Genomic DNA, 288,358 nt, shown 5'->3' on the forward strand with positions numbered 1-288,358 from the left:
TGACATGCACTAAGGTTACCACCTGAGTTAGGAAGTTGAACCAAAAGAAACCAAGGTATTACTTCTTGTGCACTCCACACAGCTCTTCATGCATTAATTAAGCCACCCACCAATTCTGAGTACCCCCAATATCATTCCTGTAAATTCACCTCTGCTTAAATAAGCTCCGGGTAGTTTTCTATCTCCTCCCTACAAGAACCCTAAGTGTACTAGCTTGTGTGGATAACAAGAGCTAGAGGACCACGTACCCAAGGGCTTCTAGCTAATTCCATCTGTTCCACGACTACCACCACCAGCACTGGTTGCAAAATCAAGCATCTAGAACAGGGTCAACAGACTTTTCCTGTAAAAGACCCAATAATAAATATTTCAGGCTTTGCTGGCCATGTGGCCTCTGCTGCAACTTCTCAACTCTGCTACCACACGGGAACGCAGCCACAAACAATGTGTAAACAAACGAGCATGGCTGTGTGCCAATAAAACTTTATTTACCAAAGCAGGTGGAGGGCCAGATTTGGCTGCCATCCAAACCTCCTGGTACTTGATGTCCTGCTGTAACATTTCTTAAGACTTCACGTAATTTTATTTAAAAAAAAAAAAAAAAAAAGATGAACTCTCTCTGTGACTCTGAGCATGTGTATATGCAGACCCAAATATATTAGATTAAACCAGTGGTTCTCACGTTTGGCAATGTCTGGAGACCAGGATCAGTTTTGTGGGCTTGTAAGTTGCATAGTTGAATGGGGTACCACACTTAGAATGGCCCCAGTCCCACACTTGACTTAATCCTCTGCTGTCACAGTCTTAAAATTCTTAATAATTTTTACATAAGGGGCTCCGCAATTTTATTTTGCACTGGACCTCACAGATGATGTTGCCACTCCTTCTGGAGACGTAAAAAACATCTAAGATTGTCACGACTGGGGAGGTGCTGCTGGCATCTGGTGAGTAGAGGCCACAGATTCTGCTAAACATCCCACAAGGCATAAGACACTCCCCACCACACAACAAACAGTTATCAAAATGTCGATAATGCCAAGGTTGAAAAGCCCTGGGTTAAACCATGTAAAATTGCCAATATTCTACCATGTCTGACCTAAAAATAAAGTCACTTTGCATAGGGCAACCTCATTTAACTATGTTTAACATCTTTAAAGGACGTAACAAAAACATTTACAAACCAGGAAAAAAGCCCTCTCTCAGTCTATGCCTTTCTGATTTCTTTTTGTTCATCACAAATAAACCTCTTTTAATCTGCCCCCAATTAGCATACTCATGTATTTGTTTCTTGATTTTTCTGGAGAAGTAATGCTTGCAAATGACACAGATTTTAAGGTTCTGAAACATACTCAGTAAAAACATGAATCTCCCACTTACCCCCTCCCCCATCCTGTTGCCCTTGTAGAGCAATCCCATTTAGCGTGTTCTCTTTTGTCCTCCACAGCCATTTTGTAACTGGGGACCTTCTATATGCTCTATTTCCCTCCTGGTTTCTTGAGGACATCCTTTATCTGCCAGCCTAAAATGTTCCCCAGAGATCTATTGCACCAGGTCCAGCCCTGCTTTGTTTCCCACTTTTCCAGGACCGCCTACTCCTGTGACAATGAATCCAAACCTTCCAGAGCCCCGCTTCCCCTTTTTTGAAGTCCTGGCTGAATGAAAAGCAGTGTTCCATTTTGCGTTTTCCAATTTCTCTCCCCCGGTGCTCTTTGTCACAGAATGTATATTGTTCTATTTAAAGTCTGTCAGGACCCAGTGCCTGTCAAAGTTGTTTGAACAGAATAAAAAGCTCTTGAGCTTGATGCAGGCCAATTCGCTATACATAGACTTGGTCCTCATTTCTGGTCCAAAAAGAGCAGGAAAGAGACAGCCTGAGGTTGGAGGCTATAACTTCCCCGTATTGATTTTGACTCGCAGAGTGACGGAGGGGCCTGGGTATATGTGACCACAGACATGCTTATAAATTCTTAATACCACTTTTGAATTAAAAAGAGAAAAAGAACAGCAAAAGCAACCAGAAAAGCATAAGCAGGCCGAGAACAGCAATTCAAGAGGTTGATTAATTATTTTGAGCTATTTAACCACAATCTTGATTCAAGGGCAACATTTGAGCTGGGAGAAGTGAGAAGCTTGTAGGAAAATGTGGCTCTGACCCCAGGCAGCAGCAGATGGCTGCTGGGGGAGCAGCAGGTCCCTGGGAATCTGCCCTTCTCTTCCTTCTGGACTTTTCAACTCCCACAGCCACGGGACTTTCTCTCCCAGCAGGAAGGCTGCAGGCTCCTGTTTCCCCTAACCCTCCAAGGAGGTGAGAATGAGATGGCCCTGGTAAGCCATTCTGGCTGTTTGATGTCAGAAATGACAGCTCAGTGATGGGGGAGGAGACTGAGCCAACAGTGGTCTCCGAAACCTAGGTGGGTCTGGCGTTCCCCTCCCCCAAGCACTACTGTCCTCACACTCCAAAGTGACCCTGATGGTGGAGAGGATGGGACGGCAGGAGGGGAGACTGATTATGGCTAGGTAGGACATCCCTCCAGCAGCTCTTCTAGCTGATCCTTTCTGTCTCCCAGTGTTGCTACCGTATTTCCTTCAGGACTCACAGGGGCCCTCCCAGTTCTAGCCACATCCCTGTCTAAACAGATGCCTTGAGATGGTGATGCCGGGAAGAAGGGTGCAGGATAAACCGGGGGTAAAAGAACAGAAAATAAGCATTTGGAATGGCGAAGTATTCTTAATTTTATGTTCCCAGACTCACTGCGATAGAAAAGCCTGTGCTGCTTGTGTGTGTGTGTGTTAAAATACACATGACATTAAATTTACCATTTTAAAGTATACAGTTCAGTGGCATTAAGTGCATTCATACTTTTGTGCAACCATCACCACCATCCATCTCCAGAACTTTTTAATCATCCTAAACTGAAGCTCTGTACCCATTTAACAGTTATTCCCCACCCACCGCCAGCCCCGCCCCGGCTACCACCATTCCACTTTCTGTCTGTGTGAATCTGACTATTCTAGGTACCGCATTTAACTAGAATTATACAATATTTGTCTTTTTGTAACTGGCTTATTTCACTTAGCGTAACGCCCTCAAGGTCCATCTATGTTATAGCATGTGTCAGAATGTCCTTCCTTGTTAAAGCTGAACAATATTCCATTGTATGTATAGACCACATTTTGTTTATCCTTATATCCGTCCATGAATGCTTCCGTGGGTTGTTTCCACCTTTTGGCTACTGTGAATAATGCTGCCATAAATATGGGTGTACAAATATCTATTCAAACTGTGTAGCTTTTTAAAAAACACATATCCCCAACTCTTAACTCGTGAGATTTTATTTCACTAGCTCTGGAGTGAGTCCTGGGAAACTGTGTTTCTAACAAGACCCACCCCTCCAGCTGATTCTGATGCCAGACCAGGTTTGGGGAACAAGGAACTGAATCCCTGAACAACTTGTGCTAATCCCAGCTCAGAGTCCTCTTTGCAGTCGGGTGGGTTCCCTTGCAATCCCACCCCAATGAAAGTAAAGACAGTTCCATTTTGTAAATGTCAGATCCAAGAGTCTGAACAGGGGACATCTGATCTTCCTGATTACAATACGGAGACTGCAGCTCGAGGACCAGGATTCAAGCTCATCTCTCTCATCCAAAAACCATGCTATTAGGCTCATGGACTACACCCCTCTGACTCCTCTACGCCGGTGGCAGCTCTCCTGGGTCACGCGGGGTATCATCCAACACCACGAGATAAGAGTAACAGGAGAGAAAAGGGCTGCACCCCACAGGCACTGCTGTAGGAGTGGCCTCTCAAAGTGTGAGAGCAGCATCTGTCAGAGAACTGCTTCTTCATTTCTGGAAAGGTGTCATCCACAGCTTGGAAACAGTGAGTATGGCATATGTTTGGGTTTTAAAACTGTAGGTCAGCTTCTCACTGTCTTTAACAAAAAGAAGACGAAAGGACAGGAAAAGGCCCGCTGCCTTTTGCCACACTCCAGGAACGTGATTCAAGACCCTGTTGGCCGCAGCGCATACACTCAGGAGGCGAGCCACTGGAGGCGGACCAGCGGTGAGGCACAGGCTGGGAAAAAAAAAAAAAAAATCCTGTTCTTGGCATCAAACACGCGTGATCTTAAAGAGTCCTCACACCAGCCTTTCAAGGAAAGATTCTCTCCACTTTGTAAATATGAACATGTGTGATAGGGAAGCTGTGTGATTTGCCCACGGTCACGCAGCTGATGCCAGAGCCAAGACTGGCAACCAGATCCCTCTGTCCTGGTTGTGAGGTCCTGTCCCTCTCACTCCGCCTTCCCACCTCCCAGCTCCAAAGCAGTCCCAAGGCCTTTTGGCCTCCTCAAAGCATTTCACAGATTAAAAGGGTTAAAAATCACAGGATTTGAAGATTGATGCCATCAAGGATCCCAGAGAAAAAGAAGGTTCTCGTTTCGGCAAACATTCTGCTAAACTTCTTATCTTTCAGCCATTGGGGTTTAGACTCTGGAGGTCCCAGAAAAGGGGCCTTTGTCCAACCAAACCTTCGGTGTGTCTCTGAGCCCCTATAACAATTACTACCCTGTTGCTTAATACGATTCTACTGGGTATTTTCAGGAAGCTACAGTGTGAGTCCATCAGACTTCCTGTGATATTTTACAGATCATGTCCAATGCCCTTTACAGTGCCATGTACACGTTCATCTCAATAAATTCTTACTGACTAGAGGAAGGAAGGAAGGAATGTATGCATGCTTCTCATATGTCTTGAGTTAACCTATTTGAGTGCTGTATTAGTCAAGGTTCTCCAGAGAAACAGAATGTTTATTTAAGGTATATTTATAAATATATGATAGAGATCTTAAAATCAATCTCTCTCTCTCTCTCTCTCTCTCTCTCTCTATCCCTCTCTCTATTGGCTCACATGATTTTGGGGCTGGCAAAAAATTTGTGGGGCACTCCAGCAGGCTGGAAACTCAGGGAGGGTTTCTATTTTCCAGGGTTGAGGCAGAATTCCTTCCTCTTCATATACCTCAGTCTTTGCTCTTAACGACTTCAACTGGTTTGGTGAGGCCCACCCACATTATGGAAAATAAAATGCTTTACTTAGAGTCAACTGATTGTAAATGTTAATCATATCTGAAAAGTACCTTCACAGCAACATCTAGACGAGTGTTTGACCAAACAGGCACCATAACCTAGCCAAGCTGACACATAGAATTCACCACCACAAGCACATACCTCCTAAATCTAGAGATTTATAAAAATGGAAGTTACTATGGATACTACTAAAGAGAAGGAAAATAAGGACGTTCAAGATTGACAACTGTTAATAATAATATGACTATGAACTTGTAATCACAAAGTCTAGAGTTGGGATATTGTTATTATTTATATTCTGTTTGCTTACAGAAAATATTTGAAGAATCAGAGTCAAGAGCAAAAATCTAGAAATTGTCAAGAGAACTAAGATTATTGAGCTTCCCTTAATGTTCACTCTAGTGAGTAATAAAATCACATATTATTGTATCTCCATTAAGTCACAGAATTTTAGAACTATGAAGGACTTCAGTGTGAGACCACTGTTTTATGGGGGGAAAAAATCCAGGACCAAAAAATCAATGTACCCTGATCAATGAAGGTTGTACCCTGATTAGTGAAGGTTGTACCCTGTTAAGCCACGTGTCTCAGCCCCTCTCTGCAACCAGGCCACACCTCTGAGTACCTACCACATGCCAGGATTTCTGCCAGACACCTTGCTAGGTCCTGAGAACACATGTCAGGACTTTTTAAAGCACTTCATATGTATGAAGTCATTTAATCCTCACAATGATACTTTAAGGTGTATACTATTATCATCCCTGGTTTATAGAAGAAAACATGGAGGCAGAGAGAGCATAAGAAATTTGCCTGAGGTCACAAGGCTACCAGGCCAGACTGATGGAATTCAAACCCAGGCAGCCTTGCTCCCAAGTATGTGTTCGTGTCCATTACATGGTACTGTTTATGGTCAAGAAGATGAAAAGAATAAACAAAGGTTTTTTGGGTTTGTTTTTTTAATGTGTTGGGAGGGGTGATATTAGACAGGGGTCTTAGAATGAGCCTGGGAATCATGCAACTAAGAGGTAAGGGGAGAAGTGGGGTAGGGATAGATCCGTATTTTGTGGGGCTAATGTAATTTGGGGGCTCTCCTTTAACTCTAAAGTTATAAATACAATATTAGGTGCAAAATGAATACTTACTTAGAATAAAAAGAAACTCTACAAATTGCAAATTTGTAAAATTGATCAACTATCACAAATATTACACTATCCAAAAACCCAGTATTTTTATCAACTGCCTAACCCACCTCAACAATACTTTTATCCCTACGCATTTGTCCTGCATGTTCTTTGATTGCCTCTTCCTCTGACAATGAAATATTTTCTACAGAGAAAATAGATCCTTCAGTTCTCCTTCTGACATGGTTAATAGAAATTTTATTTTTATTCTCAACAGTTTAGAAAGAATTCTTTCCAGTTCCCAACTAATTTCTGGTTTGGTCATGTAAATTGTAAGATTGTTGTCAAAACTGAGAAAACCTCTCCGTTTATGTATGAGCTGTGAAATGTCAGGGTATTTCAAGACAACTCTCGTAGTCTTCAAATTCTTTGAATTGATGAAAGTCATTAACCAGTTTGGTGTTGATTTCCTTATTATAGTGGGTATTATAAGTTTAAACTATGTTATCGATGTCAGTATTCCGGAGCAAATCAGCAAGAAACTTAAACCTTTTCCCAATGTGTTCATATGATTCACTCCTCTTAATTAACTGGATTATAAAAAAATCCAAGGAGTTAGCCATCCCTTCTGTTAGAAATAGAATATCTTTCTCTTAATGAATTTCTGCCTTTGAAATATCTAAAAAATTTTTCTTACAAATTTTTTTTGTTTGTTTTGTTTTGTTTTGCGGTACGCGGGCCTCTCACTGTTGTGGCCTCTCCCGTTGCGGAGCACAGGCTCCGGACGCGCAGGCTCAGCGACCATGGCTCACGGGCCCAGCCGCTCCGCGGCATGTGGGATCTTCCTGGACCGGGGCACGAACCCGTGTCGCCTGCATCGGCAGGCGGACTCTCAACCACTGCGCCACCAGGGAAGGCCTCTTACGATTTTTTAATGTCTGAATGATTTCTATTGATTTCATTGTTTATTTTGATTATGTTTTTTCATAGTCCATTAAGTTTATCTGTTGGCTCTCAAATAAACAAATAAACTAATTTAAAGATGACAAAATAGATTCAGTTTCATCTACATCCAAATTAGGAGTCTGTAATTTCTCACTTCTTCTATTGAAATGTTCCAAAACATCTTTCCAAATTCCAAGAAAAATGCATATTCAAGGTTTATCGACTTTTTGAATAAGCTTTTTCCTCTCGTTTATGTGTAGGCCCCTCTCCCAAGTCTTCAGAAATATATTTTAGAGTCCTAGACACATCCCCCATTGCAAAACACATCTCGCATTGTTTCATAATGGGCATATCTTCTCATGACACTTAAACGCTTGAAAGAAAAATCCAAGCTTGGCCAACCTGGAAAGAAAACATGGAACAGATGCAACATCTCAAAATAGTCAACAACTTTAAGCATAGTAGAGGCAGCAGGAGGACCAGGAAAGAAATGCCCAAGGTCATACCTCATTGCAGATAAAATATCTTATTTTTGCAAATTTACAAAAACTTATGGGGGAGGGGGAGGGGGCGGGATAAATTAGGAGTTGGGGATTAACAGATACACACTACTGGGTATAAAATAGATAAACAACAAGGACCTACTGCATAGCACAGGGAACTATATCCAATATCTTGTAATAACCTGTAATGGAAAAGAATCTGAAAAAGAATACATATAAATATACATATATCTGTATACACACCTGAAACATTGTAAATCAACTATACTTCAAATAAAAAAAAAAAACTTATGGCCATGTAAACATATTGCTAGTACCCCTCCCAGGACTTCGGAAGGACCCTGAAACTGAATCTACAAGGCAGAGAGAAGTTGAGTGTCCCAACAAGGAGATAAGATAACATCAACAAAATCCCCAGGGGGCTTGATAAGGCAAGACAGGGGTCACAGGAGCGCCAGTACACGGGCAACAGCAGAGCAAGGGCAGCTCAAGGACACTGAGAGAGCTTTCCCTGGGGTTGATGAGATGCTCAGGAAGGTTGTTTGGGGTTCTTTATTTCCAGATTTTAAAAAAATGGTGGGAGGAAGGGAGAATGGGAAGTTACTGTGTAATGGGTACAGAGTTTGAGTTGATGAAGATGAAAAGTTCTGGAGATGGGCAATGGTGATGGTTGCACAACCATGTGAATGTAATGTCACAGAACTGTACACTTATAAATGGTAAGATGGTAAATTTCATGTTATGTATATTTTACCACAAAAAAATTTAATAGAAATCAATTTAAAATTTTAACAAAAAATTTTAATTGAGATAATTGTAGGTTCACAGGCAGTTGTAAGAAATAATACAGAAAAATCACATACACTTTACCTAATTTCTCCCATGGTAATATTTTGCAAAACTCTAGTACAACCAGGATACTAGCACTAATACAATCTACCCCCATCTTATTCAGATTTCTCAGTTTTACTCGTACTTGTGTTTGTGTGTGTGTGTGTGTGCGTGTATTAAGTATAAACAATTTTGTCCCCTCTATAGTTTTCAGTGTCCACCACCGCAGTCAAATTATTCAACAGTTTCAACACCAAAAGGATCCCTCATGCTGCCCTTTTTATAATCACACCCACCTCCCTCCTACCCTCCCCCCCATCCCAAATCGCTGACCTCCATGGACAATGACACAAAATGAAACAAAATATTATCACTTGAAGAACGTTATATAAATGGAATTGTACATTCATATCACTCAAATATACCTTCTTGGTTTGATTTTTTACCCTCAGCATCATTTCTCGGAGATTCATCTAATTTGTTCCATTTATCAATAGTTTCCCCTCGTTGTTGTTGGATAGTATTTCATGGTATAAGTGTATCACATGTCTGGAGTATCAAAGGACAGTTTTGGGGTATTACGATAAAGCTGCTATGAACACTTGTGTATAGGTTTTTGTGTGAACATAAGTTTTTATTCCTCCAGGGTAAATGCTCAGGAGCGCACTTGCTGGTTCCATGGTAGTTGCATGTTAGATTTTTTTAAGAAACTGTCAAACTTTTTTCCAGAGTTGGACCATTTTACATTCCCACCAGCAACGGATGAATGATTCAGCTTGCCCACATCCTCGCCAGCGTTTGGTGTTGTCACTATTTTTTATTTTAGCCATTTTAATTGGTGTGTAGTGGTATCTCGTGGTGATTTGTATTTCCCTGATGACTACTGATGTGGAGCATCTTTTCATGTAGTGGAGTGTTAAGCCCCAGATTGGTGTGGCAAATGGGCACATCTGACAGGTCACTATGTGGAAGTGGTTTCTATTGAAACCTGATAAGGACCAGTGGGGGCCTGAGCCAGGCCATGAGAGTGAAGGGATAGAGAGGGGTGGACTGGGGGATTCCACTAATGCTTTAGGAAGTAAAGTTGGCCAAATATGGCGACCAGTGAGACAGGGAGAGGCACCACTGAAAGAGAGGGAGGAACCCGGTATAACTTCCAGGTTTCTAACTCAGATAGAGAAAAAAATTGGTCTGGAAATGTTGAGTTTGGGCTGCAAGACATCCATATAGCCCAAAGCATTTGGATACGAGCATTCAAAATCAGGGTCAAATCTGGGCTGGAGATATGGAATTGGAAACTCGGCAATTCCCATCACTAAAATTAGTGAGGGGAGGGGGCCTGATTTTTTAGGCTCGTCTATTGGTTCCCTTGTAGGCCACGCCCCCCAGTGTCTGGGCACTGCTGCAGGGGCCCACCAGTCCCCTGCAGACTAGCATTTTCCGTAGCACAGGGCACGCCTAACACACCTAAGTGCTTTTTTTAACTTGTATGTAGGTTCGGTTTTGATTTCACAAATTCATTAAGGAATTTTTAATTATAGTTTTTTTTCCATTATGTGTATTTTTCAACCAGATAATAAAAGTGTTAAACGGTGTGAAAGCGTGCAAAATGTTTAATCATTGAGAAGTGGCTGTGACTTCTGGCCAGTTGGTCTTCCCAGGGACAAGGGTTCTCGGCTCCGAACTGCCTGCCGGCTTTCGTGTCCCCTAGGTATTCTTTTGCTGAAGGCGATCTCCCACCTGCTCTCTTTCCGGGGGACTCCCTGGCCTTCCTGCCCGCCCCCAGGCCTCCCGCCCCCAGGCCTCCTCTGCGGGTAACAGGTGGCTGCAAGCCTTCTCTTTGAACTGGAGAATCCCTCTCCCTAGCCCACCCCCTCGCGGAAACCCTCAGGCCCTAGGGCCGATCAGAAAGTGAGTTGTGCCTGGATCACCTCTGGGGAGTTCACAGCTGGGCCCTGGCCCTCCGGGGAGACCGCACCAGCGGCCCTAGAGCTGCCAGGCACCTCTCGTCCCCCGCGCTTCCAGCCCAGCTGCGGGTTCTCCTTTGCAACCTTTAAGATTTTTAAATTACATTTCCCAAGCCCTTCTGATCTCCAAGTGTACAACACCCACACACACCCCAGCCCCACCCCCAGGTACGCAGTATGATCGAAAGCTAAGCACCGCCCCCCCTCCCTGGGATGGATAGAAATGCAAACCAAGGGGTCTCGGTGAGGACTCAGCTCTAGAAACTTCGCCTATTCATCTGTAAGACAGCTCTGGAGGGCGGGGAGCGGGGGCAGTCAGGGCCCTGAAACACATTGACTGTAGATTCCAGCTTGCCTCTGGTATTTCATAAGGTTGCTGTTTAAACATAATTCCAAAGAAATTGAGGTTATCCTTGGGAGGGAGGGAAGGATGGAGGGAGAGAAAGGCGAACTTGTCCTGTCCTATTAGCGAACTGCAATCACTGATCCTTTGTGACACAGAAGTCATAGGTCAAATTCAAGATTTTACTGCAAATCGCGCGGCAGGGTGGGGGGACGGGGGAGCAGGGGAGAGGGGGATTGTTCTCCCAGGAATATGAGACTGTCTTCTTATTTTCTAATAACACCTCCAAAGTCTCCTGCCCTGAGAATTAGCAAGGATGATGACACAGAAAGCGATAAGGGGATTGGCCTCCTGCCATTGCTCTGCATCCATTTAATTGATTATGCAGCTCTGGACTCCAAAAGCTCCACCATGCATTTCTTTTCCCTAACAATAGGGAAAATAGTGAAGCTTTCTTTTTACTTATGTTTATCTTTTTGATTTATTTTTGGAGTTTTCTAAAATGAAAAATTCAATGTCCAGACCCTGGTTATTTAAAAACAAGCTACAATAGTTAACTTCCGCTGCATAAACTGGCCTCCTAAATAATTTCTCTGGAGGCCCCGAGATTCCTAAAATGAATCCATGTGAGGAAGACACAAGGTAGGGAAGAAGAGGAGAGAACTAGTAACTGAGGAGATGTTGCCCTCACTTTGCCTCAATTTTCCTTCCAGAATCTTCTCAGGCCTGTGATCAGAGGACCCTCCTCTGTGCCAAGGCAGCTTCTCCATGGGCAGAGCCGTGCCCACCCCACCACAGCTGCACCAGCCCTGCAGCCTAGGTGAACCCCACCTGAACTTGGCAGCACTGCCGCCTCCTTAGGGTGAAGCCAGAGGAGCCCCTGTTCCCACTATTAGTAAAGAAAAGGCCTTCCCAGCATTTGAAGTAAGTTGGTGTCATTCTTTTGGGGTTCACTGCATAAAGTGCAGCAAGCTTCCCCTTAAGACAGAATACACAGCCACAGGTACATGGAGAGCCTGTCACCAAAAACAGTGGATCCAATGATTTGGGGAGTTCACAGATAATGAAAAAAATGGAGAAACAAATATGCATTTGCTAACTTTTTATTTTACCAAGAAAGGATTTTTTTAAATTGAAGTACAGTTGATTTACAATATTGCGTTAGTTTCAGGTATACAGCAAAGTGATTCAGTTATATATTTTTTCAGATTATTTTCCATTATAGATTATTACAAGATATTCAATTTTGTTCCCTATGCTATATAGTAAATCCTTGTTATCTATTCTATATATAATAGTGTGTGTATCTGTTAATCCCCTCCTCCTAATTTATTCCTCCCCTGCCTCTCTTTCCCCTTTGATAACCATAAATTTGTTTTCTGTGTCTGTGAGTCTGTTTCTGTTTTGTAAATAGATTCATTTGTATTATTTTTTAGGTTCTATATATAAGTGATATCATATAATATTTGTCTTTCTCTCTCTTACTTCATTCTGTATGGTAATCACTAGGTCCATCAATGTTGATGCATATGGCATGATTTCATTCTTTTTTATGGCTGAGTAATATTCCATCACATATATACATATATATATATATATGTGATGGAATATTACTATAATATTACCATGTATAATACCACAACTTCTTTATCCATTCATCTGTTGATGGACACTTAGCTTGCTTCCATGTCTTGGCTATTGTAAACAGTGATGCTGTGAACATTGGGGTGCATCTATCTTTTCCAATTAGAGTTTTCATCTTTTCCAAATGCATGCCCAGGAGTGGGATTGCTGGATCATATAGTAGCTTCATTTTTAGTTTTTTAAGGGAACTCCATACTGCTTTCCATAGTGGTTGCACCAATTTACGTTCTCATCCACAGTGTAGGAGGTTTCCCTTAAGAATGGATGTCGTTAAAACAATTACTTCCTATTATCACCATTATTTCTTTTAATAAAGAGTGCTTTAACGCATGCACATAAATGCATGCACACACACTCGGAAAGATAAACCTTCAGAGTAAAGAACTGCCCTTCAGTTGATAATGTCGAACTTTCTGGAAAGCCAACCACTGAGAAAGCCTGGTGTGGGGTATCTGTCTCATCCTTTGGCTGTGCATGGGGACCTAGGCTTCATCTACATCACCTCTCAGCAAAGATTAGTGAATTTGAGAGCCCCAATTTTCTGCAGTGAACTTCTCCAGTACATGAGAATAAATCAACTTCTCTGAAAGCCATCCCCTCCCTGGACAAGGAGCAGAAAGATAAAAGACTAACGACAAAAATCTTGTGCCTATTATTCATCCATTGTTCACCACCACTCCAATGTGCGTTTCCAAAGTCAATTTAAGTCTGAAACTTCTGATTCCATCTCAGTGGTGACAGAGGCCTGGCCCAAAGCTTGGTTGGAGCTGTGGTGTGGCCTGCTCCCACGTCAGCCGCAGAAGGAAGTGCTATCTGCTGATATCCCACTATTAGACCTAAATCACTCCAAATAACTTGCAAAGACCCAGGAAGCCATCTCTAGACCCAAATTAGACTGGGATGCTTTGGTGCTTGATGGACACCTATCTAACTGCAGTTTGATTGGCTCTGAGCAGGCCTGCAGAATGGAGAAATGGACTCCTTCGTTCTGATAAAGATACTGATGCCCCAGCTTTGTGCCAGGCGAGAGATCCGCATTGTCATTCCAACGCAATTTGTAAGGGATTAGAATTATTTGAAGGGGGGATGCACCCGTGACCAGGGTTGTATAATTCTGGACTCTTAGTCACAGTTGACTGGCCTTCACCAATGCACATTCCCAAGCATAGCACTGTCCAATTTGTATTCTAACGGCGAGGAAGGGGTGGGCCTCTTGGGAGCTTGGCGTGCACAGCAAGAATCAATTTCATTCATTCTTGCAAACGTTCTCCCACCTGAATGTGGGCTTCTGAGGATGAAAGAGGAAGCTGATCACCAAGAAATAACACCAGGAGATGAGGCGCTCATTTTGAAAAGGGGCCAAAGGGATGAACAGGCCATTAGAAAAGGATCAAAAATGTAAATACAAATGGCCAACAAATAGAATTTAAATGTCCAGTGCCTCTGGTAACTTGTGAATCCATACAATGAGATACCATTTTTAGGGCATCTGATTGGCAAGATCAAGTTTTGATAGTCTTGTTTCCCAGGCTCCAGGAAAACTGACCCCCCATAGGAGAGAGTAGAAAAAAATTGCAATTTTTCCAGAAGTCAGTTTTGCTTTACATATCAATTGTCAAAAACATGTGTATCCTTTGATTCCATTATTTCACAAATGTGTTCCAGGAAATAGTGGAGAATGTGCAAAGATGTCCCTCTATGAGAATGTTCACTAAATATCTAACAGTAGGAAGTTGTTTAAGTCAGTTATGGTATCTCTAAGTAGTGGAAGAGTGAGCAGCTTAAATGATATGGTAGTTGTGTTGAAATAGACAGGGATTCAAAATTTACTGTTGTTCTAAAAGGGCTACAGACAGTAAACATACTTTTATTTGTTTACTGATTGTTTCATTCAACAAATATTACTAAAAAAAAAGAGGAATACATGAAAGATCAAGGTAGTTCCTTGCTCTTAAAAAATTGCATTTACTGGAGTGATGGAGTCTGGGGATTGGATAACAATGAATAAATTAGTGAGAAAACTATAAAGTTAGTGACTTAATTAATAGATCTTTCTGACATTTTATACTGAGATCTGAATAACAAAGAAGAGAAAGTAATGAGAGCATCCCAGGCATAGAAAACAGCTAGTGCAAAGGCCCTGAGGCAGGAGCGCACTTTAGATGACATGATTAGATACAGCTGGGTCATGCAGCTAAAGCAAAGTGTAAGAGGGGCAGAGTGGTAGATGAGGTCAGAGACTGGGCAGGAGTTGGGTCATATGGGTTTGGTAAACCAGGGTAAGGAGCTGGGATTTTATTCTATGTGCTGTGGGAAGACATTGCAGATCTCAAACAGGAGACAATCTCATTAATGTTACTAAACTTCACTCTGACTGCTGTGTGAAAGAATGGATTTGAGAGCATAACAATAGAGGCAGAGAGGCCAGTCACCGGGACTGCTGCGCTGGTCTAGCCAAGGCTTGGGGGTGGCTTGGATTAGGATAGGAGGTGGAGAGGGAAAGAAGTAGGTGCAGTCAGAATTGACTTTGGAGTTAGAACCAACAGTACTTGCTAATGGATGGATGACTCCTAAGATTTCCCGTCTTTCCTCCTATTCCCACCAACTGCCTCCAGCTCTAATTCTGGTCCTTCCCCACCAAGGTTCATCTATACTTCCTGCCTTAGGTTCTGTGGGATGACTTGGACCTAAACTAAACCTCCCTTTCCTCAAAGCTAACTCAAGCTGGTTTTCATTTCTTGCAACCTTGACAGAGGCCATGCAGCAATAGCCCTCTAAGAAGGGCACAGCAGTTAAAGCAAGCAAAGCTCAGAGAGGTAAGGCAGCTTGTTTAGTTCAGAGCAGCAGAGCAAGGATTCAAACCCAAATCTTCAGGGTCCAGAGCTAGCGCTTCCTCCTCTATGCCATGTGCTAGATTGACACAAAACACCCAGCTGCTAGTTGTCTGCCGAATACTGCTAGTCGTCCACAAAAATCAAAGCCCAGCCCCCTTGTTTCATGGAAACAGAACAATGGCTGCTGAACTACATTAATTTCCCAGCCTCCCTTGCAGCTAGGAGTGGACCTATGTCTCCCTCCAGTGGAATATTAAGAGAAATGATGATGCAAGCAGAAGCCATTTATTTATGGCTTCAATTATGCAGATCACAATAAGGCTCTGGGGGATAATGGAACAATGACTTGGAAAGAACCTGAATCACAGAATGACCACATGGATCACCAGCCTGGAGGGCCTACCCTGGACTGTTATGTGAGAGAAAAAGAATATAAACTTTATTCTTTAGTTCATATTTTTGTTTGGTGTCCTGATTACCCTATTGTTCAGTCCAGTCTTACCCTAAATGATCTATCTATTTCTAAATACAAGTCACTTTTTTTGTTAAAAAATAATTGAACCCCATAAACAATACCTGCAGACAATGGGTAGATCCTTGAGTCTCCCTACTCCAATCCTTGGCTGAATTTGTCTAATTTGTGGACTAGATTCAATGCCTGGTGCTCTCCCAGGAGTACATTTAAAACTCAGTTTGGGGGACTTCCCTGGTCATCCAGTGGTTAAGAATCCACCTTCCAATGCAGGGGACGCAGGTTCGATCCCGGGGAACTAAGATCCCACATGCCCTGAGGCAACTAAGTCTGCACGCTCTAGAGCTCCCGAGCCACAACTAGAGAGAAGCCCGCGTGCTGCAATGAAGAGCCCATGCACCACAACAAAGATCCCGCGTGCCACAACTAAGACCTAACGCAGCCAAATAAATAAATAAATATTTTTAAAAAACAAAACAAACAAAAAACCCAGTTTGGGTTGGAAAACAAAATCAACAAGACCTCCATGCCTGAGGTATGAGAATTTTTGAACATACTATTACTTATTTATAAAAAATATTTGAGTTAATTATGTATTCCTTGTTCTTAATAAATGCTAAACAATTGATAAAGCAAAGTTTTAAATTATGCAATCTAATATTAATTCCACTGGAAAAGAAATAGATTTTTTAATTAAGCTTATTCCAGAAGGGCCAGACTCTGGGGGTCATGAGATTTGGCTTTCATATGTTAAAGAATCATTTTACTAAAGACGTTGGTACCTTAGTCAAGGAGCAAGGTGAAAACCCTAGTTGATCAATGAGAATTTATTTATATCAGCCACTGACCTCCCTCCCAAAGGGTCCAAATTTGAATACCATCCTAAGAGCCCCAGAGATGGGTGTGACTCAGTCTTTTTGGGGGAAGCGCATCTGAATATTGAAAGGAACCCAATGTCTCCTTACCTTCCCTGTGGTTCACAGACTGACAAAGCTTTCCAAAGTCCACCAGAAAAACATCCCACCAGGAGAACTTGCTCTGTGGACATCAGGTGCATTTGGCTGGAGGTGATAGAACTACTTATATACTCCACCAGCCTTGCCAGCGCTGCAGAAAATAAGGCACGAGCTTGCTCCCCAGAGCTGTGGGTGTAGATGTTTCTGGCTTAAACCTAAGCAGGAGAGGTGGAGAAGGACAGTAAGGAAAATGGGCTACATGCTTAGCAGGAAATGCACTGTTTGGGGACTCAGGTGGATATGGATTTGAATCCTGACTCTGCCACGTGTTCATCAACTCATTAACTTCTCTGAATCTCAGTGCTTTATAAAATGAGAATTGCACCCACCCCAGATAGTGTTATGAGGAGTAAGGAAGCATCTATAACATAGATAGAATGTGCTGGCACCGTCAGCGTTCAGTAAACAATAGCAAAACAAAACCCAAACTGATCCTGCCTTGAGATAAAGAAGTCAGCAAGCCTTGCCCTCCTGGCCACGTCACCATGAGGGAACGCAGCATGCCAGCTGGCCCCAAGGTTTCTGAATTGTCAAGGACAGGCTTCTGTGGATGCTGTTGAGGGGTGGGTGGATGTGCTCACCAACCACATCCCAGCTGTTCTCCTGCAGCTGTGGCTGCCCAAACCTTTCAGCTCTCCTCCTGGCTAAGTCAGCCAGCAAAGCCTCACAGAACAGCCTGCTTTCCCACCACCTTATTCTATTGTCCAAATGCATGAAACAGCAATGAAGAAATGTGTTGTTTGCTTTCTATTCCTGAGGCTGACAGTTTGCTTATCTAACAAAAAAAAAAAAAAAAAACCTTTATTTTGCCTTATTTTGGTCCTTACCACTACACAGCAAATGACCGGCCTATGGGAAAGAAAGCTGCAAAGAAACAATGAATGAATTAGGTCTTCTTTTCTTATCATGAGCACAGGCACTGGGTTTTAGCTTAAACACATGTACATACTATCAAATATGGAATATTGGGTGATTTTCTCAGTATGGTTTTAGGGCTCCCTCTCACGTGGGGACAACGCTGATTGGTCCAATAGCCATCCACCCCTTCCAAGATTGTCCTCATACCTTACCAGTCTCTATAATGAGCACTTACACCTTCTGACACTTTGATACTCCTGTCTCCCACTTCTGCAAAGCTTGTGGGTCTTTTACCAGCCTCATACCTCTCAGTACACTCTTAGGACCCTGGATCATGCTCCTGACAAAAACGTGCCAAGATTAATAGAAACTTCTGGCTGGTCTTCCACCTCTTGTTTCTCCAAACCATCTTCCATTGACCTACCTAAAGTGCAGCTTCACTTACATTATTCCTCTGCTCAGTAACCTTCAATGGCTCCCTATTAGTCATTCTGCAACCAAGCTTTCCCACGTTATCACCCTAACCTGCTGTCTCCATGACATCTCTGTTCCAGCACATGAATTCCAACTAGATTTAACCACTCTTGAATGAACTTGCCCACCTTTTGCTATCTCCAGGCCTTTTTCATGGCATGCCCCTGCTTGAAATTCTCTGCCTCCTTCCCTATCATCTGTACACTAAAATCAAGTCCATCCATCAGAGACCATCTCAAGCAACACTTCTCTAAAGACTTTCCCAATCCTTCCAACTAGTAATGAACCTGCCTTCTAAATCCCGTGACATTGCACACTTTCCTTCTGTCTCTTCTGCCCCTCTACCTTGCAGTGTCAACTCCAAAGAGTCTGTAGGGGCTTCTGAGCAGCAGTCTCATTGGAAGGGAAGGCCAGAGACTGGCCTTAAAGCTGCATTTGCTCCAACGAACAAAAATCCAGGACCAGATGGCTTCACAGGTGAATTCTATCAAACATTTAGAGAAGAGCTAACACCAATCCTTCTCAAACTCTTCCAAAAAATTGCAGAGAAAGGAACACTCCCAAACTCATTCTACAAGGCCACCATCACCCTGATACCAAAACCAGACAAAGATACTACAAAAAAAGAAAATTACAGACCAATATCACTGATGAATATAGATGCAAAGATCCTCAACAAAATACTAGCAAACAGAATATAACAGCACATTAAAAGGATCATACATGATGATCAAGTGGGTTTATCCCAGGGATGCAAGGATTCTTCAATATATGCAAATCAATCAATGTGATAAACCATATTAACAGTTGAAGGAGAAAACCCATTTGATCATCTCAATAGATGCAGAAAAAGCTTTCGACAAAATTCAACACCCATTTATGATAAAAAGCCTCCAGAAAGTAGGCATAGAGGGAACTTACCTCAACATAATAAAGGCCATATATGACAAACGCACAGCAAACATCATTCTCAATGGTGAAAAACTGAAAGCATTTCCTCTAAGATCAGGAACAAGACAAGGATGTCCACTCTCACCACTATTATTCAACATAGTTTTGGAAGTCCTAGCCACGGCAATAAGAGAAGAAAAAGAAATAAAAGGAATACAAATTGGAAAAGAAGAAGTAAAGCAATCACTGTTTGCAGATGACACGATACTATACATAGAGAATCCTAAAGATACAACCAGAAAACTACTAGAGCTAATCAATGAATTTGGTAAAGTTGCAGGATACAAAATTAATGCACAGAAATCTCTTGCATTCCTTTACACTAATGATGAAAAATCTAAAAGAGAAATTAAGGAAACACTCCCATTTACCATTGCAACATAAAGAATAAAATACCTAGGAACAAACCTGCCTAGGGAGACAAAAGACCTGTATGCAGAAAGCTATAAGACACTGATGAAAGAAATTAAGGATGATACCGACAGATGGAGAGATATACCATGTTCTTGGATTGGAAGAATCAATATTGTGAAAATGACTATACTACCCAAAGCAATCTACAGATTCAATTCAATCCCTATCAAACTACCAATGGCATTTTTTACAGAACTAGAACAAAAAATCTTAAAATCTGTATGGAGACACAAAAGACCTTGAATAGCCAAAGCAGTCTTGAGGGAAAAAAACATTGCTGGAGGAATCAGACTCCCGGACTTCAGACTATACTACAAAGCTACAGTAATCAAGACAGTATGGTACTGGCACAAAATCAGAAACATAGATCAATGGAACAAGATAGAAAGCCCAGAGATAAACCCATGCACCTATGGTCAACTAATCTATGACAAGGCAGGCAAGGATATATAATGGAGAAAAGACAGTCTCTTCAATAAATGGTCCTGGGAAAACTGGACAGCTACATGTAAAAGAATGAAATTAGAACACTCCCTAACACCATATACAAAAATAAACTCAAAATGGATTACAGACCTAAATGTAAGACCAGACACTGTAAAACTCTTAGAGGAAAACATAGGAAGAGCACTCTTTGACATAAATCACAGCAAGATCTTTTTTGATCCACCTCCTAGAGAAATGGAAATAAAAACAAAAATAAACAAATGGGACCTAATGAAACTTAAAAGCTTTTGCACAGCGAAGGAAACCATAAACAAGACAAAAAGACAACCCTCAGAATGGGAGAAAATATTTGCAAACGAATCAACAGACAAAGGATTAATCTCCAAAATATACAAACAGCTCATGCAGCTCAATATTAAAAAAACAAACAACCCAATCCAAAAATGGGCAGAAGACCTAAATAGACATTTCTCCAAAGAAGACACACAGATGGCCAAGAAGCACATGAAAAGCTGCTCCACATCACTGATTATCAGAGAAATGCAAATCAAAACTGCAGCGAGGTATCACCTCATACCAGTTAGAATGGGCATCATCAGAAAACCTACAAACAACAACCGCTGGAGAGGGTGTGGAGAAAAGGGAACCCTCTTGCACTGTTGGTGGGAATGTAAATTGATACAGCCACTATGGAGAACAGTATGGAAGTTCCTTAAAAAACTAATAATAGAATTACCATATGACCCAGCAATCCCACTACTGGGCATATACCCAGAGAAAACCATAATTCAAAAAGACACATGCACCCCAATGTTCATTGCAGCACTATTTACAATAGCCAGGACATGGAAACAACCTAAATGCCCATCGACAGACAAATGGATAAAGAAGATGTGGTACATATACACAATGGAATATTACTCAGCCATAAAAAGGAACGAAATTGGGTCATTTGTTGAGACGTGGATGGATCTAGAGACTGTCATACAGAGTGAAGTAAGTCAGAAAGAGAAAAACAAATATCGTATATTAGCGCATGTATGTGAAACCTAGAGAAATGGTACACATGAACCGGTTTGCAGGGCAGAAATTGAGACACAGATGTAGAGAACAAATGTACGGACACCAAGGGGGAAGAGCCGCGGGGGTGGGGGGATGGTGATGTGATGAATTGGGTGATTGGGATTGACATGTATACACTGATGTATATAAAATTGATGACTAATAAGAACCTGCTGTATAAAAAAATAAATAAAATTAAAATTTTTTTAGAAGTCAGGACAAAAAAAAAAGCTGCATTTGCACAAGCACCATGTTTCACTATAATTACAATATATGAGGAGAGGGGCTGATGAGATGAAAAATGGAGCTGCTCAGGCACCCTCCAAACCCCAACTACTGAGACCTCTTTGCTCTTCTTTTCTGTCTTCCACTGGACTGCAAGTGTCTTACAGACAGAGGCTGTGTTCCTCAAGCAAATGCCTACTGCAGGGTCAAGCACAGTGCCAGCCGTAGAATAGCTGCTTGACACAAAACACACTGGGTTTATTAGAGCAGGTGATGCCTCTGGGATGCGTCCAGTTAGCACAATGTCTTCTCATCTATGCAAAACAAGTAAGCCCTCAGCACCTATTGCCTCACTGTGTCTGACTGAAGCCAAGGATGTGACAGTCGGCCCCTCTCTCTTTAAAAGGCTCCTACGACAGCTCCTGACCTGCTTCTCCTTTAAGCTGCACTTTTACTTTTGAACCTGAATTTACCCAGAAAAACATAATGGGGTGACACCCAATCCAAAGGGACAGCTCCTGGTGCCAGCCCTCAGTGGAGAGTCAGGCCAATCACTTCACTTTGTTTTGCCAGCTGGGAAGAAATCCTTAATTTCACCAGGAATCCACTCTCTGAGGGTGCCCTCTCAGCAGCAGGTGCCATCTCTCACTGGAAACAGACAGCACATTGCTCCACCCGCCAGTAGCACAGGCACTCCCTGCACTGGGGTGGCACCTCCTCCCACCAGCTGGAGCCTCATCAGCCTCACTGACACAGCACCCTTCCTGGAAGACTAAAGCTCTCCGCGGAAACCAAAGGTTTCTGCAAGGGGGTTGGAGGGGCATCCGGGACTATACCTACCCCTTCCAAACAAGAGAAAAGAGTGGCTGAGAAACGGACACCCTAGCACTCCTGTTTTCCTCTTTAAATGTGAAGCCAGATTTTAACCTCTCCCTTGGCAACTCTGCATGGGACAAGAGAGAGACTAAGAGATATTAGTCTTATGCTGCATTAGACATTCATTCCACCCCGCACCCCTTATTTCATAATGGCCTTAATCTTTTTTTTAACTCTTGAACCCAGGTTAGCCCACTTCCTGTGCAACTTTTTAAGGAATTCAAACCCTTTGTAGTAAAGAAAGGCAAGCATTCCCTGGAGCTTGATATTAGGAATGTTTCTAGATTGCTGGTTCAGAGCATGTACATTTGTTAATTTGCAACCTAAACACACCCCACGGCCTCATTTAACTCTGAGTGGTCCTGTGTGCATTGCAACTGCCTATGCCTGGTTCCAACTTAATCAAGCACTTAATGAGTAACATTAATATTCGTTGTCTTCTCCATGGGAGCTGATGCTCATCAAGGTAAATAGCTGCTGGCTGTCTCCACAGCCTGTGGTTAAGCTAAGAATCGTCTGTCCTCATCTAGACAGTGGACTGTTTGTCCCCCCAAGATGGAAAAACCCTGCTGGGTACTTTCCAAAGGTTTCATTTTAAAATGTTTCCACTTACAGATCTTTTCAAAATGCCAAGGGATTTGGAAGAGCAGTAAGAAATCTACTATCTGGGTGATAGTCATTCAGAGATTCTTGTAGGGTGCCTATTACATGCCAGGCACTAAAATAAGTGCTAGGGATGTAATGATGGCCCCAGGCAGTCCTGGTTACTGCCCTCAAGGCACATAGAGTCTGATGAGAGAGGCCCAACTAGGTAAGGGTCATGCTAACCAGTGCATAACTGCAAAGTGAGATCAGTGTTAGGAAGGAAAGCATGCAGTGCTGGGAGAGCCATCCCTAAGGAGGCGAGGTTAGAGCTGAGTTGAAAGATGGATAAAGGAAGAAATCTGTTGTTCACCAACTATTAGGGCTGGATTTCTCTCTCTCTCTCTCTCTCTCCACCCCCAACATCCAGTACAACTCCTCTATTTATAGCTGAGGAAACTGAGGCCCAACAGAGCTAAAACTGTTGCCCAAGGTCAGAGCTAATTATAGAAACCAACGATCCCAATACCCAATCTCTTTCTGCTAAATCACCTGGATTTTATTTATATCCCAGCTATAGATTACCTCAATGCCAATAAAACACAAACTATTGAGTTAAAACCACACCTCTCAAGACCACAAGCATGAATAATGATCGTGTTTTAATGTAGATGATACCTTTTTATTTTGCAAATCCAAAGAGTTCTCATCGTATCAAAATCCAAGACAGCTTGTTTTCTGTAAGAACGCAAAGGCCATAACCCTGTTTGAAACGCACTAGCAAATTTCTCTAACCGTGCAATGCTAATTTAGGCGTGAGCTGTGTGTTCAGGCTGACTTCATGCCCCGGCTAGAGTTTCAGATTTGCACAGGGCGATTGGGTGGCTCTTTGCTGTTTCACTGCAAGGATCTTTCGCTGGACTCCGGAAGCCTCTGGGGAATTTACCGCGGCCGAAGTGGCCGTGTTCTCGCCAGTGTGTGCATGCGTTGCATGGTGAAACATTCTTTTGAAAAGCCCGTGAAAATCCACTCGCAATCCGTGCGTGTGCATGTAAAATCTTAGAGCAAGGACCGGAAAGACCCGCAGCGGAGCACACCCTGACCCGAGGTTACTTCTGGGGAGTCGCAGTCATGGGGAGAGGATGTGATATAGTCTTCTTTTTACTCTAGATATGCCTGAGCTTTGTAAAATTGTACACAAGAACGTATTCGCGTATTACACATTTAATACATTTGTGTTAATTTTTTTTTTTTTTTTTTTTTTTTTTGCGGTACGCGGGCCTCTCACTGTTGTGGCCTCTCCCGTTGCGGAGCACAGGCTCCGGACGCGCAAGCTCAGCGGCCATGGCTCACGGTCCTAGCCGCTCCGTGGCAACGTGGGATTTTCCCGGACCGGGGCACGAACCCGTGTCCCCTGCATCGGCAGACGGACTCTCAACCACTGCGCCACCAGGGAAGCCCCATTTGTGTTAATTTTTTAAAAGAAGATTCTTAAACCAACAAACATCTCAGTACAACAAAGGTGCATCGCTGCAGAGAGCAGCAGCGTTGCTCGTGGATGTGACTGTCTATTCCAGAAACCTCAGAGTAACACCCCGCGCCCGCCCACCCTTGGACCATCATGGAACTGATGATGGAAACGTACTATCCAGGACATCCCAGCGGGAGATTAGGAAAGTTGGAGGCGCCTCGCGGGTCGCCGCACTTGCCGCCCGCGCCCCCCTAGCCCTGCGTTTAGGGAAGTCTTGACTTCGCAGCGTCCGTACCCCACCGCCGCACTGGTGCTGATGCGTGAAGGTGCGGCCGCGGCGGGCGGGGCAATCCGAGCCCGCACCCCCACCTCCTATCCCGCCCCCTCCCCGCCGGCCCCGCCCGCCTCGCCCCCAGCCTGCGCCCCAGGCGGCCGGCCCGCCCCTTCCCCTCCGCGCGCAAAGGAACCTCTCGACGCCGCGCTCCGCGGCTGCCGGCTGGGGCCGGGCGAGGGAGGGGGCTAGCCCGAACAGCCCGACTCTGCAGTAGTCTCCCGAGCGCGGGCTGCGCCGCCCGAGCCGCTAGGCTGGGGAAGCACTAGCCGTTCGCTCACGGGCCGGCTCCTCCAGGCGCTTGCAGGCATGCAGCCCGGGAGCAGGCGGCGCGCCCCGGGCCGCTGCTGAGCCGGCCCGGGCGGCGGGGACCATCGCCTGCCGAACCCCTCCCACCTTGCCCCGGGGCCGACGAGTGGCGCCCCGGCACCCCGTCTTCGCCCGCAGCCCCGCCAGCGCCACCCCCCGCGGGCTGCAGGGGCTCATGCAGCCGCCAAGGTAAGCGCGGGCCGGGAGCGAGACGGACCCGGCTCTTGACATCCCGGAGGCGCCGCCGCCACTTGCTCGGGGCACGACACCGCTGTGGTCCTCCCCAACCCTGCGTCTCATCTTGCTCCCATCTTGCCCAGATTTGGAGCTTTGCTGCGCCTCGATCCCTTTAGCTCTTGGCAGCAGTAAAGTTTTTGTGGTTTGGTATTTGCTCTTTTTTCCTAAAGTGCTCTCCCCGGGCAGCCGGCAGCGCGCGTGGTTGGGCAGACCCGGCGAACGTCTGTACCACTGTGCGCGTGCTGGGAGCTCCCTTTCTCCCGCGCGGCCGTTGCAATCGGCCCACGGAGCCTGGGACTGAGCGGGCCACCCGGCTGTCCAGCCGTGAACCTCATTGGCACGACTCGCCCGGTCCCCTCCTCCTGCTCTGCGCCCGGCTGCCTAGCCAGCTGCAGAGCTGCGGCTGGAGCGCCTGCCCCGGGGGGCGTCGACGCGGCGCACTGTCTGAGCTCGGGTCCGAGCGGTCCTTCGCCTGGGAGCGCAGGTGCGCAGGAAGGTGTGGGACTTGGGATGAGTGTTTAAGGGATAGGATCCCCGAGTGGCCCTGACGTTCCTAAGTGGACAGGTGGGCCCGGCGGGCCGGGCACAGCGACGGCTGCGCGCGTGGCCCGAGCCGTGGCTCATCCCAGGGAACGAGTGGGACAGCGGAACAGGTGTAATTTAGGGGGAGGGCCGATGTGGGGGACGCTCGGATGCAATTCTTGATTGCATCCTCTTAATGTAATTGCATAAGATTTGCTCGGAGGTAGAATCCTTTCCCCCAAATTGAGTTTTTTAATGGGAGCCTGCGAGCTGCTATTATGTGGTGTGGTTTCGGAAGGCGTTGGATTGTATTTATTTCATAAATCGGATGTCTTGCGATCGGATTAGGGGAAATCGCGCCATCTAGCGGAAATGGTACGCTGCGCGTTTCTTTTAGGCCGAGAAGTTGGGTGTTTTCAAAGTAGGAGATTCCGGCGCGAGGCATGGAGGCAGGAACCAGCAGGCGGGTCCTGGGATGAGTATTTCTAGATGTATTTACAGTCCGGCTGAGCGGGAGCTCAGCGACGCCCCCAGCTCCGCACGCCGAGCTCAACGGCCAGAATTGCAGCTCGTACTGAGTGGCAGGTTGTCACCACGAGGAGATCGTCACCTTCTCCTTCTGGCTTGAGGGTCCTCTAGCAAGAGCATAACGTAAAATGTTGCCTACCGGTGAGTCTGTGCCTGTTCTCTGGGCATCTATCCCAGAAATCGGAAAAACCTATGCACGGACCGTGGTCTTCTCCCGTGTATCACAGATGAGTGATTTTTCAGGAGAATCTTGAGCCATAACCCCTAGAAAAGAGATTGGCTGTGCTCTAAAGGGCAGCTGAAGGAGAGCATTGAGAAAGAGTCTGGTGCAGATCTGTACAAGAAAGGTATAATATACCAAAATGGCATTTTTTTTTTTTACACAAAGAAGAGGCTTCGTGCTGTTCCACTACCACAGCGAGTGACAAGCAGGCCTCCTTTATGAGAGAGATATGATCTCCAGTTAGCAACTGGGGCAGACTTTGCTGGACAGCAAGCGGAGCGGACAAAGACTGTGGGTGGGGCTCCCTGTCCTTGGTGCCTGGTTTTTGCTGCCACCTTCCAGGCCAGATGATATTAGCTCTGAGCTTGACTCTCCCTGTTCTGAAGTGTAGTCTGCTTCCTTGTAGAGCAGTGTGGTGTTCTCCTTGTGGGGAGGACCCTTGCCCCCTTAAGATCCTCTGAGCTGTGGTGGTGGTGAGGGAGGTCCCAGCCTCCTTTTTTCAATAGCCCTGCTCCCATCATTTCCCTCCCAGGTGACAGGTGCTTATGCTCTGAATAGACATATGGAGTGGTGCGTGGCTTATCTGCTTACTCCCCACACTATCTCAAACTGCCTGGCCGTTTGCAGGTGTTTATTTAATAACTAGATTTATGACAAAGAGGGTCTTGCAGTAACCTGGCATCTTATTCAAAGAGGGCTTCTCTGACCTTTGCTAAGAAACCTCTGTCTGCTTTCTTTCCTCACAAGCCTCTCCAAGGCGTGACTCGCTCCCTCCCCGCAGTGGGTGTAATAATACAGAATGGAGGATGAAAAGCTCCTGGTTAATATGACCCTTGACTTGGCTCTTCAACCGCCCTGTGGGAGCCCAATACAGGAATTCTTAGTTGAGGAGACGCAAAATAAAATGAATAGGTACTGAGCATTCCTAACATTGGGACAAGGAGTTTTTCAAGTCACTCTCACAGTGATGCTCTAGGAAGCAGGCAGGAAGAGGTGCTGGCACTTCCACTTCTCAGAAGAGGAAACTGATGCCCAGAGAGGTGAAGAGGAATAGCCAAGGTTCTGTGAGTTTAAAGTGCTTTTTTCCCTACAGCCTTGCTACCAAATGAATTAAACTCAAACACTTGGTTTTACCAAGTATGGTCTCCAAATAGGGCATGCCATAGGAGATAGGTTCACCCATCTTTCCAGAAGCCTGCCATCCAGAAAAAGAGACAGGATATACCCAAATGAAACTGATCATAAACAAAGTTCAGGCTTATTGGAATCTGTTATTTCTGTGAAACAAGGAGGCGCTCCTACTTAAAGATCACTGTTCTAGAACTTGACTTATAACATCCCAAGTGTAAGTTCAAACCACGTTTACGTGTCTGCAGTGTTCCTGTGGCTCTCTGGAGAATGGCTTTGCTTTTCAAACAACATTCATTGTTTATTCATTCAGCAAACATAACATAGACTTAACTTGAAGGAGACCCAGGCTTTCTCACCTGTGGTATCCAGCCCCATTCAGATGACAGGCTTCTCTTTTTCTTATTTTGACTGAATGACACCACAATTTCAGCTTCCCTTCCCTTAGCAACAGAGTTCTGAAGACCAATGAACAGGGCAATGGAAAAAATGAAGAACTGTCTTGCCCAAGTGTGCAGACAAGGTCAGGCAGAAGTCAGTTTCCTTGGTGACAAATGAACATCTTTTAAAACGATGCCAGTTTCTTAGCCAGGTCTGACCTATGAGCAGAAAATGCTGTATCACACTAGAGCCTCTGGGTCAGGAGTCAAGAATACCCACTGAGGTGTGAAACTTCATAATCTGTGGGCAACAGGAAGAAGAAATTTTGAGATTTGGGCAGAAATCGGAAAAAATGCTAAATGCAAGTATCTTTTATAGCCCCGTTTGAAAGATTTAAAGTCACTGCTACTTGACAAACATAAATGCGCATTGTGTACCTTATAAAATTATTATGTCCAGATTACTACTGTAAAAAATCGAAGTGTAGCAGGCACTGTTTTTGTGGAAAATAATGACAAAATTGCCGGTTGAGTTTACTTCTCATTTTTCAACTGTTTGTTTAAAGCAACATTCCAAGATGGAGGACTTTCAGGAATCAGGACCCTGGATTTGCCAGAGTCTGAAAATCTGGCAGAAACTTGAAAACAAAAGATTCTGTCAACAATCTGGTAAAACAAGACCAATTCTTACAGATTCTGTGTCCTCCACAGGACATAACAGAGATGAGTGGATATGAGTACCAGTGCCTTAAAGCTTGTTGCTTGATATCTCACTAGGGTATCATTTAGTAGTTACCATCCGATGTGGTTTCCACTTCTGTTTTATTTCTTTGTCTTTGGAGATGCTCAGAGCTCAAGGTCTCTGCAGCAGCTTGCCCTGGCTGACAACAACAATCTGTCCTGGTTCCTGATGATACCCACGCTACATCTGCCCTCGTGAACAGAGATATTCTCCCTCAGTCCTTAGCAAGAGGCTCGGTACCATTACTTATTCTTTTTTTTATTGAAGTGTAGTTGATATACCCCATTATATAAGTTACAGGTGTACAATATAGTGATTCACAATTTTTAATGGTTTTACTCCATGTATAGTTACTATAAACTATTGGCTATATTCCCCATGTTGTACAATATATTCTTGTAGCTTATTTTATACATAATAGTTGACATGTCTTAATCCCCTACGCCTGTATTGCCCCTCCCCACTTCCCTCTCCCCTCTGGTAACCACTAGTTTGTTCTCTATATCTGGGAGTCTACTTCTTTTTTGTTATATTCACTAGTTTGTTGTGTTTTTTAGATTCCACATATAGGTGATTACATACAGTATTTGTTATTTGCTGTCTGACTTATTTCACTTAGCACAATGCCCTCCAAGTCCATCCATGTTGCTGCAAATGGCAAAATTCCATTCTTTTTTTATGACTGAGTAGTATTCCAGCATGTATATATATCACATCTATGGTTGCTTCCATATCTTGGCAGTTGTAAATTGTAAATAATGCTGCTATGAACATGGGGATGCATGTATCTTTTAGAATCAGTGTTTTTGTTTTTTTTCAAGTATATGCCCAGGAGTGGAATTGCTGGGTCATATGGTAGTTGTATTTTTAGTTTTTTGAGAAATCTCCCATTACTTCTTCTTAGCACATTATTCTTCTTGAAGGTGGATGCAAACAATTTTTCATCCTCTTTAGGAGTTTTCTCCTTGATGACTTCTTTAAACGAGACCAGGTAGAAACATAGGAACACACAAAGACTGACCCATGATGGCTTCCTAAACATCCGTCATGGTATAAACCTTGTCGGTTACAACGTGGACATTCCACCTGAGAATTCAGTCTCCTGACAGACTTTTTAATACATTTCCCAATTGATCTGGACCACAGTGTGTATTTTCCTCCAGGTTCGCTATTTAAAATCCATGATATCAAGTTGTTCAAGGTGCTTTCACAGTTTTAACCTCTTCATCAAAGTCCAATCCACTTGTGAGACTACCACACCTTCCTGGTTACCCCTTGCAGGGATGCATTTACCTGGCTGTCAAAGAGGCTAGCTCAGGAAACATCTGCTGGGCCATCGCAGTGACTTGGAAATTTGCTGCCAGTGTGCATTTTCGGCCCCAGAATAGAATAGAATAAAATAGAATAGATGACTCTTACAAGAACAAGTCCCTTGGACTGCTGAGGGTGCAGCTAAGCTACCCCATGGTATTGCTGCCTCTGCATCCATTTTGTTTGGCCAAGTGGCCTGTGAGGACCTTAAATTGACACCAGCCCCCTCATGCAAGTGCATGCGCTAGGTAGCAGCCAGCCCTCGTGATCCACAGTCTCCCCTCCTCCCCAGGGCCTGCCCCTTGTGCACCCCTCAGCTAAGACCCCCATCAGGCTCACCGAAAGCTCACTCTTTTGGTTTGAATTGACTTATCTGGCCTTAGCTCAGGAACCCCAAAGCAGTCTGCCCACAGACCCTAATCAAGACATGTGCCCCAGGGCTTCCCTGGTGGCGCAGTGGTTGGGAGTCCGCCTGCCGATGCAGGGGATACGGGTTCATGCCCCGGTCCGGGAGGATCCCACATGCCGCGGAGCGGCTGGGCCCGTGAGCCATGGCCGCTGAGCCTGAGCATCCGGAGCCTGTGCTCCGCAACGGGAGAGGCCACAACAGTGAGAGGCCCGCGTACCGCAAAAAAAAAAAAAAAAAAAAAAGGACATGTGCCCCAGGTCTTGTTTTCTGTTTGCACTGGGCCTTGACTTCCCCATGTGGCCCCTAGAAGTGCACCAGGTACTTCCTCCAGGACCTGTGAGTAATGAGCTTCCCTATTTCAGTTTCTCTCGTTGTCTGTAGTTGAACCCTGGCTCACCATCCAGCACCTTGTGCTCCACTTGACAAGTGTGAATGTGACAGATTCATAACAGAAGAGCACGTGGAAATGCATATTTCATTCACAGAATCATAAAAACTACCAGCTTTCTTCAAAACAATTGGTACCTTGAAAAGGATAAGAATTAATTGGAAAGAATAAGAATTAATGTTTGTTTGGAAGTTTTGGTATATAACTTTCATTTACATTTACATTTAATATCCTTTATGGAAAGAGGTAGAATATAAATAATAAATAGATTTTTAATACAATTGCGCTTTCTCAGATGGGCTTCCATTTATGCAAGCAAAAAGAAATGTAGAGCTTATGGGTGTTCCCTGGTGGTCTTGTGGTTAGGATTCGGGGCTTTCACTGCCATGGTCTGGGTTCAGTCCCTGGTCGGGGAACTGAGATCCCACAAGCTGTGTGGTATGGCCAAAATAAAAAATAGAGAGAGAGCTTTGAGTGCAGGCTCACCTGTAGACGTGACGAGGTTCATGAGGGCTTCCCCTCACAGGTCCAGACCCGCTAATAACCCCTCACTCCTAAGGTTGGTAGGTCATTCAGCCCCAGAACAAGGGATTCGTGGGAGTTTAATTTGTGTTGTTTTACATCAGTCAGTACAGCTAAAATAGTTTGAAATTCAAATTTCAGAATATTGATTTCAAAGTGCTTCCCTTACTATTCTGAGGCATACTTGGTTTTGTATCCTTGGGTATCTCAAGATCATATGGTAAGGAAAAGCCAGATGCCACCCTCTTCAGTGCTCTGAGGGTTTTACATTACTTTTATTTTTCTCTGCTAAGAGCATTTTGAGAAAGGAGACCCCTAAACTCCAAGCATCTGATTTCTTCATGAGCAAATGGATGCTATTGGCAGAGTCTACTGACTTCAGGGGTTCATTGCTAGGGAGCATACTGCTCCCTACATACACACACCTGGGCCAAGAGTCAATGAGGGCAAAGCAAACCCAAGCCAAAACGGCACCCAAACCAAGATGGCACCCAAGTCCTCCCTTTCTGGGTCAATGACCAATCTCTAGGGGTGGAAGCCATCTGACTTTGAATTTAATTAAGACATGCTCTGAATAGCTTGAGGTCTGAACGGACTGTGATGAATTGATACTGTAGATAGATTTACCTAAACATCTTGTTGTGTAATATTTACCTGTCACTCAGAGGCTATTAAGTCAGGTAAACACTCTATGAAACCTTGACCTAAAGATACCATTTAACATCCAAAAGAAAGAAGAAGAATTCTATAAGTATTTCAACTTCATAAGTTTTTAGGGGGTTAGGGGCGATGGTTCAGGAAAATTTTTCTTTCCTTAAAGCATTTTAATATTTTTGTTTGTTTATGGAAAACAGTGTATCTCTAAACATGCTCACATCTCTAATGAATGACCCATCATTATACATATGGAGCATAACAGGAAAAAGTAAACCCCAGTGAAGATGAGAAGTAGCTGTGATTTGGTGGGAAATACATTGGATTTGGCATCACAAGGCCTGGTTTTGAGCCTCTCCCTGCCATTTATATTCTTGGTGACCCTGGACAAGTCACATAATCTCCCTGAGTCTCAGTCTCCTCATTTTGAAATGGAGACAGCTGTGCCCATCCCATAGTTGAGACCACCCTACAGTTACGTGGGAGACTTTGTCTTACAGTGGTCGATCAACAAAACTTGAGTATTACTGATCATGCACTTAGAACCCACCCAGAATTCAAGGTTATCTAAAAGTTCTTGGGCACTAATTTGAAAGATACGTGCACCCCAGTATTCATAGCAGCGCTACTTAAAATTGGCAAGATGTGGAAGCAACCTAAGTGTCCATCAACAGATGAATGCATAGAGAAGACATGTCATATAGCTAGATAGATAGAGATAGAGATATGTAGATATATATACACACACACACTCACATATACATACACACAATGGAATATTAGTCAGCCATAAACAAAGAATGGAATTTTGTCATTTACAGCAACATGGATGGACTTGGAGGGCATTGTGCTAAGTGAAATACGTCAGACAGAGAAAGACAAATACTGTATGATATCACTTATATGTGGAATTTTAAAAAATACAACGAACTAGTGAATATAACAAAATAAAAAGAAGCAGACTCACAGGTATAGAGAACAAACCTGTGGTTACCAGTGGGGAGGGGCTGGCAATACAGAGCTGGTGGAGTGGGAGATAAAAACTATCGGCTGTAAGATAGGCTACAAGGATGTGTTGTACAACATGGGGAATATAGCCAATATTTTGTAGTAATTGTAAATGCAGTGTAACCTTTAAAAATTGTATGAATAATTTTTAAATTTTTTTAATTTAAAAAATAAAATACAAGTCCTTGGGGGAACTCTACAGATTTCCCCCCAGTCCCCACACATACAAAGGCTCTAGCAGAATCAGGTACATAGTAGATACTTTGTTACAATCAAAACAATGGTTCTTATCCATGATATAAAACTAACATTGGCAACTTCTTATCAACACTTACTCTATGCCAGGCATCTGCTCTAAATTTTCTATTATTGAGTTAACTCATTTAATCCTCACAATAATCCTCTGAGGGAGCCAGAGTATATCCCCATTTTTCAGATGAGATAACTGAGGTTTAGACAGTCTGTTCAGACTGCATGTTCTTGGCCAGCATGCCATATTGCCTCTGTAATGTAAAAGTGAAGACACTCCCTCAGCCTCCAACAAATTGAAAAAAAGAATACCATGGTGGTAGAGGATAATGTCACATAAGCAGCACATTTGTTCTTTCTCGATTGGCACCCTTCCCCACCGCCCATCAGCTGGGGATCTTCTTTATTTCAGCTTTGCATTAGCCTTTCTAAACAATTTCGAATTTGATGAATAACTTGGTCCTCTTTTCCTATTGCTAAATGTCTGTGGTATTTGTGCTCGGCACCGACTTGTTCATTAATCCAAATACTGTGGCCTTCTGCTGGTTGGGAGAGAGACGCAGACTCGCTGATCAATTCAAATAGTTGCCATTTGGTGGATAAATGGGTCCAAGCTGGTTCTTCTCCCAAGAACTTACTGGAATGGGGAGAAGTAGACACTGGGTGGTCTGTCCTCCCTTACAGGAACCTGGTGCATCTCAGTATGGGTACCCGGATGTTGCTTTAAAACAAGAGGTTAGGGGCTTCCCTGGTGGCACAGTGGTTGAGAGTCCTCCTGCCGATGCAAGGGACATGGGTTCGTGCCCCGGTCCGGGAGGATCCCACATGCCGTGGAGCGGCTGGGCCCGTGAGCCATGGCTGCTGAGCCTGCGCGTCCGGAGCCTGTGCTCTGCAACGGGAGAGGCCACAACAGTGAGAGGCCCGCGTACCGCAAAAAAAAAAAAAAAAAAAAAAAAGAGGTTACTAAATGTTTATAAGGTGTGGTTTCAGGTATACAGTAGTATTGCTGGGTATGACTGCTGAAGAATTTCATGCTGACCCTAAAACATAGAAGTGTCACTTTTCAAATAACATTTCCTACTTGCTCAGCAACATTTCGCTTGGGAGAACCCAGAAATGTTCCAGATGAGGCCCCAGGATGGGTCCTCAGAGTCAGGTATGGGCAAGGCCAGTTAGCTACAAAGCCAACACTAGTTCACTGAATTCCTAGAGATACCAGACCGTGAAGCTGGGAGACCGCCCCCGCCCTTGTGGGGGCGGTGGGATGTGGTGGGCAGCCAGGCCACGATTCTGCAGATTGAGAAGCTGCGGGTCCAGAGGTAGGAAAGGACAGGGACCACACAGCTAGAGGTAGAACTGCTCCAAATCCCAGGTCTCTCTCTTTCCCCACATCCACTGCAGTGTCTAAAAACTCTCAATCTCAACACGGACAATGAAGCAATTCACAAATACTATCACTTTCGTACTGGGCTTTGTAGGCAGAAGAATTTGCAACTGTAGACCAGCTAGTAGGTGTGCACTGGAGTCTCAGACAAGAGCTCAAGAGGAAAGTGAGGAAGACTTTCATACATGAAACTCCAGCTATGTACTAGCCTATAATCCCAGTTAGCAAAAAAGGGGAGAGGTATCAAAAGAATAAATGAGGCTGCCCCAGGAGCTTACTGAGAATCTCAGAGGTCAAGAAGGAGAGGTGCGAAAGACGGAAGGAGGGGCTTAAATTATGGAAATGTGGCCTCAGAAACTGTTAGCATGTCCTCAGGAGGGCTCCAACCCAGCTTGGGCTGAGGCTGGGGGACCTCAAAGGGAGTCCTTCCTTCTGTTCTGAGTAAGAGGATGAGTACAGAGATGCACGAGGGTCAGTGGAGGCAGAGAGAAGACCAAACGTCTCCATGCCTGGGAAGGAGTTAGTGAGCTCATCAGAGGTGGTATGACAGCTGGGAGTCACCCAGACCTGCCCAAACCCTACTCTGCCACCAAGCCAGCTGGGTGACCTCAGGCAGGTTACTTGCCTTCTGCAGTGTAAGTTGGGGTAAATGAGGGTTGTCTGACTTCTGGATGACAGAAGAGAGATGTGTTTTTGAATGGGAATTGAAGTCCAGGAAGAGAAGAAGATGTAGTTTTTAAAGGCATTTGGCATTCCTCATATGGACTATTTTATTTTATTTATTTATTTTTATTTATTATTTTTTAAGTGAAGTATAGTGGATGTATGATATTATATGTTACAGGTGTACAATATAGGGATTCATAATTTTTACAAGTTATACTCCATTTATTGTTATTACAAAATATTGACTATATCCCCCATGTTGTACAGTATATCCTTGTAGCTTATTTTGTACTTAATAGTTTGCACTTCTTAATCCCCTTCCCCTATATTTCCTCTCCCCCCTTCCCTCTCCTCACTGGTGACCTCTAGTTCTCTGTACCTTTGAGTCTGCTTCTTTTTTCACATGGACTGTTTTATATTTAAGTCTATCTCTACATACGTACATCCCCTTTGGCTGGGGAACTCAGTTCTTCTGGGAGTCCTCAGCTCCTGACATAATGGAGGGACTCATAGGGCTATTTCACTGAGAGTCAGAATAAAAAAGGAAATACCCACTGGGGAGGGAGCAGTTGAGGGCTTGCTAATACTTTTTGGTAAAATGATACCTAGCTACATAGATAAATAGGTTGATTGATTGATTTTTTTTTTTTTTTTTTTTTTTTTTTTGCGGTACGCGGGCCTCTCACTGTTGTGGCCTCTCCCGTTGCAGAGCACAGGCTCCGGACACGCAGGCTCAGCGGCCATGGCTCACGGGCCCAGCCGCTCCGCGGCATGTGGGATCTTCCCGGACCGGGGCACGAACCCGTGTCCCCTGCCTCGGCAGGCGGACTCTCAACCACTGCGCCACCAGGGAAGCCCGATTGATTGATTTTTATGTGTGCTTATGTGCATATGGAAATATGTAGAAAGATGCACATGAAACTGTTGATAGTTAGGGCCTCCAGGGATAGTGACCTGATTTCATTTAACAGGAAATTGATTTTTGAACATGTGTGTATATTACTGTTTCAATTTCTTGAAATAAATGTGATGTTAGATTGAAGGAAACGGAAAGTCCAGAAAATTTGTTTTCCTAGCATTTTCTTTTAAAAAAAATCCCTTTTATATCTTTCCAGCACCATGAATATGCCCATGCCTACCAAGCAGGGGTGTGCTTCTGGAAGCTTCTGAGGTGGACACTCCACGCTGATGTCCCATGCCAACCTGGTCCTCCAAAGTGGACTCCTAAGCAGGGATATTGCTACCCCACGGAGCAGTCTGATGTGGTTTGTCCACAAGGTGGAATTTTGACAGATGTGTACCAGACAGTATGAGGCCAATGGTGACGCAGTTGTCACCAGATCTGGTACTAATGAAGTCTTGCTTTGCAGTCAGTGGTCCAGTTCGTTAAAGAAGCTACTGACAAAGACCCCCCATTCTAAAAGATTCTTCAGCCTGGTAAAGTCCCGAGTTAATTTGCGGCAACAGGGATGGGGAATAAACGTGGGGCTCCTGAGACAACACACAATCACCCCTCTGAGAGTCCTCAGAACTAGAATTATTTGTCTCCACATCTGCCTGCGCCCCTGGGCTTCCTGGGGTTGGGGGGTGAACTGTCTGCTGCTCATCCGAAAACCCCCAAAACCCACTCAGATCCTAATACTCAGTGAATGCTTGTTGAATGAATGAAACATAAAAACAAATAAATTAAAAGAATCTGCCTTGCATGTGCGAGTGGGGCGGGGGGCGGGGTGGGGGGAGATCGGTGGGGGTGTGGATCTTAGTAACCTGATCACAGACATTAAAAGACATGTCCAAGAGCAAATAAAATCTGCTAATGTTTTAAATCCATTGAGAGAGTTCAAAGAGAAAGTGACATATTTCTTCAGTTTCTGAAGAGAGCTGTTGGAATGTCAGGAAAATGTGTGTTTCAAAAAACCATTAAAATATTGGAATAAAATCTGTATGTTTTAATTACTAAGAATAAGCGTCCCTCAGGGTGAGGGACAGAGCTCATAAGCCAAGGAAGTAGTGTGCACACACAGAGAAAGTAAACCTACAGCAAACAAACAAACAAACAAACAAAACCAAGATAAGCCAAAGTGGGAACACATTGGAAGGCTTTCCGAAATCAACAGTAAAGAGGTTCCTTGATGCCAGAGTAAGGACAGTGAGACCCAAAAATGCTTTGGAAGAAGAGAAGCAGGGAGATTCCTAAATTGTCATGGAAACAAATAGGTCAAGGACAGCCTGTGGCCCTCTACCCCAGGAACGTCTGGAGAGAAGGGAGCAATGGCAATTAAAAATGACAGTCATATCCTGGTGGCCAAAATATGCAACTTTCCTTCCACACCTGGCCTGCACCCAAGGGCATACATGCTGGGCCCCCTGCCCACAAAGGAAGCCCACCTATCCAGGAAGGGTCACTTTTAATAACCACTTTGTGGAATAGATACTAAAAAAGTAGTATCAGCAAGCATTTTGTAAAGTCCTAATTAACTGGCCAAAGCACAACACGCTTTCTGAAAAGAGAACATGAAACTGGACCAAGCTATTAGCATTCCTTGAGGAGGTAGAAACAGGTCGGAGAAACCCAGGGATGAATTATGTTTAAACGTTCAAAATTCCTTCTGACAAAGTTCCACCCCAGAGGTCATTTCCAATAGTAAATTCCTCCAGAACATAAGGGGAAATCTCCATGGATCGGAATTGTCCTTAGAGACAGGAAACAAAAAGAGGATAAACAGGTACTTTTCTAGATGAAGAATTATAAACAGTGGGGATCCCCAAGGATCACTGGTGCTCCCAGACTTTGTTTAAATGTCCATAGATCATCTGGAGGAATGACTGGTTCCAGGCCTGCAGATGAAATGGTTCCAGGCTCTCCAGAGAGATGGCAAACAAATGGTGATTAACTGCAGGACCAGTTTATGAGTTTGCAAGAAGATGCATATTAAGCTTTTGCAGGGGCAAGCCTCAGTTAATACATTTAGGGAAACAATCCAAATTACAAAAATAACGGACTGTGTCCAGTCTGTTTATAGCCCCCAGGGGATCTTGGGGGTCTTTGCAAAATGTTTGTTTGTCCAAGACTGTGCAGGACCAAGCGTTCAGAAATGGTATTGGAAACTAAGCCAGAAATAGTCTTCTCCCTGGGCTCTACCCAAACCTGGCAGTTTTATGACCTTCTCCTAGAGAAAAATATCTCAAAACCGTAAAAAGGTGAGTAATCACCTAGGCAGAAGGCTTTCCTGAGAAGCTGGGCTGCTTTGTTCTTTAAGGACGTCAGTGTGGAAAGATGAAGCCAGAAAGGTGATATGATCAAAGTCTATAAAACCGTAAAGGTTATGCAGAGATTGAGCAGCTCTGGTTCATCAAATCTGAGATGGACAGGCCCAGTGTAGCCCTTGAAGTTTGAAAGAGGATTTTGAGGGACAAATTACAAAGAAGGATTGGGTCCCACTCTGAGTTGTAAAGTGAAGCAACGGAGTTCCTCAAAATGTGGTATAGGGCAAAATTTTTTCAAAGGTGGGGAGTGGAGGGGATGGGAGTAGGCTCAAGAAATTTTGCCAGTAAATGGATGATGGATTAAGAGCCATCAAAAACACATCCCTACACTTCTGAGGATGGCTAAAATACTTCTTGGGACCAGTGTTGGACCTTAGCTTCCTCCTGATTGGTCAAGAATTTGTGCATAGACGTGAGTGGAACCAAAATCAAACCAGTTTCAGCAAAACAAGGACTTTGTTGGCTCCCATAGCTGGAGCAGGTCCTCGTGTAGCTCCGAGGAGCTTAGAAGGAGCTTCAGGGAGAATCATGTGCTGAAGAGTGGCATGGGCGTGGTTAGCCCTGAAATCGCCATCAGTCCCTGAAAAGCTCACCAGACACAATGCAATTTTAGTATAAACAGTATGCCAACTCTGCAAACACAGCTTCAACCCACAACACTCATCAATACTCACCTTCCCGTCAGATTACTATCCCCAGATAGTAATTCCTATGGAGGAATCAGAGATCAGAACTGGGAGCTCCCTCATGGCAACAGTCTCAGGACAGATTCTGATTGGTCAGCTTGGGTCATGTGCCAGTCACTGCTTTAATGAAATCAATTATTAGGTTCTCTGTCTTGCCTGGACTTTAAGTCCAAGAGGATAAACTGATTGACTCATCCTGGGTCTTATGTGCACCCACAGTTGATGGAAGGTGATGGAACTTAGAACCTACAAGTCCCTACACATTAGTCACCCAGGAGAGCTGACTAAAAATGGTGATACCCAAGGCTCTACCTCCCGAGATTCAGATTCAGCTGCTCCGAGTGGGGCCTGGGCATTTGTATTATTGTTCAATCCCCCATGATGATCTCCCAAAAGAATAAACTCCTCTCCTTTGTGAGGCTTTGGGTGGGGCTCCCAAGTGCTAAAAATGCACACCCTAGCAGAGCATGTGCTGGCCGTTCCAGGCTTTCCCAGGCTCCTGCTTTCTCTTTCTGAAGCCTCACCTCTTTCTCCTATAGCAATCCTCAAGCTTTTCCAGCTCCTCAGGCAAGCCACACCTTGGTACATGGTTTCTTCAGTGTTCCTTCTACCTGGAAGCCCTGCCCTCCTCCTCCTCCCTTGCCCACCACCTTCCCCTGGCACATTCCCAACTGGGAAAACTTCCCTTCCCATGCTGCACCCCAGGCTGGGCTGGAGGCCCCTGGCACCCGTGTTCTGTGCCTCCCCGTCAGCGTCTGTGTTATGCCTTATTGAAAGTGATTGTTAAGTTATCTGTCTTGACTTTAAGCCCAGTGTGGACTTGCACCATTGGAATGAAAGGCACATACAGCACGTCAGGGGTGGGATCGGTGTGCTTGGCTCTGCCGTTTATTAGCTGGTAATTTAACTCACTCAGCCTCAGTTTCTTCATCTGCAAAATGGGGATAGTAATAGAACCCACCTTAGCTTAAAGTGTCTAGAAATGTAAAGCACTTAGCCAGCACCTGACATAATGTAAGAGCACACTGAAACATGAGCCATTATTACTATCATTCTTAGTGAAAATGAATCCTTGAAGATACCTCGCAAGATACACCACCCTTTCGGTAAAGCCCTCCACAGGTAGTTAGTTGTTCACTCCTCACCTCTGTTTTACCCCTCACCTTCCTCTAATATCTGTTTCTACTAGCAGTTCAAAGATAGGAGTTGTCTTATTGATTTCTTTATACCCCAGGGACTAGCATGCACTAGTCCTAAATATGTATTTATTGACTGATGACTCAGGCCCTGGATTTGAGAACACCCTGTTCATACCCAGAGGCAGGGGAAGCCAGACTCCTTCCCCACCCCTGCCCCTGGGAGGGCTTCAACCTTATGTAGACCTCGCCTTTCAGAAGCTCCCTGCCCTTTCATCACACAACCCCACGCCCCGAAAATGGAGAGGGAGAGATGGGGGGCGAGGGTTCAGTGGTGGGGCCTCCACAGCCAGGACTGGCGGAAAGGGAACAGGAGCATGAAAAGGTCTCTGCCCCTCCGCCCAGGCTGCACCCAGGGGAAAACGCATACGTGGTGAGACTCTATAATGAGAGCTGTCAGCCTGAAGTGAACTACACCTTTTTTTTTTTTTTTTTTTTTTTTTGCGGTACGCGCGGGCCTCTCACTGTTGGGGCCTCTCCCGTTGCGGAGCACAGGCTCCGGACGTGCAGGCTCAGCAGCCATGGCTCACGGGCCCAGCCGCTCCGCGGCATGTGGGATCATTCCCAGACCCGGGCACGAACCCATGTCCCCTGCATCTGCAGGCAGACTCGCAACCACTGCGCCACCAGGGAAGCCCTGAAGTCAACTACACTTTGAGTTAAGTGAGTTTCTATGGCAAATAGAGTGCTGAGTTCCAAAACCCAACATCTCAAGAATTTCTTATTTTTGCAAAGATTTGGGGAGTTGTCAATAAGCTGGTTGGTTTGGCCGATATAGACAGATTCCTCAAGGTCAACACAACCTCATATTGCTCTATTTGTGGCTGGATTTCTCTTCATAGTCTAAACTGTGTAAAAGCCAAATCTCTACTTCTGTGATGTCCAAATTCAGCCTCACACATTTCTCCTCTGAGAAGGAAGCCCTTTTCGTCCCTTTCCCAAATGCTTTGCTTATGCTGTAGGAATTGGATCTCCTCCCAAAATGACAGCCAGTCCCCTGGCCGGAAGGCTGGGGAGCTCCCATGGCCCAGTGCCCCTCCCAGATTGTGCAGGCACACCTCGTTTTATTGTGCTTCGTAGATATTGCTCTTTTTTTTTTTTTTTTTTTAATTGAAGGCCTGTGGCAACCCTGTATCCAGTAAGTTTATCCCTGCCATTTTCCCAACAGCATTTGCTCACTTTGTGTCTCTGTGTCACATTTGGGTAATTCCCTCAATATTTCAAACTTTTTCTTTATTGTTCTGTCTGTTATGTGATCAGTGATCTTTGATGTTACTCTTGCAAAATGATTCCGACTCGCTGAAAGCTCAGATGATGGTTAGCATTTTTTAGCAATAAAGTTTTTTAAATTAAGGTATGTATACTGTTTTTTAGACGTAATGTTATTGCACACTTAACAGACTACAGTATAGTGTAAACATAACTTTGATATGCACTGGGAAACAAAAAAAAATTTGTAGGACTTGCTTATTGCATTAGTTGCTTTATTGCTGTAGCCTGGAACGGAACCCTCAATATCTCCAAGGGTTGCTTGTATTCAGTTGCAGTCTTGGGGTGACAGTATTATCAGCCTGCCCCTTACAGATGAAGAAACTGAGGTGTAGAGGCTGCAGCCAAAGGTCCACACTCTTGGGCAAGGACAGCGCCAGGAGGGCCTGCTTCCAGGCCTTCTGAAGCCTGCACAGCCTCTCTGCTGGATCCTAAGCCACGTTCGACGACCCAGAGATGCTGCAGCTGTGGTGGTGGTGAATTTACAGTCGGGGCTGCTGGGAATGCTCATGGATCCTTTCTCTCTCATTAGTGAGAAGCTTTAGAACTAACTTGTGTAAGGCAGGATCTAGCAAAGGGTGTTAATTGGTGGACCTCAAAGGTGCCTGTGTGCAGTCTGGCTCTGTGCCTGCCTCAGTGTGCCAGGGCTGTCCTGTGATTCTAGAGAATAAATTGTGGTTCTGGCTCCCGGATGGGCCAAGCCTGAGAGGAATGCGAATCGCAACCTGGATTTTGAGGTGGTGGCCTTTCACTGGACAAACCTGTAGCATTTTGCCAACGGGGGCTTAAAATGAATCCCGGTTTGGGGGAATGATAATTAGACAGGGCCTGTTGGACTGAGACCCACATTTTTGAGGGAAATACGGTGGCACCCCAAACTGTAAAGCCAGCAGTAGCCATCACGGCATTTTGCCCTAAGGAAAAAACAGCTTGTTTTTGCCCTATGGTATGGTGCTTGAGGCATTAGTCCCCTTTCGTACTTGTTTTGTAGAAGCCAGATTCAGAAGTGTTACTGCTTTGGGTTCCATCTACAGACCTAGGATCCTCTTCCCCTAGCCCAAAGCTTTCTCCTTCAGAGCTGCACTCCCCTCCCAGCAGGCAGAGTCCTAACTGCAGATGCAGCCCTGCAGCTTCTGTGGCCTTCAGCAAGTGAGGACTGCCATGGTGCTTAAGAGAAACATCTAAATTGGATAAAAACGCAGAATTTTTTCCAAAGAACCAGATGAGTTGGCTTGGAAGTGAGGTGAGGGGGGCCAAAGGAGCAATTGGTTTGACTAAAAACACTTGCCCTGGCGTATTTGTGTTCCATCCAAAAGATGCTTCTCAGAAGTGACCAGTCTTAAATATCCCAACAGCGGCAGGAGAGCTGCGGAGCCTAGGGAATCTTGGGGAGGAGTCATTTTGCTCCTGGAAAAATAAGTGACCAAGTTAAAGGAAGTCACCACCCTGATGCTCTCCCAAGAGCGGCCTTGGTGGCCTTGCCCTGGCAGCGCCGAGCGTCCAGGCCCTGCGCACCGCGGGGCCCCGCTGCATCCACACCTCCTGGGGTGGCAGCTGTCCTGCCGCCTCTGTCAGGCTCGCAGGCCCCCCGACTCCGGAGCGCGGCCAGTACGAGTCCTGGGGCAGCAGCGAGGTGCCTGGAGGGGATGCTGGAGGTGGGCGAGCCCAGGCGGGGTGGATGGCCCGGGGCCAAGGGAGGGGGGGATGGTAGGGAGGGAGCCTCGAGGTGCTTTAGTGGCCGACATCCATTGGGCCATCCCGCCCAACCCCGGACAACTCGGAAGCGGATTTTTCAGCCTCCTGCACTGGGGACACATCTGAGTGAGAGCAATGAGTCGGGGTGTCGGTGGCGTCTTCGGGACAGCAGTCTAGTTGTAAAGGTGTCCTGGGGCTTTTCTCCAAGCTCAGTTTCTACTTGGGTTGGATACGTATAGGGAAGATGGGGGAGGGGCGCGGCCGTCCTTGCACTCTGCCGGCCTTGGCTGTCCCGGGGGATTTGGGCCTTTTCTGCGTGGAAAGCCGCGGGGTTCGGGGAGCCGGGGCGCGCCCACCGTCCTCCAGCCCTGGGTTCCCCAGGTCCCCGCGGCCAGCGCCGCAGCCCCGCTGCCTCGGTCCCCGCCCAGCTCTTCTCCCCCAGCCCCCAGCGGGCCGCGCTGAAACCCGAGCGCGAGGGGGCGGAACGCGAGACGGCTGGGGCAGCGGGGCCGCGCCGACATTGGAGGCGAACTGGGTGATGGATGGCGAGGGAGGGGCGCGCGGGGAGGCGGGGCGCGCCGGGCGCCCGCGGCCGAGGTGGACCGAGCCTCCCGGCTCGCTGCTCCCGCCGGCGGAGCGAGGCTGCCCTTTCTCCGCAGCGTGATTTATTTTGTTCTTTTCTTCTGAACTCTTCTTCCAGGGAGAGGCTAGTGGTAACAGGCCGAGCTGGATGGATGGGTATGGGGAGAGGGGCAGGACCTTCAGCCCTGGGATTCTGGCCGACCTTCGCCTTCCTTCTCTGCAGCTTCCCCGCAGGTAAGGCACTGCCCCCGACCCGGGGACAGCCGGCCGGGCGCGCGGGGCCCGCTCCCCGGGTCTCCTCGCAGCGCCGGGCCACAGGTCGGCGAGTCGGAGCTCAAGTTCGCCGGCCCCCCACCTCCCATCTCCACGCGTCTTTGTTTCTCCCGCGTCCCGCCGAAGGCGCAGTGGATGCGGCCGTGGGGACCTGGGGGGACCCCTCCCAGGCTATAATGAAAAAGAGCCAGGCGGGGAGGTCGCAGGCGCCGGGGACGTCTCCCAGCTTCCGAGAAAAAGGGGGTACCGGGATGCGCCCCTTAGGGGCCCCCGAGAAGGGGGAGAGGAGGAGGCACGGACTCGGAGCAGGGGGCACTTTCTCCAGCTCCTCGCCCAGCAGTTTGCAAACCTGCCGGGTGCCCAGGGGTGGAGCTGGGGGCGCCCCTGTGGTCCCAGGCCTGACCCGGACCGCCCCCTCCCACGGGGCCCCGTCCCTCCGCCCCGCGCTCGCCCACGCGGGGAAGCCCACGGACTGGGCTACGAAGGGCCCTTATTCCTGTTTGATAACATTCCGCGTCGCCCCCTGTTTGTTTTTATTGTGTCAGAAAGGGAGAGAATTTCAGAATTAAAGCTGAAAAAGCCCATCTGTTTCCAATGAATCCCCCATAGTTTTTCACAATGTTTTTGGCAGATCGCTGCTTTCAAATTCCTCCGAGCCCGGACCTCTTGTTTTTGTTGGGGGAAGGGAGACCAACTCCACAGAGAAGCATTTGTTCCTTCCCAAACGCTCCAGTTTCTTTACTTTTTTTTTCCCCCCCTTTCGGAGGGGGAGGGGGAGGGGGAAGGCACGAAACTTAAATCCCGGGTCTGTTTTCTTTATAATGTTTCAAAAAGTTTATTCCATTTTTGCCATATGCTACTCACAGCCTGGAAATGCCAGTTAAACCCTTTGTACCCATTTTCCCCTTGCTAAAAATACAAATAAACCCAGCGTCACGGGTCAAATGGTCCCCGATGCAAGGCGGGATTTCCCGGCTGTTTCCATTGTGCTGCGGGATGCCGAGGTGTCTTTTTTGCAAAAATGAGAGCCTGTTTCGCTCCGCAGGCGGAACGGATCCGCAGCCGCAGCGCTCTACCGAGCTCTGCAAGAAAGGACTTGAGTTAGACCGGGATTGGGTTGTTTTGTTTTGCTCCTCAGCCAACTGGGTTTCAGGAACTGGCAGAACTGGGCAGTCCGGACTCAGCCTGGCTGTAAGTTGGGGCTCCCGGTGGGAGGACATGCAGGCAGCGGTAAGGGAGGAGGAATCCGTTTACCTTCCCGCCCCAGCCCTGCTCCGGGGCCCCCCAAAACCCACCCGCCCCCGCGCGCCCCAAGGGCGTCCCCGGAGAGTCGCAACCTGCTCGCAGCCCTGGATTCCATTGGGGAGGCCCCGGCCAAAGACAAAATGGGGGGTGTCAATGCCTTAAAGAGCCTTTAGACCCCGTGCACCCTCGCCCCAGAATATTACAACCTCCATAGAGGGTCAAGCAGCAGGGAGTCCTACTTTCCCTCCCCCCCCCTTTTTTTTTTTAAAAAAAAGGCAGTTTCCCCACTTATAGAAGGTTTTGGCTGAAAGGCTGATTTGGGTGCCTCCCAAGAACTAAGAAAAGAACTAAGAAAATAAAATTTGAAATGATCCTCTTCTTAAAAAAAGAAATCCCCCTTTTAGAGATGCAGAAGTTTGCAATGTGTGTGCATCTCGGTTTGGTCCAGATAAAGATCCAGCCCATTGGAAGTTTTATCAGATGGGTTGATAAATGGCTTTTGTCCCTTAGCTGCCATGGGGGATGTGATCTCAGCTTGGAGCTGAAATTGAGAAGGGGGGCTTAGAAGCCCTTAAAACAACACCTTCCCACTCTTAAAGCGGCAGCACTTGTTAACTTCTTGGGCTGGAGGGAGAGGAAGGGAAGGGCTGGCAGGAGGTACTCAGAGGTCGGAGGGAGCTGTCAGGGCTGGGTGGTGGAGTTTTGCTGTTTTCATCTCTCCATCTTAAAAACTTTATTTTAAAAGTCTCCCCCATAGTCTGAGGAAAGCTGGTTATATAATTCACAACCCGAATTCCATCACTTGTTTCCAAGAAGCCCATTTCTTTTTGGCTTCAAGGCTGGTAACTAAAACCTGGCAGATAGAGCAGATAGCTGTTGCACTGTCATGCCAACTGGCTAATGTTTCTTCTAATTTGAGGCCTTGACAGCCGCATTTAGTCAAAATTGCCCACCTTGCTGAAAACTGAGCTTCCAGTATGCCCGCATGAAATAATACACTGGGGGCTCTGAAAACATGTGTGCTCCAGAAACCTGGGTCAAGAAGACAGTTTCTTAAGAGATGAAATGGGTCATTTCCACCACAAAGAGGTGGACTGTTGGCAGAGGGGCTGCTTGGGGATAAAGTCAGAGAACCTGCAGGTCTGGTGGGGAGCTGGGTGGGCGTTAGAGAAGAAAAAAAAAGAAAGCACTGGAGAGAGTCAGGGGCCCTGTGTGCCAGCCCCTCCCTCTAAAGACAGGTGGAATCTGGCTGGAGCAGCCTCGTGAAAGCATAGGCTTGTTCAGTGCTAGTCGACTTGAATGGCTTCCAGGAGTAAACCCATAGGAGTGCAAATTAAATTGGACATAGTTATGTGGAGAAAGATGCCTTAACCTCTGCTAGACTGAGAGGGTTTGTGTCTTTTGAGAGTGTTTACATGTACTCAGCGTGCGTGGCACACCTCCTGTGGTCCTGACACAGGGACAGCATTCGGGGCCCTCATCTGAGCAAGGCTGGCGTCCGCCTTCAGTACTGGTGGAAGGACAGGGGCCCTTCGGTGTCCCTTGGGCTATCAGGGTGTCTGCATGGACCATGCTGTGCCTTCAGCAGATGGACAGAGTGGCCACTGCTGTGGTCTAGCTGGGAGGGGAGTGGGTGGCAGGAGGCCAAGAAGGACTTCTTAGGAGAGTCTTTCACTAATAGCATCTGCTTCAAAACACAATTAATAGATACTTTTTTAAACTTTGAAACCACCCTGGCTTAATAAAACAGATTTCCAAGAGGAACCCGTCAAAGTCATATGTTGTAGACACGCTGGCATGCTTCCCATTGGCTACATATGAGTGCTATACTCCAGCTTGGTGGTTCTCAAAATGTGGTCCTTGGACCAGCAGCATCAACCCCCTCCCTCCCCCTGCCCCCGGAACTTGTTAGAAACCTACTGAAGCTGATGTTCTGGGGGTGGGATGCACAGTCTGTACTGTAACAGGCCTTCCAGAGGGTTCTGATGCCCCTCAAGTGTGAGGACCACTGTTCTAAAAATTATGGCCCTGGGCCTTTCCTTTTTCCTCTTTCCCCTTCCTTTTAAACCACAGCTGTTTTAGAAAGATTAGTCCTCAGCGGGGAAACTAAGGCTTGCAGAGACCCAAGTCCTCTGCTGTACCAAAGTACATCTATGTCATTGCAGAGATGAGAATATTTATCTCGGAGCTGCTATTCAAAATTGTACAAGCAAGTCAACCTACTTACCATGTTATCGTCCTCCCAGTAGGACTTTGTGTCCCAGAGGGAAAGACTGAAATGAGTCCCATTGCAAGAGCCAGATGGCAGCAGCGTCAGCCAGTAGGCTGGTGTGTGCCACACCAAGGGGCCTGCAGGACAGAGCCCTGGCTCCCAGGGAGGGCCTGCAGATGGTTGGCCCCTTTGGCCCTGAGGATGAGTTGGAGAGTAAGGATAGGATCTGTGGTCTTCTGGTTTAAGAAGGGAAACCTCTGCAAGGTTGGAGAAATTGCTAGCAGTCACCCCAGTGCCCAAAGGAGAACTGGGGAGAGGTGATCCATGGACTCAGATAAGGTTGCTCCATGAGATGGGGAACTGGGGTCCCGGGTCTCTGTGGAGGTGAGAGGATCGCGTGGGGACCACTTTACATGTCGGAGGTCATATGGTTCCTGCTAAAATTTCCCTCTCGGGTGCAATGTGCAAGACCCTCAGCAGAAGTGGGCAGAAAACCCCAGTTTATGTTTGGTTGAGTGATTGGGGGTGCCATGCCGCTGTAATGCTTGGCTACACTCAACCTGCCTAAAATTGAAGGCACTGTTTCTTCTAGGGTAACCAACTCATCTCAGTGGACCCAGGACTTTCCACTGTTCTAAAATTGAGAGTCCCGTGGTTTTAGAAGCCCTCTGAGTCCTGGGCACACCAGGATGGTGGGTCTCCCTAGACTCTCCTCCTGTCACCTGCACTAGTGCCTGGCCTGTGTCTGTTAGACCCCACTGCCCAGAACCGTTAAGTCCTGGCTGTGAAGTGGCCTCTCCCTCCTGTCCGTTCACCTGGCGCTGGGCCTCCTTCCTCCACCCTTTCCTGCCTGTGCCCGTTGTCACCTGCAAGCAGCTGAGCTTGGACCTGCCTCCCAGGTGCCCCACCGTCACGCTCCAAGTTGCCAAATGAATCGCTCTAAAACTCCTGCTCAGGCACTCACAGCTCCCTGTGGCCCTCTTTGGAGCATCCAGAAGGGAGGACCCTCTGGCATCTGGTCCCAACCTCATCCCTGGCCTCATTCCCTGGCATGTCCCCAGGCTCCGGGTCCTTCCTGGTCTCCCCATACTCTGTCACCACCCACCACATCTTACCGGTGGGCAGCCCCCAGGCCTTGCTGATGCCCCTGCCCAATTTGGAATGGGAGTGCCCACTAGATTAAAGCCCAAGGCCAGTGCCATCTATTGGGGTCCAGTGCCGTCCCTCCAGTGACCTGGGTACCTGTCACCTTGGCTGCTGACGCCTGTGCTTCCTCTTGGCCTTTTTGCTTCCTGGGTCTTGGGTTTTTAATCCTCTTCTAAATCACTGGAGCTGTTCATAAGGGCAGGAACCCCATTTCCTGTTTCTTTATACCCTTCTCCTTGCTCTGCAGCCCAAACACACCCGGCACAATCTTGGAAACTACAGGACCCTTAGGGTTTTTGTGTGTCTGTTTGTTTTTTGCTCAACAGGCAGAGACCACAGGGTTTGGGGTGGGGGTTGGGGGGGGTGTCCAGATTCCCCAATCTTTTTTTCAAAAAATTTGTTTCTGCTTATAAAGACAATAGTCTTTTTTTTTTTTTTTTTTTTTTTTTTTTTGCGTACGCGGGCCTCTCACTGTTGTGGCCTCTCCCGTTGCGGAGCACAGGCTCCGGACGCGCAGGATCGGCGGCCACGGCTCACGGGCCAAGCCGCTCCGCGGCATGTGGGATCCTCCCAGACTGGGGCACGAACCTGTGTCCCCTGCATCAGCAGGCGGACTCTCAACCACTGCGCCACCAGGGAAGCCCGACAATAGTCATTTTTAAATCTAAAGACCGAAAAGGATAAATAAGAAAATGAAAATAACCCAAATTCCAATCTCCCACAGACTACCATCACTAATTGACATTCATGAATAACCTTCAAGACATAATACCTTCATATTGTTTTCTCCAAAATATGATCATTTGAAGAAGAACAACAATTTTTAAAGCTCTTCCGTTTATTGAGTAGCCACATATACCAGGCACTCTGCTAAATACTTGAAATGTGTCACCTCATGAGATGGTCACCCCTCCCCTGTGAGCATCATTCCCACTGTATCGATGAGGAACCAGAGGGTCAGAGAGGTTGCCTGGCATCACACAACTTAGTGGCAGAGCCAGGAGTAGACCCAGACCCCTGTGCTTTTCCATGTACCAGATTTGGGGTAAACACACTCATTAAACGTGCTCAGTAGCATTTTACACTTTGAGCTATGTAGCATATAAGGCTTTAAGGTGGGGGAAAAAGAATAAGAAACTTTGGAGATATGATTAGACAGCAGAATGAAGAGTGACCACACTCCTCCATGGATCTCACATTGTTGCCTCTTCCCAAAGGCCCTCTCTGCTCCCTGTCTATCCCTGTCTTAGCATTCCAAAGCACATGCCACCCAGCCGTAGGTTGGGAAAACAACTTTGGCAGCGCTATCATGGGGCAAATTTTCCCAAGTCAGATTTGTGTCTTTTGGGTTTTGCTTATTTATTCATTTCACTTAGCACTTCACCTGGGCAGTCATTAAAGTGATCCCTCTGCGCCCAAGTCCCTGCAGAAAGGAGCCCATTATTGCTCCCCACGCTAAGGAATGTCCCATGAACACAGGCTCACACTCGGGTGTGCACCAGCCAGGCGTGTGCCCTCCCAGTGCATGAGGAAGGTGGAGGAAGGCCTGCCTGCAGATGGAAGTGGGGGAGAAAAGCCACTTCAGATGAATTTTGACCCGGAGCAGCCAAGCAGATGAGCCCAGGGTTACTAGAGGCAGAACCAGAATGGAAAATTATCACCTCTAGAGCCAGTCCTAGACTCAGGAAAAGGGGTTATGCCTCAAAGTAGGAAGCCCAACTGCTCGCCTACAAGCTTCATTTATACCTGAAAAGTGATGTCTTTGCCCATACCATCCTTCTCGTGGAACCCAGAGTCGCTTAGTTCTCTGCCCTAAGGCAGGGTGGTCTTGGCATGGAATCCTGTGCCCGGCCCCTTCCCGCCATGGGCCCCTCTAACCCAGAGGAGCCCTCAGCTGCCTGACTGACAGGGCTGCTTGTGGCCTTGGGCCCGAGGGTGAGCACACGTGCTTTTTAACGTTCTCTCGGCTGTTGATCTGGCTCCGTGTGGCCCCAGTGGGTGTGCCCTTTTCCTTGGCACTCGGCCTGGTTTCTTGCAGCGACTTGGCATGTGTGGAGGCTGGGACAGAGCAGCCTGGCTGGGTGTGACGAGGGGGCAGCGCCTCCTGCCTCAGCCTGGTGAGTGGCACTCGGCCACCTGTGCCCACACTTAGTGAGTTAACCACTGCTCCCCCATCTCCCCTCCTCCACTCCCTAAGCCATTGCAGATTCTCTGAGAAGCTTCCTCCTGCCCCGGGGCTTTCTTCTCGGGTAGGCAGGTCCCTGGAGGAAGCCCCTGAGAAAACTCCCAGTGCTCTCAAGGGGCGAGAGACACTTTGGAGTCACGGGCTAGGTCAGTTCCTTGGAACATTCTTAGGCTGAACTGGGAGGAATGCCTTTGAGGAAAGCTGATCGATTCTGGCTGCTTGTGGGTTAAGTAATGTAGGGTCTGCTGCACCTGGTGAAAAATCCAGTCCCTCACCTGGGTGTGTTCCTCTCGGTATCTGACGCCAGACACCTGGATGGAGCGACACAAACCCGGCAGCCACAGGCATCGCTCAAGCAAAGAGACTCCAGAACACTGCCCGGGCAAGAGCTTGCCAAATTCTGGCGCTAGATCCATCCACTGTCCCCTCCCAGCTTCGGTGCTAAGGGACAGGAGAGGGTGGAGAGTGGTCCGCTGCTTCTGCTGCTGGTGCCCAGCCTGGGTCTCCCACTGGGCGCAAGCACGTTTCCCACCTCTTTTGGGACCCACATCCCAACTCGTTGCTAAGAGGCAAGCCCCAGCGTCGGCGCTGCCTGGGACAGGTGGGCAGTGAGGACGGGGTGGGGGGCGGGTCTCAGGCCTCTATGCTGCTCCTTCCAGAGGCTGTGCAGTGAATTCTCTTTGAAGCTGCTCTCCCTCTGCTCTGCCTGCTTCTATCCTAATTAAAGCCATCGCCTCTTAAGGTTATGCCACTTCCTAAAATAGTGTTCTCATCATGCCAGGTACTTACTGAAGATGATCCAGCGGGCTCCCCACGGTCAGCGGGATTCTGGTCTGAAATCCTTAGGCTGGCGTATAGGGTCCAGTCAGGAAAACAGAAACCACATGGGGTGTTGCCACAGAGGGAACCTAATATAGGGGACAGTGTGTAGATGGGCGTGGGAGGACGGAAGAGGCCACAAGGGACCACGGAGGCACACACAGAGTTGCAGGAAGCAACTTCCACTCCTGGGTCTGGAGGGACAAAGGGAAGAGGACCTTGGGGGCCCAGGCCCTGAGGAGGGCTGCTGCCTGGCTGGTCTGGCTACTTCGGAGCAGAACCTGGCTGGGCCTCGTCTAGTGCTCCCTGGTGGTGGAATCTAACAGGGAGCTGGGTGAACGCGGAAATGGGGTTTGCTGCATCCCAGCCCCACACAGAGCAGAGAAAAGCAGTTTGAAGCTGAACGACATTTGCTTCATCGTGCCTGGCCCCAAACTTGCGGCCACACTCTCAACCATCCGGCATTTCACCTCCAGCCAGTCCCAGCAGTTCTGGAGCCACTTGGGCTTCTGGACCTCTGCCCTGCATCACCTGTCAAGTCCCACTGCCCTTCAGGACCTGGTGGAAAGGCTGCTTCCCTGATACCCTCTATGCCTCCATCCTTAAGTCTGTGTTCAAATGAACCGTGTCTTCTTCCCTGCATCCCGGTGGTCTGTGTAGCTGACTCCACCTGAGCACAGAAACCAACTGGGGCTTGTTCCAGGAATGGCAGGAAGCACCGTGCCTGGCACCTAGTGGGGTCCAGAACCTTCAGCAAGTCCATGAATCCAGGCAGTTACCCTGCGAACCACAGAGTCGCGCAAAACCAACGTGACTGTGGGGCTTGCATTCAAACGAGCCTTATACTCCTTTAAGAAGAGGCAGGTTTTTCTCTTTCCCGGCTCACTCCACCCCTCCTGCAGGGCAACTGAAACCTGATCTAATCCCTTTGCGCGAGGGTAATTTATTGGTCTATTGGGCTTTTCTTGGTGGCAAATTGCATTGTCTTTATTCCTGGGTTCAGGCTGAGGAACGGCTCCTGCATTCCTAAGACTCCTTTCTCAGGGCCGAGCCTTCACACCCCGTGGCGCTCAGCAAAATAAGTTTTATTGGGCTTCTTTGTTATGCAAACAAGGCGGTAATAATCAGGCTATTATTCTGAAAGATTGGGCTTGATTAACAGTTCAAAGGAGGTCTCTGAAATCGGCTAATGCCGCGCTGGTGCATAAATATTTTCATCCTGCCTGGGTTGGTACAGCTGCAGCTTCCAGCTCCTGGCTGCCGCCGCCCACCCCCTCCCCCGTCTTTCTGCTCCAAGAGTAGCTGGGTTGCTATTTAAAGGAAGAGAATTAAGTCAGGCAAGCCCTGCGTGGCTGTGATTTCTCTCTGCTGCATCTCAGACCATGAGGAAGGCAGTCTGGAGCCTACCTCCTGCAGAAGTGAAAGGTTACAAATGTGGGGTGCCGGAGTACAGATGCTTTGAGTGTAGAGTGTGGGAGTCAGGATTCTCAGGGAATTTGCAGGCAGGAGGTGGCACCCTAGCTGGGGCATCGATGGTTGACAGTTCAGTGAGGCCCAGAGAGAGGAGTGGCCAGAGGGTGAGACCAAAGAAGGTGACACAGGGAAGCCAAGGGGCCATCTCCAGTATTTGCAGTGTTACATTTGAGCCTTTTCTGTGTGGCTCTGGAGAAGGGCCAAAGCCCCACGGATCTCCCTGGGGGGCAGATGTGGGTCCACAGCTGGAGCTGTCCAGAGCAGGAGGGGCCAGCCCTGCCCAGCAGAGTCCCATTGGCAGCGGAAGCCGGACGCCCACGGGGCAGGGATGCTGCAGGCAGATTTCCTGCCATGGGGGCTGGCTGGAGGTACAAACTGGTGACCTGTGGCATCCCTCAGGCCCCAGGTTCTAAAATTCCATGGTGCGCCTTGGGGAGCCCACATGGAGTTTGGTCACCAAGTGATCATTAGATAAAGTGATCTTAACAAAGTCAATTGCACAGAGAAGTGGGAGCCCTGGCCTTAACTGCACAAATTGGGAGCGAGTGGGTCCGGTGGTTGCCCAGGGTCCCAGCCTGTACCTCACCTTTTGAGCCAAGCGTCCGGCATCATGGGGCGCCAGAGGGAATCGGGTTTCCTGGTGGTGAGTCTGTCTGGCCACTGTCTTTGCAGCCTCTGGATTCTCTTCTGTTTGTTCCCTAGTAGCTAATCCCAAAAGTTCTACGTCTCAAGAGGCTTGAGTCAAATCAAAACATGCCTAATAGGCTTCCGAGGAGCATAAAGTCTGTGCAGGGGTCTTTGCATTTTCCTGGGTGTCTGAGGTGGAGCTCCAGGTACCAAGGGTCAGAAGGGGCCCCTTGAGAGCTGCCCCCTGCCCGAGGACACAGCGTCTGAGATGGAAATAGGAGCTCAGGAGAACTTTAATCACCTGGCTGTGCACACATGGGCTGCCGTGGCACCATGGCGAGGTGGCTGTCTGCAGGAGCCAGGCAGGAACAGGGCAACCGGTCGCCTTCTGTCGCACTGAAAGCACCAAGGAAGCCGCGCTCAGAAAAGCTCGCTTCCTCTTCCCACTCACACGAGTTGCAGTAAAAGATGTTTCAAACTCTCGGACTTTCCTCTCCTTCCTTCTTCCTTGAACACTCACATCAGAAAAGCCCAAGGTTTACTGCCTGGAATTCAGGTCTTTCTTTTCTTTTCTTTTTTAAGATACGGCACATAAAAATCAGCCCCTCTGGGGTCTCTTTGGCAGGTGACGCCACGGTCCAGAGCTTTTCCTTTTGATGCTGGGCCAGGTTACATTCAGGTCCCTGACCTGGGTTGGGGAGCCTTCAGCCTATGATTTACTGGAGTGGAACACAGGGCGGCAGGATGACTCCATGGGGGTCAGGGCCCCTCGGCTCGCCACCCGTGGGGACCGTCCAGCCCTGGCATCCCCAGCACCCTTCCCTGAGGCCCCCAGGAAATGATGGCAGATGGGCCTGGGAGAGCTGCGTTACCACCTGGAGAGAGGGCAGAGGGGATCTCCCCCCAGTTCTGGTCCCAGCTCTCGTTACTCTCAGTGGCCTCTTATTACACCATTCCCCCACCCTGATCTGTAGCTTCTCCCTTATGATGGGAGCGCCTGGGGTTCCTCTTAGACCCTTAGGAAGATGTGCAAGGCCCGAGGGTTCGGGACAGCTGGGGAAACCCAGGACATCGGGGAAATGTGGCCCCAGGCATCATGGTCCTGGACTGATCTAGGTGGGCTGCGGGGCTGGGCCTTTGGGTGTGAGTAGGCAGTGGACAGGAAGAGCTGCCCTGACCCAGCTGATCTGAGTCAAGGCAGAAGGGCAGATGGGAGCACCAGCCAGGGCCCTAACCTGAGGAGGAGGGTGGAGGGCTGAGAACAGTCCCTGGGATTCACTAGGGAAGAGGCAGTGGGAGGGGCCGGCTCCCATCCAATGTCCTTCCATCCCCTGCCTGGTGACTTTTAACCTCTGACCTCACAGGGGGGTTGTATCTGTCCCCCTCTGAGATCTTTGTCGGGGACCTTATTTGTTGAGTGCCCACTGGGTCCCAGGCACGCCAAGTACATCTCCTCAATCCTCAGCAGCTTCTGAGGTGGGTGTTACCTCCACTTCACAGATAAGGAAACTGAGGTCAAGTCCAATTCCCACAACTACTCGTAGGGGACAGAGTGGGACTCTGGACCAGACACCCTCCCTCCGGCGCACACTCTGCCCGCCATCCCACGCGACCAGCGTCGCCTTCAGACTTCCCCACTTGGGGCCCAGCCGTGGGCGATCGCATCGAAAATGTTCTCCAGAGGGTTGAGAAATGGGATTGGCAGGACTCCAAGCTCAGCCCCTCTACCGCCACCGCCCCGCCGGGATGGAGGCCGGAGGGAGGCCCTGGGTGCAAGGGCAGCGGGAGAGCACCCCCTGTCGCCGCCTGCAGGTGGTGGGCGGGGCTGCCATGCGCCTTCTGGGGGTGGCCGGTTGCTACCTGTGGCTCAGGAGGGGGAGGGGAGCAAGGGGCGGGGCCACGGTGAACGGAGAGATGAAAGGCCTTGTCTCCGAGCGCTGACAGCCTGAGTGCCCCGGGCCGCTCAGTGTTGGCAGCTGGGTCGCAGCTGGGCTTGCTCCTCGGGAGGCCGGTCTCCTCACTGCCCCCTCTGCCTGCAGCCCCCCGCCCCCCACCCCCGAGAAGATGCCCCGTTCACACATTCCAGACCTGCGGGGGGGTGCTGGGGGGGGCGGGCAACTTGGCCCCTCTGGGACTGGCTGTTGAAGAGAAAATGACCCCCAGAGCACCTGACAGCGATGCAGACCTCAGGCCCACTGGGCCCGGCGGAGGCACAGCCCGGTGGCTGGTGGGCACATTCGAGGAGCGCGGCTCTGAACAGATCCACTCGATGACCCCAGAGCACTTCAGGGACTCCTTCTGGGGGCACCGGAGTGGGATTTCGGTCATGCATTCCAGACACACCAGAGAGCTCTTTAGCTGAGACACTGCTCTGAGCCCAGGTGTCAAGGCTGTGCAGACAGCAGACCCCCCGTCGCCCGTTTGGGGGGAATAGAGCCACGCATGACGGGGGTCGGGAATGGGACGCCCCCAACGCGTCCCACGCTGTCTGTGTGCAGGTTGGCCCTGCCCACCCCCTGGCTGCACCCTGAGAAACAGGCCCTGGAAACTAGTCTGTGGAGGCAACGCCGCGGAGCGTGTGGACCATGGGCCTCCTGGCGGGTGGCGGTCTCTCAGCATTGCAGGAGGGGTCCTCAGGGAGAGGCTGAAGCCCACCTGTGGCGGCGTGTGCCCTTGAACCACCCAGGGGCCGGTGGAGGGAATCATGAATGCGCCAAGGTTGTCCGAGGTCTTGGCACTGCCAAGGGCCTGGACTCTCAGGTCTGAGGGGCTGGATTCACATCTAGCTTCCTCCTCACAGCGGAACCTCAGGCAAGAAAGTCAGCCTCGCTGAGCCTGGCTCTGCTCTCTGGGAGGCAGGGATGCTGTAGTGCCCACCCGTGAGGCTGCCTGGGGCCCCGAATGAGGTGAGGCCTGCAGGGCCCAGGCCACTGAGCCTGGAACAGAGTCAGTTAGCTGGGACTTCAGTCTCTGCCACCCCAGCTTGGCTCTGGTGGAGAGCTGAGGCCAGCACAGCCCTGCGTGTGGTGCAGTGGTCTGGCTGTAAAGGGACGGGCACTGTCTTTTCTGTCCTTTGGGCGTGGCGAGGACCAGAGGGGGACCCAGGGCTGGTGGGCCAGTGGGCAGTGGGCAGAGCCAAGGTAGCTGCCACTCAGCACGAGGCCTGAGTCCCTTTGGGGTGGTTTCCTCTGAGATGCCTACCTCCAGAATTCTGAGAAAGCAGAATGGCAGGTCAGCTCACCTGTAATCACCGAGGCTACTGGAGTGGGCATTACAGGGAGGCCACAGACTAGAGGTGGAGGGTTGGCAGCTGCAGCGGCCAGTTCCCCTGACCTGTGTTCCTCCATGCTGCTTGTTCTCCACGGCATCCTTTCCACACACACCCCCACCTCGAGGCCCCCTTTACCGTCTCCCACTCAGGCCACAGTAGCATTTGCAGCCCACAGGGATGTTGGGCCCTTGGGCATCTTCTACAGGTTGGGAAATCATGAAGATGGCAGGGCCAGAGAATCTTCTAGCCGCCTTTCAAAGGAGACCTGGGCCAGGAACATGGCTCTGTCGGAGGGCGACCACACAGGGGGTCTCCCTGGACGGGCACCTCTTCACAGAGTTCACCACCTATCATTTACCGGATCTGCTTCTTTAGGTCAGCATGCTTCTTCAGCTTAAAATGGGAAATCTGTAGCTCTTCTATCAAATCTGTTTTACTTTTCCTAATACATATTTAAATATGTGGCTTCTCAAGTGAAAAGAAGAATGCTCACCCAGATACCTCCTGAAATGACCTTGTTTACCAGAGGTGTGACAAATACAGGTCAAGTTAGTGGAAAAGCCTGAATTTTAGGATAAGCACAGTGTTTACCAGATGTGTGACTTGGGGCAAGTCACATCAGCTCCAGGAGAACGGTGCCCGCACCTGCAGAGGTGGGAGAGCTCCATGAGCTAGGTGGCCCAGGCATCCAGGTACAGGGCCTGGCAGCACAGACCAGGGCCACACGAGGCAGCTGCCCGGATGGTTCTTTTGCTAGCCTGCTCTCATATACTTCTGTCCCTGCTTTTAGGCACAACTTGATTTTATAGGTAAAAAGCCAGTGACAGAGAAGTAAACTGACTTTTCCAAGGTTAAGAGCCAGATTAGTGGTCGAGCCAGGAGTGGCTGGAACAAGCGCCTCCTTCCCCTCTGTTGATTGGGCTGAGACACCAAAGGCTGCACCTCGCAGCTGGTCTGCTGGCCCCTTTGCACCTGGAAGCCTGTGTAGAAACGTCCCTCCTGCTGCCACTTCTGGTCACTACGGGCCGTGCAGAGGAATCCAGGAGGCTGGGAAAGGGCAGGTTCCATGTGTCTAGGTACAAGATGCAGGTGTGTTGAAGTCACAGTTCTCAGGCATGATAATTATCTGTAGCTAATTATCACTAAGGTCTCAACGCTTGTAAGTGACCTTAAAAAAAAAAAAAAAAAAAGCATGAATTACAGCAGATCCAAGGTTGCCACTCAGTTGCCTCCCAGCTTGCTGTCCTGAGCAGGATCATGGGGGATGGAGCTACGGAGACCAAAAGGGAAGCTGCCCTCCATCTGCAGACGAAGTGACAGAACCGGGCCCTCTGTGACCAGGGCTAATATAATGATCACACTAGCCAACATCCATTGAGCTTCTGCTCTGTGCCCGGTGCCGGGATAAGTCCTTTAACACTTTCAGCAACCTCATAGGGTGGATACTATATTACCCCATTTTCTAGATAAGTAAAATGAGGCACAGAGAAGTTAAATGATTTGTACAAGGTCACACAGTGGCAGAGATCAGAACACATACTGAATAGCGGGGCTTAATTCCCTGCCAGATTTCTTTTGTTGTGCCAAAATTCTTGGCAGTAGTTGTGAAAGTGTCAACAGACGCCAAAGGCCCAAGGGTGGGCAGAGAGCTTGCGGTGGGGGGCTGGGGGCGGGTGCCAGTAGTCCAACGCCAGGCCTTTCAGCCTGCAGGTCCACAGGCCTAGCCACTCAGGGTTATTACCGTTGCGCAGAAGAATCGGGAAAGTGGGAAAGGCAGGTTCGGCCCCTGCAGGAACTCTTCCAACGTCTGAGATGAGGCGTCCTTTGTCCCTTGCACGTGCCCTGCAGCCCTGGCCCAGGGGGGTGGAGGAGGCCTGGGCTCACCACTCCCAACGTGACAGCGCCTCCCTTCCTGTATCCGCAGCCACCTCCTCGTGCAAGATCCTCAAGTGCAACTCTGAGTTCTGGAGCGCCACAGCGGGCAGCCACGCGCCGGCCCCGGACGACGCCCCCGAGTTCTGCGCAGCGCTGCGCACCTACGCCCTGTGCACGCGGCGCACGGCCCGCACCTGCCGGGGGGACCTGGCCTACCACTCTGCCGTCCATGGCATCGAGGACCTCATGAGCCAGCACAACTGCTCCAAGGATGGCCCCACGTCGCAGCCGCACCTGCGCACGCTGCCGCCGCCACTGGGGGACAGCCAGGAGCGCTCGGACAGCCCCGAGATCTGCCACTACGAGAAGAGCTTCCACAATCGCGCGGCCGCCCCCAACTACACGCACTGCGGCCTCTTTGGGGACCCGCACCTCCGGACTTTCACAGACCGTTTCCAGACCTGCAAGGTGCAGGGCGCCTGGCCGCTCATCGACAATAATTACCTAAACGTGCAGGTCACCAACACACCGGTGCTGCCTGGCTCAGCCGCCACCGCCACCAGCAAGGTACGGGGGAGGGGGGCTGGGGGTGGTGAGGCGGGTCAGGGCAACAGGCCCTGCCGTCAGGAGGGCCCGGACTTTCATCCCCCAGACCCAGACGCCCCCTGACCTGCCATGTTCCTCTCGTCGGTAACTGAGCAAATTATTTAGGAAGGAATGTTCTGGACGTTCTTTGTCATCAGGTGAACTACCCTGGAGCCACCTCTGCCCTTTGCCCAGAGTGCAGTGTTTCTCAAACTGCTGCTGTACACCGTCCACTAGGGGTCTTTGAAATCAGCATTCTGGCGTCAGAAGCTAACACACAGGCATAGTTTGGGGGTGGGTCTGGGTTGGGGGGCGCAGGGTGGAACAGGATAGCCAAACCTAGCCTATATTAAGGCAGCTTGTGGTGAATGCTTTCCAAGTGCAAGAGTAAACATTTAGGAAACTTAGTTTCTGTTGTGTGCGTTTGTTCATGTGCGTGCACATTGGGTCTAGCTGTAAATAAGATGGATTTCTTACTAGGGTTAATAGTCCAGAAAGTTTAAAAACACTCCCAGAGCATTCAGTTTCAAACTTCTGGGATAGTCTTCTCTTGCCCCAAACTATATTTTCGTAGAACTCCGGTGTCAAATCCCAATAAAGAGGAGCCGATATGCAGGTATGTTTCTGTCGTTATCATCACGGAGCTTACCGTCCAGTGGGATCAAACCCTGCCCCAGACAAGCGGACCCAACAGCCTCCTGGAGGTGACGGTCCTGCCCAGGGGTTTTCATTGTGGCTGCACATTTACGAACCGAGCGGATTTTAGAAGATGGTGGTTCTGGGCCCCCCAGGCCGCTCTAACACCACACCTCTGGGTAGAGGTCAGATGTGTTCTTTTTTTAAAGCCCCCAGTGATTCTGGGGCGTGGAGGGCGTTGAGGACGCTGGTTGGAGGCCACGGCTGCTGGGTGCTGCTGGGGCCAGTCGGGGCTGCAGGGTACCATCCTGCCCTTTGTCTCTGTCCCACACCAACACAGTAAGGCTGCAGCCTCAGAGCAGAGAGGGCCATGGTGTCTGGGCACAGGGAAGATGGAACAAGTGAGGACAGGGCATCAGCCCACTGAGCACCCCCAGGGCCACCCATGCAGCCCGTCTGTCCAGGGCAGCTCCATTTAATGCATCCAAAACCTGAGGCTCTAAGAGGGAAAGTGGCCTCCCCACCCAAAGTGCATTCGGCTGGGAACCAAGCTGGGATTTCACCGGAGCCAGGGGACTTCAGAGCCCAGCATGTTCTCACTGCCAGGAGAGGAGGTTCCCATCTGGAGCCCCAGAGGCCACCGAGAGCCAATCATCTTCTGACCCAAGGAGGCTTCAGTGTCTGGGTGGCAGGACTCAAGTCCTGCTCACAGAGCCACAGCCAGAGGCAGCCATGATGTGGCCCGTGGCCCAGGCAATGGGACATTCCTGTCCACTCCAGATTCTCCCTCCCATTTTTCCAGGAGGGTCTCCCGTGACCTCACATTCAGACTCAGCCGGAGAACGTGGTCTCAGGTCCAGGATGCTGGTGGATAATCAGAGTCCAGGCCATGGGGACAACTCTACTTCCCCGGGGTCTGGGCCACCAGAACCCCTGGGGTTTCCGGTTTGGCAGCGGGTCTGTTTTCCCAGGAAGAGCACGTTGCAAGGCAGTGTGTGGGGCAGTGCCAGGCTGGCCCACAAGGGCGTTTCTGTTCCTTCTCGTCCCTCCATGCCCCAGAGGAGGACACTGAGGTGACCTGGCAGCCAGGAAAATTCCTGCCACCTCCCTCTGCTCCGGTGGCCCTTGCATGCCCACAGGGGTCTCTTCCTGGGACCAGCTGCTGGGTAGGAGACAAGCAGGCCTTAGCCCCATGGATGCTCTTACAGGCCTTTGGCACCAGGCCATGAAGCCTAGTGGGCAGCAAATTGCGGCCAGGGCTCCCTCCTCCCCCTCGCCCCTCTCAGCACTCCACAGACTAAGGGGGGCCTGAATCAAGGTGCCGGCTGCCTTCTCTGCAGTGGCCGCCTTCACCTACCCGCCTCCCTCCCTAGAGCCAAGATAAATGAATGCCTGGAGCCTGAGGCTGTGGCTTCTAAATTCAGCAGCAAACACACTGTGGAAGGGGACCCCGCCTCCCTGTCCCAAGCTGGCAGGGGGCGTACAGGAGGTCTGAGGGTGTGAGGGGGCTGTGGACCTCAGGAGGCCTACCCCTCCTGACAGGGGTGGTGTAAGCATCAGATGTGATAACAGACCTGGGAGGAATTGTGGTTAGTGACCAGCAAGGGGGGCTTGCTGGCCCCTTTGACTGGAGGTGAAAGCTAGAGAAGGAGCCTTTGGGTCACATACTAGTGGGTTCTGCAGGCCGGAGTGAGGTGCCTGGGCTTAGAACCCCTGGATACCACCCTCGGCTCTCTATTGGCACACAGTGGGACCCTGAGCTCAGCAAGGCCGTCCACAAACCAAATGGCTTATTCATTCATTCATTCATTCATTCATTCATTTGTTCTTGTATTCCATTCATTCACTTAGCCCACATTTTTCAAATGCTCACTCTGTTTCAGGCTCACTGCTGGGCACTGTGGCCAGCAGAACTGCCCAAGTAGGCATGGGAGTGCCTCCCTTCCTGTCCCAGCATGAAGCTTCCAGAAGGGTCTGGGGCTCTGCAGCAGAGCCCCTTGATCAAGCCAGCCCATTTCCGCGGTGACCTAGGGCCACCTTGATCTTCCCAGCAGGTGAAGAGTTTTAGCAGCCTTCTCTTATCTCCCCATCAGCCAGGAGGCAGCACAAGGCTCTGCTGGAGGCCGGGCAGTGACAGGCTCCATGTCCCTGGCCAAGCCAGTCTCAGGCCTCAGGGCCAACTGGGGTCTCATGGTACCTGGGTGAGAGGCATGGGTGGCTGGTTCCCCAGTGCCCTCGGCCTGCCTCTGCCTGTTCTCTTGGGCCTCCATTACTCAGGTGTGTGTGTTCCTTCGCTGATTCAGAAAACATTGACCAAACAGCTCTTCTGTGCCAGCCTCTGTGCTCGGCGACGCCTCCGTCTCAGCAGCTCCCAGGCTAATAGTGGAGCACAAAGATCAGCCACGGGATGCTGGTGATGGGTGCTGGGGCAGCCGGATGCTGAGGGTCTTGGGGCGGGGGGCTGGCCCACGCACACAGAGCACTGGGGAAGGCCTCCTGCCTGCCCTTGCCCTGAGCTTGCCCCCGAAGGACAGGACGGGAGAGGGCAGCAGCAGAGCCAGGCAGAGTGTGGGCTTTTATCCCCGAGGTGGTGGAACCTGGGCTTTTGTGATTTCCCACTCCCCTCAGCCGTGGTGCCTTGCCCAAGAGCACGGTATTCTCATTGTCCAACCCTGCCTAGCCCTCTGTTCTTGTGGAGGGTCGAGATCTAGCGTTTTCCAGCCCAAGCTGACATTTCAACTTCCTGTTCCCATGGGACTGCCTCCCATGCCCACCCCCTGCTCTGTCTTCCTCTTTCTGGCTGCGCGGGTGGCACCCCCGCGCAGGGGGTGAGGGGAACTCACCCTTTTGAGCCTCAGGGAGGAGGGGAACTCGGATCTCGGTGCCTCCCCCCACGGCGGCCCCCTTGCATGTTCCCCCTTGCACTTCCATTCCATCACACGGCATCCTTCATGCGCTTAGTCTGTGACATCACCTTCCACCCCCCCAGTGTGAGCACCGTGAGGACAGGGGTCTTGGGTTGTTTCCTCCCCTCACGTGGACACAGCTCCCAGCCCCAGGCCTGGCACACAGTTGGCGCTCCATGAATAGTTCTGATGACACTCGGGCTCTGCCCTGTGCCCAGTGGTGGAGAGGGTGCGAGCCCCTTGGGGAAAGGCGGCAGCCACGCCTGCGGCTGTGTGGGCAGTGAGCCGCCTGGCTTTCCACAGGCCCCCTTCATGCTGTTCCTTGCGGTTGAGTCCCTGGCACCGGTGCCAGGAAGAGTCAAGCAGCCTGTCAGCCTTCCAGGAGACTGTCTCCGCAAGAGATGGCAGTTAGAGTGAAACCAGCCTTTCCTGTTCCAGGGAGGCTGATGGCACTGGGAAAGCCACCCCCCTACTCCCCCGCCCCCAGTGTCTGTGTGGCCCTGCACACCAGGCAGGGACACCAGAGCCCCTCATTGCACGCCCCTCCACCCATGGCAGGACCACCCACTGCCCAGACCACCCTGGCTGGCCCACCTCCCGGTCCCCCACAGGCAGGCAGGCAGGCAGGCGGCCTTCTCATCAGGGCAGGAGCCTAGGATGGAGAGAGGAAGCAGCAGGAGGTGGATCCCTGTGAAGTCGCCGCGTTCATAGGTCTGGGCAGTGAAGGAGCGGCAGTTTCATGGGGTTCGATGATGCGTGGGGCTGGGGGCAGGATGGAGGGGCTGCAGCCACCTTGGACATCCCAGAGCGAAGCAGAAGAGCCACGTCCCGGGACCAGCCTGTGACCTCCAGGGAGGAGACGGGGAAGCAAAGCCCCGGGCTCAGGGAGCTGTGCACGCGGGCCTGCTGTGGCCTCTGGCAGGGCCTCTGGCAGGGCCTCTGGCTCTCGACCTCAGAGCACCAGCCCCTCCTCGTGTCCCATGAAGACCGCACAGAGTGCCCCCTGCACACCCGTCAGGCCCCACAGGCGCAGTGCCTTGGCCCCAAGACTTCTAGGGCCACAAGAAGGCTTTCCTTCCTTTTAAAGTCAGAAGGAAAAAACCAACATGATCCAACCTAGACTATATTAGTCTTTACACCAATGCAGTCCCAAAATGTAGCATCTTTTTTTTTAAAGAATTTTTGCTGGCATATAGTTGATTTACAATGTTGTGTTAGGTTCAGGTGTATAGCAAAGTGAGTCAGTTATACATATATCCACTCTTTTTTAGATTCTTTTTCCATATAGGTCATTACAGAGTATTGAGTTCCCTGTGCTACACAGTAGGTCCTTATCAGTCATCTGTTTTATATATAGTAGCGTGTATATGTCAATCCCAATCTCAGCCACAAATGTAGTTTTTAATGTTTCTGACAGAGGAAGGGACCCAGCAAGGCCCAGGTGCCCTGGAGTTCCCAAAAGTCATACTGTGGCCTGCCCCTCTCGGACTTCCTCTCATCCTTACATCTCTCAGGAACGGGGTGAGAAGGGCTGGGGTCTTCTCTGCGTTCCCTCTGAGGGCCCCTCGTACACTCCCTGCCTGGTCACCCCTGAGCTTTACACTGGCTTGAGGGGACGCACAGAGCAGCCGTGAAACAGAGCCGGCGACACCTCCAGCCCAGCTCTTGCTACTTTGTGGGTTTGCTCAGCCTAGAGCTTTCTGCAGCCCCTAGGCTGCCCCTCTCCAGTCCTCAGGAGTCTCAGCACCTGCTCCTGGGGCCCCCAGCCAAGGCCACTCCCTGCCGGCTTCCCCCTCCTGGCTGTGTCCCCAGCCACCCCGGAACTGCAGCCAGATACACTCCCTGGCCTGTGCCCCAGCGGCCCCTCCCCTCCCTCCGCCTGTCTTGGCCGGCCTCTCCCTGACCCTCCTGCCTGAGCTGAGGTCCTGTGGCAGCTCTCCCCTCCTTCCCTTCCCCATCAGAGCTGCTTTGGGTTTCCTCTTTGGTTTCTAGCAAGTCTGGGGCCTCGCCTTTGTCATACACCCACTGTTTGGCCAGAAATTCCCCTAGTGCTTTGCCACATTGCCCTCAACCCCGAGAGCTGTCCAGGCCATCTTCATGCCCCTCAATTGCCATGTCCCCCCGGGGTGCCCAGGCAGAGGATTTAGCCACGGCCGACCATACATGTCGTCAGCAGCCCCCCGCTCTTTGATAGAGCCCCTTCGGCCTCCAGACGTTATGAGGAAGTGTGGTACCCCAGCTGGTGAGGCCCCTCTTCTCCAGGCTTGGTGGCGGGGATAAGGGGACAGGGCCTGGGAATGGTGGCTGGGGGCCGTGAAGAGGTTGGGGCCGGGACGGGACGGAGGGGGGTGCTTTTAGCGGGAGGTCCCAAGAGGCCTGGGCACCATCTTGCCCCCATGGCCCCGCCTCCCTCCCTGGCTTCAGGCTGAGAGTCCAGCAGGAACGGGGCGGGGGCGAGTTTCCCAGTTTCCCTCATGTCTCCACCCCATCTTCCTGGTTAGGGTTACGGAGGAAAGAACAGCCAGACGTCTCACCCAGGGTGACGGGAAACACATCACCCCCCGGACTGTTGGTCTCTTGGCCCTCTCCCAGGCCTCCCACCCTATGACCTTTTGGCCAAAAATGCCCGGGGACTGGAGACCAAGAGCCTAATCCCAGCTCTGCCTCTTGCTGGCTGTGTGACCTTGGGCAAGTCACTGTACTTTCTGTACCCGAATTTCCTCGTCTATAAATCCGAGGTAATGTCACCTTCCCTGCAGCGCCGCACAGGCCCAGAAGTAATAAATGCAGCGAGTGTGCCTGTGTCTGTGGTTCTCAGGAGGACGGTTAGTGATGGAGCTGCTTAGCCCTCTGCTTCTCCAGTAGCTCAGCGCAGCCCCTCACCCCGGCTGCAGGCTCCAGCAGAAATGCACCTCGCTGCTCCCCTGGCCAGGGCTGCCCGTTAACCTGGAGCCCCCATCTCCCTTTTGCTGACCGGCACCTCCCTCCCCTCCCTCTTACTCCTGCTACTGCCAAGGCCTGGCTGGGAGACCCCTCAGCGCAGCCCTGCTGCGGTGGCCTCTGCTGACCTCTGCCTGCCTGCCTGCATGGATTTTGCCTGCTCGTTCTTTCTTTGAACATCAGTCTCTTCTACCTGCTGTTATGTTCAACCTGTGGCTTATGGTCCTTTGGTTGTGGTCCATATTCGTTTCCTATTGCTGCTGTAACAAGTACCACAAACTAAGTGATTCAAACAAACAGAAATTTATTCTCATACCCCTGAAGGCGAAAAGTCTGAAATGAGTCTTAAGGGGCTCGCATCAAGGTGTCAGCAGGACCAATCCTGGAGGCTTCAGGGGAGAGTCTGTTCATTGCTTCTTCCAGGCCTCTGCTGGTGGCCAGCATCCTTCAACTTGTGGCCACATCCCTCTGGTCTCTGCCTCTGTGGAAACCCCGCCTTCTCTTCTGCCGTCAGGTCTCCCTCTGCCTCCGTCTTATGGGGACACATGTGATTAGATTTAGAGCCCACCAGGATAATTTCTCCACCTCAGTATCCTTAACTTAATCCCAACTGCAAGAGCCCATTTGTCATATAAGGTAACATTTACAGGTTCCAGGGATTAGCACCTGATATCTCGGAGGCCATTCTTCAGCCTACTACAGTGGATAACGACCTTTCATTTTTAATTAGCCATGCTTTTCTTTTTATGGTTCCTCTCTGTATATAGTAAATGAGCTGGTTTTCTATTTAGGAGAGGAGTATAAAGTTCCCTTTCTAAGTGAAAAAAAATTTTAAGCAAAAATGCAAATTGTTTTAAAGAAAAGTATTAAATGCGTAATAGGGCAGGTGGCACTGCACAGTGACCACAGTGGGGAAGGGGCGGTCTGGGACATCCTGGAGGCTCTTGCCATCCCTCCGCTCAGTCCAGAGCATTGTAAGTATGGGGCTGGACCTTGTCCCCTCCACAGTTCCCGGCACTGCCTCACCCCCTCTCTTTGCCCCGTTGCCCTGCAGCTCACCATCATCTTCAAGAACTTCCAGGAGTGTGTGGACCAGAAGGTGTACCAGGCCGAGATGGACGAGCTCCCTGCCGCCTTCGCCGACGGCTCCAAGAATGGCGGTGACAAGCACGGGGCCAACAGCCTGAAGATTACCGAGAAGGTGTCGGGCCAGCACGTGGAGATCCAGGCCAAGTACATCGGCACCACCATCGTGGTCCGCCAGGTGGGTGGCTACCTGACTTTCGCGGTGCGCATGCCCGAGGAGGTAGTCAACGCCGTGGAAGACCGGGACAGCCAGGGCCTCTACCTCTGCCTGAGGGGCTGCCCCCTCAACCAGCAGATCGACTTCCAGGCCTTCCGAGCCGGCGCCGAGGGCCCTGGTGCCCACAGGCTACCAGCCGCCAGCCCCGCCCCCTCAGCCCCCGACACCTTCCCGTATGAGACGGCTGTGGCCAAGTGCAAGGAGAAGCTGCCCGTGGAGGACCTCTACTACCAGGCCTGCGTCTTCGACCTGCTCACCACAGGAGACGTGAACTTCACGCTGGCCGCCTACTACGCCCTGGAGGACGTCAAGATGCTCCACTCCAACAAGGACAAGCTGCACCTGTACGAGAGGACTCGGGAGCCGCCGGGCCAGGCGGCTGCCGCAGGGCTGCCCCCGGCCCCCTGGCCCCTCCTCGGCAGCCTTCTACTCCTGCCCCTGCTTCTTGTGCTGCTGGAGGCCGCCTAGGACCGAGAGCGAGGCGTCCCCGAACTGGTTGGCGACTGCACGAGGGCCAGTGGTGGCCTCCCGGTGGCCCCGCAGTCCCTGCAGGGGTCAGGAGCCCCAGCGGCCACGTACCTCCGCGCTGCCTTGGGCTGCCTGCTGGCAAGGGCTGGGGGCGTGGGACGTTCCCTCCCCTCCCCCGGGGCCCGGGACAAGGTTGTGGTGACCGGTGCTGTGACGTTTGTGACATAGAGCTGTGCAGAGGGAGAGCTGCCCCTCTCCGCCCGCCCCGCCGTGTGAATGTGCAAATCAGAGCCCCTCAGGCCTAAGCCCTCACCCCAACAGAGACACTGGGTGTGGGCAGGGTCGACCTGTCCTCACCCCTGCAATGCACTGAAACAGGCCCGGCTGACTGCTGCACGCGCATCCCGGGCCACCTGCGCCCACCCCACGCACACACACTCGTACACACTCGCACACACAAGGCCGGGGGGGCGGAGGCAGCCTCGAGGATGAACCCCTGGGCAGGGCATCCTTTCCTCTTGGGCTTTAGGACACCCCCGGGGTGCTGCTTGGCATCTTTAGAAAACTAATGTAACCCTTTGGCCAAAAAGTTGTGCCCTCCTGGTGCCTTCCCACCTGTGGCCTCCCTGCGAGCCAAGGAGAGACCACCCTGGCTGGGCACGGGTTCAGGCCCCAGTTACCAGGCCCCACAGGTGGGGGACGACACGTGTCGTCGGCACGTGCTCTGAGCAATGCCTGCTCTGGCGCCTTCCCCCACTGCCCATCCTCCTGTCCCCTGGTCCCCACTGTTCTTTGGAAGTTGAGTCTTTGCTTCTAAATGTCTAAACAGAGAACTACCCCCTTGATTTCTGTTCCTTCCTCCCCAGCAGGTGGCAAGAGGAGGTGAGCAGGGGAACTGAGGGCGCAGGGTGCGGGCTGGAGACTCAGCGGATGGGGCCAGCTGGCCTGCCCTGATCCTCTGCTTTCTCCTCACCTGCCCCCCAGAGCCCTGCTCCCTGCCCTGTCCACCCAGGTCTGCATTCTGGGGAAAGGAGCAGGGCCTGGAAGGTGTCTCAGCCCTTAGCATCCCTGGCAGGATCTCCTCCTTCTAGGCCTTTCTCTTAAGCCCCGTGGCCACACAGCCAGGAGACTTTCCCACCTCACGTCAGCCAAGCTGCCCATCTGAGGAGCCCCGAACCAGTCCCACCTCTGCTGCTGTTTCAGAGAACCCCGGGGACCAGCACCGAGCTGGGCTCCACTCCTAAAGGTGCGGCCGTGCCCTGGAGGGCGATCCTCCCAGAAGCCCCGCAGGCCCCACTGTCCCCGACCGCCCCTCTGCTGTTGCCCAGGGACCTCATACACTGGCCCGGGAGGCTGCGGACTGGTCCCTGCCTCCCCCCCCCCGAGAGGTTCCCTCGCTCTGCCAAGCCGTGGGCTAGGCGGGCAGGTGGGTGGGAGGCGCAGCCCCGGCCCCTCCCTGCTGGTTTTTAGATGGTCCCTATGTTGGAAGTAAAAAGTGAAGCACTTTATTTTGGTTGTGTTTGATCACGTTCTGCTTGGAAGTGGGGGCCCCTCACTGTGTCCCGTGTCTGCGACCTGTGTGGAGTGTCACCGCGTGTACATACTGTAAATTATTTATTAATGGCTAAATGCAAGTAAAGTTTGGGATTTTTGTTTTGTTTTGTTACTTTCTTTTGGACTACGTGTTGGAGTTTGTTTTCTGAACGGACTTTGGTTCCTTTCGGGGTGGAGGGTTGACTTTGGTGGTGGCTGCCCCCTTACAGTGTATGTACCAGGGAAAGGGGAGAGGGCAGCGTGCGCGCACGCTTGTGTGTGTGTGTGTGCATTGAGGGTTGTGAGTGCCTGCAGAAGGAGAAGCAATTAAACAACCAAAGCCCCCTGCTTCTCTAAAATTACTTTTTCTCCTTGCGACGAGCTGCCTTTGCGGCTTGAGGGGTCCAGGTTCCCTCGCGAAGCTGGAACCGTCTTGGAGACAGATGATCACATGGAGGAGGGACATGAGGGCCTTCTGGGATGAGGTTGGGTGGGCTGGCCTGAGATCCAGGAGGAGTCCATCAGTCTAGGACCCAGAGCTGGGACTGTGGCTGCCTCCCTCCCCAAAGGTCCCCCTCGTTGCCCGCAGCCCAGGGAAAGGGTGGTGGCACTGCAGAGGGTCCATCAGCGTGCACAGGACTGAAGCTTGCTTGAGGCCAGGTCTTCACATTTCATCTTATTAAAGTTATCCAGTGAGTCAGGAACAAATGCATGCCCATTTTACGGATGGAAAAAGACTCGGGGAGATGGACTGACTGGCCTAGGGTTCCTTAGCAAGGGCAGGGCCAACATGTACACCTAGGCCTGTTTCGCCCCCAAAGTCCCTGCTGTTAATACTAAATGCCAGGCAGCAGAATAGCAGCCCAGTTAAGCCAGGCCACGTCGCAGCTTCTCCACTTTCCTAGCTCTGTGACCTTGGGCAAGTCAACCTCTCTGAGCCTGCATCCCCTCCCTTGTAAAGTGGGGAGTGTCCATCCCATAGGGTTGTTTGAAGATTCAGTGAGTTAATTCCTGTGAAGTACTAAGGACAGTGAGTGTCCAGTGTCCAGTGTTGGTGTCACTATTATCCCAAAGCAAGAAGGGTTGAGTGAGACGGTGGGTGAAAGGAGAGGGGAGAGGGCCACGTGGACCCTGGAAGCTCGGGAGGGAGGTGAACCGAGAAAACCAGAGAGTGAGCATGTACACCAATCCCAAGCCGAGGAGGAAGCTAAAAATAGGAAGGGAAAACTTTCTAGAGCCCTGTTCTTAAGCAGGCTCCCAGAGAGAACACAGGAGTCCGGGCTTTGGAAGGAAGAACCATCCTGGAAGGGACAAAACAAGGCTGGGACATTGCCACGCATCTTACCCAGTCACCCAAATTGATAGGCCTCTCAGCCTCACTAGAAAGTAGGATGAAATGCATACTCATGCAAGGGGTGGGAACCAACGAGGGCTGTCGGCACTTGGCCAGCACAGAAGAACAGATTATTGAGAAGCCAGGGCCAGGGCACACGGGAGAGAAAAAAAAATCTCATTCACCATCAGATGAAAAAGCTGTGGCACTGGCCAGAAAAGAGTCTTGGTTTGGAATTTGTTCAGGACCCTAAAATTAACCAGCTGGAATTCTTTTCCAAGTACCATGCTACTAGTTGCCCTCAGTGAACATGGAAATTTGCATTTCATCATGAATATGGAACACAGAGCGTGAGCTAAATGATTCCCAAGAAGCAGCTTCATCTTACTCCGCAGGCTGGGTTTGGAGCAGAGACACTTCTGTGCCAGCTCAGCCGAGGCCAGTCAGCCTGGAGGTAAACGCATTAGCAGATGGAGCTGCGGACCCCTCTCCGTGCTCCACCACCCCTGCTTACCGAGAACCCATCTGAGCCAGGCCAGAGTGGGGCTCATCAGAGCAATGCCAGCGCGGAGGGTGGAGCCGGAGTTTGCACGGACTGGGGGGAGGGGGGGCACTTGGTCTCAGACAGCAGGCTGACTTGGCATTCAAACTGGCTCTGCCTGTCGCTGTGTGGTCTCCCTTGGATTTTTTGAACCTTGGATTCCTTCTTTGTAAAATGGAATTATGAGTACCTACCTCCCAAGGCCATTACAGAAATCCAATGAGCTAACGCTCATAAATTGCCTTGCACACGGAGCCCTGGCGCCCTGGCAGCATGGAGAGGCCACCAGAAATGGCCATCTCCTCCCTTTGCAACTGCCCGTGTTCCTTGATTCATTGGATAGCTCTTTCGTGATCGCGGGTGCTGGGGTGATGCGACAGAGATCTGTACACACTCCCTTGCATTCTTGTTGGCGAGATGGGTCCCTAACCAAGCAGTTACATCAGCGAAATGTCCCATGTGACAGCAACATGAAGAAAGGGTTCACGGGTCAAAGGACCCGAGAGAGATGCACTCTGGATTGGGGGATGGTGGGGAGAGGCTTTCCTCTCCGGTGGGGTCAGCGGGGACCTTGGACTAGTTCACCTGCGTGAATCCGGAGAACGGGCCGTGCAAGGATGTGGGGAGAGCGTTCTCCACAGGGAACGGTGAGTGCAGAGGCCCTGGCACAGCAGCAGCCCAGAGAGTGTGGGCCGCAGGAAGCCAGGTGCATGGATCAGGGTGCAGGGTGAGGCCACAGGCAGCTGGAGCAGGACAGGCCTTGTTATTCTAGTTACCATAGGAAGCTGCTAGCAGGCTCTGAGCATGGGGAGACGGGCTGGACTCTGGTTTTAAAGGAATCATTCCAGCAAAGAGCGGGATCACTGCGGGGAAGAAAGGCCGTCAGGGGCTGCGGCACAAAGCCAGTCAGAAGTGGGAGGGCAGTGGCAGAGCCAGAGGTGGCACGAATGCCGGGCTTTGGGGTTCAGTGTGAAGGTGGAGCTTTCGGGCGCGAGAGAACTTGAGAGCGGACCAAGGTGTTGCCTCCAGGTGTGTGGGCTCAGCACCCGGGGAAGCTGTGGTGTCATTTACCGAGCCCGGGAGGACCACAGGAGGAGCAGGTCCGGGACCCCGACCTCCAAATCTTACTTTAGAACACGTTAGAAAGCACATGCAGCTGGATTGTTCTTAATTTTTAAATTTAAATGACAAAACTTCCAAGAAAAACTTCTTAAGAAGTGCAGCGCTCACAGAATAAACCTCCCAAAGGGAAATGTGTTACATTTGAACGAGCCAATTGCAAAGCCGTGGTTGGTAAGAGGACTGGCAGGGGTCTCCCAGCTGTCACTCAAGGGATAAAGACATCTGAAGGCCACGACCCAACAGAATCTTGGGAGCCTGGTGGGTTGGGTGGCCCAGGACAGCTGGCTTCACTAAGATTGGGCTTTACGGCAAATACCCAATTACGCATGGACCAAAGTTCTGATCCTGATGAGGACAACGATGCTAAAATTTGAAAAAAGGAAGTTAAAGGAATAGGAGGGAAGCCTGAGAGGGGCATACTTACTCCCCACAGCTACCAGATGATGTGCTGGAGCCCCTGTGGGCTGGAACAAGTCCCCTTCAAGTGGTGGCCCTGCCACTTGCTGGCTGCAGGACCTGTGGCCTGTTTCCTCATCTGCCAAATGAAGCTGGTGGTCCTGCTGCAGATGTTCTTGGGAAGACAGGCAAAAATGAGAGAGAACACGGAAGGAAGCACCAAGGAAACCACAGACCCCAACTAGTGTCAGCCCCACCCCATCTCATCCCCCCAGCTCACACCACCTTCACGGACTCCCTCCTCCAGCAAGCCTGCTTGGGGCAGCTCCCACACCAGGATGGCCCCTGCACCCGCCCACTCCCCAGCTGACCGATGAGATCCGGAGAGAGGGTGCCTTGATGGAAAGGCCCACCCTTAGCCTCACATACCTGTCTCCCACCAGACACTCAGGGTGGGGACGCTGCTTGGTTCACGGTCCTTTACCATGTGCTCATCTCTTGAATATGGCCCAAGAATCACATCTCTTTGGTCTGATTGGCCTTACTTAGACTCTTAAAACAATTCAAGGGCGCTTCCCTGGTGGCACAGTGGTTGAGAGTCCACCTGCCGATGCAGGGGACACGGGTTCGTGTCCCGGTCCGGGAAGATCCCGCATGCCGCGGAGCAGCTGGGCCCATGAGCCATGGCCACTGAGTCTGCGCGTCCAGAGCCTGTGCTCCACAATGGGAGAGGCCACAGCAGTGAGAGGCCCGCGTACCACACACACACACAGAAAAACAATTCAAGAGTTCTTTATCCAGCTCCCACATGGGCTGAAGAAGCTTGGTGTTCTGGCCAGTGGTCAGTGGGAACCCCTGGCACCAACCAGGAGTCTAAGGACCCCTAATCGCAGGGAGGTGCCCCTTGTCCCTGGGACACCTCCTGAATCAGTGGGACCAAAGACTCTACCACCTGATTCAACAGCTCCCTCTTAGCTACCTTCCCCACCTTTCCAGGCTTTTCAGTACCTTTGACCATTTAATCCTTTCCTGCCTCTGCCGTGGGTTTGGTGCAAGAGCCCTGAAGGAGAGGAACAGAAATGAACACACTCAGAAGGTCCCAGAAGGATGGACTTAATTAAGAAACTGCAACGGGCAGCAGGTGTGCAAGGCATGATGTGCTGGGGGCAAGGGTGTCTCTGGAACCGGGGGACGCAATCCCAGGCAGCCTGGATCCCCGAGGCCGAGGCAGGCATGTCGCCGGGCATCACTCCATCCTTGCCCAGAGCAGTGCTGGGAAGGCTCACAGATTCTTCCGCATTTGAACTCCTCCTGCCCGCTTCGACTCTCCCTCCCGCAGGAAGCAGAGCCCTCCCCAGGCCGGCCCCTTTAGCCAGAGCAAACTGTCTGCCCAAGCAGATCTGCCGGGGGAGAACAAAGACATGCTCGGAAAGGTCTGCTGCAAATGGTCTGGGGCCTGGGTCTCAAGTTCACTCCAAGCTCCTTTTGTGCACAAGTCCAGCAACAGTATCCGCTGTCTCCGGGGCTGGGCACTTTATTAACATGGGTGAACTGGCTGGGGCTGAGGGGGACACCCCTGAAAGCAGGCCTCTAAAGGGTTTAAGAGGGCTGGAAATGGGTGGAGAGGCCATCCCCAAAGCACGCCCTCAAGGAAGCAGTGCAAGTGCTTGGTCCACTGGAACAGCCCCACCCTGCCCAAGGCCAAGCCCTCACCTGGGGGCAGGGTGTGTGTGCCTTGGGTTGGGTGGGCCTGGATGACCAGGGATGGGCAGTGGTGTGGGCAGGGGGACACCTGGGCAGAGGGAAGAGCCCAGGCTCCAGGACCAGACCTGGCCCAGGATCCCAGCCCTGTCACCCACCTACTGACTGTGTGACGTAAGGAAATGAGGGAGTGAGGATTTTAAATTCTTCAAACATTCTTCCAAGGAATTTTGAGAACTTTAAATGAAACAGTCAGATAATTTAAATGGAGTAGTCCTGTGTTGGGGGAATCACGTACCTGCCTCATCTTCATGGTTGGGGGTGACGTGTGATCATTCTCAGCCTCAGCTCTCTCAGCCACGAGGGATGATGACCGCGTGTCCTCACGTGGTCTTCCTGCAGACAAAATGCCTACGCCCGCACCTGCCCTGAACTTGCAGTTCCTTTGACCATTTTCACAACAGCCCTACCAGGCGGATGCCATCGACCTGGTTTCCACATGAACCCCATGCCACCCACCTGCTCCTCCCTTGAGGAGCCCCAAAACAGGGGTGGCATCAAGCCAAGGCTCTGGTCCTGGGGGAAGCAGGGGGCCAGACCCCCACCTGGAGGCTGGGCAGGTAGGGGGACCTCAACAGACCCTGAAGAGAAAGAGGATGGGAAAGAAGGTACGCCAGACCTGAAGCCTGAGAGGCTTGGGGTCGAAGGAGGAGACGGCCCTGGCTGCCTGTGGGGTCTCGGCTGGGTCACCCCAGTCCAGGGGTGGCCATCAGCTTTCCCAGGTTGGGGTCGGCCTTGTTGGCAATCCCAGACATGATCCAGCTGCTGGTGTGGACCCCACTCCCAAATGCATGGGGACTGGAGTCTCCAGCCAGTGCCATAACAGCTACGTGTTCTGGACACCTTCCGTGTGCCAGGTGCCCTGCCAAGTGTTTGATCCAAGGACTGATTTGTCACAGCAGAGCCCCCTTCCCGCCGCCTCCTCCCCGAAGCTCAGGGGACTGGAATCCTGGGCTCCATCAGAGGGGCTTGGTCAGCAGGGCTCCCAGGTGGCCCTCAAGTCAAAGCCGGGGGCCTGGACCACCAGGGACCAATGCCAAGATGAGCCGGGCAGGGCAACTCCAGCATCTGCCTTGGTGAGTTGACACATCCTGCCCTTTGCTAATGGTCAGGGTGGAAGGGGGTGGAGAATCCCTCCAGGAAGTGCCCAGGCCCCTCCCTCTGGGTGCTGACTGGGTCTAACCTTCCCTTCTCTCTCTCTTCGGTCCTTGCACAGACACCGACTGGTGCTTCCCCTGTGTATCCGGTCATGGTGTGGGTTTGGGGACACATTCATTTAGTCCACACACATTCAGTGAGGCCCTATGCCGTGTCTGGGGCTGTGCGTGGTGTTGGGGACACAGCAGTGCTCCCAGGAGATGAGTGTGGCCGCCCTCCCTGGATGACTTACACAGGATGTAACAGAGTGGGGAGGGGATGAGGACGGCGGCGGCGGGAAATGGCCCTGTGCTGGTCCTCACATTGCTTACCTTGTTCTCTGGCCTTGAGGCAGTCACACGCTGCCCCTGAGCCTCTCTCTCTAGTCCTGGGGAAGGACTAGGACTGGGTCACTGGGCCCTCGGGAGAATAAGATAACACCAGTCAACGGCACTTGGGTGACAGTCGGAGAAGCCATTGAACAAGGTAGGGGACAAGCTCGGCCTTTAGAGGCGGGAGGAGCCGCGTTGGAATCCGCTCCACCATTTAGCTGTGTGATCTTGGGCAAGTTACTTCAAGTCTCTGGGCTTCAGGGTCTCCACTTGGAAAATGGGGATAAATCCGACCTCATGGCAATTTTGTGAGGACTCAATGAGAAAACACAATAAACAACAGGCCCAGAGCCTGGCACCCAGTAACCAACCCTCTGTAGATGGTGGCTTCTGCTCACGGGCCTATCACTCAAGCTGCTTTATTCACTCACACCCAAGTCAAGGCCGTGACCAGGGGCTTCCTTGGTGGCGCAGTGGTTGAGAGTCCGCCTGCCGATGCAGCGGACACAGGTTCGTGCCCCGGTCCGGGAAGATCCCATATGCCGTGGAGCAGCTGGGCCCGTGAGCCATGGCCGCTGAGCCTGCGCGTCCAGAGCCTGTGCTCCACAACAGGAGAGGCCACAGCAGTGAGAGGCCCGCTTACCGCCAAAAAGAAAAAGGCCGTGACCAGCTCGGGGTTCCCAAAGATACATAACATACAGATGCTTTCTAGGGGTCAATATTTCCCCAGGCCCTCCAGGGCTGGAGTTCATTGTATAATTTATGAGGGTAGGGAGAGAATCTTTGTAATTATAGCTCCTTTCAACTATAAAATCAAGACATTTATTAATTAAGCCCATACAAAACTACAAAACCAATAAAACGCAAAGGGACAGCATTAATTTAAGAAATGTGTGATGTTTTGCAGACGCTAAGTGGGCCCTCTCCGTGCGATGGAGGGGGGCGGAGGTGGGAGTGTCCAGGCCAGGCTCTCCCCAGCTCAGCTGCCTGTCATCTGTCCCCCTGCCTTTCAGTCTTCTGACCCTGGGAAGCCCGCCTCGGGTGTGAGTTCCCTCGTCCCCCCGGGGAAGTAGCACTGATTCCTCGGCTCCAATACCCACTCCAGTCCCGGCTTCCTTTCTCCCTCCTGCCCTTCCCAATGACCCAGGATTCGCTTCAGTTGATTGAAAAAGATGTCCATCAATATGAAAACATATAAAAATTTCAATTCTTCTGGAGATCTCAAAGGACTACCCTTCCCACCATACATCTGTTGGCCCCAAGTTCAGGAAACACTGAACTAGGACCTAGTCGGGCGACAGTTAGCTAATCTGATTCCCATCTACACCCACTGTCAGAGCAGAACTCAGGAGGTGAAGGGGACCGTGAGGCTTTGTGCAGGGGACAGTGATGTGATATGGGGTTCAGAGGAGGAGGCAGAGAGGCCCTGGTGGGGGGTTGGGGACCACAGGAGCCCAGAGCAATGTGGGAAGGAGGCAGGGAGGCCCGCAGAGCCTTTATCTCCAGCCTCTCCAGGGCAGGGAGGGCAGGGAGTGGGCTGGGCCTCAGGACAGATCACCAGGCCCAGGCCAGGCTGGTCCATGCTGAGGACCAGCAGCCCCGAGGAGTTGGCCACAGCAGTTAAGGTTTCCCTTGCATGGTGCTTAGCATGGCTGGGCACTGCTCCACCATCAAGTGGGTGACGCTTCCCCCCCCACCCCCCAAGAGGTTAACACCTGACCCAGGTCACAGCAGTCGGGGTGCAGCCTGATCTGAAGTGAGACGTTCTCTCTGGTACCCATGCTGTCAGCCAGGCTGCTATGAGGGCCCTGGATCTCCTCCCCGGGCCTTGGGGCCCTCCTGTGTGAGTCCACTAGGCTCTCCACCCTGCCGCTGCCACCCCAGACCTTGCTGCCTCTTCACCCTCCTGCCTGGTACAGCGAGCCCCAGGCCGGGCCTGGGTACCTCCCTCCCCGGGTGACGCAGCCGGGGACCAGGAACCCGCATGCCTGCCGCAGCATAGCCACCCTTCCAGGAGCTACGATGCTGAAATAATACCATCATGGCTAGTAAATTGCCTCTACTTAATATTTGCCCCAGGCTTCTAAAGCCTCATCATCCTTCCAGTCCGTTCCCTGGAGATTCTAAAAATCCAGCAAATGAAGGGTTAATGCCCGGCAGGCCAGGAAGCCTTGGGGAAGTTTTTCTACTGCCCAGAACTGGCTTCTAACTGCTTTAAATGTCCCCCTGGTCCAGGAGTCCTGCCGACTGGGACCTGAACTCTGGCCTGAGCCCCCAGCCCGCTCATCCTCCAGGGAAGTGAGCACCCCGGTCCTCCTCTCCCCGGATCCCTTCTCTGGGCACCTCACAAGAGAAGGCTTCAAGCCCAGCACCCACGGGGCCCATGCGGAGTCAGGACTCAGAGCTGGAGGTGAAGGAAACCTGGTCCCCGCTGGGAGCCCCACTTTTCCAGGGGGGCATGGTGGCTATGACAACATGGGGGCAACAGAGTATGCCAGGGGCTCTGATGGCATCTGTGGGCACCGGGAAGGGACAGACAGGAACGGGACAGGGACAGCAGGGTCAGAGAAGGCTGCTCAGAAGAAACCAAGCTTGAATTGCATCTTGAGGTTGAACAGGTTTCAAAGGCACGCGGAGGTGAAGGAGGTGGGGAAAGGGGGACGGTGGCCTAGAAGCAGACCCTCAGATATCTGAAGCTGCAGGAGCAGTTTGGGCTGGCTGCAGCCAGGGGCTCAGGGAGACAAAGATGAGTGTGGCCAGCAGGGCAGGTTGTTGCCCACGGCCTCGGACCCAAACCAGCGAGCTTAGAGCTAAGGGTAAAGTCACAGGGGAGCAGCAGAGTGATGCCTGGGCCTTGTGGCTCAGGGCGGACGCTCTTCCTGCCACATGGAGGTGGGAGGGAGGAGAGGCTGGAGCTGGGAGGAGCCTGTGTATCCCTGAAGGATGGCTAGAAGTGACCGTGAAGCAGGGCTGCCCCGTCCACCCTGCGGGGCAGAGAGCCCACCTGGCTGCCTGAGGCCCCTCTTGAGGCTGGGTGGTGGTGGTCAGCACGGCCCCTGGGCCTCCTGCTGGTGGAAGCAGGTGAGGCCAGCCTCTCCCTGCAGCCTCTAGCCCTCTCCTGTGTCCCCGCCCCGTCACACTTCCGGCAGGGACAAGGTGCCTCCAGGTCTCTGGCTCCAGTGTGGGCTCCCAACCAAGGAGAACGGCCCCAGGGGGCAGGGGAGTGACGGCTGAGCCCTCCCAGGGTTGGGTTCAGGTGGTGGCCGAGACAGGCCGTTTGTAGTGGAAATCTGCTGCCCCCTGCAGGACGGTTCTAGAACCATACTCGCTCAGGGCCCTCCATCGGAGAACGGGAGCTGATCCCAAAACACACAATGCAGACCCCAGATGGGTGGCAACAGTGGTCTCCCAGGTGCAGTTCCCCAGCGCCTCAGGATGTCTCAACATCCCCCTTTGATAATATCGACGGATGCCGAGCCCATCAGGGACCCCTCAGGGACCTCACTCAGGCCACCAGAGCCTGACCAAGGGCTCTCATGCGGACTTTGAGTCTGAGGCTTGGAGAGGCAGCAAGGTCGCCCAAGAATGCCAGCTGGTTCAAAGCCAAGTCTGTGCAGCTCACAGACCCACGCCTCCCACTGGTCCTCACACCTTCCCTGGACCCCCGCCCTCTACTCATCTCCTGGCTCTTTTCTCCCTGGTATTTGTCAGACCTTGCGTCTGTCCTCTTATTGTTTGCTTGCCTAGGGTCTGCCTCCCCAGTGCCCCCAGCTAGGAAATCAACTCAAAGAGGGCAGGGCCCCGTCCTTTCTGTGCGTGTCCACACCACCTAGAACAGGGCCCAGCCCACAGGGAGAAACTCTCTCTCATGACTGTCTAGTCCCAGCTGTGTCTCCCCCACCAGACTGGGAGCCTTGTCTCTGTGTTTAGATGGTTCCAGTCCCTGCTGGGCCTTCCTCCTTGGGTTTAATCGCCCAGAGCAGGTTTTGCAGAAGCCCCTTTCCCGGGCTCCCAGGACAGGCAGCTCCAATTATTTGGCCGCCTCCAGGGCGAGGGCTGCTACATCCTAGGTACCCCTGACCTCCCCTCCTCTACCTGCACCCTCCCCCGCTGAGAACTGATGGACGCTGTCTCCTTCCGGGTGGTCCCCGGGGCTCGCAAACCTCTTCCTTTCCCACAGCTGGAGCTCTCACTTACAAACCACATTAACCCTAGGAGCTGCCTGCTTCGTGTGAAACTGAAGGTGAAAAATCCACCTGCCCTACTGCACACAGGGAAGGACCAAAGGAGACAAGGCACCGACTTCCCTGCCCACCTCCTAGACCATCCCTGCCCCCCAAGGCCAACCCAGTGCACGGGGTCAGTGGGGACCATGCTTTAGTGACGACAATTCCCTCTTGGATCACGAAAGACATTAAGAAAAAGACAGCACGTATGAACCCTCTGCAGGGCAGCTCTGGCCCCAAGGAAATGGCTGTCGTTCTGCCCATCTTCGAGGTCGGAAGTCCGTAGGTCAGAGATTTGCCTGTGTTCCACATAAAGCCCGGTCACACGGCACAGAACTGACCAGGAATCCCCAAGACTCAGCCCAGGTTAGGACCCCACCACCAGCAGCAGGGGCAGACCCACCAGGGCCCCCGTTTCTACAGGATAAGGAGCACTTATTCCGATGAGCCATGTCTCTTCCCCACTTCACAAAGCAGAACAAATGCAGGTTGGGAGGTGACATAAGCCCAGTAGTTTTCCAGACTCAAAACGTGATGGAAAGGCTGCCTCCAAGACAAACCTGGTCCTACTCCTTTAAGAGCCACAGGTTGGAACCCAGAGCCACAGATCTGGCAAAGTGCGGGGCCTTGTGTTTCAATAAGTGACCTTTCTGTTGGAGCTAATTGAGAAGGACTTGCCTTGATGCCAGATGTGTGAGGCCCTGCCAGGGAGCGCAGAGGGGCCTGGGCCTGCTCCTTCCAGTAAAAGGCAGGCGTTTTTTGGCAGCGGTCAGTTTAGAAGCCTGGTTGCTATTGTAAATCATAAGCTGATTATTGCACTTGTTCTTAAAATTTCCCAAAGTTGTTCCAGCCGAGCTGTGAGTTGCAACACGATTGTGAGATACGTTTATAGGCAGGAAGACCCCTCAGCTCTTGAGTCTCTGACTCCCACTGCATGCACTAAAACCCCGGCACCACCAGGCGGGCAAGGCTCCCTGCAGCCACGTGTCCTGGGCTGACAGTTACAGGAGTTAAGCCCTCAGCCCTCAGCACACACAAGGGTTTATTTGGTTATCAGCAATTAAGACCTTCACAAAGACTGAAGTTTGGTTTCAGAGTCACCTAAGTATTAGCAAAACCCCTTGGGTCTGGCAAACTTCTCCGCCTCCTCTTCAGACGGCTCTCCAGCCGCGGCTGTGCCACCCTTCCTCTGTCTGGGGCTCGCAGGAGCTGGGCCAGTCCCGGTGCCAAATGCTCAGGTTAACATTTGTGTCAGTGTTTCCATTATAAAGTGCTCTTTTTCCCCCTTCAAGAATATACAACCCAACCGTAAAATCACTCTCAAGGCTGCAGGCTGGCAGACCCGGTGTTCTGATTTCCTCTTGACAGGGGGCTGCGGGACCCCTGCTGATGGGCACCTGATGGGTACGGGTCTCCCCGGGATCCTCCCCGCCCGGCACGACCAACATGGAAATTGAGGGCGGCTCTGCTCAGCCACTGGCGGCAACTCATCAAGTGCAGGGACTCGGGCTAAGACGACTGCTGCTGGGCCGGGGGACCGTCAGCCTCAGCTACTCAGAGAAAATCTAGAACGTGTGGTGAAAGGACCCGGACCCGACAACACAACTGGGCCTGGGTAGGGGGAAGAGACGCAACTTTAAAAGGCTCCCTTTCACAAGCTGTCAATCTTGATGACCCAGCAACCAAAGGGAGGGAGACGAGGCAGGCACAGTCGCGGGTCACGCCAATGCAATGCAACGTGTTCGCCCAATTCTAAAAATCCTTAGTAACACTTTTTAATATACAAGAATCAAAAGTACAGCAGTTTTACAATGTAGGAAAATTTAATACATACTATATAAACAACATTATTTACATCAGAAATCACTAGGACAGTGGCATTTTTCACAAATATAAATTAATGTTTAGTCAACAGGTTTTAAAAGTCCACAATTTTACAATAAAGAAAAACCATCTGTCCCCAACCGAGTGGGACACAGATGGACTAAAGCAGCCTGGACCCTTGGCCTGGCTCTCCTCGCCCGACACAGCAGCCCTCGGATGAGCCAGAGGAGCGAGCGCTGGCGCTGGGCCCCGGGCCCCCGCTCCTGCTGACGCACTGGTTTTGGTCTGTAGGACTTCAGTGTCACTGTGTGAATTCATAACTGAATCGTGTTTGCACCATGCACCCTGATGCGGCTCTCAGACTTCAGGCTAGAGTGTCTGCAGCAGGACGTGAGAAGTGTTCTGGGTTCCCATCAAAGAGCGTTACGGAATGCCTAAAAGGAAGGGGAGACCGGGGCCAGCGATGGATGGCGGGGACGAGTCTGGAGTTACCGTGTCCTCTGCCAGGACTAGGACATACATGTAAATCCGGGTTTCTGTTCAGGTTCCGGGTTCTGTTCAACTTCCCTCTTCCTCAGCCCCTGCTCTTTCTACCTAGTAACTAAATCTTTCAAAGCTAGGCTCCATGGAACACCATCCTCACAGATTCCAGGGGCAGCTTCTCCCATCCACAAGTGAGAGAATTCCTACCTGTGCAAATTTCTGGTTTTGATATAAGCATACAGTATTCATACTGATTCAGGACAAGGAGGAAATGCCTCCTTTCTCCCAACCCACCCTTCAAACATACTCCGACACCTAAAATAGATGCTTTTATGGGGATACTGTACTTTTCATAATGAATTTAACACTGACCTGGCTGACATTGCCTTTTGCTACATCATATGGCACGAAAAATCCTGAATGTGAACAAAAGGAAGTTCCTTCTTCCTCATGATGAGACGTCTTTGGGAATAACTCACATCTCCTACCAACAACTTCATGGGGAAAAAAAAAAAAACCTTGGTGAGCATTGAAATGCAGGCCCTCCAATTCCTCCTCCTGGCCTCCTCTAACTGAAAGGACACGACCCAACTTCCCACAGGGGAAGCCGTGCTGGGGCCCACCCTGCCCACCTCCAGGGCCTGTGGACGGCTCAAGGATCTGCAAGCCAGGCTGCCCGTCCCCTTGGGCCTGAGCAAGTCAAACACAAGTAGTGTCAGCACTGTTGGCAAGAAGCCCAACCTGTGGCCAAAGCAGAGGCACGATTTCCTATCTAACCCCACGGAGCAGTCTCACACGTCCTCACTGGGGTGACGGTGGCCGGGGACTCCTCTGTGGTCCCTTGGGGCTGTGCTCCGGGCACGTGTCGTACAAGCCCAGGGTGAACAACGCCAAGTACCAGGAGGAGAAACAGATCAGGAGGTGGTGGGCCCACTGAGCTCCCCACACGAGCTGTGCGGACCCAGACTCTCACGTGGACCTCAGCACAGGCGAGCCCAAGGATGCTCTGGGAAGCAGAGTGTGACGGCCCCCCAAAGCCACCTCTGCTTCCCTGGTGAGGCAACAGTAAAGGCATCAATGGTGCTGCCCAGGACACCAGCACGTAAGTGACCATGACTTTATGACGTCCCCTCAGGTCAGTGCGGGGAGCTTAACCCTGTATATGCCCAGTGGAAGGGTTTCCAGCAGCTCTGAGCCTGGACACATATAGGCACACTGTATGTTCAAGTCAGCTATTCTGTCTCCATCTAGAAAGGCCTTTGGATACTCTAACAATTACTGGCAAGTTATATTTAAAGTGAACAGAACGGAAGGCCCCAGAACCAGTAAAATGAAAGGAGCCTCCTTAACGTATGTAACCAACTTGCCTCCCTTCCTGATTCAATTCAACTCTAGTCTGACTCTATCTACAGCTCAGTTACCCTGTCCTTGGATGTTTCCTGTTTTGGAAAAAAAAAATGAACTGAGGTTTACACTTAACTTGACTTCATTCTAAAAGATACTGAGTTCAATTCTAATGATCTCCAACTAGCAGTGGAAACGTGTTCACCACAGGCAACTTGTGTCTGTCCACCCACCACGTGAGCGGCAGGAGATGTGTGACTCTGCGGAATCTTACCTCTTCAAGCTGGGCGAAGGGAACTCCGACACAGCTGCGGATGGTGACCAGCTGCCACACTGGCCCTCCCCCACTTGCCACACTACCAACCCCCAGGCTGGGAAACCCGTCCGCCCCTCCCCAGCGGCCCGCCCTGGTGCTGCCAGCAACCAGCTCGTCAGAAGGCCTGCTCCCTCGGCCCCCTCCTCGCCAGGCCCAGGACCGTTACTGCTCATCCCAGGAATCGGAATCCACCAGGGATTCCAGTGCCCTGGCCACACACACCCAGCCCTCGCCCCGCCTGCTCTGCGTGCAGCCCACTCCCAACCAAACAGGACCCACGCCCACGTCAATGCTGCCCAACTCACAGTCCTCAGAAGTCAGCTGCACAGGCCCTACTTTCCCTGGCACAGGGGACAAACAAGGCCCACCCGGGAGACCAAACCTTTGAAATGTACAGTGTGGGAAAACTTAGTGTTGGTGGGGAAGCGGCTGCTGTGGAAATGTTTCCCCCTCTGTCCCCCAGGCCCCCAGCACCACAGGTGTCACATGATGAGGCCGAGTGTCACTTCTCCCAAGAACACATTTGAGGGGGGTACCTGATCCCCTTCAAGTCCTATGATGCGAGACCCCACCCGCTCGTCCCCACGCCCCGCTCCCCATCAGCAGCATCCGTCACGTCATGGTGAACCAAACCCCGTGCTGTCCAGCAGGTCCCGGCAGCCTTCATGTGCACGCGCCTTCCCCGACCACGCGCCAAGGTCCAGGGCGCGCCAGCCCTGGTGATAAAACATTCATGACTCTAAGATCCTTTCTTCCTTCACTGGGGAACAGGCCGTGAAGCTGGTAGACAAAACGTCATCTCTTCCTCCTAGCACCCATCAAAGTGGGAGGCCAGGACAAGGCTGGAATGGGATGGGGTGCCCAAGTGCGGGAGTGGTGACCCAAATCAAAGCTGGACCGAGCGAAAGGCCCCCCACTCCCTGAAGTGCTCCCTCAGTGGCGAGCTGACAGCAGCAGCGTGTCCAGAAACGCCATCACTGGTCTAGATAACTGGCTCCTGTGGATCAGACCAAAAACATCCAGGTGCTTAAAGACTCTTGCACGCCCCTTCTTTCCAAACTATCTTTATGTTTTTCTAACATTCCAGTTATAATCTGGGTTGTTTTTCTGTTCTAGTGATCTCTCTAAAGGAGACCGATGATCCAGGGGTGACTTGGAATCGTGAGGAGATTTCTGAGAAGGGGGCGAGCGAGGATCTGAGACTGCGGGGTGCAGCGGGGGGAGGGGCTGCTTATACTCCCCCAATTTGTCTGTGTGGAAAGAGCGGTGATGGTCCGAGGGTCCCTGGCCGTGGTAGCCCATAGGAGGGCGGTGATCAGACATTCGTCGGAAATCCTGCTGGTGGTAATTTTGAGGCCTGAATTCATCGGATCGCCTCCGTTTGGAGTCGTGATGGTGCCTGAAACAGAGATACAAGGATCAGCTGGAGACCAAAGCCAGATTCCCACCCCTCCTCCGTCACCCACTGGCTCTTCTTCATCCACTCATATTTAAGGCCGCTTCCAGAAACTTAGAGGCAAATACTTACATTACTAGAAATCGAAAAAAACAAAACTAAAGTAGTAACAAAGGGCTATTTTATACTTATTGGCAAAACACAGCCTATGAAATGACATAAGCCTCATCAAGTCTGCAGTGAAACAAGTACACACTTGAATCACTGATGGCTTTGTAAACTCACATTCCCTTCAGGAAAACTGGCAAGATCTACAAACATCCTCATGTTCCTCAACCCAGCCCAGGAGAAAAAGAGCCACAGAAATTATTTTGTAAGTTATTAGTAACAGCAAAAATTATAACCTAAATATGCAACAGCGAGTGCAGGGTTAATTAAATTATTTTAAAATGTACTCAATGTGAAGAATATTAAAATTTTTGGTCAGGACCATGGCAAACTGCTTGTTATACTATTAACAGAGAATCTGTATAAGTCAACAACAAAAAGACAAACAATACAATTCAAAAATGGGCAAAGGAGCTGAAAAGACATCTCTCCAAAGGAGATACACAAATGGCTACTAAGCACATGAAGAGATGTTCGACATCTTTAATGGGCATTAATCACCAGGGAAATGCAAATCAAAACTACCATGAGATACCATGTCATACCCATTAGGATGGCTACATTCAAAACACTAAAAATAAATGTTGGCGAAAATGTGGGAAAATTGCAGTTCTAACACATAGCTGGTTGGAATGTAAAATAGGTCAGCTGCAGTAGAAAACATTCTGGTGGTTCCTTAAAAGTTAAACATAGGACTGCCACTGACTAACAATTCCAATCCTAGGTATATACCCCAAAAGCACTGAAAACAGATATTCAAACAAACACTTATATACCATGTTCACAGTAGCACTATTCACAAGAGCCAAAAGGTGGAAAAACTCTAGTGCCTATCAATGGATGAATGGATAGACAAAATGGTGCATGTACATACACTGGAACATTATTCACCCACGAAAAGAAATGAAGTACTGATACATGCTACGATGTGGATGCACCTCTAAAACATTATGGTAAATGTCAAAAATGCCAGTCACAAAAGGCCACATACTGTATGATTCCATTTATGCAAACTATCAAGACTAAGTAAGTCCACAGAAACAGAATGCAGAAGATTGGTGGTTGCCAGGAGCTAGGGAGAGAGAAGAATGGAGAGTGACTACTTAGTGGTTACAGAGTTTTCTCTGGGGTGATGAAAGTGTTTTGGAACTTGACAGAGGCGGTGCTTGCATAACATAGTGAATGTACTAAATGCCTTTGAATTGTTCACTTTAAAATAATTAATTTATGCTATGTGAATTTCACCTGAATAAAAGAGAGGGAGGGAGAGGGGAAGGGAGGAAGGGAGAGAGGTAAAGAGAGAGACTGCCCATGTTCCAGCCAAGATGGAGTGACAGGGGCTACACTCACTCTCCTGCTGAAACAATCAGAAAGGGACAAAATGTATGGAACAATGGTTTTCAAGACACCAGGTGTCACGTAACAAAGAACCGCGATCCCTATGCGATGAGAAACTAATGAGATAAGCCTTACAAGCACCGGCTCAGGAGAAGCCCAGACTTCCTGAGTTGGGGTGGAGGTGTTCAAAGTGTAGAATGCAAGAGAAGCAAGTACTACAAAGAGAAAGAAGTTCAAAGACCAGCAAAGGTTCCCCCTCGAGTGTTCAGCTGGATACTGCTCAGGGTGTATATGTGAGGAAACTACCCAAAGGCCAGGAGAAAAAAACACTGAGAAGGATGAGATGCCAGTGCTCTGTGCTCACACAGAGTTGGAACAGTGCCTGTTCTCTTCTCACCAGCCAGATGGGAAAACCTCAAGATCCAAGGGGCACTGGTAGAGTACCATGAGAGTCCTTGCCTCGGTGGTGGGAAATCATGAGCCTTTGCCTGAGCACTGCTCCAGTTCTGCCTAACAAATCCTAACAACAAGATCTGAAAGAATCAAACTGTTTCCAAGTAACCTAACTGTGTTTCATAACAAAGCTCCAGAACGTTTATAGGAATACAAAAATGTCCAGCACTTAACTAGGTATCTAATCAAAAACTACCCAGCATAGAGAAATAATAGCAAAAATAAACAAATGGGACCTAATCAAACTTACAAGCTTTTGCATAGAAAAGGAAACCATAAACAAAATGAAAAGACAACCTATGGAATGGGAGAAAATATTAGCAAACAATGCAACTGACAAGGAGTTGATTTCCAAAATATACAAACAGCTCATACAACTCAGTAACAAAAAAAAAAACAAACAACCCAATCAAAAAATGGGCAGAAGAACCAAACAGACATTTCTCCAAAGAAGACATACAGATGGCCAGTAGGCACACGAAAAGATGCTCAACATCACTAATTATCAGAGAAATGCAAATCAAAACTATAATAAGGTATCACCTTACACTGGTCAGAATGGCCATCAATAAAAAGTCTACAAGTAACAAATGCTGGAAAGGGGTGGAGAAAAAGGAATCCTCCTGCAACTGTTGGTGGGAATTTAAGTTGGTGCAGCCACTATGGAAAACAGTACGGAGGAGGTTCCTTAAAAAACTAAATATAAGAGTTGCCATGTGATCCAGCAATCTCACTCCTGCCCATATATCTGGACAAAACTATAATTCAGAAAGAAACATGCACCTCTATGTTCATAGCAGGACTATTTACAATAGCCAGGACATGGAAACAACCTAAATGTCCACTGACAGATGAATGGACAAAGAAGATGTGGTACATACACACAATGAAATACTACTCAGCCATAAAAAAGAATGAAATAATGTCATTTTGCTGCAACATGGATGGACCTAGAGATTATACTAGGTGAAGGTAAGTCAGAAAGAGAAAAACAAATACCATATATCATTCGTATGTATAATCTAAAAAAAATGATTCAAAGGAACTCATTTACAAAGCAGACAGAGACTCACAGACACAGAAAACAAACTTATGGTTACCAAAGGGGAAAATATGTGGGGGAGGAATAAATTAGGAGTTTGGGATTAGCAGATACAAACTACCATATATAAAATAGATACACAAGAAGGTCCTACTGTATAGCACAAGGAACTATATTCAACATCCTGTAATAAACCGTAATGGAAAAGAACATGAAAAAGAAGAGAACCAGGAAAATAAGACCCATAATGAGGCAATAATCAATCAATTAAAACTGACCCAAATCATAGAATTAGCAGACAAGGATAGAAATACCATGTTGAAACTGTATACCAGATTTCAAAAGGTCAAAGAGAGACATGGAAGATTAAAAAAAAAAAAAAAGGACCCAAATGCAACTTCTAGAGATAAAACTACAATGTAAGAAATACAAAATATACTATCAATAAATGGGCCTCGAGGCAGATAAGACATTGAAAAAGACAATATTAGTGAACCTGAAGACAAAGCAATAGAAACTTTCCAAATGAAACAGAGAAAACATAATTAAAAAAAATAAACCTAGCATCAGTGAGCTGTGAGACAAATTCAGGCAGCTTACCACAGGTGTAACTGAAATCTTCAAAGCAGAGTGGGGGAACAGAAAAAAGTATTTGAAGAAATAATGGTAAAACATTCTCCAAATCTGATAAAATGATAAAGGTGCAGATCCAAGAATTCCCAAGCACAAGAAACATAAGGAAAAATATACCATGGCACAGTATCATCAAATTGCTAAAAAACAGTGATGGAGAAAAAGACATATCATGTAAAGAGGAGTAAAGAGAAAGATGACAGATGTTTCATCAGAAACAATACAAGTAGAGAAGAGAGGAACATCTTTAAAGTACTGAAAGGAAGTGTCAATCTATAAATTTATACCCAAAAGAAAATACCTTTCATAAGTGAAGACAAAATAAAGATTTCCTCAGACATACAAATGCTAAAAGAATTTATCGCCAGCAGACTCACACTAAAACAAAAGTCCTCCGGGCAGAAGAGAAATGATACAAAATGGAAATACAGATCTACACAAAAGAATGTAGGTAGGGCAAATGCCCACTGGAGTCAGATAAGATGGTACAGAAGGGTGGGGGGTGAGGGGTACAGACCCCTCCTAACAGAGGCTGCTGCTACTCGGCCACAGCTGCTGTGCTAAAGCAGCCTGGTGTTACCAGATCCTCCAAAAGAAGGCAGGACATGGAGGTGTTTATATGAAATTTTCCTGTATTAATTTCAAGGTGCAGTCAAAGCATATCTTTAGCCTAGGGGAAACCAAAGTTGCTAGGAAGCTAAAATACAGCTAAGTCCTGAAATTAAGAAGAATAGATAAAACCTCTTCAGCCCTTCCTGTACTTGCTAACTCTCACAACTACTCCCACAAAGCCTTGGCCCATCATATCATGATATTATATAGCTGTAGAGAAGGGACAACTTCAAAAGACTTTGACCGCTGAACTGTGGGCGCCTAGCATGAAAGGACCACAGGCTGGTACCCACCTAGTGTGGCTGACAGCATAGCACAGAGCTGAATCATTTTGGTTGCAGACTCTAATATTTTATGGCTACCACTTCTCTAGATTTCCTCAGATGATGGCAGAAAACTCCCCCTGCACAAGTGTGATGATGAAACCATAAATGGCTCCTTGGCCCAGAGAATAAAACTTCAAACCTGTAACTTGGCATTCAAGCCCCACCCCCACATCCAACCTGTTCATCTTCTGGGCATCCCTTCCTGGGGGGCCTATCCTTGGCCTGGGCCTGTGATGCCTAGTCCATCTCTCTCTGCTTAGCTGATTCTCCAGGGCCCAAACCAACAATCACCAGCCTCCCCTCTTCCTCAGCCCTCAGGAAAAACTCAAAAATCCATTCTTTCAACTGTCCACTCAGCACACAATGTCAGCTGCCTACATCACGATTTCTCCCCAACACTCTGAAAATGCCTTGATGGCAGAAACACAGCACCAGACTTGGGATCATGCCTGGCACATGGTAAGAATGAGCATCTGATGGATAAATACATTACGTTTCTGTTGCTTGTCTCTCCACCTATAAATAGTAAGCCCCTGGCAGAGGTCAGTGCCTGGTGTCTGAGGGCCCTCTGCATACCGGTCATAATAATCCCTGTGTCCCCGGTGGTCTCGGTCACTGCTGTACTGGTCATAAGGTCTCTTTCTGGAGAGGTTGTTGGGTCGGTAGCTCCCTGAACGGTGGGCGTCCATGTGTCGCCGGTCCCCATAATGGTGGTCCTTGTACCAGTGCTGCTCATACTGATGGTGCCTGTCACCACCCCAGGGTGGATTGTTATTGCCACCACCATAGTTGAACTTTCTTTCCCTCTGCCAGTCGCCTCGATCTGCAGAAAAAGAAATAATGATCTCATGATTCCCAGAACTGGCTGCATTTCACTTCCACTGAAGTTTAAACTGAAAAGGCCTGACATACGTTACAAACACTACATTTCTTCCTTCTTGGCCTTTTTGCTGCTGGTTATCTATCATACAAGTAATGAGTCCAAAATTCTTTCCCCAAAATTTTAAGGCAAAAAAAAATTCACCTTTCTCCTTCTGAAATTTAAGAACCACTGTTTTTCATTGTCTTTCTTTCTTTCTTTCTTTCTTTTTTTACTGCTTTTCATTTTCTACACCTGCTTACCTTCCAACCTGGGGCTTACCCTTAAAATGAGATTTCACTAAAACAAACAAACAACAACAACAAACAAAAAACCCACACCAAACATTAATTTGGAAAAAGGCACTGCTGAGTTTCACAGCCACAAGGTAATACCCTCCATTTACACATCTAAGGTTTATTTACCTGCTGGTACCATCAGCTGTGCCTGGTCCCTGAAAATCTTTCCAGACTATACCTACTGATTCTACTCTTCTTCCTTAGCCCACACCAAAAGAATGGCACTCCTCCTGTAAAAAGTGATTGCTCTAACTCTGGATTCTGTAACTCTCAAGGACAGAGCCAAACTGAAATTTGTATTAGCTTCAGTAAGCCTCCCTTTTCCCCTGAGGAGAAGAATCACACTTATCTGAATCCAAAAAGGCAGTGAAGACACAGAAGTAGAGGAAAGGAGGCTATACTGGGTTGAAATGTGGTCTCCAAAATGTATGTCCACTTAGAACCTCTGACTTGACTTTACTTGAAAATAGGGTCTTTGAAGTTGTAATGATGGATCTCGAGTTGAGATCATCTTGGATTTACAGTGGGCCCTAAATCCAATGACAGATATTCTGTTAAGAGAAAGGCGTATGGAGATTTGGGACAAAGAGACACAGAGAGGAAGACCATGGAGAGATGAAGACAGAGAATGGAGAGACAGTCACAGAAAGATAGATAATATGAAAAGGCAGAGGGTTATGTACCAGATGAAGAAACAGGATAAAACCCCAGAAAAACAACTAAATGAAGTGGAGATTGGCAACCTTCCAGAAAAAGAATTCAGAATAATGATAGTGAAGATGATCCAGGACCTCGGAAACAGAATGGAGGCAAAGATCGAGAAGATGCGAGAAATGTTTAAAAAAGACCTAGAAGAATTAAAGAACAAACAAACAGAGACGAACAATACAATAACTGAAATGAAAATACACTAGAAGGAATCAATAGCAGAATAACTGAGGCAGAAGAACGGATAAGTGACCTGGAAGACAGAATGGTGGAATTCACTGTTGCAGAACAGAATAAAGAAAAAAGAATGAAAAGAAATGAAGACAGCCTAAGAGACCACTGAGACAACATTAAATGCAACAACATTCGCATTATAGGGGTCCCAGAAGGAAAAGAGAGAGAGAAAGGACCCGAGAAAATATTTGAAGAGATTATAGTCGAAAAATTCCCTAACATGGGAAAGGAAATAGCCACCCAAGTCCAGGAAGCGCAGAGAGTCCCATACAGGATAAACCCGAGGAGGAACATGCCGAGACACACAGTAATCAAATTGGCAAAAACTAAAGACAAAGAAAAATTATTGAAAGCAGCAAGGGAAAAATGACAACATATAAGGGAACTCCCATAAGGTTAACAGCTGATTTCTCAGCAGAAACTCTACTAGCCAGAAGGGAGTGGCATGACAGATTTAAAGTGATGAAAGGGAAGAACCTACAACCAAGATTACCCAGCAAGGATCTCATTCAGATTCAATGGAGAAATCAGCAGCTTTACCTACAAGCAAAAGCTAAGGGAATTCAGCACCACGAGACCAGCTGTACAACAAATGATAAAGGAACTTCTCTAAGTGGGAAACACAAGAGAAGAAAAGGACCTACAAAAACAGACCCAAAACAATTAAGAAAATGATAATAGGAACATACATATCGATAATTACCTTAAACGGGAGTGGATTAAATGCTCCAACCAAAAGACACAGGCTCGCTGAATGAATACAAAAACAAGACCTATATATATGCTGTCTATAAAAGACCCACTTCAGACCTAGGGACACATACAGACTGAAAGTGAGGGGATGGAAAAAGATATTCCATGCAAATGGAAATCAAAAGAAAGCTGGAGTAGCAATACTCATATCAGATAAAATAGACTTTAAAATAAAGAATGTTACAAGAGACAAGGAAGGACACTACATAATGATCAAGGGATCAATCCAAGAAGAAGATATAACAATTATAAATATATATGCACCCAACATAGGAGCACCTCAATACATAAGGCAACTGCTAACAGCTATAAAAGAGGAAATGGACAGTAACACAAGAATAGTGGGGGACTTTAACACCTCACTTACACCAATGGTCAAATCATCCAAACAGAAAATTAATAAGGAAACACAAGCTTTAAATGACACAACAGACCAGATAGATTTAATTGATACTTATAGGACATTCCATCCAAAAACAGCAGACTGCACTTTCTTCTCAAGTGCGCACAGAGCAGTCTCCAGGATAGATCACATCTTGGGTCACAAATCAAGCCTCAGTAAATTTAAGAAAACTGAAATCATATCAAGCATCTTTTCTGACCACAACGCTATGAGATTAGTAATCAATTACAGGGAAAAAAACGTAAAAAACACAAACACATGGAGGCTAAACAATACGTTACTAAATAACCAAGAGATCACTGAAGAAATCAAAAAATACCTAGGGACAAATGACAACAAAAACACGACGATCCAAAACCTATGGGATGCAGCAAAAGCATTTCTAAGAGGGAAGTTTATAGCAATACAAGCCTACCTCAAGAAACAAGAAAAATCTCAAATAAACAATCTAACCTTACACCTAAAGGAACTAGAGAAAGAAGAACAAACAAAACCCAAAGTTAGTACAAGGAAAGAAATCATAAAGATCAGAGCAGAAATAAGTGAAATAAAAACAAAGAAAATAGCAAAGATCAATAAAACTAAAAGCTGGTTCTTTGAGAAGATAAAATTGATAAACCATTAGCCAAACTCATCAAGAAAAAGAGGGAGAGGACTCATCAATAAAATTAGAAATGAAAAAGGAGAAGTTATAACAGACACCACAGAAATACAAAGCATCCTGAGAGACAAGCAACTCTATGCCAATAAAATGGACATCCTGGAAGAAATGGACAAATTCTTAGAAAGGTATAAACTTCCGAGACTGAACCAGGAAAAACAGAAAATATAAACAGTCCAATCGCAAGTACTGAAATTGAAACAGTGATTAAAAATCTTCCAACCAACAAAAGTCCAGGACCAGATGGCTACAGAGGTGAATTCTATCAAACATTTAGAGAAGAACTAACACCCATCCTTCTCAAACTCTTCCAAAAAATTGCAGAGGAAGGAACATTCCCAAACTCATTCTATGAGGCCACCATCACCCTGATACCAAAACCAGACAAAGATACTGCAAAAAAAGAAAACTACAGACCAATATCACTGATGAATATAGATGTAAAAATCCTCAACAAAATACTAGCAAACAGAATCCAACAACACATTAAAAGGATCATACACCATGATCAAGTGGGATTTATCCCAGGGATGCAAGGATTCTTCAATATACGCAAATCAATGTGATACACCATATTAACAAATTGAAGAATAAAAACCATATAATCATCTCAACAGATGCAGAAAAAGCTTTTGACAAAATTCAACACCCATTTATGATAAAAACTCTCCAGAAACTGGGCATAGAGGGAACCTACCTCAACATAATAAAGGCCATATATGACAAACCCACAGCAAACATCATTCTCAATGGTGAAAAACTGGAGGCATCTCCTCTAAGATCAGGAACAAGACAAGGATGTCCACTCTCAACACTATTAGTCAACATAGTTTTGGAAGTCCTGGCCACGGCAATCAGAGAAGAAAAAGAAATAAAAGGAATACAAATCGGAAAAGAAGAAGTAAAACTGTCACTGTTTGCAGATGACATGATACTATATATAGAGAATCCTAAAAATGCCACCAGAAAACTACTAGAGCTGATCAATGAATTTGGTAAAGCTGCAGGATACAAAATTAATGCACAGAAATCTCTGGCATTCCTATACACTAACAATGAAAGATCAGAAAGAAAAATTAAGGAAACAATCCCATTCACCACTGCAACAAAAAGAATAAAATACCTAGGAATAAACCTACATAAGGAGGTAAAAGACCTGTATGCCAAAAACTATAATACACTGATGAAAGAAATTAAAGATAACATAAACAGATGGAGAGATATACTATGTTCTTGGATTGGAAGAATCAATATTGTGGAAATGACTATACTACCCAAAGCAATCTACAGATTCAATGCAACCCCTGTCAAATTACCAGTGGCATTTTTTACAGAACTAGAACCAAAAATCTTAAAATCTGTATGGAGACACAAAAGACCCCAAATAGCCAAAGCAGTCTTGAGGGAAAAAAATGGAGCTGGAGGAATGAGACTCCCTGACTTCAGACTATACTACAAAGTTATAGTAATCAAGACAATATGGTACTGGCACAGAAACAGAAATATAGATCAATGGAACAGGATAGAAAGCCCAGAGTTAAACCCACACACCTATGGTCAACTAATCTATGACAAAGGAGGCAAGGATATACAATGGAGAAAAGACAGTCTCTTCAATAAGTGGTCCTGGGAAAACTGGACAGCTACATGTAAAAGAATGAAATTAGAACACTCCCTAACACCATACACAAAAACAAACTCAAAATGGATTACAGACCTATGTAAGACCAGACACTATAAAACTCTTAGAGAAAACGACAGGAAGAATACTCTTTGACATAAATCACAGCAAGATATTTTTTGATCCACCTCCTAGAGTAATGGAAATAAAAACAAAATAAACAAATGGGACCTAATGAAACTTAAAAGCTTTTGCAAAGCAAAGGAAACTACAAACAAGATGAAAAGACAACCCTCAGAATGGGAGGAAATATTTGCAAACGAATCAACGGACAAAGGATTAATCTCCAAAATATATAAACAGCTCATGCAGCTCAATACTAAAAGAACAAACAACCCAATCTAAACATGGGCAGAAGACCTAAATAGACATTTCTCCAAAGAAGACACACAGATGGCCAAGAAGCACACGAAAAGCTGCTCAACATCACTGATTATTAGAGAAATGCAAATCAAAACTACAATGAGATATCACCTCACACCAGTTAGAATGGGCATCATCAGAAAATCTACAAACAACAAATGCTGGAGAGGGTGTGGAGAAAAGGGAACCCTCTTGCACTGTTGGTGGGAATGTAAATTGATACAGCCACTATGGAGAACAGTATGGAGGTTCCTTAAAAAACTAGTAATAGAATTACCATATGACCCAGCAATCTGGGCATATACCCTGAGAAAACCATAATTCAAAAAGACACATGCACCCCAATGTTCACTGCAGCACTATTTACAATAACCCAGACATGGAAGCAACCTAAATGCCCATCGACAGACGAATGGATAAAGAAGATGTGGTACATATATACAATGGAGTATTACTCATACTTAAAAAGGAACGAAAATGGGTCATTTGTAGAGACATGGATGGATCTAGAGACTGTCATACAGAGTGAAGTAAGTCAGAAAGAGAAAAATATCGTATATTAGCGCATATATGTGGAACCTAGAGAAATGGTACAAATGAACCGGTTTACAGGGCAGAAATTGAGACACAGATGAAGAGAACAAAATGTATGGACACCAAGGGAGGAAAGCTGCGGGGTTGGGGGGGATGCATTGAGAGATTGGGATTGACATATATACACTAATATGTATATAATGGATAACTAATAAGAACCTGCTGTATAAAAAAATAAATAAAATAAAATTCAAAAAAAAAAAAAAGATTGGAGCAGTGCAGCCACAACACCAAGGCTTGCTGGTAAGCAGTATAAGCCAGGATAGAGGCGTGCAACAGATTCACCCTCAGATCCTGCAAAAGGGAACCAACTCTGGTGACACCTTGATTTCTGAGTTCTGCCTCCAAAACTATGACAGGATACATTTCTGTTCTTTTAAGCCACCCAGTTTGTAGTACACTTTGTTACAATAGTCTTAGAAAACTAATACAGAGGCTTAACTAGTAGGAACTATGTGGCCTCATGGGAAATCCATCTTCCAGCTACAATTTGTTAAGATCAAAGACATGCCACCAAATATATCTCTACTCATTTTGTTGGCCTTCTAGCATTTTTTACAGAGCCAAAGAATAATACCATAAAGGAACCTGTGTAGCTTAGGAATTTATACCATCAAAACAATATATAGTCAACCAGTGGCTTAAATTCATTGCTGACCCAGGGTGGAGCAGGCCAGGGAACCAAGAAGTAAAACACTTTTGACTATTCAACGTAAAAATTAACAAACAACAAAAAGAGACACCTTCACAACATGAAAGGACCATCTGAAGATGGCTTCAAACTAAATAGAAAGGTAGGTTTCAAACAGGGTGTCAAGGTCTGTGGTACTATGGAGATGGCCAAGTCATTTATTTCCAGAGAAAGTAAACGATGCTTTTCTTTCTTCTTGAACCCTCATGGGGTAGATAACTGGTTAGGAAGTACTGACTATTAAGGAGAGGAATGAGAAATCCAAAGTTTAAATAAAAGACTACAGTTAGCTTAATAAGAAGAGTCCTTTCAAAGGATCAGAATATAAAATCAGTGACATCATATGAATGACATAAAACCAGTCTAATCCCAGGAGAAAAATCAATACAACTGATACAACTACATCTAAGAACATGGAAACATTTCCCAACCATCTTTCTGTACAGTCATTACCTCCCCACACTAATAAAATGGTGTTCAATTAATTGAACTAAAATTTTTAAGATTAAAAGATATGGAACCTCTGCTTCCAGGTAATTCAGAGTAGCTGCCACAGAATTACACTCTGCCAAGAACAATAAGAAAACACCAGATAAACAGAAAATAATCTGCTTAAAGACATCAAAGAGCAGCCAAAGCAATGAAGACTAGAAGCACTAAGATTCTGAAGAGCAAAAAAAACACTCAGAGGTAATAATAGTTGACTTGACTTCTGCAGCCACTGGGGAGATCTGTGACTCTGAGCCTGGGCAAGAAGCTGAATATCTGGGCTTTTCCCAGCCGAGAACCACTGCTGGAGAAAGAGAGACACCGGCAGAGCTTTTGGTGGTCCTTCTAAGCTAGAGGGACACTGGACACTTGAGGGACTGCAAACACACAGCCAGTTTTCCCTTAGAACATTTGCTGAATCTGCAGGGAGCAGGAGGCTAAATGCTAAGCTAAGCTACCTTCTGAAAAGCAGAACCATTCAGGGTGCTCTGAATGGTGCTCAGCACCATAGTCTCACGGTGCCGAGGAAACCAAGGTCCTAGTTTAAGACCTGCCAGTGGGGTGGGGCAGAGAGTGCAGCAGGCCCTCCGTCCAGTGCCCTGGAGAGCCAAACCCCAGGAACAGGGGGACCAGACGAGAACTAGATTAAGATGATCGTCTCCCACTCTATGTGCCTGGGGAGGAAAGAGTAAATCCTCTCTGGGGCAGAGTGACATCATCTGGGGCTTTTACAATTTTTGTTGTTGTTTTGTTTTTTGCGGTATGAGGGCCTCTCACTGTTGTGGCCTCTCCCGTTGCGGAGCACAGGCTCCGGACGCGCAGGCTCAGCAGCCATGGCTCACGGACTAGCCTCTCTGCGTCATGTGGGATCTTCCTGGACCGGGGCACGAACCCGTGTCCCCTGCATTGGCAGGCGGACTCTCAACCACTGCGCCACCAGGGAAGCCCGGCTTTTACAATTTTTAAAACACAGTGCCTACAATAAAAAATAACCAGCCATGCTAAAAGATAGGGCTGTATGGCTGAAAACCAAGAAAAAAAAAAAAAAAACATACAATACAAATGGTTCACAATAATTCAGATATTAGAAATAACAGTCAAGAATTTTTTAAATACCTATAATTAATGTGTTCCAAAAAAGAGGAAAAGATGGAGAAAATCAATTTTCCTAGAAGCTTGAGAATTTTACTGGAAGATTAGAATGTACTTAAAAAAAAAAAAAAAAGGAAATCCTAACACTGAAGTTTAGCAAAAATGTATACTTCATTTTGATTATGGAACACTTGAGACTCTCTGTAAAATTTTATACTATGCTTCTATATATACTATATTCTTTTAAGGTTTTGTACTATATGTTTTCTTTTTATTACTTTTATCTTTAAAAGTAATTCATGCTCATTGTAACCAGTGAAGTAACAGACAGTGGAGAAATTATTAATTTCCTACAATCCGTCCATATTTTTACCAGCCTAAGGTAACTGGTATGTGTATGTTTTCACATCCTTCTCTGTGCTTATACAAATATATTATTCAAATATATACAACAGAAAACAGCTTGGTGGTTCCTCAAGAAGTTAAACATAGAATTATCACATGACCAAGCAATTCCACACTCCTAGGTATAAATCTACAAGAATTGAAAATAGGTACTCAAATAGTTGCATACAAATGTACACAACAGTACGATTCACAATAGCCAAAAAGCAGAAACAACCCAAATATCCGTCAACTAATGAAAAGACAAATTCTAGTCTAACCATACAATGGGATATTATTCAGCCACAAAAAGGAATGAAATACTGATACATGCTACAACATGGATGGACGTTGAAAACCGGATGCCAAGTGAAAGAAGTCAGACACATATTGTACGATTCCATGTGATTCCTTTAATACAGAGAATCCAGAATAAGTAAGTCTATAGAGACACAAGACAGACTGGTGGCAGCCAGAAGCTGGGGAGGGGGGAGAATGAAAACTGTTTTTTCTTTGGGGTGAGCACAGTGTTTTGGCAGTTGATTTAGGTGGTGGTTGCACAACATTGTGAATGTACTAAATGCCACTGAACTGTTCACTTAAAATGGTCACGTTTATTCATGTTATGTGATTTTCACTCCAATAAAGTTAAACACACAAACAGAGATTCTGTTGTTGCTGTTGCTTTTTTTTCCCTCCAATTTTTTTTTTACCTATAAAGCCAACTCATTTTTTTAACAACGGCTAATAATATAGAGTACAAATGTCCTATTATTCATCTAACCATTTTTCTATTAATGGGCAATTTATTTCCAGCTTTTTGCCATTATAAGGCTGTTAACAGCATCCTCATACATGTATGTGTTTGCATTACTACAGGACAGACTCCCAGAAAAAGGGCCTACGTATTTAGATATTTCAGATTATTTTCTGGAAAGACTGTAGCAATTCACACTCTTAGCAACTTGTGTGCATTTCACCCTTTAATTTTTGCAGATCTGAATGGGTAAGAAATTGGTTAACTTATTGTTACTTTAATGTACATTTCCCTAGCAGCAATTGTTCATCTTGCCCTACTGGCCATTTGAATCTCCTCTTCCAAATGAATTCCCTATTCCTAACCGTTGTCCATTTTTCTATTTGGTTATCCTTCTGTTATCAATTCATAAGGAGTTTTTCAATATTAGAAGTTTTAATCATTTAACTGTCATATATAATGTAAATTGTTTCCCTGAGTCGTTCATTTGTCTTTTGCTTATTTATGTTGGTTATGTTCTTCTTAGAGTTGAATTAACAGCCTTTTGGATCTCATGCTTCATCTCACTGAGAAAAAAGAGGACAATAAAGTGATGGAAGAGAATAAAGCACAAAGGTCCAGCTATGGTCTTTGGAAAAAAAAAAGATTCTTCTTTCGGCACCGCTTTTTTTTTTTTTTTTTAAACAACTGAGTTCTGTTTTGTTTTGTTTTTTGGTGTATCTATTTGTTTGTTTATTTATTTTTACTTATTTATTTTTGGCTGCATCGGGTCTTAGTTGCGGTGTGTGGGCCCATCGCTGAGTCGCACACTCTCTATAGTTGTGGCGTGCAGGTTTCTCTCTAGCTGTGGCGTGCAGGTTTTCTCTCTCTAGTTGTGGCGCACGGGCTCCAGAGTGCGTGGGCTCTGCAGTTTGCGGCACGTAGGCTCTCTAGTTGAGGCACCTGGACTTAGCTGCCCCGCAGCATGTGGGATCTTAGTTCCCCGACCAGGGATCAAACCCACATCCCCTGCACTGGAAGGCAGATTCTTTACCACTGGACCGCCAGGGAAGTCCCCTGGGCACCTGTTTTTAAAACTTCACTTAATGACTCACCTGCATTACTGAAGTGTCTCTTGTTGGGGTGACTATAGTTATCTCTTGGGTGTCCATGCATCTGTGGGCCATGAGACGCAGGCAAATGAGGCTTCTGAGGGTGAGGGTTGTGCGGGGTGTGGGACGGAGACATCAGGGAATCCCGGCTTGAACCCGAGGCTTCTGGTCGAAATGGTTTCTTACCACCAATCACATCATCTTTCTTCTTCTGCTCCTGTAGTAAAAGGAAACCAAAGACCCTCAGGATCCCAGGTGGAATTCCCAAGAACAGTATAAAGATCATCACCTTTAAATACTTCCCTCTTGACTTTTGACAAATCCCTCTCGGCTTCCCTGCTGTTTACTACCTTCTTAGGAAAAAAATGCTCATAAATTCCACTGAGCTCCCAGGGCATGGAAAGCCTCACAGAGCTCCATCTGCTGCTCAACCTGCCAGGCCACTACAAAGAAGCCAATCTCCAGTGACCTGCAGCTGTCAGAACAAGGGCCCAGGCCACTGGATGTCACTGCACGGGGCGAGGAACAGGGGTCAGGCTGTCAGCACTCTTGGAAATTGCTCTCAGGCCATGTAAAACTGGGACCACCAACTTCTTCAGGCTAACTCAAACAAACAACCCCTGACTGGCCCAGTGGGAACTAGTTCCCATGCCAAAGTCATCAAGCTAAACATCTAAATGTTTAAGTAACACCATACCTTTACCACAAAAGTGAGATATTTGACATAAAAACATCAGAAAATACAATAAGGAAAAAATAAGAACTGTGAAGTGACCTAAAATCTTACCACCAAGGGAATTACTGTTAATAATTTGGTCTACGTCTTTCTGAGCCATTTTGCGTGTTTATACATAATGCAGTAGACCCCCCTAATCCACGGGAGATACACTTCAAGACCTCCAGTGGACGCCTGAAACTGCAGAGAGTACTGAACCCTATACATACTATATTTTTTCTAATACATACATGCCTATGAGAGTTTAATTTATGAATCAGGCACAGTAAGAGAATATCCGAATTGCCAGCATCACTACTCTTGTGCTTTGGGGCTACTATTTAGTAAAATAAGGATTACCTGAGTTCAAGCACTGCAATACCACAACAGTCGATCTGATAGCCAAGAGAGCTACCAAGTTACTAATGGGCAAGTAGCGTATAGTGTGGATACGCTGGACAAAGGGATGATTCACGTCCCACGTGGGAGAGAGCAGGACGGCACGAGATTTCATCACGCTACTCAGACCAGTGCGCAATTTAAAACTTATGAATTGTTTATTTCTGGAATTTTCCATTTAATATTTTCAGACCACGACTGACTGCAGGTAACTGAAACTGTGGAAGGCAAACCACAGTGGGGGGAACTGCTGTCTGTGTGTGTGCGCATGCGTGCGTGTGTATGTGCGCATGCGTGCGTATTTTTTTAAACAAAAATATTATTTGATATTCTTTTTTTACTTAATGTATTGTAAAAATCTTATGTGAATACTTACTTCCACAATATTATATTTATAGTTGAATATTCCCTGATATGGATATATCGAGTCATTTCCATATAATCATGTTTAAACCCTTAATTATCTCCTTCGACTAAATTCTTAGAAGGAGAATTGCATGTTTTAGTCTTTTGGTAAATCTTACTGAACTGTCCTCCAGAAAGGTTGTGAATGTATACTATAACCCCAACTAGTGGGACCACTACTTTGATTATTCATCTTATCCTAACTTCTGATACCTAGACTAATGAAGCCCTTTACCCTTTACATCATTTGTCCAACTTCACTCATCCTAACCTTCACTCTTTCCTAGAGGGCCTTTCCCCACGCATTTCATTCCCTCCTGGGGCTTTTCCTGACTATTCTTTCAGAGACTTTTTACAATGTATAAAATTCACAGTAACATTCAGCAGTATTACTATATTATTCCTGTATATTACTGTTCTACCATATTCTTCCATGTAAAATTAAATTATAAACCACTTGAGGGTGCTACTCCACAGCTCAGCACAGTGCTGGGCACAGGATATGCTCATGCAACAAATACTTCTGAGCACCTGCCCTGCGCCTGGCACCATTCCAGGTGCTGAGGATACGGGAGGGGATGAGAGACATAAGACCTCAGCCTTGACATGGTAGTGAAGGAGGTATTAAATGTTCCTAGACTGGCACTAATTGGGGTAGGGCCCACGTGGCAAGTCACCAGATCTGCAAAGGGACATGCCTGAACAAGGAACGCTGCCCCTGCAGCATCGGCCAAATCACTTCATGCCCATGCCTCTCCACCAAAGAACGGGAGGCAGCTTCTGGGCACCTTCTCATGTTTGCTCCTTTACAGGAGCGGTTGGGACCCTACGTACAAAAGCTGGAAGGACACCAAGTACATGTGGCCCAGAAAAGAACAGAAAAATTATGTGCTGCCCATAACTGTTATCTTTCAGGAGCCACATTTATAAGCTACCATAAGACATGTGCATATGGAAGAAAAGCCCTGGTGAATAAATGATTCCAGGATGTAAGAACACAGAGATGTAAGAACACAACTCCTTGTCAGAATTTCCACACTGTCTGGTTCCAATACATTGGCTATTTTACCCATCAGGTCTTAAGTGTTAGTTTGACTACTCGTGGAACATGTGGAGAAACTGCACAGCTAACACAGTGAAAGAGCCCACCATCCAAGACAGGCTGGGCTGTGGTGGGCTCCTGCACCCCCTCTTGGACCTAGACCTCCATCTGCAAAGTAAGGGCAGAGGACCCATGCCCTTTCTAGCACCAACAACCTATGAGTCTATGATCATCTCCTCAGGAAAAAAACAGTAATTAAGGAATTTTTCTGTGGAAATGGTTTTTATCTGTTTGTATGAAATAGGATTAAATTTGTATTTTACCTCTTCTTCTTGAGACCTTTTCTTGTGAGCCATCTTGTATAACTTATGCAATTTTCGAGCATCAAATTCTGTAAACTTGGAAACAAAAATCCATAGGTTCCTTAAAAAAAAAATTTTGTTCTGGTAAATTACAGGATTTTAAAAATAACTATTCTCTTTATAGATGGCAAGTTATTGAATTTTGCTGTGGAATACTCTCCAAGTATAGAAAATAAGTTACAGAAATAATCTTTCAGGTCTTGGCATCAATAATAAATACACCTTTAAATGCTACTGTCAATAGAATTTGACCTAGGGGTCTGGAGACGAGGGTCTGTCTCACAGCTAAAACCCCTCTAATTTATTTCACTGGCACCTAGGACTCTGGACCTAACGTCTTCCTCCACCTTCTGCACTCCCTAGACTCTGCCGGGCAATCTGTCATTACCACCATATCCCAGGTGGGGATCTATGTACGGTTAGGCATCTCTGCTCTGCTGCCCCTTCTTTCCTCCCAGTCGTCACCACCAAGGCCTGTCATTTCTACCTTAAAACTCCAAGGGATTCTTCTCCTCCAATTCCACTGCGCTCACTCTAGCATGGCATTACTGTCAACAGGGGAGTGACTGGTAAAATGGGTGCGTAGGACAAGGAGGCACAGGTAACCTCCGTGAGCTGGAACGGAAGGCTCACATCCTCCCACACTTCCCGGAGAGCAGTCACACCACACCATGCCATGCCACTCAGAAGACGCTGCCCTGGCTCCGGACAAGTAAACCTGCTGCAGAGTGTGGAAAACCATTGCCTGCCTTTCTAAAGCCTTCTGTAATAGGGCTTCAGTCATCTTACCGAACTGCCTTTAAACCCTAAGACCCTCCCAGTCCCTTCACTGTCCCACTTTCAAGGTTTTGCTGAAGCCTGAGACCTCTCCTCATCTAAGTAGGTCCACTCTGCTCTTCCAGGCCGGCTCGAGTGCACCTGCCCAGCCCTCAGAAGACTTCCCTCCCTCACTACGCCTCTGCATGTGCTTATTCCTTCTTGGAATTCCTACTATACTTGATCTTCTAATCACCACTTCATCATGGACAGTTCCTCACAAGTGGGCAAGGAACTGCTTATGAACCACAGCAGTCCAGGACCATAGTACCTGGCACATCTAAACACAGACTGGCCCCAGTGCACAGTATCCAGCCCAGCTTCTATACGTGGATCTATACGTTAGGATGATGCATTTTCGTTATCTTCCAATAGGGATTAAGCTCAGTACACAGAAAACCAGATGGCTAGATACAGGGATCTGGTTTGGTAAGAGTGTAAAAGGAAAGTCAAGTCACATTTCAAAACTTAGATCTTCTTTTTTTAATGAGTGTGAAGCATGCTATGGATAGCATCATGACAGAAGGTTTTCTTAAATCTCTTTTTCACTCAAAAGCCAATCCACTGATATTAGGTATATTATACAAAGATAATTACATTAACCATGAAGTATCAATATATGAGTTCAATGTAACTGTGGAGTATGGAAAGAGACTTAATGTTACAATTGTCTTTGAGAAATTCCAGTCATGTTTTCTTAAAACATCAAAAGTGAATATATAAATGAATATATGTAAGTCATAATGCCTTACAAACTGAAGTTCTGGATTAACTGCATTAATCCAAATTACTACTAGAGCTCTTCAATTATTAAAGAGAAGAGAACTCATAGCTCTGGTGGTTTTAGCCTTTGCTTCCTCTCATGAGGTTAGCAGAGAACTAACCAATTAGTTATTATATTATCTCTGAATATTAACCTGAGATGGGTAAAGTAGTGAAATTATAGATGGTTTCTATCCCTTCCAGGTCTAAAGACTGAGTCTTTATTCTGAGGACAGGCCAGCAAATCCAGTATCACGGTATTTCTCTCATAAAACAATGACATCATCCTACCCATTCAAAAGATTGGTCTCAGAGGAATGGCCTATTTCAGGAAAAGAAAACTGAAGCCTGCAGGTATGTTGCTAATAGACTGCTTTTGCTGGGAAAAAAATTTTTCATTAGGTGGCTGTGTCATGTTGCATAAAACAAAACAGAACCCCTAACACACACTTTGTCATCAAATCAAACCAAGCAATTTGAGGCTGTGGCTGCTTACCTCCTCCACAGTTTGATGTGCTCCTGGTCTGAGTAAGCTTTAAGGCACTCGGCTATCCGGTCCCCGATTTTCAGCAGGCAGTTCCGGGTGTGCTCCAGCTGTTCCTGTACACTGAGCCCCTTGTCAGGTTTATCCAACTGTTTCAGTGCCTTTTTCACAGGCCTCATCCTCTCCTTACACTGGAACAGACCAAGAGTAGAGACATAAAACACCTGCAGCAAAGACAGCTTCAGCTGTGCTTACTGTGCCCTAAATTCCCAGAGAACACACAGCGCCCCCCAGGCCACATAATCACTAGAGGAGAAGCAGGTAATGGCAGGGGAACAAGTATAAATGTTAGAGTCGGAAAAACCTGAGGTTCAAGTCCCAGCTCCATCGCTTAGAGCGATGACTTTTACAGCTTACTTGGCCTCTCAAAACGCTGCTCTGTTTCCTCATCTGCAAGAGGGGCATAATAATCTCCCAAGGCCATTATGAAGACAAATGAGAAGCAAAATTATAGACCTAACCTGAAAACCTCCCACCACAAACTATCTAAAACTACAGGATAAAATATTTACAAGTCCTTTAGACTTGTAAGAAACTGAGAGAACGGTTTCCAGATAAAGATAGTAGACTGAACACAAGAATCTTTTTCTCCCCCTCCCCATCCACTAAAACAACAGTAAAGGAATCACCATAAGAAGAGATAAGCCCACAAAGACATGGAAAATGAGAGGAAGCAACAGCAACAAAATACTGGCAGCAAGTGAAATGCCTCAATAGACCTGAGACAATGAAATCCTAACCCAGCAGTGGAGAGAGCTGAGAACCAACCTGATTTATACTGCAATTCTTGTAGACGATAGCTAAGTATCTCTGGAAGTAGGGATGAGGGCTAAAAATAAGGATTTTGTTTTGTTTTGTTTTGTTTTTTTAAGACTGCCTAAGAGGAACGGATTTATAATAGACGCCCAGACTTCCAACTCTGCCCGACAAAAGATACGGAGGTTTATTCTCTGGAGAGGATAAAAGAAAAGTCTCTGAACTGGGCTACACAGGCATAGTTGAGAGGCAAGGCTACTACACTAAGAATAGCATTGTAGGAATATACGCATATTAGATAAGCCGCCGCCCAGTCTTTTTATTTATTTGTTTATTTTTTGCCCCTCAGATTCTAGAACGAAGAAAGCCAGGCCTTAACCCTCCAGTCAGGAGACTGGAGGACTCTGGTTCCCAAAATCCGACCACCAAGAGGAAGAATCAAATGATGCTGCCCCCCCACTTTCGCAAGTTTTCCAAGGAAGCAGCCCAGCCAGATCACCCCACAGAGAACACTCTCAAAGTCGATCAAGCCCCACCCACATGTTCAGGGCTTCCAATCCGATGTTTAGTCCCTACTCTTAAATACGAGCAGACAACCAAGGATTACCAAGCCATTTGAAAAATATCTAACGTGAGTGACGGAAAACAAATCGAAGAGAAATATAAAAACATTCAGAGAACCATATGGGGAAAAAAGATCTTGGAAATAACACATGACAAGAGAAATGAAAACCTCAAAAGAAATAATGGCAGATAAAGCTAAGGAGATCTCCAAGAAAGTAGAGTTAGAAAAGAAGAAATGGAAGAAAGTTTAAGATAATATTAGGGACCACTCCCAAAGTCCAATATCCAAAAAGTAGGATAAAATTAAGAATTGAGGAGGAAATTATCACAAAATAATTTAAGAAAATTTCTCTGACCTGTAGGGCATGGTTGTCAGCCACTAAGTATCTAATATAAGGAACTATTAAGGCACATGTCCATGTAACTTCAGAAGAGTGAAAATCTGACAAACTTCCATCACTTTGTGATAATTTCATAGCTATATACTTACAATTTATTTTTCAGTATTGTACTTAAATTTTTTAAAAGCACACAAAATAAACTGGAAGATACATGACTGTAACAGATAAAAGATTAGTATTGCGAATGGATACAGGATTCCTATAGAAAAGGTAAGAAGAGAAAAATTACCTGGAACAGGCAACGGATATGGAAAGGCAATTCACCAGAAACATGAATGCCCAATAAATATGAAAGTAAATGGTCAACAGCACCACTGGTCAATAGTTCATACCACTTAGATTGGCAAAAATTAAGAAGTTAGAAATTACCAAGTATTTCCAAGACTGGAACTGGAAGCAGCTGGAACTCACATTCGTTGCCGGAAAGAGTACAAATCTCTACAATCACTTTGAAGACTAATTCCACAACATCTAAAAGCAGTAGATGTGCAGACCCAAAGAAACACCCAGCAGAAAAGCTCAAGCTACACACGAGCGAAGCTCTTACACATGTGTATAAGAAAATATTTACAATTTCACTGCAGCCAATTTGTAGTAGCAAACATTTGGAAAACCCCAATGTCCATCAATAGGAGAAAGAATGAATTGTGCAAGTCATAAAACAGAATAATATGAAACACTGAAATCAGAGACATAATTATCAACATGGATAAATCTCAAAAGTGTACATGCTGAGGGAGGAAACATAAGTTACAGGATACACACAGTGTGGCATTTATTGATAGGTTCAAATCTTTGCTCTACATCTTGGACAAGTTACTTAACTCTCCTCACCTTATTTTTTAAGGGGTAAAATAGAGATAATTACCTACCTCATAGGTTGTTGTGGAGAAAATACACAAAAAGCACACTAATAATGCCTGGCTGTTTATATGAGCTATTACTTACTGTCTTTAGAGACATTAAGTAGTAAAACTCTAGAACCACGCATGAGAATTACGATTTGATCTACACTGAAATTAGAATTGTGGTCACTTCTAGGGAGGTAACAAACCATGACCAGAAGCTTCAACTCTACAGCCTGAGCCTTAAAAAATTCAGACCTGACAAAACTTGATGGTACCTCCATCAATGCCTATTACATTCCTGAAATTTTTCTGTATTTTTAGAAGATATCATTATATAAAAACGAGAGTAAATGAGCCAGTACGTAAATGCAATTTTTTTTCTTTTTTTTAAATTCAAGTATAGTTGATTTACAATGTCGTATAACAGCAATTTTTTAAATAGTATGGTACCACAGAAGCGTTAGTTATGATTTTCTCTTATAAACACGGGGCTAAGGAAGAAGCAGGAAACAGACCAGAGAGCTGGTTGTGTAATGAATTTATTCATTTACTCATTTATTGAGCTACTTCTAGCATCTACACATACTTTATATAAGACACAGTACTTGCCCTCAGAGAGCTCACAGGAAGAAGAGTAAAGGGATTTAAGAAAAATGAGATAAGTGCGAAGAGAAAAAAAAATACACGTATGCATACAGGTTTCTGGGAACACGGGAAAAAATGGGTAAAAAGAGAGAAGACTGCCTTACAGGATGAGGTCAAAATTCTATGCTTTGCTTCCCCAGAGCAGGAATATTTTGAGATTTGGAAGATCACTTTCTCTCTGAAACTAAATTAACTATTCAAGTGAACAGTGATGTGTGAAAGTTTGGGTAAAGGAAAAGACCTCAAGAGAGGAGGGGAAGGGAAGCTAGTGGAACACGATGAAATATACACGTGCAGCTCCGGTAAGGGCCTAAGTCCCTGAGGACGCACTGGCCTGTTTCCATCCCATACAAGGCTTGGTCCATGACTCCTCCCCTCACCTGCCCTGTCTCCTATGAGGAGATGGACCACATCCTAGGCCACATCTTGGCTCCTAGCCCCGCAACACGGGAACACATAAGATAGGCCGTGCTCGCCACCGCTCCAGCTCACGCAGCCAGGACCCCAGCCTCGTCTCAGGTCATGCTGCTTAGACCGACTGAGGCTGTGTGGCGGGAACTATGAAAGGCAAAGCCGCAGCAAGCACTGTGGCTGCAGACACCAGAATTCCTCAACTTCAGGACTTACTATGCTGAATGTCTCCTGGTCCAGATCATCATCCTCATCCTCTCCAATGGGGACAGGTTCGCTTCCTGCTGTAATATGGACAGGACCCTGAGATCGCTTTGATTTACTTGAAGATTTGGCATCACCACCTTTAGGCTTTTAAAAAAGAGTTACAAGGAATCATTGTCATTTGTGTACTCCTGTCTTGCAATTTGGACTTCTCAGCTATGTCACATCACTACAAGTGGGTACAGAGGATGGCCTCAGTTTTGAGACATCATGAAGCCAAACCTATTTGATTAACAGTTTAGTCATATGTCATTCCCACTTCTGTCTCTAAACACAGCCAATTATAATTTTAGCTTCATCAATGCTATTCTGGCTTCTATTCCCTTATCCATAAAATGCATAAAAATGTCATCAAGAGGTTAAGATTGTGAATTGGCAGAGCCCTCACAGAGTAGCTTGTAGCAACTTAAAAATGAAAGTACACTTTGATCTTGGAAACTGTATTAACTAAAATATTTCAAGTGACTGAAATTTACATAAATCCACATGGGTAAAGTTCATTTATCCATGAAAGGGTGCAGAAGGATGGAGACAGAGATACATATAAAAAATAACTATGTATGAACATTTAAAAACATAAAACAATACTATGCTTTGATTACGATTATGTAATATGTAGTAAAAGTATAAAAACATGGGCAGGAAGGTTTCACACGAACTTCAGGGCAGTGTTACAGAGGAGAGAAGAGGGAGGAGAGCAATGAAATTGGGAGAAGAAACAGAGGGGAGTCCCAGTAATGAGTGCATGGATACCAAATACAGTAGCCCAAAAAAAACCCAGTTGAAGTAAACATGAAAAATGTTAACAACAGCTGCAATATCTGGGTAGTGGACACATGGATGCTGGCTAAATCATTCTTTGTGCTTTTATTTTTTAAATATTTCACCTTAAAAGAAGAATACCTTTCTGCAGAAGCACAGATGCAAAGAAAGGTATCTGTTACAGTACAGTTTATAACATTAGAAATTTGAAAGCAATTTCAATATGGGAAACTTAAATTGTTTCCAAAATGTTATAATCAAACAAATCTTCCTTATCTATTAAAAATGATTTTAACTTTTATTTATTCACTTGGAAAGCTGTTTGTGATATATTGCTAAGTGGGGAGAAAAGGTTACCCAAACAGTCTGGTCTGATTTTTATTTTATATTTGTTCTTATATGCATAATAAAGAAGTTCCAAAGGTGCTCATCAAGAAATCTGTTAGAGCTATAACTGGATGGTGGAATTAAGGCAGTTATTTGTTTGTATGTTTTAACAATGATTAAAGATTAACTGCAAAATAATTTCATCAGAAGTCAGCAAGATGCAACACTGTACCAGAATTCTGTGGTTTGGAATGAACTTCATAAAACCCCAACATGAAGATTATATAATAATAGTAGGGCTTTCACCCATTTCTACTCCAAAAGCTTAACTCTTGATAGTATTTGATAGTATTTCATGTATTCAGATTCATCTGTGGACTGTGCTTTTCTACCATGAGTCTGAGACCATTGTATCAAGTAGTTACCTGTCCTGTATCATTCCAACAGCCCCTCTGAAATGTGTAATAGAAGAGCAAATAAAGGATTCTATATTAAAGAACACCACAACTCACACACTCCCCTCTCTGCAGGAAGAGGTGCAGGCATCCCCCTGACAGCCCCATCCTTCCTTCTGGGATATACTCATAAAATGACAATTATTTCAGGGCCCTCAAACCCATTCTACTTCTAAATCCTAGAAGGGAATTTCAAAGGCTGCGGGCATCTCAGTAAGTAGAATGACATCGATACCTTCTCTTTCTTATCTTTTGATTTCTTCCTTTCCTTGTCCCCTTCCTTGTCTTTCCTAGAACTCATTTGTTTCTCCTTGTTCTCCTTGTTCTCTTTCTTCTTCTGTTTCTTTTTCATTGGACTTTTTTCTAAGCCATCATCCTAGAAAACAAACAAGGTTATGAGCTTTTGCCACAAACTTTACATTTCCTCATTTACTTTCTAGAAAAAAAAGCACTGCCCCCAATGGTTCATCACTGTGTCCACAGAAGCATGTTCTCAAGCATAAAGCCTTAAAGCTATCTGCTTAAAGTGAAGCCTGTAGAGGCAGATGCTCTTCACTTACATCTTCTCTTTATTTCTCATATTAACCCTTCAACACAGGCATTATCATTCCCATTTCACAGGTGGAAAAAACTGAGGAACAAAGAGATTATATACCTGCCAGGTAGTAACTAGTAAGGTTGCTAGTATTTGAATTCATGCATGCTTGACTCAAATCCATGCTAGTTCACATACCCACTGCTGATCCTGGAAATAACCTCAAAGGGCAGTTACACTTGAAGAGTAACAAAATAAAATCCCATAAAGTTTTCAGTCACTGAAACAACAGACTGAATGCTAGCAAGTTACCTTTCATATTGCTTAGACCAGAGGTTACAAGTTGACAGGCCTTGGGCCAAACCTGATCCACAGATGAGTTTTGTTTGGCCCAACAATGATAACAGCTGCCCCTATACATTAGGCATGAGCTCCCTGGTTAACCAGAGTCTCCACCACTCCCTATCGCTCCCAGCAATGAGGGTGAGTGTCAATTGCCATTTATCACTGAAATTTGCATGGTTCCCTTCATTTCCTTCCATTACAAATTTACTTCTATTATGAATTTTCAATTGCTGATTTTAAATGAACAACTATATTCCTCTCTCACAGGTTAAGCAAAGATATAACATAGTTTCTATTTTTATTTCATCTACTCTGGCATGTAAACCAAACACATTTCAAATGATTTTATACGAGTTGGCACAATAAATGTAACTTAAAAATAATCTCAACTGAAATGCAGCCTCATACCTTTACTTCTCCCTCTTCTGATGGATTATCTGAGTGTCTAGGAGATGAAAACTCAATTCCATGCTCATCTTTCAGCCTCGGTGCTTTGTTTTCCTTCTTTACTCGAGGCTTCCGCTTCTTTAATTTGGCCTGGAAAGGGTAAGAAAATGATGATAAATCAAGTCCCTCAAGAGCATGACCAAATAACATCATGATTCTTTGGAACAGCAGCAGCCATATAATTCAAACAAGGAAACTCAGAGAAAATTAAAAGGAGTGCAACCAATTTTACCTGAAGTAGAAAAAAAGAAACTATAGGCCTTATAAATCTCCTATGCCACACAAAAACATCCATACCCTTGAACTTACTGATTCCATTTTTTGGAATTCAATCTAAAGATAAAATTCAAAAGAAGAAAAAAAAACCTTATGTACAAAGATATAAATAAAGATAATATGTAAAATAAGAGTAACATTAAAAAAACTAGAAGCATGTTATATCTAAAAATAATGAAAAGGTGTTCATCTACTCAAACAGATACAGTAATTTAAGCAAGTAAAAACATGATGCATGGGCTTCCCTGGTGGCGCAGTGGTTGGGAGTCCGCCTGCCGATGCAGGGGACGCGGGTTCGTGCCCCGGTCCGGGGGGATCCCACGTGCCACGGAGCGGCTGGGCCTGTGGGCCATGGCCGCTGGGCCTGCGCGTCCGGAGCCTGTGCTCCGCAGCGGGAGAGGCCACAACGGTGAGAGGCCTGCGTACCGCAAAAAAAAAAAAAAAAAAATGATGCAGGGGCTTCCCTGGTGGCACAGTGGTTGGGAGTCCGCCTGCTGATGCAGGGGGCACGGGTTCGTGCCCCGGTCCGGGAAGATCCCACATGCCGCGGAGCGGCTGGGCCCGTGAGCCATGGCCGCTGGGCCTGCACATCCGGAGCCTGTGCTCCGCAACGGGAGAGGCCACAGCAGTGAGAGGCCCGCGTACCGCAAAAAAAAAAAAAACAAACAAACATGATGCCATCTACCTCCCCAGAACCTAACTTATAGAATATCCTCAACATATTATGTGAAGAATGACATTAATTATGACACTACTCCACAAAAAAGGACAAGGTATGGGATTGGTTTTTTTTCTAAAATTTGCTTTCTTTATAATATAGGGAAATTAATACAAATGGCATAGCTCTAAGAGCACTTAAGGAACACGCACACACAAAGGCTACTACTACTGGCTGTAACTTATAGTATCTCCTAACTGTGATTCTCATCTTTTTAGGCCTGAATTGAAATGAAAAGTTGGGGAAATAAAAGCTAAAGCTCAGATGAGTCCATTAGTAACTCGGTTGAAATTTTTCACTCAGCAAGTAAGGCAACTGTAACTGAAGTCCGGTTTCTGAATTAACTGTGTGTCCTAATTCCCCATTTTATCCCTGGGACCCATGATTACAAGTAGCCGAGTGTTAGCTGTAACAACAGGCAAACCCAGTGATATTCACACAGTACTGAGAACTATATTCCAAAATTGAGGAAGGAGCATAAAGTCACAGCAGCAGTATGTCTAGACCAGTGGCACTGGGAGAAATGAGGACTATTTTGAGGCAATATTTGAGGAGAATGCCAAGATGTTTAGGTCAATTACTAAATGAACATTCCTATCATTACCCAACCAAACCATCATTACTGGAACCTCAATACCAACACCTGACAAGGAGAGGGTTAGCGTTCTGTGGAGACACCTGGAGAGGGCATCTCTTCCCCTACCTAACCCTGCAGGGCTGGAGCCTCAGACCCGTGGACGGTGCCCGGCTGGCAGCTGCACTCACCTCTTCCCCGCCCGTCACGGCCCCCTCCTTCTCCAGACTCTTCCTGAGCAGCTTCAGCAAGTAGTCTGCTCGGGTCTGCAGCTGCTTTCCCTGGGGCTTTTTATCTGTCTCCACTGGCAGGATCTTCAACAGGAAAGGAAGAGAAGTACCCGCCACGGCCCATGGCCCGGTTAGTGGATCAGGATGAACAGAGATGACAAACAACTGAGCAGTCCTTTCCCTCCCCACCACCCAAAATACAGATAAAGCCTCAGATCCTATCTCATGTCCATGGCTCCCAGTCACTGAAAATCCCTTATGAGCCGTTCTCGTTTTACAAAATGGGATGGAGAAATCCAGCTCTCCCACTGGCTCCTACCTGTGCTGTTAACAGGGTAGAACAACTCAGGTAGGAGGGGCTTGTTGGCTTCATCTGCTAGAGCATCCCAGCCGTCGTGGATTTCCTCCTTCCAGGAGCAGGGAATCCCTGGAGCTAGGTTAAAGCTTCGTTTTAGATTGAAAATGCTTCTTAGAGCATTGCTGGAAAGCACTGAGCTATGCCAGGACACAGCTGGACCTCTCAGGCCAGACTGGATTTGGTCTCAGTGCTTATGGCAGGGTGCTGTCACCCTCTGAGAACATTGCACCTGGGATGAGCATTGTTTGACGTGCCAGGAAAAGCCCTGCCAGGAGCACAACATGGAGCGCATCCTACTAAAATTTGAGCCAGCTTTCCCTGCTTACAGCTCTGAGCACGGCCTTACTATACTTGGTAGCCTGATGTGCAATGGATAGGGTGGGAGGCTCGATTTTGTGGGAGAAGTACAGCCAGAGTTTAATTCCATTACAAAAAATACCAAGGTATGGCTCATTCTTTCTTCATGTGTAGAACTGAAATATGGCTGTTTCAAATATTGTTAAAGAAAGTGCCAACAACTAAGGCCGAGGAATGCTCTTATTATTAATAATCTTACCCTGGTATTTGTTGCAATGAGATTTGACCTACAATAAAAATCAGAATTTGAAGACTTCTCCTATAATTTCCCCAAAATTTCACCTGGCTATTATCGTCATCTCTGAAATAGTGCCACAGTCCACTAAAGATGGTAATGTTTCCAAGGATAAAGAAATCCCAGGAATTTACTATTCTTCTAATTTCCAATTTGATCCCCACCCCCCAGAAAATAGTTAAAAGTAAGTAATCAATATAAAAATATTATACAACAAATCTTCTAGACATCTCCAGCATCACAGAAACACTTACTTTGTCAGTTAACTTAAGCTCTGGATCCGTTTTAATGAGCTCCCAGTTTCCATAGCCATGTTCATAAATTCCCAGCAACAGGCGAGAATCATCCTCTACTCCCCACTCGACATCAAAATGTGCAGCTTTGACCCGACAGGTTAAGCAGTATCTGAAAAGATTTCCAAAGCAGGAGGACATTAGAGGAGGGGTCTTTCTGATTTGGGAATAAACACCAATGAGCAAAGCATTCTGGTATGTTAGACAAAAGACAATGAAAATACTACATAACTACACATAACTGTAACTTCAAATCTGTTTTCTAATGGCACAACCACCCATGCATGGGCATGTATTATACTCACTTTTTTTTTTCTTCAGGGTCTACAGGGATAGATTTATGCAGCATCTCAAACTCTTCTTCATGTTGGATAATAGATTTCACATTAACCTGAACCCCAGATATCTTGATAGTTGGGCCTCTCTTTTTCCCTGGTCCTTTCCCTAAAGAACACCAATTTCATATTCGTTAAGTGAGAATTCGTTGAAGTTTCACAGAAAACATAGGTCAACAAATCCTGAACTCTTATTCCCTCAGCGTATATCTCTGGTTTATCATTAATTCAAAGATATAATCAAGTAAGGCAAAAAATTTTCTCAATTAATGTTTGTAAAATAATCTTTAAACAATTCAGTTTTTTAAGATTTAGAATTTTTAAATCCAGTAGTGTTTATAATTATATTTTAATCATCCTATTTGTTTTATACTTTGGCTCTAAAATTTATGAAAGAAGATTTTAAAGGAGTAATATTAATGCTGAAGTTTTTTTTTGTTTTTCTAACCCATCAACAGATTTTTAAGTGCTTTAAGATGATCTTTTCTACTAAAAAAGTATGAGATCAAGTTAATACCTAACACATTTGAAATGATGAACAAAAGAAGTCATGGAAAGGTTACCCTAGCCCAAGTTTCCAAATAAAGTAATCCTAGAAGTAAAAACAAAGCAGTCAATTCTAACCAAAGAGTCCAAATCAAAATGCATGATAATGACACTTGTCTGTGAGGGAAAAGATGGCTCAGAGCCTGAGAAAAGATTTCTTTTTTTAACATTCAAGTCGATGAAATGGCACTACAATTATAAACAATTATTTAGGGATTCTCACATAATCCACTAGAATTTCACTTGCAAATGCTATTCCCAACAATACTGATGAGTTCTGGAACAGAATGTGGCAAAATGGGAAAGGCACCTCCTCCGAAGATCAGAAATCTGGGATTTATTCCCAGATCTGTACAAACTACCCCCCGTCCCCTTTCCCCTCTCACTTCTAGCTATTAACCTCTCTGGGTCTGTGTTTCCTCATCTGTAAAATAAAAAGACTGCAACAGAAAAATGGGCAAAGGATAAAGAGACAATTCACAGAAAAGGAAATACAAATGGTTCCATGTGAAAAATACTCAACCTCATTCATGGTAAGAGAAATGCAAATTAAATATATAGACATAGCCTTTTTAACCTCAGGTTGGGAAAATTCAAAGATTTGAAAATATGTCGGTGAGACTAAGAGGAAACAGACACTGCCATTCTAGTCAATGCTGGTGGGAGGATATGGCGCAAATGGCATACACACAAGATTATTTACCACAACACTGTAAAGCAAAAGATTGGAAAGCTAAACGCCCATTAACAGGATACTAATATTGTAAATCCATAACAGATTATGTAGCTCTTCAAAAAAAAAACAAAAAAAATCAGGCAGTGGAGAAAAGATCAACCATCTTTAATGAATGGTGTTGAGACATATAGTAGCCATATAGAAAAAATCCAAAATCCAAAAAACCTGAATGCAATACCAGGAAAAACTCCAAGTGAATCAGAGATATAAAAGTAAATGAAATCACATAGGTATTGGTGGTGGTGGTGGTGGGGGGGTGATCTTAATGACTTCCTTTATATCCTCAGAGTAGAAAAAAAAAATTTTTTTTAGTTTGTTACAATATATTGAATATAATAGTTCCTTGTGCAATATTAATCCCTGTTGTTTACCTCTTTTATATATAGTAGTGTGCATCTGCTAATCTCATACTCCCAATTTATCCCTTTCCCCTTTGGTAACCATAAATTTGCTTTCTATGTCTGTGAGTCTGTTTCTGTTTTGTAGAGAAAATGTTTTTAACTAATCAAAATCCAAAACAACAATAGGGTAAAAGATTGATAAATTTGACTATATAAAAATTTTTTAAGTTTTCTGTACAAAATACCATAGCAAAGTGAGAGGACAAATCACAAACTGGAGGAGAACACTGGCAACTTTTATCAGAAAAAGAGATCCTGGGACTTCCCTGGTGGTGCAGCGGTTAGGAATCCACCTGCCAATGCAGGGGACATGGGTTCAATCCCTGGTCCAGGAAGATCCCACATGCCGCAGAGCAACTAAGCCTGTGAGCCACAACTACTGAGCCTGCGCTCTAGAGCCCGTGAGTCACAACTACTGAGCCCGTGTGCCACAACTACTGAAGCCCTCATGCCTAGAGCCCCTGCTCCGCAACAAGAGAAGCCACCACAGTGAGAAGCCCACGCACTGCCAAGGAGAGTAGCTCCCGCTCGCCGCAACTAGGGAAAGCCCGCGCGCAGCAACAAAGACCCAACACAGCCAAAAATAAAATAAATTAAAATTTTTTAAAATTCCCTGTATTAAATCTTCTTAAAAAAAGACAAGAAAAAGAGATCCTAAAAATTAAGACCAACAGCTCAATAGAAAATGGGCATAATATATGTACAGACAGTTCACAAATGGCCCTCAGAAAAGATGCACAACCTTGCCCATTAAAAGAAAAGTGAGATGCCATTTCCCAACTGTAAGTTTGGCAAAAATCCAAACATTTGACAATACATTCTGTTGTGTATGAATATACATTGTAGGTGGCAATGTAAATGTTATCAGATTTATGAAGAATTTGGCAGTATCTAACCAAATTACATATGCATTTTCCCCAGGACTCAACAATCCCACTTCCCGAAATTTATCCCAAAGATACGCTGGCAGAGATATGAAACAGCATATTCATTAGACTATTTATTCATTGTGGCTTTATTTATAGTGGCAGAAGACTGAAAACAACCCAAGTATTTATTACTAGGGGACAATAAAGTTTGAATTAACATCTATCTACACAGTGGAATACTGTGCAACTGTAAAAGGAAGAAGGTATGAACTCTACACAGTAAGATGGAGTGAACGCCATATGTAAAAATAAGTAGATGCAGAACAGAATATAATGTATGATATCTCCTGTAATAGAGGAAATACACACACACAGACTTAAAATTTTAAAAAGAAACAATGGAAAGATAAGCCCAAAACTAACAGAAATGATTACCTACAGGGGAGGAAGAGAACAGTACTGGGGGAACAGGAATGAAGGCAAGATTCTCTCAACGTGTTCCTGGTTTTGTTCTGACTTTGGGCCATGCAAATGTTTTACATAATTAAAGAAACAGAGTTTCATCAAAAGGAGAAAAGTAGTCCCTAGAAACTGAAAGGAAAAGAAAACAAAAGATACTAAACTATATATTAAGTTGGTGGTATAACCACACAGATAAAAGAACAATTTCAAATAATTTTAAAACATAGTACTTGGTGTACTGCTAATGAGGTGTATTTTAAGGACAAAAAGAAACACAAAGAAATCAAACTGTGCATTAAGAAGTCTTATAGTTAACAGTAAAATTAGGGGGATTCCCTGGCAGGCCAGTGGTTAGGACTTAGCGCTTTCACTGCCATGGCTCAGGTTCAATCCCTGGGCAGGGAACTAAGATCACACAAGCCGCACAGCACAGCCAAAGAAAGAAGAAAAAAAACAAACAAAAACAGTAAAATTGGTATTAATATTTGGAAACATGTATAAGACAAATACATGATTATGTTAACATTTTTAGGAACAAAATTTTCAACTTAAGCAAAGAGATATCAATAATCTTACATTAGAATTGGAAATGTTAACCTGGACTCAGGAATATGCTAAATGCCAATGTATAGAAAATACAGGTATATGGAAACAAGTTAAGCAATGCCAGAAGGAAGTGATCAACCAGATGCAGAATGTGAACATGCAGAGAAAAGAAACATGTGGAAAGGAAGGGACTGTTACAAGGAAATATCTCCCAATATGCTGTGAGATGGACAAAGCAAGGCACAGAACAGTGTACATGCTACAGCACCAAATGTGTTAAAACAGTATCTATTCATTTTTTGAACACATGTATTTTTATATTTCTAGAAGGAGACAAGAAATAGGGATACCTGGTTTTCATTTTTGAGCCATGTGAATGTAATACTTATTCAAAACAATTACACAGAAAAAAAAAACTGTAAAGTTAAGATTCACTTTTGGATGTATTCTTGGCGCTATAAAAGCACGTATTTGGATCACTGTCCAAACCGCTCAAGTTATTTAAGTTTCTTTCATGGAGAAAAAGAATCTAAAAATGTTTTTGACTATATTCAAGATATTTTAAAATTTTATTACTTTTAGTAACAGCCTTAAGAAGAAAATTTCAAAGCACAAATACTTCTTTATTTAATGAAATAGCTAACACTGCAAGCCAGATGTGATGACAAGCACTTCACATGTATGGAATTATTCAAGTGACCATCCAAACCCTCTGAGGCATGGACTACTACTCTATTTTGCACATGAGACTGTTAAGAGGCTATCACTTGTCTCAGGTCTTGCAGCTAAGAAATGGCAGGACCAAGATTCCAGGTAAACTGGCTGCCTCCAGGGCTTGAATACTTAACCACAGATGACAGAGCCTCCTGTAACATCAGTGAAGGGTGACAAAAGAATGGGGGCAATGGCACAGATAAACCACAGTCCAGTGAACTGTAGAATGACCACACCCTCATCTTTTTGTTTGAGGTTCAACTATAAGGGTGTCCTTTAACAACAAGGACCTCAGTTCTCTCCTGACACCTCCTGCTTTTAAAGGACAGGCAAAAAGCACTCTTGGTGTATAAGACAAAACACACTACAGGTCGAATCAAATTACAGCAAATTCTAGTGCCAAGAGAGTCTTATTGCAACAAAAAGGTTTACAATATTCATCTACTATTTTTATTCTAATTCTCTAAATCCTTTAAGTTTATCACAACAAAACAATACATGTATGTATATCCAAAATAATTACTGATGTTTGTGGTCTGTAATGTCCTCACTTACAGCCAAAATGCAAATGTGTCCACTCAGCTTTATCCACTCAGGTCTTTACATCATACAAACCAATCTAAACTTTCTACAGTAACATTAAAAGAAATCATTCATCTTGTTCATTACTTTGCACCTTCTGCAAATCAACTTCATTTGTGAGTAAATCTTTGGAATCATAAAACTGAGCTCACGTAGAGGCAGGTGAGAATACACACCTCAAAAAATTAGGGATGCATGGGATATAAGTGTGTTCATCTTAAAAAAAAAAAAAAAAAAAAAAAAAAAAAGATTCTTAGCAGCAGAGATCCCAATCCACAAGTGCCAGGTCTTTGAGAATCACTGAGGGAGACATGCTGACTTACCCTCGCTGGCATTTTCTTTCAGCTGCTCTTCGTATTCTTGCATTGCTGACACACAGCTGTTGTGAATCAATTCCCCTAGGCGCTTCAGATCTGCTACAGACTTATCTACCAACTCAGCATCACGTGCTATGCACTCCAGCCTGAGGAAAGACAAATACGGGGATACCTCAAGGCCCTGTGCCCACGTTTCTAATGTCACGTGAGCTACCACTTGGTTTCACATAAGCTTGCTCCTGCAAAGACCTTTCTCTACATGCCTTAATTGATCCTTCCAACAAGAACCCTCGGACAGTGACTGATGACTTACTTTCCTCATAAAGAATTTGACTTGGAATAGTCCACAAAAACAGACTAATTTCAAAAAACAGAGGGGAAAGGGTTCAGCTTTCTTTATTAACTAAATGTGCTGTCTGATAACAGTAGCAGGTGAAGTGCCCCAAAGCTATTTGCACTAGTTTGTTTCTTTGTGCTCACTTTCCTTTCTCTAGCCTACTTCCATTCACTGCAATGTTCCTAGAAGCGAAGTACAGTTACATGTACAATATGTTTCGTTGATCTCCAAGTCATCTGGAGCAGGTGAGTAAATTAATGTCTAAAAACCAGGCTGTCAAAAGGTGCCAGACCTTAAAAATGGAAAGTAGAACCAAAAAAAGAAACCTCTACAATACAGAAGTGAAAAAGAGGCGGATAAGGAACTATTATATTACTAAGCTTACCGTTCAAGAGGGAGACCAAACTTCTTATACGCCTTGATGAACCTAAGAAAATAATCAATAAATCACATTAAAAAAACAGACTTCAGCTATATGAATGCAAACACATCCTGTGATGAAATATGAGCCATAAAAACTGTCAAAAAGAGACTGGGCCCAATTCTTGCGACTGCCACTAAATGAACTAAAGGTGGCCTTTGAAAATGGCCAGCTTAAAACAATGAGTGCTAAAAATCTATTCAAACCAAAGATTAACTTTATTCTCAGTGACTGGTCATGAAACTGCTTAGGGACATAACTGAGAATGGTGACTTAACTCTAGTACTATCATTTTTAGAAGGTACAAGTTTATGGAGTTCAATACATAATAAATGATTTAAAAACCACAACCTCTTATAATAAAATCCAGTACAGTTAAGTGGTCTATTCAGTCCACTACTGTTACTTTCAGTTCCACACTACAATATTTTCCGTTACTTTCTGGTCAATAATACAAATATAAGGTTTTTAGGACTGCCTCAAATACTTTTTGTAATGAGGCAAAGTAAAATAAACATATGATTTTAAACTTTTTAGGCAAAACTATTTTGGAAACTCTGACTCCTTCTGCCAAACACTGTCTCCAGCCAAAAATCTAACCTATCCTTCCACAAGTCTCTAGCCTAAACCATGCTATATGCCAATCCATGTGTAATCCACTCCCCTCCCTAGAGCCAACCACTAGACTTTCACTAAAAAAGCGAGATGCCATGATATATCAAGGGCATCACTGTAACATGCCAAACTACCTGGTTAGATAAAAATGAAAGGAGAGATACTATGGAGAAAAAAAATGAAAAGAGAGGGCACAGTAATTAAAGAAAATGGGGATGAATATAACAATAGCTAAGAAACAATATTAAAGGAATAGCATGGATTAGGAAAGTACTATATGTGAAAGCAAACCTGAGGATTATTCCTCCACTCTACATTTCTTCTTCTTGATATATACTGAAATACTTTACATCTGAAATAATATGCCATTTGTGATTACTTCAAAATAATATTAAGACAGTGAAGCATTCCGGGAATGGTGGAGTAAGGACCTCTGAAAATCTGCTCCTCCGTAAAAGCAACAAGAACACTGGCAAAATTGTCAAAATCAACTTTGTTAGAATGCTGGAAATTAACCAAAGGCTTGCAGCCATCTTATGAGCATTTATTCAAGAAAATGGCTGAATCTCAGTATGAACAGTGAGCTCTCTGGCATTTTGACTTGCTCTATTTCCCATGCCCTCTCCCCAGCTCCATGACTGCCTTGAAAACTACACCTTCCCACTACTGCAGCTGTGCAAAGAAGCAAAACAGCAGCCACTAGAGGGAGCAGAACAGGCCTAGAGCTCCCCAAAAGCTCTTTCCCCAGAGAACAGTGCTATTTGACCTGACTGACAGCACCCTGAGAAGCTCTATTCTCAGACTTGTCTTCATTTGACCTGACTCTGTATGAAGAACACTGTCTGTAGTTCATTAGTCAAAAAACAATTAGAGGCAAAGGTTTAACACCACAGCTGCCTGAGGCAGCATTATAAGTTGGCAATATGAACAGGCTGACCAAAAACTGCAATGGAAAAACTTGGAGGAAAGGATGTCCACAGGGGTCTTTGAAAAGCTCAGGCATATTCCTGGGTATCTAGAAGGCTGCATATATGCAGGGCTATGTGCAGGCACAGAGAAGACCTGAGGAGCTGTGAATCTCTCACCTCTGGCTAGCATTGAGGCTCTGCACAAACAGGAACTGCAGGCTAAGGCAGAGCTGTAAACTGCCTACCAGAACATTGAAGACGTCCCCAAAATACACAAGTAGCCCTTCAGCAAAGGCTGGTAGATTTACTGGTTGGTAGACTTAAGGTGTTTAAGGAAGTCTCTGTCCAATCATTAGCTAACCACTAAGCTAAACGAGCAGAGACTTCAAAAGACAAAGAAGACAGACTTCACAGAATTAGTCCAGAAAAGTTACTAAACAAACAACAACAACAACAAACAGCAAACACAAAAAACTCCTGCTGGCAGGGGGAATCTGATTTCCAGACTTGCCACATTGTATTACTTAAAATGTCTAGTTTTCAACAAAAAATTGCAGAAAACAAGAAAGTATGGTCCCTATATAGGGAAGGAAGATGGTTTTCAATGGAAATAGACCCTGAGGAAGTCCAGAAGTTGAACTTATTAGACAAAGGTTTTTAATCAACTATTATAAATATATACAAGAACTAAAGGAATCCATGTCTGACGAATTAAAAGAAAATTTGAGAATAATATATCACCGAATGGAGAATATCAACAGAGACAGAAATTATATAAAGGAGTCAAATATAAATTCTGGAGTTGAAAAGTACAATAACTAAGATGAAAAAAATCACTAGAGAGGCTCAGGATTAGATATGAATTGACAGAAGAAAAACAATCAGTTAAAAGACAGGTCAACTGAGGGACTTACTTCTCTGGTGGCACAGTGGTTAAGAATCCACCTGCCATTAGAGGGGACACAGGTTTGATCCCTGGTCTGGGAAGATCTCACATGCCGAGGAACAACTAAGCTCGTGTGCTGCAACTACTGAAGCCCATGTGCTCTAGGGTCTGCGTGCCACAACCACTGAGCCCACATGCTGCAACTACTGAAGCCCACGCACCTAGAGCCCATGCTCTGCAACAAGCCACTGCAATGAGAAGCCCACCCACCACAATCAAGAGTAACCCTCCTTCCCTGGTGGCGCAGTCGTTGAGAATCTGCCTGCTAATGCAGGGGACACGCGTTTGAGCCCTGGTCTGGGAAGATCCCTCATGCCGTGGAGCAACTGGGCCCGTGAGCCACAACTGCTGAGCCTGCGCGTCTGGAGCCCATGCTCCAAAACAAGAGAGGCCGTGACAGTGAGAGGCCCGCACACCACGATGAAGAGTGGCCCCCGCTCGCCACAACTAGAGAAAGCCCTCGCACAGAAATGAAGACCCAACACAGCCAAAGATAAATTAATTAATTAATTAATTTAAGAAAAAAGAGTAGCCCTCGCTTGCTGCAACGAAGACACAATGCAGCCAAAAATAAATTAAAACAACGAGATGCGTTTACAAAAAAAAAAAAAAAAAAAAAAAAGGTTAGGTCAACTGAGATTATCCAATGTGAAAGACAGAAAAAGAATAAAGACTAGCCTTCAAAAACAAAGAAGAAATTAAGACATTCCTAGATAAGTAAAAAGACAGAATTTGTTCCTAGCAGACCTGCCCTAAAAGAAATACTAAAGAGAGTACTCTGGGCAGAAATGAAAAGACATGAAACAATAACTCAAATCCACATGAATAAATAAGAGCCTCAGGAGGATACCTGAGTAAGTAGATAAAAAGACAGTGGATATGTATTTTTGTCAGTAACTCTTTTCTTCTCCTAAATGATTTTAACTATCACTGCATAAGGTGATAATTATAAAACTGTGTTGGTGGGTTTATAAAGTATAAAGATATAATCTGTGTGACAATAAAAGCACAAAAGAGGGGGAAGAAATGTATGTAAACTGGAGTAAAGTTTTAGAATACCACTGAAATTAAGGTGGTATTAGTCCAAACTAAACTGTTCTAAGTTAAAACATTAAATTATAATCTCCAGGGAAACCACTAAGAAAATAACTTTTAAAGTATAAAAGAAACAAGAGAATTAAAATAGTATACTAAAAAATATGTAATACAAAAGAAGGCAGTAATGGGGGAATAAAGGAACAAAAAAGACCCAAGACATAAAAAACGAACAGCAAAATGCAGACATAAATTCTATCTTATAAGTAACTGCATTAAATGTAAATGGTTTAAAGACTTCAATCAAAAGGAAGAGATCAATAGAATGGATTTTAAAAAAACATCTAACTATATACTACCTACAAGAGTTGCAAGCTAGATTCAAAGACACAAATAGATTGAAATAAAAAAGGAAAAAGATACTGCACATACAATACCAAAAGAGAGTTGGAGTGTCTACACTAATATCTAACCAAGTTATAAACTTTAAGACATAAATTGTTACTAGAGACAAAGAAGGACATTTTATAATGAGAAAATGGTCAATTCATCAAAACAACATATTATAAGGCATACGCACCTAACAGCAGAGGCCCAAAACATATGAAGCAAAAACTGACAGAACAGAAGGGAGAAATAAACAATACAGCAATAATAGAGCCTTCAATACACCATTTCCAATAATGGATAGATCAGGCAGAAGATCAATAAGGAAATGGAAGATCTGAACAATAGTAAACCAAATAGACTTAAAAAACATCTATAGGACACTCCACTCAACTGCAGCAGAATATACATTATTCTCAAAATAACATTGAGGGTTGGGGAAAATAGAAATATGGCACACACAGAAGACTGACTACAAACTCATAATGGTTAAAATATTACCCGGGGAGGGGGTGTGCTAATATTCTATCAATGTTTGTATACATTTACATTTTTCCATAATATATTAAACAAAGAAAGAATAAAAGAACAGGTATTAACATTTAGTGGGAAACAAAGACCTTGTGATTTCAAATACTGACCTAAAAGGACTATCTGATAATAGTTAAAATTTGGGTTAGACCATAAAGTTAATCATTTTCATATTTTCTACTTTCTTCAGCTTTAAAAAAAAAATAACATGGCAGCTAGGGGAAAAGTGGTTTGGAAGCAATAATTTTAGATTTTTCTGGAGGGAAAAGGGGTGTGAATCAGACACCAACAAATGTGTAATAAGTACTGACATAGAAAGATGCCTAAAATTGGTTATAAGTGACAAGAAGCTGCAGAACAGTATGTTGTATATACCAATAAACCAAACTGATATCAGCACTAACACTGATGGAAAGTAAACTGGGGTTATCTGTACTACTTTAATTTTTTATATTTATACCATTTCTTTTATACACATTGATACATATGTATGTATGTATTTATTCATATTCTTCAATAAAAACAAAAAAGAAAGTTTCAATCCAAGTTTACCTCCAACAGCCTCTTTCCTCTTGGCTGGACTTTGTGAAATGTTCAGAACCCAGAACAAGAAGTAGACAAAAAGAAAGAGCTCAACTGAGGAGAACCTTGGAGAAGGGAGAATCATCCTGGGGCCTTGGAGCATGACTCAGTCCCCCTTGCCTTCCTCTGACCTCCCTGTCATCAATGTCAGGGATCCATCAACCTGAGGCTTACAGCATGTCCTTCCAAATGTGAGGGGGAAGGAGAGCAGAGCCCCCACTAACCTCCGGATCTCGGCATCAGTGAATCCCTCCACGAGGTCCTTCCGCACACTTCGGGGGCGCCCTCTGCGCTTGGGCTTCTTGTCGTCATCAGAGTCATCTGTCTCACTCTCAGAGGCAGAGGATCTCTGGGCCTGCCTCTTAGACTCAGTATCAGAGTCACTGTCATTTGTCTGAGCCTGAAAAGGCAAAGTCACATTGTAGCAAGTGCCAGGTCCAAGAGATCTAAGGACTAAGACCAGTCCATCTTAACTCCTTAATACTCAGAACTTCCCATCGTATCAGGCAAGTCAATTTCCCTTTAAGAAAGAAGGAGGCAGATGGCATGTGATGAAAGAAGATCTGCTTGGGATAGTCACTCTGCCAGAGACATACTGTAATGTCATTAAGTAAACTGGAATAAAAATATTTGGATTGTGGCTTCATGTTTACTTCCTTGGGCAAATTACTTTACTTCTTCATGCCTTTGTTTTCCATTTGTAAAACGGGGACAATAGCACCTATAATACAGGGTTTTCATACGTATTAAATGAGTCAGTAAGTGGAAAAGCACTAACTTATGCCTGACATACAGTGAATACTCAATGATAGCTACTATTAGCTAGTACTGATTTACTAGGTTCTCAGACAAACCTGAGTCTGTTATCTCCAACAACTGGGTAATAAAACAGTCTATCTACTTAAATGTTGCAAAAATCAAATTAGATAGTGCCTATGATAGAGCTTTGTAAACTGAAGCACCTTTATATAATCTCTTACTAAGTATGTATGCCAAGTGCTATAAACAAACACTTAAAGGTGAAAAGAGGTTTGACTCAGAGTCAAAGGCCTTGCCAATTAGAACCAAACTCTTACGACTTACTGGTTCTAATCTCAAGGGCAAAATGTAAACTTCTGTCAAACTCAAATCCTGTCCGGCCATCTCACAAAGAGCCAATCTGCAAAGATCAAATGGCTCATAGGTATGCACATGAGCCTTGTGTATTTTTCCATTTCCCTCTGCTAGGTTTCCTATAACTCTGCCCTGGAACCCTCCACATCCGGACAACAACATAAGGTGAACAAAATAAGAAGTATCAATACTTCTGTATCTTTCATGTTACTTGATCACCTTTTTAGTGGAACTCCGAATTCGAGGTAACATATAAATTTCTTCCAGCTCTTTCTGCCGCTCTTCCTCCTCTACTTTCTTCCTTTGCTCCTCTGGAATGATCTCATCCCAGTCCTTGTGAGGACGCTCTTCTAGTTCTTCTTCATCCTCCATTGTTGCGAAGTTGGCAACCTTAAAACAAATGGACAACCCATTGTCTGACATTTCCCTATTTCCCAAACACCATCTACTAACACACCAACTCAAGCACTGTTTTTAATCTAACATATGCTATGAATGATAATAGGACTCCTGTGATATTACATAATCAAATAATCAATTTTCTACTCATCTCTCCCTTATCGCCCCCCCAACAAAATCTACTTGCCAAATCCTGAAGTTCATCAGAAATTTTACTGAAAAACAGGGAAAGATATAAAGCTACAACCTGTCTTATTATAAGTTTTATTGAAAGATTTGCTGTTAAATCATACACGTTCTTATGTACTACCTAGAAATTTTAGATTTATTTAGATTATAACATTTGAAAACCTAATACTAATCCATTACAAACTTACAGTCCTATACATTATAAATCGCTACTGAATAGAGCTCATTTGAAACAACCCATAACTCAAAGCAGTAGCTATTGACTACCTTATTCATTTTTATCAAAAGTATAGAAGCTAAAGGTATGTAAGAATTTCATATGCTCAAAACTGCACGTTAGTCTCAGGAATAAAAACAAGAACACAAAATGCAAAAATTGAAACAAACCTGGAAGAATATTCCATTTATTTCATATCAAATATTTAAGATATTTAGACCAGGACACCATCATGAAGATTACTTCTGTTTAAGAAGGGAGCAGTAGCCACAGAAGTGAAATCCAGTTGAAACACTAGCAATTCACCTCCATCCTCTGCATCCACAGACACATTAACTCTGATCCTAGAGCTCCGTGATCCACTCAACTCCTTCCTTTTTCTTCCACCAGGACAACTTCTACCTGTGGCCAACCCTGGACTTCATCACAAAATAATGCTTCCTTTCAAACACTTCTTCCTCAACCCTTGTGGGTCTACCACACATAACCATCAATGTAACCTCCAGGTCTTCCCTGCTTCTCTAACATGCATGGAATCAAACCATGATGAATCCATTCAACCACGTGCTCACTGGAATCTGGGAAACTTTTGCCACTTTGATGACTCTTCGATGCCTCCCAAGCCAATCTCCCACCTTGGGATGGCCAACTGATTCAACTTCTCTGACCTCAAGTATTTCTGGAGCAAGTCATATGATCCTGCTGACTGGCTCTAATGTGAAGCCCCATCTTCTAAATTCAGCTCTACACCCTAAACCAAGTTCCTCCTGGCAACTCCTGGCCCCTGGATGGGACTATTCCAAATCTTTTCCACTTCTCAGCAAACACCTCACTTAATTTACTGGTAATTAAAGTCACCAGTTGGAACTCCTACATCTTCTCTCCCCTTTATTCCCTGAAGTGTATACTTCCCTTTTTCTTTCAAAGGCCAGTTCCTCCATCTGTGCTTTTGATTATATCTGTTCCTGTCTCCTCCTGGGCAATATGCAATCAAATTTTCCTTCTTTCCTTAGAACCTTCAGTATTTCCCTATTCTCAATTTCTTTCCTCAACCTAGAAACGTAGTAACACCTTTAAAAAACTTTGCCTTGCTTGACCCTTCTATCCTCATAAATTACTTTCACTGTTCTCTTCACTAAGCTTTTTAATAATGTCTATACCCAATGCTGTCATCTCCTACTCATCAGGTGCCCAGCTTCTGCATTTAGTCCTAATCTCATTTAATTTTCTATCAAATACCACTAACTACCCCATAACTATCCTTAAAAAAAAAAATCCCACCAAGTCAAGAGCTTCCCAATTGTCACCTTCTATTTTCATACCTTTGACCTCTCTTTCTTATGATTCTATTAATGTCTCTCCCACAACCTCTCCACCCCTACCAGAGCTCCACACTATCAAGTTCTTCACCTATCCCACTGATAGCTTATTCTCAGCCCTTGTCACACCGACTTCTTTTCCTCTACCCACTGAATCTGGGCAGGATGGACCACTTCAGTGGTGACCCTCATGGGGAGGACTATACAGTCTATACCCACATCATACTTGGAACTCTAGAGAATAATTTTGAGGGGTATGAGTCAACTTAGGTAAAGAGAAAAGCAGAGTCCCCTGCACCCAGAAAGTACTGACAGGCATTACTTATTATTGGTTCATGAATCAATGCCAAAGACTTTCTCAGACAATGATTTTCATACCTTAAATTGTGACAGAAGCTCATCTGTTGCACTTGTTGAGACTTCATTCTCTCTGGTTTCAGCCAAGCGCAAAATTTCATCTATATCCATTTCCTAAAAGAACAAGAGCAACACAAACATGGTAAAAAGTCAAGCAGTGTTAAGCATTTACTGAAAATGACTGGTCCAAATAAACCAACTCTCTTCTCTGATATTCCATTTTCTTTTATACTCTCAGTTTCATGTCCTTTATATCTAATGTTTCAAGCTACTATTTATACAAATGATAAGATGAAACTTCAGAAATTACAAGAAATAAAATTGGAATAAAAAAGACCAAAGGGGCTTCCCTGGTGGCGCAGTGGTTGAGAGTCCACCTGCCGATGCAGGGGACACAGGTTCGTGCCCCGGTCCGGGCAGAGCCCACATGCCGTGGAGTGGCTGGGCCTGTGAGCCATGACCACTGAGCCTGCGCGCCCGGAGCCTGTGCTCCGCAACGGGAGAGGCCACAACAGTGAGAGGCCCGCGTACCGCAAAAAAAAAAAAAAAAAAAAAAAAAAAAAGACCAAAGACAAAATCCTCAAATGCTTTTCTCATTCTTTCCTAGTCAATTTAGTAAGAGCTTTTAGCTCTGTAAGAAAAAAAGAGAAACTATGTTCTGCAAGTAACTACCGTTTCCTTATAAAAGCCTCAGACTCAGAATCGCTTCCAGAAAAAGTCAGACTCTCACAGATGATACTTAACAAGAAATTTTTTTCCCTTATTGTTGACTACCTGAGGCTCTGATTCCTCCCCTTCAAGTTCTTTGAAGAGATCCTCCGCTCCAAATTTCAAAATCGCTGTCAGCTCTTCTTTATTAAAAGGATTTGAACTGCAGAAATAAAATGTAGTTGTAATCTTTTAGGAATGTCAGATAACCTCTATGGAGTTCTAAATATCTATTCTTCATAGAGGTCAAATTACTGGTGAAGATACAAATTCTGCCACAAGAAAAATGATCTCACAAATATTTCATGTTTTTTAATCTACAGGATGATTCTGCAGTGGTAAACCTAAACTAACAAAAGACTAAGAAATCAGTTATTTTCCTGTTGATTCATCTGTTACATGGTTAAGCAAGAAAGATTATTAGCAACATGAGAGAAGGGAGTTCTCTCTTTGTCCTTTGACTCAGAAAGTTACCAGTCACCAAGAATTTTCAAATTCCTCATCTCTGGTCCAAAATAAAAGAACAAGCTTTTTCTGCCTAGTTTCCTCTTTAATGGAAAATTATCATCATCTAATTAGGAAGGGCTCATTTGATCTCACCTGTAACACAAGTTGTAGGACTGCCTCAGAAGATACTCAACAATTTGGTCAAAATGTAAACTCTCTAAGAGAAATAGTTGTGTTTCCAAATAAAGCCAACTAAAACTTAACCACTTTCCTTTTATAGCCTTCTGTTTTCAATAGGAAAGATAATCTCCACACAAACATTTTTACCAACAGTAAGAAATAGATACCAATTCAATCTGGTGCATTCTCACTGCTGAAAAGTCCAAGGCAACATTGTGCCAGGATGAAAGCCCAATGGGGAGCACACAGCTGCCACTGCTGCTGCTGCTGTGTCATGTGTCACAGGCAGAGCCAAAAGCAAAAGGCAAGAGAGGCAGGAAAGAAAGAGAGAGGGCACATAAGAAAAGGGCTGATATGGGGAAAAAAAAAAAAAAAAAGAACCCAAAGAAGAAGGAGAAACAGTGAGAGCAAAATAAAATGAAAATGCAATCTTCTTGCAGTTTTGGCTTGGCCTTTTCCAGGTAACTAATGGATTAATGTCTGTTGTAAAGCATCCTATTAGGAAAATGAATTATACCAAATGTTGACATAAAATTGACTCTGCTACCTCTCCCATCTTTCTGGCACTTACTTGGACCTTCCAGAGTTGTTTTCCAGAACTGTCCGGCCAGTGGTATCCATGCGCTGAATCACCAGATGGTCCAATACCATCTTCTTTTTGGCCCGTTCTATGATCTCTTCCTCCACGGTCCCCTTTGTAACCAAGCGGTAAATATTTACCTGTAGGAAAAGGAAATGTTATGCTTATGCCTGATCACACATACAAAAAAGTTACCTCTGCCTAAAACCAAGGGGGAAAATAAAAAAATATTTGTCCTCTGCTATGGCATACCACTTGTAAGCCATCCATCCAAGCAGACAACTTAAGTATTGTACATGCAATATTTTTACTATTTGCAGCACGTTACATTCTTAAATAAAATAGCCTCTAAGGAATTGTTATTATAGCCTTGTTCTAACAATAAAAATGCTGCTAAAGAATGATCTGTCTCACTGAAATTGAATCTTTGGCCACATATGAAACTTAAGAGGTACCCAGTACTAGAGCAGACTTTGAAATTCATCTATGAAGGAAACAAGTGTGTATGTTTCCAACATACCACAGAGCTAATACTGGTCATGTGTAATAAAAGTAGACCACCTTGAACAATGTTAGAATATTTTAACAGCTTTTCCATAATAAAATAGATGGAAAATTTCAATTCTAAGTCTATTCATCATATATCTTTGAGTAAGCCAGAAAGTTACTGGTGATATACTTTTCAAACAGAGAAAGAGAATAGTTTCATATCTATAAGCTCATCTCAGCCCCAAAGACAGCTTCTCTGTACTAATTAACAAACAGACATCTACCCTTGGGGAAATGAAGACAAAACAGGAAAAAAAAAAAAAAAAGCATTTTACAAACATCCTGAAAGGGCTGAATAACCTCCCCTGCCCCCTCCCCTCCAAGCCACATCTAGAGGCCCCTCTCCACTGACCTGCTTCTTCTGACCAATTCTGTGGGCTCGGGCTTGTGCCTGCAAGTCGTTCTGGGGGTTCCAGTCAGAATCAAAGATGACGACTGTGTCCGCTGAAGCCAAATTGATTCCCAGGCCACCAGCCCTTGTCGAGAGCAGGAAACAGAAGTCCTGTACACAATGCAATATACTACTTTATGCAGTGGCCTTCTCAGAAACAGTTTCACAGTCCAATAAGCCCTTATACCTGGAAACCCCTGCAGGTGTGAAGAAAAGTGAGATATGATGGACAAACTTTATGGAGGCTACAAGAATGTTAGGGACTTGATGGCAGAGTGAATTTTCATTTGATTAAGAGGTAAGAGTCAGTGCAATGAACTAAGGAGTAAAGTAGAATCTGATAAGGCAACAGGAGCAAAAGAATTGGTGTTCTCTCCTGGCTAAAACTAGTATACAAGCAGTTAACAGAAACCAGACAAACTTAATTATCATGAGGATCATTTCAGCAAGTTGCTTAGATACTTATTTCCTGGGTAAAGGTGGATTATGCCATGTAAGGCAGTCAGTATGAGCAAGGAGACTTTATTGGGTAAATGTCCATTCATTTGTCAGGCTGGTGAGGAATACAGAAACACTATACACTAAGAGATCACATGACTGAACCACTGGACAGCACAGGATCCTCAATCACCACAGAACATGCACAGAGAAAACCAGAGCAGGTGTGGCCGAACAGCAGTGTGTGGGAAAGACCCAGGCACTGACATATTCCAGTTTCCACAACAATGATAATAGAGACTGGGCAGGCACAGTACACCTGCCTGCATCTGAGTGCTCAGAAAAAAAATGGGCAGGAGGCAGAGAATAAACTCTATGAGCCAGAGAAAACCAAAGCCAAACAGATTTCTATTTCCAGGGAATTTGGTCACGTATCAAAGACTGACACCTTTCTGGCATGGAAATAGCACTCAAAAACTGGTAGTTCTGAGTTACATTTTGATAAATGGGTGTATTTAATACATATACACAGATGCAATGAAAAGGTCTCCACATTCTAAATAACAGTCACATTCACCAACATTATGCCATAGAAATAAAAATGGAGAGAGCTGTCTCACAAGAGCTTTAAACAATTCCAATAAAGAACTGATTAACAGGGGGGTTGAAGCATAGTCTGTGAGCCTTGGTAGAGATACCAAGCAACACACACTCTGAAGAGAAGCCTGCAGGTAAACACTTGAGAATGAGACATCTAAAACTTAAATGAAATCTGGGGTCTGAATGATCATAAGAAATATTTTCAATGTCACTCTTTATCAAAGACAATATGAATTATATTGACATTATTTGTGCCTATTATCAAATAGTAAAATGGAAATATTCATACATAAACATTATGAATATAAATTGTTTGGAAAGAGTGATTTAGCAAAATGTATCAAAATCTTTTTTACATGCTCATATCCTAGTTAAACGTCTGACAACAATAAAATGGTCAAATAAATGATGGAACAGGCATGAGAAAATATTAGAAATTAGTTTTTTTTAATCTTTAATGACACGGGAAAATGCTCAGAGTAGAATTTTGAATGAAAGGCGAGCACAAAACTATATGCAGCATGATCCCAATTGGGCAAACATAGAAAGAAACAAAGGGTTTCTTCCAGGATGAATGGAAATGCACCCAAATAATGTGAACAGCAAGCTTTCTCTGGGATGGAAGCTTTCTTCTTTGTATAGTATTTCTTCTTTGTACTCTTCACCATCTTCCAAAATTTCTAAATGTGTTTATAATACTTGCCCCCAGTAATAAAGTAATTTTTTAAATTAATTTTAAAAAGACTCAGAGTTGCAGAAAATGGTAAAGAATCTCTATTCCATATCTAGCCATCAGCCAGGGGAATCAACAGAGAACTACGAAGAAAGCCACTTTAGCTTTTTTTTGAGAAAGGGCGATATGAAACATTCAACTCACACTGTGTTTTAAACTAACAGTATGGACCAAAAAACCAATCTCAACAAATACTGAAGAAGAGAAACAGGTAACAGTGATGGGGTGCTTGCTATGTACCAGGCCCTGCGCTCAGTGCTATGTGTGGAGTATTGCACTTAGTCGTCACAGCAGGATTATGAAGTAGGGCATCAGGGTGCTTTTACAGTTGAGAAAATAGGGAGGAGAGAGAGGAGGATGGACTTAGATGGTTATCAATGTTTTTAGTAACTACAGTCCTCTTCTCCTTGACCATTGAGAGCCTTGGTTCTGAAGAGATTAGTGCCCAAAATTCCTCAAGGAGAACTAAAATTTTAGGCTGGAGAAACAGCCAGAATACCATAGTCTAACTAGGCTTATGTGCTATTCAAGGGGCAAGAGTCATACCATTCTGGAGTGACAGACAGACATTAAGAGTGTTCAAAGCTCTTGAGAAAGCAGAAAGTTAAGCCTGGTCTATCTATACAGAATAGTGGCCCAGACTTCAGAAGCTCTAACGTTCTCTCCAAAACACTTCTAGCTCTACCTCTGGCCCTCACCATGGCTTTCTTAACTCCTCACGCCACTATAGCTTTACTTACACTAAACTTCTTTTCCCCTCTTCTCTCACATCCCATGGTATTTAATGGTTTGATATGCACAAATTACAAGGTTACCACGGTTTCTAACTTGTCCTAAGTGCTCTTCCACATGTACCTTAAAAACAAAATACTTTATAATGCCAAATTCAAGTTGGATACTTAACAGATTAACCAATGTTGCTATTAGCCCAAGCAAGGGAATTAAGCCACATCCTACCAGGGTCCGACAAATCTGAGACATAGCAAACATACTTTTCAAGACGCAAGTCATCAAAAAAAGTTTAGATCAGAACCTTCTGATGTAATATACATGTCAAAATTAATCCTACCAGCCAGCCCTCCCCAACCCTTGCCTTGTGGTTCTTCTAGGCCCAGAAATTTGGCATCTGAAAGCCACCAGAGAACCCTCAATTGATACTGGAACTACTCAGTCATTAATCCAGACCAGGGGAGACAAACAAGCATGCATATGCTTTTCTGGATTGACAAACAACAAAATTAAGAGGCATCTTTAGTGATTTCTCCTTCCCTTATCAGGTAGGAGAGTTACACTGTGAAATGTTTCTGAAACAGAATACATTAAGCTAGAAAGGCTTTCCCCTTGATACAGAGCCCAAGCTGCCCAAATAACAAAGCCATGCATGCTATACCTCAGACCCATCTGCATTGAAGTGGTCCAGTGCCTGTTTTCGGATTTCTCCCTTGATGGAACCATCCAGACGCTGTAAAAATAAACCATAAGAAAATCATAAGGTAGGAAGATCAGCTACACTCAAAATAGAACACCAGACTTGTAACCTTCATCACTCCAACACCCACTGAGTAAAAATAACCGGAACACACTGGCAAAGTGCTGTCCAGGGGCTCTGCTTCAGCAGCACACCCGACTTGCCCCAAGCTCTCCGGTTACAAACTCAAGGTCAGAAGCTTCTGATTCTAACGGCCATCTAAGTTTATCCAAGGATCAGAATGGCCACCAGGACATAAGGAGAAAGGTGGCAACCCAAGCTGTGCTTAGAGGCTTTGTCTGCTTCTACATCTGTGGGTACCAAAGAGATTAGGCAATAGTACCACTGGTCACCTCATAATTAGCTCCTGAAGAAAAATGGTGCTCCTTAGCTACGTGGCTAAAAGTTGCCCTGTTATTAAGTGCTCCATAAACCAAAAAATTATTTACATAATTTTGTTTGGAAAACATTTCCCCATAATATTGAAAATGTTAAAATTAAGTGAGTCACATATCCCAGCTTTTCTGAAAATTACACTCTAAAATCAGAGCAAAGTGTTCAAACAGCCAAAATGTATCTTCAAGAGAGCCTCTGGCATTTACTAGCATATACAATTCTTACATTAGACTATATGTCAATTCTAGGTCCAAAACAATGTCACCATAGAGAAACCATATAATATGTAAATACTGAAGAATTACTACTTGTATGCTGTATATAAAGCATTTCTCACTCTTTAAAATCATTTTCACATTACTTTCCCTTAATCACCACTTGAGATAAACTACCTCATTTTACCAAAGGCAACGACCAGGCAGATGTCAGCTGACCAGTGATCAGTGACAGGGGAGGGGTGGAGTCAGTGGAAGGACCTACAGCTCAGCGCTCTGTCCACCAAACCCAGAGCCACCGATCACAGGTAGAATCACACATGGGAACCCCCTTTCTTCTGACTACCAACTCTACTGAGAGCCTTGACCCAAAGATAAGTTTAAATGGCATGTTCACAACCAGTATTTGAAATGAGAAAACCCAAATGCCCTCTTTTCAATATTCTAAGAGAAGACATTAGGCATGATAACCTGAGTGGACACCAGACTACTCATTCCCTAGAGAGAAAAATAACGTATTCTTATTTTACTTGATACCAAATGATGAGCTAGACCTGAAAGCTCCCAGGGGTCAGATGTACTGAGAGATCACTGACTCTCTGTACTGTGCTATTGGTAACAACCACAGTATTTAACTATATTCTAAGACAACTGCTGAAAGACCACACAAGGTATTATGGATATAACAACGCCTTTCAGGGTATGCTGAAAGAAAACCTGTTACTGAGTTTTAAAGCTTGGCCTTCTTAGAGAGAATCACTGCCTTCAAGTATCTTCAGTATCAGCATAACTGCATGAGTCCATCCAAAATTAAAGAAAAAATTTATTTAATGCAAGGCAGGGCTTCCCTGGTGGCACAGTGGTTAAAAATCCAACTGCCAACTCAGGGGACACGGGTTCGAGCCCTGGTCCAGGAAGATCCCACATGCTGCAGAGCAACTAAGCCTGTGCACCACAACTACTGAGCCTGCACTCTAGAGCCCGCAGGCCACAACTACTGAGCCCATGTGCCACAACTACTGAAGCCTGTGCACCTAGAGCCTGTGCTCGGCAACAACAGAAGCCACTGCAATGAGAGGTCTACGCACCGCAACGAAGAGCAGCCTCCGCTCGCCGCAACTAGAGAAAGCCCGCGTGCAGCAACAAAGACCCAACATAGACAAAAATAAAATTAATTTTTTAAAAAATCAAGGCATTATAAAATTAGGCCAAAAATCAAGGTAAATTGCACACGTCTATAAATAAATCAGAGATAAGTTTCCCATTGTCTAACACGTAGAAAAATATTATGCTGAAGAAACTCTTTTTCCCCCTTATTTTTCTCCTTATCTTATAAGAGATTAATGAATGAAGACAAAAACCCAAAGTTATAATTCTGCAAAGTATATTCAGGGACGAGCAAGGTTTCAAGTATACTGTTCTCCTGAGTTCCCCAGCCTCACAGCCAGGGTCAGCTTCCTTTGGGGTGTAATATAAAACACTGTCACCTCTCTTTTTCTTTCTTTCTTAGGATTTGGGCTTCTGTCATCAGATTCACACTTCCTTCCTCGCTACTTTTACCACAGGCTCAGAGATGTAAGATACCATCTAACAACACTTCTCTTGCCCAATTTTCCTTTCTCTAATCCCCATCCCTCGCCCACCAAAAAAGAATAATCTTCCCATGATCTTGTTCATTACAGGGTAGCCTAAAGGCATGGAAGTAAAAATTAAGACCCGCCTGGAACCTTAATCTCAATTTGTTTCAAACAAGAAAACTCTTGTTTTCTCCTTTAGGATAATTTAGCAAGCAAAGCATACAACCTAGAGGGAGGGAGGGAGGAAAGGAGGAAGGGAGAGACCCCAAGTACCAAGCATCCTCACCTGGAAAGGATAGTGCTTAATAGTCAGGTACTCAGCCAGGATATCCAACATTCTCACCATCTGAGAGAAGATAAGGACTCTGTTCCCTCTTTCTCGAAGTCTTGTCAACAGTTTATCTAATAGAATCAGCTTCCCACTGCTCCTGATCAAGGACTGAAGATTGAAAAGACATTCTAATCATCATGTTCAAAAGCATACTTCAATCTGCCCTTCCTCTCTAATAAGAGTTCATATTTTTAAAATCATCTTTAAGCTTTTGGAAGCCTTCTGCAATCTAGCTGACAAGCAATTCCTCAAATGCTCTTTACCTAGTATCTGTGACAATATACTTTCCAGATTTTTCCTAGCTATTTGACTTTTCTCACCTGTTTTTAAAGCTTCTTTTGATGCTCCCTGAAATTATCAAGGAGGAAAAGGAGCATTTTGGTAAAAAGCATCTATAGAAACTAAAGTGTCTTTAAGAAAGTAATTACAAACAAGGTAAGCACACACCAGAAGAATCTCCTGTCCATTTTCCCTTTCATTTTCTTCGGGAGGTTTAATGAGATAACAGTGGTTGCAGCACTTTTTCAGTTCCATCACAATATTAAGGAAACCAGATGTGCTGCCTCTTGTTCCTTTGGCAAGAGCCTTGTAATTCCTAGTCAGAATCCATCTGCAAATTAAGATAATAATGATATTATTAGATTCAAAGAAAGAGAGTTGGGGATACCAGCAGATTATAAAAGAAAATAGTGTTACTGAGGGTGGGAGGCAGCGGGGGGAGTTAAAAAGGCAGGGAGGGATGCTTTATTTTATATCTCCTGCCACCTAACCAGGAACCCTCACACATCTCCAGTCAGATTCAGACCATTAATCATTCTATTGGCTATTTCAACCTGGATGAACACAGGAATATTAAAAGAAAATAATAGCAACAAATATATATATTCATAGAACATATATTACATATATGTATTTTATATAAACAATGACTGTCACTGAAGCAGTCTTTATTGTAGTATAAAAGTGGAAATTAAGATGTCTCAAATTAGAAAATCAGTTAAATAAATTAGATATACGAAAGATAGAAGCTACAGGGACTTCCCTGGTGGTCCAGCAGTTAAGACTCCACACTCCCAATGCAGGCAGGCTGGGTTCCATCCCTGGTGAGGGAACTACATCTTGCATGCCTCAACTAAGAGCCTGCATGCCACATCTAAAAGATCCCACATGCCGCAACTAAAAGATCCCTCATGCTGCAACTAAGACCCAGCACAGCCAAATAAATACATAAATAAATGTTCTAAAAAAAAGAAGCTACATACCCATTTAAACTGTTGTAAAAGGGTATTTTACATAATACAGTGTTCATAACAAGTATGTTTTCTATCCCAGTTTGAAAATATTAGAACTGATTTTTTTCTGAGTAGTGAAATTTCTTTACACTTTTAGCAATCACACTTTTAGCAATCACACTTTTAGGAATCCATCTCAAAGAGGAATTCTCAAGGATTCTCACCGTAGCACTATTTATAAAAGTATTTGAAACTATCCAAATGTCCATCACTAGGAGACTAGTTGAATAAACTATGCTACAGATACACTATGCAGTTGTAAAAAGAAAGGACTGTCTCTATAAACTACTATGGAGTGCTCTCCAGCACAGCCGATTCCCATCACTAAGTGAGAAAAGTAAGGCATAGAAAAATGCATACAGTATGCTACCACTTGCACAAGAAGGAGGCAATAAAAAAAGTTAACATGTATCTGCTTATATTTTAAAAATTAAAAAATAAAGGAAGGATAAACATTAAGATTTTTAAATACAGAATTAATTATTACCTAAGGAAAAAAGGGACTAGAATGGAGGAGACAAGGATAGAAGCCAGATATCTCTGAACATGCCAGGCATGGCAGCTTTGCCTTTGGAACTCTATAAATATTACAAATAATCATGACCAAAATTAAACAAAGCAATCCCTAAAATAAAAATAAAAAAAAAACTAAAATGAAGTAAATAAACTATTGTATCCAGTCAGTACCTAACCAAAGAGAAGAAAAACCATCTCAAGTGCTTTAAGCCTCTTACCCATTTCTAGTGGGATATACCTTTAAAAACAAACAAAAAAATACTATTTTAAAAAACCTTAACCTGTTTTTGTTCTTCATCTTGCTAGTGGTAATCCTGGCACCATTATTTTAAGACTGTGTGTGTAGTGTGAATTAGGCTGGTGCACTTGAGAAGTCGAATGTTTGGCATGGGTACAAATTCATTAAGGTCAAATAAAACTTCTGTAATACTATTTAACTGAACAAAACTCATGATGTATTTTTAACTTTAAAAAGAAACAAGTTTCCTAACTCTGTCCACTTTAAAGACCAGTGAATAATATCCGCTGCAGTCGCAAAGAGCACCCCCAGTGACGTTTGTGACCTCCAAATACCATTTTCCAATGAAACAGTATGTGAAGCTTTTTGGCTGACTCTAGTTCTGGGGCAGGAAATGAACGAGATGAATCTGAACATTTTATCATTCCAGAAAGCAAAGAAGCTATCAACTACAACTTGGATTTTGTCAAAAGAACTTCAACAAGCTCCCACTGGCTAAAACCGGGACCATTAGACCATGAGTATAGATAATAACTGCAACAAAATAAAACACAAATATGTTTACTGATGAATCAATAATCATACAAAAATATTCATAATCATACCAATAAGCCTCATTGGTCAAACCTTGGAAGGAAGATAGATAATCCATTTTTTCTTTTGAAAACGTCAAAAATTCAACATGGATGAACCTTGAACATATTATGTTGAGTGAGATAAGTCAGACAGAGATAGAAAAGGTAACGTATGATATCATGTATATGTGGAATCTAAAAAAGCCAAACTTGTAACAACAGAAAGTAAAATAGTGGTTACCAGGGGGTGGGGAGTGGGGGATAGGAAGATGTTGTTTAAGGGTACAAACCTGGAATGGGTAGTAAATAATCCCTAGAGATCTAATGCACAGTATAGTGAATACAGACAACAACAATGTATTATAATCATCAACCTTGCTAAGAGACTAGATTTAACAATCCCAACCACTAAAAAGAAAGGATCATATGTAATGTGATAGAGGTGCTAATTATCACTACAATGGCCATCAGATTAAAATATATAAATGCATCAGATTAACATGCTACACACCTTAAACTGTACAACATTATACGTCAAATGTACAGTCAGCCATCCGCATCCACAGGTTCCACATCTGCAAATACAGAGAGCCAACTATACTTTGCCATTTTATGTAAGGAACTTAAGGATCCATAGACTTTGGTATCCGAGCAGGGGGCAGGGGAGGTCCCTGGAACCAAACCCCTGTAGTTACCAAGGGATGTATTTCAATTTAAAAAAACAGTAAATAAATGAAAAATTTTAAATTCAAAAATCAGAAAGAACCATGCATTTATTCTGTCTTTCCTATATGAACTGTTCCTCATTGATGTGGGGAAGTTTCTTTTTACAGAAGTATTCCAGCTAATAAACAAAGGAGTAATAAAAGTTGAATATTACCACTTTGTAATCCCTAATCAATTAATGATCTAGGCAATGCTCATCAACATTTGCTAATATCACAAGAAGACAACCTCCTATAACAGATTGCATTCTGTGAAATACTCACACTGAATCTGGGTCTAACCAACCTTCTACTCTTATCTGTGAATGTAAAGAAAACAATGTGTTCTCAGGAAAATATTAAATGATGTCACGGAGCTGTAATCAGAAAATCCAGGCTGTGAAAAAAATCTGTGGAACACAGACTCAGTTTATTCACTCAAAAATTTACAAGGACGGAGGGGAAAATGACTTAAACTTAAGAGATATGTCAACCAATCATAATGTATGGAGCTTACTTAGATCCCAATGCAAACAAGCAAAGAGAGAGAGAGAGAGAGAGAGAGAGAGAGAGAGAGTGTGTGTGTGTGTGTGTGTGTGTGTGTGACAACCAGGAAAACGTAAACACTCACTGTACATTATAAAAATAGTAAGGAATTACTGGGGGGTTTTTTTTAGGCATAATAAAAATAGTACTGAAATTATGCTTAACTTTTTTTTAACTGAGGTACAGACATATAACGTCATATTCGTTTCAGATGCATAAAACATGATAATGAGGTATTTGTATACATTGCAGAATGATTACCACAATGTCTAGTTACCATCCATCACCATAAATAGCTACAACTTTTTTTCCCTTGTGATGAGGACTTTTATGATCTACTCTCTTGCAAATTTCAAAAAAAAAATGCAATTCAGAATTATTAATTATTGTTACCATGCTGTACATTTCATCCCCGTGACATATATGTCATAGCTTAACTCTGTAACCTTTTGACTCCCTTCACCCATTTCTCTCACCATCCTCAACCCCTGCCTCTGGCAACCACCAATCTGTTCCATGAGCTTGTGGGGTTTTGGGGGTTTTTTACTTAACTCTTAAGAGTCCTTATCTTTTAGAGATATATAGAAACACTTATGATTTGGACCTGGAATATGTTTCGTATGACCTGGGGGTGGAAATGGGGATGCAAAAGAAGATATAGATGAACTAAGACTGTCCAGGAGTCAGTAAATATAAAAGCTGGATTATGGATACACACCATTCTATTTTTGTATGTATGTGAGATTTCCCATAATAAAAAGATTTTTAAAAATCAAGGCAGTGTTAGGCAAAAAAGTCAGATAGTAGTGTTTGAAAATTAAATTCTTGTTTTTATTCAGTTGTATTAATTAAGAACAAGCAGGACAGCAAGATCCTTTTTGACCCACCTCCTAGAGAAATGGAAATAAAAACAAAAATAAACAAATGGGACCTAATGAAACTTAAAAGCTTTTGCACAGCAAAGGAAACCATAAACAAGACCAAAAGACAACCCTCAGAAAGGGAGAAAATATTTGCAAATGAAGCAACTGACAAAGGATTAATCTCCAAAATTTACAAGCAGCTCATGGACCTCAATAACGAAAAAACAAACAACCCAATCCAAAAATGGGCAGAACACCTAAATACACATTTCTCCAAAGAAGATATACAGACTGCCAACAAACACATGAAAGAATGCTCAACATCATTAATCATTAGAGAAATGCAAATCAAAACTACCATGAGATATCATCTCACACCAGTCAGAATGGCCATCATCAAAAAATCTAGAAACAATAAATGCTGGAGAGGGTGTGGAGAAAAGGGAACCCTCCTGCACTGCTGGTGGGAATGTGAATTGGTACAGCCACTATGGAGAACAGTATGGAGGTTCCTTAAAAAACTACAAATAGAACTACCATATGACCCAGCAATCCCACTACTGGGCATATACCCTGAGAAAAACATAATTCAAGAAGAGTCATGTACCAAAATGTTCACTGCAGCTCTATTTACAATAGCCAGGAGATGGAAACAACCTAAGTGTCCATCATCGGATGAATGGATAAAGAAGAAGTGGCACATATACACAATGGAATATTACTCAGCCATAAAAAGAAACGAAATTGAGCTATTTGTAATGAGGTGGATGGACCTAGAGTCTGTCATACAGAGTGAAGTCAGTCAGAAAGAGAAAGACAAATACCGTATGCTAACACATATATATGGAATTTAAGAAAAAAAAAATGTCATGAAGGACCTAGGGGTAAGACAGGAATAAAGACACAGACCTACTAGAGAATGGACTTCAGGATATGGGGAGGGGGAAGGGTAAGCTGTGACAAAGTGAGAGAGTGGCATGGACATATATACACTACCAAACGTAAAACAGATAGCTAGTGGGAAGCAGCCGCATAGCACAGGGAGATCAGCTCGGTGCTTTGTGACCACCTAGAGGGGTGGGATAGGGAAGGTGGGAGGGAGGGAGACACAAGAGGGAAGAGATATGGGAACCTATGTATATGTATAACTGATTCACTTTGTTATAAAGCAGAAACTAACAGACCATTGTAAAGCAATTATACTCCAATAAAGAGGTTAAAAAAAAAAAAAAAAAAGAACAAGCAGGAAGTAAATTGATACAGCCACTACGGAGAACAGTATGGAGCTTCCTTAAAAAACTAAAAATAGAACTACCATACGACCCAGCAATACCACTACTGGGCATATACCCTGAGAAAACCATAATTCAAAAAGAGTCACGTACCACAATGTTCACTGCAGCTCTATTTACAATAGCCAGGACATGGAAGCAACCTAAGTGTCCATCGACAGAGGAATGGATAAAAAAGATGTGGCACATATATATCATCGAATATTACTTGGCTATAAAAAGAAATGAAACTGAGTTATTTGTAGTGAGGGGGATGGACCTAGAGACTGTCATACAGAGTGAAGTAAGTCAGAAAGAGAAAAACAAATACCGTATGCTAACACATACATATGGAATCTAAAAAGAAAGCGGGGGGTGGGGGGCGGTCTGAAGAACCTAGGAGCAGGACAGGATTAAAGACGCAGACATAGAGAATGGACTTGAGGACACGGGAAGGGGGAAGGGTAAGCTGGGACGAAGTGAGAGAGTGGCGTGGACATATATACACTACCAAATGTAAAATAGATAGCTAGTGGGAAGCAGCCGCATAACACAGGGCAATCAGCTCAGTGCTTTGTGTCCACCTAGAGGGGTGGGATAGGGAGGGTGGAAAGGAGACGCAAGAAGGAGGGGATATGGGGATATATGTATACGTACAGCTGATTCACTTTGTTATACAGCAGCGACTAACACAACATTATAAAGCAATTATACTCCAGTAACGATGTTTAAAAAAAAAAAAAAAAGCAAGGAATATCATTAGGAAGATTACCAGACCTCTAACTTTAAAAGACTCTAATTTTCATGGCAATACAATTATTTCCAATCATTCCAGATCCAACTTTAAATCATCAAAACTGAAAGCCCATGACAAGTACCTTATATACCACCCTCTGCCTCAAACCCACCATTTTACCTTTAACATATTATAACCTAAACCAAGTCCATAACCTGCCCATGCCACTTGGAGTGCTAGAAGAAAAGAGTCTTCAACCTTTGGTACAGAGGTGAGTGCTTTTCCTTCTGAACTTCCATACTACCCTGCATATGCCTCAGTTATAAACAACACTCTGTATTATTTGTCTCTAGGCTATCTTCTCTACTAAACAACAGGTTTCTGACAGGAACACATTCCATTCACCTTCATATTTCCAGTATCTAGCAGAATGCCTGGCATGTTGCAGAACTTGAAGCAAATGACTGAATGAATGGCAGAGAAGAAATATATGAATGAATAAAACATGCCTGTTTATTAGTAGGGGGATAAACCTAAGAACATATATTTCAGACCACTTAATGAAAAGTACTGTGCAAATTCTCACCTAAAAAAGGAAGAACAGTAAATCTTCCTCTTTCTGACCATAAATAAATTGCTACTTAAATCTGTCTTGAGGCTTCACTGGAAAAGGCAGTTTATTTGTCAGTTATATATCTCATGGCTTCCTGGTACTGATCTTTTTGGGTTTTTTTAAAATTTATTTATTTATTATTATTTATTTTTGGCTGCATTGGGTCTTTGTTGCTGCACACAGGCTTTCTCTAGTTGCGGCGAGCGGGGGCTACTCGTCGTTGCAGTGCGCGGGCTTCTCATTGCAGTGGCTTCTCTTGCTGCAGAGCACAGGCTCTAGGAGTGCGGGCTTCAGTAGTTGTGGCACGTGGGCTGAGTAGTTGTGGCTTGTCGGCTCTAGAGCACAGGCTTAGTAGTTGTGGCGCACGGGCTTAGTTGCTCCGTGGCACGTGGGATCTTCCCAGACCAGGGCTTGAACCCATGTTCCCTGCATTGGCAGGCAGATTTTTAACCACTGCGCCATCAGGGGAGCCCCCGGTACTGATCTTCTTTAAAAATATATAATTTATTTATTTTATTTATTTATTTTTGGCTGCGCTGGGTCTTCATTGCTGCACTTGGTCTTTCTCTAGTTGCGGCGAGTGGGGGCTACTCCTCACTGTGGTGCGTGGGTTCCTCATTGCGGTGGCTTCTCTTGTGGAGCACGGGCTCTAGGGCGCACAGGCTTCAGTAGTTGTGGCTCGCAGGCTTAGTTGCTTCACAGCATGTGGGATCTTCCCGGACAAGGGATCGAACCCATGTCCTCTGCATTGGCAGGCGGATTCTTAACCACTGTACCACCAGGGAAGTACCCCTGGTACTGATCTTAATCCCACTCAGGCTTAACCCAGCCAATAACTTACTTGTAATACTGTTTCTGAAGGGCTGACATCTCCACCCTGAGAATCTGTTCCACTTTGGCAGGAAGGGATTTCTCCACATCTTTTTTCACTCTCCGGAGAAGGAAAGGCTCTAGCACCTTATGAAGACTCTGATAGCCATTCTCTCTCCCTTTCCCATGGTCTTCCTCAAAATCTTCCCAGAACTCAAACCTAGAGATGACACAGTATAGTGTTACTTAATTACAAAGAAGAAAAAAAGCGTTTTTCCAACTAAAATTTCTTTTTTAAGGAACCAAATAGGAAAAAAAATCTGTTAAAAAGAAAAATGAGTCTTCCCTATAAGGAAAAATAAATTTTATCAGTCGCTAGCTCTTGAATACAAGAGAGGGGAAAACAAAAAGGCAAGGGAAAACCAACTGAATCAATTCCATCAGTCTACACTAGGTAACAGCAGGTTTCCGATTCTGAGACTGGATCTAGAGTTCACAAAATATTTCAGTGTATCATGCAAGTAGTATGTAAGTAACATAATAAGTTACTGTGATAAAATGTTAGGCAGAAAAATTAATCATAAGGTATCTTTTAATAAGCTGCAATTTACTGGGAAAACAAAATTCAGAGGTCAAAGAATAATTAGTGGTGATATTACAGCTATCACTAGTCAGAGGTAAAAGTTATACAGTTTCCATCAGTAATCCTCACTGCTCATAGATTAAAAAGTTAATGGATTATAATGACAGTAAACAAGTGACAGCCCCCAGACAAGAAGAGCAATATAAGTGATACAAAATTAATACTAATAGAACTTGGGGACACAAAATTTACTAATGAATTTTAAAATGTTATCACCCGTAATAATTTTGCCTGAACTCTACAGATAAAAGTTTCTCCTGTTTAAATCTTAATTTAACCATCTTTGGTTCACTAAAGGATTTGTGGCAGAAATCCAGTATGGGACATCAAATTTCTTTCAAAAATAAAAATTGAAAGAAATTTATTTCATGAGGCTTAGGAAAATATGCTCTGACTTGCTACTAGAAAGCCAGCAAAGCACTTGGAAGAAGTTGCTTAGTTTTGTGTGCAGACTGAAGCTCAGTGGGTGAGGCGCTGCCCCATGGTCTGCTTTCTGACATCAGGAGGCCCAGCTCTGCTGAGGCCAGTGAAGTCCCAGAATAATAAACTCAGTGACTCGACATTATCAAGAGCTATGTAATACGCTCTCTGATAAGACAGAAAGTCAAAGAGAGCAAATGCCAGCACTGTCACCGGGCAAAAGGATGTCAACAGAGTCTGCTGCCATTGTCATTTCTGAACTCATGAATGGCCAAGCATTTCATCAGGCACTAGGAGCATCAGTATCAGCCCTAGTGACAGCTGGAAATGCCTGAAACAACCGTGTTTGGAGAAGCAGACAAAACGATCTTTTGGGGTAGAGATCTAAAAACATAATTAATGCTTCTAGCTCAACAAAACTAAAGTAAACTGTATTTTGCCACACTGCTATGAAGGTACTCTAAGAACATAAAATAAAATGAGTTAAAACTGGTAAGAGGATTAAAAGGAACAATGTAAACTAAGCTATCTCAATACCATCTCACACACAAAATGTATGAGGCAACTGGAAATGAGGGACCATCACTATATATCAGGCCATTTTCTGAAGAACTGAGAGATAATTTCAAAAGAATGTTTTAATTTATGTAACACATATTGTAATTAATTAAAACTTTACTAGTCTAGGGGCCTCCCTGGTGGCGCAGTGGTTGAGAGTCCGCCTGCCGATGCAGGGGATACGGGTTCGTGCCCCGGTCTGGGAGGATCCCATATGCCGCGGAGCGGCTGGGCCTGTGAGCCATGGCCGCTGAGCCTGTGCGTCCGGAGCCTGTGCTCCGCAGGGGGAGAGGCCACAACAGTGAGAGGCCCGCATACAGCAAAAAAAAAAAAAAAAACTTTACTAGTCTAAAAACTTAAATAATAAACTTTTTTTTTACAAGACTTACTTCCCCTACTGTTTTAGGGAACAAATATTTTCACCCACCTACTGTACTCTTACTACGTTTAAAGGAGTTAATATGAGATACTATTTCTTTATATACACATTGAATTGTTTATGAACTACCTGTGGCTGCTTTCTGTCTATACAGCAGATGAGTAGCTGTGACAGAGACCATAATGCCTACAAGCTGAAAATGTTTACTACCAGGTCCTTTAAGAAAAAGTTTGCTGTTCCCTGCAATAGACAACCGTCAATTTATAACACCACATATATAAAAGGTATATGGTCAGCGTGGTGAACTTATAATGATATAATGATACCACACCACAGCCTAGAGAGTCATTATTTTGGTTATTTCCCTGTTAATCAACTTCTGTATTTAACATGTCTCTCACCAAAGTAGAAACAATTTTGATTATTTAAATTTTCCATATCTTGGGATTTTAGAAAAACAGAAGCTCACTCTACTGAGGAATAACAAAAAAAAAAATTAAATCAAAGCAGTGAGAATGGTATACTAGAAGTCATGAGATAAATATGTGAAAGGAAAAGTGCAAAAAAATTCACAGACTGGCCTAGACAGCAGAAGCAAAAGTAAAAAAAAGATTTCAACACTAAGAGGTTAAGATCTCTGAAAATACTCTATCAAACTGAGTTATTTTGTAGGGTGGGCATGAAGTACATATTTGCACACGATTATCTTTATAAGCTGAACTCTGATGTAGTCATAGCTCTATCTTTAATACCAAGCTCCATGCTGTGCAAAATACTACATACAAAACAAAGTGGCTCACTGATATAAACCTATAATAAGGGTACTAATAACATACAGTAAGGGTAGGCTCCTGGCCAGAGCCGACATGCAGGAAATGTGCTCGGACTGACTCTGCACAAAGGAAACAGCATTTTAGTTGGTTAAAAAGACGACTAACTTTTGGATGTTGCGAACAATGGCCTATCACAGTTGAGGAGGGGAGAGTCCAGAAGTTACCTGAGCAAACCTAATTCTCTTCCGTACAATAACAATTCTTCAGTGGATCATTTCCTTAAAAAGAACAAGTGGTTGTATAGAGCCATAATGAACCTCAGGAACTACCGCTAAGGGTGGGGAAAATACTTCACAGGATTTGTCACCCACACAGTAAGCTCAGGCAGAAATAAAGGAAAATCTCCACTCCTTAACTAATGGGTTTCCTTCTTATACACGCATCTTTGTGAAAAATAATGTTTTTTTTAAATGTTTGAAAATAATAATGTTTTAAAAACAAAGTTTGCAAAGAGAAAAGGCTCTCTTATACACACACACAGTGCATCTCTAACTCCAATCCATCCTTCAATAAGTAATCCAACTGGCCATATGGAAAACTTTGGCAGACACTATCTGAATGATCATCTCTAATGGAAAAAGTAATTCAAAGTTCCTCTTTCCAAAACGTAGCCCATGCTGGGTGGAATGCCACAGGTGCTTAACAGCAACAAAAAATGAATTATGGCCATTTAGGAGCCAAAATCCCTACCATCCACTTCAGTAACCAAGTACAGAAGGGCAAATCTTAGCTAAATTCGTTGGAGGAAACTAGGCATCACATTTCTTTTTCTAAATATCAAGCACATATGTTCCCACAGTGCCTCAAGATCCCTACTACGTAGAATGCTTTTACTTCATCTCAATGGTGCTATGAAGGATGTACTATTTCTCTTAGAATTTGAAGTTTAAAGGACATTGGCCTCAGTCACAGAAGACCAGAAACTGAACTCAGTCCACCCACTTATTAACCGTGTGATATGAGACACATTTTCATCATCTCTCTACGACAGCATATTCTTATTACAATCTGAGGCTAAACGTAGAGAGTGTATCAAAAATTAGATATGAGAAAACTATAAAAACTATAAAGTAATATACATGAAAATTCTCTTATCCATTTCAGAAAACAAAGATTAATAACTAATAATTGATACCCTCGCTGTCCCTAAACTTTTATACATTATCTGTTTTACAGCACATATAACCTTTGAAAAGCACACTTTATAAAAACATGGGCTTCTGCTAATACATGGTATGGACAGGGTATTCACTACAGAATGGACACAATGTTCAAAAAGAAAAGGGGGCAACTGCCTCCCTCCTCAGAAAGGTGACTACTATTGACTTACAGAGTTCTATGGAAGGAACAGAGGATCCAGGTGAGCAGGAAGCAGGACAGGCAAAAGATTAGCAGTGAGACGGGGTGGGGAGGGTGGAGGATGACAGAATGAGCAATGTGGGGAGACCTGAGGAACCCGCTCACGTAGTGCTTCTCAACTGGTGGTAATTTTGCCCCTCTGGGGCACACTTGGCAATGCTACAAGACATTTTTGGTTGTCACAACTGAGTCATTCCTGGCATGTAGTGGGTAGTGGACAAGGATGCTGTTAAACATCATATAATGCAAAGGAGAGCCCCCACTGTAAAAAAGAATTATCCAGCCCAAAATGTCAATAGTGCTAAGGTTGAGAAAACCCTGTTCTAAGGGAAGGCATAGGAAGCAGGGGTGCAGAGGGGCCTCCTCTCTCAGAAGCATACTATAGTGAGGATACCTGCAAAAAAGGAAACAGTCTAGGCCTGTTCTACTAACAGTTATAGTGAACGTATGCAAAATCAGAGTGGTCAAGTTTCTCTATCCATCTTCTGAAGAGTCTTAAACTACTCTTCAAAAATAAAGGTGAGGGCTTCCCTGGTGGCGCAGTGGTTGAGAGTCTGCCTGCCGATGCAGGGGACACGGGTTCGTGCCCCGGTCCGGGAAGATCCCACATGCCACGGAGCGGCTAGGCCCGTGAGCCATGGCCGCCGAGCCTGTGCGTCCGGAGCCTGTGCTCCGCAACGGGAGAGGCCACAACAGTGAGAGGCCCGCGTACTGCAATAAAATAAAAATTTTTTTAAAATAAAGGTGAAGGGACTTCCCTGGTGGTATAGTGGTTAAGAATCCGCCTTCCAAGGCAGGGGACATGAGTTCGATCCCTGGTCCAGGAAGATCCCACGTGCCTCAGAGCAACTAAGCCCATGTGCCACAACTACTGAGCCTGCACTCTAGAGCCTGCAAGCCACAACTACTGAAGCTCAGATGCCCTAGAGCCCATGCTCCGCAACAAGAGAAGCCTGTGCACCGCAACAAAGAGTAGCCCCCACTCGCCCCAACTAGAGAAAGCCCGCGCACAGCAACGAAGACCCAATGCAGCCAAAAAAAAGAAAAAAAAAAAAAGGTGAAAAAAGAACAGCCACAGACAAATGAAGACAGAATTTGTGGTTAGAAGGCCTCCCTTACAAGAAGTACTAAAGCGAGCCCTTAAGGCTAAAAAGTAAGTGACACCAGATGGCAACTTGAATCCACAGGAAGAAATGAAGATCACTGGAAATGATAACATAAAATGGGTAAACATAAAAGATTGTATATATAAAAAAAAAAAAAAAAAAAAAAAAAAAGATTGTATAAATATATTTTTCCCTTTCCTTAATTTCCTTAAAACAGAAGCCTGAATAAAGCAATAATTATATCACTGTATTCTTAGGTTTACAACACAAGGAAGGAGGTGAAAATGGAACTATGATGCAGAAAAGTTGCTATATTTTACCAAAATTAAATCAGTATTAATTTTAAGAAAATTGTGATAAGATGTATATACTAAAAACCTTAGAGCAAGCACTACAAAATAAAACTTAAAAAAATCAATTAACAGAAGAACCCAAATGGCAAACTAAAAACTACTTGTTGAAACAAAAGGCAGTAAAAAAGAAACAAAAAAAGAAATATGACATACAAAGGGAAAAAGCAAAATAGCAGACATAAATCCAACCATATCAATAATTACATTAATATGAATGAACTAAACACTCCAACCAAAAGGCAGAGATTGTCTAACTAGAGAAAAAAGGAAGATCCAACTATATGCTGTCTACAAGAGACACATTTTAGACCCAAATAAACAGGTTCAAAGTAAAACAATGGAAAATAGTATTCCATGCAAACAGATACCAGAAGAGAGCTGAGGAGCTATAAGAAAATCAAAATAGACCTAAGGAACAAGAAATATTATTAAAGATAAAGAGGGACATCTTATAATGATAAAAAGGTCAATAAATCAGGAATATGTAACAAATACAAATGTGCACATACCTAACAACAAAACCCCCAAACTGACAGAACTGAAAGAAGTAGGTCATTCAACAACTGTAGTTAAATATTAAAATACTCACTCTCAATTACTGATAGAACAACTAGACATGAAGTCAGCAAAGATACAGAAGGAAGACTATTAACCAAGTTGACTTAATGGACACTTACAGAATTCTACCCAACAAAAGCAGAATAAACATTATTCTTTTCAAGTACACATGCAATATATTCTCCAAGATGGAAAACATAGTAGACCATATAACAAGTAACAATTCATTTAAAGCATGTTCTCTAAGATAAAAGTAAACTACAGATCATTTGGGAAATAATTAAATATTTGGAAATTAAATAACACACTTCTCAAAAAAAAAAAACCGCCATGCATGAAAGAAAAAAATCAAGAGATATTCAAAAATAGGTGAAACTGAATGAAAACAAAAACACAAGATATCAACATTTATGGGATGCAGCTAAAGCAGGACATAGGGGGAACCTATACCTTTAAGTACCTATATTGCGAAAAGGAAGAAAGAGACTTAAATCAATAATCTAAGCTTCCATCTTAAGAAAACAGAAAATAAGAAAATTAAATGAAAAACAAAGGAAGGCAATAATAAAAATGAGAGTAGAAATAAATGAAATTCTAAAATAGAGAAAAAAACAAAATAACATCCAAAGCTGGTGTCTTTGAAAACATCCCCAAAATTGTTAAAAGCTTTACCTAAAAAGACCAAGAGACGAGACACAAAATTGCCATAATCAAAGAATTATTTAGATCAGTACTGATCCTTCAAAAATTAAAAGGATTATGAGGAAATACTACAGCTTTATGCCAACAAGTTAGACAACTTAGGTGAAATAAACAAATTGTCAGAAAGACACAAATTAACAAAACTGTCAAAATGCAATAGAAAACCTGAATGGACCTATAACTAGAAACAGAAATAGTCATTAAAAATTTTCCCACAAACAGAAGCTAAAGCTCACAAGGCAACACTAGTGAATCCTATCAAATATTTTAAAAAGAAGTAACATAGGGCTTCCCTGGTGGCACAGTGGTTGAGAGTCCGCCTGCCCATGCAGGGGACACGGGTTCGTGCCCCGGTCCGGGAAGATCCCACATGTCACAGAGCGGCTGGATCCGTGAGCCATGGCCGCTGAGCCTGCACACCCGGAGCCTGTGCTCCGCAACAGGAGAGGCCACAACAGTGAGAGGCCCGTGTGCCACAAAAAAAAAAAAAGTAACATAAATCTTAAACATTCTGACCAACTCAGATTTATCCCAGGATTAAAAGGTTGGCTAAAAAGGAACTAATGTTACATACCATACTGGTAGAATAAAGAGCAAAAACCACATGGTCACCTCAAAGATAAAGAAGAACAGCATATGACAAAATCCAACACTCAATCCATCACTCACTAGGAATTACAAGAAAACTTCCTCAACCTTATAAAGGGTACATAACAAAAATTCTGTAACATCCTACTCCCACCAATTCTACTCAACGTGGAGGTTCTAGCCAGTACAATAAGGCAAAAGATAAAAGGCATCCACCTGCATTGGAGAAATGAAGTATTACAGCCTTTACTTAGAGAAGATCTGAGTCTAATATAAAGCACTTCAATACAGACTATTTAAAAAAAAAATTAAAAACCTCTTCAACTCAGAAGGCAAACAATCCAATTGAAAAATGGGTAAAAGATTTAACAGATATTTCACCAAAGATATACAAATGGCTAATGAACACAGGAAAAGGTGTGCAACATTATTAGTCATTATACAAATGCAAGTCAGAACACAATGAGATACCACTACACATCCACCAGAAGAGCTAGAATCCAAAAGATTGACAATACACCAAGTACTGGTGATGATACAGACAAACTAGAAAATTCAAAACATTTCTGCTGAGAATATAAAATGGTACAGTCTCTTTGGAAAACAGCGGGTAATTTAAGTTAAGTATACACTTTCTGAACAACCTGGCAATTTCACTCCTATAGATCTAGTCATACGTCCACACAAAGACAAAATAATCCAAAACTGAAGCAATCCAAACATCCATCAACTGGTGACTGGATGTGCATACAATGGACTATCACTCCATAATAAGAAAATAACTCCTAATAAACTCTATAACATGGGAGAATCTCAAAATTATTATGCTAAATAAAAGCAGCCAAAAGCAAAAGACTACTTATAGGATTTAATTTAGATGAAATTTCTAGAAATTTCATCTCTAGAGATGAAAGCTGATTCGTGATTGCCTACAGCTAGAAGATGAGGCAGAAATTAACTACAGACGAGAGGGAACTTTTTTCAGTGAGGAAAATATTCTACAAGTAGCTAATGGTGATGGTTGCACAATTCTATAAATTTACTAAAAAATATTAATTTGTATATTTGCAATGGTACATTTTATGGTATGTAAATTATATCCCAATAGGCTGTTTAAAAAAAAAGGTAACAACACATCGGGAAAGGGACCATTTCTCTATTGTTCCTTAGGCCATCCAAAATGCCTTGTTCAGTTTATGGCATACAGTAGGCACTCAGTCTTTTCTAAATTTAAAAAAAAAAAACTGTGGAGCATTTACTTGTCAATTTGACAACTCTCAATTTAACTGTTTATTGCATGCCAGGTACCATTCTAGGCAATGTGGACCACGGATGAATAAAGTAAATAAGATCTCTGCTACTTCTGAATGCATAATTTAATTAATGACATGGTATGAATGAGGAAATAAATGAAAAAGAGAGAGGTGCCATATAGAAAATAAAACGGGGTATGGATGATAAGCATGTCTGATAAGGAACTTGAGGTTCAGTGGTCTGAGGAGACCTCTAAAAGGAGGTGGTCATATAAGCTGAGGCAAAGATGTTAATAAGTGACTGGCCATATGAAGATAAGGAGGAGAAAAAACATTCCAGACAAAAAGAATAGCAATGCTTGGCATGTTAAAGGAACAGAAAGATGGCCAGGATGGCTGGAGCACAATTAGTAATGGAGAAAGTGGTATGAGATGGGTCAGACTAAGTAGGGTATTCCAAATCAGGGTAAAGAATTTAGATTTCATTTTAAGTATCACTGAACACCAATGGATAATTTTAAGTTTTATGAAACGTGCATACCATCTTTCCCACAAAAATCTTTTCAGTAAAGACATTCCACAATTCTTTACTAAGTTAGATTTTAATAAGACCTAAACCCAGTGCTATTGTTATCAAAAGGTTAGACTTAAGATATTTTTTAATACTTGTCAGATTGTGTACCTTGTATACTTTTTTCAATTATATTGATCACCTTATAACAATAGGGAGAAGGTCTGATGTTTCCTATTTATCAATTATTTCCCCCAAAGCATTAAATGATTCAAATGTTTGGTAGACAGTATGCTTTCTTTCTTAACAGACTGATTTCTGAGCTTTCTATCATTTGTTATGAAACATTTTACTACTTTTGTTGCTGCTTCAATGCTTTGCTTTCCCCAAACCATGCCATCTGTTTTCCCTAAGGTTTACTAAAAAAGTTAAAGAGCATTGGCATTTCAGACATTCTAGCATCTTTTGAAACACATAGGAAGGAGCTTACTTCTCCGGCATAATAAAGTGCAGCAAGGACCAGAGCTCTTTGAGGGAATTCTGAAGAGGGGTCCCCGTAATCAGGAGCCTATGGTTGGACTTGAAATCAATCAGAGTTTTATACAATAAAGAGTCATCATTCTTCAACCGATGGGCTTCGTCCACTCCCAGAAAGGCCCAGTTAATACTGCCCAGCACAGTCTAAAGTAAAAACAAAACAGAACGAGCCACCAGGTCAGAAGGGAACCCAAAAGTACTTTCAAGTGTTAATTATCTCTGTACAAATATCATCACAAAGGTATACAAAGAAACATTTATTCTTCACTGACTTAAAGTATATCAGGACTCTTCTGTTTATTCTGTTAGTTAACAGATTGGTGTCTACTCAAAGGAGCAGGTCATCCTCTAAAAGCTATAGGGGGGGTCTTTTATGCCAGGTTTTGCTGCATGCCTCAAAGTGAAAACAAAAAAACTGGTATGCTGGGCAAAAACAACACAAAAACAAAAAATACATGATTTTGCAGTCTCTCCTTAATCAAGATTCTTCTCTGCCTATTCTCCACCCCAACCTTGAAGCATGGAAACACCAAGAGCCACCAAATTGAACTTGTTTATGCTTATTATCACCAGTGGGATCACCTGGCACATACACATTTCTTAGTAACTGTGGGAAGGAGATAATTTAAAGAGCTTCATTTTTCTGTCCTCCTCCTCAGAGACCCTTACACAACATCTGTTCTGGAGAAATGCTTAATAATAAGATGGGAAGTACCTGAGAGGGCACTCAAGACCAGCTTCCAATGACTGACTAGAATCTCCAGTAAGTTACTGGTCTCAATACCCTTTCACCTATTTAATTCAATTGGCTTAGGTGACCCAAGGTCCCCTTCAACTGTAAGGTTCTGCTTATTTTTTAATAACCTTAATATTCTTCATGGATTTTTTTTGTTTGTTCATTTGTTTGCTTTTTTAAAATAAGAAAAGAAAAGTAACATGGCAAGGGGGAGGCAAAGACCCCATCATTTGGACAAGTCACACTCCAAAATTTAGCCTTATGGTTACCAATTACACACCTTATCTTTTAAGAGGATCTCATATGTTGTTATAAGTGCATTGAACTTCAGCCTTTTGGTCTGACAGTGAATCCATTCATATTCTCGTATCTATAAGAGAAAACGATTATTAAGATATAATTTCTACCTTTACCTTTCTATATCACCAACAAGTCTTATGACAGATGCAATAAATATACCGAATAAAAAATAAATCTGATTAGAATTTAATCAATACCTTATACATTCTAAACTGACCTAAGCAACCAAAGTATAGAGCAATATGAGTTAGAATTAAAAGATCTATCGTGGAGCAGCAAAAACTTTATTGCCAGAATTCAAATAAATTGTCATCTCCCTCTGCCCCCCTCCACCCCCAATATATTTGACCACAAAAATGCATTTCATCAGCAATTAAACCCTGGTAACTTGAACTCATCTAGGGATCTCCCAGAATGAGAACTTTCTTAAGGAAATACAATTTGATCATTCTTTGGGTAGGGCATACTTTTATTAGTAAATAAAACAAATTCCAACCTCTGGCTTGATCAGAAATTTCATTAATCATACAGCAGAAAGATGTGGCCCCCAAGAAAAAGGAAAAGGAGGCTTACAGGATGAAAATACAATTTAATATGAATGAAAATAACGTCAACGCAAAGGAACACAAAAACTAACACATTCGTACTGAAGTATAATATAATGTATTTAACTGGACACCCAGTAAGCACAATGGCCCATGACAGAGCTCCTACAGTTTGGCTGTCAAGTTAACAACTGGAGGACAAGTCAAGGAGAGCTGCAGGGACTCACCACAAAGAAAAGGAGTACTGGAAAGAAAAGAAAATGTCCCTGATTCCACAGTTTTTTAGAGTTCACTTTCTTTGTCTTCACCTTTCAATGCAGTAGTGCTTGAAGCAATTCTGCACAATCTAGAACTTTTTCCTTTTTTAATGGTTAACGAATGGATTAACAAACTTAAGAACTACTATAGACTTAGAAACTCAAAATTGGAGCAATGAAGTCTGCCAGAGTTTAGGTTAGAAAATTTTAATGAAAATATTGAATAAAAATGAATTTGCATTAGCATGGTAATATATGGTTGTAACATCTCTCTCAAAGGTTGAGGACTCCTGATGGCTTGCTCTTATTATAAGCAATCCCCTAGAAACAGTTTATTCCAACATACACACAGTGGTGAAAAAGCAAAGGTCTGGGACCAGACGGGTCTTTGTCCCAATCCCAGCTCTGCCACATTCCAGCTGGCCTGGGGACAATTGTTAAACTCTCTGAGTCAATTTCTTCATCAGTAGATTGGAAAGAACATCATCTACTTTGAAGACTACCATAAGGATTATAGGTAATATATATAAAGCACCCAGCACAGAGCCTGGCACATAGTAAGTACCTTTAAAAAAGTTGTTATCAAGAAAAGATTTGCCAGACAAAGACAAACTTAAGCCCATGTGTTCTAAGTTCCTGATGCTCAAGTTCACTTTGATATCAGACAGATAATCCTCATTTCTGCAGCTCTAAAATGGCTCAGTCCTTTTATTCCTTTCTTGTAAGTTATGCCACCTCACTATTTTAAAAGTTTAGGAAACAAACTCTAAGAACTCAATTATTTTCAGTAATATCTCTCTGCTCAAATAGCAAAAATAATATTAACATTCCACAAGGCATTAACTCCATCTTATAATCCTTTATAAATAAAGTGGTCTTGAAAGTACAGGGGAAAGAAAGAAGAAAAACTTAATACTGCAATCCAACTAAGAGAGATTCCCATTCATGTACTGCTGTTGTTGTTCTTTACAAAGTAAGCATACGTTTTTAAGACTATCTGAATTGTATTTTTGGGATACATCAATCTCCCAATATCAGGAGCATAGCACCGTGTCGGAATCACAATTTTACTAAAGACTGTAATGGCTTTAGGTCAATTTCCAAAAATACATTTATAACACAGATTCTATCCCAATTCTTTTTGTTTACACACCGTATTTCTGCTCATCAGGTCACCTATGTAAACCACTACGTTAATCTCTGGTGCCCAGATTTCAAACTCTCTCTGCCATGAGGTGAGGGTGGATAAAGGGACGACTATAAGAAAGGGGCCATACAGCTGGTGTTGGTGGAACAGGTAGGAGAGGAATGATATGGTCTGGATGGTCTTTCCTAGGCCCATTTCATCAGCAAGGATTACACTGTTACTTCTGCAAAAAGAAAAAGATAAAAACAAAAATATCATTAGTTCACAAAAAAACAGTATGTGCACAAACAGCAAAGGCATCAATGCCTCACAATGTCACCAAGCAAGACATGGGTTGTGAGACTCTAATGTCTTTCCTCTCCTCTGCAATTAACCCTCCTACATAAGACAGTCGAGTAACAAGTAACCTAAGTATAATCAAGGTTTGGATTACTACAAGAGCCTATTCAGACTATATGTTCTTTATCTTGCATTTTGGTCTTTTACATCTATCCCCTGTAACAGAGAAGGCAGGTTTTGTTATATTGGTGTATGCAAGCACATGACCTTGGGTTCCATCAGCACAGAAAGCAAGGGCAGATGGGCTATCCCCACTGCTGATGAACCCTACAGGCTGACAGTCATGTGCCTTTGTTCAAAGTGCCCACCCATTCCACTGCAGGTCACTGGGTTGTTTAATGCTACATACACTATTCCCTAGACCTAAATGCTGCAGGTACACAGAGTTTGTTTTAAATACACTACTCTACAGCAGAGGTAGGCTGCAGATCAGATCTCTGAATCCCAACCCAGACCTACTGAATCAGAGTTATCTGGGGAAGGGCTCAAGAATCTGTATCGTTTAACAAGTACTTCTGGATATTGCGCTATGGGTATATGGCTTGGACCACACTTTGAGAAACAAGGCTCTAGGAGACAGGCAGAGGGCAGGATTTCAACAGGATCCTAATAGAAAAGGATTGTAAAGATACTAAGAAAAAACCTTTAAGTAAATTAAGTTAATTTAAACTGAAAGAAATAGCCAGAGTTAGGAAAGTATGTTCCAGAAATAGAAAAGAGCCCACTTGGCAGGAAACCAGGACTGCGTGTATGCCATAAGTTTGAAAATATTAAAAGGTTCTTGAAAATCAGGCCATGGGAGGTTTACACATATACAATACATGCTTAATCAGTGGACCGGAGAGAACTAAAACCAATATTCAAGTTAAAGACAACTTAATCAATTAGAAAAACAAGACATTTAATTCACCAAGAAGAGATTCCTTTGAGTAATTTTCCTCATATTTCTCTCACCTTTTCACACCACTGGGGAGGAAACAGTTAATTTTCTCCAACATTTCCTCTCCCTAGCAAACTGCCACTGTCCATTTATACACATGAAAGGAAGTTTGGATTGATTTGCCTGCTTTCCTGGAACTAGACCAAAACAGCATGTTACTTAACTCAAGGTTCCCATGACCAGGGCCTAGTAGCTGCCTAGGCCCTTTTCAGCTGATTCTGAATTAGTTTAAAGTAGAAAATGCTAGCTCAGGACTCTACATGGTGTGACTTTGGACAAGGGCTCCTAAGAGCCCTCAACTACAAAACAAAAGGGTTAGTTACACAACTCCTTAAGACTCCACCTAGCTTATAACCGTCCTTTAGGAAGATCAGGTCTCACTATTCTCTGAAACAAAAATAATTTTCAAGGAATTTAGAACATCAGACTTCCATTCTCAGTCACAGAAATTGAATCTCATCAAGATCTCTGATTCTCATATTGAACGTTAAATATTACATAAATTTTTACAAGACAGAGTAGTACATGGTTCAATTGGGAAAGTCATTGTAAATGCACCTCTGTAACTTAAAAACCATCTTTTCGGCATTGAGAAAAGCAGCTGGCATGTTTTTGTCTTCAGGCTGTAGTCTAATTCTGAAATAAGAATTCTTGCTTTGCCATAAAACACTGAAGAAATTAAGAGTTTACATGTGAGGGAAGGAATCTGGAGACATACATTAAAGGTACTTCTCACACTGTATGTTCCATGAAGACAGGGAACTCCTGTCTTGTCTTGGTTCACTATTAAATTCTCAAGGGACTTGAGAATTTAAGTCTTGAGAACTTGGGACTTCCCTGGTGGTCCAGTGGTAAAGAATCCGCCTTACAATGCAGGGGACGTGGGTTCGATCCCTGGTCAGGGAACTAAGATCCCACATGCCTTGGAGCAACCCGCGCGCCACAACTACTGAGCTCCCACACCTCAACTAGAGCCCACGTGCTGCAAACTATAGAGCCCGTGTGGTCTGGAACCCGTGCACCACAACCACAGAGCCCACACGCCACAACTAGAGAGAAGCCCACGCACCACAACGAAGAGCCCGCACACTGCAACGAAAGATCCCACATGCCTCAACAGAGACCCCACGTGCCGCAACTAAGCCCCAACCAAAAATTAATAAATAATAAATAAAATCTTAAAAAAAAATTCTCCAGGCCTACCTAGGTCCCTAATACATAGTAATTAGGGACTACTTGAATTTGCAATTGAATTTGGTGAATAAAATTTATGAGTACAGCCTCAAAGTACCTTTAAACCTCGTTGTCTCATCTCTTTTTTTCTTTTTTCCAAGACTATGGTGATCTTGTTACAAAAAAGTAAAGGATAATTTCACAAGTCCAACTGTCAGAGAACTTCCTCTACAAGGGATGGCCTGTACAGCAGTCGGGGGGGTGGGGTTAACATCACTCTACAGCACCACTATGTAAAATTAAAGGTTTCCCTGGCTCAGAAAGACAACTGAATGGAGAAAAGACATTTTCTCCTTTCTTCTAAGAATAACTCCTTCCCCACTAAAGATATGGGCCAATTACCTTGCTATTTATACTCATAAATAACATAGTAAGACATAGGTCTCTGGCTATGAGAAATTAAATCCCAAATAACTAAATAACAAAGTACTTTTTACTTCAGACTAAGCTGCTAATTATACATACATAAAAACTCCCAGAAGTGGCTCCTCTCAATCATATAGTTTTTTTATTTCTATAATGTACAAGAAAAGGAAGTAATTCTTTATACCTAACAGTTTTAAAAAGCCAGAAACAGTAGAGAAAACATCAAACATATTTTTCTACCTACTTGCACCAAGAATGAGCAAGCCAGTTGAGACCTTCTAGCTGATAATCTCGGAGCTCCAGATTCTCTCCTCCTAAATACGCCGGCTGTTTCTTTAAAGCCACAAATCGTGGTCTCTGCTTCAGGGCCTGAAATGCAAAATTTAAAAGCCCAGGTTTGAAGAAAACCTTCCTCCTGTTCCTATGTTAAAATGCTAGCCATGATTTCTGTGCTCTACACCAAAGCATAAGGATTTAAATTTCACATCTGAATCACCAACCACACCCAACCCACCACGAGCTCTTGCATCGTGGTCTGCGTTCCCAAAGCCAGATTGCATCCCGAAATATTTTTTAGTTATTGCTCCTTTCCTGAAGTAAGTTTGTGAACATCATTAAATAGCACTTACTTTACATCATCTCTACAGTACAGCAGTTGAGTCTCCTATTTTCATCTTGGCATTAGCTTACTCTAAACAATGACTCTGGGAAAGTCTGTATATGCTAAATGCAGCGGAACTTTTACCATAACAGCATTTGTAAATTCTGAATTGCAGCCCACCTACTTTGAACCCCCAACTGTGTGAGTTTGGTTTCTGAAGGAAAGGATGCTGCTCTCACCTCCAGAGGTGTGAAGAATTGGCAGTCGAGTGAAGCCATGTCTCTGTGGTGTGCACAAAATGTGGATTCTGTGGCCAAATCAGTTTGGGAAACAATGGATTAAAAACTTATAAAAATTTCACGGCTCATGACTTTTCAAAGTCTAACATTCTTGTGTATGCTGTGAACTTACAGGAGAAACTCATTCAGGAATATTTCCCAAAGTTATTTGGCCACAATAGTGTTTTTTTCAGGGAGCATTTCTCTGAAGATTAGCACTCTCTGGAATAGTGCCCCATTATGAGAAGTGTCTTCCTAATAATGTATTTGATAAGGTAATTATTGTTAGTTGCAGCTCTCCTTTGTGAGCAGCTGGCAGTAAATGGATTCAGACGCCTCTGGCTGTCCACTTCTGCCACGTCTGCCCCACAGTGCTTCTCCCATCCGACCCCCCAGCTGCTGCCACTTCCCCCGTCCTCACACTAATTCTCCCTCCATGGGCTTCTACGACACCTTCCTGGTGGGACCTTCTGGCTTTATAACGACTGCTTACTCTGGTCTCCAACACATGGCCGTTAGATGAAACTTCCTAAACGAAATACTATTTCCTGCCTGCTGCTCTACTCAGGAGGGTAGGCTTATGAATACCTACAGAATAAAATCCAAATACCCTCCAAGGTATTCAAGACATACACACTGTGACTCGCCAATATCACCTACCTCTCTTCCTACCCTGAGGTCCGGTGGTCCTCCTACTGACTATAAGAACATCTTTCTCTTAATATCTTTCACGGGAGGCCAATAACATGGGCCCCCTTCTGTCTGTCTAACCAGCTCCAATCAATTCTTCAAGGACAGGGCACTTCAAGCACCACAATTTCCTCATTTTAAAGCCCCTTCAATGATCCCTGTGGCTCAGTGACTCCTACTTCTGGAATAGTCTTTATCACACTCATTGACCTTCAGTTACACACTGCTTTTCACAGATAGAGGCTTGGTGCCATGAATTTGAATGTCAACCTCTTGGAGAGAGAGGCCATGTCTTACATAAACATTTATTACTGAGGACCCAAGCATACCAATTTACACAGGGAATGAATTCCAACGAAAGAAAAGGAACTATACAACCAATCCAGCAAATAAAAGAGCCTATATATTTGGTTTATAACCTAGAATTCAGACACTCCTCTTTCCTGTCATTTCTCTTTAAAGTGCTTTAATTCTTCCCAGTATTCTCTACAATATCTCTATATTAGATATATCTAATTGTGTAAATAAGAAGATTAAAGAAGTCAGCAAAGCCGTTATACAACTCATCCTCTCCTTTTGTTTTAATTATTTTCCTTTGATGTCAAGGTTAAGTCATTTTCTTTCACTTCAAAATAGGAATTATCACTTACTTTTGTAGTGTTTTCCTTTCCCAACATCTATCTATGTGGCCAACCCTTTGTAGCAATACACCTTTCCCCTGAAAATTCAAAAGCCAGCAGTCAGCACACCTTGCATTCTCTTGTTGGGATGGTTTTTGAGTTGTTCCGACTATGAAAGCTGTCGATGCAGCTCTGGAATTTCTTTCCAATCAAGGCTTCATCTTCCCAGCTGCACTCTGAATAGGGCAGTCCCATCCATTTGCATAGATATTCAGGTTCGTTGGAAGGTGCCGGCTTCCGACTGTGAGCTATTTCACATATAAAAATGTACAGATCAGCAACTGTCAATTAAAGGAGAGGAGTGACATTCTGTTTTATGTATGACCAAGGAAACACCATGTGGCAAAGCTGTAAATATTCTGCAAAACATGAACTGCTCTTAAATGCTAAACAGCATTTATAAACAAGTTATCTTGCTTACCTGGAAAATCTGTTTGACCCAGTGTAGATTTGCTCGTCTTCACAGCTAAATAAATGGAAAGCTGGGTAAGTTATCACCATAACCAAGAAAACGGTGACATTTTAGGTCCTTTGAATAAGAGTACAAATATACTCTACTACCTCATATCTTTAAAAAAAGAAAAGAAAAAGCAGCCTATCTAGCACTTACCCCACCTCTCTGTTCCCCCTTTACAACAAGGCTCCCCGGGGGAGCTTTCTTCATACTGTCCCCTCACTCTCCCCTGAAGCCACCCCATCAGGCCTGTAGCCCCACCACCTCATGGGTCCATCTCCCCAGGGCCAGGCCTGCTGCCAAGCTGAAGGATCAAGTCCCAGTCCTCTTTGACTGGCAGGGCCTCCTCCTGCCAGAGCCGCGTGAATCACCTGGCTCCCAGCACACCTCCCTCTCCCGGCTCTCCCCCTATCTCACTGGCTGTCCTTTCTCACTCTCCTCTGCTGGTTTCTCTTCCTGACTTCCAAAAGCTAGAATGCCCTCCGACTTCTACTATCACCACGTACACATTCTTGATTATCTCATTAAACCTTAGGCTTTAAATACTATCTACATACGGATTATATCCTCAAATTTAAATCTCCAGCCCAGACTGAGTTCTAAACTCCAGACTCATATATGCTACAGCCTTCACAATACTATCCACTTAGATGACTGAGAAGTATATCAAACTGACAAATATCAAAATAAGTTCTTGATTTCCATTCCAAAAATCAGCTCTTCCCTTAATCTTTCTATTTCAGTAAATGGTACCTCCAGTCTCCTATTTGCTCAGGTCAAAAATCTTGGCACCATCCTTGCCAGCTCTTTCTTTTTCCCCCATCTCCAAATCTACCGGCAAAGATTATTAGCTTTTCCTTCAAAATAAATCTAGGCATCTGTCTATTCTCCAAAAGTATACCTACAAAAATGTATTTTTTTAAAATTATTTATTTATTTGGTTGGTTGGTTGGTTGGTTATATTGGATCTTACTTGCAGCAGGCAGGCTCCTTAGTTGTGGCATGCAGGTGGGATCTAGTTCCCTGATCAGGGATCGAACCCGGGCCCCCTGCACTGGGAGCGCAGAGTCTTAACCACTGTGCCACTAGCGAAGTCCCGCATTTTTTCAATATATATACATTACTCCCAAAAGAAAAAGTTCTATTACTCCTGGAGCTCAAACACTGCTTAGATGAGTTTCCATGTGCTTACCTATTACTCTTTCTACTATCTGATACTGTTTGTTCAGCTCTGAGGCCAGCTCTTGTTGGCAGTTGAAATATTCCACATCTTCAGGAGAAACTTTCCCTAACCTGGACAGAAGACAGACAGAAAAAATAAATACTTATTAGATTTGGGGGATCCATATACATCTATCAATGCAAAGTCAAGGTAGGAAAGGAAACTTAGTCTTTACTTTCATATGTCCCTTAGTAATCTTTTACTAATAATTAGGCCAGAAATTTTAAGAAAAACATGTAAGACTTACAGAAAACACTAAAAACCTTAGACTTATAGGACACACCAGTTGTTCTCTCTGATGTGGCCCATTAATAAAGAAACCTAAAAATAACTATTTTGAGTGATGAATTCATGTGATAAATTCATATATCTTAATAGACAAGGACAATAAAACTCTTCCAGATTTACAAGAAAACCTGCCTTTTTTCAAATATGTATGGGCTTTAGGTGTGATTAAATATGGCTTTTTTAGAAAACCAGTTATTCATACTTATAAAACGACAACACCAGCAACTTGAAATTAAATACTACTATACTTTCAAGGATTTTTAAAATTCTAATCGCTTTACAAACTACCCATATCTTAGGGATACATATTTTTGTTTTTGACTCAAAGAAAAAAACTTCTGATTTACTGAGGTAGCATATTTTGCATAGTAATAAAATAGGAATTGGAACCCATTTGTCCCTATTCCTAACACAAAATAACCTCATCACATGACACTGACACACGTCTTCGGGGGGAACTTATGCTTCTTTTTGTCAGTTTAGGTGTGTGCATGCTGTGACCCCACGTATGTCTCACATGCAACCTAGCATGTCCAAAGCTGTAAGTAAACTACAAACAACAGGCTTTCACAGTTTCAGAACATATCTGTCACATCCTTTCTGTAAACTGTGTAAAACCAAGATTAGTTTTAAGTATATCATAACCCAGAGAGTTCTAGAATATTAACTCCTGACATTCAAGCTACCCCAGCACCACCACAGAAAGTACAAGGTGCTGAAGTATGTTAGCCTTGGACTCAGGCTGCCAGAATTCCAATCCTGGCCCTCTCACAGAGTTGCTCTGTACCTCACCCTTCCCACAAAAAAACATTTTGTTCAACAGTACAAATCTCATAGGATTACTGTGAGGATTAATGAGACCATGTCTGAAAAATGCTCCACAACCTAGTTATTATTAAACTCTACAGACTTGGTGGCTATACACAAAAATATATACTATCTTCAGCTCACAGTTTTATAAAACATAATCGTGGATGCCTCCACGTTCATTCAGATGCTAAAGGCAAAATTTGGATAGCTGTGATCTCCATGGACTAGTTAAAAACCTTCCCTTCCTCCAGGCTGCAAATGTATTTCTTTTATCCAGGATGGATAATGTACCATTGCTTGATTTCATCCTCTTTCTTCTTGAAGTTCTCTAGTTTTTTTAGGCCCTTCACTTTCTGCTGCTGTAAGGACTCTTCACTCTCCCACGTGCTATGGATATACGACCAGCCCTTCCACTTGATGAGGTACTGGACTTCGCCTTCATCCTTTTCAGGGTCAAAGTCACCACTAGGGTCTCCGTTAGCTTCAACTGCATATACAGTAGTAGAAGCTCCAGTGGCTGAAAAAGGATTCAGTTAAATTTTTAAAAATACATTAAACCAGACATTGAAAAGCTTCCCAAATACACAAATGTCTAGAGTCTCTTTATGGATGAAGCACCAAAATCCTTTGACTTGAAATAAGCAGAAATTCATAAACAATACAGAATGAACATGATCAACAATTTCAAATATTTTCATGATGCAAACCCAATGTTTACTACTTAAAACATTACAAAATTTGCTGGTGAAATCAAAGAAATCTCTGTATCCAAACACAATAAAAATGGAACAGCAATATCCTTTTGTTTTGGCCCCTACTAACTCAGAAAACAAATCTGTCTCTCTCTCCAGGAATATTAAGAACAAGGTAAGAGAATTTAAAATCTCCCCAATTACTCATCCACCCAAAACTCCCTGTTAACTCTCTTAACCTCAAGTAAGGCTGGATGAAAAAAAAAAGACAAAGAAAAATGAATTAGGTATTATTTTGATATTTCCGATATGGAAAGGTTACTTTAAAAAACTGAGTTGTGAGATATCTCAATTTGGATATAAAAAATTCTTCACTACTGTCCAAATATGTATTTAACCCGTTGGACACTTATCACAAGGAGATTCAAAAACAAGTAACTAAAGGTAGATTTACTTAATGTTAATAATCAAGAATCTCTGCTGCATCACTGGTTTTTAAGATATTAAAACATCTTTAACCAGCTCAATTTTAAAATCTCAAAGACATATGGGACACAGCCCTATAGTCTCAGGTCAGTTTTTCTGTGGGTCAGAAAAACTTCCACATTTCACAACAAATACGGGCATGGGCTGAAATTCATCACTTCAGAGCTGAATACATAAAATTTGGGCCTTACCGAGCAGATATAAAAAGTAATTTGCTAGCTTCCAATGGCAGGGAAGGGGCAGCAGATGTCATGTCTGGCTGCAAAGGTGGCAAGAAGCCCCTGAAGCAACCCAAGAATCAGGGTAAGGAGATGGACAAGGAAGGTGAAGCATTCAAGCAGAAACAGAAAGAGGAGCAAAGTAACTCAAGGAGCTAAAAGCAAAGGCCAAGGGGAAGGGTCCCTGTCCACAGGTGGAATTAAGAAATCTGGCAAAAAGTAAGCTGTTCCTTGTGCCTGCGGCAATGATGATCCTTAATTCTATTCCTGTTTATACATCTGGATTTCCTGCCATAACATCTGTTGCCACCTATAGCAAGAATGAAGTGTTGTCTTCACATACCTCCTTTCTTGCCCAGCCTTGAATCTAAGACCTTTTCAATAGTTTCACTATTATCCTGCTGTTCATCAACTCCTTCCCCAGTCATTTCAATGAGGTCATCTGAGTCAGTCTCAAAGTCATCGTCTTCCTTATAACTGCATGAGGAATAATGATGAATAAATGAGAAGCTATCTTTTCAGATTCAAACACCACCATACATAGTATCATCAGGACAAGGAACCACACCCTTTTGGCTCCAACATGCTGTTGTGCAGATCAGCCATGCTAAAGTGGGCTCAAAGTTCATTTTTTTTTCCTGCTTAAAGTATTAATGCATGTTCACAGATAGCTGCAGGAAGGCTAACTCATGGCTAACTCATATTTCAAAACAGAAACTGACTACAGTGATTTCTGTAAGCAAGACATAGAAAACTACTACAAAGACACTCCTATGTTTTCATTTTTTAATGAGATCATTACTATGTATAAACAAGAAAACAACTACAAAGAAAGAAAATGCATGACAAATGAAGAAAATTACTAGTATTCCATTAGATAAAAGCGGAGCAATAGGTCTAAGATTGAATGTATCGACCCTGCATTTTGTCTCCCAATAACAAGAATAAGAAATTTAAGTATTCTCAAGTTACTGAGCATACTTCCTGGTAATAAAATATTAAAATGTAACCTTCCGCCATATATTAACAACAAATGGTTTGGGAGTTACAGAAGAGAAAAACACAATTCTGGATGCAGTACAGCTGTAGGAGGAAGAAGTGCTAAGCTACATATTAACATACTCAAAACCTAGTCCTAGCTTTCAAAGTATTAACTGGATACATTGAACAGGTCATTAATAACTCCAGGACTCAGCTTCACCATCTTTAAGCAGACCAAAAGAAACCTGCATACCCTCTAAAAGGAAATTAAATACCCTTTGATTCATATAAAGTAAAATATTTATGTTTGCATATATCTATTCCTTTATTTCATTTTCTATTAATGCTTCATATCGTATCGTAAGCTTGATAAGATTATTATATCCAAATAATATAAGCTGAAACTTAAAAGAATTTGATTCAAAGAGCAATTCAAAAGTGAAAATACAATCCTAATGTCCTTCCTAAAACAGGATGTTATGAAATGAAGATAACATCACTACCACCTCAACGAAACATGAACTTGAAATAAAGCAGTTCTCTTCACAGGAATGAAGGCTTGAAATGAGATATCACTATTCTTTCCATATTCCTATTGGCCAGAACCATTCTTTTTGCAAGAACCCTGACCAGATTTCCGAATACAACCTCAAGACACAGGTCATTATTTTTACCTATCAAATGCCTAATCCTAGACTTATCAGAACCAAGCTCTAGCCAACTACACTATCACCTTCCCTTCACACTAATGAAAACCTTCTGCGGCATCACCTACCTAACATTTTTAGCCGCTCTGCGGCGAGTCTGCCTTTTGGGAGCTTCATCATCTTCATCCTCATCATCAGAAGAATCTTGCTTTTTCCTCTTTCCACGCTGAGTCTTAGGTTGCTTTTTAACACGAGGTTTGGGCATTGCTCTAAAATGAGAAAAGAAAAAATGGCAAAGTCCTTACTTTATCATCTGTTGTCTACTTCAAATCTATATAATTGTTATTTCCCAGAACAGGGTTCATACATAGGAATTAACCAGGGGAATGTCAGACATGAATATTCCCAAGTCCCATTCCCTGAAATTCTAATTCACTAGAGATCTGCTTCACTAGAAACGTGAAAGTGATTCTACTGCTAATACCCTTCAGTCATTTATAGGAATACAGTCAGCCCTCTGTATCTGCAGGTTCCACATCTGCATATTCAACCAACCATGGATCAAAAATGTATTTGCAAAAAAAAATTCCACAAAGTTCCAAAATGTAAAATTTGAATTTGCTGAGCATTAGCAGCTATTTACATAGCATTTACATTGTATTAGGTATTATAAGTAATCAACAGATGATTAAAGTATACGGAAGGAGATGCATAGATTATACGAAAATACTATAGCACTTTATATAAGGAAGCGACTTGAGCATCTGCAGATTCCGATATCTACAAGGGTCCTGGAACCAATTCCCCGCAGGGACGAAGGGACAACTGTACTGTGGGTTCTGAGGCAACGGTTCTCAACTGTTCCTCAGGATCACCTGACATAAAAATACACATGCAGCACGTTGCTGATGGCAGCTCTCTGGTGGGCAATTTGGAAATAATCTATCAAAATTACAGGGCTTCCCTGGTGGCGCAGTGGTTGGGAAACCGCCTGCCGATACAGAGGACACGGGTTCGAGCCCTGGTCCAGGAAGATCCCACATGCCACAGAGCAATTAAGCCCGTGCACCACAACTACTGAGCGTGCGCTCTAGAGCCCGCAAGCCACAACTACTGAAGCCCTGCGCCGAGCCCGTGCTCTGCAACAGGAGAAGCCACCGCAATGAGAGGCACGCACACCGCAAGGAAGAGTGGCCCCCGCTTGCCGCAGCTAGAGAAAGCCTGTGTACAGCAACGAAGACCCAACGCGGCCAAAAATAAATAAATAAATAAAATTATTATTTTTTTTAAATTACAAATATAACAATTTTATTTCTGGGAATTGACTTTACAGATACAGACTGATACAGGCACAGTAAGGTATTCACTGTGGCATTTGCAATAACAAAAGATTGGAAAAACTAAACATTCATCAACTGGGAACTAGTTCAATAAACAGAATACTACGCAACCATAAAAAAGGGAGTTTTCTGTGCATTGATAATGAAAGATTCCCAAGATAATGAAAGAAAAATGCAGAAGACGACGCATGGAATGCCATCATCTGTATAAAGGAAGTAAAGGACAAGAAATAACTACACATATATTTTTCTCCTATGTACATTAAATATACTAGGAAGGCTACCTGAGAGACTGTGCCCTGCCACAGACCAATGGAACGGACTGAGGAGGTGGCCCCTCTAGTTACTTCCCTGCAGCCAGGACTGAGAGCCACAGACTAGGAGCTCTCAAAAGGAAATCCCCAAGTCCTCCATCAGTGGTAAAAAGGCGAAAGGAGAAAGAGGGAGACGGAAACTCACAATCATAGTCACCTGTTTCTCTCATACCTGCCATAACCAACACTACACAGACAGATGATCAAAGATTCAATAAATGATGGGTAAAATCTAGAAGACAGAACTGGAGTAGATTCCAGCCCTGAGAATTGAAACTGAGAAGAAAGGAGACAAAACTCACTGATGAATTTCCCTGCTGGGGTGTGAGGTGAGGGGTCAGGTACAACATCCTAAGCCAGGGATAGACACAGGTTTGCTGTAAATGGCCAGAGGATAAGTATTTTTTACTTTCTCAGACAAGAGGCAAAGTTGAGGCCACTACATAGGTACTTATATAACAAGAGAAGATAAATTTTAACAAATATTTTATTGACGAAAGTCAAAACAAAATAATAATAATCGAGTACAATAATCATTGTTGTGTGATACAACATCTACTAACGAGAATAGAATTCTTTTCGAAGGGATAACATTTCACTTCGCTAGGGTTCAAATTTAGTGTTCCCCATCACCAAACTACAAATGTTCACCTATAAAAACTATATTCAGTTCGCAGGCCATACAAAAATAGGTGGTGAGTGGGATCTGGCCCAAAGTCAATATTTGCCAAACACATCCTAAGCAATACTGCAAGGAGGTAAATTTTCCTGGGGCCTCTCTGCCTCCTGCCTTCCATTCCCCATCACCAGTACCTTTCATTGCCATATGTCTGATCAAAAATTACCAGTTTCCTCTCATCTCCACCTACTTCCTTCCCTGCACAGATTCTCTGCTTAACGTTATAAAGATTATGAGAACAGGATAACAAACAGTAAAGTATGCTTTGAACCAGCCAATTAAACTTAACAATTCGTTCTCCCAAAAAGAACTTGTACACTAGTCAAATACACAGGGAGCTTTTTTTAAGAGTGGAAGATACATTCGCTCCTCATAACTAGTCTGCCTGGAGTATGAACAGTAAGATCCACTCTTGAGCTACATACCATGCAAACACACAAAATCAACATAAGTAGCTCAGTAATCGAATTACTTGCTAATGATGCAGGCTGGCAAGAAGTTATCCAGGCATTCAAAATCCGGAATCACAACACACTGTACCCCAGCAATTAAGGCCCTCGGGTTAGCACTACATGGTCCTTCTCAATCTAACACAAACTAAGCTCGACCAGAAGCAGAGATGTTCAAGCAAACACTGCACCTTCTGGGGACAGGTCTTCTGGCTTTCACTTTTTTTTGCTCTGGTTCGCTCTCTGCACTGGTGCCTTGTTCCTGTTCATCTTCTGAGGGCTCCCGTTTCCATTTTTCTCTGTGATCAAAAGCAAAGCAAAATTTTTTTTTCTAAAAGAATTCTTCAAGATTGTTTAGCTTGAAGAATCTGACAAATCTGACAATCTGATTAGCCAAAAAGGCAGAACATGTATATTCTAGATATTATGCTAAAAGATTTGTTCTAGCTCCATTTAAATTTTGCTTGTGTTCCTTCCTGGGCTGTGTAATATCTATTCCTATTTTATATCTGGTATCAAAAATAAATGAAAATGGAAGCTAAGGCTGTATTTTTTAAACCATTTGTTCTGAAAAAAAATGCTGCTAAATCTCTAATATTCTGTTTTTATTTACTACTATCATTGACCAGATTGAAGCCATAATATATACTAAATCAGAGGTTCTCAAATTTTAGCATGGATCAGAACCACCTCAAGGGCTTATTAAAAGAGATTTTTGGGGGCTTCCCTGGTGGTGCAGTGGTTGAGAGTCCGCCTGCGGATGCAGGGGACACGGGTTCATGCCCCGGTCCGGGAGGATCCCACATGCCGCGGAGGGCTGGGCCCGTGAGCCATAGCCACTGAGCCTGCGTATCTGGAGCCTGTGCACCGCAGGGGGAGACGCCTCAACAGTGAGAGGCCCGCGTACCACAAAAAAAAAAAAAAAAAAAAAAAAGAGAGATTTTTGGGCCACAGCCAGTTTCTGATTTAGTAGGTGTAATGTGAGGCCTAAAAATTTGAATGTTAACAAATTCAGATGATGCTGATGCTAGTGAAAGACTTGAGAACTACTATACTAGTTATTTTAACAACTTTAGAATATACTGAGAAAACAATCCCCAAAATTATTTTTCAATGATAAATCTACTACCTACTAAATAACCTGTTCAACTAATGAAGTAGTTTTTAATAATTATTAAATATAGGTGTTCTTTTGCTCCTCGAGATCGTAGAAGACTTGGGAGAGCCATACCCTATAGGTGCCCTACTATCCCCTAACAGTTTTTGAAGTTTACTTGAATACCAAACAAGACATCACATAAACTCAGCTCATTTCTCACCTGCAGGGAAGAAGGAAGGAGCATATATAATAGCTACTGGGCATGAAATATCTAGAGGAAAAAAAAAAAACTTAATAGGCAAGAACCTGGGGTTCTCTAAACAAAACAATTACCATTGTGCCTCTGGGTCTATGTATAGAAAATGAGGTTATGCTAAAGACAACTCTTGCCAAGTTGCAAAGTCAAATCAATATTCTTCATGGGAGAGTAAGTCAAAGTAATAAGTGAAGAACCTTCCTAACAGGTCCAGGAGCCACCCTGCACTTGAATTAGTGGAAACATTACGGGAAAAAATGTTTTTCAAGCCTTCCATGAAAACGCAGTGGAGCACTTCTACGTACATTACTCAAGTTCTACTGGCACTACCATTTCATATCCATTTACCTAATAGTAGGTCACTATATGTGGGCAGGGTATCTTTGTACCAGAGCTTAGCACAAAGGCAGGCAAATGGAGATACATCTTTGTTAAATAAAGAAATAATTAAAGAATGAGTCCTATCAGACTGTCAGACAGGTAGGGTGCTTTTGGAAGCAGACCGGTAAGATATTAAGGCCTACTATTGTCACCTAATATCCTTCACTCTCTCTTTAAAGCAAACTATACTCTGGGCACCTGCTTTATTCTCCTTGCCTAGAGCCTCGTACAATAAATGTCTGCTAAGGAATCCAAGGAATAGATGGTGACGGCCAGGAAGGAAAAAAGGAAGATGTCTCCAGCAATTGGGAGATTGGCACCTAAGGCTACAGTCTCCCTTGGGCCAAGTCCAGAACAGTTTACCCTTTAGAAGGAACTCACACAGTCAAACTGGAGAGAAGTGGTTTCACAGGCAACAAGCTTGAAAGAACATGCACGTAAGACCTAAGGGAGAGCAGATCAGATGAGAAAGATCCACAGTCAAGTATTATTTGTAATTTACATAACTCTGCCAGAAATTGAGAATCTATACCAGGGTAGCTAATAAGGTCCACTTCCATAACTTTAGGAGACTAAACTGGCAGTAAACACTGAGAGAATGGATGTTGAGTCTAGTTTTCTAGTTAAACTGCAGATTTGTAGACTTACAGACAACCAGGAGGATTTAGAATCTCCCAATACAAGAATGTACAAAAAATTAGCAAATCGTCTGGTCCCAAGGCCTCTTCCCAGGTAGGGGGAAACTCAAGACCAGGGAGAACAAAAGCTGTTTGGTACATGTCAAATCCCCAACCCTGCTACTCTCAACCATAACCTACTGAAGACCACAGAATCTGCAAACATTAAAGCCAGGCTTATACATTCTGGGAGGATCTGAACAATCAGAGGCCTAAAAGATCTAAATGAGTCTTATGTATGTGTATTTGAAATTGGCTGGATTACTTCAAATTTCATTTTAATTTTCCAGAATAGAGGGGGGAAAAAGTAAGTTACAACCAGCAATACTAAGTCATTTTGTATAAGGGGTGAAAAGGGCAATCAATTACAAAAAGATTACTGCCCAACCCTGGCTCTCCAACAAGTGAAACCAATGTCCACTTCTAGTTTGCTAGCTTCTTATATAATGCAAATTTTATGAGGGAGACTCCCTGACTAAGCCGTGTATTATATGCTGGGCTACAATGAAGAGAAGTCTAAAATATGAGATCATGATTAAAATATTTTTCATACATTAAAGGAGACTTGAATTGCCAGATCCAGCTCTAAGAGGCCATCAATGGGACTCCCTAAAAGGGAATCAATGGAATTTTTGCCAAAACTTTGGGAACTGGGGAGAAAACTACCAAGATTTGGCCACTGAGGCCTCAAGGCAATATAAATAGATAGGAAAAAGTCAGAATGCAAGTTAACTGGGTATAGTTTTCTTCCTTTACTAAGAAAAGGTGGTTGGTAGGACACAAATCAAATCTGAACTGTAAAGGAGGGAAGGAACAAAAGCCATTTTTGGCTTAAACTCTGGTCAAGAGCCACTGAGGCTTCCTATTAACTGTCTCTAAGAGCTCAAAGAAGGGAACTCCTTTCTCCTCCACTTTAGAAGGCAGGTAAGGAAAAGAGGGAAAGAGCCGCTTTAACTTCACTGATTTTCAGTAGATTTTCCCGAAGAGAATGCCTTTCGGTACCAAGTCCCAGTGAAGAGGGGAAATCTGGGGCTAATGAGGATTCTCTTCCACTGTCACAGGACTGTGACAGACTTTCAATTCAAAGCAGTGGAAAGGGAAAAATAACTATAATCCCAGGAGAATAACTTCAAATGATTACAGCTGAAATACTTTTTAAAATTCCAGTTGGGAGAGAGGGTTTTGGAACCACTGTACAGTGGGGTTAAGCACTACTGGGACCGTAACGAGTCAGGAGAAATTCCGTACATTTCACAGATTAGGATAACATGAATAGGGACTACATAAAAAAGGGTTCAATGGGGGCTTCCCTGGTGGTGCAGTGGCTGGGAGTCCGCCTGTCGATGCAGGGGACACGGGTTCGTGCCCCGGTCCGGGAAGATCCCACATGCCGCAGAGCGGCTGGGCCCGTGAGCCATGGCCGCTGAGCCTGCGCGTCCGGAGCCTGTGCTCCGCAGCGGGAGAGGCCACAACAGTGAGAGGCCCGCGTACCACAAAAAAAAAAAAAAAAGGGTTCAATGATCAAAACAGCATGAGTGGGTGAAGCAAAACTCAAAATTTTGTTTGTATGACTTTAAGTCAGGGGTTATAATCTCAAATACCCACCGGGGCCAGGTAAGGACCGTAAATGGGGTCAAATGGAGAACTCACGGCCTCTCCAAAGGTTACAAAGACCAGTGTTATATGGGGCAGCATTGACAGCTTTTCTCAAAAACTAGAAATCTAGATTCTTACATACTATCCCTCAATTTTCAACACTGCCAACTAATTCAAAAAATGTTTTCCTCTTCTAAGCTTTTAAAATGCTAATTCACATGACTCAAGGAGAGTTACTCCCTTCCAAGACTGTACTTCAGAAGTAACGATGTCATAAAAGCAAAGAAAGTCTGTGAAAGTGCTCTAGATTAATGAAACCTGACAACTAACACATATTTAACCCTAGATTGGATCCTGCCCTGGGGGTGGAAAAATATTATGAAAGACATTATTGGGTTGACTGACAAAATGGGAATATAAATTAGACAAAGGGGTTGTAGCAATGTTAAATCTATTTACGTTAAAACTGTATTGTGCTTATGAAAGAAAACATCCTTATTCTTAGGAAATACACACTTAGTACTCGGGGGTGAAAGACCTTGATGTATGAATCTTAGTCTGAAACATGTGTGCAATATATAAGGAGAGCACCCACAACGATAAAGCAAATGGGGCAAAAATGGTAACCAACGGTAAATCTCAGTAAAGTACACAGGCATTCTTTGTACTACTCTTATTCTTACAATTTTTCCAGTTTGAAATTAATTCCAAAAAAAAGTTTTAAAATGGCTCCTTTTAAAAACTTTAAAATCTGTGATACAATCTGTAGGGCAGGGTTTCAGAAAAACACTTCCCTGTGCTAGTATTTCCAAATTTCCACTCCCTTTGAGTGAGTCTCTCAATTCTGAAATTCATGTGCACACACACTGGGTTGTTACCCTTGCTCAGATCACAAAGGCCCCTGTAGTGCTATGCCTTGCAACCTGAGCCTTAGCAGTTGTAGGACCTCCTCTAATTAATGTTAGAAGGAGAGAGGTCCCCATAAGCCCTAGTACTCTCCAGCTGCCCAGAGGATTACAAGAAGTGAGGCCAGCCCAGGGCCCAAATAAACAAGCATGAGGAGAACCTCAGCTTATGCTAAGTTCTTATGGAAGCACCCAGGGGTAGAAAAGCAGCATCACAGAAGACACAAACCCCCCACAAGGAATGAAAAGGTTCTACTCAAGGGAAAGAAAGGTCCATGAAGGCCACTGAGAGTTGCCAATTTTGGAGAGCTCTCAGGATTGATAGGAGAGGGAAAGTAAATATAGAAGCCAGAAGCCAGTCAAAAGAGTAAGTCCGATGTGTTACACAGGGACTGAAAAAATGGAAGGCTTCTCCACACCCAGATAAAGCCATTAAAATGAGGAGTTCAGGGACTTCCCAGCAGTCCAGTAGGTAAGACTCCACACTTCCACTGCAGGGGACACAGGTTCGATCCCTGGTTGGGGAATTAATGCAGCACGGCCAAAAAAAAGAAAGAAAAAAAATGAGGAGTTCACGTTTTCAAGTACAGCCAAGAGACCAGCAGAATGTAGCCAGACGGTGGAGGAAAAAGCACATGCATGGACTTCCCAAAAGCCCCCAAAAGGCCATCAGCCTGGGAAGCTGAGAACAGAGTCTCCCAAGCAGGCCCTGGGACTGGGGAACAAGAGAATTCTGAGCTGCCAAGAAGTACAGGCTTGCCTTCAGTTATCATTTCTCCAACTCTAACGAAATATTTAAAACACAAAATGAAAATCGTATGCCCTCTGGGCAGGGCAACATTAAATACTACTTGACTTTTCTTAGCATAGTTTCTAATAACCCTGTTAGGTCAGCAGAATAAGTCTTACTCTATTTTGGAGAGGAGGAAATGGATTTTAAAAACTCACATTACTTTGCTTTAGGCCAAACACTTAAATTAAGGATCACTAATACTTTAAAACAGAGAATATATAACTGGGGCTCTCAGTGGGAGCCAAGGACAATCGTTTACCATGAGAACCCCCTGAATTTGTGTGCAGAGTTTTGAGTATTTTTCTGAGGAGACGGGCTGTAGAATTCAGTTTGTCAAAGGGATCCACACATTCCCCCAAAAAAGATTTTTTTGATTATTTCTCCCCCCAAAAAAAGTCAAATTTTTTTTACCATAAGTAGAATTTTTTAAGTTTTAAAATAACAAATATATAATCTATATCATAAACGGATTTCACATTAAGCCCATGAATTAAAATTTTCTGGCTTATGAACTGCAATAGTAAAACTACATAGAAACAACAATGTGAAATTTCATACTAAAATGGGTGTCCAACCAATATAACTTTGCCATGCCAACACAAAGAACAAATGAAAAGGAAAAACAGCCAATCTAAATATGTTCCTTGTTTATCTAGAAGAGAATACCAAATGCCTATATGCTTGATATTTGTGCACATTTTTAAGAAAAAAAATAATTGGGCTAACTGGGCAAATCAGATGGAATAGCTGGGGTTTGCCCCCAAAAGTAGCCTAACACCTACACGTGAAAAACTAAGAATCCTGGGCTTCAAATGCCACTGCTGCTGCAGCAGATTCAGATGAACAGGAATCCAAGATAGCAAGTGACAAAAGCTGACTCTGGGCCCTGGGCTGCGCTACAGACACAATGAAGGCAGTCCCAGAAATGCTCACATGTTCCAAACTACCAAATTAAGTAATTTCCCCCATGAAAGACTTACTGTTTTTTCAGCTGCCTCTGGCCTCTTCTTTTTGGGCTCCCACTCTCAGACCCGCTACTTGCCTTCAGTGTGTGAGGGGGAAAAAATGATTACAGACTTTAATTCACAGTTCTTAGGGATAACACTACCCCCTGGTTCAACAATCCACTCAATATATTCAATATGAGTTTTTAGACAGAAAGAAACCTAAGCATCTGATTGGTGGTGCTCACTTTTCTTCTGCTTTGAAAATTAATTTGTCTGTTACTGCTGAGTTACTTCTAACGCCAGGAAATATTTCTTTCAGCTTGACTTCTGAAAGAACACAAATGCCAGGAAATATTTTTTTCAGCTTGACTTCTGAAAGAACACAGTCCAATAAAATTTTCTGTGATGATGGACATGTCCTGTATCTGCAGTGGCCCAGAGAGCAGCCAGCAGCCACACGTGACTGAGCCCCTGAAATGTGGCTGGTGTGACTAAGGAATGGATTTTTCATTTTACCTAAATTTAATTAATACACATTTTGAAAGACACATGTCTAATGGCGGCCAAACTGGATGCTGCAGATATAGACTGTCACACAAAAATGCCACACACATTTAGTGTGCCATTAAAGGCGGTGACTACGGACCTGTTTCATTTCAGACTCATTAAAGAGCATGTTCAGTCATGAGCCAGCAGCCCTCTGCTAAAAGCACTAGGCCAAGTAAGTTTACAGTCACAGACATTTTAACAACTCTTTTTTCCCTCAAGTTAAGCAAATTGGCAAACTACTCCCATTGCTGTTAGTCTTGTGCCCTACAGAGAATGTGTTAATTTATACACAAAAGAGAAAAGATGTGGTTGGTTATAACAAACATGGAAAAAAGAAAGGTAGCTAAGGTAAACCGGCTCAGAGGTCACTGAAAATAAAACACCATAAATGCAATGCAGGTGTTACAGTCAATTAAATTTTTTAAGTGTATTTACTACCCCAAACTCACTAACCTTTGCCTACTAATATTTAACTTTCATCAGAAAGATATTATATATTTAAGAATAGCAAAGTTCTCCTAAGAATGCAGAGAGGGGACATTTCACTGAGAGACCAAAGAACGTGTCTTCAGAATGCAGTCTATAAACCTAACGTAGAGGTAAAACTTAAGAGGATTTCCGTAAAAACATCACACTGAGAAAAGGTCTGATTCTATAGAAACAACAGAACCCAGTACATAACACTAATTTTAAAAACCATCTATCTATTCAATCTCTGACAATTTGATCAGAGAGTAAATATGTGTTAAACATTTTATACTACACATTAAAAATGAACTAGGAAACCAAATTTAAACCATTTAGGTAAAATAAAATACTTAAGCAAACTCTCCTTCCTTTCTCAGCAGTAAATCTGAAACTACTTCCATTGTTACATTTGCTTAGTTACCCAGGTAATAAAATCTAGAAGATTTAGATACTAGATATTTTAAAAAGTAAACTTCTTGCTAAAATCAACTGCACTATGAGAAACATTAAAAAAAAAAAAAAGAGACTTCGAGGCCACTTCTATATAATACTCTAACTCTCTACTAGAGCATTCACTATGACATGATCTTTCTGGTAATTTTGTTTTTTTAAAAGCCACATGTGGCTTTTCTTCTGTATTAGATTGAGAAAGCTCACTTTCAAGTCACTTAACTCCCATGCCTGAAGTTCAGTCTCGTCAATGGTAATACATATCAGAGTCAAAAAGGATAAGATAATTAAGGAGTCTGAATGTAACACCTTAAAACATTTTTTTTTCTTACCTCCTCCTTAATATTAAATCGTGATGGTTCTTGTCTGCTTCGGTTTGACCGCCTAACCCCATAAACATCAGGATATTCTTCCCACATCTGTAAAATTAATAGACCACGCATGAATCGTTTTTTCTTGACCCCCATTTACTATTTACATTACTGGAACATGTATTTCAATTTAAGAGAATTCAATTAGTTATTTGGTTATATATCAAAAGGGTTGTTTTGTTAGCTTTGTTTATGAGACAGTGAAGGACCATCTTATTAAAAAGAGTAAGGCATATTATCCGGGAACTCATTAAAGTTTTAACGATGCCTCTTCATTATCAAATGGCATTAAACTAGAGGTCACACTGCTTACCCATTGTTAAAATATAAACTTACAGCTGAATAATATGGCAACATAAGAGAAAAACTGCTTCCACTAAAGACAAAATATTTACTGATGAATTTTAAGTCCCTAATGCTTTCAGTTTCAGCTTTGACTGTACAAGACTCATCTGAGAAACTCAAAAAATTCAGCAGGGCCCCACCACCAACTCTCATTAAATAAGAATCAGTGCATTTGCAGATTTTTTTTAATTCCTCAGGATGTGTAACATGCCAGATACAGGCAAATTCGGTATTTCTAACGTTTAGCTAGACGTTCTCAGAATGAGACCCACTGGCACCCTTGCTCTAGCACACTTCATTTTATTCTCTAACAGTAGTTAACCCTTTGCCTTTAAGACCTGATTTTTAGTAACAGCCCTCACTAGTGATCAAAGTTTAAAGAGGAATCAGTTGAGGAGAACATTTTTTTTCACAATATACTGACACCATTTTATTAAAAGACTCAAATCAATAAATATAAAAAATTATAAAAGGCCCCCCTTCTTCCACTTCTAACAATTAGTCTAACCCCTGGCCTCACTCTCCTTCCCACAGATAACTATTAATAGGTATGTTGTGTGTTCTTTCAATGAAATCAATCACCTATAGGCAAAATGAATTTAAACGGATTGTGGAACAATGAAGTGAAGATGCTCAACAGGAGTTAAACATGTAGAAGAGATGCTTGAAAGCCAAGATTAGAAATGTGGGTTTGTCATCGAAACACGGTTGACAGCTAAGGTCATGAAAGTATTTGGAGTGAAGCAAGAAGCCACAGGTTGAGGCTCATCATGAAACGTGTGGAAAGTGGACCCCCAAAAAGACAAAAATGATGAAAGACGATCCAAAAACACGTAATGTCACTAAGCCAAGGAAGGACATAATCAACAGTGCCTTTAAAAAAAGAAAAAAAAAGCCAAGTAAGCTGAAGAAAAACAAGGCCTCCAAAGGTAACAAGCATGATGTTCTAGGAATAGGCATTTTAGAACTAGAAGCCATATAATCATGTAATCCAGCATCCTCAGTTTATAAATTCAGTTTATAAAAGTAGAAAATCCTTAACAACCTTAGAATAATATGAGTTGGAGGACAAAAGGTCCAACCAGGAGTCAGTAATAACCAAGCAGAACGAAATCTAGGCAAAAGGGACAGCACATGCCATACACTCTGAAGAAATGGGGCAGAGAAAGAAAGGCAGCAAAGAGCTTGGCTCTAGCGCTGCCTGCCAACCCCTCCCCCGTCCTTTTTTGGACCTCTCCTAGAGCTATGAAATGACTCAGCACAGGTACTTATGGAGCTTTTATTAACTGGGTGGCTCAATGCTTTAAATGGCACTACATCAATTAGTTTTACCATTTAAAAATATGAGACAAGCATTCAGGCTCACCTGTTGGGACTTTATCACAGTATATACTGTAATGCATACATCCTAAAATCATCCTGTGTTCCTGTTTGTCCTTTTGAGGGCTAATGATATCTAATTCAACTATTCAATAAAAAGCTACCATGTGAAAGGGAAGTGTGTACAGAAAACAAAGAGCTTTCTTTAGAAGCTCATTTTAGAATAATTATTCAAGTCACAATCCAATCATTCTAACTGGCTAGTACATTCATCCATGTATTTATTAACTTTTTAGAACTTATCACCTAACTAAAGCTGTACTTGTATCTTAAAATTCAGTCTTATTCCCCTTTATCTCTTTAAAGGGAGTTTCATATATATATATATGTATATGGTCTTACAGTCAAACTGTGAATTCCAGACAGTGAGCATGAATTCAGTAAAGTTTTAAACACCTGACGCAAGTCGTGTTTTCTATGGCTTCCTTTACTCTCCGCAAGTAAAGAACTCTCCCCTGTACAGAAGAAAATTAAAAGATGGCCAAGCAAGACCTTCTGCAGGTAAATTTCTGAGTTGAATGACACTCAGAGAAGATCTCTAAGTGGTACTTCGACATTCAGGGTCTTTCTGAAATAGGTCAGCACCTGAAATGTCTCTTGTGAAAGGTCCCCACACACTGAGCAGGCAACAAAGCACAACACTTGAGTGTTAGAAGGTCACTTCCCTGGTGATGAGTTAATCAGCAAGGACAGCTTTCATTTTCCTATCCCTAACACTACTATCAGCATTCCCCGACCTCCCACCAGCTCTTAAGCGTCACTTACCATTAAGCAATGACTACGCTGGGAATAGAAGAAATGAAATAACACAGTTAATCCCAATTCTGTTTCAAGAGTTAAAAGCAGTTTTTATTTTTTAATGTCAGGACTGTTGAAGCTATTTTGTAAAGCTTGTAGGTAATTTTAAATTGTTTGTAGCTCTACGAAAATCTTTGTGTGCAGATGTAGGTTTGTATTTTAGAAGAAAAACTGATTTAGCATAAAGCTTTTAGTTTCTTTAAGACATTTTACTTCTAAATTTCTAAAAGCAATCTTTTTTATATTTTCAGTGATTCTAACTTAATTCTCTCAAAAGGGAATTTTAAAAGATCAGCTGCATTTCTCATGACTAACTAGACCAAGTCATTAATTCTTCCCCAAAAGGGACGCATCCCAAAGTTTGGACATCAATGAAAAAAGGCTATGCAACTCAATTTTTGCCTTTTTGCATTCTCTGCTGGAAGATTCTCGTTAAGCAAAGAATACCTACATTGCCTAGGTACAGATAATTTCTTTTCTGTGAGGAGTATTTCTCCTTCCATTCTTCAGTGAACAAAAACTACCCTTATTCTTGAATTGGGATTATCCATCACACTACAACTGCATTTCACAATCATCTGTGAATGACTTTCTCTGGTATAATTCAGTGCTGTATTAAAAAATATATATTTTAACCACCCTTTTTAAATGTTAAAAACCAAAACAACAAAAATTGGTCTTTCTGCCCTATAATTTGATGGTTTATGTAATTATTTTCCTTATAGCCCTGTGTCTAATGAGTAGAGCAGAAAGCATTCCCCAGTTAGACCCACAGACAGTATAATATTAGAAAAGATGGCTGTAGATGAGTTTTCATTATCAAGATACACTAGGGAGTTTTCCGTGGGAAACAAAGGTCTGCTAGCTGGTCCTAGCTTACAGCACGTTTGTACTTTACAGCAAAGCCAATACCTTCTTCACATCAGCTATCCGTTCCTTCTTAGAGGCTGGCTTCTCTTTGGCTTCTGGAAGAACTGGCTGGGATTTGGAACCTCCTGATTCACTTTCAGATTCTGACTGACTCTCCGAAGATTCAGAACTACTGTTTGACTCGCTGCCATGTCCACTTCCTGGATCGCTGCCCTGCTCGCTCTCCGACTGGCTGCCTGAGTCTGAACCCGAAGCTTCTTCAGATGCTGAATGACTTAATTTAAAAAAAAAAAAATTTAAATATTTAAGAACTGCCACATAAACCTGTTTTAAAATAAAAATCCTAGTGTTAATATGACAGCAGATAGTAATTTGGTAATACAAGATCAAAATTTTCTAATTCACTTTTATAGTCTTATTTGCAAACAATGTCATTAGTCCCATTCTCAACATCCCTAATAGCTACCATTTCCTGAGTATGTACATGATGCCATATGCCACCTAATTTATATAGATTAGCTTTTTTTAAAAAAAAATTAAAAGGGGGATATTATTTTGTCCTTCATTCAGATGAGGAAAAACTGAAGCTCAGAAGTAGTTAAATAACTCTCCCAAGATGACACAGGTAGGATTTGAAACCAGGTCCATCTGCCTGAATCCACTAAGTCTTATTTGTTCATCATCAGTCCCTCCCTACTTAAGACGAAGACAAAAACAAACCAAAATGAAACGAACAAACAAACAAAAAAGAAACCAATGGAGAACAAAACAAAACCAAGGCAGAGTCACCCGAAGAATAAAAATGCAATCTGGTTGCAATTATCCAATCAGTGGTTCTCAAAAATAGGTGCAAATTAAAACATACACACGAACCCCAAACCAGAACTCCTGCCTTGAAATCTCCTGAGAGTCCCAGACCTGGTAGACTTAACAGAAAAGAATAAACAAAGAGCCTAACCCAATGAAGACTGCCATTGGCTTCCACACACCCCCACCCCTTCCTCATTCCAAACCCCTCCCAGGAAAGAGCAATGGTAAGTAGGTAGATGAAAGCGCGGCGGCCAGGGAAGATTGAAGGCAATATACCACCCCCTGTTCTCCCACAGTTAAAAAGCAATTCATGGGCATGCTGGTAGGAATGAGGATACTCTAAAGCGAGAAGACCTAACGTTGATGGACTCTACAGAAAAAAAGTGTACAGCTCACTCAACTCTTCTGCTTAAAAACTATCTTTTCATTTAGGAGAGGCAGAGCAGAGGAGGAGGCAAGCAGCAACCCACAACCTAGAGTAACATCAGCAGAAAGGGCCCCCTGGGTTTAGCAACTAGGAGATAAAAGACACACGGCACGAAGCCAGAAAGGCTCAAAAAAAAAAAGACAGACAGAGAGAGAGAGGCTTTGTATTTTTGTTATTTACCACCACTCCCTTCCAAACTAGAAATGAGGCCCTATCACTTGACAAACATGTCCACAGAATGAACAGGAGAGTACACTGGGAATGGGGATTGACCCAAATGTCCAGTGTGATCCACAGCAGGCACAATGCAGTTGAGGGGACTTTAGTTATGATGAGAAAGCAATGAGAATAAGTGGAGGGGGAGGGCGTCTACCTTGGGAAGGGGAGCAGAAGGGGAAGACCATTGACTAATTGCCTGATCATCTAACAGGTGCCAGGCAATATGCTGAGTACCGTATATGTTCATTTTGCTTACTTCCCAGAACAACACTTTTAGACGCTATTATTCCCATGTGAAGGATGAAAAAATTGAGAAGTTTTAAATAACCTGGTCAATGACAAAACTAGAAAGTGCTGGGGGAGTCGGGGAGGGGAGCAGGAATCCCACCTCAAGTGTGGCTCTAAAAAGCTCATATTCTACTTTACCGCAGGAGTTCAAAGCCTTAGAGACTCAGAAAATAAACCTTATCCCTGTTACACAACATCCAAAACCAGTCAGGCATCCCTGTAACAGCGACTGAGTGCCTACAAAGCCTCATTATACTTACTGACTCCTTGGTCCTTTGCACAGTAAAGCTGACTAGTCCAGCTGACTAAAGCATCTCAAGTCACTTATTCTCCACCGTGACCACTGAGAAGGTGGTCACCAGGCAAGAGGAAAAAAGAGGAAGTACAGTTAAAAGGTGTAGGCTCTGGCCTCCATGGCTTGGGTCTCCATCCTAGATCATCTCAGGCCTGTACCCTCTTTTAACCTGTGACATAAATCATTGCAAATGTGATGGAAACATCCAATGCCAATTCCCACATCAGGGTATATGTGTGTATATGAATATCTCATTCTCTTTGAACTGCCTCATAGGATGAATACACTACATTTATTTAAACTGCCCCCTTATTAATGGAACATTTAGGTTATTTTTAAACTGTTCTCTTAACCAACAAGCGACAAATGTCTGTGATATACTTCCATATCTCTATATTTCTGAGTATTTAGATTTCCAATTTGTTCACTATAACCAATAAAACTATAAATATCTTTGTATATATACCTTCATGTGCAGCTCTGTATTTGTGTTTGTGTAGGAAATTGACCTCTGGAAACATAAAAATACATATAGCACCTTTTAGGTAAAAAACACATCTATGTCTATGTGCATAAATACATTTTAATCACCGAACTGCTAACAGTGGTTTTCTCTGTGGGACGGGTTATTTGAAGTACCTAGTGGATTCCATGAACTACTTACTGGGGCAATTAAAAAAAAAAATTAGTAACTCTGAAAGTCAAACCCAAGAAAAGATAAACATCAAGTTTACAATTGTATTTACCTCTGGGGGTTGAGGGAGGCAGATGTAATCAGAAAATGATATTGGTGGGGGACTTCCCTGGTCGTCCAGTGGTAAAGAATCCACCTTCCAATGCAGGGGACGTGGGTCGGGGGGAACTAAGATCCCACGTGCCACAGGGCAACTAAGTGCACGCCGCAAACTACAGAGCCCACGCGCCACAACTAGAGAGAGAAAATCCGCACGCCACAACTAGAGAGAAGCCCGTGCACGAGGAAGAGCCCGCGCCACAACAAAAAAAGATCCTGCACGCCTCAACTAAGAGCTGACACAGACCAAAGGAAAAAAAAAATGATATTGGTGGGTTTTATGACTGAGGCTGAGTGGCTGAGTTCATAGTCATTTGTTATGTAAGTATTAATCTTTTTAATGTTTCAAAATGGTTCATAAAAAATCCAACCAAAAGAGTCAAATTCAAGGCAAGGGATGTTAAGTATCCCCAGTCCTATACAAAATGAGCTAAAGATATGAATGAGGGTGAGACCAAGTGGTTTTTTTTTTCCCATCATTTCTGAAACAAGTCAGATTTACGAGACCTAAAATAATATTCGGGGGAAAAAACGTTTTTGAAAATAAGCCTTAATAAAGGCATAACTCAATTAATTTGCATACTTCTCCTAGGAGGACAAGTTTCTAAATGTTGAAATAGAAAAAGAATATTTAGGAAAAAACTATAAATACCTTCACATTTAAGACACTGATGGTCTAATTATTCATTCAAAGGGCAGGATATTTCCTGAAATATTATGCAGATTCACTATTAATGCGAATGATAATACTAAATACTATCAATATTAAGTTGTAGCTTGTCATGTTGATTTAGAATAGGAGATGTGGGACGTCCACAGGACTGAAAAAAGGGACAAATCAAGTTAGTGGGTGAGTAGTCCTTTAGCTAAGCTTTCATCTAAAGTAATAAAATTACTTGATTTCCAATGGCATTAATAGTTATAAGGCAATTAAAAACGGAATTTCCAGGAATGATTAACCACCATAAATACAGAATCCTCATGAAAAATAAACCTAAAATTACTCAAAACCGAAGCTGCAAACAAGTTTCATAATTTTTGACTGAACAATCATCACAAGGGAAATACAATGCAAAAATAAATAAAAGGGACGAGTCAAAATTGGGAGTTTTTCAATTCCAATAGAAAAATGCTTATTTAAAAAAAAAGCTTAACACTTCACTCACTGATAAAAAGGATTTGACATCTCTTCAAAATCCTTTTTGAAGCTGGCAAAAATGGAGTGATTAAGTGTCTCTTACAACTGAACTCTGGAAGAAGCAAGCAGCATTAATAGCTATTGTTCCATTTTTAATTTTTAATCACCGCTTCCCAAATAACCACAAGAGGGCAGCACAGCAACACTTCGCTACAGAGCAAGCCTGTGGGTTCTCGGCCCAAGAGCTGCCATTTCAGCACTTACTGGGTACTGTTTATTTTCCTAAACTTACAAAATGGCTGAACTGCTTGGCAGAGCTGGATTTTTTTTGTTGGTGGTGGTGAAAGCAAAATCTGGTAAAAACGCAAAGCCATCTACACTGGAATTCCATAAAGTTTATCTCCAGACTATGTTCTATCAATATTAAAATAGCTAACATTTGTGGAGCACTTCTGTGCCATTTGCAAACATTCCCCTCTAATCCTTCTCTTCATTTTACATAAGAGGCCTAACCCAAGTGTGTGTATGTCATCCCCCAGCCCCACAGCCTCAATTATGAAATCCACACTACTATTAACCTCTAAGTGGTGTTGGTGTCCCTGTCATAATCAGTTAAACAGATTATTAAACCACCCAACAAGAGATTAAGACCAGAATCATTCCAAGGGTGGTGCAGAACAAGTCCTTCTCAGTCACTTCTATGTGTCATAAAAGGATAGAAAGGCAAAGATTAAGTCACGAGTTTCTTACTGATGAAAAAAATACTGGCTGTAGCTCCTTAAATAAAGTGAACAGTATCTTTAAGACCTCCTCCACCTCTGGTTCAGGTCCTATGATTCTGAAAATAAGCTACATTATAAACCAATTTCTAAGACAAGTAAGAGACTGAGAAAAGAAAGTTCAATGTATACACAACAAAGGATTTATACATACAACATATGAAGAGTTACATAGCAAAGAAAAATCCAATAAAAAGCTAGGCAAAGGAAATGGACAATTACAAAACCCAAACTGCAATAGCCCATAAACATATAAAAAGGTAATTAAACCTCACTGGTAATTTGGGAAGCGTATTTACAACATATTATTTTACACTCATCTGCTTGGCAGAAATTAAAGTCTGGTTAACATTAACATATGATGAGAAAGTAGGGAAAATAGTACTCATATACCATTATTGAAAAAGTAATCAGTAGAAGCTTTGGAAAGCTATTTGGCATTATATTACCCTAGAAATATGCATGAATCGTGTGAGTCAATCAGTGGGTATATAACCTAAACAAATTATCAAACGTGTGCAGGAGATGGAAAGTATAAAAATGTTCAGAGCTCTGCTCATAAGATTAAAAAAAAGGAAATAACCTAAATGTTCATGTATGAAAATGCAAAAATAAAATGTGAAACATTCATACTATGCAATTAACTACAACAGTTAAGACTAGGGATGAATCAGATCTATAAATATCAATATGACAATTTCAAAACTATCATATTTTTTTAAACACAAAATATATTACATGAACCATGTGCATTTTAAAAATGCCAAGGTTTTTATATGCCAAGTTCATGAAAGTGACTAGGGAAAAGGGGTGAATAGGATTTTAACTATATCTAACTTGTTGAAAACTTTAATTTTATTCTTTTAACTTCTCTGAATTTTTCTTAATTTCTAAAGAGAGCTGTTTCGTGCTTCCCTGGTGGCGCAGTGGTTGAAAGTCTGCCTGCCAATGCAGGGGACACAGGTTCGTGCCCTGGTCCGAGAGGATCCCACATGCCGTGGAGCGGCTGGGCCCGTGAGCCATGGCCACTGAGCCTGCGCGTCCGGAGCCTGTGGTCCACAACGGGAGAGGCCACAACAGTGAGAGGCCTGCGTACCGCAAAAAAAAAAAAAAAAAAAAAAAAAGAGCTGTTTCTAGCATTGAAGAACTGATCAGTATCCCAGAGTAGACCTTCCTAGGATTCGGCAATTCTTTTGGAACTCACTTTAACACTGGACACACTAAGGATCCTCTTTTCAGAAAAAGGTACATATATGTTAAGAGACAAAACGCACACAAAAATGCTGTGTAGTTTCAGAAGATAAAGGGTTAATTCAGTCCCATCAGTAAACCACCCCACCCCACCCCAAGATTAAGAAACCCAATGGTAAAGGAGGGAAAAAAAAGTCTACCTTTAATAACCATATTTCTAAAATTCTCAACTGGTGCCAGGCAGAAGTCACCTTTATCTCTATTATGCTACTTCTGCTCCCCAACAACCAGTAAACATTTGAGTAGTCCTATATAGTTTAGGAATCATTAAACAAATGGAACCCAGGCATACACATCATTAGGGAAAAGTGAATTATAACAAGAAGTCTGGATAAGGTACAAATTAAATATTCATTTCACAAATACCTACCCCAATCTGGGTCTGGCTGAGCACTAAGGATTAACATAAAAGGCAAGGCAAGCTTTCTACTCGGCTAACAACATGGAAGACTAACACTTCATTAGGTGAAAGGCAGTTACAGAGAGAACTCTCCCTATTATCTACCATACCAACTGATGTATTTACATCCATTTAGAACCCTGAGGTTAGATGAACTTGTTTGACCACGAGTTCCTTTCAGCCCTTTGAGTCTTATCTTTCCTTATTAACAACTTTTAGACTATAGTTTTAGACTTTTATAAGTTAGCAACTCCAAAGCTCAAAGGAGATTTAATTGTCCTGGCTGCTAATCTCAATAGTAAATGTGGAACTTATGACCACACTGTCATAGGAAGTAAGTGAAGTCCCTGAATCAGGCCACAGAAAAGGAAAAGTGAGGGCTCCCAACTTTCTTAATAACAGCCAACAATCACTGGGGCAAGCACTTTAGTGTTTTAGACCAGTTTCTCACACTCAGCATCACTGATGTTTTTTTGTTGGGGGAGAATAGGGGGGCTGTCCTGTGTATTGTAGGATGTTGAGCAACATCCCTGGCCTCTACCCACTAGATGCCAGCAGCACCCCGACCTGAACCAAAAATACCTCCAGACACTGCCAAAAGTCTTGCTGGGGAAGGAGGTGGTGTCCCCAAACTGAAAACTAGTGTTATAAAAACAGTATTTTACTTAATTCTAACTTCCCCAAGAGAGACATATTATATACCCTTACTCCTATTTTAAAGATAGAGAAACAAGCTCAGAGGCTCCTGCCCGAGATTCTACAGCTAAAAAGAAACAGAAAAGAGACCCAAAGTCCCGTTCCATTAGCCCTTATTTCCCAAACCTGCCTCAGTGCACAAGAATCAAGGGAGGCTGTTGTTCAACGTACAGATTCCTGGGCACCACCCCAGAATGACTGAACTCAAACTTCCAGGGGAGAAACCTGGGAATATGTTTAACAAGCACCCCAGGTGATTCTTAGCAAGTAAATCTGGGGACTTAAATGCCTATATAAAGCTAAATTCAGAGGAAACAAACTTTTTAATCAAGCAAGGGAACTGGAACACTGCAAGAATTTGACCCATCACCCCCTTCCCTCAAAATGACAACTTACCAGCCATACACTGCCCTCCATTTTAATGTCAAATCAACCAGCATTATCAACCGGAACTGAAGGCGTCCTCTAATTAAAGTTTTTGACAGCCACCACACTCAGGAACCATTTCCCCAGAGGGCATGTCTATAGGACAAGTGTTCCCAACACTGGCTTTGCAATGGACACACCTGGAGCCCTTCTGACAATCCTGATTATCTCCCCCCTCCCCTCCCCTCCCTTCCCCTCCTCTCTCTCCTCTTCCCTCCCTCCCCTCCCACTACAAGACCCCCCAAATCCAATCAGGTATGGGCCCGGGTTTTTTAAATTCACAAGTGATTCTGATGCAAAGCCTATGTGGGAACTAAGTTTACCACAACAAAAAACAAAAATTAGAAGCAAAGCTCAGTCTCTACAAACTGGCCAAATCCAAAGTGCATGTGTGGCGCTGGAGTCTGTCCAACCAGACGAGGGCCAGGTTCTCGTCTCCAGCACCCCTCCACCCACCACCTTTCCTCGCACTACTCCCCATCGGTTTCTCAAACTACCCCCAGGGGAATCACTGGATACAAGTTAACTTGAACCTTTCCATGTAAAATCACTGCCTTTCGAAAAGCAATCTGTCTCTGGCATAAATCACACCAGTGATTTTTCAGCTTTTGGTTTCTTTAAAAATGTAAAGTTTTTTAAGACAAATAGAGTACAGAATTAGTCTACAGTTTTGCTATTTTCCCCAATCACCTACATAGTTTCCTCTTACCTATGTATCTAATCCTGGAGCCAAACTGCCCGTGTCTGAATCCAGTTCTATCTACCTTTTATTCCCCCTTGTGCCTCAGTTTTCTCATCTACAAAAGAGGGGTGATAATCCCACCTACCTCACAGACCTGATGTGAGGACAACTCAGAGTAACACATATCAAGGACTTAGAACAAGGTGCAGGCTCATAGTAGGCACTATTGTTAGCAATTATTGAATCTCTCCAAAACAATCAATGCAGTTTTCAATGAAACATCTCAACGATCATTTCATCTACTGGTTTGATACTTAACTGAAATGCACAACTGTAAGCAGAACCAGAATAAACCGATAGGAGAAGCAACTATAAATCCTCGGTAAGTATACAACCCCACTGAAGGAACAGGATGACATAGGTATAAGAAGAGCTCAGCAGGACACAGGACCACCCACAGAAGTTCAAAAGAAGAAAGCTCTGTGACAGTTAACCTGGGAATGCTAGTGGAAGGAGGTCACTGTATCATTTCTGCTACAATAGCTCTCACACCTAATAAAATATACATTCAAAACTCCTTGAAACAGTGCCTGACACAGAGAGCACTCAATAAAATGCAAATCTACTCTGGTATTCACATGTTATTTTCTTTCATGATAAAATCCAAATGAAAGATTACCAGCCACGACTGGACTAAGAAATAACTCATACAAATGCAATACCCTGAGGTTTATTTTTATATTCTCTTATTCTGTTTTTAACGCTGGTTACAATTCACAACCCACCAGTGGGTGACAAATATCACTCTAAATAACTGACTCATAGCACAATCCAGGGCCACTGCTCTAGCCCTAAGTTACCTTTATCAGCTGGGGGGAAAAGGAATTCTGAATGGAATGTAACTGCATTCAAAGTTAATTCTGGAATCCAAACTTTTGGGTCTCCAAATGGGTTCAAGTAGACAATCACAGTAACGAAGATATAGCACTAGAATTTAAAGCAACTGGAGGTGAAAATATCCCATCAGTATAAACATTTCAAAGGTATGCTACAGCAGTATCTGGCATGACACTGAAACGGAAACTTTTCCTCTTCCATCAAGCATACAACTCCCCCTTATCAGCACCCCATTGCTTCCAGACCTCCAAATTCAAGCTGCCCTAAAAAGGGAACTGAGAAAATAGGACAAGGAATGGAGAGACAAAGGATTAGAAAAGAATATAACAAGTGCTCCATCAGAAGATTTGAAACACATGGGGAAACCTGCAAACATATGGAAACACATGCAAATTGGAAACACATGGAGAGCTTTTAAAAATTAATCACAGGGGTTGGGCTGGACATTGGTATTTTTAGAAGCTCTCCAAGACCTGATGTAGAAACAAAAAATAGAATTCAACAAACTCATAAACCAAAAGTAAAGGAAATGAAGAAAGCAGAGAAAACCCAAAACACAAATCACGAGACTATAGGCCTAACAGAATAAACTGGACATTAGGCATTATGTTAAATCAAATGCCACTATGGTGAAGACTGATTAGTAAAAGCAAGCTACGGCCAATTAGATTTTGTTGTAAATATTACTGCAGTTACATTTATATCCAAACAGCACTGCACCTTGGTATTAATTATTCACTCTTGTACAGCTTGAGAGGGAAATGAGGCAGAGGGTAAACCAGGGCAATCATCACCAGCTCCAGAAGGAGGAAATAAGGCATCTACTCAGAGTGACTGCCAAGAGGAGGGCTATGACTCACACAAGCTGGTCTAGTCCAGAAAGAATCATATGCTCCCTTCAAAAGGCTGGGTTTCTCAGAGGGATAAATTTTAAAAATAAAAACAATTAAAGGATTAACTGCAAAATACACCCAAGGTTTCAACTAACTAAAAGAGGACCTGCCTCCTAAAGTCATTTTAACAAACCTCTCTCCTAACTTGTCTAAATAGACCAGACTCCTGTGGGAGGCCAGGTCACCAGCCACAGAACCTCACGGGCAGCCTGGCTTTTAAAGAGGGACTTAGAAAGAACGGAAAAGGAAAGAAAGATGAAGCATTAGGAATAAAATATTACTAGCAGCTTGCAGTTACTGAGTACTTTCAGTGTAACAGTCTCTCTTTGCTAAATACTTTATAGGCACTGTATGATTTAATCTTCATAACCCAGTGAAGACTATCATTATCCACACTTCTTTTTTTTGGCCGTGCCGCGCGGCATGCGGGATCCTAGTTCTGGACCAGGGATCGAACCCGAGCCCCCTGCAGTGGAAACTCGGAGTCTTAACCACTGGACCACCAGGGAAGTCCCATATCCACCCTTCAGAAATGAGAAAATTCCAACAGTGTACTTCATTAGCCTAAATTGGGAAGAAACGTTTTCAGTACGAAAGTAAATGCTGCACTAGCGCCCATCACTGTACACAGCTCTTGCCCGGCACGGAAGGAACAGTTGAAGACGTCACAAATTACAAAAGAACTCATCAGAACTGGATCCTAAGTATAAAATCAAGACTATCTTTAGAATGATGCCTTAGCTGCTGCTCTTCTGCAACTCTCCCCATCCAGATGAGTAATCACATTTTCCCCTGAACTGTGGGGACTTTCCAGAAGCTATCACTGAAATAACAAAAATGGTGACCTTAGCCAAACATATTAACATAATGTTGTAGGTCAATTATACTGCAAAAACAAACTAAGTTTCAGAAAAAGAGATCAGATTTGTGCACCAGAGGCAGGGTTGGGGGATGGGGGGGTAGTGAGGGGTCTGGGGGGAGGGGGAATTGAATGAAGATAGCTAAGAGGTACAAACCTCCAGTATAAGACAAATAAGTACTAGGGCTGTAAGGTAAAACACGATAAATATAATTAACACTGCTGTATGTTATATAGAAAAGTTGCTTAAAAAGTAAATCCTGAAAGTTCTCATCACAAGGAAAACAATTCTTAAATTTTGTATCTACCAGATGATGTATGTTCACTAAACTTATTGTGGTAATCATTTCATGATGTATGTATGTCAAATCATTATGCTGTACACCTTAAATTTATACAGTGCTGTATGTCAATTACATCTCAATAAAACTGGAAGAAAAAAAGGTGAGATAACCAAACATGTTAACAGTAAGAAGCTAAATTGGAACTGTTTTGAAATGCAGCATGAGTGCCTTCCATACACCTACATTCTCCATGATTTTTTTCACCAAGCAAAGCCTTGTCCCCCCACCTCCAATACACCCAGTATAGGAGCTTTTAATAAAAGGGTCTCTGCCCCCAGACTTCCCTTATCAATTAGTTTAGACTGATTAGGGGCAAGGTCATAACATATAAAATATGTGTTCCAACACTGTGCTAAATTACTGAAAACAAAATAAACATAAAACAGACCCTGGGCATTTGGTGAATTGTGTCAACTTTTGTTGTTTGGATTTATACTAATAACACTAAAGTTCCAAAGAAGTAGTAATAGGCAATTTTGGTGAGGTATGAACTTGAATTCAATGCCCAATCAATCAGGCTGAAATGCAGGAGGGAATTATTCAGCTATAGTACCAAACACCAGCTAAGTAGGCCAACATAGTTGTTTTTATATGTATACAAAATAACTCTCGGGTGATTAAAAAGAACACTGTTTCGTCGCTAAAACACCCTCCTTAAGAAAGTCAACTGAGTTCTAAGGTTTTCAAAACAAACAAACAAAAAAGCTAAAAGACCTTAAAAAACTGATGCTCATGCCCAGAATAAATTTACCGAATGTCTAACAAAGCAGTCACTTAATTTTTATGTCAGGAGCAAGTTGACTGTGCCACATTTTATGGTGACTGTAATTTGGTCACAAGTAATGAATGATAGGAGTCTGGAAATAGGTGGTTTTAGGAGGTATCTCTCACAATTGTCAGGGGTTTGCTGTATATGGGAGGGGGTAACTAAACCAATCAATTATAAAATCTGTGAGTTTCACATACTGTCAGGTAAAATTCAACTAAACTTCCAGATTCATCTCTCAAACAATAACTTGCTAAAACTTTTTATAACTAAAGCTTCTTATGAAATACTGTTTGCCCACCTTCCTGCAACTGCTTAACCTTTACAAAAGATGCTACTCTCCAAAGAGCCAAATATCAATTGGAAACTGCAGGTTTTCAAAACAAGAATCCAAAAGAAAGAGGAAATATTAATCAGCACTTTTCTCGCCATTTCATTACATTCTGCACACAGGAGGAAAACCCACAGAAAGCTCAATGAACAGACCTAATACTCTGGTTCTTTAAAGTTAATTGGCTCCAAGTAGCATGCAAACTGTTCACAGATATACTGCTATATCGTAATATTCATTTTAACTCACATAGTGACAATATTTATTACATCTACAACAGAGCAGTTTATATCCTGGAACACGATTGCAGTGTTACTTAATTGTATCTTTTAATTTAGGGTATTTAGCAAATAAAATTTTAATACAACTAACCAGAATTCAATCTCAATACACAGAAAGAACCTTTCTTCTTCTTGCTTTATATCCACCTTCAGAAGTTGCTAATATGTTAATGATCATCAAATTCTTAAGTATTTGTCCCTAAGGCTGTTAAAAATTTCATCATATATATTTGAGCATATACTTTAAAAATCAGACAGAAGCTTTGATGAACGAGTCTATAAAACAAACTGAAAACCCAATTTCACCTAAAGTTTCCACAAATAATTCTTCATAAAGAACCAAGACTATGGCGAACCTACAAAACCAATTAATAATGTAGTGAATTTTATCTTCTATAAACTTTATTCAGAAACTCACGATATACCCAGGTAAACATCTCTTTCAAAATACCATACTTTTACTCAATAAAAAATTTCTGAACTATTGCCAACTATGACAGATCATTCGTTATTGCTAAAAACACTCCAAAAGCTTAGAAAAAACTTCACCAGGGTACGATTAAGAAAACACCAATAGTCTTTCCTTCTTAATTAAATTCATTACTTGTGACCAAATTAGTCCCCGTTGGTAAGCTATGATTTTTTTTTTAACCAGAAATCCTTGCAAGGGTTTCCAAACACGGCAGACCATGAGCATCATTACAGCATTTTAACAAGTTTACCAGGATTGAATTAGAATTTCCAGAATGGGGGATCTGAGACGCTTCCTAAGATTTTGCCAAGTAATCCCACTACTGGCCAAGCTTTGGGAGTCACTGTTCTTCAGCAAGTGCTTTAACACTTAAGAAGAGTTGTTTTCTAACACTTGTTTGCACAGTTATGAATGCCTATTGCTGTATTCTGTTGTTTAAGTTAACCTAATATTAGTAACCTAGTAGTTACTGATCAGGTGAAAATCTCTAGCTATTTTGTACTTAACTATACCGTTGTTAATCTTAAAAATAAATCACTTTGCACATACTGACCTGAGTTTTTCTCCATCAAATGCCAATTGAGAAAATGTTTGGTACCAAGTAAAAATGCACGGGGACAAGTTCAAGTAATCTTCCCTTTGTTTATGAGCCATGTATTAAACAACAGCTCTAACACCGTTAATAAGTTTCAATTAAAATAAAAATATCTCCTCTTGATAGTGAAACGCTTTTGGTCAATGGTAACAAACTCACTAATCTCGTCACAGTGAACACAAAAAAGAAAAAGAGAAAAAAAAACCCGCTAGGATATGAGAAAGGAAAGCGAAAACGATAAAAACTGGCAGGTTTTCGACTTGAAGGTTTCCGATTAGTGCCTTTTACTTTCTCCAAAAGCAGAAGCCGCTTCTAAAAGACGAAAACCGTTCCTAGGGATGGGCAAAAAATACACGCTGCGGTGTGGAGACGGCCACAGGGCTAGGAGAAGGGCGCCGCCAGGGGCGAAATCGCGCATGAGAGGGCGCCCACCGGAAAGCCCCAGACAACATTCCCTTCTCCTCCCCCTACCAACCCCCGCTCCCACCCCGTGCCCCTTGGCGTGCGGCTGCCTAGGCGACGAGGAACGACGTAGGCTGCGCACGCAGCCTAACGTCACTGCGTTTGTCCCTCCCGGCGGCGAGGCGCCTGACGTCGCAGGGCGGAGCCCGCCCACAGGCCGCCGCTGTTGACCCGCTGTTACCAAGCGCGCGCACAGCCAATCAGCAGTCGGCGCCGGCGCCGGCCGGCCTTTGAACTCGGCACGGCAACTTCCTGCTGTTTGGCGAGTACACAGTGCAATGCAGTATGTCTGTCAGAGCTGCGGCACAAAGGAACAGCCATTTTGTGACTGAGCTGGACCTGCACCAAGATGCCAGGGGCTCAGAGAGCTGCTGCCGGCGCTAGCTACCAAGCTGCCCTTTATTTCAGTACCAAAGAACAAAAAAGGGGGAGGGGGCAGATACTTCGGTATTTCAGGTTTCAATTCACTTTTTCAATCTTCTCAAAAAATCCCGATTCCTAAGAATTATCAGCATCATAAAATGGCTGCCACTTTAAAAACTCCCTGTTCCACTCCACAAGCAACTGCATTATGCCAATTTCTAACTATCCCCAGCCTTTTAGAGTAACAACTAAAAGGCTGATTAAAAAGATTTTGCCCGCACCTCAGGTTATCAAAATAAAATCTGGTTCAGAGGCAGAAGTTTTGGAGATAAATTCAATAAACTGTTTCAGTTCTTATGATAAATTGAAAACGCAGCGTCCTAGAACACACACAGCTCTTTGTGTGCAGTTCCATTCACATTTCCTTCTCTTTCCATTTTGTGATTATTACTGAAGTTACCCCAAACCGCAAATTATTTTAGATAAGTGTGTGGTATACATTTCTATATATGTCCATCACGAAAACTTTGTTTCAAATATTTAAAAATTTACAGATATCAAGTATCTTTAAAATCATGTTTTTGAAAGTGAACTTTTTAACCTTCAAAAATCATGATATACAAAGTATAACATTATACTTTAGCATTAACTTCAAAAGAACAACAAACTTACATAATGACTATTAAGTATTGCCATTATTTCCAAAAACAGGAGCATACCAGCCATACCTAAATTTATACTCAATTCTTTCAGGTCCTAAAGTAAATCTCAGACCAAAAAGTTTACTTTACCTGCTAACTCCTCCCTTCCTCTCCTGTGGCTCAGGCTGCAAAAGTTGATTTCTGTAGTATTCCCTAAATGCTAGACTTTATGCCACAAAAACTAGGTAGGTCCTTATGGAGAAATTCTAATGGATTAAGGAACCAAGTTCTAGCTACCGTAACAGTCACCTTAATTTTAGCTCACTTAAAAATAACATTAATCTACTACAATAAAACACCCCTAACATTCTATAGCTTTACAATTTTAGAAGGAAGTGATGTCATAATTATGTGCATGCATTAAGGTATGCAATTTAGGATAACAGTAACTTAACACTCCATCTTCTTTTCAAGGAGTCTCTCAAATATTTTTTGACACTCATCAGGTATATGAATCAAAATATACGTGACAAAGAAACACATTCAAAAGTACAGTGCATGCCTCTAGTTAAGCTGCAACCTCATTACCAGGAGACAAATGCATGGCAACTTCCATGTAGTTTTCCAGGTCAGAGTATCATTAAAAGAAAGAATAACAACACCGCTTAATTTTTTTAAATTAGAAAGCAGAGTCTGATCAATGATGTTAAACACAAACCTTGCCTGAGAAAGCCAAAACCCATGTGAGATATGCAAATCATACACTCAAGGGAGTACCAATTTTAGGTATTGAATCTTTAATAATTTGTCAAAGATACCTGGGGATTCCTATTTGTTCAAATCACCACCACTTTTCAGAAAAATCAGTTTAGAATCAGTAGAGAAGTTTTCTGTCCTAAATCTAACCTAGGTAATTACATGGGCAATTCAATTCCAAAGACAGTAATCCAAACTATGTGACAACTCAATTTGCAAAAGAATTTGGAAAGGTATTTTGAAAAGCAAGGGTCAAAATATTTTAAGTCTTATAAAACATAAAAATTTAACATTATTAATAAACCATTTTCAAAACTTTCAAATCACTAACCTAATAATAAAGTATATTGTTTATATAAAATTATAAAAGAGCAAAGCTGGGGAGAAAAAAACCATATAACCAATCAAATTCTTGTTAAATGCATGATTTAAAATTTATAACATGACAATTCATAGAACACACATCAAGAAATGCATTCATATATACTTTAAAAAATTAATATACAGATCATACAAAACATCTTAGAGGCTTTTCATACAACAAAAACATCTTAGAGGCTTTATTACTTAGTCACTAATATGGTGAACTCCAACAAATGTGAAACAAATCATGATTTGAACAAACAGTACATTTGTAAGCTTCAGGAGATAAAGCATTCCAGGCGACTCTGTCGAAATAAATCAATAAATTTAAAGCAGCTACAACTAAAATACAAGGATAAAATACTTCATCTACCAACCAGAGAGCATTGTCTGAATATAAGCATACAAATGCAAACCATAAAGTATTTTAAATATAAAATATACAATTACAATCAGTAGCAAACACAAAATACAAGCATATTAATAGTATTCCAAGATTTCTGTGATCACAGGTCTGATCTCATAAATGCAGGAACTGTAATCATCGAGAGTAAAGGTTTTGATAAATCTTATCAAAATTTCCTAAAATGTCAAGTGTATCAAAAGAAATACAGAGTCAAATAAAAATATAAACTGAGAGGCATCAGTCAAAGGGTCCTTTTTGCAATTTCATTTTAAAATGTACATTTTTTCATTCATATAACTTTCTCAAATGTCTATTTACTATAATTTACTACCACAAGGCTCCTCTATGGCCTTCAGTTACAAGTTTGGGTATCCTAGATTCTTCAAAGAAAAAATTTGCCTTGTATGTAAAATGGTGCAATGCAGCAATGGCTAAACCGACAAGGTCATTTTCCTACAGCACGAAAACCTAAAAACTGAAATTTATTGACAAAAAAACTGTAGTTTACAGGAAAGGCCCCCTTGAATAAAGGTACCTTACCTTTTGACTGCTATAAGAGGCCTTAAGTCACAACTTAACTTTCATAAATTGCTACCAAAAAATTAGGGTGTGGCATATTAGCAATCTCAAGGTCACGCTTTAAAAAACGAATCCAAATTAGTAAAATACTTAAAATAAAACAGATAGCTATCCTTGTCTGTCAAGGTGAACAATGTAAGCTGAGGTTTCCCCCCCCAAAAAAAAGGAAAAAAGGAAGAAAGTTGATAGCTCATACCTCGATGCATTGCTGTGTAGCGAACTGTCCTCCTCTTGGCTTTTGTCCTTATTTCTCATCATCTTTTAATTCTTAAATATTAAGGGGGAGGGGGAATCTGTGTTTGCTTTGAAGTCCTGTGCCCAGGTATTTACTGTCAAAAGTTGAAAGAAAGGTAAGGTCCCAGCTTCTATCGATGGTTTTTATTATCAGGAACAAAGTCCTGACGATGTAACGATATTGTTATAACACAACAGCGGTAAGCACCAAAAAGCAAAATATTTCTATTTTTTCTTTTAAAAAAAACCACATAAAAACAGGCTAAACTGAACAGGGAGAATCATCACTATCAATAAGGAAAGTTTCTCAAAGTAACACACTGGATACAAATAACAATCTCTGTATCTTATTGCGTCATCCAGGAATTTCTCATATTTACAGAAAATAAGGCAAACATAAACATATAAATCTTTTAAATTATCACTAATGATCATGAACTTACCTGATCCATGTAGTAGGTCCAAAGCAAGAGTCCTATCTAGTAGTAGAAAAATATCAGATCCAAATAATTAAAAATAAAAACAAAATCCTCCGTTAAAAAACAAAAAATAAATAAAATTATCCTCAAATATGTTAACTGGTCAAAAAAATACAGCAACAATTAATCCTAAAACGGGTCCGGAAGAAAAAAAACCTCATTAGGAGAGCGCACAAAAATGGAGGTGCGCCATGGCTTCTAAGCTGGAAAAAACAACGACCTGGGCTCTCAGTACGGCTGCTTCTTTCCAACAAGGCACGAAAAGAAAGCTCCCAAAAGCTGCTTTTCTCCCTAAAAAAGGTTCGAATCGACCCCAGTAAGTCACTAGGACAGGCAGGGGGCTGTGGGGGCCCCCTGAGGCTGCCTGAAAGTTAGGGAAAGTTGCGTAAAGTGAGGCGAAGGCAGGGAGCAGAGCGCGCTCTCTCTAAGGCACAGCCGCCATCTAGAGCCTCCTTCCCAGCTCTGAGAGCTCTGCCTTTGATTGACACTCTCTACATTTACCCCACAACTCAGGTGATGTACCATAGACCCACCCCTTCATCTCCACCAAAAAAAAAAAAAAAAAAAAAAAAAGATCCTCCATCCCAGGGAGCCTAAGGACCCCTACCCCCACCCCTCCCTGCCCCTCCAGACCACCCCATCAGGGGGAGGGGGGAGGGTTTTCTTAACCCCCTCTGGCTCAAGCACCCTTTTTAAGCCAGAGAGAAATGTAATTTGTTCCTTTTGTCTAAAGATCTGCTAAATATTTCAGTCCTTGAGCTAAAATAACTTCCTCTCTGGACAGGAAGTGGTGTTTTATCAAGCCATTTTGAAAGAGGGATAATTCTTAAGAGTATATAAAGCTCAGCTTAAGTATTAATCTTTTTAAAAACTACCCCCCACCATGGGTAAAATGGTTTCTAAATGAAAGCAAAACCTCAACTTAATAAATTAAATTCAAGTCTTGCCTTCTTTAGGAAGCCTAAAAATTATCTAAGGACTAAGTTTAAGGGGGAATTTTCCATCCCAACTGGAAGAAAGGGGTACAACTCAAGAGCGCCTCCCTAGTGTTCAGCTGCATTAGGGCAAAAATTAATGCAACTAGTTTTTATTCAAGAACCTCAAATTTTCTTCGTACTTTCACAAAATTCTTTAACCCATTATATAACCTTGCCAAAACCTTACCCAAAAAATTCTCATACCACACTGATTTGGGCAAAACAATGTTCTTAAATTCAAGAGCATGGAACTATCATGAAAAAACAAACCCAAGAAACTCCACCTCCAAAACCAACACAACACATATATCTCAACCATTCCCTTGTATTTCAAATCAAATTCTAAGTATATACCCATTTCAACAATGGTAAACTAATAACAATCTGTCATATCTGATGGAAAGTTATCAAAGTAATGTCACAGGGCAAATTCTCCTAAATATCAAAACCGTGAGATCTAAGGAAACAAATCTACTAATGCCAAAACCAAATTATTCAACACTTTTCAACAAGCACCCCAAGAAAACATTCACACATCCAAAACAAATCAAATCAACTTTCCTTACTCAACATTATTATCTGCCAGAACAATGTCCTTCCCTCACTGAGAAATCCATTTTAGATTTACACCCAACAAAACCAACAATGTCACACCTAGGTAAATGTATAATCCATAATCAAAACCCAGCTTCAATTCCATACTTTCTACAAGATAATTCTCCACCAAAATCAAAATCCAAAATCTCACTTTTGATTTATACAAACCAACCAACTCAAATCAGCCAATGAGAATACTGCATATATATTGATCATCGACGTGTATACCTTGGTATTTGACATTAATCACAAACATGGTATGATTAACACTTTCTCACCAAAAGAAAATTAAAGCTACACTATTACTTGTTCTCTGTATAACAGGAAAATATAATCAACAATTCATCTGGTTTATCAAAATAAAGCCTACTACACCCCATAATAGTAACTGAAACTGATTTTAGTTATCAATGAATGAAACCAGTATTCATCTAGGATTCAAACATAAGTTATCTATGACACAGTGTGGTTCATTTATTCTAAATTCCTAAATGTACAGAATAATAAAAATACAGTAATCAATCCTATTTTATAAAATCTATTGCAGACATTATTGCCACCAAAATTTCAAGTCCTTTTGTGAATACCCTAAGGACCTCCCTACCTTCCCTTATAAATCCAACACCTCTTCACCTAATATTAACTATTAAGACAATAGGAGGATTCAGTTTAAGTGTTCAGATATTCTGCAAGATGTTTTATTTATAATATTTAATAAGCATAGGTTAAAGGGACCTTTTCCATCAAAACAAAATAAGTCAGAATAATACTGTATCACTCATGCTGAATTTTGAGGCAAAAGGCATTTTGTTTTAAAAGTTCATTAAAATCTCACAGCAAATTAAACATTCTATTATTACCCACTGGTTAACCTATTTTGTAAGATGTTTCAAGAAAGCATAAAATAGCATTTTAACTGGACAACCATCTTTTAAAGCACAAATAAATTTCCACAACTTTGTAAAAAGACAAATATTAACCAAGTAAAACATTTTCCAGTACACCATTTCCATTTTACCAGCTTTATTCAGTACACTTTACTGCTGGGCAACTGTAAAGGTCAAAGTGTTATTTAAGGCGACACCGAGTATTTAATGAAGCTTCAGCTTAAAAAAAAAAGCCCAAACTGAGAAATTTTAAAGTGTTAGAAATTTTATTAAAGTTAACATTCCACAAGATCATACTCATACAAATCAAACTGCAAAAAATTCCAGGCATACAAACTATCATCTGTTAATGTGCCATCTTTCTTCTCCAAATGTCAAAATGTTCTTAATGATACAAAGTCTCTAGAAAGTCAAATTCACTGTCCATTTGTGCTGGGTAAGAAACCTATATCTTCATTCATTTCATGAAATCCATGTTAAAAGAACCCTGTCTTGGTTGTATATTATCACAGCACTCTTGTATTAATCCATTTTTCTCAATTCCCCATAGTGGACTGCCATCTTGATTTCTCAGTGGTAGGGTCCATTTGAGACACTTCAAGCTGACTGGGTGCTTGATGAAAACATTAAAAGAAAAAAAATGCTGTTGGAATATCAATAATCTTATTCCTTCAGAGAACATCCACCCACCTTGAAGATACTCTTACCATACACAAAGCTTTAATAATTTTATAACAGCTTTAAACTATAAAACTGTATTAAAGTTGTATGTGCGGCACATACAACTTCTCAATAAGAGAATCATGGCAAAACTGCACACCAGTAACGAAGTTCTTTTACTGTCACAGATACACAGTAACCATAAAAATGTGGCAGTGAAGAGTCAAATTTTTAATAGTTAAATGTAATGTTGTTATACTGTCTACATGAGAAGTGAAAACAAAAATTCAAATTCAAAAATTCTGGAAAGCTAAATTACAGCAACACTATGGATTCTAAATCTCAATGCAGAAAACTTTCCAAGCTTCTTCAAATAAAACTAAATATGGAAAAGAATCTTAAAGGATTAAAAAAAACCCGAAGCAGTGGATCACAGCAGTTTTCCAGTCCAACAGATCTTAATTAATTTTGCATAGATAACACAAATGGCCAATATAGATGTCACCATCTTTAGCTACATATATGAGAATGCAGGAAATAGGTAGCCACTAGAAAACAAAATGATCAGAAATGCAAAATATCTCCCTGCCTTATTTGATATTTGCCATAAAATGCTATCAGATTTCAAATTCAATACAAATAAAATATTCTCATTGCAAAAACATCAAACGTTCCTCATTTTTTAAAAAAAAAATTCATTGCTTAAATAATTTTGAAGTAAGGAGATTAAGGGAAGCCAGGATATTTTACCATTAAATAAATGGTCCTGATTCATCATGATAAAACATAATTAGAAAAATAAGTTTTAACCCTGGTCTTCTTTATAAATTTTGCAGCTCTCCAACTAAATTTATAGTAATAAAGTCTGAGTGACTGACTAGGAGATTATTAAATATAAGGGCATTTTTTGCTCATTAGATAGTACCTTGATTCCGAAACTACAATGAGGATTTGCCTATTATATACAATGCAAAAATCCACTTAATAAACCATTTGATTAACCAAGAGACACCACCACTCATTAAAAAAAATACTGAAAATGAGCATCACAACATCAGTAATAAACATCAAACGAAAGCTATTTCTCCCAAAACATTTTTTGCCGATTTCTCTCCAGCCTAAAAGGAGAACTAAAAATAACTCATTTATTCCCCATATCAGTAAAATATCTTCCACTTGTTCATTCCTTACAATTAAGGGACATATTTCTATATTAAAGTATAAAAATAAAAATACCATCATTCCTCTTGCAGAGTTAATTATAAACCAATTTCTCCCCAATCTCTACTGTTACAATGCAGGATCAAGTTGTCAATGAAGTTGGGAATGTAAATACTACTATGATGAACGGTGATATTAATGCATTCATAATCAAGCTACAGTCATTTCAACGGCTATAGGTGCAATTTATTCAATCTAGTACATTAAGTGATAAACTCCGTGCTTTATATTCTTCTGCCACAAGGTAAGAGGTAAAAACCTCATCGCAGACACTATAAGAAATTTCTTTTTAAAACCACATTTTTAAAAAAAATTTCAAAAGAAAGCCCAATGGTATTAAAACCATATCAAAACTAATTAATAAAATGCACCAGCTTGTGTGGCAAAAATAGAGATTTAAAAATACTAGCACATTGGTCGTGCTATCACATATACTGTCATATATTTAACATAGTAAAAAAAAAAAAAGGCAGGGGGAGGAGAAGAAAAAGAATGCTACAAGAAAGCCATGATCAATCTGCACTCGTATAAAGCCAATGAAAATCCAGAAGTGAGAATTCTGTTAATAAGCAAAAGTACTCAGTCAAATATCAAAGCACCTAAACAACATTAAAGGATTTAGGAATAAATCCATTTATTTTCATGGAATTCCAATTTCTTGCAAAAATTAAACTTGCAAATAAGCAAAGTTAAAAAGTGAAAAAGAAAGCAGGCATGAGTTCTTTGAGCCTGGAAATTTTCTGGGTAACAAAATCCAGTTCTTCATCTGTAAAACAGAAGTAACAGTAGTACCTACCTTACGTGGCAGTAGTAGTGAGGATTAAATGAGTTAGTACATTTATAGCTTTTACATTACCTGGCATATAGAAAGACCTCAATAAACAGACCTCCAATATACCACAGTAACCAAAGTACCTGAGGACCTACAAACTAACTTTAATGAATCAAAATAATTTATATTCCAATGGCCATGGTATCTCTGAAAACTCTATAGGATCATGGGGTCAACTTGTAAAAGACAAAACAGTTTCTGCTTTAAAGAGAATTTGATTTTGCATTAAAATAAGATCAGTACAGAAAACTGAGTAGGGTTCAGTATCTAAGCCCTACTACTCCACATCTTTCCAGATTTTTGAATTACTGGAAACACTGCAGAGATGATGGTTTGATCTAGAATTCCATCATCAAACATACAAGCTTCAAGCTAATACTATGAAAAGTTAGGAGAATTTTTCCACTATGATGTTCACTATTTTATACCTCCTTTTTTTAAGAACAAATTGGTTGTTCTAAGATAATTTCCAGGAAGAAAAGACTTCCATGGTAAGAAAGTAATAAGTACCTGCTACTGCTTAAAATCCCCAAATACTATACATCCAGAAATTAAAAACATACAATTGAGCAAGGAGATCTTAAATTCTAATTCAGTAAATTTGTTCAAAAAAACACTGGGATATTGTAAAATAAGTTGTTATTTGAAATGCAAGCAAGTGATTCATTACTGGATGTGTTTAAGAGGGGTTCAATTTCCTTAACTCTACTTCCCAGCAAACCCCCATTTTAACAGCAACAAAAAGTGTTTGGGACAGGGAAAGAGTACAAGGAAAAAGATTAATGATTCTTAATTTTTTAAACAAGTGGCTCTAATAAATACAATTTGTTACTGTAAAACCAGTGGGACAAATGGGTACAAAATTACAATAAGAAGCAGAAATTGATGCTTACATGATGACCAATCCCATCATGTAATTAAGCTTCTTGGTACTTATGACATAAGTTCAATCTTCTTCGTATTGTCTTTAAATCTGAAAACATTTAATAGTGAATTCACATGTTTTGTCTTATTACCAAAAAAGCTTGACTCCTCAACAGGATTAAAACTTATTAACAAGTCTGGGTCCTAAATAAAGTAGGCATAAAAAACTAACTACAAAAAACCCAGCCAGCTGTTGTTCACAACATTGTTACACTATGTTGTTCAACTTTGCTGACTAAGAAAGAGTCATCTTACTTAAGGTTTTTACAATCAAATCCAATCTTCCCCATTATCCCATTTAGTTTAAAACCTGACTACATGTCCATGAAAGATTGAAAGTTGTGGTCTCTTGTAACTTTAAAGATTTTACTGAGTCAAGTTTTGGCATTCAAGCGTACCTAAAAATTAGTATTTAAAGCATTATAAATAATGAATTTCACTTTTTACTAGATTAGACCCAAAACACTAGTTGATAATGTTTAATAGCAAGTATATACAATAAATGAACTAGTATTTATTGAGCATCCACTATGTGCCAGGCAATCATTTTAAAATATAAGGCATGAAGTCAATAAATTACACTACATTAGTAAAGTTTTCATCTCTGCTCTCACCATCCCCCATCGAAAAAAAAAAAAAAAAAATTCACTATTTTACAGGCCCTGGTAGCCATTTATACAATAGAAGTTCAAGTAGTAATTATAAGCAAAGATTATCACCTAGAATCGATTCCCGAATGTGATTCAAAAAATTACTTTTATGAAACAACTACTAAATAATTATCATACCTAAAAAGTTTTGTCAATAATAAATCCTTTTGAGAATTCATTCAAATTCATTTCTACATCTTACCACTAACTCTTTTCCCACTATTTTTCAGATGGGGAATTAGAAATTCCACGGTAGTAGTAGTAACCAAACCTTCTAATATCAAGGCAAAACCCCAGTGTGAAAAAACACTTTTTGTTGGGCTTTCAAGTTTAAGGAAAGCTCATAATTACTTCATTTATTTGAATTACTAACAATGAAATCCATTAAAAAGTACGCTCTATTACCAAGAGAACCTAAGGGCTTCTGAGTTTTACACATGTGAAGTTGACAAAAAGGAAGGATCCAGGGAAAGAGTAGGCAAGGTTGCCTAACAGGAAAAAATACTAAGTATTTCATAGGGTTTGTGGCCATTAGCTACAGCTACTCTCAACTCTGTAGCTGTAGTTGGAAAGCAAACACAGATAATATGTAAATGAAAGCGCACAGCTGTTGTGTTCCAATAAAATTTTACTTATAAAAAGAGGGGGGAGTTTACCAACACCCAGATCTAGGATGCAGGGTTTTGTGGGTTTTTTGGCCGCACAGCGCATGCGCGATCTTAGTTTTCCCCTACCAGGGATCGAACCCACGCTCCCTGCAGTGGAAGCATGGAGTCTTGACCGCTGGACCACCAGGAAGTCCTAGGGTGCAGTATTAAAAGCATGTTCAAATGTGGTTTTTTTTCCATTTTAACTTTGCCTGACCTTAAGTAAAAAAAAAGTAGAAAATAATATAAGGTTGGAGTAAATTAACGCACAAGATTTTAATAATAAACTTCACATACATCTAACCATGTTGATTTATTTTTGTACTGCTTTGAGCCTCACTAAATCCCTCTATATTTTTACAGACTCTGACTCAGTTACTCAAAATTTCCAAAGTCATATTTAAAATTAAAAAACAAATTAAACATGTAAATTGAGAAAAACTTACTAAATTCTTCCACCAACATCTATTTCGTTGTACTGGCCCCTTAGATAATTCAGCCTCAGGATTCACATTTCTGTAGAAATCAAAAAGAATATAATTGTATGTACAGAAAAAGACAAAAACAGATTTATTTGGAAACTTCAACATCTTATCAGTATCACTAGCCAGAAGACCGAGACATACATGTATTTATAAATACAATCCAAGCAGAAAATCAAAAGTTCTGATCCAGAGGATCTTAAGTTTGGCTGTTCATTCACAGGGCTCACCTGTAGAATAAAGTTACTATAAAAACACGTCACGTCTCAGGCCCCAAGAACTTCCTAGGTAAAAATCTGGGCTCCCTAACAGGTAGTCATGGTTGCAAAATAGCTGTTTAACAGAGCCAACATCACTCCTTCCTTAACAGTACAGAATTATTTTATCTTCTGGTCCTTCAACGAATCTGCTTTCCAGACTTCTAAAGGAAAGCTTCCATCACCAACCTGGCAAGGCCATGTTTCTCACTCTTCAATATTACTACATTATTTCATAATATCATGTACTTTAATCAACTCTCTTCTAGGATAGAAACCTTAAGCATAATTTCAAATTTTCTCTACTAATTATATTGACCTACACAACACTAACCCTTTCTAAAATATGTGCATGATAAAAACTACTTTTTATCTGGTTACTGATAACCATTACTTTTCACTGGTTAGACTGAAATACCTCATAAACATGGAAGATGTTTCCTGTATCTCAAATAAATTGAGAATACAGGCATATACTTTTTTCCAGTCACTCCTGTGCCAAAGTATGATTATAATAATCACAATAATAGGTAGAACTACCCAAAAAGCTTTGTTCAAAAGTTCAATATTAAAGTGTACCAATTTAAGGATTTTTAAAAAGCAAAAGAAGTTTAGGATCTAAGCTAAAACTAAACTACCTAAATGCTTTTTCCATGACCAAGGTTTCCAATTTTTCAAATTATAAAGCAAGTTCCTGATTATCTTACCAAATCTAAATCCCTTTAATTGTTTTGACTAGTCATAACCAAGAAATAGTTAAGATCTGCTTCAAGATTTCTTTTAAGAGCAAGGTGCTAAAATATCCTCCCAACAAGTTGATAAAACAAAGCAATTTACAAGAAACAGCATTATTATTAAGCTTCCAAATTTAATCTGATCTTATAAAGACAGTTACACTGAACAATGACAAAACCTAAATCAATCAAGTAAAATTGATTTAACCCCTAAGAGAAGGGCAGAAATGACTTAAGGAATACCCACGAAAGAAATGTCTGAGGGAAACCCATCACAACTTAGTCTGACAACATGCTTATAAAAAGGCTACCTACCAGTACAAGTATGTGGCTCGGGGTGCTCACTGCATCGAAACCAGAGGAGGACTTGGATCACACTTTGCACCACCACAAAAATTACTGACACCAATGTAATCTACCACTCAATCTCCTTCCCCAAAATTGACAAAGTAGTACTCTGCCTTCCTTTAAAGGGGGGGTAAGCCAATTTCACCTTAAGCAGATTACGAAAGTTGATAGTTTTGCTCATACTCCTATCTATCTTTAATATTTTGCAGTATCGAGGATCCTCATTTAGTATGAAATTATAGGTATAATATAAATAACAACTTTGGTTGCTGGTCATTTTATAATAAAAGGCAAAGACAGCTTTAGTCAAGCCTTAATATTATCATTACTAGCTCATTTGTGTTTTTCTTAAGATTTGGTTTTGTCACCTTTTAAAGTCCTTAAAACAATTTTTACATTTTAATTAAGAATAAAACCCGAGGGCACTGTGAAATATAAGAAACCATCCACAAAAATAAGGTACTAGTGATAAAATCATTAAGTCATAAGAAAACTGTCACAACTCATAAACCATTGAAGTTAAGCAAAAATAATTTAGCTTGATAACCTAAATTAAAATGATTTTGACTACTATGTAATACACACATTAGAATATAACTGCCTGTTTGGGAAATATTCAATTTCAAATAAGTGGTATAGTTTCAAAAAACAAAGATTGTTCTCTAAAACACTGGATTATCTAGCTTTACAAAATACATAAATCAAATCGTTGTAGGAAACATGTTACTTGAGAGTTATGTAAACAATCAAAGCACATAGTTTTTACTTATAAAGTTCAGAATATCCCTGAATTTAAGTTGTAAATGTTAATTATATTCAGAAATAAGTCAATTTGAAAATTAAAAGTTTGTACTGACCCACTCAATCTGGAAGGGAAAGGTAGTTTGTAAGATGAGGATATTTATCTTTGAAATATAGATTTCTTAAGGGAAATTATATAGCTTATGTCAAGCACGTAAGCTATAAATCATCATTTATAATCACAATGGTCAGGTGCAAATGTTACGTTAAATACACTAATCTTTAAATTATTTAATAAAATAATTATTAGGAAAAAATTCGAAACAATGCTTTCATTGCAGCATTCTAAATCTTTATTTTTTAAAGACAATTTCACACCTTAACTGCTTAAGATCAACTTTCCATTATGCCTGCATTTATACTATTTATTAATATTTTAGAACACCTAAAATTAGGAAAGTCAGGTACACTATCGCCCAGGTTTCATCTTATTCAAATAACTTTAACAAAGAAATAACATCCATGATTTGCAATGCAAAAATTACAAAAACTACTTTCCAGTTTAAGAGAACTAGACACTCTATTTTTACCACACAATTCAGGAGCAAAAATGTATCTTAAGAGATTGGAAACTCCAAATACTTTATACAAATTAGGAGACTAAGGTCCACAGTGAATAAAACGTCCAGATTACAGGGCTAATTTACATTAGAAGCTGGGTCTCCTGACTGCTGAATCACAGTTATATTTTCCACTCTATCACACACCTCTCATTAATGCAAAAGATGGAGATGTCCTCAAATTAACATTTCTCCCCTTATGCCTCTCAACAAAGAAAATCAGAGGAGAAAAGGTAAAATAATTGGTTGTCCGCAGTCCAAATTTTTAAATAATCAAGAAACTGTGAACAGTAAACGAAACTTGAAAGAAAATTTTTATTCAAAATTACCTATTCCACATAATACAACCTCTATTATGTTGTAGTTCATGAAAACCTTTTGTTAACTATAGGGCATGGCTTCTTTCATTTCTGTGGAACTCCAGGGAATTTTTTAAACAGTTATTACCAATAATAACAAACGCAATGCAAGCCAATCACCAACTTCATCAGGTGACTTTTATGATTCAAGAATTCAAAATGCTAAAATAAAAACAAATATTTAAATATTTATCACTTCAGTTCTTAAGCAGAAAATAGTAAACTAACAATGTATTTATGAAATACAGTAATTAAAAACAACAGTATCTTCAGTTATATTTGCCCCCATGTGTCCATTATTTCTGTCCACCAAAAATATTGCCAATTTTACAGGCTTGGCTCAGCAGATTTCAAAACACTGATTCTAAATATTATCATGAAGGTCGAAGTACATGTAGGTCTTTTTAAAATGTGACTTATTATAATCCTTTATCTTGTTGGTGATAAAGGGAAAACTATACTCCATTACATTAACTTAGGAGTTACTACAAGACTTAAGTTATTTTTATAATTATTAATACTTGACTAAAAAAGATAAAAATTTTCATTTAACATTTCTAATCTTCTTTAACCATTCATTTTTTATTCTATGGGTTCAAATTACGCCTTTGGTAGGCCATTATAAATTACTACCAATTTATACTTAAACTTAGGTTAAACTTCACATACATTTGTGGCTTACGAGGCCCAATTCTCAATTTTTGTAAGTGTCCAACCACATCTGAATGCCAACCTAATATCCTATCATTTACAAAGAGGAAACCCTAACCTTGGCATTTATGATAAACGACCTTGGGATGAAAGACGTCTTAACTTTTTTATATATGTTACATCTTTAAAACATTATTGTTAAAGGTCTAACATTTGGTTTTCTTTTGTACACTATAATAAACACAAATCTGATCAAACTGCAAAACGGCTGAAAAGCAAAAATTAAGCTAAAGCAAAAGCAATAAAAGTATTACCTTTATCACCTATTTGAATCAACAGAATAAGCCAACACCAACGATGAATTTTCCACAAAAATTACAAGGACAAAGGTAAACCTGCCCTTACATTAATTAATTGGTTATTTGGCTATTCTTAAAACTTCCCAAGGTATCTCATTATATATTTCCTCTGATAAATCCCTTCCTAATATATACTACTTGACGGTAACTTCCCCTTTTCAGTGTTAACTTAAGAAGTAATTCTTGAAAATTCTGTACAGATTTTTTTCATTCATGTACCTAATTTTAAGATGTCAAAATACCATACACATGTTGAAATTATTTCTTCCTTTTATGCTTTAAAAAGACTAAGCTATAGATTAGAGATCTCTTTAGTCACATTCTAGTTTCCTGTAAGATAACTTACTTTTGCACCTGTTTGGAAAAAAGACTCATAAAAACAGGTAAAATGAGTATTTTAAACCCATTACATAATAACTAGAATATGAAAGGGTCTATTAAGTTTTTGAAATATAGTTCTTTTAAGATAAATCATAAGATCTGCAAATACAAAATTTTAGGCCATTTCTAAAACATAATCTGCATCACCAAAAAAATGGCTAAAGAATGTACATTTCAGATTGTAAAGATACGTAATTCTGATGACTCAACTACTGATTTAACCATAATTCTAAAGCACCATTTAATTGAAAAATACTGAATGTCTCACTGCTGATGTAAATTACATGTATCAACTATTTTAACATTAACACAAAACTGCTTTGATGTAAGGAAAAGAATTTGATGGGCTTTTTCTGATCCCTTTTTCGAGATAAGGTCTACAGTTTATGTCGCACTGACAAACTTTAGTGATATTCTCCTGTTGGTAGCTATTAGATTTCAGATGTTGGATAAAAACATTTACTTACTTGCTATATAAAATACAGACTATCGCAAAGATTTCATTTATCCTCAAGGATAAAATTCCACGGTCTCAGTCTTCAAAATGGCATACCTTTTTGGGGAAAAAAAACAATATTCTAAACAATTTATTGATGGAACCACCAATAGCCAAATACTAATATGTGTTTTAAAACTTTTTATTACAAAGAAGAAAAAATAAAATCTATGCTCACAAAACCCGATTTTTAAAGCATTCTTTCCTAAAATCCATTAGTATGAATAGTAACTAGCTTAAATTTCCCAAAAAATTTATTTCTTTAAATATTTAAAAGATTTAAATTGTTCGCACAGTATATTAGATAGCAAAAAAGGAAAAGCATATCTTAGGTTTATGGTTTTCCTCAAAGTATAATCAGTCTTTTCTTGTTCCCAAAACTAAACAAAGGCTTAAAGGACCTTCAGTATTTTAAACTATTCAAAAGGCACATTAAGTTACAATGGCTATGCAGATACACTTTTCATACAATGAAAAGGTTTAAAGATCTTGCAAAATTATTTCAGATATTTACTCATACTCATAATCACTATTCACTAAAAATATATATTATCAAAGAAAATAAAAACCTAGTAAGTTTACTTTTATGTCAAAGTAATAAAAATTTACTCTTACCTCAAATAAAAGAGCTGTATTTGTTCAGAACCATCATCAACCAAATATAATTTTAATCTTGTAAGTTACCTTTAAAAAAAAAAAGGAAGATGATTATCAATGTTTTGATTTTTAAACACTTCTTGGCCAAAGTTTCAGTGTAATGAAACAATGAGAAAATATTCCAGAGACGACGATCACTGGACAAATTCAAGAAATGGCTCGACACACTACCTATACATTTTAAGGTTGCAGTTATTTATCTTAATACCTATCAGTCTTTATTTTCCTCATCTTTTGGTTGTATGGACAAACACTAGAGATTAAGGCATTGAGATTAACAACAAAAAATTCACATTTTTGGACAGATTTAAGATTATGACCTTGTTTTCATTTTTATTCTTCTTTTGATGGCAAGCAATACACGAAAACAAAGGAAAAGTTTACCATTTTTAAAGACTGAAATCAACTTAAAATTTTCTTTACCGTCTAGAAATACCTTTTACAATTATGAGCAATTAAAAATTAACTCCTCCAGGAGAAATTAGTGAAGTTAAAATGGCCACTGGTTACTTTAAATTTTTAAACCACAAGTTATTTGATCTCACCAAGTGGGATATTAGCTTTGTCTTTAAAGCAAATCTAAAACATGTAGTATCTATGACCTTTATTCAATTTCAAACTGGGGTCTAGAACATTTTCAGTCTCTCCCTTCCCCCATTTCTCATGTAAAAAGATGTTATGAGGTTAAACTGCTAGCAATTATTCTGCCTTTCGCTATTCAAAAAAACTAGATTCAGAATATTAATTTCAAACGACTTGCAGTGTTCAAAAATTTCAGAAATGTTGATTTGAAAAACCAAAATTGTTACTTAAACAACAGAGTCTCTAAAATCAAGATATGCGCAACTGATGTAACGTGTAGCACTATATGAATGCTATTAGGAAAATAAAACAATGTCACTGACAAAAATACCCTCAAAAACACAGTCCATTACACCAGTATCTTTGATTTTATAAGCACTACGTAAATCTGCCCAACTCTATTTTTACGTAAATCTGCACCTCTACAACACCAGAGCTACCGCAGGATGAAGACAAATATATTCTAAAATACACAAAGGTTTGTGCATTTGTGATATGTTCTTCAAATCACTAAACTCAAATTCCCTCTCAGACAATTTTTTAAATTCCTAGACTATACAGAGGACTCTGCAAGTTTTTTAAAAACCAAAATACACTATTAAAATACTGTTTCGTTTTGAGCATATCTGGATTTTTATGCATGCAACAAATGCAACAAATATGGCTCCTCTTCATCGCCCATTACCGAGCAGTCCTACTTTAATATTTACACTACGAGAAAGTAACTTCACAAAGAGATTTGGTGTCAGAATATTCCTTTGTAAAAGTTCTGTCGACCATGGCTTGTGATAATACACATTATTTTTTAAAATCATCAAATGATGAACTTAAACTTTTAAAAGTCTAGGAACTAACCCAAGTACGGTCTAACATTCAGGTGTGGTAAGTTACAGATAACGGCTCCTTATGACCTTTTTAAAAGTAACCAACAGTAGATCTAATCATTGTTCAAACATCAGAATGTCAAATAATCTTGGCGTAATTACTCAGTAAAATAAACTACCTTAATCAAACGTCATCGTCTAGCACCGTAATTAAAATCTATTTCCATTAAACAGCCTTGACGACATAGTAAACTTGTCTTCGTAATTTTTGAAATACCAGAAGCACTCCTCCAACTTGCATTTTTAAAAGACAACCTTAACGTCAATAAAGGTTTGAACAAGCAGCAAGTACCTTCTCATCTGCAACACTGCAGCCGTTCTCAAAATCGGCTTTGAAAGAGTTAAAAGCCAACACCCAAAAGAAAAAAAAAAACAAGTTTTATTTTTGTTGAAACGTAGTCAGGGTTCCATTGTTCTTTTAAATTCGAAAACGAAGATGAGTTCCCACCTCACCGGAAAGGGGTTAAAAAGCTCCCCCGTCGGAGAACCTGAAAAGGATTTTTTTTTTTTTACCCTAAATATCAAAATAACTCACCAGGACAGAAAGGGGCTCTCCTCGCGCAGTCCCCTTCAGGCTCCCGCCCGCGGTCACCGCCGCCGCCCCTTTCCCGGTGGGGCCGGTCTCGGCAACGAGGCCACCCCCCGCCCGGTCTTCAGCGGGGCCCCCGCGCCCCCAGCCCCGGGCCCCGCGGCGCTTCCCGCCCGGAGAGCCAGAGTGCGGCGCCTATGGGGCTGCTAGGGGAGAGCCGGCCGGCGAGGCCCGGCCCGCCACCCCCTCCTGTTCGCACGCTCAAGGACATTTTGCTTTTCCTCCCAAGGACAAAGGACAATAAAAGGAGCCGGGGAGCCACTCACCAGGTCCGAGCTCCGCGGTCGGCACCTCCTGGTCGCCCGCACCCGAGTCCCGCGCCGGGCCGCCCGCCCGAGCCTCCCGCCCGTACCGGGTCGAGCCGCCCGGGCCCCGGGGAGCCTCCGCGGCCGCTGCCGCAGCGGCGCTTTCCGCGTCGCGGGCCCGGCCGTCCCGGGCGCCTCTGCCGCGGGCTCCGACCCCGGCGCGCGGCCCGCCTCGCCCCAGCCGCGGCCGCTTCGCTCCCGCGGGCCTGCGGGCCGACCGGGCGCAAGTCCCCGCCAGCCGGCGGGCCCCGCGGCCGCGGCGGAACGCCTGACAGCTCGGGGTGCTGCTGCCTCTCCGGCCATCTTGTGCCGTGTGTGTGTGGTGTCTCTCTCCCGTCTCCTCTCTCGGCTTTACTCCCTCCTCCTCCTCCCCCCCCGGCCCTCCCCCCCCCGCCCCACACACCACACAACATGGCCTCTTTGCTGCGGCGGCGGCTGCTGCGACGGCAGCAGCCTCCGCCGAGTTCCTGCCCGCTCCCCTCCCCCACCCTCCCCGCCTCCCGCCCGCAGCCCCAGGTCGCAGTACGCATGCGCACTACCGCCCGCCCGCCGCGGCCATTGGTTCTGCGAGCTTCCTTCCACCCTTTCCCGGGAGCGGCCCCACGCACGCTCGCAGGCGTCTTCCTCCCGCCTAACAACAACCACTTCAATACTATTGGCTAGTTCTGACCCCACCCCTTCAGCTACGTCCCCGCGGATAGGTTGGTCTTAATGCCATTCACCTTCCGTAGGTGTTTCTGGTTTTCTTGAGGGATCCCAGCTGGCGATTGGCTGGTGATGGAACCTTTGGGTTTGGCGCTGGGCTGTTGCTTTGCGCCTCGCAGTGCGGACCCCTCGGGGAAGGTTAGAGGGGGTTCCTGGAGCGGGGTAGGCCGGGCCAGTATTATTAGTACAGTGCCCTAGAGATAAGGGCTTCGCCCCTGGAAAAAGCTTGGAATTCGGTGTTTTCGACTTCAGATTTTTGTCTTCTTTTTTTTAAAAAAAGGAAAATGATTGACAGGATGACGAGCAAACAAGATGCAGGTTCATAGCCCTTGGGCAAGCAGCCATATCTGAGGAGCTATAGAACTCAAGATTTTTCTTCTAAACAACCAGTCCTTCCCTAAGGGTCACAGAGTTAGGGCCAGTTTTTTTAAACCAGCGCATCCCCCTAGCCCAATACCCGAATTGAGATGCCATTTATTTGAGGAATTGTAAGCTTCTTGTTCCCCGTTTATGAGAAGCAGGCTATTAGTATGTCCGGTGTCCATCGGCATTATGAATCAGTATCTCATAATCCTGGTTGGGCCAGATTCCACCCTTTAGGGAGTGTTTGTTAAAGGGATAGTTTGAACCTGAACAATCATAGTCTACCTGCCAACCACCTTCTGCCAGAGAATCAGGCAAAACAAGCTTCCAAGCTTCGCTTCTTTTAAGCAAATCTCACCTTTTTTCTGTTGTTTTCATTACTTCTTCCTACTTCAATCTAGAAGCAACTCTTGGCAGACCAAGGAATAACTGAAAACCTAAACCTTCCTGAAATGGATGGGAAGAGAAAAAGTGGCTCTCTCCCAATGCCAGCATTTTAGAAATCTTGCTCCTTTGGGGACCTGGTAAAAAGTAAAGGAACGCTAGATGCTCTTAGTCTTAATGGATTTATTTGAGGGAAGGAGTCTTGGGGAAAGGTGAGCAACTCTGAAATTCTCTTGAGACCCTGTTCTTGGATTAGAATAAGAGAATGTTAAATACTCATGAGGCCTAGGAACTAGGTCTGGCCCCTTCTTTTCAAGATGACACAGTTGTTAATTAACTTGATTCAATACGGCATCAGCTACTTAGGGCAGAACTAGAACTAGAACCCAAGTCTCCTGACTCATAGATCTTCTATGCAGACTGGCCATCCTCCTTAGCAATATAATTTGAGCTTCAAGTGGCCACACAAAAAAAATGCTTCTTGAATTGAAATTAAACTTTCTCCATTTAACTTCCAAGAGAATTCCCTTACACAATGTAGCTTTGAACATTGTAGACCTGCAACAGGCTGTTTTCTCTGAAACAGCCCCACGCTGAACCCTTTTTCCTCATTCTTCCTGATGTGTTCTTGCTATGCTATTGTTCACCCCCTCTGTTCCCCTCCTATCACTACCTGAAATCCATCTATGATTCTGCTTGTCCAGATTCATCACCAAGTACCTCTATGCCAGCAAAACTGGCCTGAACAGGTCTTTATTAAAAATAGGCATGGCTAAAAAAAAAAAAATAGGTATGGCTGAAAAACATTGAGTTAGCTATGCGCCAGGCATTGTTCTAAGCCCTCACTGGTGGTTAACTCAGGTGATCACACAACACCCCTGTGAGAGACTATTATTATCTCTGTGTATTATCTCTATTAGGAAGCTGAGGCACAAGGAGTTTAACTTGCCCAGGTTCACACTGATAAGAACTATTAGAACCAGGATTGAACCCAGTTGTCTGACTCCAGAACCTTTCCTTTCTGCCTCTCCCAGTTTTTTTTTTTTTCTTTTTTGAAGACTGCCCCCTTGCCAGATAGGTTCAGTTGGATCTCCTGTTGTGGGGAGCTGTCTGATTTGCCAGCTGCTCCCTCCCCAACTTCACTGAAGTGCTTCACCTTCAGAATCAGGCCTCCCTCCAATTGGGGAATATCAGACCCATACTAACTTAATCCCCAGACCTGGGTTCCACCCAATTGCTGTCAACCTCCTGGCATGCCACCTGGGAACCATCTAGTTCTCTTGTTTTACTCCTTGTTTGATTGCGGACCCCACAGTTCAACTGTGGAGTGACTCCCCTTTAAGAGATACACTTTGGGTGTCTTACAGAAAACAGCTTTCTTCTCCCAAGCTTACATCCCACACAGCGCCTTCTTCAGAGAACGCCGTTCTCTGCCACATTGAAACTTTTTTCCCTGTCACACATGACAGTCATTCTTATGCCACATCTACACCAAGTCTTTAGCCATCCTCGTTAGACTAGCTCCATCCTCAACAAAAATAAATAAAAAGCACCTGACACCTGGCGGACCACATTCTATCTCCACCACAGTTCCTTTTCATGCTAAGTGATCTGCCAATGAACCGAGAGGAGATCCCTCCCTCCCCCAGTCCCCGCTGGGTCCTATTACTGCTGTCTCTTTACCAGCGAAAATGAAGAGCACAGCCCTTAGCCTTGACTTAGAGGAAAGGCCTCTGCGTGTGTGTGCTCTGAGTAGTTTTTTTTTTTAAGATCTTTTTGATGTGGATCATTTTTAAAGTCTTTATTGAATTTGTTACAATACTGCTTCTGTTTTCTGTTTTGGCTTTTTGGCCACGAGGCTCGAGGGATCCCAGCTTTCCGACGAGGGATCGAACCCGCCCCCTGCCGGCTGCCCCGCCCCCGCCCCCGCACTGGAAGGTGAAGTCTCAACCACTGGACCTCCAGGGAAGTCCCACTCTGAGTATTTCGGTTCCTATTTAATCGTGCCCAAAAGAAAACCTGGATGGGCAGAGAATATTTCTGGAAGGATACTAGGATCTGTTTACACGCCTCACCTCTGAGGAGACCTCAGAGGAGGCTGGAGAATCGGGTGAGAAGGGCACTTTTCACTCTATACCGCTTTGTGACTTTTGAATTTTGAACCATGTGATGTATTACCTTTTTAATGAAGAAAGAAAGAAAAGAAAAAAACATAAACTAAACCTCCTAAGCTAAAAGCTGACACTAATTAGAAAGGTAACTTAAAATTTTTTTTTATTGTGTCATCTGCATTTGCTACACTAAACACCTGTAACTTTTTTTTTTTTTGAAATAAAGGTCACACAACACTCAATACCTACAGGGATGTGAACGGCCCCCGAAATGTCCCTCGTTGATGGTAAGGATCCCTGGTACATAAAATGGGCAGCAGCTCCCATTTCCCATGTACTGTGGCCTCACACACTGCAGAACAGAGCTTCCTGCCGTGCTCCCTGCTTCCCTGCAGCTCCCCAGGTCTGTTTCCCATTTCTGTCCTCCTCTCCTCCTGCAGTAATTAAAGAAGAGCGAGCAGGATATGCTTTCCTCCCTGTTTCCTGTCCTACGTGTCCACCTTTGCCTAGGGTGTCTCACTGAGAGGTTCAGCCCAACTCATCGTGGAGGCTCTGCCGAAACCCAGGATGACCTTGACTCAAGTCAGAGACACAGTTTTCAAATACAGGCCTTTTCAGATTCCAGCAGCTCTGCTCCTGCTCTTTGCCTTTTCTCTTGCTGCTCATGCTCACATGACTTACATGCAGCCTCTCTCTTATTTCTGGATACACCCTGCTCCTTCTTCACACAGGGCAGTCTTTCTTTCTTTTTCCCAGGGTACATCACACACAGGGTTGAAACTCATTGGATACTCAAAATATTTCCACACAGAGTTATTGAGTTTCTTCCATGTTCCAGGTACTATTTTAGAAGCTGGGGATTCTACATGGACTGAGGTGTCTGTTCTTGTGGAGCTTCTATTCTAATGGGGCAGAAGACCATACATAAGAAAATACCAGGTAGTGATAAGTGCTATGATGATGAAGGCCTAATTTCAGGTTGAGTGGTCAGGGAAGGCCTCTCTGAGGAGGTGACATTTAAGTTAAAGCAGGAAGGACACAAAGGAGGCAGCTATGTGTATATGTGCACGCCAGTTCCAGGGTAAAGGTGGCAGATGGTATGCATGCAACTAATTTTGCTCCATCCCAAAACTTCACTAAAGAGATTTCTTTTCCTTTTCTTTCTCCCTTCCTTCCTTCCTTCCTTCCTTTCTTTCTTTTCATAAACTCATTAGGAAAGGAAAGCAAAAGAAAAGAGCAACACAGTTTCAGAAGCTGGAAAATAGATGGATGAATGGTAACTTAAAATTTAGCAGGCCTAGACAATATAAAACCCTTAGAGGAAAACATAGGCAGAACACTCTATGACATAAAGCACAGCAATATCCTTTTTGACCCACATCCTAGAGAAATGGATATAAAAACAAAAATAAACAAATGGGACCTAATGAAACTTCAAAGCTTTTTGCACAGCAAAGGAAACCATAAACAAGATGCAAAGGCAGCCCTCAGAATGGGAGAAAATATTTACAAATGAAGCAACTGACAAAGGATTAATCTCCAAAATTTACAAGCAGCTCATGCAGCTCAATACTAAAAGAACAAACAACCCAATCCAAAAATGGGCAGAAGACCTAAATAGACATTTCTCCAAAGAAGATACACAGATTGCCAACAAACACATGAAAGGATACTCAACATCACTAATCATTAGAGAAATGCAAATCAAAACTACAATGAGGTATCACCTCACACCAGTCAGAATGGCCATCATCAAAAAATCTACAAACAGTAAATGCTGGAGAGGGTGTGGAGAAAAGGGAACCCTCTTGCACTGTTGGTGGGAATGTAAATTGATACAGCCACTATGGAGAACAGTATGGAGGTTCCTTAAAAAACTACAAATAGAACTACCATATGACCCAGCAATCCCACTACTGGGCATATACCCAGAGAAAATCATAATTCAAAAAGAGACATATACCACAATGTTCATTGCAGCACTATTTACAATAGCCAGGATATGGAAGCAACCTAAGTGTCCATCGACAGAGGAATGGATAAAGAAGATATGGCACATATATACAATGGAATATTACACCGCCATAAAAAGAAACGAAATTGAGTTATTTATAGTGAGGTGGATGGGCTTAGAGTCCGTCATACAGAGTGAAGTAAGTCAGAAAGAGAAAAACAAATACCTTATGCTAACACATGTATATGGAATCTAAAAAAAAAAAGGTTCTGATGAACCTAGGGGCAGGACAGGAATAAAGACACAGACATAGAAAATGGACTTGAGGACACAGGCAGGGGGAAGGGTAAGCTGGGACGAAGTGAGAGAGTAGCACTGTCATATATACACTACGAAATGTAAAACAGATAGCTAGTGGGAAGCAGCTGCATAGCACAGGGAGAGCCGCTCGGTGCTTTGTGACCACCCTAGAGGGGTGGGACAGGGAGGGTGGGAGGGAGATGCAAGAGAGAAGAGATATGGGGATATATGTATATGTATAGCTGGTTCACTTTGTTATACAGCAGAAACTAACACAACATTGTAAAGCAATTATACTCCAATAAAGATGTTAAAAATAAAATTTTTAAAAAGTGTACAACTCAGGAAAAAAAAAAATTTAGCAGGCCTGAGAAAGCTGAGATCCAACCTGACTTACACTCAGAAGGCTCAGAAACCAGAACTGGGGACCACTGGGACTGAGGGTGGAGGGGAAGGCTAAAATAAGGAGAGCTGAGTGAAAGCAGTTTGAGAAGACATTAGATCCCACATCCCACCCTGATCCCAGCAGAAGATTGGAGATTTATCCTACAAGAAGAGTCTCTGGTCTGAAGGATGCCAGGCACACGGAGGGCATAGGTACCACACTGGAGATGGGGGATCCAAAGGCCAGATGCACAGCAAATTCGGCGACTCCAATTGTCTTGCCCCATTTGGCTCTTAGGATGCTGGCAGTGTGACATTCACCTTTCAGTCGGAGATTGGAAGACTCTTTTTTTTTTTTTTTTTTTTTTTTTGCGGTATGCGGGCCTCTCACTGTTGTGGCCTCTCCCGTTATGGAGCACAGGCTCTGGACGCGCAGGCTCAGTGGCCATAGCTCACAGGCCCAGCCGCTCCGCGGCATGTGGGATCTTCCCGGACCGGGGCACGAACCCGCGTCCCCTGCATCGGCAGGCGGACTCTCAACCACTGTGCCACCAGGGAAGCCTGGAAGACTCTTTTTGAGGAATCTACTCAGTGTATGAGGAAGGCCCACAGGATCTGACATGGGGGGACCTCCTAACTCCTAACAATTGTCCAACCAGGTCACCCTTCAGTGATGCTCAGGATCAATGTATCAGACACCTTTTGTGCACTGCTCCTAATCCTCTTGGCCTCACCTCTTACTCTACCCAGAGTTGCAGCCACTGTTCCATCAAGTTCCGTACAGCTTCCCAGAGCAAGTGTGATGGTTAGTTTCATGTGTCAATTTGACTGGCCACAAGATGCTCAGATATTAACTATTATTTCTAGGTGTGACTGTGAGGCTATTTCTGGATGAGATTAGCATTTGAATTGGTAGACTGAGTAGAGCAGATATTGGGCTTCATCCAATCTGTTGAGAGCCTGAATAGAACAAAAAAGGCAGAAGAAGAGAGAATTCAGTCTCTCCACCTTATAGTTTTTGAGCTGGGTCAGTGGTCTTCTCCTACACTCAGACTGAAACATACACCATTGGCTCTCCTGGATCTTATGCCTTTGGACGTGGACTAGAACTACGCAATTGGCTCTTCTGGTCTCCAGTTTGCAGATGGCAGATCATGGGACTTCTCAGCATAATCACATGAGCCAATTCCTTATAATATCTATATCTACACCTATCTCCTCCCTGAATCTTGCTTTCTGTCCCAAAGCAGCTTTAACGTCTATGTGGGTCTGCAGAACCATTCAGTATCAGCATTCAGTCTTGTGAACCCAGAAAGTCAGGGACGATAACATCTGTGGGGCTACCTTTGAGGACAAAGGCTTCCCTCTTTCATCCCCTGAGTGGACAGTTCTGAGACACATCCCACAAGACTCAGGATATCCCATGGAATGCAGCACCAGTCACTGCAGCAATGGCCAGCTGGGTGACACATCTAACACTTATACTGTCTTTCTCTCTGCTTTTTTCCCTCCCACTATCCCTCATTTCTGCTTCTTTGGATCACTTCCTAAATGAGCTTCCTCTGTGTAATTCTTGGGCTCTGCTTTGGGAGAAACCTTGGCTAAGACACAACAAGGCCCAATACCACACTCAGAGCTTCCAAACAACCTTTTAATCTGTGCTTTTAATCAGGAATAAATGGTTAATGGCAAACAACTAAAGAAAACTTCTCACATGAAAGATAAAGACCAAAACCAACAGGGAAAATAATAATAATAATCTGAGGGAAAAACAGACCGTGAAGGGAAAAGACATCAAAAAATAAAATTTCTTAATCATCATTAGTATTTCAAAAAGAAAAGAGATGACATTGCATCCATGAAACAAGGAAAGAAATAATTCAAAGAACCAAAAAGAACTCTTGGAAATCAAAAACATTATGACAGAAATGGAAAACTCAATAGAAAGAATAATAAAATTGGAGAAAACTCACAGAAAACAAAGCATAAAGGACAGAGATGGACACTAGTAGAGAAAATTAGAGGACAAGTCATGTAGGTTCAACATTTGAATAATAGAAACTCCAGAAAAAGAAAACAAAGATAATGAATTGGAAAGAATTATCGACTAAATAATTCAAGATTTCCCAGACTTCAAGGACACAATTTCCAGATGGAAAGGCTAACCAACAAACAAGACCAACAGATGAATTACACACACTGAGGCCCATCATTGTGAAATTCCAGAACATAGGAGGCAAAGAAAAGATTCTGCAAGCTTCAAGGGGGAAAAAAGCCACATACAAAGGACCAGGAATCAACAGCTTCAGGCTTCTCAGTAACATCACTGGAATCAAGAAGATAGTGAAGCAACATCTTTAAAATGCTGAGGGAAAATGAATTTCAACTTAAAATTCTATACTTAGCCAAATCATCTAGTAAATAGGAGGATAGGAGGAAGACAATTTTCATGCAAAATTTCAAAAAATTTTACCTCCCATGCATGCTTTCTCAAGAAGCTATTGGAAAATGGATTCCACAAGGGAGCAAACCAAGCAAGAGGAAGTCATAAGATAGAGGACAGAGGAGATTTATTGCAAAAGGCAGGCAAACAGAATCCTTGGGTGGATGGTACAGGGAGATTCCAGGCTGTCTACTGTGCTCCAGACGGCCACCAGTCAGAACTGGAACAATGTAATCCAAGAGACAGACATGACGATGGCTTCAACCGGATGCTGCCTGCCATTGTTCATAACCAGGTGAACCTGACCCAGATTCTAATCTGTACATGACCTATCTTGGACCATGTATTGATAAAGTTCCTCTCTCCTCTGTAAGGCTTGCCACCTAGACCAGCTGAAGACTCATTTCTTCCCCCACAGACATGGTCTGCTTTGATCTACTCCTAGGCTGAGGTGAGAAGCAGATAAAAAGAGAGCAGCGTACTCCCTGACCACATAACTGCCACACGTCTCACATCTGCCTCCTACGCTTGTCCTACCAATCCTCCGACTATGCTGCCACCATGTCTTCTCCAGGGTTCACTCATGACATTGCCTAGGAGAGGTTCTGGTAAATTCCCAGGGAAGCCGCAGTCAGACTACAACCTGCAGACCATTTTCTTTGTCTTCTCCTGGGAGCCTTCATCTAACTCTGGCAATATCTCATGATAGCTAGGTGTGTGCTTGCAACTCAGATTTTCAAAATTAAATGATAACTGTTCGGGGAGACCTATCTAGGTGGGTTTTTTCAAAACTATATTTTAAAAAGAAAGAGAATGATTAACTCAAATGAAGTCAAAACTCAGGAGAATGGGTAACCTCTGGCAGGGAGAGGGAGCAATCATGAATGGGTACAGGTAAGTCATCAGGACTCTCCCCACCTCTCAGCTCTGCCCTCTACTCTGTCGGCTTCTTTCAGGAAGACCATTCCCACGTGGTGGCAAGATGACCACCAGGAAATCAAGCCTTGCTCCTAAACCTTCCATTGACCTCTGCACAAAAAGCTCTTAGCACGTTTGATGATTGGCTCAGCCTGTGTCACATGCCCATCTCTGAAGCAGTGGCTGGCCGGCCAGGTCTGTCATTGCTCTGGAGTTCTGAGATGGGCACCGCAAACTTGTGAGGGGGAAATAAAATCGAGTTGCTACTACCAAAAGGAGGAGGAATGGATTCTGGACCAGCAAACCAAGAGATGTCATTATAAAAAAATACTGTGCAAACACTGCCTTCCTCCCCAGGTTTGTGTGGCCAAAATGATCGGGAACAGATACCCACTGTAAGAATCTGGGTCATGTTTTATTTTTGGCAGGGGGAGTTTTCAGTAGGGGAGAGTTCATGTATTTTTAGTACTCTGAATACCAGCTAACCTGTCCAAGGTTAGCTGTCCACATTTATAACAAGTTCTGTTTCTTACTTTTTTTAAAAAATTTTTACTGGAGCATAGTTGATTTACAATGTTGTGTTGGTTTCAGGTGTACAGCAAAGTGAATCAGCTATACGTATACATATATCCACTCCTTTTTAGATTCTATTCCCACATAGATCATTCCAGAGTATTAAGTAGAGTTCCTTGTGCTCTACAGTAGGTTCTTATTAGTTATCTATTTTATATATAGTAGTGTGTATATGTCAATCCCAATCTCCCAATTTATCCCTCCTCCCACCTTTCCCCCTTGGTAACAATAAGCTTGTTTTTACACCTGTGACTCTATTTCTGTTTTGTAAATAGGTTCATTTATATCATTTTTTTAGATTCCACATATAAGCAATATCATATTTGATATGAAAGAAAGATATTTGTCTTTGTCTGCCTTACTTCACTCAGTATGACAATCTCTAGGTCCATCCATATTGCTGCAAATGGCATTATTTTGTTCTTTTTAATGGCTGAGTAATATTCCATTGTATATATGTACCACAGCTTCTTTATCCATTCCTCCACTGATGGACATTTAGCTTGCTTCCATGTCCTGGCTATTGTATATAGTGCTGCAACGAACATTGGGGTACATATATCTTTTCAAATTGTGGTTTTCTCCAGATATATGCCCAGGAGCAGAATTGCTGGATCATATGGTAGCTCTATTTTTAGGTTTTTAAGGAACCTCCATATTGTTTTCCATAGTGGCTTTACCAATTTACATTCCCATATAGTAACTTTTATCTGATAGTTTCACTAACATCTTTCCTGGGTCCATGGCAGCGTGTGAAAATGTTAACTTCAATCTCTGTGTAGTTTAAAATTTGACTTTCTCCGAGTACTGATGAATAATCATTTAAAAAATTATCCATGCCTTTGAGTTCTAATGAAATCTTTAGGCACTCTCAGAAATGAGGACATCCCACATACCCAGTTTTTCATGTAATTTTGGAGGTTCGTGGACCCCCTGCAGTCCATGCAAGCACTTCAGGGTAACAGTGTCTTTTCTCTCCTTTGACCTTAGCAACTGAACTCAGATTTCCATCTTGAAGCCAGACTTTTCTGGTAATGCTCTTTCCCTTTTACTCAGAAAGTCTGGTTTTATCAAACTTCTGGTTTTATCAAACTTCAAAAGTTTTATCAAACTTCCCTTTTACTCAGAAAGTCTGGTTTTATCAAACTTCATAAGGGAATTTGTGCTTCCCAACCAAGATAGAGTATCAGGAACCAGATTTACATACCCACCTGAAACAGCTTTAAAAAAGAGACAAAATGCAAGACAATGCAAGGGTTTTTAAGACATCAGGCATCAGGTAACAAAGGACTGTGATTCTTGAGTGCAGGAAGCAAATGAGATGAGCACTGCTATTGCCCCAGCTACTGCCTGGATTACAACTATGTCTCCAAGCCTTAGTACTGGAAGGGGTAACCCAGGCAGAGCCCCACTATCTCCCTGAACTGAGGAGATGGGCTGGGAGTCCAGGGAGAGCAAGGTGGCTGGAGTTACCAGGGCAGAGTACCTGGGGAAGGAGAGCATGAGCCATAAAAGAAACAATTCATAACCTGACTTCATAACAATTAGAAACATCTCATCTTTGAAACTGTTAAGAAAATGAAAAGCCACAGGTTGGGACAAAATATTTGCAAATCACTTATTTGAGATAGGAATTATTTCCAGAATATATAAAGAACTCTCAACATTCAATAATAATAATAAACAATGCAAGTTTTTAAATGGGCAAAATATATAAAGAGTTCACCAAGGAAGATATACAGATGGTAAATAAGCACATGAAAAAATGCTCAGGGGAATTCCCTGGTGGTCTAGTGGTTAGGACTGGGCGCTTTCACTGCTGGGGACCCGTGTTTAACCCCTGGTTGGGGAACTAAGATCCTGCAAGCCATGTGGCTCTGCCAAAAAAAAAAAAAAGATGCTCAGTATCATTAGTCCCTGGGGAAATCCAAATTGAAACCACAGTGAGACGCCACTACGTGCAAAATAGGACCTTGAAAGCTTAAGAGACTGTGCCACAGGGAGATCAGCTCGGTGCTTTGTGACCACCTTGAGGGATGGGATAGGGAGGGTGGGAGGGAGACACAAGAGGGAGGGGATATGGAGATATATGTATATGTTGATTCACTTGTTATACAGCAGAAACTATCACAACATTGTAAGGCAATTATACTCCAATAAAGATGTTTTAAAATATATAAATAAATAAAAGACTGGGAGGGCTTCCCTGGTGGCGCAGTGGTTGAGAGTCCGCCTGACGATGCAGGGGACACGGGTTCGTGCCCCAGTCCGGGAAGATCCCACATGCCGCAGAGCAGCTGGGCCAGTGAGCCATGGCCGTTGAGCCTGTGCGTCCGGAGCCTGTGCTCCGCAACAGGAGAGGCCACAACAGTGAGAGGCCCACGTACCGGGAAAAAAAAAAAAAAAAAAAGGACTGGGGACTTCCTTGGTGGCACAGTGGTTAAGAATCCACCTGCCAGTGCAGGGAACATGGGTTCGGGCCCTAGTCCAGGAAGATCCCACATGCTGGGGAGCATCTAAGCCCGTACACCATAACTACTGAGCCTGCGCTCTAGAGCCCGTGAGCCACAACTACTGAAGCCCACATGCCTAGAGCCCCTGCTCTGCAACAAGAGAAGCCTCCGCAATGAGAAGCCTGCGCACCACAGCGAAGAGTAGCCCCTGCTTGCCGCAACTAGAGAAAGCCCGTGTGCAGCAACAAAGACTCAATGCAGGAAAAATAAAAATATTAATTAATTAATTAATTAATTAAAATAAAAGATTGTGCCAACTGGGTGTAATGTACAACATGGTAAATATAATGAACACTGCTGTATGTTATATATGAAGGCTGTTAAAAGAGTAAATCCTAAGAGTTCTCATCACAAGAAAAAAAATTTTTTTTCTATTTCTTTAATTTTGTACCTATATTAGATGATGGATATTCACTAAACTTATTGTGAGAATCACTTATGATGGACGAAAGTCAAATCATTATGCTATATATCTTAAACTTATACAATACTATATGTCAGTTATATCTCAATTAAACTGGAAGAAGAAAAATAAAAATAAAAACACTCTGCCAGGTGGTGAAGATATAGATAGAGCAACTGAAACTGTCATACCTTGCTGGTGAAAAATGCCAGATGGTACAACCACTTTGGAAAAGTTTAACAGTTTCTTTACAGTTAAACATACTTAGCATATTTACCCTGGTGGCATGTCTATAAAATGGAATATTACTTGGGAATTCCTTGGCGATCCAGTGGTTAGGAGTCCTCACTCTCACCACCAAGGGCCCGGGTTCAATCCATGGTCAGGGAACAAAGATCCCACAAGCAGCGTAGTGCGGCCAAAAAAAGAAAAAGGAATACTACTCAACAGTTTTTAATGAAGTGATACAGGCAACAGTGTTGATCTCAATAATTTTTCTGCTTGAGTAAAAGAAGCCAAAAAAAGAAAAGAGTACATACTATATGAGTCCATTTATATAAAATTCTAGAAAATGCAAACTAATAGAAAGCAGATCAGTGCTTTGGTTGCCTGGAGATGGGTAATGAATATATTCGTTATCTTTTCTAAGCTGATAGTTTCGCAGATGTAAATGCACATGAAAACATATAGAGGGCTTCCCTGGTGGTGCAGTGGTTGAGAGTCCGCCTGCCGATGCAGGGGACGCGGGTTTGTGCCCCGGTCCGGGAAGATCCCACATGCCGCGGAGCGGCTGGGCCCGTGAGCCATGGCCACTGAGCCTGCGCGTCCAGAGCCTGTGCTCCACAACGGGAGAGGCCACAACAGTGAGAGGCCCACTTACCGCAAAAAAAAAACAAAAAAAAACAAAAACGTATCGAATTGTACACTTTAAATATATGCAGCTTATCGTATGTTAATTATACCTCAATAAGGCTGTTTCTTTAAAAATTTCAAAAATGTGTTTGTTTGCTTATTTGTTTTTTGATGGAGGATCCTGTGAAGATTGTACTCCTGAAACATTTCTTCCTATTTCATTCATTTTTTTCAACACATGTGGATTTTATGTTTTGATTTTTAAAAAGTTTTTAAATAGTTAACACCTGGTTCAAAATTCAAAGTGTACAAAAGGTATGCAGTGAAATGTCAACCACCTCTGTTCCCATTCCACCCAGCACTTCTCTCTGAAAGCAATTAATGTAACTAGTTTCCCCCGTATTAAAATGGAATATTATGTCGGTGGTCAAGTATCCAAAGATACTTCAGATTTTATTATAAGGATCACACTACTGAGATGAATTAGAGTGTGATTATGTTTTATCTGTTGGCTCAAAGACTTCAGGGTCAAGGGCAAGTTCAGTATCAGACAAACCGATGGGTAGAGCCCCTGTGAAGTCATGCCATCACGACACTCCCTCCTCTACAGAGATGGCTGTCAATCTCAAGTGTTTCTCTCCTTGACTTTCCTCCTGCATCACACACTGACCCCTCACCTTTTGGAACTCTTCAGACCTGGACCTTCCTGACATGGCACTGTCCCTGCTTTCTTCTGAGAGATTCAGCCATTTCTTTCTCAGTCATCTTCCCCTAGCCACTTTCAAGCGTCAGATTGGTGCTTCGCCAGCTTCATAAAGCAGCTACTCAGCCAGACGGATGGTGTCATGCTCCTGTGATCCTGTCTTGCATCTGACTGCCCCTCACCTTTGCACAGTCCTCCAATGTGTGCAGCCCACATCTCCAGTGAGTACAGTGGGCTGTGCTCGTTGGACAGAACCAGTTCATGCAAACTATTCTGTTTTCTGTCTTCCAAAGTGACTACTTTCCCTCCCTGGAATTTCTATGAGTTAAGGGCTATGTTATTCAGTACTCAGTGGGCTCTTATCGTAAGTTAATATTTGTCTACTTGGGTATATGGATCATATCTCCCTGAGTAGCCTCCACGTGGCTTGACTAGGGGCAGAGACCTTGACTTAGACTGTGTTTACCACTGCACAGTTGTAGATGCTCAAATAACAGCTGATGGAAGATTTGCTCTATTAAAATACCCACCAACTGTAAATCAAATTCCATTGAATAGATTAGGAGACCTTGATACTGAATGGGCTTCTGCCTGATTTAGCCAAAGTAAATCATCACAATTTAATGTACTTGTTATGTAAATAGAATTTTCCACTTATTAGAGCTCCTTAAATGTAGGACACACCATATATGTCGGTGGTCAAAAATAGATCTTGCCCCTGGCACTCTGATAGACTCCCTGAGGCATGGGCATGTTATGCAATAGCCCCTGACCAGACAACCAGAAGTATCACCATCCTGAGAACTCCTTGGGACTTTACCTGGGCTCTTATCATTTTCAGGGTGCAGTAGAGATTCCTTGACATGTTTTCTCTTTAGTAGGTATAGGCACTGGGGAGAGAGAGAGTGGCCAGAGGCGGTACAGCAGCAAGCAAAGCACAGGGACCTTGGCATCCTCAGTTGTGAGATCCAACCTGGACTTGGCTGTTCCCTGGCTCTCTGATGCCAGTCACGTTCTGATACTCCTCTACAATCAAAAATCATGACTCTGTAGAAAGCCCCACATTGCCCCATCTGTTTGCACACCATCGTCAACCCTCATAAACCCACGAGAGGTGGATGAGCTGGCCTAGGGGACCTGGAAGCCTCAGGCTGATGGGAAACAGCTATTCCCATTACACAATAATGCAGGGTCAGAGAACAAGCAAACACCCGGTCTTGATTTAAATGTTTGATATTGACACAGATGTGGAGAACAAATGTATGGATACCAAGTGGGGAGAGGGGGTGGTGGGATGAATTGGGAGATTGGGATTGACATATATACACTACTATGCATAAAATAGATAACTAATAAAGACCTACTGTATAGCACAGGGCACTCTACTCAGTGCTCTGTGGTGACCTAAATGGGAAGGAAATCCAAAAAAGAAGGGATATATGTATACATATAGCTGATTCACTGTGCCGTACAGCAGAAACTAACACAACATTGTAAAGCAACTATACTCCAATAAAATTTAGTTTTAAAAATAAATAAATGTTTGATATTTTGTTCATCAAGGATATTTTAGCATTAATTTTCACTTTTTAAAATATTACATTAAAATAGTATTTGTCTTGACTTGGTGCTTCTTAAATTCTGTGCCTGAGGCAAGTGCCTTCACCTTAATCCCAGTCCTGCCATTAGGGTAGAATTGGAGAAAAGGGACCCTGGTAACCAAAAGGCTTTGGTTCTGACCTCAACTCTGCCACTAAAAGCTTCAAGACTTGGACTTCCTGGACCTCACCCGCATGACTTCCTCAGTCCTAAAACAAGGATGATTATATCTGCCCCATTTTCTTTGCAGGACAGTTAAGTGAGATGGTCAGATGAGATCACGGAGGAAAAAAACACTTTTAAACAGCTCGTACACAAAATGGGGTAATAATTAGCAATCGTTTACCTTCAAGCCTGCTCTTTGAGTAGGGATTAGCAAATCCAGCTTGAGCTGTAAACTCCTACATTGATGGGATGGTGACCTTCAGAAACCCCACGGCAGCTAACACATACCGAGATCTATCCCGCTTCTAGGTTCTGGCCTTGGAGCATGTCTGTGTTAGCAGAGTGACCCTGACCACTGCTTTGCCTCTCCAGGACCCAGAAATAGGATGTAATCCCCATCCTCAATCCATATCCTTTACAAAGTGAAACTCAGCTGACGTAGTTCAGGCCTGATCTGTTTCCAGATTGTAGGTTTGTATGCAGGGAATAATCATAACTTTGAACAGGCTAACACCTTCTCCATTTGTTTTTTACAATGTCATTATTTTTTGTATAATAATTATACTTACTATATATTTTATGTATTAAGTTCTTAAAGTATGGATTGTGGAATAGTAATTAAGGGTTTACCTAAAATTTTTTTTGTAGCATTAATTTATTTGTTTCCTGTATAATTAAGTAATTTATTTGTGACATCTCATTACTGTCTCATCAAAAACTGCTATTCTTGCTACTTATTTTTTTAAGTTTTTTTATTGTGATAAAATATACATAACATAAAATGCACCATTTTAACTATTTTAAATGTACAATTCAGTGGCATTAAGTACATTCACAATGTTGTACAACCATCACCACTATTTATCTCCAGAACTTTTTCTTCATCTCAAATTGAAACCCTGTACCTATTAAATGATAATTCCCCATTCTTCCCTCCCCAACCCAAGGTAAACACTATTCTACTTTCAGTCCCTATGAATATGCCTATTTTCAGTAACATATAAGTGATATCATACAGTATTTGTATTTTTGTTAAGTAAACTTTTATATCCAGGGAGATTCCATCTTGTTTTGTTTTTCTCTTTGGTAGACCCTTTTCCCACTTAAGGAGAACATGGCTTCTTTTTCTGAGAAATTATGTAATAGGATTGCTTCCCTTTCCATATAGTGCCCTAAATAGGAAGGGATGTTAGAAGTTGTCTAAAACCAGCAGAAGAACTTTTGACTGTTATGGATGAGATCTTCCTCTGATCTGTCCAGTTAATTAGACATCTAATAATCCTGACTTTTCAGTGACCACTTAGTCAAGTGGAGAAGGTACAGTAGTCTTTTATTATTAACATTTTACACCTGTCTGCTTAACGAATGAATTTGGTGAATTTTGAGGTTCCTGTTAGCCCCCAGCTTCTCAGAATCTAAAGGCCGTTCTTCTTGCTACTTATTTTAGTTATTTTCTTTTACAGAAGCAGTTAAAATCAGTGGTGGGGTCTTCCCTGGTGGTGCAGTGGTTGAGAATCTGCCTGCTAATGCAGGGGACACGGGTTCGAGCCCTGGTTTGAGAGGATCCCACATGCCGCAGAGCAACTAGGCCCGTGAGCCACAACTACTGAGCCTGCGCGTCTGGAGCCTGTGCTCCGCAGCAAGAGCGGCCGCGATGGTGAGAGGCCCGCGCACTGCGATGAAGAGTGGCCCCCGCTTGCCACAACTAGAGAAGGCCCTTGCACAGAAACGAAGACCCAACGTAGCAAAAATAAAATAAATTAATTAATAAACTCCTACCCCCAACATCTTCTTTAAAAAAAAAAAAAATCAGTGATGGTGAAGAGTTTACTTTTGGAGGAGGTCTGGTTTTTGCTTGTCTGCCTTACTTAAAATGCCCAAGGTTTTTTCAAAGTTTGTGAACCAGGGTTCCAAAATACCCCTAATTATCGGAAGAACGTGGTCAAATTGTATGTATCTCTATCAATTAATGTAATTCTTTGCAACTCTCTCGTGTTGATTTTTTTTCACCTTAGAAGTTTGTTTTCTGTCATTGCTCCCTTTATAAGCAAGTGTGCTATACATTGGGAAATGGAAGGATCGGTGAAGTAATATGCTTTGTGATTATGGCCCAAAGTACCTGTGTCAGTTCCTCCTCCACATTCACCTTTAAAACAGAGACTACCAGCTCCAGCACAAGGCCAGCTTTGTTCCCTACCCTCCAGCTCAAGAGCGACAGAGCACAGTTCTCAGACATATGCTCTTTGTACATACCTCTGTTCTCACTTTATTTCAGTGTATTGTCATTGTTGGCTGACATGTCGGCCGTTGGTTTTTTTTCTTTAGACCATTTAAGCAACCCTTCACCTGATTTTGCTTTGGGGAAACTTTCCTGCCTCATTGGAGACTGTCTAGAGAAACCATCATAAATCTTCACCCTCTACCAGCACATGAATCAAACTTAGCCACGCATTCACCCCTCCTCTGCTCTCCCCTTTGTTCAGTTGAATAGTATTATGCTTTTATTATCTGTAGGACCTGTACCGATGACATGTCTTTAATTTATATTTTTACTCTTTTTCTGGAGCAGTCTAACAAGGGGTTTATCAACTGTGTTGAGCTTTTCAAGGATCCAACTTTGCCTTTTTCTTAATTTTTTCTGTTGTCTCCTATTTCATTTATTACTACTCTCATTTTTATTTTCTTCTTTCTAGTTACGTTAAGTTTACATAGCTCTGACACTGGAAACTTCAGTCATTAATTTTAGTCCTTTCTTCTTGTTTGACTATAATCACTGTATTAGTCAGTGCTCTCCAAAGAAACAGAACCAATAGGATATATATATATATATATATATATATATATATATATGTATATATGTATATATGTATATACCATACATATATATGGTGAAAGTGGAACTCCCTGTCAATTGAATCTTGAGCAGAAAATCAAAAGACTGAGAAGAGTTGTAACTGATTCATTCCAGAAATAATGTTCTCAGGAGGGGGTTCAGCACACTCCCAGAGCCTCCTAGCTCTTGTCTTTTTAGAATCTGTCAGGAACATTGAGGATACAACACAAATAAGTGCTAAGAACCTTGCCCTTGAGAACCTGTCATCTAAGTCAGGTGGCAAGATGGGCATTTATGAAATGATTGTGGCTAATCCAAGCAGAATATGATTAAGGATCTAAACTGGGGGGCTAGGGCTTCCCTGGTGGCGCAGTGGTTGGGAGTCCCCCTGCCGATGCAGGGGACACGGGTTCGTGCCCCGGTCCGGGAAGATCCCACATGCCACGGAGCGGCTGGGCCCGTGAGCCATGGCCGCTGAACCTGTGCATCCAGAGCCTGTGCTCCGCAACGGGAGAGGCCACAGCAGTGAGAGGCCTGCATACCGCAAAAAAATAATAATTATTATTATTATAAATAAATAAATAAATAATAAATTGGGGGGCTAAATAAGAATGGTTCTGTGAGGTCTAGAGATGGAAAGATCAGAGTGGGTGGAAATTGCCTGGGGAGCTTCTTAGAGAAGGGGACTTACCCTCAGCTGTGAGGACCTGGGTAAGCAAAAGTAGAAGGTAGATGCTCCTACCTGTAGGAAGCAGCAGGGCTGCCGTCAGTCCCCCTACACCATGCTTTTGAAAAGCCGTACATTTTAAAGTTAATATGTTGATATAGCAGCTATTCAAACCTGTTAGTGTTCCTGTTTTTCACCGTGTCTGGAAGGTCTGTTACCAGCTCAGTGTTGGGCCATGGGCGCATGCCTATGTGCAGCTCAGAGTGTGATAGTCTGAGAGGCAGTCTTACAGAGTTGAGAGCTTGGGTCTGGAGCCAGACTGCAGGGCTTTGAATTGAAGTTGTGCTACTTACTAGCTTTAAGACCTTGAGAAGCTGCTTAACCTCCTTTGCCTCCATTTTCTCTTGTTTAATACGGAGGTAATAATACCTACCTTATTGGGTTGCTATGAGGATTAATTGAGTAAGTATACAAAACACTTAGAGCAGCCTGGTGTGTCTTAAGTGCTATGAGACTTGGCTATTATTATTATAGGAGGAAAGGGAGGAAACATGAGAAGTGCAAGGTGGAACAGAGGGTGATGTTTCTGCAACTGAGCCTTGAGAGAGATGGAGCAGAGTCAATACGAGAGGGTGAAGTCAAAACAAAACAAATCAAAACCGGGGTAGAAGTGACAGAGGAGCTATTTGTGACGCTGGGCCTGAGTCCAGCTGAGAGCCTTTCCCTTTGCTTTTGTTTTGTACCCTTTTGCTGTAATAAATTGTAGCCATGAATACAACCATATGCTGAGGTCTATGAGTCCTCATAACAAATTATTGAACCCGGGGACGGTCTTGGGGACTCTCAACACAGGGAAATCTTAAGACATCACTGTTTTAGTCGCTTCTTAGGCTGACTCCTGTTTGGGTGCAGTACTAGGATGAGAGGTAAGAAACCTGGTCAGTCCTCTGATTATGCTGCCTGCTACCATAATTTCCCTGTATTTTTTCAACTTCACAATTTTCTGGGGAATTTGGATGCTTTTGAAGCCCCTAACATGTTATTTGATGGTCGTTCCTTTTCAGGCATGTAATATAAATAAATTCAGTGAATTTTTTAATTATCTAAGTATTTTAATGTTAGCAATCATCTTTATTGACAATTAAGATTATCTTGACCTTGAAATGCAATTATTACATGAAGAAAATAGTTGTAATGGAATTTATTTTTATGAAAAATGCATTAAAGCAGCATGTACTTTAATTAGATAATAATTTTAAAAGGTATGCATTAGCTTGAAATTCTCTACGAATATTTTTCCGTGTTCTCTTCCTGTAAGATCATCAGGTATGTTACTTAACTTTAAGATGAAAAAGTAAATAAGCAAATTGAAGTGACTTCCTGTTTCTGGTACCTAAACAGTGTTCAAACCAGTCAACAGAATTCCATTCTTGGACATTAAAGGACCACAGAGTAGGCTAAAATTTCCAAGGTAGCCTTGAATGGTTCAAATTACCTTTGGTTTAAGCATTTTTATACTTGTGATTGACTATTTATGATTGACCATTTGCTGTTTCAAAAGCAAAAAAATCTCCCAAACAGGACTGTAATCTTTACTTTGATACTTTAAACTTTCTCGTATTAGATTTCACCAAGAAACTCTTCCCTTTAGTTAGCTGTCTTTCATATTATTCTGTGGAGTGACAAATTTTTTAAATGTCTGTGTAGCCAGAGGTCTTCCTGAGCAACTGCTGCTGCTGCTAAACGTACAGAAAGATGGTTATTCTTTCAATCTTTACAAATTCCAGTAAATTTTTTTAAAAACTTAATTAAAATGAACCTCTCCAGCTCATTCAGATGAAATTGCAATGTGACTTTCAAAACAGCTCTTACTGAGCAAATGATCATGAAAGTAAAGATCAAAAAATATAGTTTAGTTTCATGATGGATTGTAGAGAAACTTGAATGTTGGTTCCTGCTTCCCTTACATAGTAGGTCTCTGAAACTCCTGTACAATCGGAGATTGTGATTTGAAGTCAGCAATTCTCAAAGTTTCTGTGGGCATTCTGAACAGCTTCACGTAAAAAAGAAGGTACCCCTTCAAATTATCTCATTGAGAAAGCTGTTGGTTTCTCTATAGCATAAGTACACACTTAGTGTCTGAGTTTTCATGCCATTATCTTTGTTCTATTATAAGAGCTTCTGTTTCAATTTGCTAAGCAAAAAATATTCTCACTTAAAATGAGAAATTGAATCAATTGCCTAGAACTTTCCCTTCATTAACAACAAAAAAAAGGAGTAATATATGCTTCCATGTTGTTCACCTCCTAGAGCTGCTGTAACAAAGTACAACCAACTGGGTGGCTTAACAATGGAAATTTATTCTCACAGTTCTGCAGGTTAGAAGCTTGAGATAAGATGTCAGTAGCGTTGGTTCCTTCTGAGGACTGTGAGGAAGAATCTGTTGTAGCCTCTCTTCTAGCTTCTGGTGATTGCTGGTGATCTTTGGTGATTGCTGGTGATCTTTGGTGTTTCTCTGGTGTTTTTTTAATCACCCTGCTCTCTGCTATCATCTTCACATGACTTCTCCCTGTGTGCAATGTCTGTGTCCAAGTTTCCCACTTTTTTAAGGACACCAGCCATATTGGACTAGTGGCGCACCCTAGTCCAGTATGTCGTCATCTTTAATTATACCTGCAAGGAACTATTTCCAAATATGGTCACGTTCTGAGGTGCTGGGGGTTAGGATTTCAACATATGAATTTTGGGGGGACACAACTCATAACACATGTGAATGTGGTTATGGTAAATGGCCTTGTGTGAGAGATTTACCCTCTCTGGACCTCAGATTCTGCATTTCTTAGGAAGGGTGATTGTTACTGTTCTTACTTCCTGAGTCTCCAGGAGATGAAGGAGGGGACCTGTCCTATTCAATAGGCTGAGAGGGAAGCAGGTCCAACTTTACTTCTTCTGTCTGGATGAGAACCTGGATTCAGGACTGTCTCCATCAGTGCTGGTGGTGGAAAGTCCTTTTTTCTCACCCAACTCCAATCCTTGTATTAATACATAAGCTAAGCTTCATTACCAGCTTAGCAGCAGCTACCCACATGGCTCCATCCCCATTGCTAGGATGGCATAGCTCCCACCCCTCACCCTCCCAGTACCTGAGCAGTTGCAGGTTTTCACATCTAGCTCCATATTCTCCTTCTGATTTAGTGGCACCCTGGCTAACTAATGACTCCAGTCTCCCTTTCCCAGGCCCTGCCTTGTTCTCCCAAGACTAATAAAGGGCAGAGCTAATGTTTTTAGCCCAAGCCTCCACACCAACCCCAGACGAGGGGTACATAACTGCACACTCAACAATCCCTCTTATCACATGTGCTGTTAGATCTGAAACTCTCCAATGATTGTATTGTCAAAGCTATACATGATGTAGTCCTAATTCCTAGAATGGAATTCACTGAAATTCTACTTTCAGAGCAGTACATTTGCATAGCCAGTGAACCAACCATAGAAACATTCTGGCAGTGATTGTGCTCACAAGTGAGTACTAACACATTCTTACAATGTATTTAATAAAAGCTGGTGGGCTGCATACTCACAGACAAGCTTTCAGGGTCATGGAAGCATGGGCTGAGAGGGACCTTTAAAGGAAAAGAAGACTAAGTGTGTGATATAAAGAAAGAAAGTCAATCCTGTGGGAAGATCAGTGTGAAGTTTAATTTCATGTGTCAACTTGCCCAGGTTATGGTACCCAGTTGTCCGGTCAAACACTCGTCTAGATGTCGCTGTGAAGATATTGTGTAGATGTGATTAACATTAATAATCAGTTGACTTTAGGTAAGGAAGGTTACCCTTGATAATGCTTCATCAAATCAGTTGAATCTCTTAAAAGCAAAATCTAAGTTTTCCCGGAAAAGAAGGAATTCTGCCTCAAGACTGTAATGTGGAAATCCTGCCAGAGTTTCCAGCTTGCCCTTTGGACTTCAGACTTGCCAACACCCACAATCGTGTGAGCCAAATCCTTAAAATAAACCTCTCTCTCTGTGCTTCACTGTCAGTATTGCTTTAATGTGAGAGAGAGACAGAGAAAGAGAGAGAGAGAGAGAGAGAGAGAGAGAGAGAGAGAGAGAGAGTGTGTGTGTGTGTACCCTATTGGTTCTATTTCTCAAGAACCCTGACTGACATGATCAGATTCTTTTTTAGTTGTAGCCTAGAGAACAGGATAAGCTTGAAAGAAGTATTTGAGATGAACTAATTGAGAGGCTAGAAACCAAATCTTTAGTAATTTTCCACTCTGGGTAGTAGAGAAAGAGAGGAGAAAGATAATGGCATTTGAGAACTCCAAATGATCTGCTTCCCACTTGGAAGTTGCACCAATAAGGCAAAGTCCTTAACAGAAGGATGTCTAAGATGTTTTCTTAAGTCCACATACCTGAGATCCAAAGATGGTATGAATTCTAAACTTACCTCTACAAATAAATGCTTAGAAAATTCCCCTGTTGACAGGCTATAAGCATAAGATGGACTTTCCTTCCACCTCTACGCAGTTCTTGAAAAGATGCAATAAGTAGGTTATTCTAGTCTCAAAGGCAATGAAATGAATTATGGATGACTGGGTGGAAAGAACTGAACAAATAAAAATGTACATCTTCTAGGCCAAAAATAAGCTAAGTAAATCAACACTCAAAAGGCAAACACTAGATCAGGGGACCTATTTATTAATGACATGGAACAGGATTAATAGTCTTAGTATTTATGGTTAATATTTTTAAATTAATTTATTTTTGGCCGCTTTGGGTCTTGGTTTCTGCGCGTGGGCTTTCTCTAGTTGTGGCAAGCGGGGGCTACTCTTCGTTACGGTGCACAGGCTTCTCATTGTGGTGGCTTCTCTTATTGCAGAGCATGGGATCTAGGCACATGGGCTTCAGTAGTTGTGGCACACGGGCTCAGTACTTGTGGCTCACGGGCTCTAGAGCACAGGCTCAGTAGTTGCGGTGCACGGGCATAGTTGCTCCACGGCATGTGGGATCTTCCCAGACCAGGGCTTGAACCCGTGTCCCCTGCATTGGCAGGCAGATTCTTAACCACTGCCCCACCAGGGAAGCCCAGTCTTAGTATTTAAAGAGGTCTTAACACTCAGTAAGAAAACCCCAATAGATGTATGTGCAAAGGAGTCTTCTACCAGGTAACTCTCAAAAACAGGTTATATAAATGGCTGGCAAACATTTGCAAAAATATAACCAACCCCACTAATTCAAAGAAGTGCAAACAGAAGCAACAATGAGATCACACTTACATCAATCAAATTAGCAAATATAGGAAAAATGAAACTACCCATGATGGTGCTGATGGGAGTAAATAGCCTATTGGAAAGCAATCTGGCAATACCGAAAAGCTTTAACCTAGAAATTCCTCTTGTGGGAATATCTACCTAAAGAAGGGTTGAATCACAAAAGGTGTTTCACACAGATTAATTTAAAATAGCAAGAAATCAAAGTGTCCTAACAAAGAGGAATGGTTCATTCATTTAGTCATTGAAATATTTGGGTGCCCACTATGTGATCATTTCCTGAGATTGCTAAACAATGGCTAGGTGCTCTAGATTAGCCTTCTTTTAAAAAGTGCGTACAATTTGTGTAAATAAATAGATGTATATGATTATACATAAATTTATACATGCTTGAACATGTTTATACTGTCACTGGAAGGCTGTACAAGGAACTCAAAACAGAGATTGCCTTTGGAAAATCAGTTAGATAAGGGGTAGGAGAGAGAATTACTTTTCACTGTACTCTTTTGTACCATCTTGAATTTTTTCAACATGTCCATGGATTTTTGCCAACGTTTTGAAAGTGCATGGTGTGAATTTAATCTTATTTTTCATAGAGATGTCTTGAGTTGTTTTCAAAGGATTTCACGGGTGTCTCATCTTCCTGAATGTGGAAAGCTCTTCAAGGGAAGGGATTGTTTTCTATTTCTTTGCATTCTTCTACAGTGTGTAGCACAATTGGGGCACATAATGGGGGCTCAAAAACACCTGTTGAACAGAAAATAATGCAATTTGGACTTCCCTGGTGGCACAGTGGTTAAGAATCTGCCTGCCAGTGCAGGGGACATGGGTTCGAGCCCTAGTCCGGGAAGATCCCACATGCCGCAGAGAAACTAAGCCTGTGCACCACAACTACTGAGCCTGCGCTCTAGAGCCCGTGAGCCACAACTACTGACCCCACGTGCCACAACTACTGAAGCCCACGCACCGCAACAAAAGAAGCCACTGCAGTGAGAAGCCTGCACACTGCAACGAAGAGTAGCGCCCTCTCACCACAACTAGAGAAAGCCCGTGTGCAGCAATGAAGACCCAATGCAGCCAAAAATAAATAAATAATTTTTTTTTTTTTTAAAGAAAGAAAATAATGTAATTTGGTGCTCAAAGACCCTGGGAGTAGAAGTTAAAATCAATCACTCTGGGTATTACTTTAACGCTGACTTGTATGTTTTAAGATGTATCACATATCTTTTATACCATAGTTTGCTAATCTGCCAATGAGAAAAACAAGATAATTGATGAAATTCTTTGATGAAACTCTGTATGGAGAAATGCAAAATACCTTTTTAATGCCTACATATCCTGTAATCTTAATAGCTGAATTAATTTAAAGACCCCTTAACAACAAGCAGGGAAACATATAATCTCAAAGTTTTAATTATTACAAAAAAAAACACCTTGTAATATAGGGTCCATTTTGAGCATTTCTAAGAGATTAGGTTTGTTTTAATATAGTTTGTGAGGTGTTTGTAATCTACAGCAATCCCTTTATCATCAGTTTTTTTTTTTTCTTTCTTTCTTTATTCTCCTCTATATGAGAGACAGGCAACAGAGTAGTTAGGGTAATAAGTTGCATCCACCTGTGAATTTACCTCTTTTTTACAGTTTCATGAATGAATGATAACATCATTTGAAACTGGCACTTGATTTAGTATATCGATTCCTTTCACTGACTAACAGCCCCCCACTTCCCATAGCCATTTACTTTCAAAATATCATCCGGGCTGAGGAAATTCACTGGCAAACTACAAAAGGGAAGTGTATTTCACTAAATGAAGTTCCTGAAATGCAGCTTTTGTTTGTTTCTTTTTGCTCGGCCAGCAACTCCAGATTATGAGAAAATGCATTCTCTGCATTGTATAGCATAAAACAGCTCAGGACTGTTCCGGAAGGTACAGCCACTATTCGATACAAAGTACAAACAAAGCCGGGAGGGGGGTGGGGGAGGGAGCCTGAGGAAGAGAATGAAGGAAATTTTGAACAAAGGATCTGTTTTTGTTTCTGAAATTCACAGAAGAAATTACTTTGATGCTGAGTGAAGTACAAAACACAGAATTGGAGGCAGAGGTGCAAATAAGATCTGTTAACAAGAGAGTGAGGAGGACCAAATTCATTGAAAAGTAATGAGCAAATGATGCTTTGTGATGACTTAGATGCTTTGTGGGATAGGGAGGGTGGGAGGGAAGCTCAAGAGTGAGGGCATATGGGGATATATATACACAAAGAGCTGATTCACTTAGTTGTACAGCAGAAACTAACACAACGTTGTAAAGCAATTATACTCCAATAAAGGTATTAACAAAAAAAAAAAAAAAAAAGAAAGAAAGAAAGAAAAAAGAAATGAGCCAAGTTCTCCCAGCTAGTGGAAGGGGACTTTGCTTCACAATTCCTCAATGAAAGGAAACCCTCAGATGCGCTGGAATGCACTTAAACTAGATGGTGGGAAATCGGAAAATTTTATTAAACTAGAAAATAAAGATTGAGACGCTGGTAACAGTGGCCTGTATCTAGATCGCAGGGCACCAACTGACAGATCACCGGTTGCTAATCACTAGCTTGAGGCCAGAAATCCGGGAAGGCAGCCCAGTAAAATCTGAAGGGCGTGCCTTGTCATCAGGGGAGAGGGAACCGTGTGCTGTATTTCTTGTGGCTTCCGTAGTGTTTCCCTTGATAAGAGGAAGGAGAAAGAGAAAGAAGGAGGAACAAAGGAGGAAAAGAAAAGAAAAAAGGAAAAAAACAAAAGGTGAAGAAATTCTCATTTCACAGAGAATAAGCAAGAATGAAACGGCTAAGAGGAAGAGGCAGGAGCTAACGTTTATAGCTGTCATCTCGGGGGAGGGATACATTAGGAGTTTGGGATTAACACATATATGTTACCGAGTCTAAGCTTGTACTGCTCTCCGCAGGACAGGCCAATAATCGAGAGATGAGTTGTGGAGGCAAGGAATAGTGACTTTATTTGGAAAGCCAGCAAACCCAGAAGATGGGCTCGTGCACCCAAAGAACCACCTTGCCTGAGTTAGAGTTCAGGCTTCTTTTATACTAAAAGGGGAGGGAGGAAAGTCAAACACTTCCGGGCTCCCATCTGCCTCCAGAGGGGATTGTTAATTTCGTCTTCCCTGCAGCCCTTCACAGGTGGGCCTGGTCAGGATGTTTCCTGTGAGCTAAACAAAGGTATTTTAGCTTAATGTTCATTACCTGGGAGGCAGGGTTCCCAGAAATGGACCATTATGTATAAATTAAGCTTAAAGGCAACATACCTTTAGCGATTAACTTGTAATAGAGTACAAAAGATTCTTCCCTATTACATACACACTACTATATGCAAAATAGATAAACAGCAAGGACCTACTGTGTAGCACAGGGAACTATACTCAATATTTTGTAATAATCTATAAGGGAAAAGAATCTAAAAAAGAATATATATATATTTATATATATATATATTTGAATCACTTTGCCGTACACTTGAAATTAAGACAACATTGTAAATCTACTATACTTGAATTAAATATATATGTAAATATCATCTCATTTTTTCCTCTCTACAATTCCAAAGCAGTATTAATTTATCCCCATTTTATAATGATGGAGGCACGAGGCCATGCAGCTATGAAGGGGTGGAGCTGGACTAGAACCTGACTACAATAATCCACCTCTTTCCTGCTGCATACGGAAATGTTCAACAGTCAGCAAAGAGGACATCTGTTAGCTTCGGTTTGGTCAAGCAGTGTCAATGTGTAAAGGGAAATCAGCATGTGGGACATAACTTGCGGAAATGTTGCTGTAACGTTAAGTTAAATTTCACCTTTGAGAAAGAAGTAATGAAGGGCATGGAAAAGATTTTACTCCTTTATATCAATCCTGAACACATAGAAATGGAAATTACAACCAGTTACAATGACACACTAAAAGACTTGGCCTTTAAAAAAAAAAAAAGTATTAGTTTGTCCTGGAAATTAAAAGCTGGAAAGAGATGTAGTGTTCCGTGATACAAAAATTAGACTGTAGAGACTTGCTGATATTTTAAATCATCACCCCCCTCCCCCCGAATAGGAGGAATGGTAACACACTGTGTTTACAGCTACAGAGGTGAATTGAAAACACTTAACTTGGAACTTTCTGCTCTGACTCTCTCCAAACATCACATATCCCTTAAAATTGATGAATTGGCTTACTGTGGTCTTGTCTAAAAGCAGAGGTCTATGAGTTGAGTTTTTTCTTTGTTGGTGCCGATGCTACATAAGAGCTAGAAGGAACGAAGACAGGCTCCAAGGCCCCTCTTTTTGTAGAGGACAGTACTATGGTCCCAAACCCTCCCAGGAACCTCCTGTCATTCCAAATCTCTTCTCTCCTAACACTCCTCAATTAGGCATCATTCACTCAGTCCTGAAAACTACCGGGTCCCCACTCCAGGGAAGGACAGTCAGGGAAGCAGTTGCAGTCACCTTTGGACCACAGCTGCGTCTAAGAGCCCTAACTTCCGGGTTTAAGTCCTGTACCTCGTCCTTGTCTCGGCCTCTTTCCTCGCTCCTGTCCCTGTATCTCACTAAAAGTGAAAAATATAATGTCCTCTTAACTGACTAAGGTAGAAATGAGACAAAACCACCACCATAACGCAAATGAACTGATTATTATTTATTATTTTTAATTGTGGTAAAGTACACATAACATCAAATTTACCATCTTAACCATCTTAAAATGTACAGTTCAGTGCAACCATCACCACTATCCGTCTCCAGAACTTTTTCATCATCCTAAAATGAAACTCTATACCTATTAAATAATAACTCCCCTTTCCCTCCATCCCCTAGCAACCACCATCTTACTTTCTGACTTTATGAATTTGACTGCTCTAGATACCTCATGTAAGTGGGATTATATAGTATTTGCCCTTTTGTGACTGTTTCACTTAACGTAAGGTCCTCAAGGTCCATCTATGTTGTAGCATGTGTCAAACTATCCTTCCTTTTTAAGGTTGAATAATATTTCATTGTATGTATAGACTATATTATCCATTCAGCCACTGATAGGTGATTGGGATGCTTCCATTTTTTGGCTATTGAACTGATTTTTTAAGTCCTGCATTTGAATAAAAATTATAAAGAAACTTTCAAAGTACTTTTCCATAGATGATCTTGCTTTATTCTATGTATCTTTATTACAGTTAGGGATAAATGCATAGGGTTATTATTTTATGAGTTTTGAAAGGGAAGTCAATCACAAAACGTGGAAAACTACTACGCAAAGCATCCCACTGCAACCAGTCCATGGAGGGGCCTTACCAAAGTCACACAGGGCGAAGAGGCTCCCGGCTCTGCTCTCTGGGGCTGTCCTGGGTTTTGGGTTGCCCTTGGCATCGTTTGATAACAGGAAAAACATATAATAGGTTTGATGTTGCTGTTATATCAATGAGGTCAGAACACAAAGAAGATCAACTCCCTTGTAATTTGTTTGTTAAACCTGACATTTGTATAGTGCGGGATTAGGGAGATTTTTCATCAAGGTTATCCCCATCCCAGGGAAGCGTCCATAGAGTTAATGATTGGAGAAAGCCCCTGAAGAATATGACAAGTATTTGATGAGCTCACCAACATTCATTTAGTCATTCAACAAACATTTTAAAGGATGTGGTAGTTTTCGCACTTTCACATGGGTTGTCTCACTTTGACTTTGCAAGAACCCTCTGTGGCAGGCCTGTTTAGTCACGCGTTATAAGGTCTGTACCAGGCATGGTGCTGAGGGCAGCACAGCATGGGGCCTCTGCAGGCGGGGGGGCCTGGACTGGCTCCACCATTACCAGCTGGGCCACCTGAAGAAGTGACTTCTGAGTTTCAGTTTCCACATTTCTAAAATGAGGCCAATAATAAAGTCCACCTCCTAGGGCTCATATAAGGATGGGATGAGATGAAGTGTGTAAGCCATTTCTCCCAATTCCTGGCAGACAGCTGGCATGCAACACATTAACCATTATTACATATATGCATTCATCTGTTTACCTACCCAACATACACACACACACACACACACACACACACACACACACACATATATACCCCATGAGGTATATATTCTTTTTTTTCCCCCTTCTTATTTATTTATTTATTTATTTATTTATTTTTGGCTGCATTGGGTCTTCGTTGCTGCACGCAGGCTTCCTCTAGTTGTGGCGAGCGGGGGCTACTCTTTGTTGTGGTGCGTGGGCTTCTCATTGCGGTGGCTTCTCTTATTGCGGAGCACGGGCTCTAGGTACGCGGGCTTCAGTAGGTGTGGCACACGGGCTCAGTAGTTGTGGCTCACGGGCTCTACAGCGCAGGCTCAGTAGTTGTGGCGCACAGGCTTACTTGCTCTGTGACATGTGGGATCTTCTTGGACCAAGGCTTGAACCCGTGTCCCCTGCATTGGCAGGCAGATTCTTAACCACTGTGCCACCAGGGAAGCCTGGTATATATTCTTAATATGCCCATTTTATGGATGAGAATATAGCTGCTCAGAGAGGTTAAGTAACTGTACAAGGTCTTGTGTGTCAGGAGTAAATAACACGGGTGGGGTTCAAATCCCAGATCTCTTCCTTTTGACCGCTGTCTGTAGAGCTGAGCTCCATGGCCAGGACTCCACGAGGAGTGCTGGGGCAGCTGCCTATGGCTGTCCTAACCATGGCAGGGGGAGGTCAACAGGCATGCTCAGTGTTGGGAGCTGCTCTGGGCCTCAGCATTACCCTCACCACGTAGCAGCTGCTGCCTGGGTATAAAACCTCTACACCCCAGCTCTTGACCTGATCCACACTCATTTGCAAACCCCAAGACACTTACCCTGTGTCTTCACACCCTCCCTCTGTGGCCCCTTCTCATCTCTCACCCTCTCTTTGCCTTCCCTGGACACATTCTCCCTCTCCATTCTCCTCTAACCTTCTTTCACTCTTCCCTCCCTACTAGCCTAATTTGGAATGGAACTAAATTATTCTGTGTTCACTAAACAAGGCGTTACGTTTCCGGTTCTGAAGTTTTAAAAGCAAATGAGTTGAATATTTAAGCCAGGTTTTTAAAAAGGTTCAGACATCAGTAGCTTGGAGAGATTGAAGGATGTATCATAAGGAAAGAAAATCCAGCAAAATGTTCATTGCAGAATCTAAGCAGTAGCTAGATGGGTGTTCACTGCATAATTCTTTCAATGCCTCTTTTTGTTTGTAATAAACACGATAAAACGTTGGTGGGGGAAATCAATGGCTTTATGTTTGTCACTTTTAACTAATTTTTGTTGTTAACAGTGGACACCATATTAAGAAGGTTTCTCCTCTGTCCTGGCTGAATGTATTCTGGGGTTGCAGTGGGGGTGTGGTTTCTCAGTGTTGGTGTCTCCCTTTGGGAGGAAAATCATGGAGGGGCTCACCCAGGGCTGGCAGTCGGTCGAGTGAGGCATCTTCAGACAAAGCTGGGCTGAAGCAGACATTCAGCTGTCAGCTTCTCTAGGAAGAATCACTAGCCTTACCAAACGCTCTGATTTTAGCAAAGAGAATAGGGGAACTGAGTTGAATCAGGATGCCCAGGTCTTTTCACAGGAGGAACTGCCTCGGGTAGGTAACCTTCAAAGAACCCCATCCTAATCGTTCCCTATCTCTTGGTCCCTGGATTCTAAGCAGTGCTTCCAGCTGCACAAGTCACAGAATCAGCCCAGTCCCCGGGACTGAAGGTCCTGCCGTAAAAGACCTTGGCAGTGGCATGCTGGCCAGACATATTTGGGGAAAGTTGCAGTGTGTTTCCATTACCGCTGCTGCTGTTGCTGCCAGATTTCAGTGATCAGTTGAGCTGCCGTCTGGATGCTTTTTCTGAGCTGTACCCCCATGTAGCCGTATGAATTCTCTTCTGACTACAGCCCCAAGGAGGAAACTCCAGCAGTAATGTATGCCTTGCTGGCTGGGAGAGGGCTTGCCATCAACTCCCCTCCTGCCCTCCCTCCCCCTACAGGTGACATTAAAGATCTCAGAGGGGCCTACCTGGCATTGAAACAAAAAACCAAGCAGATTCACGGTGCTGGCTTGTTGGAGCTTCCGATTAGAAGCAACCTAAACGCTCTCACAGGGGGCTGGTTAGATAAATCATGACTCAGCCCTACAATAGGAATCTACGCAGCTCCTTTAAAAAAGCAAGAGAGTGCTTTAGGTATTGACAGGAAATAATTTCCAAGCTATACTGAGCATTAGAAATGAAAATAAAAAGGAAGACACAGAATAGTGTATGGTATGTGCGGTTAAAAATATATACCTCTATGGTTAGAAATGCCAGAATATCTTTGGCTGGAAGGACAAGAAAGGTTGGCTTAATGTTTGGGGATAGGGGCAGGGTTAAAATGAAGAATCATATTCACTAGATACAATATGCTTTATGTGTTGAGTTTTTATCATGTGTATATTTGCTATTAAAAAAAATTACTTACCTAGAAAAAGTAGAAACAAAGCCAGACTTTCAAGGCAGCAGAACTATAGTATTCAGGCTGCTTAAGCTCCCTTTTCTCCTGTGAGTCCCAGGAAATGAATTCAACATTGGATCTGGAGGGTGGGAGACCAGGTCACATCACAGTGAGGACCTGCTGGAGAGACCCCAAAAGCCTGAAGCAGTGTTCGTTCTGGGAGGCCCCCCGCCCCACCCATGCCCCAGGGCAGGTTCCCTTGGGCATTTGCAGCTCTAATTTCTAATTTCCAGGCAACTGGTTTGGTAAGAGGGGAGGAAGAGAAAGAAGGGCAAACCAGCCAGGGTGGAGTTTGGAGTGGAAGGCCATGTCAGGTCACTCTAGGTGCTTCCATGTGGGCCTTTGGCAAGAGTCCCAGGGGTGAGCAGAGCTGTGGTCTCTCGCACTCTCTAGGGCTCTGACTCCTGGGGACACTTCACCCCAGACTTTGATGACAAGCTGCCTGGGCTTCCCACCCTGGCTCTGCCACTGACTGGCTGTGAGACTTGGGACATGATTAATTTTTTTAAATATAAATTTATTTATTTATTTATTTTTGGCTGCGTTGGGTTTTTGTTGCTGTGTGCGGGCTTTCTCTAGTTGTGCCGAGCGGGGGCTACTTTTCATTGCGGTGTGTGGGCTTCTCATTGCAGTGGCTTCTCTTGCTGCAGAGCACGGGCTCTAGGCGCATGGGCTTCAGTAGTTGTGGCTCGCAGGCTCTAGAGTGCAGGCTCAGTGGTTGTGGCACACGGGCTTAGTTGCATGTGGCATGTGGCATCTTCCCGGACCAGGGCTCGAACCATGTCCCTTGAATTGGCAGGCAGATTCTTAATCACTGTGCCACCAGGGAAGTCCCCAGGGACATAAATTCTTAAAGCCTCAGTGTTTTCATTCAAAGAGTAGGAGGGAGGGTGAGGATGGGGAGAGAAAAATGCTGCTAATGATGTCATAAAGTCGTTGTTAAAATTAAGCTTTCCTTAAAAAATAAAATAAAAATAAAATGAAATTAAGCTTTCCATAAATGTTGCCTAGCTGAGTAAGATCACGTCCTCTGGAGCCAGACAGCCTGGTTTGAAATCATAGCTATACCGGCAAACAAACAAATGAATAAACAACTTGGGACTTCTCTGGTGGTCCAGTGGTTAGGACTCGGAGCTTTCACTGCAGGGGGCGTGGGTTCAATCCCTGGACAGGGAACTAAGATCCCACATGCCACATGGTAGATCCAAAATAAATAAATAAATAAATAAACCATAGCTATACCATTTTCTAGTTTTGTGACTTTGGGAAACTTATTTAATCTCTGTACCTCAGTTTACTCATCTGTAAAATGGGCAAAACAACAGTACCTATATCACAGGGCTTTTCTGAGATATAAATAAGTTAACACTTGTAAAATGCTTAGAATAGTGCCTGGTATATAGCGAGTTTTGAGCTGGAAAATGTATTAACCCAACCTTTTATTTTTAGTAATGAGGAACTGTGGTCCACAGAGGGACTGGCCCAAGAGGGGACCATTGATTAGTGACAGAGCCAGGAGTAAGACCTAATCTCCCAACTCCCAGTCTAGAATATTTTACACTGTTAACTTTAGGCCAACATATCTTCTTACATTCTGGTATAAAATTAGAAAGAAGTGAGGAGAAATCTGTTTTAGATCAAGTAAAAGGATATTGGGTTCAAATTCAGCATGTGGCCATAGCCAACTTTCTTGGGCTCTCTGAACCTCCTCTTCCTTAGGAATAGGCTGAGGATAATAACATGGACCTCATAGTGGTGTTGTGGTAAGTGAACTTCTACATGTAAAATGCCTGGCACATAGCATTTCTCAAAAAAAAAATTAATACCAATTAACAACAGATGATGGTGTTGTTAGGCCCAGGAGTCCCACATCTGTGGCTAGACGGCTTTTATTCCTCACTCTTCCAGGGGCTTGCAAACTAACTTGACAAATGCCGATGTGGATAATTCTTAACTATACAGATTCATTGTAGTAGCAATTATTGTTAAAACAAATTGGAAATGTCAGCACAAGCTCTCTGATAGCAGGGGCGAGGATGAGTTGGTTTTATGACATGTGACTATGAAATATCACGGTAAATAAGGTTGGTTTCTAAGTTGGGTAATAATATTTCTGATCAAAAGTAGGTGTGGCAAATCAGGAAAATGCAAATTAACACCACAATGAGAAACAACCCCACACCCACTAGAAAGACTTCAATGATAGATATCAAGTGTTAATAAAGATGGAACAGGGCTTCCCTGGTGGTGCAGTGGTTAAGAATCCGCCTGCCAGTGCAGGGGACATGGGATTGAGCCCTGGTCTGGGAAGATCCCACATGCCGTGGAGCAACTAAGCCCATGCGCCACAACTACTGAGCCTGTGTGCTACAACAACTGAAGCCTGTGCGCCTAGAGCTTGTGCTCCACAACAAGAGAAGGCACTGCCATGAGAAGCCCACACACCACAATGAAGAGTAGCCCCCACTCGCCGCAACTAGAGAAAGCCCACGTGCAGCAACGAAGACCCAATGCAGCCAAAAATATATAAATAAAATAAATTTATTTAAAAAAATAATAATAATAAAGATGGAACCCTCATATACCGCTGGTAGGATTGTAGAATGCTAAAATGACTTTGGAAAACAGTTTGGTAGTTTCTTACAAAGTTAACCATAATCTTATATGTTAGTTACCTGTTACTGTGTAACAAATTACCCCGAAATTTAGTAGCTTAAAATAGCATTAACTTCTAAAAAGATCTCTCACTGTTTCTGTGGATCAGAGATTGAGACAGGGTGCAGCTGGCTCCATCATGTCTGGGCACAGCTGGAAGACTGAAGGCTGGGACGGGAGCCCCAGAGGGCTGGTTTACTCTCACATCTGGTAGATGATGTTGGTGTTGGCTGGGGGCTATTGTCTAGAATACACATGCATGGCTTCTCCATGTGGCCTGGGCTTCTGCACAACACTGTGCCTGGGTTCCCAGGGCAAGCCTCCTGAGAGAGGAGAGGGAGGAAGGGAGAGAGAGAGAGAGAGGGAGATTCCTGAAAACAGAGACCCTATCTTACCCATTTTTTTATACCCTTATGACAGCTTCAACCTGATAAGCAACCTTGTAATTTAACAACTGAATTTTTCAAAATGAGTGTGTTAGCCTATGAAATGGTTAATATTATGTGTCAACTTGGCTGGGCCATGGTGCCTGGCATGTGGTCAGACATTATTCTGGATGGTTCTGTGAGGATATTTTTGGATGAGATTAACATTTAAATCAGTGAACTTTGAGTAAAGCAGATTGCCCTCCATAATGTGGGTGGGCCTCATCCAATCAGTTGAAGGACTGAATAGAACAAAGGCTGACCTGCTCTAAACAAGAGGGAATTCTGCCAGCTGACTACCTTTGGACTTGAACTGCAACACTTGCTCTTTCTGGGTCTCCAGCCTGTCAGTTTACCCTCCAGACTTTGGACTTGACCTCCATAATCACATGAGCTAATTCCTTAAAATCGATCAATCAATCAATCTCTCTCTCAGCACACACACAGACACACACACACCCTATTGGTTCTATTTTTCTAGAGAACCCTGACTAATACAGCCTGGCTTTCTAGTATCACCAAAACCATGAGCTTCTTGACCAGAAGTTTTTGCCCTTGGTTTGTAACTGCAAATGGGATTTTCATGTAAAATATTTCCTGTGCTACTTCTTAATAGTAGGCAGTGTGCCCTTGATATACAACACTTACATAGTGGCTGCATAGGGTGGCAGTTCTCAGTGGTCTTCTGAGGAGAACATGAGCAGGAGCCATTACATGGCTCATCAGTAATCTGTTGCAAAGAAGCTGTGCTCATCAGCGCAGAAGTAAATCTTTCATTACTGGAAAGTGTGAATCAACTCAAGTGAAACAGGGTTCTGTCAGCTTATAAAACTTAATTATGTTTTTAACTCTATAAATTTGTCCCAGTAAAGACATTTGAAAATACCTAATTTCCAGTTTGAACCAAAAGAAAATTAATTGCAAGAAGGTAAACACATATAATGTGTTCAGAAATTATCTGCATTTTAATTAATCTCTTAACTGTGTCTTCCAACAAGGGTGTCTGCTTGAAATTTGTGTGTCAATGCTGCATCAAAGTTGCTCAGTTTCCTTGTAGACAACAAACCCTAGATAATTCTAAACTTTCAGAATAAGAACATCCCCCAAAGAAGAGAAAATAGAGTGGGTGGCTTGAGTTTTTCACCCTTGGGGAGTTAAGAAAAACACTTCAGCATGAGGACAAAAGCTCCCTTGTTCAAGCGCTTCCCCAGCTGCACTTCAACTAAATATATCCTGGGCAGAGTGTTTTCACTTCTCCACCCCTCTCCTGGAGCCAATCACATGGTGACAAATAGCTCAGAGGCCCTCTGGGACTGACACTGCAGAGGTAGTGCCTTGGTTACTGGCTGGGCCTTGCTGCCCAGCACAGGGCCCCTCTGTGGCCGCCCTGCTTCCCCGGAGGCTGCGGGAAGCCCAGGGCCAAGAGGAGGCCTGCAGGGGTTAACTCAGCGGCCTGTCTGGAATTCATGCACCACCTGGGCTGACAGCATGAATGACTCATTGTTTCCCCTCTGAACAGTCTTAGGAGTGCTTCTCGGTGTCAATAACTGAGGCAAAGTGAAATCGTTTTTTTCCCTTTCACCATAACCAGTTTTCTAAACCTGAATATAGAACTGGAAATCTGCAGCAGCAGTAGTCAAGGTTACTGCTTTGAGTTGGTGTTCTGGGGACAAAGGATTTAAATTTAACGTCCCCAAACAGAAAGAGGCCTAAAGCCAGGGGTCCTTTGATTTACAGCTTGTGTGACGGTCCTATAAAATGAAGCAAACTTAGTTTAAACCTCTAGTCTGCCTAAGCCTGTGGCCTGGCTGGCTACAGTACTAGATTTTACATTACCGGTGATTTGTATAAACGGAAATTTTGACCAATCACTTCTTGTGGCTAAACTTAAGACTTGTAGTCGTCCACTCCTGGTTCTAAAGCAGGTATTAATCATCACGCCCCACCTCACATTTTCGTGTATGGAACCCTTCCTTGATGTCAGCAAGTTTTACTCTCCTTGGGAGACTGGATCAGTAGATTTCCCTGGACTGTGGGATCTTTTGCCTTTCACGAGACATCTCAGTGCAAAAGCTTGAGAGACAGACCACACATTTGACTACCTTTCTGCAAGTGTGTCATAGATAACAGATTTTGAACTCTTGCTGCTTTGGCCTCTTTCTTCTACTTAACTACATTTTTGGGTGTTTAAAGGAAAATATTCAAAATAGGAAAACGTAGAAAAAAAGAAATAAATATAGAAAGGATAGGAAAAAATCCTGTGTAGATTCAGGACCTGGATTCTAACTTGAACCTGGGAGGTAAGCATGCAGCAGAGTGTTTTCCTCATCAAATGAAGTAACAGCCCTGAATAAATTTAAATAAGGTTAGGTATCAAAGTATTTGCAATACCCTTTTTGAAGTGAATGAAAATCTCCAAAGATTAAGTATTACTTCATTTTTGTAGACAGGACACAATTATTGCAGCAGACTTAGAGAAATGGCAATATTCAAGGCTTCAATTTCTCACATCTAACCACAAGTAAATGTGTAGTTCTCTGAATGAGCCTGTCTTATATCATATACAATTAATCTATTTACCAATGAGCTTCCTTAGCTACTAAAGGTTTTGTGGTCCTTGTACCAACACCATAATCAAGCATAACTGTTGAAACATCTGGAGGATGATGACTTCAAACAAGTATTAAAAACACAACCCTACTATATGCTATGTGGTTTGGTTCTTCCAACAGAGACTGGAATTTAAATTTAGGGACTTCCCCGGTGGCACAGTAGTTAAGAATCCACCTGCCAATGCAGGGGACACGGGTTCGAGCCCTGGTCGGGGAAGATCCCACATGCCACGGAGCAACTAAGCCCGTGCGCCACAACTACTGAGCCTGCGCTCTAGAGCCTGCGAGCCACAACTACTGAAGCCCATGCGCCTAGAGCCCGTGCTCCGCAGCAAGAGAAGACACTGCAATGAGAAGCCCGCGCACCGCCACAAAGAGTAGCCCCGCTTGCTGCTACTAGAGAAAGCCCGCGTGCAGCAACGAAGACTCAACGCAGACAAAAATAAATTTAAAAAAATAAATAAATAAAATAAAATAAAATAAATAAATTTAGGGGCAGCTTCTAAGCTCTGAGGAGACTTATTTCCATTTTCTCTTTGGTACAGCCACCTTCTCATCCCTACTTAGTCTTTTCATGAAAACACGGGTCTTAGGACTCTAACTTTGCCTTAGGTCCTTGCTAGTGGGTGGTGGCTTCATTCTGTTTTTCTCAAGTCCAAAGTAAAAGCATTTTGCATAGCTGATTGTTTTTTCTCCTTCTCCATAGAATTCTTTAGTCATGAGTTTAATAGATGTAAAATTATCTGATGCACCCTTTCCCTTGAGAACCCCATTGTATACCCTTGACTTGTTTGTAAGTGAGCCTAAAAGGAAAACTGGGGGTTCTTAAGGGCAGGGTTTGTCAGAATTAACTGCGAGGCTTTCCTAACTGATCCAAGCCCCAACGACGGCCCTAATAATTCTACACATTTGGAAAGGACTAATAAGGCCAGGCAAAACAATAATTTAATGACTTTAAAATCCCGGGCAAGAAGAAGGGGAAAGATGACTTGAGTTATATATTATTATGTCACAGCAGGTGTGGAGCAGAAAGGAACACTTTGACTTGACTCCACATCATCATTCCACACTCAATAATATTACAGGACAGGGAACATTCCAGGTGTTCAGAAAGATTTTCTACTCCACTAAACCAGATAGGATTGTTGTTCAAATAAGGTAACTCTAAGCTATGAGAATTTAGAAGGAAATAATAATTTTAAATCTTTCCTTGAAAACAAAAGCACTGTTAAATCTCTGGAATTAAAAACAATATTTATAACTTCTTAAATATGGATTTGTTGTCTTGGTATATTTTATGCGAGACAGAATAATAATATCCTTCTACTTTGTACATGCATCAGTACTTCTCATCTCACTAGTGTTTAGAGAGAAAAGATAGTATTTTTTTAATTTACAAAATTATATATGTTTCAGGTGTACATAGTGATTCACAATTTTTAAAGGTTATACTCCATTTATAGTTACTATAAAATATTGGCTATATTTCCTGTGCTGAACAATATATCCTTGTAGTTTATTTATTTTATACATAATAGTTTGCACTTCTTAATCCCCTACCCCTATCTCGCCCTTCCCCTCTCCCCTCTCCTCACTGGTAACCACTAGTTTGTTTTCTGTGTCTGTTTCTTGTTATATTGGGTTGGCAAAAATGTTCGTTCAGTTTTTCCATAAGATGGCTCTAGTAGCACGTAGTTGTCTTTAACTTCATTTGAAACAATTTTGTTAGATTGTATGTGACAGCTATCATATCAGTGTGCATTTAAAAAAAGACATTAAAATTGGTGAATTTTTGTGTAGTCATTTTAATATTGAAGATGGAAGAAAAAAAGCAACATTTTCGGCATATTATGCTTTATTATTTATTATTCTTTATTATTATGCTTTATTATTTCAGGAAAGGTAAAAACACAACCGAAATGCAAAAAAAAAAGATTTGTGCAGTGTATGGAGAAGGTGCTGTGACTGATCGAACATGTCAAAAGCGGTTTGTGAAGATTCGTGCTGGAGATTTCTCGCTGGACGATGCTCCACAGTCGAGTAGACCAGTTGAAGCTGATAGCAATCAAATTGAGACATTAATTGAGAACAATCAACATTATACCACATGGGAGATAGCCAACATACTCGAAATATCCAAATTAAGTGTTGAAAATCATTTGCACCAGCTTGGTCATGTTAATCGCATTGATGTTTGGGTTCCACATAAGTTAAGCAGAAAAAAACCTCCTTGACCGTATTTCCACAAGCGATTCTCTACTTAAACGTATTGAAAACGTTCTGTTTTTAAAACAAATTGCGACGGACAATGAAAAGTGCATACTGTACAATAATGAGGAATGGAAGAGATGGTGGGGCAAGTGAAATGAACCACCACCAACTACACCAAAGGCCAATCTTCATCCAAAGATGGTGATGTTGTGTGTATGGTGGTATTGGAAGATAGTTCTCTATTATGAGTTCCTTCCGGAAAACCGAACGATTAATTTCAACAAGTACTGCTCCCAATTAGACCAAATGAAAGCAGCACTCGACAAAAAGTGTCCAGAATTAGAACAGAAAACGCATAATGTTCCATCAGGATAACGCAAGACCGCATGTTTCTTTGATGACCAGGCAAAAACTGTTACAGCTTGGCTGGGAAGTTCTGATTCATCTGCCGTATTGACCAGACATTGCACCTTCAGATTTTCATTTATTTAGGTCTTTACAAAATTCTCTTAATGGAAAAAATTTCAATTCCCTGGAAGACTGTAAAAGGCACCTGGAACAGTTCTTTGCTCAAAAACAAAAAGTTTTGGGAAGGTGGAATTATGAAGTTGCCTGAAAAATGGCAGAAGGTAGTGGAACAAAAGGGTGAATATGTTGTTCAATAAAGTTCTTGGTGAAAATGAAAAATGTGTCTTATTTTTACTTAAAGACTGAATGCACTTTTTGGCCAACACAATATTCACTAGTTTTATTTTTTAGATTCCACATATATGTGATATCACACAGTATTGTCTTTCTCTGTCTGACTTACTTCACCTAGCATAATGCCTTCCAAGTCTGTCCATGTTCTCGCAAAAGGCAAAAATTCACTCTTTTTTATAGCTGAGTAATGTTACATTGTATAAATATACCACATCTTCTTTATCCATTCATCTGTTGAGGGACCCTTATGTTGCTTCCATATCCTGGCTATCATAAATAGTGCTGCTATGAACATTGTGGTGCATGTATCTTTACGAAGACAATATATATTTAGATGCTCATTTTGATGGGTAAGCATTGATAATAACAGGACTAACTACTTCCTCTTGTTTCTAAGTTTTACAAAATAGTTCTCAGTTCTACCCATCAAACATTGTCTGTCATATATAAGGTGCTGTGGATAATGATCTGGAAAATTAATTACCTGCATAAATGAGCCTTTTTTTGTTGTGTGCATTCTATGCCTGTTGAGTCATTAAGGACAGAGGGCATATATGTGAACTTATCTCACTGGTTTTTGATAAGGTAGTTGCTATAGGGATCTGAGTATCATGTGCACACCCAACCAAAATGCAACAAATGTTTAAAAAGATGTTCAGGGTGAAATTGAAGGATTGGCTAAAGGTGGTATTTTGGGAAGTCTGTTTAAGTAGCTGGATTTAAAAGTTTGCAATCTTAACCATTTGCCGAACTTGTTTTTCTTTCCTTCCTTCTTTCCTCAAACAGCTTTTGAGTATCTATCCTAAGGGTCAAAAACTCAAATACCTATAGGGGCCAAGAAGATAATGTAACTAAGCAAAGCAGGCGGATTTAAGAAAAATGGAGATAGACACTTTTTATGTGCCTAATAAACACAGAGGCAACTCTTCATTCCCACCAAGAAATGAGCTCTCCCCCATTATTCCTGAAAGATGCTTTAGTCTTGTTCTCTCTTTGGTACTGAGAGATAGTTCACTCCAAGAAAAATATCAGTGCACATTCAATATAAATGACACCTCACACTGAGCCTCAATGAGGAAGCAACAGGGAGTGGCAAAGACTGAAATAAAGTGAAGAGCTCATGTTTCAGCCAGAGGGGACCATCTCTGCACCAGGCGCCAGCTACCATGTGGAAACAGGCCCAGAGGGCCCATATCTTATTCTTCAAGAGAAGTCAAAGACACTGGTTTGTATGCAAATCCAGATTTTGAAATGTGACCTGAAATTTTTAAAAATAAATTTGAGAAAGAGCCAAACAAAAACGTAACCAGTTTGAGATCTCAGACCTACTCACCTAGGTATTCTGCTGTGAGATGCTGGGAATACAACGATTAAAAAAAAAAGACTTTTGCTCTCACAAAATTTATGGACTAGTATATCGTACATGAGTACATGCACTTATCTATGTATGTGCTGTAACAGGGGAAATTACCAAGTGGTCTGCGAGCCCGGGGAAACCAAATCAGAGGAAGGTGAGTGGGTAGGGAAGAGGGTAAGGGAAAAATTCCTGAAGGATGGTCTAGCTGAGCTATCTTGCTAGTTGAGCCAAGCAAGCAGAAACGGTAGAGAAAGGTGGTGGTCCAGGCTGAGGTATCAGCACATGCTAAGGTGTGGGAGCCATAAGCAGCCAGTGCCTTTTGTTAAAGAAGCTAAGATACAAGTTTGAGACTCAGGAGGGCAGTGGAGGGAAGAGGTCCTCCCTGTCAGGCATCTGCAGGAGGACTAAAGACTGAAGACTGAACTCAAAAAACATCAAAGCCAGTTGTCTGTTTGGCAGTTCTCGGACACTTTCTCCTGGCTGTTGAAGCACGCATATTCACTCAGCATCTGCTAGGAATTAGCTGTCATTTCAAAGAAACTAGGAAGTAAGAATTTGAATCAGAATAGAAAACTCAACCCTCAACCTTTGGTAATACACTTCTCCTGGCTTCCTATATTTGGCTATTATGTCTGTGAAAATGATGGGCCAGTGAGGTGAAAATTTGAATGCAAGCTGACCCTTTGATTGGAAGAACTAGACTGAATTGTTTCTGTATCCTGTGTCAGGGTAAATACAAATCTAAATAAATAAATAAATTTCCTTAGCACTGAAAGGGAAAGAGACTCTCCCTCCCCCAGCTCTGTTTCTTTCACCATTTACATTAGAAATATTGTGATTGTAAATTCTTTCTCTGTCCCTTTGAGAATTACACAAACCTTTTTAAAAGCTAAATAAGCCTCTTGCCAGCTTTACAACACAGGAACATCTCTCTCAATGACCTGGGAGCCATCTCTTTGAAATGGAATCATCAAGGAAGATAACATCCCTATTTCCTCTCTGTGGAAAGATTACTCTCCCTGGGAGAGTAGGAGTCTAACTTCGGTAGGTCCCTGTTTCCAAGTTGCAAACCTACCTCCTGTTGTAAAAATATAAGAAGTTAATCTTTCCTTTGGATAAACTAGTTGATACAGATAGCAGCTGCCAATTACCGAGGTGAACTTAGGATGAACTATGTGATAAATGGTGTTGTCAAGTCCTTCTACTAGTTATTGTTTATCTTGAGAACAGGTAGTAATAGCATATATCTGCTTAGCTCTGTACAAGTGAAACTCCTTTCTGTCTTTGCAATCTCTAACTGGATTGCCTGTGATGCACATAGTATTTTGGTTTAATGCTTATTCAATAGTAAAACGGTTTTCTTTCTCTTCTGCTTCTGTGGAGAGGTTTTTGGGGTTAGCAGGAGATTTTGTTTTTAATTATACTTCCTCAACACCTGCCAGCAAGGTTGGCTAGGTTTGGGTCTTTCAGCTCAGGGTATGGTAAGCATCTAAATGCCCTGACTGATAAAAATGTGGGAAGTCTATTCATGACAAAGCAGAACATATTTCAGAGAAAGAGACTTTCACACTCCTCTCTGAAGTGCTGCAATTAGAAGATATCATGTACTCTCTGCAGTATTTACAGACAGCAGTATAGCACAATGGCAGGCAAGCACAGGCTCTCAGACTGTCCAGGTTTGACTCTCCTTTCCATCCTTTACTAGCTGTGATGCTTCAGGTACTTAACCTGCTGGTGTCTTTGTTTCTCTGTCTGTAAACGGGAGACAAAATGCAGGTACCTACTTCATAGCACAGTGCTTTGCAGAATATAAAGCCTCAGTAGTTAATTTGAATTATTTAACAACATTATTTGAAGGTTTGTTATAGGCAGAAACACTTCTGGGATACAAAGATGGAGAAAACATAGTTACTTATCCCCAGAGGAATTTACAATCTTATAATAACTATAATGGTACCATTAATTTTGGCATAAACTAACTTCTCAAGAAAGAGAAAAATCAACAGGTATTTTTAAAGGGGCGGGGACAGAGTCAGGGGCTATTACCCTAATTGAGCTCCATGTAATTACATGGTCTCCGTGGTTAAGCGTCATAGTCTAGTTTAAATCTAAAAAGATTTCTTCCTGAGCTAGTTTAGCAGGAAAAGCCAGATCTTATCAAAAGAAACAAATGTATGACCAACTTTGAAGCCAAAAGCCCTACCACGGAAAGGCTAAGAGACCATGGTTTATACACCCTGAGGCACTCCCTGATTTTTTTTCCCACCCAGACAACATAACTAAAAGGATTTTTGTAACTTTATAAAAGTAAATAAATATTGACACAGAACACTCTTAAAACTAGCCATACGACTCCTGCTTTCTGCTAAATTCAAGAGTGTTCAACTGGCCTTGTACCTAGCGTATTACGACAGGACTCAGAGGCCATTTTGGAAACAAAAGAGCTTCGGGCTCCGGGGGTGGAAGAGGTGGTTTCCAGGCAACGGGAGGCGCGCGCTGCGCAGCCGCACTCCGCGGCGCCCAGCCACCTACCGCGTGGGCAGGGCTGGCGGGGCGGTGGAAAATTACCGCGCTTCCTTTTAAAGGCGCCCGCACATTTCCTGCTTGGAGCCTCGGCGCTAGTCTCCCTTGTAGAAGCAGCGTGTCCGTTTTATATTCATAGAGGAAATAAAATTTAGTTCGCAGTTTCCAGGGCAGCATTAGTCTATACTTAGGCAAGTAATGTCGGAATGAACAGGCTTTTTCTTAACCGAGTTGAGAAAAGAAAACTGAAAATCTGACATACCGACTCGGTGCAGAAAGGTACTGAACACACAGGAACGGGACGCAAGAAACAACTGCATGAATAATGTCACATTGACTATGCAACAGGTTTAAAAATGATTGGTTCTGAAGCAAACTCATTTTTGACAAACGGATTGACAAATTTTACTAAAAACTACCAAAAACCAGAATAAACGTGTGTAAGAAGCAACAGGGTGGGTTTAGCATGCATCAGAAAATTTATCCTTTTGTAGATCGGTTTTTACAGTACAAAAAAATAATCTCTGGGATTTCTTTCCTGCTTCTTAGTCGTCAAAGAATTTTTCTCCATGTTGGAAGCTCTTCTGATTTACAAGTTAAGCGGTAGTTTAGTGCTGTCTTACTTTTCGGAACGAACAGATAGATAAATAGCATAATTCTCCTGGTTTTTGTAACGTAAACGTCTAAGATATATTCTCCGTGGCTCTGAAATGAGTCCCCTTACCAAGCAATATTTACTAGAAGCCATCCTGGTAACAACTGGATGAAATGGAGATACTGGTCTTCCCTGAAGTAAAGCTCCTCACATTTTAAGTCTCTTCATTCCATTTGAAAGGATGAAAGACCGTCCTTCTCTCGGTTCCTCCTCGGATGGTTTGCTCAGTGGCAGTTGTCTTTTCGGTTGTGAACTGGCATCAGGCGTACCCATCTACTACTGTCCTCAGGCTCTGGCTGCAGACAGTAGTGGGGGAGTCAGAGTGGATTCTCACGACTGTGGAGGTGATGGTCCAGTCTTATCATGGCCCTGGCAAATTGATTTTCCACTCCCAACTGAGCCATTTCCCCCAAGCTTCTCGGCCATGTTAAGCCACACTTTCACTCCAGTCCCCTTTTAACACGTCCCTTTTTATCCTTCACATTACAATCGCCACTTCTTAGTTATTTTTGATGAACCTTTCTTGTTTTTCAGAACGCAGAGCTGAGACATGGGAGTACTAAGCAAATGTTTTGCATGGATTTAGACACCTAGGACGTTGTTTAGCCTGTAATTTTCAAGTTTGGATGTTAAGAAGGGATACACTTGTGACATTATCTTAGTTTCCAGAACCACGGGGAAAACTAATTAATTACATGTAACCAGAAGTTGTGTCGTGTAGAGTCGTCATCTATCCTGAAGCTGCAGGGGAATGTGATATGATGTAAAGGGAACTGTGCCTTTGAAACAAAAATAGGTGCAGCTGCATTTGGTGCTTGCATTTCTTTTTGCTTACAAGATCGTTTACCAATACCAAGAAACTGAAATAGGAAAATGCCCCATTTCAGATAAGATGATGTTTCTAATTTTTAAAATAGTCTCGTCGTGGAAAACCTAGTCTGTAATAATACTTAGTGGCTGCAGGGCTGGCCAGTGCAGGTGACTGCTCTGGGTACTATGGCTACCACCTTTCCTCCACAGGGAAGTGGCATTTTACAGCCCAAACAGCGCTGCGGGGTTTCTAATGGCCGAGAGTGGCCCTATCGCCCTACCGAGCCCAGAGATAATCTCCTGTTACTTAAAATTTACTGCAAAATAGAGATTAAAAAAAAAAGAGAGAGAGACTTCAGATGTAGAGAGTCATCTGGATTTTCCCTCTCAGATACAATTCTACTGTTAAGTGCTAAGAGGCTAAATTCAAATAAATTAGAATATAAATCTGATGGTTGAAATATAATAAAAGTTTTGGAAGAAGGCAAAGTGTTTAAATATGCAGAAAATTTTAGTAAGCAGAGTTGGTAGATTTTGGTTGCTTATATTTAATAAAGATGATAAAATTGCATAGTTCATAACATTTTTTAAGAAGAATTACTGGGTCTGAATGCAGGAAGACAGGGTTTGGGAATTCGGTCTTTGAGGTAGGGCTGCCAGACAAAATACAGGAGGGCATTCAGTCAAATTTGAATTTCTGATAAACAATGAATACTTTTTTTAAGTATAAGTGGGATTTGGGACATAATCACATTAAAATCTTTGTTGTTTATCGGAATTCAAATTTAATTGGGCAACTTGTATTTTTTTTTGTTAAATCTAACAATCCTGCTTTAAGGGGCTTAAAAAGGGTAGAGTGGTGACACCACCAAAAGCTTCTGGTTCAAGGTGCCAGGCTGAGATGTGAATGTAATACACACAGCATACAAGTATATTGCCCCAAATAAGTTGTAGATGGCCACCACGTGCAGCCCTTCGAAATATCATGAAGGGCTGATATTTAGAAAAATTTACTATTGCCTTGTTCATTCATCCAACTAATAATACTGATTGAGTGCCTGCCTTATGGCAGGCATAAATTCTGGGAAGAGTAAGATAAACAAGGTAAAAATCCCTGTCTTTGAAAAATCCTTATTTTTGTCATGTGGACTAACAGGTAAAATAACTGAAATAACTACTAGTGATGACGAGTTTGATCAGAGACTCATGGGAACGTTAAGTTTATCTGACTAAGGCAGGAGAAAAACAGGAAGGCTTCAAAGAGGAAGTGATTTTAAATGAAGGAGACTAAGCTGCTGAAGTAGGAAAGGACATTAGTGGAGGGAACTACATGTACAAAGGCAAGAAGTGTGAAGACACTGTCCACTGTAAAAAAATTAACCAGAACAAGACAAACCAACAACTACAAAAACAGTGAAAAGTTAGGTGTAGCCGGAGCTGCAAGAGGGTTTGCTGGGAATGTCAGATAATAAAAGCTGGGCCAGATTATAAAGGTGATGCTAGACAGAGCTCAGATTCTCCTATGGACAACCAGAATAGGATCAGGGCAGTGGTGGGAGAGACAGTGATAGGAGACCTTTTCAATTCATTCTTTCCAAAAACAAAAACAAAAAACCCAGTGTGTGTGTGTGTGTGCGTGTGTGTGTGTATCATCTTGTGCTAGATTCTTTTTTTTTGTGGTACGCGGGTCTCTCACTGTTGTGGCCGCTCCCGTTGTGGAGCACAGGCTCTGGACGCGCAGGCTCAGCAGCCATGGCTCATGGGCCCAGCCGCTCCGCGGGATGTGGGACCTTCCCGGACCGGGGCACGAACCTGTGTCCCCTGCATCGGCAGACGGACTCTCAACCACTGCGCCCCCAGGGAAGCCCTGTGCTGTTTTCTTACAACATAAAAATGAATACAGTATCAATCCTAACTTCTAGGACTTTCCTGGTGGTACAGTGGTTAAGAATCTGCCTGCAAATGTGGGGGACACGGGTTCGAGCCTTGGTCTAGAAAGATCCCACACGCCGCGGAGCAACTAAGCCCGTGCACCACAAGTACTGAGCCCACGAGCCACAACTACTGAAGCCTGCGTGCCTAGAGCCCGTGCTCCGCAACAAGAGAAGCCAATGCAATGAGAAGCCCGCGCACCACAACAAAGAGTAGCCCCCACTCGCCGCAGCTAGAGAAAGCCCACGTGCAGCAACGAACACCCAACACAGCCAAAAATAAATAAATAAATAAATAAATTTATTTTTAAAAACCCCAAAAACCTACCTGCTAGATGCTCTGGCTTTTGCAGGGAAACCAGTCATGTGGACAGTTACATCCATTACAATAGGATTTAAGTTACATTCAAAACACAGGGAGTGGGCTCCCCTGGTGGCACAGTGGTTGAGAGCCCACCTGCCGATGCAGGGGACACGGGTTCGTTCCCCAGTCCGGGAAAATCCCACATGCCGCGGAGCGGTTGGGCCGTGAGCAACGGCCGCTGAGCCTGCGCGTCCGGAGCCTGTGCTCCGCAACAGGAGAGGCCAGAACAGTGAGAGACCCGCGTAACGCAAAAAAAAAAAAAACAAACCCACAGGGAGTAAGAAGGAGGTAGAAACTCCCTGGGAAGGGAGGGAGACGGCCAGCCAAGCCTTCCCAAAATGAAGTGATGCTGGAATTAAGGTATTTTTTTAAATTTAAATAAATTTAATACTTCATGCAAATGGTTATACATTTTCCCAACAGAGCAAAAAAGTATACAGTGAAAAGGAAAATCTTTCCTCACCTAGACCCTTGACTGCTCATCAGGTCACCACCACCATTCCATTAATATAAATATAAATGCATCATCCTCCCTCTTCTTTTCAGCCAAATGGAGGCATCTTCTACTCAGCTCTTTATACCTTGATTTTTTCATTTAACAATATATTTTGGAAATCAGTACATATAGAACTACTCACTCCTTCTTAATAACCCTATAATATTTCATTGTAGGGATAAATAAAAAATTTTATACTAGTGTTCCATTGGACATGTAGGATTTTACAGTCTTCTATCTTTGTATACATTCCCTTTTTGCCCATGCGTGAGGTTATCCATAGGATACATTCCTAGAAGTAGAATTCCTGGATCATAGGCTGGTGCATTTAAATTCTGATAGTTTTTGTAAAAATTCCCCTTTGAAGAAGTTACATCGATTTATACTTTCATCATCAGGATAGTAAGGTTTGAGTTGAGTTTTGATGAATGAGGAGGCATTTACTAGGCAGATAAGAGAGCAAAGAGCATGTTTAAAGGGAAGGTGGCACAAGGAACAGCAAGCAGCTCAGTGATCTAGGCTGGAGGACTGGAGACCCATCAGGAGGCAACTGTCCAAGAGAACGAGGAATTGAGCACAGGTAGAAAGTGGATTAAGGAAGCAGAAGTGTTAACAATCCCTCCCATCCATTGAGAGCTTATTTGTGTCAGGCATTGTCCTAAGCCCTACAAACTGTCCATCATTTCATCCTCCCAACAAAGAAAGAAATATCCCAAGTTTGGGAGAAGGATACTAAGGTATCCTGCACAGAGATGTTAACCTGCCCAAGGTAACACAGTTTGTAAATGACGGATCTAGAACCCAACTCTGACTTCCTCTGACTTTCAAGCCCCAGTTCTGTTTTTGTTTTTGTTTTTTTTTTTTTTGGCGGTACGCAGGCCCCTCACCGCTGTGGCCTCTCCCGTTGCGGAGCACAGGCTCCGGACGCACATGCTCCACGGCCATGGCTCACGGGCCCAGCCGCTCCGCGGCATGTGGGATCTTCCTGGACCGGGGCACGAACCCGTGTCCCCTGCATTGGCAGGCGGACTCTCAACCACTACGCCACCAGGGAAGCCCAAGCCCCAGTTCTTAATTGCTGCTTCAAGGGTCCTTGAAAGAATGAAAAGCAGGGCTTTAGGCTTATTTAATATGGGGAAGAGAGGGAAATTAGGGAGACTAGAAGGTAGTGATGCAGAGGCCTGGAGAGCCCTGACCCTGTTGGAACATGCCCACAACTTGCCAACATAGCAGCCAAGACTCTGGGCCTAAAGTCTAGGACAGGAGACAACCTAGATTCCCTCTTTGATTTTTGGTAGTGCTGAGTTAAGGGGCAAATTTACAAGAACTTTTCCTTCCCCTGCTGAGAGTGGAATCTTGATGTTTTCAAAGGCTCTGGAAATAAAATATAATTTTTCTTCTCCCCCGACTTCTTCACTTATATCAGATTTTTCTAAAATAAATTTATTTATTTACTTATATTTTATTTTTGGCTGTGTTGGGTCTTCGTTGCTGCTCATGGGCTTTCTCTAGTTGCGGCTTCTCATTGCGGTGGCTTCTCTTGTTGCAGAGCACGGGCTCTAGGCACACAGGCTTCAGTAGTTGCGGTGCATGGGCTCAATTGTTGTGGCTTGCAGGCTCCAGAGCACAGGCTCAGCAGTTGTGGCACACGGGCTTAGTTTCTCCGCAGCATGTGGGATCTTCCCAGACCAGGGCTCGAACCCATGTCCCCTGCATTGGCAGGCGGATTCTTAACCACCGTGCCACCAGGGAAGTCCTATATCAGCAGATTTTTAAACTTCAGCTCCTAGGAGACAGGTTTCTAAGAGTTATAGTCTCCAAAAGCTATTCAAATTCAATGCCCCTTAAAATAACTAAATGAAAAATACTCATCCATTTACTGCCTTGGGTATCAGCTATGTAATCTAAATGATAAAACAAACAAACAAGTCTAGAGCTGTTTTGAAAGGATGACAGTGAATGAACCTCTGATAATAGACTTTAATCTCAGACACACAGGGCTGATGTAGCTAAAAAAATCTTTGTATGTTTATTGCTGTCTATCTGTAGAATTAGACTATTTAGTAACTGGCCTCAAATGCTATATTTCCAGACATAAGCCTCTGCACTGGGGTATTGTCACTAACAGGAAGACTATTACAGAATAATAATGATTGCCATATACAGTAGCTCTTAAAGCCCCAAATCCTTTTGAATATTCTTAAACGATGTTCTCCATTTTAATGGAATGTATCTTATTCCAAGTATAGTAATTAGAAGGACTTCATCTAAAGAGAAACTAGGGTTGATTAAAGTATATGTGGTGATCAGAACTGACATTACCCCCCGAAAGAGGGTCACATTCTCTGAGGTGATTTTAAGATGATCAGGTAAAGGGTGCTGATTGATATTTTCTGATTATTCATGTGTTTGTTTTATTCATCTTTACTTCTCTGTGTTTTCTAAATCATTTTTAGAGAGCAGAGGAAAGATTGTGGGAAATAGAGTTTGATTTTGGAAGAATAGGCTATGGAATGGTTTCCTGGTAAGGAGTATCCAAGTATCATTAAACTAATATAGAGGAGAAACAGAATTAATTGATCACCTTGCTTTGAACAGAGCCGTCTTTCCTGTCCTGTGGATAAAGTTTTAGCAGTATACTCACAATAAAACAATTGAAAATAACAAATAAAATGATGATAGATGATGTTTAGACGATTTTACCCTAAAAACCCCCAAAAACCCACCCCAAAGTTCATTTATATTAGATAATTTTGGAGAACTACAGTTTTTATATTTGCTGTACATTGGAAAGAAAATGTCAGAAATTAGTTTCTTTTGTACCACATTTATACATAGATAGTAACTTGTTAAAAGGAAAAGAGGTCTCTGTAGGCCTCGAGGTCTTGTTAATAGGCTGACAATGAAGGGACTCCTCTTAAATATTTAACTTGAAGTTAAACATCCATGTCTGGTAGTTATTAGACACACACTCATATCAAAAATAATATACAAAGCACAATATTGTAAATCAATTATACTTCAGTTAAAAAAAAGAAGAGACAAAAATAACAAAGAATATATGATTTATAATTTAAAAATAAATTTAGAAGAGTGAGGGTAAAAAAAGTAAGACAGATGGGATCTACCTCGGTTGGAATGCTGATGCACAGTCATTTGAAGACTCCAGATGGAACACAATGAATTCAATAATTTGGGGAGTCAAATATGTATCAACCAACCTTAAAAAGTTCAGATTCATTGTAAGCTGTATTCTACAGAAATTTGTAAAAAGCTTTTTGTACAGAAGTACTCATACCAATGTTATATTTATAAGAGCAAAAAATAGCAAACAAATTTGGTGTCCAATAGTAAGCTAGTGGGTAATTATGGTATATTCATCTGATAGAATATCATGCAGGCTCTAAAAATCATGAAGATTCTTATTTGACCTTAGAGAATGTACATTACAAGTTGCTAAATGCAAAATGTAGGTTACAAAGTAGGTTTAGTGTTCTTTTAAGACAACTACAATTTGTTTAATAGTGGTTATTCCTTGCTAATGGCATTGAGTGATTTTTTTTCTTTGTATTCTTCTGTATTATTTGTTTTGTGTTGAGCATAATGTTTTAAGTAATATGAACTAAAACAATATACTTTAAAAAGTCAAGTGAAGAAGGTAACAAATTGTACAAACATAAGCTCCCCAAAACTTCAGTCTATGCCTACAAGGACAAGTATCTCTGAATTGTTAGACTACAGTTCTTTAAAATTTTTTTACTTTTCCTTTTTTTGAAAAAAAAATCAAATTTGCTATAATAAAACATTTAAAAAATTAAAATACATTTTCTCCTTTTAACAGGATGGCAGTGCTAGTGAAATTCTGTAAACAAATAACTCAAGGCCTGAGGATGCTAATTCTTGTGCTCCTGTATATCAGGGGCATTTGCAGAAAAAGTTGCCCAAGTTTCTATCTGAATTGTATGTACAAAACGAGACAGAGAAGCGGGTAATCACTGCAAAACATAAACACAACGAGGCAGGCTCCTTCAGAAGAAATGCTGTGAAGGAAGCTGCATTCTTTTCCCATGCTCAGGAAGGGAAGGTTCTAACCCCTCCAGGTAAAAGTATTCTTTGGAAACTCTGTCCAGCCCTTTTCCTGCCAAATGATGGACAAGTCTGAAGGGAAACCTCTGAAGGCACGGTTACAAAATGGAGGGGCCGAAGGGAAATTCTCTCAAATCTCTGGGTTTAAAAAAAAAAAAAAAAATCCGCATTTAAGCCTTAAAACTAAAACCTTGAGCATGTTTTTTCCTTTTCCCCCTTCCTGATCTCATTATACTGTTTCTTGACAGCAACGCAGTTTTGATCACAGCACAAGTGTTAAAATCTCTACCAGACTGAGGAAACGATAAGAGCTCCTTCACAGAGAAAGTAATGTCCTTCTCGAGATTTGTCACTGTAGCAGGGCCCTTGTTACATTCAGAAATTTTTATTAAACCTCCCAAACCTTTCGGAGGCAAATTTCATTATTTAAAAACAAAAGTCACGTTGTTTCAGGTCTGCCAACAGCCTCACAAATTAGCGAGAATGAGAGACAAAGAATCCTAACTCTAAAATGAGAAACTTATTAAAAAAAAAAAGAAACCAAGGACAAACGTCTCCTTTATTCTAAATATACCACCACAAGCCGAATGACTGTGTTAACTATTTTTACCCACACTGGCTCTCCAGCGTCCAACTCATGTAAAATGAAACGGGATGAGAAATGAAAACCCAGCCGGGCGACTGGCCAGGCAGAGATGGAAGGGCTCGGTCTATCAATTCCAGATCCTTGGACAACAACGGGAGACTGCGGGCCTTTAACTAGTTGATTTTGCTTTATTTCCTGCATTTTATAATATGCAACAACCCACAGCTACATTAGTCTTTCTGAAAACACATCCAAGGTGGCAGACATGAAGTAACAGAACTTCAGACTGCCACACACTCGGGCTCCCAGAGCAGCTCCTGTGTACAAGTCAAACTCCGACCACGCTTGGACAGGGCCAGGAAGCTACTTAAGGCCCAGATCACTGAGGGTAGTTTTTTTTGCCTTCATCAGAAGGAAGGCAGTCCGAACTGCTGGAAAGAGTGCGTTTCGATCCAACTAGGACTCCCCGGCTCGATATGCAGCACCTAATCTCTCCTAAAGAACGAAAACGCCCTGAGGAAGGCGTTTCTCCCCGTCCCTGGTTGGCAGAAAGCGGCAAACGCGGGGACAAAAGAAAACGGGCCGTGAATGAGAAGCAGGCCGGCGGCTTCACGCTAACGCGCCGCGGTGACACTGGGCGGGGGCAGGGTCCGGGCCCACGGGCTCCGAAGGCGGAGGGCCCGACGGCCTCGCGCAGCTACCCGCGGCCCTGTGCAGGCCGGGCCGCGTGACCTCGGACGCTAGACAAAAGGGACCTCGCAGCACTTAGCCCATGCCGCCCAGCCAACGCCGCCTTTAAGGGACCCGTGTCCTCAGGGGCCCCCGATGACCCCGCCCCCCCGCCACCGCCATTTTGTTGTTTGCTCCCGGCCCTCCCGGCCGGCCACGTGGCGCGTAGCAGCGGAAGCCGAGACACCGCCCCAACTTCCGGCCAGACCGGTTCCAGCCGGCCGCGGCCCGCAGACGCGCGGCTGCCCCCTGGCGGCCGGCCGCACTCCGCCCCGCCCAGCCCTCGCCATTTCTTTACCCGCCGGCCGCACGTCCGCGCCCCGCTGCGAGTCCCTGGGCCGAGAGCAGCGGCGTGCTCCAGGGGCGGGGCGGGGCGGGGCGGGGCGGGGCGGGGCGGGGCGCGCCCAGGGGCGGGGCGTCCGTGCACCCAGCCTTGGGCGCGGACGTTTCCACAGGGGCTAAATGAGGGTTATCGGCACCTTTACACGCAGTTTAAACAGCAAGCCCCATACAACTGCATCCAGGAATTTTCGGCACGCGGCACTCGGTGTTTCAGGACTTTCAAACAGGAGCCCCCGACCTCACTTTTCAGATGTGGCTTCTGCCCTCCACTCGCAGACCGAATCCCAGCTGGGTCCCTGGCCCCGAGCGCGTGCATGGCCCGGTCCGTTTCCGGGCAGGGGGTGGGGAACGACGTACGGGGTCTGAGTGCAGCCAAGGGCCACGATTCCTGTGTTCCGGGCGATCGCCGCCTTACCAGCTTATCCACGTTCCTTTCACATTTCAGTTCTTGAGCGTTTGCCATGAGAAAGGCCCCTGCATATGTTGTGTCTTATTTAAAATGCTCAACAGCCTTTGAGACGAGCGTTGTTTTATTAAAAAGAAAACAAAACCGAAGCCCAGTGAGTAATTTGGTCCAGAGGCAGAACCTGCGTTGGAATCTGGGGCATCTAAGTTCCCACTAAGCCTTGAGGTGGTCAGATGACTCTGATCAGCACCACCTGCAGCATCTGGGGGCTGGTTGGAAATGCAAATAGCGGGGACAACGCCAGACCTGCTAAATTGGAAACCCTGAGGGGCCGGGAGACGATCTGTGATTAACAAGCACTGCGTGTTCTGAGGCACCCTAAACACCCCTTACCTCGTAGCCTTATTAAGGGTAAGGAAAGGGAAGACAGCTTCCCTTTGAGTGCAAACTCCGTGCCAGGCACTAGGGTTAGGAATTTTCCTAATTCTGTGATGTAACCCTCTCCACGCCCTTTTACAGGAGAGGAAACTGTAGCAAACATCCTATGTGGTAAAATGTTAACATTTGTATAAAATGGTGTCAACTTACATGTGCTATTGTATTTGCTTGTACTTCATACGCATAAAGTATCCCTGGAAGACTATCAAGAGTTAATGCTGCCTTTCCTCCAAGGAAAGGAGGCAGGTTGCTAGAAGGACTGAGATGGGAAGAGGTTTTTTTTTTCCCCCTCTGTAAGTCTTTGTAAATTTTGAGTGTCTGTCACATTGTTGATGAAAAATTAATCAGTAGTTGATGTAAGAAAGAAATGGAAAATTTTATTTGAGCCAACATGAGGGTTATAACCTGGGAGACACTCAGAAAACTCTGCGGACTGTGCCACCTGTTCGAGGTCAAAGCACAGTTATATAAGTTTTTTTAGATGAAAGGGTTATTTGTCAAATGACGTATTATTATAGACAGTTTGCAAAATCCAGATTTACAAGTACAAAGTGAGTCATGGGTCATCATGGCCCTTTACCAGATTAAGAAGGATGGTTGCCTCCTAAGGAGTTGTGACCCTTTATGAGATTAAGAAAGAATGTTATTTCCTAAGGAGGTCTGGTTAATGCAGATGGACAACATACACTAACCGGAGGGAGGAGGACCAAACGGGCAGAGAAAAAAACTTATGTTTAAAATTTTCTTGTCTTGCCGTAGATATGGACTTTATTTCATCAATATGAATCTATATCTTATTCCAAATAAAATCAAACAGGTAAAAATTGTACTTAGAACAGCGTTAGAACTGAAAACAGAATTGGAATTCAGGTCTGACTGCAGATTCCATGTGCTCTATTGACTACACGTGACTGGCTTTTAAACATAAAATGCTATATAAATTTGAAGTATTGTTATGTTATTAATAATGAAATACTTATTAGTTAGAAATTTAGTTTCTATTTTTAACCTTTGAACAATGACCACGTCTAAATTTGGTCCCTTCATGACATATTGTATGGTGCATTACTAATAACAGCTATAAAATAACCATAAAACAGACCGTAAATGTAATGCCTAGCCTCTGAGGAATATTGATGTGTCATTAATTGTTCATTGCAAAGGTATTTGAGCTCTTTCAGTAGAGATGGCAAAGTGCTGTTATTCCCAACACTAATCATTGTGAAGAATTTTATCAGTATATTTATATATCTATTAGGTTCCGTTTACAATTAATTATGTATAACTAATGCTTTTTAAATTTTTACATGAATCTATATCTAAAATACATGAAGGGGACTTCCCTTGTGGTAGTTAAGAATCCGCCTTCCAATCCAGGGGATGTGGGTTTGATCCCTGGTCAGGGAGCTAAGAGCCCACATGCTGTGGGGAAACTAAGGCTGCATGCTGCAACTACTGAGCCCACAAGCCACAACTAGAGAGCTTGCATGCCACAATTACAGAGCCCACGCACTCTGGAGTCCGTGTGCCACAACTAGAGAGAAGCCTGCATGCCACAACAAAGAGCCCACAAGGCGCAATGAAGATCCCGCATGCTGCAACGAAGACCCGACGCAGCCAAAAAAAAAAAACGAAATAAATAATTTAAATTTTTAACATTTATTTTATTTATTTATTTTTCACTGCATCAGGCCTTCATTGTAGCTCATGGGCTTTCTCTAGTTGCGACGAGCGGGGGCTACTCTTCCTTGCGGTGCACGGGCTTCTCATTGCCTTGGAACAAGGCTTGGCACAGAGTCAATGTTAGATAAATCTTAACTTAAAAAAAAAAAGAGATGTAGAAATAAAACTTGATGACAGTTCAAAGGAGGAAGATGTCAGTGTTTGTTCTGTGCCTAGAACTTTATTGTTGGAAGGGATTGTAAAGATGCGTGAATTGACACTTGTTCCTAGCAGTAGTATTTGATCCCTGGAACTAGGAAATTGGCTCTCTGTAGTGATGCTCTAAAAGCTACATTGTCCAGCTCCTGGGCCTGCAAATTTTCTCTGAGAGGAGACTGAGCTTCCCATAAGTCAGTGGCTGGGAGCTGCAGTGACATGCTGGGGTCAGCTGGTGGGAATGATGGTGCACATCTCTTCCCAACTGCACTTTCAGTGATATCATTTTGGCAGCTTGAAATTAGTCACAATGGGATTATTTATTCCCCAGAAATAGGTGAACACTACAGATCCAAGGTTTTTTGCCCTGGAGAACTGCTTGTTAAACATGTATCAGCATACCACAGCCTGTCACCCCACAGCAGAGGCCCTGCTGGGAGAAGCCCAGAGAAGGCACCTAGCTCCTCTCAGGTTGCCCAGTGTTACAATATACGTGGACTCAGGAGTCCCTTAGTGGCCTTGGGGCCAATGTTTCAACAGCCTTAATCTCTTAATCAAACCAAACTATAAACAAATGGTGGATCATGAGTTTTTCCTGGGTGAATCAGTCCAGTACTGCATAAGTTTCTTGGGACAAAGGAGAAACTGGGCAGTCTGGGCAGACATCTAACCCTCCTGAGGAAACTTGCATCATGAACAAATGGGAACTAAATGGGGGGCGGGGCATACTCTTCACTGATGTTAGGTGTCTGTGACCCATTGTATTTCTGGAGTCAGGAACTCCAAAAACTGTGTGTGTGTGTGCGTTTAGACCTTTTTAGGAGTGGGATATTATAGGAGGGTCTCTCTGCCTGGGGGTCTATATCCAAAGTCAGTGAAGGAGGTGGATGGAAGAAGAGGGAGATTTTCTACAGTAGAGGAAGCCATTTGTTCATTCATTTATTCATTCATTCATTCAGCAAACTGGTAAGTGCCCATCTCAATGGTTTTCATAGCTACATTAGAATGACATGGGAAGCTTGTAAATCTGCCTCAATTTAATCTGATGGTGTTCGGGTGTGTGGGAGGCTGAATGATGGCTTCCCCCCCAAAAGACACCCTAGTCTCTGGAACCTGTGAATTTACTTCACTAGGTTTAAAAAAAAAAAAGCCTTTTCAGATGTGATTAAGTTAAGGATCTTGAGATGGGGAGATGATTTTGGATTGTTGGGGTGAGCCCTAATTGTCATCATATGTATCTTCATAAGAGGGTGACAGAGGAAGTTTTGACTACACAGAAGAGGAGTATGTAACTACAGAGGCAGAGATTGGAATATTGAGTCTCCAAGCTAAGCAATGCCAAGGAGTGCTGGCAACACCAGAAGCAGAGAGAAAGGTGTGGGACAGATTTTCCTTTTGAGCCTTCAGAAAGAGCATGGCCCTGCCAACACCTTAATTTTGGACTTCTATCCTCTAGAACTATGAGAGAATAAATTTCTGTTGCTTTAAGCCACTTAGTTTGTGGTAAATTGTCACTGCAGCCCTAGGAAACTCATACAGGGTAGGACAAGACTTGTTTTGAAGTAGCACTTTACATATGATTTAGCAAAGATCCATATTAGAGATGAAGGTTAGCTACTGATAAAGATCACAGAGGGTCATTCCTTGCTGTCATTGCTGTGAACAAGTCAGGTCCCCTTCCCCAATAGGGCTGGGGCCCAGGAAGCTGTATTTTGACACAAAAAGAAACCAGACCCTCATATGATTCTTTCACATTTGCAAGTCCATCCATCTGCTATGTACCAGGTATTATGATAGACGTTAGAGATGCAAAGAAGATAAATAGATACATTTCCTGTCCTCAGAGAGCCTACAATCTAGCAAGGAAAAGATGTGGGAATAAGATAATTTCAGTAGAGTCTGATAAGTGCTAAATAATAATAAATATTTGTCGAGCTGTTTCTTTGTGCTAAGTGCCATCTCTATATGCCATCTCTCCTGATCCTCCAAACAGTTCTAGGAGGAAGGTATTAATAACCCCTTAGAAAAGAGAGTCTTAGAAGGTTAACTAGCTTGTTTAATTTCACCCAGCTGGTGAGTGAAAAAGCAGGGTTGCTAGGGAAATGCTGGGAGGGGCATTTCAGGTGTGAGCTACTGTATGATCAAGGGCAAAAACATACCCGTGGGAGAGAGCCAAGTCCACCTTGGAACTGCCTTAACGTGGCTGGAATGTGGGGTGATGGAAGAGTGGGGCAAGAGATGAGGCACTTGCCTCCAAAGTGCAGGGACACTTCTCAATGGAGGTGCCAGCCCCCCCAGCCCGCCTCTGCCCCGGTAGCCAAGAGGAAGGAGTCTGGGAACCTCAGAATTTGGCCAGAGCAGTGTGGGGTGAATGTGCAATTAAGGGGGACCTCTATCTTTCTGCATTTACCTCCCCAGCATTCTTTTGGCTTTCTATGGCTCAGGGTTGGTATGCCTGCAGGAAGGGAAGTCCATTCAGCTGTCACGCCCTTAAATCCAAGAATTGTGCAAAGCTTCCAATAAGTCATCAGCAATTTTCAGCTGTTTTAAGACGAAATGAAAACAACAACAACAGCAACAAATTATGATCACAGTAAATCTGAAAAGAAAATTGCACTGTAGGGCAACCTGTGTTCCCTAGGGCAGAAGGGCAAGTGAAAATAAATGGGAAGGGATTAAGGACAATTCCACTAACCAAACAACCATGTGCTGGTACTTTGCATATCTTTTACCCCACAGGGCAACCGTATTTTTTTAAAAACTTGTTATGAAAAAAACAATGAATACACAGAAGTAGAAAATAATGGAATGAAACTCTATGTTCCCATCACCAACTTTATTATTATTAAAATATTTATTTATCTGTTTGGCTGTGTTGGGTCTTAGTTGTGGCATGTGGGATCTTTGGTTGAGGCATACGAACTCTTAGTTGAGGCATGTGATATTTAGTTCCCTCACCAGGGATTGAACGCGCGGCCCCTGCATTGGAAGCGTGGCGTCTTAGCCACTGGACCACCAGGGAAGTCTCCTGTCACCAACTTTATAATTCTTAACTAATGGCCAATCTTGTTTAATCTATACTCATACCCACTCTCTCCGCCAGATAGTTTTATATGCCCCAACACTTTTTACTTAAATTTCAAGCCTACTGAAAAATTACAAGAATAGTCTCATAAACAGCCATATCCCCTAGATTCGTCAATTGTTTTTTTTCCAGCTTTACTGAGATATAATTGACACATAACAGTGTGTAAGTTTAAGGTGTACAAGGTGTTGATTTGATGGTCAAGTTGATTATGCTTTAACCGTCTGAAACAGGACTGGACAAGGGAAGTGTCTCTCAGATGTTAAGAACCCCCCTTCAGAGCCCCTGACCTACTGGGCCAGGTCCCTCTCCTCCCACAGCATGTAAGCTGAAGGCTGACTGTGTGATAAGGTGTCCGGAATGTAGCCCGCAGTTTTCTGGACCCGCCTTTTTAAACAGCCCCTGCAGCGACTGGGGACCACGGAAAGGAGCCATCCCTCATCTCTGACAGTGAGTTTGGGAAAAGTGAGAGCAATTTGCTGGGAAGGGAACTGAGTCACATGCTTCTTATAATCTATTATCTCCGAGTCTTTGTTCTTTTTATGCCTTAATTCTCTTGAAAACTTCCCTATCTCTATCCCAATCTCTGTCTCTGTTAGATTTCTAATGCTGCCTTCAGCAAATCCTTCTTTCAGTGGACAATTGCTGGATTCCAGTGCCCAAGCTGTTGGTCTTCATCTAGGTGACCTTGCTTCTTTTCCTGTCTTCATGCCCTGGTGGTCTCATCCCAGCCCAGCTGACTCAGTCAATTCTGTCTTTGAACTCTAGACTTAAAGTTTCTTTTGCCTTCTGGAATTTCCCTTTGGATACCTCAAAAACCCCTCAAAGTCAGCATGCCTAAAAGTGAACTCATGACTTTCTTCTTCTACTACCCAGTCACCATTTGAGACCCCTTGCCTCCTTCAGTTTCCCTTCCACCTGCTGGCCTGTCTGAGCCAGACACTGGGGAGTCAGCTCTGGCCACCCTCTTTTCTGCACGAACCCTAGCCATTGAGTTCTGGTACTTTCCCCATCTCTCAGTCCCTTTCCCTTCAACTCTGTGCCCCTACCCTGATCCAAGACTAATCCTTCCTCCCTGGATTCCAATGGTAGTTCTCTAACTGCTCTCCGGGGCATCCACTAGGCTCCTGCTTTGGCTGAATCCCCAGAGCAGACCCAGTCACCCGGTCAAAATGCAAATCTGACCTTGTCAAATGCAAATACACTCTAGTCATCCGGCTCTCTCCCCTCCTGGGCTTTAAAACCCATCAATGGGCTCCTGCTGCTGTTTGGATCTAGACCCAAATCCCCCCAGAGAACAAAGGCCCTGCATGGCCTGTCTCCTGCTCGTCCCTCCAGGGTGGGCAGTTCCCATCCTGTACCCCTTCTCTTTGGGCTCCAGCCAAGTGGCCTAACAGTCATCCTGCTCAATAGGAGCCACTGACAGGCCATCCCATCTGCCTGAGCACTGCCTTCCCACCCCTTACCTACCAACTCCTGTTCTTCCCGGGATCTAGGCTCCTCCACCTTTTCCTTGTCCCTTTCTCAGGGACACCTCCCCCCTCCCCAGCAGGCTGGTTCTCTCCCTGTGCTCTCTCACAGCACTGACTAAGGTGTGTTATTTTATTGATGAGATGCTCTGTCCATTTCCTCACCTAGACCATAAGGGCCATGGACAGGGACTATGTCTTCCTTTGCGGATTCTTGTATCCTAACTGTGGTGCCAGGGACACAGCAGGCATTGAATACATACTTGTGGAATGAATGAAGGAGCAAAAACCCAGTAACAGAAGTAGTGCAGAGTTCTGAGGACCAACGTTAATAACCAATTAGTTAGCACCGTTATTGCCATCTAGTGGTGACTGATGTTTATTATACCACTGGGCCCATTCTCAGTCGTTTGATTTCGCTTTACAGAGATCTGTCGCTGTACTCCCGGCCCAGAAGTGAATCGATACATGAATAATAGATTCTTGTTGAGTATTTGCCTTGTTTCAGGTATTGTAGTAGGCATTCACAACACTGCCTACCTGATACCTGAGCAAAGGGCGTGTAAGCTGCCTTCCCAAGGTCACTAATAAAGAGACCTGAAATTCAACGCCAGGATGCAGAGCCTGTGTTTTTCCACTGTGCCCCACTGCTTCTGTGTTTCTGCCATTTATTACATGGAATGTACCCATAAGAAAACTGGAATCGTTGTAGTGATTGCAGAAGGACTGAACAAAACTCTCTTCAATGGCAGAAAATATATTTTGTAGCTAGAGAAGCTTCCTATGGGGCTCCTGGAATTTCAATAACACGTCTGAATTCACAGACGAATGCTCTCTGGTTAGGCTACAACTGGTGAATGCTCTCATTTTAAAGGCCCCAGGACAATTTGATACCCAGTATTTTTTGGATGGTTCACAGGTCTCTCTTGGTGCATCCTTCCTAGGCTTTTTGACTTTTTGGCCTAGGCAGCTCTGGCCTTCAGGTCATACAAAGTTTCAGATCTTTTATGGAGTAAGTTTTTTAACAGTCTTCAAAAGGTGCCTTCGAGAAGTGTGGTAAATATTAATTACATTAATTACCAGCCACCTTGAATGTTTTTTGAAACCACGTAGAATATACGTAAAATGTATGAAACAGTTGTTCTTTGCTTTATATTCGTGACAAGTTTATGCAAGTAAATTTTAGGGGGGTAAATTTGATAATATTTTCTTCCTTCCTTCTTTTCCTTAAAATTAATTAATTTATTAATTTTTATTTATTTATTTATTTTTGGCTGTGCTGAGTCTTTGTTGCTGCGTGTGGGCTTTCTCTAGTTGCGGCGAGCGGGGGCTACTCTTCATAGTGGTACACGGGCTTCTCATTGCGGTGACTTCTCTTGTTGCGGAGTAAGGGCTCCAGGTGCACGGGCTTCAGTAGTTGTGGCATGCAGGCTCAGTAGTTGTGGCCTGTGGACTCTAGAGTGCAGGCTCAGTAGTTGTGGCGCATGGGCTTAGTTGCTCTGCGGCATGTGGGATCTTCCCGGATCAGGGCTCAAACCCATGTGCCCTGCAATGGCAGGCGGATTCTTAACCACTGTGCCACCAGGGAACTTCCTTCCTTTCTTTTCCTTCTTTCTTTCTTTCTTTCTTTGTTTCTTTCTTTCTTCCTTTCTTTCTTCCTTCCTTCCTTCCTTCTTTCCCTCCTTCCTTCCTTTCTATTTGGCTATGCCAGGTCTTAGTTGCAGCACGCAGGATCTTTGTTGCTGCGTGCGGGATCTTGGTTTCTGGGATCTTTGTTGCAGCATGAGAACTCTTAGTTGCAGCATGCATGTGGGATCTAGTTCCCTGACCAGGGATCGAACGCAGGCTCCCTGCATTGGGAGCTAGGAGTCTTAGCCACTGGACCACCAGGGAAGTCCTGATAACATTTTCTTTCTATCTACTGAGTAAATGGGCTACTTTTTGAGTAAGTTAAAAGGAGCCAGAGTGATAACTAATAAGGACCTACTGTATAGCACAGGGAACTCTACTCAATACTCTGTAATGGCCTATGTGGGAAAAGAATCTAAAAAAAGAGTGGATAGGGACTTCCCTGGTGGTCCAGTGGTTCAGACTCCATGCTTCCACTGCAGGGGTGCAGGTTCGATCCCTGGTCAGGGAACTAAGATCCCACATGCTGCATGGCATGGAGAACTAGGATCCCACATGCCCTGTGGCACAACCAAAACAATAAAATAAAATAAAAAGAGTGGATATATGTATATCTATAACTGATTCACTTTGCTGCACACCTGAAACCAATACAACATTGTAAATCAACTATACTGCAATAAAAAAAAAGCCAGAGTGTTTAATCAGCAAGTTGGGTGGAGGAGTAAGAAACATGCTATTTATTATTATTATTATTTTTTTTGCAGTATGCAGGCCACTGCTGTGGCCTCTCCCTTTGCGGAGCACAACCTCCGGACACGCAGGCCCAGCGGCCATGGCTCACAGGCCCAGCCGCTCCGCAGCATGTGGGATCTTCCCAGACCGGGGCACGAACCCGCGTCCTCTGCAGCGGCAGGCAGACTCTCAACCACTGCGCCACCAGAGAAGCCTGAAACATGCTATTTAAAAGACACCTGTGGTGAATTATGTTCTAGGGATATGGTTTTAAGCTTGAACTTGCATCAGAATCACCTGTGCTTGTTAAAGCATAGCTTGCTGGGCTATGCTACAGTTCCTGATTCAGGAAGGCCTGAGAGTTTGCATTTCTAACCAGCTCCCAGGAGACACTGATGTGGCTGATCCAGAGACCACACTTTGAAAACTGCTAGAGCAGCGACTTATACCCTAATTTACTGCCACCTGTTTCCTGCTTTCTGTCTTTGTCTGGACAGGTCAAGATTCCCCAGGCATCACTGCTACTCTTCCCTCTTTGGAGGAAAGCAGGACAGAGGGATTCCTTTTCAGCTTCAGTCTCTATGGCTCCTGTCTGGCAGCAGTCAGTGAACCTGGGTCTGGCTCATCTGATGCTCTGGAGGACTTCATTAACAACATCTGCCATGGCCAGCTGAGAGGTCTTACACTGGTGGCCGCTGTAGGTCCTGTGGTCCAACAGTGTTGGCTCATGTGGCCTTTTTGGGAATGTCTGTGCCTGGCCTGTGTGGATGTGTGAATTTGAGAGCCTTGGTGGAGGTTGTCATCATTTCTTGGCAGGGTTGTTCACCCATCTCCTCTGGGTCTGGCCTCCTGCCCGGCCCCCTCGAATCCAGCCTCCACACAGAAGCCAGAGCCCTGTAACACACAGGTTAGGTTGATGTGCTGTATAAACCTTTCAGAATATTTACTTATTCTTACAGAATAAAACCCCCTCTTTTTAGCAAGGTACCTGAGGTCTTTTTTTTTTTTTTGCTGTGTTGGGTCTTGGTTGCTGCACACGGGCTTTCTCTAGTTGCAGCAGGCGGGGGCTACTCTTCGTTGCAGTGTGTGGGCTTCTCATTGCGGTGGCTTCTCGTTGTGGAGCACCGGCTCTAGGCACATGGGCTTCAGTAGTTGCAGCATGCGGATTCAGTAGTTGTGGCTCATGGGCTTATTTGCTCCAAGGACTGTGGGATCTTCCCAGACCAGGGATTGAACTTACGTCCCCTGCACTGGCAGGCAGATTCTTTTTTTTTTTTTTTTTTTTTTTTTTGCGGTACGCGGGCCTCTCACTGTTGTGGCCTCTCCCATTGCGGAGCATAAGGATCTTCCCGGACCGGGGCATGAACCCGTGTCCCCTGCATCGGCAGGCGGACTCTCAACCACTGCGCCACCAGGGAAGTCCCTACCTGAGGTTGTTATGTCTGGCCCCTGCTTACCTCTCCATCCTCTTCTCTCTAGTGCAGCTTTTTGATTTTTGACATCCTGAACTTTCTGCCTGGAATGTCCCCGTGTCATTTCTTTGCTTGTTTAATTCCTTTTTGTCTTTCTTAGCTCAAGGATAAGTCCTTACATAACTCTGTGTGATTCTGGCACACATAGGTTTATGGAATGATTAGACAAATGCATGAATGAATAAATAAGAAAACGGAAAATGGATTTTAAAAAATTGTGGTAAAATACACATAAGATAAAATTTACCATCTTAACTGTTTTTTAGTGTACATTAAGTACATTCACATTGTTGTACAACCATCACCACCAGCCATCTCCAGGACATTTTTCATCTTGCAAACTGAAACTTAGTACCCATTAAACACTAACTCCCCATTTCCTGGCAGTTACCATTCTACTTTCTGTCTCTATGAATTTGACTGCTCTAGATACTTCATATGAGTGGAATTTTACAGTATTTGTCCTTTTGTGATAGGCTTGTTTCACTTAGCATAATGTCCTCAAAGTTCATTTCTGTTGTTGCATGTGTCAGAATTTCCTTCCTTTTTAAAGTTGAGTAATTCCATTGTATGTATATACCATATTTTGTTTATCCTTTCATACAGAGAATGAATTTTTATCCAAGGATTTAATTTGCAACATTGTTTGAAATAGCAGAAAGTTGGAAGCCATCTAATTATCCATGTGTAGGGGATCAGTGATCTAAAATAGGCATACGTATAGCACAGGGAGATCAGCTCGGTGCTTTGTGACCACCTAGAGGGGTGGGATAGGGAGGGTGGGAGGGAGGGAGACGCAAGAAGGAAGAGATATGGGAACATATGTATATGTGTAACTGATTCACTTTGTTATAAAGCAGAAACTAACACACCACTGTAAAGCAATTATACTCCAATAAAGATGTTAAAAAAATAAAAAATAAAATAGGCATAGGGCTTCCCTGGTGGCACAGTGGTTGAGAATCTGCCTGCCAATGCAGGGGACACGGTTCGAGCCCTGGTCTGGGAGGATCCCACATGCTGCGGAGCAACTAGGCCCATGAGCCACAACTACTGAGCTTGCGTGTCTGGAGCCTGTGCTCCGCAACAAGAGAGACCACGATAGTGAGAGGCCCACGAGCCGCGATGAAGAGTGGCGCCCGCTTGCCACAACTAGAGAAAGCCCTCGCACAGAAACGAAGACCCAACACAACCAAAACTAAATTAAAAAAAAAAGTTTAAATGGTATTGATTTAAGTTGCTAAAGTTGCGGTAATTTGTATGAAGCAAGAAAACTAATATAATTCTGCTCTCCCAGCTACTTTGAGTGATTGCTTGTCTACCAATGAAAGCTTTAGTCTTCCT

General features: G+C 43.0%; 2 protein-coding genes and 1 long non-coding RNA gene across 14 annotated transcripts; 1 reads left to right on the plus strand and 2 right to left on the minus strand.

The window, feature by feature from the left end:
* Positions 1–43,924: 43,924 nt before the first annotated feature.
* RGMA (repulsive guidance molecule BMP co-receptor a) lies at positions 43,925–67,885 on the plus strand. The gene is made up of 3 exons (XM_082618178.1): positions 43,925–44,040; positions 58,982–59,499; positions 67,054–67,885. The coding sequence occupies exons 1-3, from the start codon at positions 43,959–43,961 to the stop codon at positions 67,768–67,770; spliced, it is 1,317 nt and encodes a 438-aa protein (XP_082474304.1). The 5' UTR covers positions 43,925–43,958; the 3' UTR covers positions 67,771–67,885.
* A 14,070-nt stretch (positions 67,886–81,955) lies between these two features.
* On the minus strand, positions 81,956–204,432 carry CHD2 (chromodomain helicase DNA binding protein 2). Of its 7 annotated transcripts, XM_082617122.1 has the most exons (40): positions 203,899–204,432; positions 203,418–203,550; positions 186,052–186,283; positions 182,578–182,664; positions 180,812–180,873; positions 176,242–176,304; positions 174,316–174,423; positions 171,471–171,611; positions 170,058–170,191; positions 168,610–168,835; positions 167,191–167,291; positions 165,966–166,010; positions 165,614–165,825; positions 163,540–163,664; positions 160,424–160,640; positions 158,449–158,538; positions 157,386–157,576; positions 147,664–147,852; positions 139,916–140,078; positions 139,424–139,576; positions 136,872–136,943; positions 133,672–133,821; positions 132,762–132,910; positions 131,630–131,726; positions 130,877–130,969; positions 128,594–128,764; positions 127,486–127,661; positions 122,222–122,263; positions 121,506–121,645; positions 116,297–116,435; positions 115,953–116,103; positions 114,710–114,832; positions 112,912–113,040; positions 111,859–111,999; positions 110,032–110,166; positions 106,143–106,321; positions 104,030–104,129; positions 101,149–101,362; positions 90,663–90,909; positions 81,956–85,517 (listed from the first exon to the last, which is right to left on the minus strand). In XM_082617122.1, exons 2-40 carry the CDS (start codon positions 203,477–203,479, stop codon positions 85,184–85,186), a joined length of 5,583 nt encoding a protein of 1,860 aa, XP_082473248.1. In that variant the 5' UTR covers positions 203,480–203,550; positions 203,899–204,432; the 3' UTR covers positions 81,956–85,183. The 7 variants fall into 7 exon arrangements, with proteins under 7 accessions (XP_082473248.1, XP_082473251.1, XP_082473246.1 ...); XM_082617125.1 differs by lacking the exon at positions 176,242–176,304 and having other exon boundaries at positions 165,614–165,792; positions 203,899–204,431; XM_082617120.1 differs by lacking the exons at positions 203,418–203,550; positions 203,899–204,432 and adding an exon at positions 199,610–200,383.
* A 2,210-nt stretch (positions 204,433–206,642) lies between these two features.
* Positions 206,643–220,075, minus strand: LOC309802380. 6 transcript variants are annotated; one of them, XR_014293784.1, is made up of 7 exons: positions 219,736–220,075; positions 219,334–219,368; positions 219,173–219,210; positions 217,373–217,441; positions 216,729–216,814; positions 211,776–211,845; positions 206,643–207,008 (listed from the first exon to the last, which is right to left on the minus strand). It is a non-coding gene; the product is annotated as an uncharacterized lncRNA (long non-coding RNA). The 6 variants fall into 6 exon arrangements; XR_014293783.1 differs by lacking the exon at positions 219,334–219,368; XR_014293785.1 differs by having other exon boundaries at positions 219,173–219,368.
* Between the last annotated feature and the right edge of the window lie 68,283 nt (positions 220,076–288,358).

The sequence above is a fragment of the Mesoplodon mirus genome (genome assembly GCF_964341445.2).
Source record: "Mesoplodon mirus genome assembly, chromosome: 4".
Classification (NCBI taxonomy): domain Eukaryota; kingdom Metazoa; phylum Chordata; class Mammalia; order Artiodactyla; family Ziphiidae; genus Mesoplodon; species Mesoplodon mirus.

Excerpts from the sequence above, each read along its gene's own strand:
- RGMA (XM_082618178.1), top strand. The coding sequence starts at position 43,959 with ATGGGTATGGGGAGAGGGGCAGGACCTTCAGCCCTGGGATTCTGGCCG. Across the intron at positions 44,041-58,981 it reads TCTCTGCAGCTTCCCCGCAG|CCACCTCCTCGTGCAAGATC; the intron begins GTAAGGCACTGC and ends CTGTATCCGCAG. Across the intron at positions 59,500-67,053 it reads CCGCCACCGCCACCAGCAAG|CTCACCATCATCTTCAAGAA; the intron begins GTACGGGGGAGG and ends GTTGCCCTGCAG.
- CHD2 (XM_082617120.1), bottom strand. The coding sequence starts at position 199,710 with ATGGCTCATAAACAAAGGGAAGATTACTTGAACTTGTCCCCGTGCATT. Across the intron at positions 133,822-136,871 it reads TCAATGCAGATGGGTCTGAG|GACTTCTGTTTCCTGCTCTC; the intron begins GTATAGCATGCA and ends CATTGTGTACAG. Across the intron at positions 116,436-121,505 it reads GAAAGAAAATGCCAGCGAGG|GGAAAGGACCAGGGAAAAAG; the intron begins GTAAGTCAGCAT and ends GGTGTTCTTTAG.